Source organism: Hemicordylus capensis, chromosome 1, assembly GCF_027244095.1.
Source record: "Hemicordylus capensis ecotype Gifberg chromosome 1, rHemCap1.1.pri, whole genome shotgun sequence".
NCBI classification, from domain to species: domain Eukaryota; kingdom Metazoa; phylum Chordata; class Lepidosauria; order Squamata; family Cordylidae; genus Hemicordylus; species Hemicordylus capensis.
In genome coordinates this window covers 360752641-361040998 of record NC_069657.1, presented here as the reverse complement: position 1 = coordinate 361040998, position 288358 = coordinate 360752641, and the positions used below count along the sequence as shown (strand labels likewise).

Genomic DNA, 288358 nt, shown 5'->3' with positions numbered 1-288358 from the left:
CAGAGGCGGATTAACATAGTAGCAAATGTAGCATTTCCTAGGGGCCCCACGTTTTTGAGGGCCCCGCCTGCCCGGCTTCCAACTGGGAATTAAAGTTAAAACTTTACCTGTTTTATTTGGTCCATGTTAGATAAAATATCACTTTTTTCCCCTGCTAAATGTGCATTTTAAGAGAAGGCCCATCGCAGCATCTGTCCAGTGGCTGTTGCTGGCGCCTACCACATTTTTCTTTTTAGAGTGTGAGCCCTTTGGAGACAGAGAAGCATCTATCCACTCTTTATTTTTCTATGTATACCACTTTGAGAATTTTGATTGAAAAACGGTATATAAATGTTCACTGTTGTTGTGTGGGTTTGTGGCTTGGTCTCCCATACTCCAAAATATAGCAAATGAAAAAATGGAATTACTTTATTATGCAAGTAAATAATCTACATTTTAGTATTTATGTGCTTTAAGAAAAAATTTAGGGCCCCTTTATAACATATGCTACAGGCCCCACACTAGTTTAATCCGGCCCTGATTAGTTCCACTTCTATTGTGAGTCAAAAGTTAACTGTTTGAAAATTTGTTGCTAAATGCTGGTGTTAGAGCAGTAAACCTTTTTCCTCCCTGCAAGTCTACATTTAACAATAGATTTATTGTCCAACATCCTGGTAAGAATGTCACACAAGAGAGTGAAATCATTCCTTTGGCTTAGTCAACTGGTAGTTGTAGTCTTGACACAGGAACAAAGAGGCAGTACAGCACACTGGTTAAGAGGATCTAAAACAGGAGATATGCTTCTACCTTCCTTGTGAATGTAATGAAAAACAATTGTGAAGCTGAAAACAGAATCTGTTATTCAGCTCTCTTAAAACTCTTTGATCTTCTGCATTTTTGAAATTCTAGGATTCTAAGATAAGAGGCAAATCGGTTTGTTTTGGAAAAGCCAGCCTTTCCTGCTATCAGTGATACAAGGTCTAATCTGAAAGAGGAGAGTGTGAGAACAAAGCCCTGTGCCCAGACAGCAGGGCCAAGAAGCAGCAAGTCAATGCCAACTGACTGATTCAAGTCTCAAGCCAAAGGCTCAGCCGAGCACAGGTAGGGCTGGAAGATTCCTGGCTGAGACTGTGGGAAACTGCTCCCAGTCAGGACAGACAGCAGTGAGCTAGATGGACCAATGGTCTGACTCGGTATAAGGCAGTTTCATAGTTTCCTAAGAAGTCAGGGGTGGAGGGCAGAGACCAGTCTTCACTTTTTGTCCCACAGCCCGCTCTAACGTTGCTACGCCCCTGCCCTAGTTAGGGATGTGCCCGAACTGCAGTTCAAAGAGTGGTTTGAACACTTTTAGGGAAATTAGAAAGGGAACTTCAAGAAAAAGGCAAGCAGGTGCTTACCAGCTCTCTGCTGCCCCTTCCAGCTTCCTGCGGGGGCACCATGCATCCCCCAAAGCCCCATGCACCATCAGCATGCGAGCGCCATTTGTGTGGCCAGCAACACCATGCTGACCATGGAAATTGCACTCACGCATGTGCATACACCATGTGCATGATGACAGGAAGCTGGAAGGAGCAGCAGAGAGAAGGCAAGCACCTGCTGGCCTTTTTCTTGAAGTTCCCTTTCTAATTTCCCCAAAAGTGCTCGAACTGTGGTTTGGACATATTTCTTTCTTTAACATTTTTATACTGCCCAAAACTCACACGTCTGGGTGGTTTTCAAAAAAGCAAGCAGAAAAAGTTAAAACATTAAAACAGAAAACTTAAAACATTAGTTTAAACAAAATAAACGATACAGTAAAAGTTAAAACATTGCAACAATTTAAATTTTAAAATGATGTTAAAACTGTTAAAACAATAATTAAAATATTCCTAGCCCTAGTCGTTTGTTTTCTTGGGAAAGAGGAAAGAATTTAAAAGGCACAGAAACTCTATTCAGACATTATTTTGTATGTGCATTCAGGTGTCTGTACACATGTACATGCTTTTGTGTGAATAACTGTATGTGCATTAATTTAAAAAGTGAATCTGGGTAGAGGGCCTCTCAAATAAGGTACAGATAGTGTACTACTATACATGCTGTCAACATGTGAATAATTGTACATGCATACAGATCTGCTTCATGTAAACTGTTCAATGCACATACAATGTGTGAATAGGCTATCCAGTAGCAAAATTAAGTTGTTGCTGACAGAATTAAGCCCCACCATACTATGGGTTTTTTCCTTATTTAGAATATGCACAGCCTGTTTCTACAGACCTTGCACAAAGTGGAGGAGAACTTAGCACAATTTACTCCATATTCTGCTACATATTCCATCCTGGACATAAAACAGGGGCTCCAGAGTCAACCTTGAGCTCAAGAAGCTTCAAGCTTAAAAGAAGGTAGGCATTCCTTCAAACCTAATCTGAAGCTACTAAGGATGTAGAATCCTCCTACAGATCAGTCCATTTTGTTCTTGGCCTTTTGGCACTACCACAAAGATCTGTAATGATTCCAGGCAAAAACTTTCCAATTCAGTCAGCAGAAACTCTATAAAGGCATAAAGGTTCAAATGAATATAAAAGAGAGGCCTAAATAGCATTTCTTATTTATTTGCACAGAGGAGAGGGCTCCTGCCACAGCTAGATGGGAGCAAGTGAGCAGATACACACTTTACCTGAGGCCATTTTCCAATTCAAGTTGGTTGTGCAATAGTGGATAGTATAGCCTCATCCACACGTTATGTTCAACACTTGTACAAGTGTACAGCATTCACATGTGCAGACCTGTACACAGGTACAGGTTTTTCCACACATTATATTGAACACAGTTACTGCAACTCACTTCCAATTTGTACCATGTATTTGAGGGGCCCGTAGCTAGGTTCACTTTTAACAAGAACACAGACACAAAAACATATGAGTGTACAGACATCTCATATAACACAACATCTGGACAGGGCTTATATCAGAATCAATTTTGACATAGGATCAATCAATTTTGGAGCCCTATTCCCTCCCTCCCCTGCCATCTTTGGGATATTAATAGCTCAAGCCAGTGTTTCAAAACATTTTAAACTGAAGTCTTGAGTTCCTTGAAGTTTCTGAGCTCTGGTCACCTTCTAAACGTAGTCTTGTCTTACAGAACCACCACCCACTACCCGCTTTCACACGTTGGTACCTCCTCTTTGGTAGACAAATGCACATAATCTTTGTATACAGCTGCATCTACGCTCACTGCTGAGTGTAGAATAAATCTGTGGAATGAAGCATGGATGGGCCAAAAATGATCAAAAGCCTGAGACCTGGCAACACCCACTAAGTTCAACACTGGCACTGAAAAAGGACTAGAACAGGGCGTGTGTGTGCCTTCTAGATCTGATCAGCCAGGGCAGGAGGGAGGAAAAACTGCTGCGGCCGGAACCTCCCGTGTTCTCTTCTGCCATGCCTCTCCACAGTTTGTATTCAGGCTAACTGCAGCAGCCCTTTGCTGCCTGTTACTGGTGTCTCGCCTTTCAGACAGGGAACTGTTCTCTCGTGACTTTTGTATGAGCTTTGAGAACTTTGCTGAAAAGCCTATATATATATGTTTTAAAATAATAGCACTTTGGGTGGTTACAACAACTTCTCAACTTCTGGTGCTACCGTAGGAAGAAAATGTCTCCAGCTCTTCTACAGGATCCTCTGGTTCCCTGGAATTTCAAGCCCCCTTCGAAAGTATCTTCCACCCCATGGGTACAACTATCATCATCAATTTTATTACAGCCATTGGCCAGCAGAAATAGAAATAACAAACATGTCCAATACAACAATTCTAAAACACAATAAAACAAAATACAGTCATTCATAAGAAATTAGTTTAAAAACCATAAACAGGGGTACAACTATCACAGGTTGAAACTATGGCATTTTCCATATTAAATGCTGAAATATCAGGCAATTTGTTAAAGGCAATTTGTACCCTTCTTACCAAATAATCAACAGTAACAGGCATTTTAGGACTGGTCCTTAGCTTTGGCCTGTCAGTTCTGAGAAGTCCGTTCTCTAGTCAGGAAGTTAGCACACAATCTTTCAAACTAGTGGCGAAGAAGAAATCTACACTTTCAAATTAGGGATGTGCACAAAACCGGTTTGTCCTGTTTGGTTTGAATTCAAACCAAGTTTGAACCAGGGTGGGTAGGTTCGGTTTTGCTTGACCAGGGTGGGGGTGGGGTCAAGTTCTAATTTGAACCCAACTTGAACCGGTTTTAAAAGGTTCTACATAAGGTATAATGGAAACTCGAACTGCCCCATTATTCCCTATGCAGAGCACCTAGGGGCACAAAACTGGGGTGGGTGGTAGGTACCCAGGGGTGCCTACCACTCACTGAACCCCAAAGCAATATGCCTATTTCAGTGCAATGAATAGTGTGTCATATTAATTGCTGTGAACTCTGAGTTCACAAGGGGAGTTGTGGCTGTACCTGCCTTGCACTCAAACCCACTTTGGTGCCAGAGTACCCCCTGGGGGACATCTGGGGCATCCTCAAATCCCCATTATCCCCTATGGGAAAAATGCAAAAAATTGAAAAGTCTTCAAAAAAATTAAAAATCACAGGAATGTCTGATTGCTTTCAGATTTGGTGGGTGGTAGGCACCCGAGTGCCTACCACCCACCCCTAGTTTGTGCCCCTAGGTGCTCTGCATAGGGAATAATGGGCCATTTCAAGTCCTCATTGTACTCTATATGGAAAATGAAAAAAATCATTAAAAATTGCAGGAGTGTCCCATTGCTTTGGGTGGTAGCTGGCACCCATGGGTGCCTACCACCCAAACCAAGTTTTGGAGTATTGAACTTTTGAACTGCATTGAATAAAACCAGGCTCTGTTTGGTTTGAACTCAGACTGGCATTGCCAATTCAATGGCCTGTTTGGTTCAAGTTCAAACCTTCAAACCAAACTAGTTCAAATTTGAACCCGTTTGCACATCCTTATTTCAAATTAAGATTAAATGTGTGAAAAGACAACAGTGAACTAAGTTAAGATACTAAAAGCAAGCTGAGAAAGCAATAACCATGTTGGCCTTAGTCTGAAGTCCATCCATCTGGCAACAGTCCTACATGCTCAGTGTGTGAAATTCTACAAACCTCTTCTGTTTGCTGTGCTCTCTTGGTCCCACTTTAAAGAGAAAAATTAGAAATGGGCTTTGAGCATATTCATTACCAGCCAAGATTAGGTTTAATGGCAATCCTATTTTCTAAACACAAATGAAATTACACTGTGGCCAAACATGACTCTGTTCATGCAAGTTTCCCATCTAGAGCCTAGGCTTGAGATCTGCTTTCTTGCTGTTTCAGTTAACAGTGTACTATTGAAATGTCACTCCACTGCTAGAACACCCACATAGCATAAAGAGGTGAATCACAATGAGATCTCAGCTCAGAAGGTCCAACCCTCATCTTTCAATACATGGGAAGTAATTCTGCTAAATCACTGAAGTTACACTGTTGCTCAAGGGAAGAATCCAGCCCCTTCAAGGCCGCAAGTAAAACCAGCCAAGAAATTATTTAAAATTCAGTTCCGCTCTCCCGATACATTGTAAAGGCACAAAAGAATTTTCAGCATGTGTAATCCGTAGGAGTGCAAGCCACAACACTAGATGTTTTATGCTCACATGAAGCTAAAGGCAAAGTAAACAGATATTGCTTTCTAGCTCAGAGCTTCCCAAGTTTGTGGTTAGGTGAGGAAGAAAAGATTTGCTGTAAGGCATTCCTTTCAAGGATGACTTTTTCAACAACTGCTTTGCTGTACAATTCAGAATGTACAACAAAATTACATTAACCTCTGCTTGAAACAATGTCTTATACATTTCAGAGTTATGTGTTGCCACTGTCATGCTTTCAAAGATTAAAATTATAAGGATGAAGTCACCATCTAGCTAGCAATTTTCTTTGTTTTCCTTGCTTGCCAATTCTTAACAGACACTTTTAATTATTTTGAACACTGGGAAGTTTGCTGGTCATGAACTTTATTTATAGTTGACGGTCTGGCTTCCATGTCTACATACAAGTCTCAAACTCCATCTTAAGCAGCAGCAGGAAGGCAAGAGATGTTGATTAATTGTCCATCACCATGACAACGAAAGCCTAGTTCATCTCTCTTTGTAGCCAGTGCTCAGCCTGTTTTAAGAATCTTTGAATTGCTCTAGAGGAATTCTAGTTCCCATCCAGCTGACCCAGAGGCAATACTTCCTGCAGTCTTCATTAGCACAAGTCTCCCTAATTAGCTTTCCACAAACCCTGCTCATATTAATTGGTCCACATCACAGTAGTGGGCAACCCCCTTTTTCTCCAATCAAATTATTATTATTTTTAAAGGGATAAAGAACTCACCTCCTCTCATTTCCTGATGCCCAAGAGATATATTGAGCTAGGGTTGCCAATTCTCCAGGGCTAGCTTAGTATCTCCAGGAACTGGCAGCAAGCTCCTGGAGACAACTGAAAGCAAACCTGGAGAGTTTGATCGCTTGATATTGTGAAAAATATTGATAGGGGATCTTCATGATTAACTTCAGAAAGAGTAGGCAACCTTATGCAGAGATATGGAGCTGCTCCAGAACCCAAGGAACATACAATTAGAGATTCAAAATAAACTGGTTCAAAAGCCGTGAAACAAATCAAGTTTTGGGCATCATTTTGTAATGCCACCGAAGATATGCAGAGTAGAAAGGCATCCACTAGTGTAATTGTAGGGCTCTTTGGCCCAGGGTGTTTTAAAGACATTTGTTTCCATATGAATCTACCCACCCACAAGGTAATCTGAGGAGGTTGTGTTCTACCCTGCAGTCATCTACTATGCTTCAGCTGATGTACATGCAGGACAGGACCTTCTTGCTAGCTGCATCTAGCCTCTGGAATCCCTCAGCCAGGAAACTTGTACTGACCCCACTCTTCTGGGTTTCCCCTCCCTTCTGGGTTCTGCCAAGCATTTGAGGTTGTGCTCTTGATCTGATTTTATAGTATTTTCATATTGTATTTTATTCTGTTCTTACATGCTGCTTTGAAGCCTGGAAGTGCAATAGTGTTTTTATTTTGCTATCCTTCAGTTTTTTCCTCAAATTATTTTACTAAGTATTTTGTTTAAGAAGGGTATCTGCAGTGTTCTTTTAAAAAAAGGAGAAGAAGAAAACATCGAGATAGTTTGGCTACTTATTCTCTTGAGAAGGGCTTCATGACTAGATTAGCAAGGGAAATGCAGAAATCGTAGCTGGGGCAGATGCCAGGTTTTCAAGCAACCCATGACCAGAGTTTCTTATTTGAGGGTAGCTAAAGTAAGTAAAGTTGTGCCATCGAGTCGGTGTCGACTCCTGGCAACCACAGAGCCATGTGGTTTTCTTTGGTAGAATACAGGAGGGGTTTGCCATTGCCATCTCCCACGCACTATGTGATGATGGCTTTCAGCATCTTCCTATATCGCTCCTTCCCGATATAGGTGTTTCTAAACTGACCCTAAAACATGGTTGCAATGGTTATGAAGTTGTCCTTGCCCATTAGTTAAAATGTACAGGCTTCAACTAAGTGATCTACTCCCACACAAATGCAGCAGGAGGCTTAAAAGCAGTAGAAAGACCCCACACTTGTTATCTAGAAACCAACAGAGAGAAATTGGGTTGTATAACAGGTAGGAAATCTAAGCTTTAGCGAAGTACTTAGATGGCTAACTTATATTAGTCCAGCTTGAGTACATGCATTAGTATGATTAAGACATCAGCTCTGGCAAGGAACAACTAAAGAGTTCACACACACACACACACACACACAGAGTGTGCTAAATTTTTGTGGTCTAGAAATGAATAAGAGGCCATTTTATTTTCCTCCACCTTGAAGGTACTGGCAATATTTAAGTTACCTACATTAACCAATTCTGTTCTACTGCCATTTTTGGAACCCTCATTTGATCACATGCAGAGGTTTAACCGGTAATGCGTTCAGCTTAAATTGCCGAATACTTAGCATGTGAGAGAGAGTGAGATTAGTGTCTGCATTCTCAGTGACAGCCAATGGATAGAATGATGGACTGATGCAGAAGATCTTGGTGACAGGGCATCACATTCTGGACCCCTGCGTTTATCTAGCTCATATTTTATTGCCACACACCTTTTGCCCACTCCCCTGATAATCTATACCTGGAATATGCCAGCTATTTATCGACTTCAGTTCCCTTCTGCAGCCAATAGCAACTTGGGTAGCTATTTAAATCAGGGAATCAGTGGGGAAGGGATAGACTTCCTCCTCCCATGCTGTAGACACAGTTAAAACTGAGCTGCTTTTTACTTCACACTGTGTCAATAACAAAGCTTTGCGTAATTTGACCCTTAGATGAATTTCTTCTATCAGCATGTTTTATAAAAATTGGGAGTTGAAACAACTTAATCGGACTTAACTTAATCAGGTGGTTGCTTCCCAACCAGTGTTCCCTCTAAGGCATGTGCATGTGTGCACATTTTTTAATGTCCGCTCAATTAATTTTAGATCCCGCTCAGGTTGAATCAGGAAGGGGCCATCCTAAATGCATGTGCGCACACATTGCCTTGATACTGCCACCTCAAACAAATCTAATTCTGCACACAGATGAAAAAAATTAGAGAGAACACTGTTCCCAACCCATTACTTTGCATTCCCTGCTAACTGGAGAAAAAGGCAATTTTTAAAGTGGCGATTCACTTAACACTATATTTTTAAACACACAGAGAGAGAGAGAGAACACCTTTGAATTCTACAAATCTTTCAATAATAAGATATACACAACACAAAGCCACAAGTTGTTGCATTTATTTGAGTAAATATCTGGTAAATAAAGTCATCGATAAAACATTACAAAATTAAATACATTTTAAAAAGCTTGCCAGTATACATGAAGTTCACAAACATGTATTTCTTCTTTTAAAAAATAAAATTATGTTCAGAGCACCCTTGATATAAAATGCCAGACTAGCATCTGGTATCAGCAGATGGTAGCTTGTGAAACCTTTTAGCGAAGAATGTTTTCCTGAAGAGTTAGGGATCCTGCTTTCACAACTAAGAACCAACCCATCCATTCCCACCACCAGGTCTAATGGAAAAGTTGGAGAAATGGCCATTCTTGTCACAGGGAGGGCGGGCAAGAAATTGCACTGGGCTAAATCATCATATCATTTGGTTGCACTTGCAGTTCCCCTTCTGAGAACCTCCCTGAAATGGCACTGACCCCTCTCTCACTGTCACCATCAGACACGTAGACAGTACGTTAATACCATCCTAACAGACCATGAGGTGAAGAGGAAATGATCTGGCTAAGCATCAAAGTCAATAAAGTAAGATCAAAGCCTACAAAATTAAGCCCTTGAAATTCCCCAGCTTGCTCTTACGTTGCTTTGTGAATTAAAGTATTTACCCGCAATGTTTTAAATGCATTTAGAAACAGTGGCAGCATTCACTTTAACAAGTTACATCCCTCCCCCACCCCAACACCACATCTGCTACAACTTCCATTTAAATGGTTGACTAGACCACATTTCTCTTCCACCCATGTGAAGCAATAGTAACACTCACTTAATGTACATAAGCACAAGAATCTCAAACATCCATGAGTCTGGTGTACAACTTAAGTGATCCAACTGGTTGCAAAGAGAACAGCATCCCCTAGTAGTTCTACAAACAATTCATCAGGTAGGATGACTGACTGGGACAGCTAAGTTGTCTCTAATTTGGTATCTCCCACCTACTTTGAACATCCTCAAGTAGTAAAAGCAGCATCCATAATGTTGATATCCATGGTAAAAAAAAATGACACTTAAAAAAATTCTTAAAAACAGAAGTAGTCAAATTCATTAAAATGTCAGAACTCAACCAAAAAAATTGCTCATAAAGACCAAACAAGAAGGTAGGTGTTCTATTCAAGAGTCCCAGTTTCATGGCCATGCCTCTCAAGAGGGCTCCATCCCAGTTATATACTCTTCTTTTGAGGAGGGCTCAGTTTCCTCATTCCTTTTATCCGAGTTAGCAGTTCTTTGATAAACTCCTAGAACACACAATTGAGGGGAAAGTTAAACACAACCAAGTGTGAGCCAGTGCTCCTCCTCCCTCCATTCTTATACACAAAACCATTCAACAAGTGAGAGACCAAGCCATAAGCTCTTCGATGAATGCAAGCCCTATCCTCATACTGTTTTCATGTTTCAATCTCTTTTTAACAGTAACCCTGCTGAAACAGTGGTCAGTTAGACTGCTGGTGGCAAAGAGAGAGGCCCTTTTCTTACTACCCCTATTTCAATGACCATCGTTGCACAGTATGGCTGATTCCATCATACCAGAGGGCATGCTTCACCAGAGCTCTCTCACCTGTCACTTTGCTGGCAGAGAAGAACGCATCTCTCTCAGACCCCCTCAGTCCCTAAAGTGATCATGAGGCATTGTGGGTGGAAGGGAGTGGGAATCTGGCTTAGACAAATGCCAGATTCTCCTTCTTGGAATATTTTCGGCAGCAATGGAGAAGCCTGAAGTTGCTTCCAAAAGGATTTCACCAGGTGGCTCTTTGCCTCAGATGAACTCAGTTCAGCCTTGTCTAGATCTACTGCCTATGCAATGCCCTCTGAAACCAGGGAGGGCATATCTAACCCTGCGTCATACATATTTCCTCCTAACTGGCAGTCTTGCTTTATGGAATGGAAGCTTGGACACTTAAAAGACAGAATATGAACAAACTAGAATCTTGAAGCTGTAGATAAATCAACGTATATTAAGAATATCATGGGGAGATAGAATTATCAACGAGGAAGTTTTGAGAATGGCAAAAGAGAAAGAGCTAATTAACATCAATAATAGAAGAAAACCTGAATACCTTGGCCATGTTAGAGGGGAAAAATACTCCTTACTGCAGTTAATCATGTAGGGAAAGATTAAAGGAAAAAATGTTGGAAGACAAAGAACATCCTGGCTGAAAATTTTTCAGGAATAGTTTGGAAGCACATCTTTACATTTAGAGCAGCAGCATCCAAAGTCAGAATACCCTTAATGATAGCTAATCTCTGGTAGGAGATAGCACCTGAAGAAGAACTAACAAAAAGCTTTCTGAATAGGGATGTGCTTGGCCTCCCAGCTGCCCCTGTGCAATGCCAAAACACACATGGCCTCCGCACATGCACAGCGGCCATGTGCATCATCAGCATGGTTGCTAACCAAGCAAAATGGCCACCACACATGCATGGAGGACATGTGCATGCCGGCATCATGCAGGGGCAGCTGGAAAACACTCCACTGGTGAGCAATAATAGCTGGCAGAGTGCCACAATTATGGAAGTGGCAGCAAGCAGGAGGAGCAGCAGATATGGACCAGCTCTCCTCCATGTTAACGGGGCTGTGTAAGTCTTCAGTTTTAAAAGGATTGTGCTGCGATTCAGACACCGAATCGTGTTTCGAGCACATCCCTACTTCTAAAGCAGAGGCTCATATTTAGCAGTATGGGTGGGGAACATTATCTCTATTCAGCTCAGCATAGCATCTCTCCAGTAGTTATTGCTGGTGTTTCTCTTGTAGCTTTTGTTTTATGTATGGGGGGATGTCCTCCCGCCCCCTTCCCTGCCGGGCTGCAAAAGTCTTTAGGAAGCCTTCTGCACGTGCGCGCGCAGAAGGCTTCCAGAAGACTTTTGCAGACGGCGGGGCGGGAGGACATCCCCCTGCCGCCCGCCCGTTTATAGAGAGAGCGGTCGGATCCGGGGCGAGATTTAAGGGAGCAAAACGGGGCTTCAAGGGGGCGGCAGCAGCAGGATCTTCAAGGGGGCGGCAGGGAAGCATCCTGCCGCCCGATTTTTTAAACACGGAGGAGCCATCGTCGTAGATAGAAGCGGGCGGCGAGGGATCCTGCCGCCGGGATTTTTAAAATAATTACGGCACCAAAGGTGGAAAGCGCGGGAGGGGTAAGTAAAGCCCCCCCCCCGCCCTTAATGGAACCCCCCACCCTAACCCTTCCGAACCAAAACCACCCCATGTCCGGACCGGTTCGGAGGCCAGTAGAATGGCCTCCGAACCGGTCCGTGCACATGCCTAATAATAAAGGATGTACATGGCACCTTTGTTAAGTGAAGGTTTCATAGTTTGGATGGAGGCAGGTGTTATTTCAATTAACAAGTATTCTTTGACAATGATAGGGGGTCATACCAGGGCTTGACAAATATTGGTACCAGTTGCACAGAAATGTAATCATGCTACCCAAAACATGAGATGGATCGACACAAGCAAGAGGTGGAAAGCAAGGCAGTGCTGCTCTCTCCTTCTCAAGTCTGTCCATTAGGAACATAGGAAGCTGCCATATACTGAGTCAGACCATTGGTCCATCTAGCTCAGTATTGTCTACATAGACTGGCAGTGGCTTCTCCAAGGTTGCAGGCAGAAATCTCTCAGGTCTATCTTGGAGATGCCAGGGAGGGAATTTAGAGCCTAGATGCTCTTCCAAGAACAGCTCCATCCCCTAAGGCAGGGATTCTCAACGTGTGGGTCCCCAGATATAATTGGACTTCAACTCCCATAATTCCCAACCAAAGGCCACTGGGGCTGGGGATTATGGGAATTGAAGTCCAATAACATCTGGGGACCCACACGTTGAGAATCCCTGCCCTAAGGGGAATATCTTACAGTGCTCACTCATGGAGTCTCCCATGCATATGCAACCAGGGTGGACCCTGCTTAGCAAGGGGACAAGTCATGCTTGCTACCACAAGACCAGCTCTCCTCTTCTAGGATGAGGGAGGATCACCAAGGCACTTTTACTGAGACAGCAAGCACCCAAGGTAGCTGCAGGGCTCAGGTTCCAGTGTGGGGCTGAATCCTGGTTCCTTTGGCTTCTAGCAACCTGACCCCTGGGACTGTGCTCCACATCCAGTTTGTCTAAGCTGAAACTAAACTGAAACATGCGCCCAGCTGCTCTCACCTCCAGACAGAGAGGAAAGGTTGGCTCTGGCCAGCCCAGTCACCAAGTTGCTACTGCCACCATCTATTCCTACTGTTACTGCTCCAGATCTTGTTGGCAGCTCCACAGGCCCTGCCAGCTGACCTGTCCTCTCCAGCTGGAGATGGAAACAGCTGGGTCCACACAGCTTCCTTTAGCAGCAAGGTCCTGCTGGGCTTCAGTTCAGATGAATCTGATGTGGAGGGAAGTCCCAGGAATCAGGCTGGCACTGCTGGCTGCCTGCAACCATGCTAGGTGCTGGCTGCCTTAAGAGCAGCATCTTGGTAGAGGTGCCAGCCCCAACCAATCCTAAAGCCGGGGGGGGGAGGGTAATGAATAATGGTCAAGGCCAGGGCTCAGGAGCAGATTCTGGGGAAGAAACTGCTCAGATGACAGCAGAAAGGAGGCCAAGGAGGAGGTGCAGCACGAGTGATGTAAAAACCAGGCAGTGAACAGGAACAGGGTTATTTCCTATGGTGGCACAAGCTTCATGAAAGGTGGCCAAGCACAAGATTTGAACAGGTCACTGCTTGTTCACCACTACCTGGCCAGAAAGAGCATTAGTAAATCTGCCACACCATTCACATCCTGTAGACATGCTACAGCTGGTGATGGCTTAATTGAAAGTGGCACAGAACTAGGTGCTGCCTTTGTAGAAACAGTTTTTATTTCAGTGGGGGAACTAGGAACAAGTTCATCTTCTCAGTTATCTCATTCAGCAGCTTGTATGTGGATTTATTCTGTTCTCACCAACATGTTTCACAAAAACACTCTAAAATTTTAATTATGCATTGCTGAAGAGTGATGTAGCCAGGAGTTAACACACGTTGATATAGCTTATTTCTCTTGTTCTCACAATAGACTGGTTCACATCTCCATGTATTTAAAAATGGGATTTTTGGCCCAAGTTTCTAATCTGTATGCCTTGTGACTACTCTGGTGGGATGAATGAAGATTTAAATGGGCGTTTGACACTCAAATCTCCTCACCTATTTTCTGTGTCATAGGGTTCTGTCACTTTGTGTGATGTAAATTCTAGTCATTCAGAAGTCAGAGGAGACATCTGCAACTCTGAAGGCTGAAAAATAAATCTGCATCAGTGTTCTCTCTAAGACATGCAAATGTGTGCATGCACACAATTTTTTGTGTCTGCTCAGTTAATTTTAATTTAATTAATTTTAAGATCCTGCTCAGGATGAATCAGGAAGGCCCCATTCCGAATGCATGTGCGTGCTCACGGCCTTGATACTGCCACCCAGGACAAAATTTACTTTGCACACAGATGAAAAGAAGCTAGAAGGAACAGTGGCCTAGATCCAAAGAAAAATGGCCAAGGCCTTATCTATATCATGAGTAGAAACCTTCACCAACCCTACAGAGCCTCCTAAATGCTGGTCCTTAGTGCCAAGACACTGAGCCAAAGGTTAAGCAATGAATGTCTTTGGAGGTTTTTCAAGAATCAAAAAATGGTCATCCAGCTTGAGTAACCCAGACTAAAAGATGTGCAAACTAAGGAGCAATACCAGTCCTATGGAGAAAACCACACTGTTTCATGAATTCAAGACATGAAGGATTCTGCCACTGGCTAGAAAAACAATTTGTAATCTTGAAAATCTGGGCTTTCAGCAAGTTCCTACCAAGCCCAAGGTTCATGATGTGCAGATGGATTTTGATAGGTGTATATGGATTCCTACAGGAGGGCGCTTTACTCCCCCTTCGATTCATCTGAATAACCAATGACTGCTACACATTTTCTGCAGCAACATTAGAGCCCTGCACCCTCATCATTAAACACTGTCTGCTTTGCTGTGAAGTTTCAGAAATTTCTATTTCTAGCCTTACTGGGGAAGAGTGCTTAATAGTGCCAAAGCATTAGTCATTATTTACAACACACACATTTCCTAGAGGCTTCTCAAGCCAGGGCTTCTCTTTCTAGGCAATACATTTATTTCATCTCTGTTCACATTTCTCAGGCATTTCTGTGGGGAAGCTGCAACTGAAATGTGCACTGAAGTTCTCCTAAATGCTAGTGCTTGCAGTCATATTCTGCAGCAGCAGCTTTGAGTGCCAAGTACTACTAGCAGGTACAGTTGCACAGAGTATGGGGCAAGACTCCCAGTATGAAAAATGGGCCATTTCATTCTGATTGAGCAAGAGCCTCACAATCCCAGAGCTTCAAAGATCCTCTCTATTATAATCAGAGCAGCTAAACACTTTTTGGTCAGAATACTGTAGCCAACAACTTGTCCCCAAATTCTTTTGCAGTTCATTTCCTCACCAAAATGCCTCATTACAAATATTATCTTTCTATAAAATTCTCCAATATAAGAGATTTCACCACCTCCCAGAAGCATTTCAAAAATGGAGTGCAAGAGAGATGTGTTTTACACAGGAAACAGTGTAATACAAATACCAAAGCTGTTCAAGTGGGACCTTAATACATTAGGACTTCAACTTGGGATAATGATGAAGCATTCAAATACATGTTTCCAACTTTCTGGTTATCTAAATATTTATATTACTCCAGGATACTTGGGTAATTCAGGCTGCTTTGTACACACATAGCTTTGTATTTCAGGCTTTTAGGTTTAAAACAAGGTAAGTTTTATTTACCTCTGTGGGTTTGTAGCAGTCTACAAGCGCTTCCTAGAAACAAAACAAAAAGAGCATGAATTGAGAAGAGATAGCTGTCCTTCCTCTAATAATTTCTAGGTACTTTATTTGCCAGCAGATGTAACAGGTACCCTAAACCTTTGTGTTTGTGTGTCACTATTTCACATTAAGGAGGAAGTTGCTAGGGAAAACTGATACAAGTTATACTCTACATACAGATTTATGGTACTTTGGTCCACAACTTAGGAATATAAGGGGTTGGATTCCTTTCTTCAAAGCCATACCCAAGGTGTGGCTAAGGGGGAAGTGGATCAGTTGCTTCATTTAGACTTCCTGCTTTGCTGTCAGATGGTCACTAGCAAATTTGCACGGATATCTGCACTAGTTCACAGTATAAGCCCTTGGGCAAGCCAACAAAAACAGGAATATCAATCTTGCATAAAAATATAAGAACAGCCGCATGCCCAAGGCCTATCTAGTCCAGCATCCTATTTCACACAGTGGCCCACCAGATGCCTCTGAGAAACCCATGGCAAGAGTTGAGGGCATGCCCTCTCTCCTGCTGTTGCTCCCCTGCAACTGGTATTTAGAGACATCTTGCCTCCAAGGCTGGAGGTGGTCTATAGCCACCAGGCTAGTAGCCATTGATAGACATGTCCTCCATGAATTTGTCTATGTCCCTTTAAAGTAATCCAAGCTAGTGGCCATCACCACATTCTATGGCAGAGAATTCTGTGTGGAAAAGTATTTCCTTTTGTTGGTCCTATGTTTCATGGGGTGACCCCTAGCTCTAGTGTTGTGAGAGAGGAAGTAAAATTTCTCTCCACTCCCTCTACTCATAGGAACATAGGAAGTCGCCATATACTGAGTCAACCATTGATCCATCTAGCTCAGCATTGTCTTCACAGACTGGCAGCAGATTCTCCAAGGTTGTAGGCAGGAATCTCTCTCAGCCCTATCTTGGAGAAACCAGGGAGGGAACTTGAAACCTTCTGCTCTTCCCAGAGCAGCCTCATCCCCTGAGGGGAATATCTTACAGCGCTCACACTTCTAGTCTCCCTTTCATATGCAACCAGGGCAGACACTGCTTAGCTAAGGGGACAAGTCATACTTGCTACCACAAGACCGGCTTTCCTCCATACAGAATTTTATACACCTCTATCATGTATCCTTGTAGTCACCTCTTTTCTAAATGAAAAAGCTCCAGATGCTGTGGCCTTGCCTTATAAGGAAGGTGCTCTAGGGCCCCTGATCATCTTGGTTGCCCGCTTCTGCACCTTCTCCAGTTCTACAATGTCTGAGCTCTGAGCAATACACTGACTAACAATCTTTAACAACAATCTTTGTGTTAATATCAATACACCTCTGTGCCAGTATTTTTTAAAATATACTTAATTACTACAGTGTAGTAAAACGTATGATCTATTTGTTTGTCTTCAAGTGATTCTACAGCAGTTTGTATAAGACACTGTTCTAGGTTTGCAAGCCACCAAACAGTGCCATCAGAATCAAATGATGTATACCTTAGTGGCTCTCCCAAATTTCAGAGGCAAAGTTAACTAACTTGTAATTTGAGTGCCCGCTCCTCTTCATTAGCAGCATCAAGAAGATCATCAATGTCAATTTCTACATCTGGCATCTCTTCTTCCTGGGATGGGAAAAAGTGGAACTGTGTTATTCCAACTGCATTTAGCTAGAATCAAAAGCTGAACAGCAATTCAGTCTCATACGCAGTCTCACTCCACCACTTGCTAACTGAGGCACATTTCAGACCGACTCTGCTGGCCCATTACCCCACCCTTCTACCACACGCCTGTGCCCTCTTCAGATGTTAAGAGGAAAGGGCAGACTGCATTTGTGCATAGCATCCCGTGTGTGTGAGTGTGCACGCAAACCCCACCCCAGCACTGATGCACTCCTAAGCCTCACCCTCACTCTGTCCAGGGTTACAGCATTTATTTTTGCAAGCACGAAGCAAGGACATCAGATGGATGGGACTGCAGAGAAGTGTCTCAGGATGATCTACATGAGTAAAACAACCCCTTTAAAGTTTAGGGTTGATTTGATTTAAATCAAATCGATTAAAATCATGATTTAAACGATTTAAAATCGCTTCACAGGACCCAGTTTTAATAATTTAAATCACAATTTGAAAGTTACTCACAAAGATAGTTTAATCATTTTCTATAAAAGTACATTCTTGTCTAATATAACCTTAATATATGTATTGAGATAGATGCATGTTTCATATTTAGAAGTTTCACACCATAATGCTGTTTCATGCATGCAACCAGGCCTTGCATTTCGTTGTTGCACTTTCAGATGCGTGCCTCTCTTTCTCACAGGTACTGGAATTTCATTAAAATATTCCCAAATGGGGTCTCTCTTATGGCCTGCTGCCACAATAGACGTTTCCCTTCAACAATGGAGAATACACTCAGAAGTTTCCCTCAGGATTGCATGAATACATTCTGTTCACTTTTGGTTTTACTTTATATTCCCCTCCCCTCTCTCTTGCCTCCTCACTCAGATCTACTCCATCCCCCAAATGCTCCATCCATTGACCTTTGTTGGCTTTGCACTGTTGTGGAGGGGAAGGCAAAGTCGTGTGTGTGTGTGTGTGAAAGAGAGAACAAGAACACACATACACACTGCATGTATACTACCTCCAGAATAGGGATGGGCCCGGACCGGTCCGGAGGCCATTGAAAAGGCCTCCGGACCGGTCCGGACCTGGGTGGTTCAGATCGGGGGTGGGGGGTAGCTTTAAGAGTGGCGGGAGGGTTTACTTACCCCTCCCGCCACTTCCCGCTGTGGCGCCGTAATCTTCAGAGTAATTGGGGCGGCAGGATAGGCTGAAATATCTCCCATTAACCTGCTAAGCTACCAAGAGCACCACTTGCTCCCGTGACAGCTATTCGCAGCCAACCCTCTACAAAATAGATGCAGTTTTGCAGGTGAAAAGTGAACAAAAAGGAGAATGGCATGTTTCTCAAAAGAACAATCCTTCTCTTCTGCTGCATTTCAGCTCCAGAAAAGCCAACTTCCTCTCACACCTACACTGAAGCAGCAGTTTAACTCAATCAGTAGACTCAAAAGACCTCCAAGGTCACTTCCAGTTGTAAAATGTTATAATTCTAAGTGCATTGCTCCCAGTTTTTCCCATTTGACTATTTCCAAGGCACCATTCCTAAAACAGATGTTAGCCAGATTGCTTCAGACCCTGTCAGAAAGCATTTTATACCCAAACCAAGGCTATGACCACATTTTAAGCTGCCTTTCATCCATTGCCCCCAGTATAATTTTTAGTGTGTGTGTCATGAAGTTTTACACCTTTGAAGAGCAAGTTGAAAGATTAGTGTCCATTGTCTGCTTTGCAAAGTAAAAAGCAGAAGACAGATACCTAGCCAGAGAAGCTTGCCATCCAAGTACTGACAGTGGAAGAGACAAGATTAACAAGGGAGTTACCGTAAAGGTGGCCTTTGGGCCCTCTGTTGAGTAAGTTGGGCTTCAATTGAATAACTGTGACGTTGGCAAGAAAAGTGGCCTTTTGAAGTAAAATTGAGAGGTATTACAAACCAAATTCATTTCCTTTTCCTCTCTCAACTGCCATTATAAACACGAGTAACACTGCAAACCAGTGTTCCCTCTAAGGCGTAAGCACGCTCACGAGTTTTTTTGATGTCCGCTCAGTTAATTTTAGATCCCACTCAGGTTGAATCAGCAAGGCCCCACTCTGAGTGCACATGCGCACACACTGCCTTGATACTGACGCCCAGAACAAAACTCATTCTGCACACAGATGAAAATGTATTTATTCAAAGATTTCATATACTATGAAATATACTATACTCAATCCACAGACTCAGGGCGGTGTACAAAACAATAACAACATCGAGAATTAAAACAAAAGATTTGAAGGGCAAACGCCTAGCAGAAAAGAAATGTTTTCAATAAGAGCCTAAAGGCTGATAGGGAGGAAGAAGATGAGTCGGGGGTGGGGGTGGGGGTGGGGGTGGGGGTGGGGGTGAATTCCGAAGTGAAGGGGCGGCAACAGAGAAAGCCATTCCACGGGCCCTAGTACTATGGACTTCTCTGAGACCAGGGACTGAAAGAAGGGCAACCTGAGAAGATCTCACAGGTCAGGACTGGCTCTTATAAATTAGAGAGAACAATGCTGCAAACTACCAAGAAAATCCTGATGGTAACTCATTGGACACTGGTAACCTTCAGCAGGATAGTGGAACACACAGACCCCTTTACAACTTGTGTGGCCAAGTTTGTCCTCAACAGATCATTTGTGGAATGCTTTGAAGTAGAGAAGAGGTCACTAGTAAATATTTGTTGTGCGGGACCACTAAAGGAGAGCCAAGAAAGTCAAATAAATGCACACACAAGTCTGGGTCCAAGTAAACTATAAGGAATAAGCTACATTCCTAGCCATTCAAATCTAATATGTATGAGAAGTTTCAGAATAGAGGCCAATTGTGGGGGGAGACCAAGCAAGATTTCCAATGGGCAAGCATTTGGTGCCATTCATAGCCACTCATCCCTACATACAACTAGCAGTATGCCAAATACATATATTACCCTTAAAGTGGCATATCTGACAACAAGCCACAGGAACTAGTGCTACCTGGTGCAGTTACTGGAGTATACAACTGACTGTTGTCCTGAGAGCAGAGTGTAAATACACAGCCGTCCCTATAGGATCACTACCCTCATTTAAACTTGCATGTCAGACATTCACAATCTAAAATAGCCTTTATTTGTATTCTCTTGTATTCAGGGTTTTATAATGTAATTCTAGTGAATCAGTATTTTCAGTTAGGTTTTTCATATGGGAATTTGTCACTCTTTACACTGCTGCAATACATGATTGAGTTGAGATGGGGCCATAGCTCAGTGATTGTGCACATGATTTGCATGCAGAAGTTCCCAAGTTCAATTCCTCTAGACAGGAACGACACCCTGTCTGAAATCCTGGAGAACCGTGCCATTGAGCTAGATGGATAGCTATGTTCACTTGTACTTAACTGCATATGAGACACTGTCTGCCACAATAACCAATGTAGCTACAATCTAGAGAAGCCATTGCTCATACTGAAAGAAGTTTACTCATTAAATGGAGATAAGAGCCCCTGGTGGCGCAGTGGTAAAACTGCCGCCCTGTAACCAGAAGGTTACAAGTTCGATCCTGACCACGGGCTCAAGGTTGACTCAGCCTTCCATCCTTCCGAGGTCGGTAAAATGAGTACCCAGAATGTTGGGGGCAATATGCTAAATCATTGTAAAACCGCTTAGAGAGCTCCGGCTATAGAGCGGTATATAAATGTAAGTGCTATTGCTATTGCTATTGCTATATCTTTCTATTCAGAAGTGTCATACAAACTGCAATAATCGGCCACAAACCTCTTCAATCGCCTGGACTAGTTATAAGCAACTACAAGTTTAGACCCCTGCTAACTGAACAGAAGAGGCACCTTTTTCAGTGGCGGTTCTCTTTATTTAGCAGGGGGAGAGTAACTGGCCCTATCCATTCCCAACACAGCAGCTCTCCAGTGGCTGTTGCTGGTGCCTATCTTAGATTTCTTTCTTTTTTAAAATCGTGAGCCTAATGGGGACAGGGAGACATTTATCTATGTAAACCACTTTGGGAACTTTGGTTGAAGAGCAATACTGTAGTGAATAGCAGATTTAAGCCCAGCCTTTGTCTCAGAGCAAACCCACATGGGGGAAATAAAAATGCTGCATAATTCCCTCCATGTTTGCAAAACAAAGGCTGTTCCTTTAAAATTTAACTGTTCCTTGGTAGTTATATCATTGCCACGATGCTAACTTTTTAATTGAGTTTAATCCATCTCAGGTGTAGGCAAAATTCCAGGGAAACTCTCCTTTTACCAATGGAAAAATACCCAAAAAACTCTCCACGTGCTGAGAAAACTTGGTAGGTTGCTGAACAATTAACATTGAGGCATATTTGCACCAGAGTAAGACCTCTTTTTCCTGAGTTAAAAATCCACTCAGAGGCAAGTAAAGTCCAAAGAACAAAAATAGAAAAACTTTAAAATACTACAGACTGCTTCCATCTGAGGCTCTCTCAGCTTTGAGTTACAGGTAACAGAAACACTCAGTACTTGCAAGAATACTTCAAAAAGCAACCTCAGATATTAGGGTGGCATTTTAAAAATCGTGGTTACCCAGTTGCATAGAACATACATGCAAGAAAATACAAAAAACCTCCCTTGAGAGTTTACAGATACTTTTGCAATGCCCCAGTTGGAAGAAGGCATTGGCTCTGTTTGCCTTGATTTGTTACATTACAAATAAAAACACAGTAAACCAGTTGTAAAGATTTGCATAGCACAAAAGAAAAGAAATCTAACACAAGTTAGCTAACGAACAGTTCTCTCACTAAACATTTCCCTGAAGCCAAAGCCCTGGCTTCTTTCCTGAACTCACCAAATCCATGGTAGAGACTTCAGGCCCCTGCAGTCATCCTGGTTGCTGTCATTGCCTGGCCAGCCAACCTATTGTTCACCCTGCCTGGCTGAACACAAAGACAGCCTTCACTTCCTGCTGCCAGGCCTTCTAGGTCCTGGTCACCATGTGCTGAGTGGCTGATCCCCAGAAGTCACTGCCTGTCAGTCAGGATAGGTTTCACTTCCGGTTCACTCTTTAGGGGAGGGCTGATCATTACAGATATATAATTTTTGTCGTATTCAACTGCCTTTTCATTCTACTAACCACACAATCTCCATGTGAGCTAAGCCAGTAGTGTTTCCACTTACAAATCAGATAATTGTAGCTAAGCTGTGGTAGCTTCCCAAAAACCCACTGGATCCACAGCCAACTATTAACTGAGAGGAGTAGCCAAGTTAATCTGTTGTGGCGAACAGTCTTGTGGCATCTTAGTTTACTGTGTCATGCACTTCCACACATAAGAACCTACATTAGACAGATGCATGAAGAGGGTGTTGAAGGTGTGAACATGTGTTTACTAGGGATGTGCAGAATGTTCTGAGGTCAGAATGGTTTGTCTTGAAACAGGCCATTTTGGGCGTTCTAACCTCTTAACAGAACATCCTTAGAAAAAGGACCCTGTTCCGAGGCAAAACATCCCAAACCAGGTCCAGCCGCCATTTTAGATTCCAATATTTTGGATTTGAACAAACAGATGTCATTCCGTCAGGACCACCAACTTGCCCGGAATTGTTCTGACAGAATGCTTTGTGCATTTTGCATTCCACAGTCTGAACGGAACACAAAATGTGTTTTGTGCACACCTCTAATATTTACTGGTGGTTGGGTGGTGAAGGGTAGAGAGATGAAAGAGCATTCTGTCATGTTATTTCACCCAACCTACGGTTTCTCAAAGCTTTCTCGATGCAGTATTTGTGCTAGAAAACTTATTTTGAAGCTTGGAATAATGGATATTTGGGACACTCATTCCCAGTAGAATGTAGTGTCAATTAATGATGTTAATTAAAAGCTGTCACTGACCTTTATTAAAATAAAAGGCAATTGATGAAAATGTGATCCACACAATGTGATCAATCTTTATTCTCCGCATCATTCTACACCAATCCTGTTTCACATAAGAAATCAAAAGCAGCTTGTCATGGCCATTCAACCAGCCTGCTATGTTTAAACTCCATCCCATAGGAGGATAGCTCAGCTCCTGTTTCTATTGACATAGAATGCTGACAAGTCTCCCATAATAACATGCTTTCTAAATTATAGGCATCATTTTTAGAGTTCCAATGATATCCTTACACAAATATAGACATGTTTTGCAAAGCAAGGTCTTTTCTGTTTATCACAATACTTTGTTTATTCATCCAGTTAAAAACAATACCTTCCCTCACCAAGGCCAATTAGCTTTCCTCATACTGCTTTGGGGCAAGAAGTCATATTTGATATTCCTTTGCAGACCATTAATGAGGCTTTTCATGGCAAAGTTTAACATAAGGTGTTTCGCATAATCCTATGTTCATTTTATTTAATGAATTCAAATGCCAACAAAACAGAGGGAGCTCGAGTGACAGCTGTGACACTGATTATACAGGTGAAACTCGGAAAATTAGAATATCGTGCAAAAGTCCATTAATTTCAGTAATGCAAATTAAAAGGTGAAACTGATATATGAGACAGACGCATTACATGCAAAGCGAGATAAGTCAAGCCTTAATTTGTTATAATTGTGATGATCATGGCGTACAGCTCATGAAAACCCCAAATCCACAATCCCAGAAAATTAGAATATTACACTTAACCAATAAGACAAGGATTGAAGACTAGAACAACATCGGAACTCCGAAAAGTATACAGTGTACTGTGCTTGATTGGCCAGCAAACTCGCCTGACCTGACCCCATAGAGAATCTATGGGGCATTGCCAAGAGAAGGATGAGACCAAGCATGAGACCAAACAATGCAGAATTGCTGAAGGCCGCTAATGAAGCATCCTGGTCTTCCATAACACCTCATCAGTGCCACAGGCTGATAGCATCCATGCCACGCCGCATTGAGGCAGTAATTGCTGCAAAAGGGACCCAAACCAAGTACTGAATTCATATGCATGCTTATACTTTTCAGAGGTCCGATATTGTTCTATTCTACAATCCTTGTCTTCTTGGTTCCATGTAATATTCTAGTTTTCTGGGATTGTGAATTTGGGGTTTTCATGAGCTGTACGCCATGATCATCACAATTATATCAAATTAAGGCTTGACTTATTTCGCTTTGCATGTAATGCGTCTGTCTCATATATCAGTTTCACCTTTTAATTTGCATTACTGAAATTAATGGACTTTTGCACGATATTCTAATTTTCCGAGTTTCACCTGTATATTATAGATTTTGAAGAATTGATTAGTTTGTCAAAATAAAATCTTACTTCCCAATGATCTACAGAATGACCCTCCCAATGGCCACTGAAATTAGCTGAATACACTACTTTTTACACCAGAATGTGCTGTGGGAAAAGGTTTAAATGATTTTTTAAGAAGAAATTCTGAATATAATCATATTTTTACTGTTGTAATACACTAAATAATCCGATCAATAATTCCAAAATGACATCATGCCCAGGAAAAGCTCTCTCTCATATTCAAATTTACCATTATATGGTAGTTATTAAATAAAATCAATGTTTGGAGTTGAAATCCTACAAGCTTCAGACTTACTTTCCTTTTGCAAGCACATTAATAAAAAAATTTTTTTAATAACATATAGAGATCCCTGCCTTGAATCCGCAAGAGCTGCTGCTAATCAGTACAGGTTGAGTATCCCTAATCCATACATCTGAAATCCAGAATGCTCCAAAATCCGGAAGCCACTACGGCACACATTTTCACATGAAATCTGAATTTCATCTCCACCTAAAATGCCATGTTCAAGTCTAACATGACCAGCAACATTATTGCATTGAAAATTTTCTCATTACATTTACAGCTACCCGTAGTTACTGTAAATTCAATGCTTATTTGTTTTTGTAATTTAAATAAAAACTAAAGAAATAAAATACAGTGTACAGTAACTTCTCGTGTTTAGACTTGGATCCCATGCCAAGATATCTCATTACAGTATGCAAATATTCTAGAATCTGGAAAAGTCTGAAATCCAGAACACTTCTGGTCCCAAGCAGTTCAGATAAGGGATACTCAACCTGTATAGACAACACTGAGTTGGATGGACCAGTGGTATGATCTAGTATAAGACTGGTCATGATTACTTAAGGAAACATCACCCACTGCCTTGAATACAGCGAACCATGGAAGAAGCTATGCTCACACAGAAGAGCCTTCCTCCCCACTGCAGCCCCACACAAGGTTCAGGGGCCTTTCCAGAATAACGCAGCATGGGGGCGCTGAAGATAGGAAATGCTGGATTCAGACTTGTTTGCATGAGCAGAAGTGCCTCCCATTTACCAAAGGGGCTCTTTGGAACCAAGCTTTAATAAATCTGCACAAATGTACATACATAAATCTGCACAAACATAAAACTCAGCCTTTTGGTCACTTTACCCTACATTATCTATATAATTAATTCCTGTAGAGGGGATGCATGGGGATGTGGCAAGCTCCAACCCCCTCTGCAGCCATGACCAATGGCAGGCCCAGAGGGGATGACAATCTTGCAGCCCTATTTTCTATTAACTGCAGTTTCTCAGCCATTTTCAAAAGCAGCCCCACATATAACGTATTGCAGTAATCTAAGTAATCTATATCCAGGTAATGTCACAGCTGGCATATCAGTCACAGCTGATAAAAGGCACTCAGAGCCACAGAAGCCACTTGAACCTCTAGCAACAGTGCTGGATCCAAAACGGTGAACCCAGTTCTTCAGGGGGAGTGCAACCCCATCTAGAAGCCTGCAGCTAAATGGGATGCTGCTGTTTGCACAAAAATGGTATGCATCTCATCTCAGCCATCTGCTGACTACAGATTACTCTGAGCTGCTAGAACCGAGGAAGAAACGAGCTGGACCTCACCTAGCTACTGCCTGCACTGCATTTTTGAGAACCATGACCAGAGGGAACCGGCATAGCTGAAAAGCAAATTATAAACAGTAACCATTTGTGGGAGCAGCATTCGTTAGCAAAACTCCTCTATTAAACAGTGGTGTTGCAACATATTAAGCAGCAGAGGAAGGGATATATGGTGAACAGCAGCAGAGGAAGGGATATATGGTGAAACACGTCACCTGATTAAGACAGGAGAGGGTTATCGAAGCATCCAGAATACAGTGAGAAAAGCAAAAGATTAAAGCAGCAAAGTACACTATTAAATAATAATAATAATAATAATAATAATAATAATAATAATAATAATAATAATAATAGGAAGTGAATACATCAGGAGATTTGGAAAATCCTCAAGTCCAAACTCAATGGCGGGAACACCATACAAGCCATAAACACCTGGGCTATACCTGTTATCAGATACACTGCAGGAATAATAGACTGGACCCCAGGCAGAGCTAGAGACGCTGGATCGTAAGACCAGGAAAATCATGACCATCAATCATGCTCTGCACCCCCGCAGTGATGTCGATAGGCTATACCTCCCTCGCAGCTCAGGTGGAAGAGGAATGCTGCAAGTCCATCAAACAGCAGAGGAGCAGATAAGAGGCCTTGAAGACTATATAAGGGACAGTGAAGAAGATGCACTTAAAATGGTCAAGAATGAGAAACTATTCAACACCAACGAAACAAAGCAGGCTTACAAGAAAGAACAAGTCAAGAACCGAGCAGAAAAATGGAGAAATAAGCCCCTGCATGGTCAATATTTGCACAATATAAGTGGAAAATCAGACATCACCAAGACCTGACAATGGCTTAAGAATGGCAACTTGAAGAAAGAAACAGAGGGTTTAATACTGGCTGCACAAGAACAGGCACTAAGAACAAATGCAATAAGAGCAAAAGTCGAAAAATCCACCACAAACAGCAAGTGCCGCCTTTGTAAAGAAGCAGATGAAACTGTGGACCACCTAATCAGCTGTTGTAAAAAGATCACACAGACTGACTACAAACAAAGGCATGACAAGGTAGCAGGGATGATACACTGGAACATCTGCAAAAAATACAAGCTACCTGTAGCCAAAAATTGGTGGGACCATAAAATTGAAAAAGTTGTCGAAAATGAAGATGTGAAAATATTATGGGACTTCTGACTACAAACAGACAAACATCTGCCACACAATACACCAGATATAACTGTAGTCGAGAAGAAAGAAAAACAAGTCAAAATAATCGACATAGCAATACCAGGGGATAGCAGAATAGAAGAAAAAGAAATAGAAAAAATTAGTCATGTGCACGGACCGGTTCGGAGGCCATTCTTAAGGCCTCCAGACCGGTCCGGACACGGGGTGGTTTTGGTTCGGGAGGATGGGGTGGGGGGTTCAAATAAGGAATGGGGGGGGCGTTACTCACCCCGAAGACAACCACGCCGTATTTCATTGAGCACTCGGGCGGCAGGATATCTCCCTGCCGCCCGCTTCATTTCCCACTCGGCGCCACGGCTCCTCTTTTTGAATTCAGAATCGGGCGGCAGTACATCTCCCAGTCCCTGCCGCCCCCTTCAAAGCCCCGCTCGGCTGGCGGCCGCCCCCTTCAAACCCCCTGCAGCCCCCAAGAAGACCCCTGCCGCCCCTTCCCCTTCCCCTTCCAAGAGATCGGCACTCGGCAGGAGAACTCCCTGCCGTCCCTCCCTTCCCCTTCCCCGGCTGGGCTGCAAATGGCTTCTAAGAAGCCTTTTGCGCACGAGTGCAAAAGGCTTCTTAGAAGCCATTTGCAGCCCAGCCAGGGAAGGGGGAGGGAGGGACGGCAGGGAGTTCTCCTGCCGAGTGCCGATCTCTTGGAAGGGGAAGGGGAAGGGGCGGCAGGGGTCTTCTTGGGGGCTGCAGGGGGTTTGAAGGGGGCGGCAGGGACTGGGAGATGTCCTGCCGCCCGATTCTGAATTCAAAAAGAGGAGCCGCGGCGCCGAGCGGGAAATGAAGTGGGCGGCAGGGAGATATCCTGCCGCCCGAGTGCTCAATGAAATACGGCGTGGTTGTCTCCGGGGTGAGTAACACCCCCCCTATTTCTTATTGGAACCCCCCACCCCAGTGCCGGACCGCAGCTCCGCAGTTCCGTGCACACCCCTAGAAAAAACCACCAAATACAAAGATCTACAAATTGAAATTGAAAGGCTGTGGCAGAAAAAGACCAAAATAATCCCAGTGGTCATTGGCGCCCTGGGTGCAGTTCCAAAAGATCTTGAAGAGCACCTCAACACCATAGGGGCCACAGAAATCACCATCAGCCAATTACAAAAAGCAACTTTACTGGGAACAGCCTATATTCTGCGACGATATCTATAACAATTGACAATAAAATTCTGGCATCCCAGGTCCTTGGGAAGGACTCGATGTCTGGATAAAACAAACCAGTCAATAACTCCTGTCTGACTGTGCAAACAAGAAATAATAATAATAATAATTATTATTATTCAATTTCTATACCGCCCTTCCAAAAATGGCTCCAGATGGTTTACATAGAGAAATAACAAATAAATAAATAAGATGGCTCCCTGTCCCCAAAGGGCTCACAATCTAAAAATAAACATGAGATAGACACCAGCAACAGTCACTGGAGGTATTGTGCTGGGGTTGGATAGGGCCAGTTACTCTCCCCCTGCTAAATAAAGAGAATCACCACATTAAAAGGTGCCTCTTTGCCAAGTTAGCAGGGGACTATGATAATGATGAGGAATGGATTGAAAGAAAGGCATTTGGATACTACATGAATTGTAAGTTGTAACACAATGTGCATTGTTACAAGCACAATTTAAAAAAGCAGAGTTCTGCAGATTCACACAGCCATGTTCTTTCTGTGATGGAAGTTTCAAATATTCAGGCTCTCACATAAGAAGGTCCTTCGTAATAGATGTTTCATCAATCAAAATAGCACCCTTATGCAGGAGATGGTCCACTTATGAGCTGTTTTCAGGCAAATGGAGCAGAAGGTCTGAATTTACTATGAACCAGGATTTAAAATTTCCTTGTACTACATCTGATTAGTTCTGGCCAAAGGCGATTTAAAAATATGACCAAGTAACAAAAGACTATTTGGTGAAACCAGATATATTCAGAAAAGGTATAAAACTTAGGAAGGGGTGAAATTAGGATCTTGACAGCCTTTGTTTGCTTTATCATATAAAATCTGACCTGCACATCTGATAAGAAAAAATGGTGATAAATTTTAAAAGTTACATAAGAACATCCTTGCTGGATCAGGCCCAAGGCCTATCTAGTCCAGCATCCTGTTTCACACAGTGGCCTACCAGATGCCTCTGGGAATCCCACAGGAAAGAGCTGAGGGCATACCCTGCTGTTGCTCCCCTGTAACTGGTATTTAGAGGCATCTTGCCTCTGAGGCTGGAAGTGGCCTATAGCCTTAGACTAGTAACTACTAATAGACCTGTCCTCCATTAATTTATCTAAGCCCTTCTGAAAGTCATCCAGGCTGGTCACCACATCATGACAGAATTCCATAGATTATAGTCATGTAGAAAAGTACTTCTCTTTGTTGGTCCTAAATTTGTTAATAATCAGTTTCATGGGATGACCCCTGGTTCTAGTGTTATGCGAGAGGGAGAAAAACTTCTCTACCCACTCTCTCCACACCATACATAATTTTATAGACCTCTACCATGTTGCCCTCAGTCTTTTTTCTAAACTAAAAAACCCCAGGTATAGTACCATTGCCTCGTAAGAAAGATGCTCTAGGCCCCTGATCATCTTGGTTGCCCTCTTCAATACCTTCTCCAGTTCTATAATGTCCTTTTTGAAGTATGGTGACCAGGACTGTACACAGCACTCCAAATGTGGTTGTGCCATGCATTTATATAAGGGCATTATGATATTAGCAGTTTTATTTTCAATAATGTTCTGAATGACCCCAAGCATGAAATTGGCCTTTTTGTCACCCACTCCCCCTGTTTTGAGATCCTTTTAGAGTTCCTCGCAATCTCTTTTGGATTTCATTACCCTAAATAGTTTGGTGTCATCTGCAAGTGTGGCCATCCGCTGCTTACCCCAACTTCTAAACCATTTATGAATAAATTGAAAAGCACCAGTCCCAGAACAGATCTCTGGGGGACTCCACTTCTTACTTCCCTCCATTTAGAGAACTGTCTATTTATACATATCCTCCATTCCCTGTCCTTTAACCAGTTACCAATCCATACATGAACCTATCCCCTTATATCATGACTGCTAAGTTTTCTCAAGTGTCTTTGAGAAGTTAATTTCCTTGAATTAGTTTCCTTTTGTACACCTGCTAAAGGGGGAGGGATATTTTAAGAAACAAGAGGTAACACAGACCTTGACAAGTTTTCTTTGGCACTAGGATTCAGTTCAAAAGTTTAACCACCAGACTACCCTCTACTCCATGCAGGGGCAAGACTACCCCCTCTGCTCCATGCAGGGGCAAGACTACCCCCTCTGCTCCATGTGGAGGTGAATTCCCCAACACGCTTGTTCCCCTCTTTTTCCTGGTCACACCCATCAGGCTTTGGCAGGTGATGAACCAACAGGACCCCGACTTTGCTTGCTTACTCCTCCTCCTGGTTGTGTCCCTCTATCACCTGTCTCAGATGCTAAGTTCCAGGCATATGGTGAACTGGAGCCAGGGAAATGTCAAGCTTGAGTCTGGGATTTGTTAACTCGCCCCATAATCAGAGCTATAGAGCAGGGGTGTCAAACTCAGATTGGGTGGTGGGCTGGATTTGATTCCAATGCACTTTTGGGGGGGCTGCACACAACCTCACACCGCCTTCCGTCTCCCTTCTCCATCCTCACTCTCTTTCTTACACCCTTTCTTCTTCCCTCTCCCCTCCTCCTCCTTTCCTTGCCCTTTAAATTGGCTGAATCTACTACTTGTTTCACCAGAGTATGGTCAAGGGGAGGCTGAATATATCTATTATATTAATTCTCCTGGGTGTGCCAGAGCCCGGTGGATGTGCCTGACTGGCTGATGTGCATCCAGGAGGATTGGTTGTCACGGCAGCAGCCCAGCTGTGGAGGCCAGAGGTGGTGGGCCCGGCCCAGCCGCGGAGACAAGGCCCAGGAGGGGGAAAAGAAAGGGGGGCAGAAGTGGCAGTGGGGAGGAGAGGTGGCTGGGCCCAGAAGCAGAGACTAGGGCAGAAAAGGGGCGGGGAGAGGTAACCACCGGCCCTAAAGAGCGCACAGATGCTCTGTGCGGGGGGTCAGCTAGTTTAGAAGAAATACTTCCCAATGACCTGCAGATATCAAATTTTGCATTGGCAATCCGGCCACTTAAAATAGCTAAATGCACTACTTAATATACTAGAATATGCTCTGAGAATATAAGTGAAAAGAAATTTTAACTGTTATTGTTCTCAACATATTTTTAACACGCAATAATCAGATCAGAAAAGCAGAAGCCCTCTTCCCCCCCTCTGTGGGGGAATGAAACATGGCGATGGCAGCTGGAAACAGCCAGTCAGTCACAGGAAGCTATCAATGACGCAGCAGAGGGGAAACACTTTTCAGAATGTTCAGTAGAATTGGATTTTTACATTCTGAACAAGAGTCCAAATCGTGAAATTTCTCTTTCCTGCAACAAAGGAAAAGAGTCCAAGTAGCATCCACAGTATCATTGCACAAAGTGTGCCAGAGAAAGGCAGCTTCCTCACTGAGCCTATCCTGAGTCCACCTCAAAAGCTCAGGGTTCAGCAACAGCATGGGATTAAGCAGTCCAGAAAGCTACAGGAGGCACGTGGAATCCCAGAGGTGGAACTGCTAGCCGAGAACTCACAGCAGGCTCAGTAAGGAGCGAGTGCTGAGGAAGGTGTCTTCCGCTAGGTGCATTAGCAGCACTGTGTAAAGGGCTTCTCTTAGCTTTCACCGACATCCGATATGAAAGCTTCTTGACTAGGCCAAAGTTTGTTTTGAAGATTTGTTGGTATAAATCACACCAGTGAACTTCAACAACATGATGCAAGCTGGGCACTCCATCTGCCTAAACAGCTCCACTGCTGTTTTAATGACTTGTTATAAACAAAAAAGGAAAAACCCTAGCCAAGCTGGTATTGCTTGGATACAACTGGCAATCTATCAGTTTGGGCAGTGTTGCACCTGGCTTGTGTAACCCCCAAAGGGGTGAGTGTTTTTATCAAGATTTCATCAAGATTTAGGCCAGCATATAGGATTTAAATATAAATCTCTAATACAATGGATTTGTTTTTGAGTGAAGTAGAGGGATGACAAGTAACAAGGCCAAGAATCTCACAGTTCTGCCCAAACATTAATGGTTACTGTCCTACCCACATGTTGTAGTTCCAGCAAATGAAGACCTGCACCCAAGGGTTCCTAGTATAGGAATGGCCAACCTGGCTCTCCAGCTGGACTACAACTCCCACCATCCCCAGCCACAACAAACCAGCTGTGGATGCTGGGAGCTGTAGTCCAAAGACAGCTGGAGAACTTCACGTTAGCCACCCTTGTTGTGATACAAACAAACCACTGAGGTCGCAGAGAAGAGGGATATAGAGCAGCTATGGGCAACCTTCACAAAGCTTCTCTCCTCCACTAGCTTTGCATAAAATCTTCCTGAGGATTAATTTCTTTCCCCAAAAGGAACAAAGATTCTTCTCCCCTTCTGCTTCACTGAATGTATCCCTCAGAAGCAATATATGATTGCTTGAGAGAGAGACAGACAGACAGACAGACAGACAGACAGACAGACACCAGGGGCATAGCTATAATTGGGCGAACGGGTTCAAAGAACCCGAGTCGTGCCCAATCAGGAGCCGCCATTCGTGGCCCTGACACGCCCCCTGCGTCTGATGTCAGAAGCGGGGGAGGTAGTTTAGCTCCCGAGCGGGGGCCACGCGGCCCTTTCGAGAGCTAAACAAAGACGGGCGCTGCATTCGCAGTGCCAGCCAGGAGCGGCTCTTCCCTGCAAAGGCAGGGACGAGTCACTCCTGGCTTGTGCTGCGAACGCAGCGCCAGCCTAACTAGCTCCTGAAGGGGCCGCCCAGCCCCTTCAGGAGCTAAGACTGGTGCTGCGTTCGCAACGCAGCGCAGAAGCGGCTCTTCCCTGTAGAGAAGAGCCGCTCCTGGGCTGCGCTGCGAACACAGCACCAGCCTTTGTTTAACTGCCGAAGGGGCCGCATGGCCTCTTCAGCGGTTAAGCTGCTTCTCCCGAACGGAGCCTCAAGGCTCCGCTCGGGAGCCAGACCATGCCCCCGCGTCTGATGTCAGACGCGGGGGCATGGCTATCCCCTACGTCTGATGTCAGACGCAGGGGGCGGGGCTATAGGGGCGCCCGCTGCGGCCGCACACAGGCCGCCAGCAGGCTAGCTACGCCCCTGACACACACAGCCTTTTGCTATTACTGCAACTGCATGTTCATCTTTTTCCTTTCTACTGACAACTATGGAAGAATCATCACACAAGAAAACCTGCGCTCCCTTCCCTGCTCATCCACTCACCCCATCCAATGGATTTCCCTTTAAACCACTGGAAATATAAAAATGCCACACAGGAAGCTTCATACAGAAGGGTAAAGTCACTTTGGAATGCTTCTGGCCATGTGAATATTTAATCTCTGCAAACATAAAAGTGAGGCATTTGGAAAGCAAGTCAATGGTCTGGCCTATGTAGGTCTTACATTTGCATTACAAACCAATTAAAGCAAGAACCACTTAAAGGCTCTTGTGTGACCATGACTCTATCCTTTTAGGCTTGTTAACTTCAAGTCTGTTCCAGGGCAAATTGATGAAAACCATTCTCAAAGATAAAATTGTTAATCATACAGAACAGACCCTGCTGAAGGAGAACCAGAATGGTTTCTGCAAAGGTAAATCTTGCCTCACCAGCCTTTTGGAATTATTTGAGTGTGTCAACAGGCATGTGGATAAAGGTGATCCAATTGACACAGTATACCTGGACTTCCAAAAAGTTTGACCAAGTTCCTCAAAGATTCTTGAGAAAGCTAAGCAATCAGGTATAAGGCATCATCTCCAAGATAGGACAAGATTTTTTTATTGAACCAACAAACTACCAAAGCATACAGTACATTGCCAAAGCACAATTATATACAAAGTGGTTGTTTGTACATGATATATCTACAAAGATTTACACACAAGGATTTGGAAACCCACAAGGTTATGAAGTATATGCAGGTAGTACTGTAGCTCGGGGGTGGGGGATTTCAAGGCACATCAGGTAAACGGGGGGGGGGTGGGTTTACGTCCAACGTCCATTTCCACAATTTGTCCCACTGCTGTTTAGAAGAGATACTCTTGTCTTTTTGCACATAACCATACAAACTTTTCCAGAAGAGATTTACTGTCTCATCTGCGTGAACCTCTTGGTCGCGTCTTCCCTCCCTATTCCTATGCAGGAGCATTGCATAAATGACATACAGGTTTACTAACCTGATTACGAGAAGGGGAACGTTCCAATTCCCAAGTATGAAGGCACCCATTCCATCCGGTTTCCTTGAAGGTTTCTTTCTGGGACCTCGAAAGGAGGTTCTATCGCTCAAACCCAAGGTTAGTTCTTCCCAAGTCTGTTTTTCCAAATCAGGCCACTCTAACAGCTTGCTTACTCCCTGCCACACTCTTTTGGCAAGATTCCTGCCTGCAACCTTGGGAAGCCGCTGCCAGTCTGTGAAGACAATACTGAGCTAGATAGACCAATGGTCTGACTCAGTATATGGCAGTCTCCTATGTTCCTAACTCCAGAGTCTCTGAGCAACACACACAAGAGGCGAGATCATCCTATATAATAAAAGGCTAAGTGAGTGGCCATGGCTTTGGAACGTTGGGGATCTGCGTCCCTGCCTCCCTGGGCTGTTCTGGGCCTGCGCGAAGCACAGGCCCAGAAGAGCCCAAGGGACACAGGACCTCAGACACCAGTGTCCCACAGCCACGGGCGGCCATTAGCCGGTGTGTGGCGGCGGGGGAAAGTGGCCGAGGCGGTGGCGGAGCCGCCGCCTCGGCCATGAGCTGCAGCACGGCGAGAGGAGGCCGAGGCAACCAGAAGCGGCCGCCCTGAAAAAGGCGAGGGCAATGGCGGCGGGGGAAGACCGAGACGGGGGACAGGGAAGCTGGGCGAGGTGGCGGCAAAGCCGCCAATGAGGCCCCCGCCCGCTCACAGCCGCCGCCGCCGCCGCCTGCTCACCCGCCCTCCCAGCTGCCCAAAATGAAGCTGGGCGAGGTGGCGGCGAAGCCGCCAACGAGGCTCCCGCCCGCTCACAGCCGCCACCGCCGCCTGCTCACCCGCCCTCCCAGCTGCCCAAAATCACCTTCCCCGCTCCCCCCCAAAAAAGATTAAGGGCCAAAATGGCCCATGAGAAGGTCGCCGCCCCCGCCTATCACCCTCCCGCCCACCCAGCTGCCGAAGACCACCTTACCCGCTCCAGCCCGAGGGAAAAGAGAGGAGCTCACGAGCAGAGCTCCTCTCTGTGCTAAGTCACTGCTCAAACTGCCGCTATGGACGCAAAGGACGCCTATTGCGTCCATTGCGACAGTATAGGCAGCAGCTTAACACAGAGAGTAGCTCTGTTTCCGAGTTCCTCTCTTCTCCTTCGGGCTGGAGCGGGTAAGGTGGGCTCCGGCAGCTGGGTGCGCGGGAGGGCGATAGGCGGGGGCGGCCACCTTCTCATGGGCCATTTTGGCCGTTATTCATCCACACAACCCCCCCCCCCAAAAAAAGTATAAGCAAAATAAGGAAGAACAAAAACAGAGACAACAACAACAAAAAAAACAAAAAGAGAGAGGGGACAAGGGGGGAATAAAGAGACAGAAAGAGAGAGAGAGAGACAGAAAAGACGGGATAGAAAGCTAGCGCCCGTTATCATAACGGGCTTAAAAATACTAGTTCCATATAAAAGAGTACTTTATTATTTTATTTATTTATTTATTTGTCTTGTATACCGCCCAAACTTTCGTCTGAGTATTTAACAATGACATAAAAACAATTAAAACCAATATAAAAGGTTAAAACAGTTTAACAATTTTAAAATAGCATAAAATTAAGACCTACAAATTTATAAAAGCTGAAAAGCTTGGGTGAAGAGTTGGGTCTTCAGATATATTTTTTTAAATAGCCTTTATTAATCTACAGGAACCAAGATGGATAAGGGAGCAGGTAGGAAAATAAAGCAAAAGTCATTTTTAACTCCTAACACATTCTGAAGTCTGAAGCAAAGCACTTACATATCTTGATGAAGAATGGTCCAGCCAGTAGATGGAAAACTGTTGGAAATTCTCTGTGGTGAGAGAATCCCTTTCTCATTATAGCAGAGTGCACAGAGGCACAACACAGCGGATTTAGTTAGGCATGCGTGTATGCTGAGAGTAAAGTAACTTGGAGCCAATTCATAGTTTCAAATCAATATATAAGGCATTTATTAAGGAACTCCATTCTAGATAGGAAAGTGAGGAGTTAGGATTTCTTATCTATCTATCTAGCTGGATACAGATGGATTCTGCATCTTCTCTGCACACATGGTGCAGGGAGAGAGGCTTGCCATGTTGCAAGGTAGAAGGGCAGGTAGGGAAGAGAGAGAGAAGGAAATTAGTCCCTGAGATTAGCAATCTACATATCCAAAGGGATAGTGTCAGAGCAGTAGAGAAGGGATGACCAGTGTCTTGACCCTCTAGCCCTCTGACTTACTAGTCTGTCCTCCACTGTCTGAGATGAGACAGTGCAAAGTCCTTAACTTCCAACAAAACACACAACTTTTTAAAAGCTTCTTAGGCAAAGCACTTGGAAGGGTAGTGAGCCCCTCCCACCAATTAGAGGTAGGTCATGAAGGATCAGGTTGACAGCTCCTCAGCCAGTAAGGTGATGAGATGCCTTGGTGGGTAGAAGCAACTGTGGGACCACACCAGACCATAGTTCCAAGCATTTTCAGTTCCATACTCATAGGGTAGGTGGGGTGCAATGTGTACATTTCTCCTGTTTGACAGGATTAGGGGAGTGGTGAATGGCAGGTCCAGTGGATGCTGTGGACATGATGCTCTCCCTAAAAAAAAAGATGCAGCCTAACTCCCATCATGCACGTGGTTCCTCAACATGGAGACTTGCTTAGGATGTGTTTCACCAAGTGAATAATGGCAAAAGCTAAAGGGGCTTTAGCATTCAGAGGCTTCAGGCAGCCCTGGTTTTCACTGGATCTTGGCCAAATTATATCATAGTAAACTCTCTTTCACCCACACAAATGTTGCTTGATATGAATACACATAAGCCCCTGGTGGCGCAGTGGTAAAACTGCTGCCCTGTAACCAGAAGGTTACAAGTTCGATCCTGACCAGGGGCTCAAGGTTGACTCAGCCTTCCATCCTTCCGAGGTTGGTAAAATGAGTACCCAGAATGTTGGGGGGCAATATGCTAAATCATTGTAAACCGCTTAGAGAGCTTCCAGCTATAGAGCGGTATATAAATGTAAGTGCTATTGCTATAATGAAGCTACCATGTAGTCCAAGCTTGTCTACTTCAAGTTCATGACAGCGGCCTATGCAGTCTGCAAGGCACACCGTGACAATAATCCTTTGTCTGAATAGCTATGCCTTTGTTTTTCAAGTTTCTTCAAGCTTATAGAGCAGACCTGCTCAACTTCAGCCATCCTGCAGATGTTGGCCTACAACTCCCATAACCCCTGGCTATTGGCCACTGTGGCTAGGGATTATGGGAGTTGTAGTCCAAAAACAGCTGGGGGGGGGGCAAAGTTGAGTAGGCCTGTATGCAGAGCCAAAGCGAGCCACCAATTGTTTTCTACTCACATATCCAAGATGTCTACACTGGACTCCGAGCTTTTATTGCCAAGCTTCTGTTGCAAACTTGCAGATCTTGTGATTACTTCCCAGCTATGGCTCTATAAAACCACAGAGTCTAGATCTGAATCCAAACCACTTGTCATTTGACTTCCCCCACTTCCCCATTCAAACCTTGCCTTGAGCTTGAAGCATTTATCTAGCTACAGCCGCCAATTCCAAGTACTACTTCATTTGGACTGGAGTGACAAGTTCAAAGCCGATAAGCCTTATTAGCATTGTTGGGTTTTGTGTATTAGTTTCCAGGGTGAGCAACAGCCTTTGCCTGGGAAGCTCCAAGTCTAGCCTGCCACTATAAATAGCAAGAGATTTCTCTCAACCTCAAAAGCCCCTTGAATTTGAAGACTTAAAATAGACACTTTTGAAGGCTGAAGACAGTCGTTTCAGAAATAAGTTTAGCACATTCCTGGTGTTTCAGCAAGAGATCGTAGTGGCAGGATTGAGGGAGGGTGGTTTCTTGTCAGGCTTCATGGCCTAGCTGTTTCAGATGCATTGGGACAAGAGATGTTAACTGACTTAGGCAGCCAGGATTCCTGCAGGAGCTTTGCTGCTGGCAAGACCAGGAGGGATCTTACCTTATCCTACCCTAACTGGCAAGTCAAAGCTCCCAAAGTGTGATGATCACTTTGAGAAGAGAGCTGGTCCTGTGGTAGCAAGCATGACTTGCCCCCTTAAGCTAAGCAGGGTTCACCTTGGTTGCATACGAAAGGGAGACTAGAAGTGTGAGCACATCCCATAGGGGACAGAACGGCTCTGGGACGAGCATCTAGGCTCTGAGTTCCTTCCCTGGCATCTCCAAAACAGGGTTGAGAGAGATTCCTGCCTGCAACCTTGGAGAAGCCGCTGCCAGTCTGTGTAGACAATACTGAGCGTGATGGACCTATGGTCCGACTCAGTATATGGCAGCTTCCTGTGTTCCTATCCCATATTCTTATCTGCCCCAGTTAATTGTGGCTGTACCATGTTTGCTACACTGAGACTCGGTAGCTCAAAGGGCTCTGTACATCTTATCTCATACTGTTTTGGATACAGCGGCTTTATTTTTTCCCTGAGGAAGGGGACCCCAGGACCTTAAGAGAGACAGACCTTCCAACTGGAGGCCCCAGGTTTTAGGAACCTGGAACTCTGTGAGAGCAGAAAGAGTGATGGTAAGGCTGCTTTCAATGCTGTTGCTTCCCTCATACTGAAAATGGACAAATTAAGGGACAGCTGGTGGTGCTATTAGTACCCTAATAAGTCAGCAGGATGCAGCAGCGACAAGAAGTCTAGTCAAGTGGCTGTAATTGGCTCTGGTGCCCACCCGTCGAGAAGAGAGATACAGGAGAGAAACCAAAGAGGCAGCTAGGGACATCTAGACTCATTTTCTCAAGCTCTTTTTGTTCACCAGTGCTCTATGGTGCCTTTACAGCAACCCCCCGATTACTTGTATTGGAAGCAGGAGGAAGGGAAACATTTGCTAACATGCATATATTTCTGATGAACAACCCCCTTCTAACCAACTCTGGATAACACTTATTCTAATGTTTCGGAGCAAGTTGTTTTGCTACACACTGTTCTGACATGTTTTGGCTCAGTTCTACTTTGCCATGTGGTGAACTAGACAGAACAGATGGCCAGTAAGCTCTAACAAACTGCCAAGATCAACTATTTTAAAAAACCTTATCCAGACCTGAATTTTGGGCTTAGAAATATTACAGGATGCACTCTTCTGCAATTCCAGAAATACTTGGTGAGAATTAATATTAAGACAAAAGCAGTAGCTATTTTCCCAGAGCTCTCACATTCACATTCAACAAGCAAGTTCTGAGGATGGTTGTAAACAAACAAAGAAAAACTGCATCATGTAGTGGACAGAACATCAAGGACCCAGCTAACTTTCAAATTTTGTATGGTTATATGGTGCTTGTATTTTAAATTTTTAGTCAGATCTATGTTTTTATAGTCTAGCTTAATATATTTATTGTGTAATTTTTATAGTCTTGTTTTAATTTTTAGTATACAAATTTAAACAAAGTTTCCCATTTCCCCTAAGAATGATAATGCCTCAACAATTTTCATCATGTGTTTCAAATCCTACCATTTGAGAGACAACCTATAAACAAAGACTCAGCATTTTACATCCAGGCCTTTCATAGTTTTATATTGTTGCACTTTCTCTCCACTTCCCTGATCAGTGGGTGGTTCCAGGCTGTCAAGGGACCATCCAAAAGCAACAGGAGACTTGCCAATCAGTCAACTGAAGCAGTCCCCAGAAGATGCCAGCTTTATGAGTAGCGGTCTGGGCTGTCACACGGGCTGATGATGTGCCAGAGCAGCAGAGGGGAAAGGCTGTGGGCCCCTACTGGTGATGCAGACAGAGGGAGCAGAGTTCCAGCGAGGCATGGAACGCGCACAGGGGTACTTAGCTCAGTATAGGGCTGTGCCAAGGAGGAGATGGACATGCTTTAAGGAGACAGCCAGCTTCTTCCCTAGGAAGCAGATGTTAAGCGGTCTAAGCATGTGGAGAAGGACCAACATGGTGGAATCCCCTTCCCTCCCTATCTAGGGTAAAAGAGTGAGATACTCCAAAGTGTGGCAGTGAGAGAGTGAAAGTAGATACAAGCAGGATGCCTGGCTGAATGGAACAATGAGTTTGACATAGGGCAGTGCTACTAGGGGTAACTCGCTTTGCAGAGTGACAGCATCTCTGCTTTGTGCATCCATGATGGTAAGGAGGCAGAAGATTCAGGACACCACAGACTGCACTCTGCACTTTAAGGGATCTCAACTACATACAGCTCACAGTTGCCTCTCTCCAAAACTGTGTGTGTGTTCTTTTTCCCCCTCTCCCCCCCCCACACACCTACCTCTACCTTAGTTTATATACCCCTTGCCCTTCACCCAGTAGGAGTGAAGGTGTCACCTTCCCTTAGCTCTGAGAGGGGCATCTCATTTGAACACAGAACTACCATGATACTATCACCTAAACATCAACCAGTTTACTATGATAGTTGGGGTCACTCTAAAGAAACACAAAGGCAGCAGTGGTCTTACTTGCAGTAACTCAAATTGCATTACTGTTTGAGGTTAACTACAATTTTAATTACTTTTCATAGCTGGAACAAGAGTAGAGGCAAGTCTGTAACTATAGCGCTGATCTTTAACTGATGGATCATTCGGATACACAACTGGATTTTGTTCTGACCAAATGGAGGGCTACACCAGCAGTACCACTACCTTTTAAATGTAGTAAATAAAGAGAAAATATGGAGAGTGGACTCAAGGTATGAAAAGGTTGAAGACTACTGTTTTAAGGTTTTTAAGGCTACTGATTTAAGACTACTGTTTTAAGGCGGGGAGTAGGGGGCTTTTAAGGTAAACTCAATACAGCAGCTTATGTTCCTGCTCAGAAATTTACTGCTCTCCCCTGCCCCATCACAGGAGGGGAACAGATACCATATTAACATTTAAGGTAAAGGCAGAAGTCTAGGAACTGCAACCAACTTCAATAGCATGATACAGTAACCAGGGACTACAAAGCCTATTCTTTGGCTGAACTACCTATGTTCCTACTTCTGTATGCAACTGCAAATGTGCACTTTCCTTGACTACAGTAACTGGAAGTGCCATGTATAAACCAGTGTTGCAATCAGTTCTTACTGATCTCTACTTAAGCCGGACCATCTAACAATTTGTTTGATTCATAGCCCGCTCTGTCAGACTCAAAGCAGTTTACAGCATTTTTGAAGTTAATAATCCTATCCCAAAGGGGCTCACAACCTTCTTTTTTTTAAACCAAAGAATTAAAAAGGGGGAAAAAGTTGACTGAGGGAAGGGGCCAGAAGGTACTTGGTCTTCCTCAGGCTGATGGAGGGGCCTCACTGCTTGCCTCATCCTCTTCCTTTAGCCTTTCACAAGGGTTTGAGAAACCTATTAAGTTATGCAGTATACCCAGAAATGTGAGTCTGGCTGCACAACATAAGGCCTGGGGGCCGGATCAGGCCCATGGGGACTTTTTGATGGCCCATAGGAAGTAAAGTCTCACAGCAACAGCCGCAACCATGAAGAGTTATTGGCCCATCTAGTGACAAGCAGCAGCAGCTCAATGCTTTTGTCCGCTTGAGACCAGATGTTCCTCACCCACCTGGCTAGTCCTGCTCCTGGGCCAGAGCCCAACACCATCCCTCTTTCATCTTGCCTTCCCCTGTCCAAACCTCTGCCTCTTCACTTCCATTAATTTTTTAATAATTAATTTTAGTGTAATAATTAATGTGATGAAAATTGACCTTGGCCCCTGAACACCAAGTCATGGTTGGTTCCGGCCCACCAGGACATTTGAGTTGTGCACTTCTGGCCCATGAAAAAAGTACGTATCTACTACTAGATTATTCTGTGTTTTCAAAATATATCATTTTACTCTTCTTCTTTTTTTTACAGTGGTCTTTAAACTCTTACTGTTCCATATTTCACTACTGTCTGACACTGCCAAAGCAAGACAGCCTTCCATTTCTATATGTTAGCTAAGATGCACTAAAGACTTTGCCCATCTAATAAGCCAACTGCTACAAGGATGCTATAGAAGCTGAAACAGGCTAAATTATTCAACTTGTGTATAAGAGAATGCCAAATGCATTAGTGGCAGCTACTGGCCACTAATGTACAGATCACATACCAGCTGAAAGCAAAGCAGCTATATGCAACAAATGGGGAAGACTGGACTGTATCTGCAGGCTGAAGTGCACCACAAAGCTACTGAGATGGGTCCGAAACACTGACCAAGGCAAATCTCAAATTCTAATTGTAGTTCTAGACACCTCAAGTCCTACACAGGGGAGAGAGTATTCCACTCTATTGTAGTTAGGCTTCAGGAGGTAGAGTGAAGTGTTGGGAGTCATCTATCATAACCTCATAACCAAGACATAGATAGCATCTGGCCTATTATTCTTATTTATTTACACAGTCAGACAGGTGTTATTGACTGGTTTGTTTTATCCAGACATCGAGTCCTTCCCAAGGACCTGGGATGCCAGAATTTTATTGTCAATGTTGTTGCTGTTATAGATATCGTCGCAGAATATAGGCTGTTCTCAGTAAAGTTGCTTTTTGTAATTGGCTGATGGTGATTTCTGTGCCCCTGTGGTGTTGAGGTGCTCTTCAAGTCGTTTTGGAACTGCACCAAGGGTGCCAATTACCACTGCGATTATTTGGGTCTTTTTCTGCCACAGCCTTTCAATTTCAATTTGTAGATCTTTGTATTTGGTGATTTTTTCTATTTCTTTTTCTTCTATTCTGCTATCCCCTGGTATTGCTATGTCGATTATTTTAACAACTCCTCCTCCTATTATTATTATTATTATTATTATTACATTTATATCCTGCTCTTCCTCCAAGAAGCCCAGAGTGGTGTACTACATATTTGAGTTTCTCTTTCACAACAACCCTGTGAAGTACATTAGACAGAGAGAAGTGACTGGCCCAGAGTCACCCAGCTAGTTTCATGGCTGAATGGGGATTTGAACTCGGGTCTCCCCGGTCCTAGTGCAGGCACTCTAGCCACTACACCACGGTGGCTCACCCCAGTTTGTAGTTGCAGGAAACAACTACAAAAACTAGTACAAGATCTTGAAGAGTGAGGTATTAGCAACAGATCAATTCAACACTGTCAAACATGAAAACTGTTCTGTGCACAGCCAGGAGCAAGCCAAGGTGTGTAGCTGAAAAGTCAATCCAGAGGTAGAAAGGGATGTGCGTAAGCCAAGCATCAGCAGGACTCAAGGATCAGAAAACCCAACTGGAGACTTACTCGACACAAGGACTGCAATTCATATAGAAGCACAAACAGCCAGCAGAGGTCAGGGCTAGGGAGAACCAATCCTGGAGCCAGATAAAGTCTGTTCCTGGAATAAAGGCTCTCTGCTGGTACTTTGCCAAGCCAAAGTACCTCCCACAGAACACTACGTTCCAGCAGAAAGCTTCCAAAGGCATCAGGTTCAAGGCAGGTTAGAACCGATATCACCATAACGCAAGAATTCAAAAGATATCAAGAACCAAAAATTCAGAACACACTACATTCATGAAAAGGCTGTACAAACTGGACACACATTTTAAAACAAGGTCAATAGAAAGATGGAGAAATTTCTACTCAAATGCTGTGCCAAAGTAACAAAATACATTATAAGCTGAACACTAATACAAATCCTGCTTGCATTCAAACCAGTCCAACACCAAAACATTTGCAGCAGAACCAGAATGCCATAAGCTTTATGTCATTTGCTAAATTAATGATCAAGGCAGTCACTTGACAAGAATATGTTGGGGTCAATTTCAGAGATGTTACATAGAAACATAGGAAGCGACCATATACTGAGTCAGATCATTGGTCTATCTAGCTCAGTACTGTCTACACAGACTGGCAGCGGCTTCTCCAAGGTTGCAGGCAGGAATCTCTCTCAGCCCTATCTTGGAGAAGCCAGGGAGGGAACTTGAAACCTTCTGCTCTTCCCAGAACGGCTTCATCCCCTGAGGGGAATATCTTACAGTGCTTACACATCAAGTCTCCCATTCAGATGCAACCAGGGCAGACCCTGCTTAGCTATGGGACAAGTCATGCTTGCTACCACAAGACCAGCTCTCCTCTGTTAGATTTGTTACAAAATTTGTACGTGGGAAATACTCCCAGATAAAAAGCTTCATCAAGATCATTGTGAAAGTCACTCATGGTTCCAGTTTACCAACATTCCAGTGCTAGGTTTCTATCAAGGAGGATACAGAACAGAAGTGTGTGCTTGGAGGATGGTTTTTTTGTTTTTTGTTTTTTTAACAAACCACAATTAAGTTCAAGTGTTAAGAATGAGGCTTTGAATGGTAAATTCAATTACTACTTCAAAATGTTCTTGTGCTCAGTTGCATATACTTCAGACAGTTTGCCTATTACAATTACAACTTTAAAAGTCTAAATAATGCCAGTAAAAACCTCAGTGTTAGGCACAGGAAATAACCCCTTTCTAGTTCTAGCCCCACTATTGGGTTACAATACAAGTTTCCCCTAGGTAGTTTATATTAATAGCAGAAGCAGATCACTTTTCATCCTGTTGCTGAGACACAAGGGTCATGCATACACATTTTAAATCTAAATTAAATCTTGTGTATATTAAATTGAAGACTTCATGTCCATCAAGAAAACTCAAGCCAAGCACCACAAACTTCCCATGTGTAGACTTAAGATGTACATTTCCCCATTTGGTGTTCCTGACAGCCACTTCAAGCTTTTATTATTATCATTATTAATTCGATTTCTATACCACCCTTCCAAAAATGGCTCAGGGAGGTTTACACAGAGAAATAAACAAACAAGATGGATCCCTGTCCTCAAAGGGCTCACAATCTAAAAAGAAACATAAGATAGACACCAGCAACAGTCACTGGAGGTACTGTGCTGGGGGTGGATAGGGCCATTTGCTCTCCCCCTGCTAAATAGAGAATCACCATGATAAAAGGTGCCTCTTTGCCAAGTTAGCAAGGGTTTTGCAAACCTTTCCCTAGAGTACCAACAAAGACAAGGGTAAATGCTCTTTATTCTAGCCTTAAAATACATATTTCTACATTATTCATACCACAAAACCGTGCAACTGTGCACACATCCACACCTAGGCTTGCCATGTCTGCACCCATATCATTAGAACACTGACAGCAAGGCTGACCTATTCAACTCTTTCTGCCAAACCTCCTGTGCTTTAACAGTGCTAGGCTTGCAGAAAACCCTGGCATGGTGGAAGCTCCACCTGCTGAAATTTCTGCTTGTCAGGCAACAAGTGCCCTAGAAAATAAAAGTTAACACTAATAAGAACCTCCAGGGTGAACTAGGTGTTAAGACCACTCAGAACATCTGAAGATCATTTTTCATTTTCTTAAAAGGCATGAAAGATCAGGAATTTGCCTTGAAAACCAAATAAACCGTCTAGTGGTAGCCTCATCAGGTTGTCTTCAGAACTGAACGCATACCCTGGTATGGAATTAGTAAGAATTATTTGAAAATCAGGTCAAGCTTTAAAAATCCAGTACACAGAACTAGACTAGTGGCATGACCTTCTAAAAACTAGCACAGATTCATTTCTGTTAGGACAGAGACCAAACAACAAAATTCAGTAATTTCGTAGACCTAAAAGGTAGGGATATATCAAATGTTTCCCTCCTCTGCATGAAGCATGAATGGGTATGTTGGCTGAGCTAGGCTACTGTGAACACAAGCCTTGTCACCTCCCTCACCACTTCAAATGATTGCTATGATGTTGCATAGAATTCTGGCTGTGCTCTTGTCACAGCTCCTACCAGAGAGGGAAGGGGGAAGTTCACTGGGGTGAATCCTTGACTGTAAGGGATTCACAGTAGGCTGCCATCATCCACTATATTTTATTGTGGGACAAACTACTCTCCCCATACAAGAATCCTGGGGGTAAAGTGGCATTTAGAATTGTTATAGTGATTACCTTTTTCTTTTAAATGCGATACATGTAGCGGGGGAAAGCCTTTTTCTCAGAGCAAGCTCATGTGAGGGAAATAAATGCTGAATCATCCCTGCTGAGCTGCCTGGCTAGGCTTCTCCTAAAACTATTCTGTATTATCGGTAGGTTCAAAATGCTGCCGCCACCACCACCCCCTTTGTCTACAGAAACTCTCTGGGCTTGGAGTGGGATAACCCAGAAGAGACTCTTAATTTGGCTCTTGGACAAGTACAAAAATCTTCAATGTGCAAGCCTGCACGTAGTGAGAAAACTGGTAGCTTCTGACCATTTGAGGACATGTTTGCACCAGAGAACCTCCCCACTTTGCCGCCCCCCCACCCCATCCTGAGTTAAAAAACAGCTTTGAGAGGCTTGTAAAAAAGGAACTTTAAAAAGTAGTTTTATTTATTTAGTTTTTTACCTGAGTCTGTAGTAATTACTACAGACAGAACTACAGTGTTCCCTGTAACAGGGATTTGTAGGTGCTGACTACAACTCCCAGAATCCTCAGCCAAAGGCCATTGCAGCTGGGATTGCTGGGAGTTGTAGTCAACATCATCTGTGAATCCGTGTTACAGGGAACAGTGCAACCGACAGCTTCCGTTTGAGGCTTTCTCAGCTTTAAATACAGTTAAGAATACTTAGTAGGACTACAAAAAGAGGTTGTCTTAATGCACGCGTAAATGTTTTTACAGAGGCTTTTGCAATGCCCTAGGTGTATTGGGCATAGGATAGTGTTTCTTATTTCAATTACATTGCAGGTAAACTATAATAGAACAGTATCCAGAATATGTAGAGCACACACATCAAAGAAATAGAACTTCTAATACAAAGTCTAACTAAACAAACTTTCCCCTAAATTAATCTTCCCAAAGCCCTGGCTCCTTGCCTTGAACTCACCCAACTCCTGATGAGAATTCAAGCTTTCTGTCCTCCTGTCTTTCAAGGATCTGCAGAGTTTTTCTCCTGCAGCCAATCTCCATGGCTAAATGTCCTTCTGTTCACCTCCAGACTAGCTTGTAACAAAGAACTCCCTTCCTCCTGGAAGGAGCTCTCTAGGTCCCACCCACCTGGTGTACTGATTGGCTGAGCCCTGCAGTTCACCAGCCTTTCAGTCAAGACAGGCTTCGCTTATGGTTGACTCTTTAGAGGAAGGGGAGCCTGGTCACTACAGTATGCAATAAGAACAATTGTCTTTTTATAAAGCAGGTTGTAAGAGACATACGTTTTTTCATTAGCCAGGCAACTCAGCTTCAGGCAATATAATGAAGGAAAACAACTTCCCTTGCATATCTAACTGAACTGGTCCCTATCTTGTTACTCACAGGCAGGGGATCTTCTGCTGTCTCCAGCCTCCAGGTGGTGGCCTTTCCATTTCTCCAGCATCTTCTCAGCCAGCTGTTTCATCAGGGCACTCTGAGGACAGAACAAAGCTTCCTCTTCTGTTGCTGCTGGTGGCTGTGAGTAGTTTCCGCCCAGTCCTCTAGATTGGTCTTTCCCCATTTATTAAGAAAGACGCACCCTCCCAGCAGTTGCTCTACACGAGGCCTAGTCCTCCCTCAATCCTTCCCATCACTACAGCTCTCAATTCAGGTAGCAGTGGGCCTGGCTAGACTAAACAGAGCATGCTAATTCGGACCTCACTGGGCTCTATCCAGGATGAAAGCATGAGCCAAGACCATCTCATTTTCTGATTCTTCAGCAGTTACCCTACAAGAAAAGAAAGAGGCTGCAGTTGCAATGTTAAAAATGGACAGAGAATTCCCATGGTATCATTTACAACAGGCCTTATTAGGCTTGTTGTCTGCCAAGAACTTGCTGCCACAGTCAATAGGAACTGTGTGTTGTGAAGAATGCTTGTTGCAAGGACAAATATTGTACTGCCACATGAAGCTCAACCCCTCCATAAGAGGACCATGGAAGTGGGTAGCACCATTGTGCAGAATGCATTAGGAAGGACTGCATGCACGTCCATGTGTGTGCTGTTTTTCAGCTGCTAGGCCTGCCTAAAGCAAAGCCCTGAGCCTCGTTCCTTCAGGCAAGTAGCTGCCACCTTCAAGGCTACCTCTCAGGCAATGCAGTATCTTAGGGCCACTGTTGCCTTGGGCAAAATGGCAGAGATTGAAGCACAGGACATCAGACTACTTGGACAGAAGGGGAGGTATTCTATTCCACTAAATCGCAGTGGCAATATTCAAAACACTGTACTCATGTCCATTCTTAGCATTCCATAATGCAAAACAGAATTCTCTTGCTTGATTTTTATTTGTTTGGTCTTCAAGTAGTAGAAAATACTTTGACAGTTATGCAGAAATACCACATCCATATTGCCAGTTGCACAATCAAACTAAAAACTGGAATTCAACAGCCTGCTTAGACCAGACAAAATCACCTTGAATTTCAGAGTTAATGGAGCCGTTATCTGATTAAAAGAAATAACTGATCAAGCAAAACTCATAGTTGAACAGTAGGTAAAGATATTAGTTCTGAAGAGTACTTTTGTTGTTGTATTACTTATTTAAACCTTGTGTTAGCCAACACAACAGGCAACAGGCAGAACACACAGTAAGACAGTTCAACATTAAACATAATTCAATACAGGAAAAAACAGAACAAGACCTAAACAGCCGGACTCGTAAACTGAATCCAAGGCCAAATAGAAGATGCATTTTGCATTCCTTCTGGAAGCCCAACAGAAAGAAAGGGAAGGAAATCAATTTTGTAGCTTCAGGGCAGCTGATGTAAAGCCCTGCTTCTCACCATGATAAGCTGGAACACGAACCAGAACTTTGAGAAGAAGACTGAAGTTGGCATGAGGAACAATAAGGGGAGGCAGACCCCGAAGTATGTGGGACCCAGGCTATAAAAGGTTTTAGGAAGGCAAGCACCGGCACAGAACTTGGAAGAAAATTAGTAGCGCTATTCCGACATTATGTTGCATGTGTGTACGGATGTATGTGATGTGTTTGTAGGAATGACAGCATTAATTTTAAAAAGCGAATCTACATACAGCTGCCCTCAAATACAGGGGACAGGAAGGAAGTATTCTACTGTATATGCATTGAACACGTGAGAACTATGCATGTGTACAGATTTGTATGTGCATACACTGTACACAGATTGTACATGTATTGGACGTAATGTGTGACTAGAACTAATGAGTCACTTGAATATGTTCATTTCATTAAGTGCTATGCAGTGACATTTTTCACTAACTGAGGCTTACAAGTTGTCTTCATGGGCAGCCCCACATAGAACAGTAATCAAATCTGGACACCATAAAAGCACGGATTAGTGTTGCAAGATCCATTCTATACAAGCAGGGGTGGAGCCTCCACAGCAAATTGATATATAGGCACTAGATCAATGGATCAATTTGCAGACTGCTACTGCAGCACTGCAATGATCCATTTATCAAAAAGCACAACTGAAAACAACAAATCTCAGTCTCTGAACCTGTTCTAATGGGGCAATTGCAACCCTGTTGATCATTGGACAATCTACTCCTGCCAAGAATCTAGAAACTTCTATTAGCATTACCTCTTGACTTCAAGTCTAGATTAAGCTTCAGTCTGTTGACTGTCATCTACCTGAGTACAGCATCAACACTGATTCAGAACAGAAATACAATTATACCAAGCATCTTCTAGAATTACAATTAATTAATTGTACTAATTTAGAAGAAGCACTCCCTCCTATGCAAGAAGGGGGGGGGATCTCTCTTAAGAGGGTGCTTGCCATATGGAGATTTTATAAGTACTTGCATTTGTGTTTGTTTCCTAATTAATCTGGGACACATTTTTAATGCTATCTGGACCATCCAATTAACCAGAGTTATATCCCTAGTTAATAACATCTTTAAAACTACAAAGAATCAAAGGCTAACCAACCTGTACTGTCTCCCACTGCAAGGCAAGACTGCCCACAAAATAGTTTGTCCTAGAGAGAGTTAAAGTTATAGGATCTAGACCACAGCAAACCATATACAGATAGGGAATGAACCCCAGCAAAGTGCATGCTAGGGGGAGGGTAGTGGGTATCATATGACTCTAGAAATTACTAAGTAATTATGAAGTGGTGTTTTTCGCTACAGAGCAGTAATAATGGATGACTTCGATTACCTACGCAAAGACTGGGTAAATTCACAGTCAGGTCAGGACAAAGAGGTCAAATTTCTAGATACGCTGAATGACTGTGCCCTAAAACAGTTGGTCTTGGAACCAACCAGAAAGAAGGCGACCTTGGACTTAATCCTGAATGGCACCCAGGACCTGGTGCGTGATGTCAATGTCATTGACCCTTTAGGAAACAGTGACCATAGTGCGATCAAATTCAGTATACATGCGGGGAGAGAATCACCAAGGACATCTAACACGGACATTTTGAATTTCAGAAGAGGAAACTTCTCCAAAATGAGGAGTATGGTGAAAAGTAAGCTGAAAGGGATAATCAGGAGAGTCACTTCGCTCCAGAATGCATGGATTTTACTCAGAACCACAACACTAGAAGCCCAGTTAGATTGTATACCCAAAAGGAGGAAAGGTACCACTAAGTCCACGAGGATGCCAGCCTCTATTGCCAGATTTGGCTTTTTTAAAGCCAAATTTTGGGTTACGGCCCATTTGACTCACGAGTATACCCCTGAGGTTCTGGCCATGGCTAACAGGTACCATCAAAGAAGCCATAAAAGGGAAGAAGACTTCCTTCCAACATTGGAAGGCCTGTCCAAAGGAGGAGAACAGAAAGGAACACAAACTCTGGCAAAATAAATGCAAGGTGACAATAAGAGAGGTGAAAAGAGAGTCTGAGGAACATTTAGCGAAAAGCATCAAGCAGAATAACAAAAATGTCTTTACATACATCAGATGCAGGAAACCTGCCAGGGAGGCAGTTGGACCGTTAGATAATGAGGGAGTGAAAGGAATTATTAAGAAGGATACGGAGGCTACACTGAAGCTAAATGAGTTCTTTGCATCCACCTTCACGGCAGAGGATACTGAGCATATACCTGTTCCTGAAACAGGCTTTTCAGGGATGGAGGCTAAAAAACTGAGTCAGACAGAAGTGACAAGAGATGATGTTCTAAACTGTCTGGAAAAACTGAAAACTAGCAAACTACCAGGGCCGGATGGCATCCATCCAAGAGTCCTCAAAGAACTCAAATGTGAAATTGCTGACCTCCTTGCTAAAATATATTATTATTATTTACATTTATATCCCGCTCTTCCTCTAAGAAGCCCAGAGTGGTGTACTACATACTTGAGTTTCTCCTCACAACAACCCTGTTAAGTAGGTTAGGCTGAGAGAGAAGTGACTGGCCCAGAGTCACCCAGCTAGTATCATGGCTGAATGGGGATTTGAACTCGGGTTTCCCCGGTCCTAGTCCAGCACTCTAACCACTACACCATGCTGGTATAGGCTCTGTACCAGAGGACTGGAAAGTAGCAAATGTAATACCGATTTTCAAAAAAGGATCCAGCGGCAATCCAGGAAACTACAGGCCGGTTAGCTTAACATCCATTCCAGGTAAATTGATGGAAAGCATCCTCAAGGATAAAATTGTAAAGCACATAGAAGAACAGGCCCTGCTGGGAGTGAAACAGCATGGCTCCTGCAAAGGTAAATCATGCCTCACAAACCTTCTGGAGTTCTTTGAGAGTGTTAACAAGTGTGTGGATCAAAATGATCCAGTTGACATAGTATACCTGGACTTCCAAAAAGCTTTCGACAAAATTCCTCATCAAAGACTCCTGAGAAAACTTAGCAGTCATGGGATAAGAGCACAAGTACATGTGCGGATTGCTAACTGGTTGAAAGACAGGAAACAGAGGGTAGGTATAAATGGAGAGTTTTCACAATGAAGGAAAGTAAGAAGTGGGGTCCCCCAGGGATCTGTACTGGGAGCCTTGCTTTTTAATTTATTCATAAATGATCTAGAAGCAGGGGTAAGCAGTGAGGTGGCCAAATTTGCAGATGATACCAAACTCTTTTGGGTAGTGAAGAGCTCCAAAAGGACCTCTCCAAACTGAGGGAATGGGCGACAAAATGGCAAATGCAGTTCAATGTTGGCAAGTGTAAAGTGATGCACATTGGGATGAAAACCCCCAACTTCAAGTATATGCTGATGGGATCTGAGCTGCCAGTGACTGACCAGGAGAGGGATCTTGGGGTCGTGGTGGACAGCTTGTTGAAAGTGTCGACTCAATGTGCGGCAGCTGTGAAAAAGGCCAATTCCATGCTAGGGATCATTATTATTTTATTTATTTATTTATTTATTTGATTTATATACCGCCCTTCCAAAATGGCTCAGGGTGGTTTACAATTAAAACAAACTTATAAAACAATGAAAAGCTAAAACAAATTAAAAACAACAACAACAACTAACAATTTAAAAACATTTTAAAACAAAAAATTAAACATTGTCCCCAGACCCCAGCTCAAGAAGACCTGTAGCAATAGCAATAGCACTTACATTTATATACCGCCTTATAGCCAGAGCTCTCTAAGCGGTTTACAATGATTTAGCATATTGCCCCCAACATTCTGGGTACTCATTTTACCGACCTCGGAAGGATGGAAGGCTGAGTCAACCTTGAGCCCCTGGTCAGGATTGAACTTGTAACCTTCTGGTTACAGGGCGGCAGTTTTACCACTGCGCCACCAGGGGCTCTGTAGACTTAGTATGGAAGAAAAGGGCCACAACTTTGTTAACTATTACACAAGGCATGGCAGACTGGAATACCAGGTGATTAATCACCCTTAGAGAACAGTGCAGGCCAATAGAAGCAGGTCAGAACTCTGAAGTCCTACCCAGCACCCTACTGGGCGACACACCCTGGCTCGGGAACGGCAGGTACACCTGGAAGGGGATTAGGAAGGGGATTGAAAATAAAAATACTAATATTAAAGTGCCCTTATACAAAACTATGGTGGGGCCACACTTGGAGTACTGCGTACACTTCTGGTCCCCACATCTAAAAAAAGACATTGTAGAACTGAAAAAGCGCAGAAGAGGGCAACCAAGATGATCAGGGGCCTAGAGCACCTTTCTTATGAGGCAAGGCTACAATACCTGGGGCTCTTTGGTTTAGAAAAAAGATTACTGCGGGGAGACATGATAGAGGTCTATAAAATCATGCATGATGTGGAGAAAGTGGATAGAGAGAAATTCTTCTCCATCTCACATAACACTAGAACCAGGGGTCATCCCATGAAATTGATTGCCAGGAAATGTAGGACCAGCAAACGAAGTACTTTTTCACACAACGCATAATCAGCTTGTGGAATTCTCTGCCACAAGATGTGGTGACAGCCAACAACCCAGATGGCTTTAAGAGAGGCTTGGATAACTTCATGGAGAAGAGGTCTATCAACGGCTACTAGTTGGAGGACTAAAGGCCACCTCCAGCTTCAAAGGAAGGATGCCTCTGAGTACCATTTGCAGGGGAGTTACAGCAGGAGAGCTGGCATGGCCTCAACCTGCCTGTAGGCTTCCAGCAGCATCTGGTGGGTCACTGTGTGAAACAGGATGCTGGACTTCATGGGCCTTGGACCTGATCTAACAGAGCTGTTCTTATGTTATAAAGCAAGCCATGCCACCTTAAGGGAACATATCACACAGCACATTCAGAGGCCTATTCTGGTCAATTAGTCTATCATCTTTAATAGTCATCAGTCAGTCATAATGGTAGCTACTGCTTATTGGCTAGAATGCTGAAAGGCATAAGCAGGCTTGATTCTTACTGAACCAATGGGTGGAATATTTTCAGCACATTATAAAAGCTAAACACTTTAGTAAAATGAAAGTTAAGAATTCAGGCACAAAATGAACAGCAATGACATACCAACAATCCAGGCAGATCTGGGTACTGAGCAGGGGCAGTGCCAAGCTGTAAAGCCCTGCAGTGGCTCCAGCTCCCCCCTCCCCATGGTGCTCTGCCCCACAACCCATGGCACTCCACCTCCCTACGCTACTGTCTTCTACCACCCATAAATGGAAACATTACCATTTATGGATGGGTAGGTGGGCATAAGGCAACAGTGATGACAGACTCATGGTTTTCTTTCTTGCTTCCTGCCAGCAGCCACCTCCACCCCACGAAGAGAGGCCTGAACCTGGGAGCCCTTTGCCAGGGCCCAGCAACCAGCCCAGGCAGTAAGTGACCCTATCTACCACCCAGGCATAAGGCATATCCCCTTTCATAAGGATTCATGCATTACCCAAATGGTTAGACCCAGACTTCTGGTTCTCTACTGGGAAAACTGAATACTTCATACCAGCAGGTCATCTTGCTCTGGTCTTAACAAATCTCTGTGACCGATAACTACGAGGAACTGTTGAGCGTGGTAGGGGACACCATTACGAGAGAAGACCAATAAGGATGTGCTCGTAACCCGTGGTTCTGCCGGTTCGACGCCGTGTGGGGTGGCTCCTTAAGGGCAGGGAAGGGTGCACTTACCTCCCGCTGCTTTCCACCCACTGGCGCTCCATTTCTTTCCAAAATCCATGGGGCAACAGCGTACCTCCCTGCCGCCCCTTCCCCCGTTGTTGTCTGGAAATCGGCGGAAGTATCACATGCACACATCACGCACATGATGTGCAGTGGGCACGGCGGGCACACGCGCAGGTGATACTTCTGCCAATTTCTGGGCAACAACGGGGGAAGGGGCAGCAGGAAGGTATGCTGCCGCCCCATGGATTTTGGAAAGCAATGGAGCACCGGCGGGGGGGGGGGAGAGTGGCAGGACGGTAAGTGCACCCTCCCCCACCCTTAAAGAGCCACCCCACCCAACGTCGAACCACAGCTCCGCGGTTCCGTGCACACCACTAGAGGCCAAACCTTCTCCAGTAACTCCTAGCTTGCCTCTAATAATTGATTATGCTGGGTAGCCTGTTGCAGGAAGCAGCTGCTTGTGTCAGGCTAAGCTTCCTGACAGCACAATGCATGTGTGGGTGAACAATCCTTGAGGAAACCCTTTCTTGTGCCTAGGATACCTTCCTCCCCTGCCCCTTCAACTACTTTCCATCCTTATTTCCTCCAGTGAGCAATAAGCACATCCAGCTGAACTATGCTGTGCCATGACACTTTACATTTGAAGGTCCTCATTATGACCAAGGCTGTGAATATTACAACAAAGATCTTCTGCACAAACACAAGCCACAGTATCAGGAAAGGCCAAAAATTCAAGCCCTCCAAATCAGAGAAATCTGCACATCTCTATGCATAATTTGATCTGCTTCTTCACAAAGAGCTCTGCTGTTCAATATAATCCCCACATCTAACCACCGGAACTCCTACTTTGGCTTTAGAGAGTTCACAGTGTTCACCCTACACTTTCAAGCCTCTCAAACTTCACTAGAATACACCTTTACATGAATGCAGAGATTCAGTACTATAACTTTTGTACCCAGCATATTTTAAGTGAGTGAGAGGAGCTGGGAAGGGAAAATGTTTGAATTTGGAAAACACTAGAGAGAGGGAAATATGTCAGGGTGGGTGGGAAGATAAGATACAAATTTCTTTACTAGGCATTGAGTCATATTCATATGCATACACTTTTTAAAAACAAATTGTCACTTAAGTGAGACATAAGCTGCCTGGGATCCAGGAGGGGTGGGCTGAGTGCTGTAAAGGGAAGTGTATCTGTCTCTAATTTAAGCAAGTCAATAGACAGTTTTTAAAAAGTTGCACCCAATACAGATGTCTGTGTTTAAGTGGTGCTGTTAACACACACACACAGCCCTAACCATGAGGCTTGTTTGCAAACATCTGATCTAGACCCTGTTCTAAACATGTTAACCGTAAATCATCTTTAACATCAGCCCGCCCATGCAAGACTATCTGCAGCTCCTTCTGTGCCTACCCCGTCCCCAAAAGAGATGAGCCTGGAACCTTGGAGCACTTTTACCAACCACAAGATGAGGAGACAGAGCTGAGGAACTGTAGGGCGGCTTCTGGGGTTAGCATCTTTAATATACACCATCCTGAGTCCATCTGCAACTGGACTCTCAAATACCTTCACCTAGAAACTGTACACAAATCTGGCCAAACTGATGAACTATAATTCAAATCCAACTTGCAGCACTACAGAAGTGCTGAATTGTAAGAATTTACTTGTCCAAAGGGAACGCGCCTTCTCGGTTGCTGCCCGGAGACTGTGGAATGCGTTCCCTACTGAAATATGATCCTCCCCATCTCTGACAATTTTTAAAGAGCATTTTAAAACCCACCTCTTCACCCAAGCTTTTTCAGCTTTTTAAATTTTTTAGGTTTTAATCTGTTTTTGACTTAAGTTGTTTAAATTGTTTTAAGTTTTGTGTATGTTTTTAACTTGTTTTATGTTATTGTTAACCACCCAGAGACAAACGTTTGGGGCGGTGTACAAATTTGATAGATAAAACATGGAGCTGATTGAACTTCATTGATTGCACAGCAACTGCACTGAATTTAGATTTCAGAAAGATCTACAGAAACGATAATATGGCTTAATTATGCTTCAGATATAACAAAAAGCTATAATTCACTATCTTCTTTATATAATTCTCTAAGACATACCCTGGCTAATCCCATGTGTGGCAGTTCTCACAAGAGTTCAGAGAGCTGCCAGATAGCCATGGGAACGGGGGGGGGGGGAGAAAATGGCGGCAGCTGGTCATCCAGAAAGCAGCAGCGGCAGGCAGAAGAACAAGCCAGCGGGTGGGAGAGAGAAGAAGTCAGTGACTGGCTGGCCAGAAAGTTGCGGGGGAGAAGTGGCAGGCAGGCAGGAAGGCAAAAAGCTGGTCAGCCAGCCAGGAAGTGGGGGCTGGGGGGGGGCAGGCGGGAGCAGAAGCTGGCAGGCGTGACGGAGAAGAAGCCAGCGCCCAGCAAGTGGCGGGTGGGCAAGAAGAAGCCAGCTGGCTAGCCACCCAGAAACCAGGGAGAGGCTGGGGGGGGGAGAAGCACCCACCCACCAGAAAGCAGCGGGGGAAGTGGGAGCTGAAGCCAGCGTCTGGCTGGCCAGAAAGCGTCAGGGGGGAGGGGAGAAAGCAAAAGGCAGTGGGCCAGGCAGCAGGGGAAGAAGGCGGCAGCGGTTGCGTGGGCTGGCTGGTGGGGCATGTGCTCTGTGCCTGGCCCAGCTAGTGTAAAATCAAGTGTTAAGGCATGATTCAGAGTTCTTGTTCATCAAGGCCCAAAGGAAAGGTTTTGGCACCAGAACAAAAATCAAATTTCTCAACAGCATAAGGTACAGTTGCTGCCAGATTATTAAGTACAGTGCTTGTGAAGTAAACAGCAGATGTCCAGTAGCCAACTTCAAAATGTAAGCATTTTACATATTTCAGGACTGAAATACTGGAGCACCTGACCTGTTTGCCACAGTGATGAACCTGGCTTATCTGGTCTATGGTTTGACCAGTTTAGTATTACTCTTCTCCATATGGCCTACTGTATATAACAGAGTCCAGATATCACACCAATTTTTTTTTTAAGCAACTGTGTGCACTCTCAGAGGTTTTGCACACACCTTCCTTACCTCTCACAAAAACTCCCTTATTTCTGCTGTTGTGTTGCACCTTACCTCCAAAACCAGTTTGCAAGCCATGAAATGGAATCCAAGTGCAAGAACCAAGGAAGAAAGCATGTATGCCCACACAAGTGATCATCAAGCCACAATTTGGAGTTATGTCTAAACTGAGCCAGTTTCCAACCGTGTTCACTTATTTGCAAAGATAAGATTTTATCAACAGTTTGCCCACATATATGGCTAGAAAAATTCATCCCATTTCTAAGATGTCTTGTACCTTTTTCAACCATTCAGTAGTTATTGGTATTATTTCAAATATTTGGCAAAATCAATTATATTTTGGTGCTATGGAGTCTTAGTAAGTCTGAAACAGTCTTGCAAGGATTTTATCAGTCCGTAAACAATGACCACAAAAATAACTTCTAACACTTGCTTCTAGTAATATGCATTTTAAATGCAGCCACAGTACAGACATGGTCAGCATTCGAGTGGTGACTGTTTCTAACAGATACGTGAATCCAATTCATCTTATTTGACATTACACCTGCCATGAATGTATATCAAGGCTCTCAAAGTAGGCATAATGAAGCAAGTGCACATACTACTATGCATATTGTAACTTTACTTACTATTCCTATCCATCATTCATTGTATTGATTATCCTATTCTTACAATTTCTAAGAGAAAGGCGTATGTGCCAATGAGAACACCATTGGCGGTGGGGGATGTAAGAAAATGAGCCAAGAGGTTCCATTAACCCATTTGCTCTTTACAGAATGAATTTATCTTAACAGCCGGGTTATTGAGAAAAAAAATCATCATCCCCAAGTACAAGCCCAAGAATTTTACATACAAAACTATGATATGCAACCAATCCATTTATGCCTACCAAGAGTAAATGCTAAAATAAGATGAGAGCACCAAGAAACCTAAAAATCCAATATGGATCTTTCAAGTTGATTCTACCAGTTATGCTGAAGTCACTGAGGTTAGACACCATCTCCTTCTGGGTGTGTGTGTGTGTGTGTGTGTTTAAATAGCATAGCTGATTAACATTCCAGCTTACAACAGAGGCTCGTGACCATTTGTGTTCTATAACATATGAGAAGCTAATGTGTGAACCCAAAAACCCATATGGGACAGGTATTACATTCTCATGAGGAGGGAGTTCTTTTCATGACAGACATCAGATAGGCACTTTAAATGCGTCTATCACATTGCAGTTAAAATAACCTTGTGAAAAACTGATTGTTTTAAGTCAAACAAGCAGCACCACCACTCCACCCCATTCATGTACAGGCTAGTAATCAAGCTATTCCTAGGGGTGAAGATTAATCTGCCTTTTACACGACATTCACAAAATATGCTTGTTTGTCTTTGCTCAAGTACCACACTCCTCACACTCCATCCAGATTCTCTCTCACACACAAAGGCTTATGCCTGCTGCCATGATGAGTTTATGAAGAAAGGGACAGGGCCTAATGACTAGCAATTAAGCCTGTCATTTGAAGCCTGCATAGAAATAGGTTTACAGCACAAAGGTGGCTGAATCAATTTTTCTATTATACAACTACAATTACCCTATTAACATTTAAATCAGAAGCAAATGCTTATAGTTACCGCAAACTAATCCTGTTGAGACAGTCTGATAAGAGGATTTTCACCAGGAGGCACCGATTGCACTGTCTATTCTGGAGAGAGTCTTGTGCACAATGCTAGAATTTAAAATCTGCACATTAGCAATCCACTCGGGGCTTCATGGACTGCTTTTATACTTGATATAAACAACAGTATAGGAATGTTTATCATAGTGAGGAAATAGTGTCCGTTTTTGTTTTTATTACAAGCAATAGAATGAGGTGACTGAGAATAGATATCCCCAACATTATCAGCCAATGCTCGGTGTTCTCACCCATTAGCCAAATCAAGGTGATTAGGAGGGAGAGATGTGTGCAGAAGGTAAAGAGAAAGACAAGTCATCTGCAGAGTTCAGTGCCATACCATTCACTTTATGCAACACTCCTAGTACATACATTCCAGATAATTATGGATTTATACTAACCCATCTCCAGGGAACCCTCTGCCTGATCTACTTAGAGAGGATATCCTGGTTGCTGGGCCAATATCTGACAAATGTTGGGGGGGGGGAGAGATTGTGTGTGGCACATTGCAATGCTTTAGGGACATTAATGTGAAGTTCAATCCTCTTAAGTATATCTTGTTCAGTAAAGATGTTTACTATTTGGAACATGTTTCTTTAGAAGGAGCAACAACAGAGTCTGACAAAGCAGATGTGAGGATGGTGCCAATCCCAAGACCATAACTTAACTCAGACATTTTATGCAACTAGATTGAAGATTTTTGGGAGATTTCATTTCAGCTGAGAGAAGCTGGACAGATGAAAGGCTGTGATGAGGCCTTTTGGGAGCTCAAGAAGAGTCTAAATATCTATGCCTGTTTTGTCACACCTTAATCCCACACTGCCCTTCATAGTCAAGGCAGATGTCCATGAAGCTGGTATCGAAGTGATCCCCCCCACATACAAATGGCTGGAGATCAGATAAAAGTAATTGTATATGCACTAGTTATGCATCAGATAAAGTTAATCATAAGTGTGCTACAATTTGGAAGGAACTTTTGGGCACTATAATACATTTCCAAAATTTATTTCTTCATCACAAGTTCGCTCTGCAGGCTGATCCTAGCACTGTACGCTGCCTTCGTAACTTTCATGTTCATCAGCAGAATATGAATAAACTGTTATACATAATATCAACTTTGGCTGATACATCAGCTACGTCCATTTCTGGAGGTAAATAACCTTAAAACAGTGGTGCATATGCTGATAACCTCCAGGCTCGACTACCATAACACACTCTACAAAGGACTTTGCATATAGTCCACGAACTACAATTGGTACAGAATGTGGCAGCCAGAATGGTCACTGGGACAACCTGAAGTGACCAGATAACACCAATTTTAAAAGAACTGGACAGGCTGCAGCTATGTTTCCAAGCGAAATACAAAGTGCTGGTTATTACCTATAAAGCTCCCAATGGCTTGGATCCAGGGTATTTAAGAGTGTGCCTTCTTTGCATGAAACCCTACCACTTATTAAGATCATCTGAGGAGGTCCGTTTATGGTTGGCACTGGCTCATCTGGTGGCGACTTGGAACTGGGCCTTCTTTGTGGCTGCCCAGACTTTGGATGCACTCCCTGTCAAGTAAGAGCTTCTCCATCCAATTACTTTTTTAAAGACCCTCAAGACACACCTGTTTTCTCAGCCTTTTAGCTGAAATTATTTTTAAACTGTTTTTATCCCATGAAATTGTTTTAACTAAGTTAATTGTTTTACTCTTTTATATTTGTCGTGTTTTAAATTGTGTATTCCTCTTAGAGATACACATATCAGGCGGTATATAAATATGATAAATAGAAGCAACGTCCAGCCCTCCACAACAGAATTCACACCATTCCAAAGTTATGTTTGTAGAGGAAATCTCTCTGCTGGACTTGTTGAATTGAGCCAAAGTTCTTGAAGGGTATTCAAATACATCTGAATCTTAATGCAAAGGAAGACACTCTCAGACAAAACTTGAACTACACAGCTAGCGCATTTTTGATACTATCTCAGACAATTGGTCCATGTAGCCCAGTATTGTCTGCTCTCCGGAGTCTCAGGAAGTCTTTCCTAATCCTTGTATGCGAGATCTTTGGGACTAGAACTGGGGCTTTATGAGAGCTACAGTCAGTTGCATCCCAAAAGTGCAAAGACTCCTATACCACAGAGAGGGCAAAGGATTGGGGACCAGTCCAAACTTCTGTCATTCACAAACCTACCACCTATACCTCCCAGTGTTGAAGGTTGCACCTGAATCAAGCAGGGTGGTCCAATGTATTTCATGGCTTGAGGTGAGGTGCCCATTGCCCCTAATGGGGGCCAGCCCCCTTTCAAAACCAACCCTGACTAGCTTTGAAAGTAGTGCAGGGGAGAGGCAAAGTTGCCAGCAGCCTCCTCTTCTCTCCTTGTGCTTCTGGCATGGACTGTGAGGAAAGGCACTCCTTGTAAAGTTGCCAGGATCAGATCAGTCCCAAAGAGGTGCTCTGGGTGACACTGGGCATTGTGCCACCTGCTCCTGGCACCCCAATGATCTGCTGCTTGAGGCAACTCAACACATAACAGGACCGTCACGGGATCAAGATAGCCTGCTTGAGCTGAAATGTTCAAGAGACCAACCTCCATGACCAAGACTTCTACATGCACTAAGTGGGAGTACAAGGGAGTGATGCAGTGAACTATGTTAAGGAGAGGCCAAAACAGAATGAAAGGCAGGCTTGCTGAACTGCTCCAATTGCCATGGCAGTTATAGAACTAAAGACAGAGATCAACTGGGAAAGAGTCCTGAGAGAGGCAAAACAGAGTTAAAATTTAGCAAGAAAGCTCTGTCAAAAAGCTTAGTAGACCTGCCTAAAGGTCAAGGGGAAGGCTGTGCCCAAGGGAAGAGCTTAACCTTCTGAGCCTGGCATGGAGGCCAAAAGATGGTACAGCAATTACCGGTGCCAAGATGATGCCTGCATCCAGGGATATCTCATCATATGACTGCTTGACCAGCAGGGGCATAGCAAGGTTGGAGTGGGCCCAGAGACAAGATTTTAACCCCCACCCCATGAAGCTCAGCTCATGAAGTAAAGAAATCTTAAATGAGACTGAATAGTGGTGACAAATACACACACACACACACACACATACATACATACATATACACACACACATATACATATACATACACACACACACACACCTCTATGTGCCACAACAGAACATCATCCTAATTTATTTTTAAAAAGGTTTTGTAAATTGTGGACGATGCAAGTCATTTAATGGTACTAGAGAAAGACATGCTGTTCTGGCAGCTCCAGGACTTAATACTCACATCAATTTTGGAGGATGAATACAACTGAAGGAAGCCTGGGTGGGTGTGCAGCTGAGAGGGTCAGTCATATGACTTGCCTCGGGGGGGAGGGGCAAGGCAGTGGGCCCCCAGACAACTGTCTCCCCTTGCCCCTGTTGACCAGGCCGGCAAAGATATTGATTGGTCACAAGACCAGACATCACTGCTAATTAAACAAGGTCTTCTGCAATCAGCAGAATGATGGCAACAACTAAAAGACAACAAGCATGTCTGTACCACAGTTCTGTCAAGGATATACCATCTCTAGGCATTCCTGTAAGTAATCTAGCCACTAGGAATAATCCAGAAGAAATGAACAAATGGACAGGAGAGAGGAGAAATAGCATCCAGATGCTAGCTGGTTATACATGGAAGACAAGTCATCTGAACAAAGCAAAATAAACCAGACAAATTTGTTAAGGGAATTTTGTTGAACCATAGTATCCCAACAGCATACTATGTATAAGGGGATCCCTAGATGGAGAACCCCTCCACACATGAATGCATTTGTAGACTCCAACACTTAAAAGGCAGGGGCTCTGTCTAAGTTAGCCCCTGCTAACTTGGCAAAGAGGCACCTTTTAACATGGTGATTCTCTTTATTTAGCAGGGAGAGAGTAACTGGCCCTATCCACCCCCAGCGCACTACCTCCAGTGACAGTTGCTGGTGTCTGTCTTATGCTTCTTTTAGATTGTGAGCCCTTTGGGGACAGGGATCCATCTTATTTATTTATTATTTCCCTGTGTAAACTGCCCTTGTGCCATTTTTGGAAGGGCGGTATAGAAATTGAAATTATTATTATTATTTCTTGTTTACACAGTCAGACAGGTGTTATTGACTGGTTTGTTTTATCCAGACATCGAGTCCTTCCCAAGGACCTGGGATAGCTGAATTTTATTGTCAATTATTATAGATATCGTCGCAGAATATTGGCTGTTCCCAGTAAAGCTGCTTTTTGTAATTGGCTGATGGTGATTTCTGTGACCTCTATGGTGTTGAGGTGCTCTTCAAGGTCTTTTGGAACTGCACCCAGGGCACCAATGACCACTGGGATTATTTTGGTCTTTTTCTGCCACAGCCTTTCAATTTCAATTTGTAGATCTTTGTATTTTGTGATTTTTTCTATTTCTTTTTCTTCTATTCTGCTATCCCCTGGTATTGCTATGTCGATTATCTTCACTTGTTTTTCTTTCTTCTCGACTACAGTTATATCTGGTGTATTGTGTGGCATATGTTTGTCTGTTTGTAGTCGGAAGTCCCATAATATTTTTACATCTTCATTTTCGACAACTTTTTCAATTTTATGGTCCCACCAATTCTTGGCTACAGGTAGCTTGTATTTTTTGCAGATGTTCCAGTGTATCATCCCTGCTACCTTGTCATGCCTTTGTTTGTAGTCAGTCTGTGCAATCTTTTTACAACAGCTGATTAGGTGGTCCACTGTTTCATCTGCTTCTTTACAAAGGCAGCACTTGCTGCTTGTGGTAGATTTTTCGACTTTTGCTCTTATTGCATTTGTTCTTAGTGCCTGTTCTTGCGCAGCCAGTATTAAACCCTCTCTTTCTTTCTTCAAGTTGCCATTCTTAAGCCATTGCCAGGTCTTGGTGATGTCAATATTTGCACAATATTGTGCAAATATTGACCATGCAGTGGCTTATTTTTCCATTTTTCTGTTCGGTTCTTGGCTTGTTCTTTCTTGTAGGCCTGCTTTGTTTCATTGGTGTTGAATAGTTTTGCATTATTGACCATTTGAAGTGCATCTTCTTCACTGTCCTTGATACATTCTTCAAGGCCTCTTTTCTGCTCCTCTGCTGTTTGATGGACTTGCAGCATTCCTCTTCCGCCTGAGCTGCGAGGAAGGTATAGCCTATATACATCCCTGCGGGGTTGCAGAGCATGATTGATGGTCATGATTTTCCTGGTCTTACGATCTAGCGTCTCTAGCTCTGCCTGGGTCCAGTCTATTATTCCTGCAGTGTATCTGATAACAGGTATAGCCCAGGTGTTTATGGATTGTATGGTGTTCCCGCCATTGAGTTTGGACTTGAGGATTTTTCTAACTCTCCTGATGTATTCACTTCCCATTTTTCTTTTGACTTCAGTGTGTGCGATGTTATCAGCCTGGAGAATGCCCAAGTATTTGTAAAGTTCTTTCTCTTCCAGGCTCTTGATGTTGCTTCCATTGGACAGTTCTATTCCTTCTGTTTTTCTTATTTTCCCTCTGTTCATTATTAATGCAGCAGATTTGTCTAGTCCAAACTCCATTGCTATATTGCTACTGAATATACGGACAGTGTTTAGCAGTGATTCAATTTCTGACTGGGACTTTTCATACAACTTCAGATCGTCCATGTACAGCAGATGGTTGATTTGACTTGATGTTTTAGATGTTTGGTATCCGAGGCCTGTTTTGTTTAGTATTTGCGAAAGTGGGGTCATGGAGATTACAAACAACAGAGGGGATAGCGAGTCCCCTTGGAAAATGCCTCTTCTAATGCTAGCCTGTCCGTCTCGCCATTGATTGTCAACTGTGTACTCCACATGCTCATTGCTTTTTTTATAAATATCTGGATGTTTTTGCTGACACCAGTTGTTTCTAAACATTTTAGTATCCATGTGTGAGTCAATGAATCAAAGGCTTTCTTGTAGTCAATCCATGCAACACTTAGATTGGTTTTTCTTCTCTTGCCATTTTCTAAAATCATTTTGTCAATCAGCAGCTGGTCTTTTGTGCCTCTGGTGTTCGGGCAATTTCCTTTCTGTTCAACTGGAAGCTGTTTGTTAGTTAATAAGTGTTGCATCACTTCATCTGCTATTATTCCAGTTAATAATTTGAACATGGTTTGCAGGCAGGTTATCAGTCTATAATTACTTGGAACTGCACATTTTGCTGCGTCTTTCATGATGAGATGAGTTTTCCCAGTAGTTAGCCATTGTTCAGTATCACCTCCTTGCAAAATGTGATTGAACTGTTTTGATAGTTGTTTATGAAGGCTTGTTAGGTGTTTAAGCCAAAAGCCATGCAGTTCATCGTCGCCTGGTGCAGTCCAATTTTTAATTTTCTTTGCTCTTTCACTTATTAATTCTGGTGTTATTATTAGATCTTGCATTTGTTGGTTACATTTTTGACCTCTTTCATCCAGCCTGCTTTTTTATTATAATCTATTGGATTGTCCCATAATTTCCCCCAGAATTGCACTGTTTCTTCTTTATTTGGTGTTTCTAGGTTTCTTGCAGTTTCTCCTTCTATGCTTTGGTAGAAACGTCTCTGATTTGACTGGAATTGGAGATTCTGCCTGTGTTGTGTAATTCTGGCTTCATATCTGCTAATCTTCTTTGACACTGCTGTTATTTGCTGCTATATTATTTCCAGGACTTCTCTAAGTCTCCTTGAATCTAGGTGGTATTTTTGGATCAGATACTGTTTGGTGTTTTCATTCTTCAGCGTCTTGTCTTTCATATCTTTCAATTTACTAGCATCTGATCTAAGCCTGGAGATTTTATTTTCTAATCTCATCTTCCATTTAGGTGATATACTACTTTCTTTTTTGACAGGTCCATTGATCTTATAGCCGAGCTCGTGTGTTATTGTTGCTGCACTGTACATTAGTTGGTTTGTTTCTTGCAAATTATTGGTTGTTATTTCTGCAAGTGCAGCATTGACATCTTTTAATGCCTGAGCAAGTTGTTTTTTGGCAACTGTTTTTAGAGCTGGAAGTCAAGCCCTGGTGGTTGTTTGGTTCATGTGCTCAGTTATTTTTTGCTTTAGTTCTTGTTGCTTTTCTGTTAAACGGCATTTGGGTTTTTGAGGTGAAGGCAAAGGGAAGGTTGCCTGGTTTTGATTTTGAAACAGTTCAGCAACAGTGGTATCCTCTATTTCCAACACCTCCTCCACCTGCGCCTGAGCAACTGCTTCAGTTGGTGGTAATTCTTCTTCCATATCTTGAGCCTGTGTTGCTCTTTGCAGTTCTTCCAGCTCAACTCCTGTGAATACTTTATTTCTTATGATGAATCTTCTCTGGTCTGCTAGCCTTTGTTCTGTTATTTCTGTATCTGGATGCTTCTCTTTCCAAATTTGGTACATTCTTTTTAAATAACCTCTTCTAGTTGGACTAGACTTGTAATAGCAGATCATCATTTCCTTGTTGGCATTTTTCGTATATTTTTTTCGGTTAAGCGACGTTTCTTCCAGTAACTTTGCTGTCTCCAGCCCTGGTTGCTCAACTGAAGATCCTGAGACCTGTTGCCCACTTGCCACCAGATGTCCAGGGACTCCAGCACCTGGTGTGGTCCTTGTTGACCTGGGCGATGACCGATCCGGTATAGATTTATTAAAGTTACATCTCACCATATTGTTAATGGGAGAGGCACTCTTTGTCTGGCTCCTCTGGTGAGACCTGTCCAGTATGGTTGGACCTCTGGCATAGCTCTCACCTTCCTGTAAGAGTCACTTCAAAATACTCCTTCCAAAATTGGCTGCTACAGCTGAACAAAGATCCATGCATAAAGTTTCACAAAAGGCAGATTGAAGGACCAAGTTGCCACTTGACCAATATCCTGCATCCTGATGCCCAATAAGTGTTCAGCTGAGCCCGAATATGCTTTGGTGGAATGGGCTTCCACAGTACATGGGGGCTCAATCCCTTGCCCCATAAGCCATCAAGATAAAGTTCTACTAAACCATGGGATGGGAAAAATAATAATAATAATAATAATAATAATTATTATTATTATTATTATTATTATTGCCACACAATCTTAGGTTTACTCTTTTCTAAATAAACACCTGTGTGTAGTGCAGTGGTTGAAATGTTGGACTAAGACTGGGCAGATCCAAGTTTAAATCCCCATCAGCCTTGAATCTCACTGGGTGACTCTGGGCCAGTTACTTATCTCTTAGCCTAACCTACCTCACAGGGTTGTTGTGAGGATAAACAACTATGCACACTGCTCTGGGCTCCTTAGAGGCAGAGTGGGATATAACTGTACGCACATGCACACACATATAGAATCAGCCCTTCCCAAGCACAGATCTGGGAAGAGGGTAAGGAGTCACCCTTGCCCCCCAACCACATTTTTTTATTTTTTATTTATTTTTACATTTTATATCCCACTCTTCCTCCAAGGAGCCCAGAGCGGTGTACTACATACTTCAGTTTCTCCTCACAACAACAACCCTGTAAAGTAGATTAGGCTGAGAGAAAGTGACTGGCCCAGAGTCACCTAGCTAGTTTCATGGCTGAATGGGGATTTGAACTCGGGTCTCCCCGGTCCTAGTCCAGCACTCTAGCCACTAAACCATGCTGGCTCCACATGACTTAAGATACTTTGCCTCTCCTTGATAATCTAAAACAGGGATATTTAACTGGGGGTCCATGGACCCTAGATCCAGGTAGTCTGTGAAAAATCTTTGTTGATTTAATTTGTATCCTGGTGAGTCAGAATAAAATGCTTGAAAATAACTATCCCAAGTACATATTCTTCTCTCATTTTTACTGGAGTCTTATGGACATACAATCCATATGTATGTAGGAGGTGCGTGGGGAACAATTGGTGGTCTGTGGGTGCAAATGTATTATAAACCCCTGATCTAGACTACTGTCTTCTGCTTTGGTTAAGATCTCTTGCTGTCTTCTTTGAGTACAGATTACTAATTACTACTACAGCTAGCTCCATTTCCTATCTTGAAGTCACTATGACACAATTAGTGACCTAAGCCTTGTGACATGTGGAATTCTCTCACCCAGTCAAATGATATCTTACCACAAGGGAGGTAATTTGCCTTTTGCTATGAATGCTTGGATGCAACTAATTGGAGACTGTGATTCTTGCAGACAAGGATCTGCCATGTGGCAGACATTCTTAAATAATCTTAATTTGTTTAGGTCATTTTAACTATAATCCTTCCAAGTTTTTGAAAGAGTTTTTAAATCTTTCAGCAATTTATTGCAAGTATTAAATAAAGAAAGCTACACAATATTATCTAGATCAGTGTTTCTCAACCACCGGTCCCTGGACCGCTGCCGGTCCCCGAAGGGTTGAGTGCCGGTCCCTGACTGGGAGTCAACCCCCCCCCCCGCCCACAACTGAAATCAAGGCACTCACTTACTCAATTTTGCACATGGCACGGAAGAGGAAGAGTATCACAGAGGCGTGGGACCCTTCTTGTGCCTTGCCTCCACGTGCTGCTGAGATCTTCCTACAGCTATCTTATTCCCTATCTTTACAGCTTCAAACTGTATGCGATGCGGGGGCATGGAGGAAAAAGTATGGCAGTGGGCGCCACTTGAAGGGCTGCTGGTTCTTGCATGCTCATTGTTTGCAGCCAAAGGTTGGTTGATTGAAACCCAGCTGCCTGTTGTGGTCGAGGCGCCTTGAGAGGGAACGCTGTTTCCCTCTTGCATCAGTGGGGCTTGCTTGTATGTTGTTTTCATTGGCCCCATGTAGCTTTTGAATTTTTCTAATGGCCCAACATCCCCTCTCCATTGAGTAATCACAAGCACCTCCACTCCAGACATACTGGAGACAAATTTGTTCACCCAGGCTTTTAGATTCAGGGGTTCTCAACCTTGGGTACCCAGACATTGGTGGACTTCTACTCCCATAATCCCCAGCCATAATGGCCAAATGCCATTGTTGTTGTGGGTTATGGGAGTTTAACTGAGGGACCCAAGGTTAAGAACCCCTAATATTCCATGTTTGCAAAAGATTCCAAATTTAATTATTTTAATGCTTATATTATTTTCATTCTAAACTGCCCAGAGATGCAAGTTTTGGGCAGTATAGAAGTCTGATAGACAGACAGACAGACAGACAGACTTGAAACCCCTTTACTAACTGCTGGTCCGGGAAACTGCGCATGAAGAATGTAGCGGTCCTTGAAACTCTGCACGAAGAATTTAGCGGTCCTTGACTCCAAAAAGTTTGAGAAACACTGATCTAGATAGTATATTTGTGGCAATTTTGTTAATCAGAATATCATCTTCATTTTGATTCATAAATGTGAAAAAAAGTAGAACTGTCATTTTTCTGACCTGCATCTTCTTGGAAACATGAACAAATGACATTGGATCAATTTCTAAATAACTTGGTAAGGAATTGCAAGTCTGTCCTGACCTACTCTGCAATTGGCTGAGTACTGCTACAGTTAGCATGCAGTTTCACCCAGATACTGTGCCTATTTCTGAAACACAGCAATACATGACACATAATAAATGTCTGTTTTAACAAGGTTATTTCTGTTTCAGGTATGTGTTGCCAGCAAAACAAAGATCAGTTTTGAACAGCCTTTAATATAGGTCCAAGAGAATCTATACATATAGCAGGAGACCTAGGGGAGAAATAGCTGCTATTTATCTGGTGGGTGGGGACTTAAAAACAACTTTTGGCATGAATGACATGCACTTGGCATGAAGGACAGGTACCTTCTAGAAAGTGCACTTTTAATCCTCTCTAGTCCTGTGATCTTTAGGGTTATGTGCAGGCTACAGCCAGTAATTTTGGGGGAAGTGGGGGCCAGGAGAGCACAAAAGAGCACAAACTTAAACACATGCAGTCTTATATGCTTAAAATAAAAATGTTAAACATTAGTAACATCAAAACAGTATCAAGAGCAGCCCAGTGTGCACTGCCTGGCCAGAACATGGAAGGAGGCTTAATTCTTCATATGTAATTGGATAGAAAAGTGAATACAGACTAAAATTTCTCTAGAAATGTGGTGGCTAAAGGTAAAGTGTGCCATCCAGTCTGTATCGACTCCTGGCGACCACAGAGTCCTGAGGTTGTATTTGGTAGAATACAGGAGGGGTTTGCCATTGCCTCCTCCCACACAGTATGAGTGGATGCCTTTCATCATCTTCCTATATTGCTGCTGCCCGATATAGGTGTTCCCCATAGTCTGGGAAACATACCAGCGGGGATTCAAACCGGCAACCTTTGGCTTGGTAGTCAAACCATTTCCTCGCTGTGCCATTAAGTGGTTGCTAGAGGCACTTTAAAAAAAAAGGCAGAGAAGAATGTCCCTTGGTATATCTCTGAGGCTGCATCCCCCTGCCTCATCTTTGCTCATGCCTCGGGTATATTGAGAATAGACATGTTAAAATGGGCCAGGGAACTTAAGATGCAAATATTCAATACTCATCAGTAACCTAGTGGCATAGCCAAAAGTTATACCACTTTGTTCTCTAGAATGTAGATCTACTATCAGCTGTACAAAGTTAAATGCAACTGAATTAAGTTCATCTTTACAGAGCTAGATATTTAAAGCAGTTTCTCAACTGTGCAGGCTAAGCAAACAGTGCAACTGTGCACCACCACAATGCACCAGAAACGGGTAGCACAGATGCTTATGACAGCATCTTGCTTGTTCACAACACTAAGCAACACATACAGATGTGTTTTAGTACATATCAAGTCCCACACAGATAAGCGAATGGATTGGGCACGTCAACAGTACAGGTAAACCTGCCCTAAAATGCTACAAAGAGACCTGCGAGTTTATGCAGCCTCTGATCCAGAACTGTAAGTAACCATGACAACCAGCTCAATTCTGAAGTGCACAGCACAGAGTCAGAAGGCAGCATTCACTGAAGCAGGTGTAGACAAATATAAATATTCATACATCAGCCACTTGCCAGCATGAATGAAGTTCTAGGGTACAGAGAAATACTCCAAACCAAGTTTTGCAGTCTCCACAAAATAATGACACTGAAGTGTATAAACTTATCACCTGACTATATAGGCTGTCTTGCTAATGACCAGCCCTGTTAATAGACAACACTTGAGGGAACACAGGTATACTCCTTTTACACCTTAAGTTTTTGCCTGGGAGCCCCACTGGTCTCAATGGAACTTGCTTCTAAATAAGTGTCCTTGAGATTTTTGGCTTACTTTCTGAAGGGTTGTGAGATTTCCACATCTGTGACCTCCTCTAATAAATTGTGTTTACAAAAACTAGATTCAGACTGCATGGGAGGTGGTCCTAAGTGACCCCCAAATGTTGATTCAAGATGACAGCCAAAGCATAAATAACTGAAATGTATTTATTTATTTCCATGTTTAGATTTCATTACTGCTGTGTGTTCTGTTATACCAAGCAAAGTTTCAGAAATAAGTAACCTGTACAGTTGGCAGCAAGTAACACATCAAAAACGTAGTTATTAGGGCTGAGCACTAAACCAGATTGATAATCTGGCTCAATTAGATGTGCAAGCCCTATTGGACAATTTTTTCATTAGACTGGATCTAATGAAAAAATTGCCTAGTCCAATCTGATGCAAGGGTGTTCAATACACCCTGTATCTGATGGCAGTGTGGTCGACTCTCCTCCTCAATTTCGAAATTTGCTCCGTAGGCAACAGCAGTGGGATTTTACAACTCCAATTTCCTGCCCAGCTGCCAACCCATCATGCCCTGAGGAAAGACACAAAAACACAGGGGTTGCCATCCTCCCACCGTGATGCATCTAGAAAGAACACACTGTACGTATCAACCACACATGGAGGGTACATCAGTGCCACAACCAATTCAGAGTGCTAGATCAGTGCTCCAGTTGCCACATATACATGAACAGGGTGTGCAGATCCACTGCCAGTTCAAATGGAAAAAGAGCTGTGCAGTCAACAAAGTTTGCTTCCCCAGACTATAAAGAACAGAGATTTTAGAGAAAGGCACTTGCTTTACTATGAAAGTGTCACAGACTCCAAGTTGTGAGCTACCTTAGGAATGCATGCAGTGAGAGTTTGGACACATCCCCAAGAGAAAACAGAGACTGGGGTGGGGTGGTCAAATTTTTCTTAATCATCAGGAACGCTCATAAGAAAAATTCCATGGATGAATTCCATGAATTTAAGTTGTACGTATTTCTCAAGGCTCCCTATACATAGGGAAATAGCCCAATGTGGATAACTAGGCTAGAAGCTAGTTTTTAACATGCAGGGAGGTGTGCACGTATTTTTTTAACATGGGAAAGCATACAAAGATTCTATCCCCCTTACTGCAGCAAAGAGACACAAATAAAAGTCTAACATACTCACGTGCGCGCACACACACACGCACACACACATATATCTCCCCCTGTTCTTACACACAAAGAACCACCAATGAGAATTAGGAGCAATTTCTGTGTTTTTTAAAGTGAGAAGTTGTGGATGTTTTCTACTCTGGTAGAGGGTAGGTCAGACAGCAACAGAACAAGCAGCAAGCGTTTCTGGAGAAAGTCTGTATATGAACTGTAGTTGGAGCACATTTTGGGAAATTTGAAGGGGAACTTTAAGGGGTTGTCCCAATAACCCCCTGTGTGGCATCAGCATGCACGTGGCATCCGTAGGTGGCAAATGGTACCTGTGCAGATGCCATGTGCATGCCAAAGCCACGCAGGGGTGGTGGTGGTATTGGGATGCACGCCACCCCAGCAGGAAGCTGAATGGGGCAGTGGAGATCAAGTAAGGACTTGCTCTCCTTTTTCTTAAAGTTTCCTTTCGAATTTCCCAAAATGTGCTCAAATCACAGTTCATGAACATCCCTATTCTGTAGTTTCTCAGTGCAGCTGCATCCCAGTGTAGTCCATTGACATGGGGGAGTCGGTTTGCAAGTCCCTGATAGCCAAAAACCAGCTGTCTCCAACTGCAGGTGAAATGATGTGGGGGGGGGGAGAAGAGGTTCCTAGCTTGGAGAGTACATAAGAGATTAAAGATGTAAAAAATCATGGTGGAATTGTAGCACAGAGCCTGCTCTAATGGACAACTGTAGCCATTCATTTATACTTTATGCAAAACAGCACAGTCTCATAGAAACAAACAGGTTTTAAGCAGATGTAGAACTTTCAAATATTAATCATCTGTTAAGTAGTGACAGCTTCTTGAAGACTGAAGTATGCAGTCAATTTATAGGGGAGAGGAGAGGGATCTCATAGTAATCCATAGCAGCAATCTAGGGGAATTTGTTCAACATGAAGCAACACTTTAAGATTGTTTCACAGGAGGACTACAACAAGATTGCCTATTTTAGCTTCAAGTTGTTTACATAGCTTTCTACATGGCAGATGTCCAACTCCAATTGATAGATATGCCTTCATTCGACTACAATCTTTTGCCACAGAAATAATCTTCAAGGGTTGTTCCAACTGGGAAAAGGAAAGGAAACAAGTTCATTTTGCCTTGTCTGATCATACAATTGCTGTCACATTTGCAAACATGGCAATTACCAAATCTAGATATTTTGGTATCATTAAAAACCGCTCACAGGCTTCCATCACAATCTAGCATAAGAAACAGGACAAACAGAACTCAGAACATATAAGACCCTATAGAGGGCTGGTCTTGGGGTAGCAAGCATGTGATGTCCCCTTTCCCTTGGTTGCATTTGGATGGGTGACTACATGTGAGCACTGACTGCTGTAAGATGGCCCTTAGGGGATGGTGCCATAACTCAGTAGAAGAACAGCTGCTTTGTATGCCGAAAGCTCCAGATTCAATCCCTGACATCTCCAGGTAAGGATGAGAAAAACTCCTACCTGGAAACCTTGGAGAGCCACTGCCAGTCAGTATAGACAATACTGAGCTAGATAGATCAATGGTCTGACTCTGTATAAGGCAGCTTTCTATGTAGGTCAAGGGTGCAGTAATGCAGAACTGGCTTGATTGCCAATAGCTCCCACTGAGAACTATGAAACAAGGAAATGGGCTTTAATCCGGGACACTGCTGACAGTGCAGCAAAGCCTGACTCGTAAATTACCCCCAGACACTGAAGTAACAAGGTCTAAGCAACAGCCATAGCACTGTCATGCCTAGCCAAGGTCAGCACTTGCTCCTACCCAATGCCCCAAGTTCTGAAAAGGATCAGAGATGTGACAAGTACCATCCTACCTGCAACAGAGCAAAGAGGTATATTCTAAGACACCCTGCATCAACAGTACCGTGATACTCTTTTCTGTTCCCTGCAACTGTTGCAGAGGAAGGCACTGAAATGGAGGTGGGACTCCAATTTAGTAATGCCAATTAGTTTATATTATATTCTGGACAGTGGTAATATTTATCACCACCACCCCAAGAAGTAGTGGCCCACTGGCAGCAGGAGTGTACTGTTGGTGCCCCAACTAGCCTGTGAATGTATTCCACCATGATCCCCTGGCGGGCGAGCCAAGCAGCACAGTTGCTCAGGATGATGGATGGCCTCCTGCTGGCCAAGATTCCATTCAAACAGCTACAACCGATACTGCCTTATTGTGCATTAACCCCAGTCCCACACTATATACTCTATGGAGTGTACCGTGCTTGAATTTATTTTTCTTTTCAAACCAGTCTGTTCAGGATCCCTGGCACATGATTCCTATTCTGACCTTGTTTTAAGAACACAGATGGTATTTTACTACATTTGAGGCTTGACAAACATTGGCCTCATCCAACAATCTGATCTCAACATATACAGTATATGATTTCACTATTTTCCATTTTAAGTCATAATTAAAATTGCATTCATACTATCAGAGCTAGCCATCCTCAAATCACTTCCTCGTTTGATCGCATCCATTACTAAAAAAAGGCTAGAGGATTCCCTGAATAATGCATTATTTATGTTCTAAATATAGACATTTTCTGTCATCCACTCACGTCAGGTTTCAAGGTTTTTAAAGAGATACAACATAAAGAAAGCATTTAGATTTTATTAAACATTTTCCAAATACGTTCCATTCCCTGAACCAGGACAGATCAGATTCATGGATTTAAACACCACTTTGCTTGCAAGCTTTATTGCACACTACTTTACCTTGAATGAGGCCTGTTAACATTACAACTTCCAGGAGTCACACAGCCCACCAGCTGTGCTGTGACCTGCATATGTGATACTGCCCTATCAATTCTACAGATCATACATTTCACAAGCCTACTATAATCCCCTAAGATAAGTGATATGTACTGAGATTCAGGAGGGCAATGCTGCAAAAACAAGACTGGGAACTAACTTGCTCTCTCTAAGTCATGGCTTCCAAGAACAGAGCCGGAACTAAGGCATAATATCCCTCTATGGGATATTACTGCAGTGAGGCAACACCTGTGGCCAGAGCTAAAAAGCAGTCTAACCACTGCTCTAAGCCAAAAAGGTGCAGCTGACCACAAGCATCCTTCTTGCAGAAATAGACAACCTCTACTCATAACCCATTTCAGGAAGCTGCAAACCATGCCTTTAGAGCAGGGCTCCTCAACTTCAGCCCTCCTGCAGATGCTGGCCTACAACTCCCATAATCCCTGGCTAATTGCCACTGTGTCTGGGGATTATGGGAGTTGTAGTCCAAAAACAGCTGGGGGGGCCTAAGTTGAGCAAGCCTGCTTTAAAGAAACACTACCACTGACCTTTTATCAAGGAATGGAGGTGAGAATAGAGTGAGGATCAATTAGCACATGAGTCATGTATAATGAGAGCTACTTAAGATGCGTCTTCAAAACCTCTATAGAAAGCAATCACATGGGTTAGACTGACATGCTTATTTCTTATGGTAATGCCACTGGCCCTCACTTGACCACACTGGTGCCAAAGTTGTACTAGTTCTGTGACTGCACAATGACTTGCTACAAGTATTACTAGAGCAGTGTGGGGAACACCCATGCAAAAGCAGCTCCCTTACATTCAAGGTGCTAAATACACAAGCAAGGATCTATGGGAACTGTAGGAGCTAAGTATATCTAGCCAAGAATGCTAGTGAAACAAACTAATCACAGTTTTGCTTTCACTTGCAGTTCATGCTGCAATAATAATTTTGGCTGTGTGAATCAAAACCAACAGCTAATCCAGTGAATTCATAACTTGATTTATACTTTGGGTTATTGTATGCAGTTTAGCTTAGTTTTACCCCACCTGCAAAACCAATGAGTGTGGTGTGCACATACACACACACTTACTTCAATCGGTGTGCACGGACCATTATATATTAAAAAACAAATATTTATATACCACTTTTCAACAAAAGTTTCCAAAGCAGTTTACATAGAGAATAAATAAATAAAATGAATCCCCAAAGGGCTCACAATCGAAAATAAACTTAACACTCAAATTGTCTAGGAATAATCACTTTTTTAAAAAGTTGATTACAACATTAAAACTACTCAGTATTGATTACAACATTAGAACTACCCAGTATTGTATTGGTATCTATTCATTATGGTGCATTTTTACATAAAATTTGTATTTTTGAGAAATGACATTTTTTGTTCCACAGCACTACTCTTCACAATTCCCAAGATGCTTTGTGGGAAATCATAGCTAATAAGTTTTAGAACTAGTGCAGTACCACTAGAACTTGTACCATCTCATTTAACAGTGGTGCGGTAACATTTCTAGAGAAAGCAAGTGTAAAGGTATTATAGTTTGTAAGTTACAGTTATCAAATACTGGTAAAGAAATAGGGAGCATTCAGAGACTAACTGAAAAGAGCATAAGATTGTATAATATTGCATGGGCTTTCTTGGGTGACAACCCACTTCATCAGATGCTGGATTGGTACTGGAGAAACAGATCAATATTGGAGGCACTGATTTCGAACCATTTAAGAGACACACCTCATATTTTAAAATGATTGCCTCTTATGGACAGCAACACTATAAATGTAATGCTACCTTGGAAAGTCCTATCACCACTGCAACTAAATACTTATTGTTAGTAACCATGAAGTTAACAGCTGTCCCCTCTAAGTGTTTGTGCAAGGCTTGCATCCTCCTCATTCTTCCAAGGAGCTGGAGAATAGCTTTTTGGTCTGCACTCACCTGCATCTCCAACAACTTAAATAGCAAAGAAGATGGGGTGTGGGGAATGGCTCTCCCTCACACAAGCCAGATTTAAGAAGGTTCTAAAGTGCAGGGTCCACTAAGGATGCTAGCCAGGTGGGCTCAAGTCACACATAGGAGCCATTATCTCCTCTTCTCATTCATACTGCCAAATCAGTTCCTGATCCTGCATCTTCCTGATGTTCTTGGTGCCTAGAATTTTTTGCTGGCACCTGAATATTTAAGCAAAGGGAATTCAACACAATTAGGTAGATTATCCAGACCCCCACAGAAATAAGTACAGTACTAGGAAATCCATTTATACCTGTACAATCAAAAGATTTCTCTCTCACTGTAAAGCAGAAGCCTTTCAGAGTATCTCTCACACACACATCCCATCATAAAACAAGTACAGAGTAACAACAGCAGAAGAGGTTTTGCACATGCCTGATCTAGATAACATCGTTATGGCTCACAGACAATCCTTAGCATTTATCTAGTACTGTCTGAGTGCTCAAAGCATTTTATATATCTCCCTTCAAAGAAAACTGAAAGTACACAACTATTCCTTCAACATACCTCTGTATGAATTTTAGTTTTTATATTTCCATACCTAAACATCCTTCCACATGTATCAACATAATAAGCAGTACATGGCACAGCTGAAGAAAGGCAGGATGCTTTGGAGCATCCCACCAACCCACAAGTAGTCAAGTCCTCTATTAAAGTAAAGTTGTGCCCTTGAGTCAGTGTCAACTCCTAGCAACCACAGAGCCCTGTGGTTTTCTTTGGCGGAATACAGGAGGGGTTTACCATTGCCTCCTCCTGAGCAGTGAGAGATGATGCCTTTCAGCACCTTCCCATATCGCTGCTGCCCAATATAGGTGTATACCAGCGGGGATTCGAACCAGCAACCTCTTGCTTGGTAGGTAAGTCACTTCCCCGCTGTGCCATTAGGTGGCTCAAGTCCTCTGTGGTTGAACATAATGTGTAAATAGGGCTTTGGAGCAAGTGCTCAATATGCGTTGATTCTGGGATGCTACTTGTAAAACTGACAGCTTTCTCTGAGCAGCACAGACAGAAATGGGTACCATACAAGTTGTGTATTCATTGACATTTTTGTCTGTTCTGGCCAGAGAAAGCAGTTTCACAAGTAGCATCCCAAAAACAATGCATTTTGAGCACTCGCTCCAAAGCCCTATTTACACATTATGTTCAACACACACCCTGTGTACAGTGAATATACACAGTTACTCACATGTTCTGTTCAATGCATTTAGAACAGTACACTTTCTATTCATACCCTGCATTTGAGAGGGTTTGTACTCCGGTTCATTTTTTAAATGAATGCATGTACAGTCATTCACACAGATACCTGCACATATACACACCCCACGATGGCCCACTAGGGTATTCCCAATATTCTGCTTGTCACAGTGAGACTAACCGATATGGGATTACTCTATGCTTTCCTGGAATCTACCCTCAGTAAAGAGATTGCTCTGATCACAAATTTAGGAGCACGCTGCTCCTTCGAGTGGTAGACTGCCACCAGTTGAGGGCTGATCTAAAGCCGCTGATCAGGCTCAGCTATGACTTCATCAACCTAGAACTGTCTGGCTTGGGACTTACAGGCACTGTACAACTGAAATCCACACAATCTAGCTCTATTATTCTGTTTTGTTTTGTTTTTTAAATCCCAACAGTAGCGAAGGACCTTACAAAGCACATAGGGAAGAATTTTGCAAATAACCCTCTAGAACTTTTAAAAACCAGACTGAAGCCACTTCTAAGTATATGAAATTAAGTAAATAAGGGCTGCACACAGAATAAAGAACTGGGGAAGAGAGGGGAAATTGGGAGCAAAGAATACAAAAGAAAATACAAGAACATTAACTAACTAGCACTGAGTTTCATCTTAGTCTAGCAATAGGCAGGTTGTTGGCTAAGACAGCATTAATCTGTACAGCTTCTCCCTTTCTGGACACTAGAAGCCACTGGTGACTTGGTAACTTGGGTTACTCATGACTGGAGACAAAATGGTGGGGGAAGTGGGCCCCTATTTTATAGTGATTAAAGAGGTGGAAGGCTTTCCCACTCTTGAAGAGATAGACAGCTCTGGGATCCACTGGAAAGAATCTGATGCAACACTGGTCTTATGCCAATACAGGGTTGAGGTTTTCCCTCCAAAATGGAGGTTCCTCCCCCTTAATGGATCTGAATTTGCATGTCTAAAGGAAGGTCTGGTTTGAGCTGGTGGTCACCTATTGTGAAAAAGGGCTGAAGACTAGAGCTTGATGGCCCTGTCCCTTCGATGACAAAAAAGCAAGCACTGCCTTCATTCAGTAACAAAAACTAGAAATGTCCCCCATTCAGAGCACTTAGGGTGGATTGGAAGTGTAAGACATTATTGCACGCAGCTCGTCACAGAGACTGAACAAGAAATCGGATATTAGAAGCTTATTTGGGAGGCAATTGATGGCAGTTGAGAACTGCTAGCCTTAAATGGGGCTTAAGGGCCAAATTAGATATTACATGGAGTGGGCTAACCTGTGAAGACAGTCATTATCAATTAAGATTACTGTACAGTGAAAGGAAATCAGGCAGATTAGTTCTTACCAGAACTTATTTTCAAAGTGAAATGACTTGTAAGGCTGGAAATTTGAGAGGAGGAAAAGAGGAAGTGAGTAGAAGGTCAGCTTAACCCTTTTCCCTATAGCTACCATTCCACTCAACACAAGAACAGCCCTGCTCAATCAGACCCAAGACCTATATAGTCCAGTATCCTGTTTCACACCGTGGCCCACCAGATGCCTCTGAGGAGCCTACGGGCATGAGGGGAGGGCATGCCCTCTCTCTTGCGGTTGCTTCTCTGTAACTGGTATTTAGCGGCATCTTGCCTCAGAGACTGGAGGAGGCCTGTAGCCATCAGGCTAGTAGCCACTGATAGACCACTGAATTTATGGTCTAAGCCCCTTTTAAAGCTAGTGGCCATCACCACATCCTATGACTACAAATATTTATATACCGCTTTTCAACACATCCTGTGGCAATCCTCCTCTCAGTTGCTTTCCCATAACATAGAAGGAAAAACCAGATAGATAGATAGATAGATAGGCACAGAACCGGGGTCTGTCGGTCCAAAGGGGGGGGGTCTCTTTAAGGATGGGGGAGGGTGCTCTTACCCCTCCCGCTGCATTTCCCCCACCAGCGCTGCCTTTTAAAATGGTCAGGCGGGGCAGCAACATACCTCCTTGCCACCCCAGTGCCTCCTCACTGCCCCGGTGCCTCCTCAGACCAGAAGTGACAAGAAGTTGCCGCTGTACATGTGCATGTCGTGAAATGCACAAGCACGTTGCACCAGCGGGGGAAATGCAACAGGATTGAGTGCCCTACCCCGTCCTTAAAGCGACCCCCCCCTTCAAACTGGCCAAACCGCCGGCCTTTTGAACCTGTTCGGAGGTCCATAAAGGGCTTCCGAACCAGTTCCATGCACATCCCTAGAAGGGGATATGGGTATTCTTATATTTTCCCTGAAAGTGAGAAACATCTGGGATCTTAAAATTTTGAGCAGGGAAGGATTAAGTCATTGCTCCTCCCATTGCTCTTTGCAAGCTTGCAGCTTCCCACATCTTTTCTTTTAATGAAAAGATGTGTACATGCATCTCTGCAATGTCTACTTGGGTAGATATTGCAGGAGATGGAAGCCAACAAGACCCACACACCAAATGAATTCAGGAAGTAGCTTGGGAATGGAAAAAATGAAGGGAAACAATTCCCGCCTCAAACCAGTTCCTGGGTTGCAGCCAGTGTGTGAAATGTGTCCTTCCTGGCCTCCGCAACTCCCTAAACCTGCCTTCAGCAGAAGATAAATCCCCACCCCCTTCTCTCAAGCACAGGTTGCAGAGGAGGCATGGAAAGCATTTCAGCTACCACCTGGCTTGGTAATAGTGGGTTTTCATCTTCCATCTACTACCCCAACTCTTATTTTGAAGGAGGAATATCAAGAAGGTCCATCCCCCACTCCTGGAGTTGTCTTTGAGAGGGTGAAAGGGTCCCCTCATTGCCTCCCACATGAACACAGGCTCCTAGAGTGGGGGAGGGACCTTGAGATTTCTTTCCACTTTCATCCTGTCCTCTGTTAGATCTCTGCAGTGCCCTCTTGGGGACAGATGGAGTCCTCTCCTTGGGTCCTATTTCTACTGTTGCTTCTCCAGATGAATATGGAAAGATCCAGTGGCTACAATGACAATAAGAGAAAAATGGGGAAGTAGGGTACAGAATGCTGCGTGAGCAGGCCAAGGAGTGAGAGAGCACAGGGGAGGGACGCAGAGAAGAGATGGAACTGCCCCTTCAACCCAGACCACCATAATTAAATTTCATGGTCTTTTTCCTAGTCCTTAAAAATCACACTTACAATGTATATTTGACATCCAGTCAAGAAGTTTATAGTGCAAGCACTGTATGGACTCCACACAAGTTCTTAAAGTCTTGCAAACCCCTGCTAACTGGGCACAGAGGCACCCTTTTAACATGGTGATTCTCTTTATTTAGCAGGGGGAGAGTAACTGGCCCTATTCACTCCCAGAACAGTACCTGCAGTTACTGTTGCTGAAATCTATCTTATGTTTCTTTTTAAATCGTGAGCCCTTTGGAAACGAAGCCATCTTATTTATTTATTATTTCTCTATGTAAACCACTTTGGAAACTTTTGTTGAAAAGCAGTATATAAATATTTGTTGTTGCAAAACATACAAACACAATAGGGGTGTTTATAGCATGCCCCAGGAGTTGCACAAGTATTGCACTGCATACTTCTAAGCATTAAACAGGAGGATCAACAGTTCAAGATCTAGGTTTACGCTGTAGATCAGGGCTGCCCAACTTTGGCCCTCCATTTCTTTTTCACTATAACTCCCATAATCCTCAGCCAGTGGCCAAAAATCAGGATAATGGAGGTTGCAGCCCAACATCTGCAGGAGATCCAAATTTGTGCAGCTGTGCTGCAGACATTTCCTGTCAAAGCTCTTGCCCCCAGCTCCTCTTCCAGTTATCAACAGGATACATACTACACTTGAACAATGGAGGCTACAGATTTCAAATGTTAGTAATAAGTTCAAAACTTTGCTTCAACACTGGTCGCTAATGGAGCCAGCCACCAGGCAGTTCGTCCTCTGCTGGCTCTCAAGTAGGCTATACATCTAGAAGTCACTAGAATGGGGAAAAGTAAAGTAGAGTGTGCTCTCGAGTCAGTATCAACTCCTGGTGACCACAGAGCCCTGTGATTTTCTTTGGTAGAATACAGGAGGGGTTTACCATTGCCATGTCCCGTGCAGTATGAGATGATGCCTTTCAGCATCTTCCTATACCGCTGCTGCCCAATATAGGTGTTAGCAGGGATTCAAACCGGCAACCTCTGGCTTGGTAGTCAAGCCATTTCCCCGCTGCACCATTAGGTGGGGCAATTCAAATCAGGACTGTGATACCAGAAGAAGGGAATTTAACCCTTCCCTGCCCATGTCATTTTCTTGATAGAAGTATTCCCCCCTCCCACACCAGCTGTTCTTTGCCCTGTGGGGCAAAACAGACAGGTACTCATATGGCACCTATGTAGTTTGTCCCTAAAGAGCACAGGCAGGGGCGTAACTACTATTAGGCAAGGGGAGGCATCTGCCTGGGGGCCCCCACACCTTGAGGGCCCCTCCAGAGGCAAGTCACATGACTATATATTGTGGTGTTTGTGTGTGTGTGTGTGTGTGTGTGTGTGTGTGTGTGTGTGTGTATCAGCGAGGGGCCCATTTAAAAATTTTGTCTCTGGGCCCACTCCAGCCTTGTTACGTCCCTGAGCACAGGGGCCAGTTTTCATCAGAAACACACAGTATTGGGGGGGGGGGTTGTTAAGCCCCACCTCCCAGGGTTGTGTTGCTAATTTGGACACACACACCCCAATTGCTGCTGTTCTGTTTTTAAATTTTTTTTAGAAAAAGATGCAAGAGATCCTATTCACCCAGCATCATGTCAAGTTACACCCTGACATCAGCTATTCAACAGCTGCCAGGACAGAATAATCCTGGGTTAAGGGCCTATATGAACAAAAGCCATTTCCCAACGTGTTTGAACAGAAAGCTACCATGAGAGGGAAAGTCAAAGGAGTTCATAAGAGCACATTTAAAACCTGCAGAAATCAGAGTATTTGTTTTTCCAATCACTCTTTTAAAAAAAAATGTGCAGGGCACTATTTGCTCACCAGAGGAACATCTGAATGGGTTCCTTTGGCTCAAGCACCAACTCATCAGCCTCCATTAAAGTTAATTCTTGCTTCCAGCATTGTAGCTATTCAGCAGTCACTGCTCTTTCAACAGGAGGATTCTGAGCACATTACAAAGTAAGCCAGATTCTCATTTAACGTATAGACGCACACACATTCCGCCTAAGCACACAAACAGAAAGAGCCACACAGCTTCTTTTTAAAAGAGACTGCCAAGACCACCATCACTAATATGAAAGCCCCTCTTCAAGGGCATTGATCTCTTTTCTTCAGGCAGTCAATTGGCTACGGACAAGATCAGGATTTAATACATGTACCGGTAATCACTCCCAGCCAAACCTACCTCCTTGTAGAGGCATCCAGTAACATAAGACCAGTTTCTGGACAAACTTAACAGAAACACACCAAGGTTACTATATTCTTCCAGTTGTGCACAGCATTATCAGAACAGGGAGACTCCACTTAACCCAAGGTTCACCACACATTTTAAAAATCCATTAAGTCTATTTGCAACCTAAACCTGTGATTTGTGATCACACAGAGAGATTACAGCCAGATAAATCAGCTCAGACAATGTCTATAATTGTCAACAGTATGTGGCATCAAAAGGTAAAGATTTTGAACCTAGGAAGAAACAGCAAATGAAACATTCATCACCCTCACATAAAGTCAGAGCTTCTCTGTAGGCAGCCGAACGATTTCAGCTAAGCTGCGGTGGGCAGAACCATAGTGTAATATGCATCACATGATACAGAGAAGAAACTGCATGTATGAACACTGAAGAACTCCCCCCCCCCACCCTATATCACAAAACATGCCAAGATCTTAAGGAGTGCCAACTTGCCTTTTAAAGGGTTTTTACAGGGCTAGGTAGAAATCCTATACACAGATACCCTCCTCTTTCTTTGAAAATAAAGGGGGAGGGTGGGGGAATAGAGAACGGGGCAAAGAATGGGGAAACCGAGCACTGGGAATGTCATTTGGAGGTGGCTTCTCTGTCTCTCTCTGTGTATGTCTCTCTCTCTCTCTCACACACACACAGTTAACCAAGGAGCTCTTCATATTCTTAAAGAGCAATTTAAAGCGACGAGCACTATTTAAAGAATTCAGTCTATGCAGACCGAGGATTGAGCACACGAAGAGCAGCAAGTACATTTACGAAGAACAAGACAAACCCCGGAAAACAATTAAAAGAAAGCGCGAGCTGGGTTGCTAGGAGCTCAGCCTATGCTCGAGTCTAGAAGATGCCTAAAATAGCGAGACGGAAATCTGAACGGCGAGTGTTTTGCATTTGCTCAGCGCTCGCTGGATAACTGTGCCGTGAGGGGTGTGGTGTGTGCCTCGACGGGCGGGCGGCTTCCCTTGTATTTCGGGCAAGGCTGTGCAATCGGACCCGGGCGAAGGGAGCCTGCTGCCGCCCGGAAGAAGCCAACTCTCTCCCCACCCCTCTTCAGAAGTCGGCCAGTGGCTACCGCGCGGCTACTACCTCGCAGCCGTAGAGCTGCCCGAGCTGCTCCACGATCCACTCCTCCAGCACCAGCCTTTTCCGAAGCTCTTTGCGATCGTATTTGACCGTCACTTTGCCCTGCTGATGGCGCCGCTGCTGCTGCTGGACTTGCACCACCGCTGCTGACGGGGCGACCGAATCCTCCCGGGACGAGCCGCCGCGAGGGCTCTGGAAAAAGACCCGGTTCCCTCCGCCTCCGGTGGCGGCGGCGGTGGCGGCTCCCGGCTCGCTGCCCCCGGTGGCCACCGACATGATGCACTTCGGTTCCCCTGGGCGGGGGGGATGCGCTCCTTCTCCGGGGCTCGCTGGCTGCGGGGAGCGCCGCCGGGACTCCCGCTGTGGCTACCGCCGGGTGCTCCCTATGCCCGCCACGCCGCCTGCGTGCAAGAGGAGCCGAGGCTAGAAGGCGCTCCCAGTGAGCCTCGCCTGCTGCACCTGCGGTTTGCAACCTCTCATTGCGCTCCGCTCGACGCCGGCTCAGCTGGAGAGGAGGGGCGGGGCCTCGAGCCGCCTGCACACGGGGCGGGGACAGCGCCTTCCAGACCGCGCCGAATGGCTGCGGCGTGGTAGCCGCCGAAGCGGGAGACGCCCCCTCGCGCTCTCCACAAATGTGTGTGGTGGGGTCGCTGCCAACCATTTTCCTTGGCAGACTCCTAGGCTTCAGTTTTCGACATGTTACATTGGGCTGAAGGCGTCTTTACCAACCTGCGGCGGCATACTTGAGAATAACCGTGCATGCGATTGGGCTGTGAACTGTCTCGCAGAAGTCGGGATAGTTCACCCTAGAAAGCCTGTTCCCCAACAGTGGGGGAGTCCCAGTAACCCTTCAGCTGTTGAATTTCTGTCCTCATGCACCGGGAGTGGGGGGAGGTCGCTGTCACGTGTCTACCCTAAGAGGGCTCTTGTTCTTTTAAGACTTTTGTTTATCTACTTAGGAGTAAGACCCACTGAAAGAAAATGTGACTTCCTTCGAAATAAACATTGCTTGGACCGGATTGCATGAGTTACATGGAAGGAACAAGTTTATTAAGAGCACCTTTTCCTATCAAAGCGCTACAGGGAATGAATTTCCCCTTCTATGCAATCGTAAAAGGTGCAGGCCTAACCCTGACCACCCTACTAAGCAGGCAAGTTTCTTTACTGGAAATAAAACTAATAAAAGAATGCACTTGAACACACACAAAGTGTTATCTCACCTCTGGGGAAACCACCATCAGGCACCACACAAAAGCATTCAGAACCACTATGGTGCAGTTAATGGGAATAATGCTGGGCTTAGAGGAACCCCATTTCAATTATCTGATCAGCTGGAGGGGTGGAATTCAGGGTGGACCCAGGTAAGCTTGCTTACTTATTTGTAAAGGTACTTTTAAATAATAATTAAAAACTACCCGTTTTATAGATGCTTCCCTCATATACACACAAAGAAAACCAGATAGATTTGACTTAAGGTTTATTCAACTCAATTTTCTCCTTCTCCTTTCTGACTCCATCCCCACCCACCCACCCCCCACTCCAAAGGCTCCCTACTGGGACAAACATCCAAACCACAAAACACAGAAGACAGCTAGATAGAATACAACACTACCCAATTACATTGGGGTGTCATTACTTAATCTTTTGCTTATGTTAGAAAAATTATTTTAATTATATTAAGCACACGCCTGAACATGTGTTGACATAGAAAACCACACACACACACACCACCCCGTTTCCTTTCTTTCTTTGCTTTGAGAATTTTTTTCTTTGACAGCAGAAATTTTTTAAAATTATTTTATTATTACTGATATAATTTTAGTTATAACATTTGTTCCCAGAAGCTAGAAGGAATGTTATGTAATAGACCTGTGAATCAATAAGTCATTTCTCATCAGCTTGCCTCACTGTAGATCTTCCCTGTTCCCAGCAGCCATCCTGTCTTGGGGGCTGGAGAAGCCATTGGAGGTCCCAAGGACTTGGTGGAAGACTTAGGCACAGGGAAGTTTGCTTCTCTTTTAGTCCCTTCTGGTAAGCTTTAGGGAACTGGATCAAAAGATGTTTGTTCCGAGGAGGGAGGCTTGCTACTTTTCTCAGACTTGATTTTTACCCGCAATAGGTAAAACAGCAGAGCACTAAGGAATGAGCACACACTCCAGTTACAGAGTAGGTAGCAGAGGATGGTTTGGATATTGCAGCTATTTAGAGAAAACACATGGAGATCCTTGTGTGACTAAACACTAAACATGTATTGGTTAAATACACTTAGACAGGAAAGACCTATATCTAATCTAAAGGACTACATGGTGGATAGGTAAGAAGAGAGAGAGAGAGATGTTTCCATCTGCTCTCTAGGAGGAAAGGAAGGATTGTGACTCAGCACAGGAAGTGCTGCAGAGTCAGTTCAGGGGTCATAGAGTAGGGACAGTTAGGGAGACCCTTACTCACTGTCTCTACTCCCAATGCCCCTAGTGGTCATTAGGACAGTTGGTGCAAAAGGTCGATGCACTGGAAGTTCATCTCCAACAGGACTCCCATTTTGTACAGTCACAAAGTCCCAGACTGGATACCTGACCCAGGGAGAAGCCTGCCACACTGCTTCCCCACACAGGAGAGGAGAGCTGGTCTTGTGGTAGCAAGCATGACTTGTCCCCTTAGCTAAGCAGGGTCCACCCTGGTTGCATATGAATGGGAGACTAAACATATGAGCACTGTAAGAAATTCCCCTCAGGGGATGGAGCCGCTCTGGGAAGAGCAGAAGGTTCCAAGTTTCCTCCCTGGCTTCTCCAAGATAGGGCTGAGAGAGATTCCTCCCTGCAATCTTGGAGAAGCTGCTGCCAGTCAGTGTAGACAATACTGAGCTAGATGGACGTATGGTCTGATTCAGTATATGGCAGCTTCCTGTGTCCCTATGCTCAGCTGATAAGACCAGCCTGGCTAAGGACTAGATTACACATTTTAAAAAACATTCCCTTTTGTTTACCTAGTGTTTTAATCTTCCACTTTAGCACACTAATAAATCATTTGTTTGCTTTTTAAATCACTCCCGGCTTCATTATTGTTAGAGGACCATTGTACTTGAGTGTGCTAGCATTTCTGCAGGGTGGAGCAAAACTTGTAGGTATGGATGTGCACCAACAGGTTCGGCATTATATTCCTAGAGCACCGAGCCAGTTCAGAAACCCCGTGTTCGAATCAGTTCGAATGCAGGGGGGGGTCACTTTAAGGTACAGGAAAGGTGCCCTTACCTCCCCCACCGCACTTCCCGCTCTGGCGCTGCTTCAAAAAACCACTGACACGGGCAGCTGTATACCCTCTTGCCACCCTTGTCAGTGTAAAACTGGAAGTGGCATGCGTGCATGTTCACATCTGTGCCTTAAAGCAACCCACCCGCCTTCCAGGTGTGTACACCCCTACTTGTAGGCAAGACCTGATGGGTGTCTAGCGGAGGTAGGAACAGACAATCCCCCCACCCCCTGATTGAGAAATTCCCATTGAACTCAATGGGGCTTACTCTCAGGTAAGTGGGTAGAGGATTGCAGCTTTCCAGCTCTCCACCAAAAAAGTCATGTAGGCAACCATGGTCTCAGTAAAATATTCAGGCAATAACATGAAAAATTCAGGCAGATTCTCTAGGCCCTATCAAGTCTGTTCTGGGTTTCTACTGATGTGGGGTGATGAATTTCCTTCTAAATATATTATTCCAGCATCACATTGCTCCTTGCAAAATTAGATTTTGTGGTCTTCAAGCTTAATTCCTTGGCCATATAATGCACATGTGTGATGAAACTGGTCTGTAGCCTGAGTCACTTTTCTTGACTGATCTGCTCTCCGTGTCTTTTGATTCAGTTCTCCGACAATGATTCACTCAATTTCTTTGGGACTAACCTTACCCTCTGGGTAATTTTTTCTATCTTGTCTTCTAAGAACTGAATAGGCTGTTCCTGTAGTAATGGCCAGTGGCAAAAACGGAGGAATTTATTTTATTTATTCTTTATTTATTTGAAGCATTTAATATACCGCCCACTCCAAAGACTCTGGGCGGTGTACAATGACATGTAATAAGGTAACATTAAAAATTACAATCAAAAATTACGTTAAAAATTGCAAACTTAAAATATATAATGGAAAGGAAATAAAGTAGACTACAGGGCAAATGCCTGGCAGAAAAGAAAGGTCTTCAATAAGGATTTAAAGACCGGTAAAGACGAATCTGAAGGGAAAGAGAATTCCAAAGAAGTGGGGCAGCCACTGAAAAAGCCCTTTCGCGGGTCCTAGAACTCCAAATCTCTCGAAAATCAGGGACCGACAAAAGGGCCATCTGAAATGATCTAACAGGACAGGATGTAACTGGATGGGAGAGGCAATTCTGTAGGTAAACAGGCGTCAAGCCCCACAAGGCTTTGAAGGTAAGCACCAGGATCTTGAATTGAATTCGGAAGCAGATGGGTAACCAGTGCAGCAACTGTAGGAGAGGTGTTACCCTATCATATCTTTTGGCACCCATAAGTAGGTGAGCCGCTGCATTCTGGACCCGCTGAAGCTTCCCGGTCGTCTTCAAAGGTAACCCTAGGTAAAGCACGTTACAGTAATCTAAGCGAGAGATGACAAGGGCATGAGTCAGTCGTTGGTGCCTGCCGATCAAGATAAGGGCATAATTGGCGAACCAGATGAAGCTGGGCAAATGCACTTCTAGCTGCAGCTTCCACCTGTTGTTCAAGCAGGAGGCATGAGTCCAAATGAATCCCCAAATCACAGACAAGCTCTTTTGGAGGCAGCACCACCCCATCCAAAAAATGGTTTGGATACAACTGTTGACCGGTATGAGGGCTAAATAAGAGCAGCTCAGTCTTAGTGGGGTTTAGTCTGAGCTTATTTTGAGTCACCCAGATCGTAACAGTTTCCAGACATCAAGCAAGCACAGAAACAGCATCCCCAGCATGGTCTGGGATGGCAGTATACAGCTGAGTATTGTCAGCGTATTGATGGAATCTCACCCCAAACTGGCAAATGACCTGACCCAGCAGCTTCATATAGATGTTAAAAAGGACAGGGGCAAGAACTGAACCCTGGGGAACTCCATAAAGAAGTGGCCACGGGTCAGAACACCTGTCCTCAATACATACCGACTGGAAATGCCCGCTCAGGTATAAATGGAACCACTGTAAAAAGTGCCCCCGATACCCAACCCACGCAGGCAGTCAAGAAGGATAGCATGATCAATAGTGTCAAAAGCCGCTGAGAGATCTAAAAGGACCAAGAGAGGGACACTGTCCTCGTCAAGGAAGAAGGCCATCTACCAGAGCATCCAGTGCTGTCTCTCTGCTATGCCGAGGCCTCAAAACTGACTGAGAAGAATTAAGGTAATTGGTATTAATAAAACACCCAATGGGTTCCTTTGTCACAGGGCACAATCCTGTGCAAGCTAGCTGCATTGACATGAGTAGGGGGTGTACATTCACTTCAGTAGCTGACACAGGATAACTCTGTAGTGGATTTGTGTTCCACATCTGTGGAAAATTCCATAAGGGAAGCAACAGAGCCCAAGACAGTCTCACCTTCTATCTAGACAGTCACAAGGTAATGAAATGCCTGTGGATGCAGACCATGAAACCCAGCAAGAGATCATTCTGTCATGTTAAAATTAGACGGTAATGGATAGAACATTAAAACCAACATCCCGGATACATTTGTTAACAGGAATGACATTTCATAATGTGGGTACTAAGAAAAATGGAAATTATAATCTAGAAACAGCATTAAGGAACGAAATGCTTAAAAGCACCTCTTAATGATGATCATCATGGAGGCATTCACAGCAAAATGGCCCTTCATGTAACATCATGTTTGTTCATCTGAAAATTTTAGACAATCCTGAAAATCTACCATTTATAAAGGACAGGTGGTGGCTGGCTGAAAAGAATGCAGGGTATCCTAGTCAACCACCCAAAGCTGAATTATAGACAGTGTTGACTTTGAAGTCCCACATGATGCACAATATTACAGCACCATAACAATGAGGACCAGAAGTGCTGCAGACTCAGAAAACAACCCCAGCTCTGCTAAGAATGGGCAGGTGCACTAGCCACACTTTTCCAATTCTCCCCACTGCCATTAATAGGGAAAACTGACAAAGCACGGTATCTCAGTAGGGTTCTTCCCAACCAAGGCACAAAGGGCTCTTTAACCGTCTCTACGCTAATGATACGCCACCTAATGGTACAGAGGAGAAATGACTTGACCAGCAAGCCAGAGGTTTGTTTGTTTGTTTGTTTATTACATTTATATCCCGCTCTACCTCCAAGGAGCCCAGAGCGGTGTACTACATACTTCTCTTCACAACAACCCTGTGAAGTAGGTTAGGCTGAGAGAGAAGTGACTGGCCCAGAGTCACCCAGCTAGTATCATGGCTGAATGGGGATTTGAACTCAGGTCTCCCCAGTCCTAGTGCAGCACTCTAACCACTACACCACGCTGGTTGCCAGTTCAAATCCCCGCTGGTGTGTTTCCCAGGATATGGGGAACATCTATATCAGGCAGCAGCAATATAGGAAAAATGCTAAAAGGCATAATCTCATACTGCGCGGGAGATGGCAATGGTAAACCGCTCCTGTATTCTACCAAAGACATCCACAGGGCTCTGTGGTTGCCAGGAGTCGACACCGACTCCACGGCACACTTGACCTTTACCCTAGTGATATGAGCAAGAGAGGCTTGGGAGATTCTCTCTCTCTCTCTTTCACACACACACACTGTGTTCACTTCAAATAATGGACTCTGTGAAAAATTAATTGAGGTATAGCTGGCAAGTCTAGCTGAGGAGAAAGGAGGCTATCAGGAAGATCAGGACTCAGGTGAATGCAGATGCTCATTTATAACAAGCGACCACAATGCAACTTTTGGCTGATAGGCTTCTGTGGTGAAGCCTTCTTCTAAAGGCCAAGCTACACATTCCATTATGCATACAACTAGAGCTGACATGCTTGTTTTTGTCTTTACTAAATAACAGCTGGCAGGGGAGGGGGTGTGGATCCAAACTGGGATCACAGTCTGGGGAGATGGAGGCATTCATCCTTTGGCTCTGCCATGGTCCCAGTCTGGATTCTCTCCCTCATATGGCTGCTTGCCCTAGGAAGGGAGTTCCCATTAGTGCCAATATACATATTTTAATAGGTGTATTTTTGTTGCTTTATATTGTTCAGGATTGATTAAAAATGGATGATTTAAAAATAAAAGTGATTTATTTAAATTTGTTTATTTTAAAAATGTAAATAAAATATTAAATTTCTCATTTAAAAATTAACGCAGTTAAAATTAAATCCCATCACAAACATGCTACACCTACACTTACAGTCTCTTAAAAATGAGTTCATGCCTCCCTTTCAGACTTTGCCTTAGCTCTCAAAAAGGCATCTGCAGTGGTCTTAGTTTTAAGAGGACAGGTGGGAAGGAATCTGTACAAGTCTACCATTTGCAAGGAGAAACTAAGCAGCAGATGCCAAGTTGCAGCTTTCAGACTAGACGTATAATCAAATTCCTTTTACTTTTAGTTTGCATGGCAACCAAGGCTTTGCTAAAATTCTGCAAGTTTGAGAGTTTGCAACAATCGAGCCAACAACTTGGTTTGATAAAATATATCTTTTCACCTACATCAAGTCTCAGTCTATGGCAAACAACTAGATTTAATATTAAGAATACTGATTTTTGCTCTGTGCAATTAGGATTCCATAGGAAAAAGAAAAAGCCAAATATATATGGCCGCTGTGGGGCTTTTGCCATATTCTTCACCGATAAGGTCTCTCGTCTCTGCTCTGAGTTGAACTCTGATTGTGCTATGTCTATTGAGGTGATGTCATTTGAGCTTGTTGAGTCTGAGGATGTGGATGTGGATAGGGCTCTCTGTGGTAGGAGTATGGCGTCTTGTTTGCTTGATCCTTGCCCCTCCTGGTTGATTCGTTCGGCCGGGGTGGGGGTTAGGTCCTGGGTTCAGGAGCTAGTGAATCACTCAGGGAGGGAGAGGTTCCTCTAGCTTTGAAAGAAGCACTGGTCCACCCTCTCCTGAAGTCTTATTCCCTGAACCCAGACAGAGATATTAGATAATTTTAGACTTATCTCCAACCTTACCTTTTTAGAGAAGGTTTTGGAGAAAGTCGTTGCTGCTCAACTACAGAGAATCCTAGATGAAGTGGATTTTCTTGACCCTTTTCAGTCGGGGTTTAGGTCATAGCACAGCACGGAAACAGCATTGGTCACTCTGGGGGATGACCTCTCTTGGAGTCTCGATGAGGGGAGCGTACCTCTCTTGGTTCTATTAGATCTTTCAGCAACTTTTAATACTATCAACCATGGTATCCTTCTGGATTGTCTGTGGGGGTTGGGAATCGGAGGCACAGTTTTGAGCTGGTTCTGTTCCTACCTTAGTGGATGGTTTCAGACAGTTTACATTGGGGGCAGGGGCACAGCCACCATTGTGCAAATAGGTTCAAAGAACCCGGTGCCAATGGAAGGGGTCACTGAACCCCCCAGGGGGGCATGGCTCGGGCTCCAGAAGAGCCCCAGAGAACTCCCCCCACCCACGCCTGGGCTACTAAGAGCCCCGAGTCAGCGCTTGCCTGTCCTTTTCAGGCAGCATTTGCTGCCTGAAAGCATCTATTCCCCTTTCTCTCCCTCCAGAGAGGCAGAGAAAGGGAGAATAGATGCTTTCAGGTAGCAAGTGTGAAATGACAGGGAATGGCTCGCTCGGGCTCTTCGGAGCTTGAGGCCACGCCCCCTTTGCGCATGACCTCGAGCTCTGAAGAGCCCGAGCGAATGCTTCCATGTCATTTCAGGCACTGCTGCCTGAAAGTGTCTATTCTCCCTTTCTCTCCCTCTGGAGGGAGGAAAAGGGGAATAGATGCTTTCAGGCAGCAAACGCTGCCTGAAGGACAGGCAAGTGCTCGCTCATGGGCAAGGAGGAGATTCTCTCAGGGCTCAGGCACGCCCCGTTGCTGGCTCAGCACCTGATTGGAGGTGAGTGCTCTAGCCCATGGCCTCTTTCTTGTGGAGTGCTGCAGGGCTCAGTCCTCACTCCCTTGCTTTTTAACATCTATATGAAGCCACTGGGTGAGGTCATCCGTGGGTTTGGGGGGAGGGATCATCAGTATGCTGATGATACACAATTGTACATCGCCACCCCGGGCCAATCCGGGAGTGCCGGGAATGTGCTGGCCCAGTGTCTGGAGGCTGTAAGTTTATGGATGGACCAAAACAAGCTCAGGCTTAATCCCTCCAAGACAGAGTTGCTCTTGTTCAGTTCTTGATCTGGCCAGGTTCCGGCTTCGAGTGTTTCTCTTGATGGGGCCACGCTCCCCTTGAAAGAGCAGGCTCGCGATCTGAGGGTCATCCTGGATTCATGGCTCATGCTGGAACAGCAGGTGGAAGCCGTGGCCAAGAGAGCCTTTGCCCAGCTTCGTCTGGTGTGCCAATTGCGACCTTACCTTGACTGGCAGGCCCTGGCAACTGTAACTCATGCCCTTGTCACCTCTCAGTTGGACTACAGCAATGTGCTCTAACTGGGGTTGCCTTTGAAGATGACTCAGAAGCTTCAGCTGGCTCAAAATGTCATGGCCCAAATGCTTATGAGCAGCAGAAAATATTACCGTGTTTCACCTTTGCTGAAGACGCTACGTTGGTTGCCAGTTTACTCCTGGGTCCAATTCAAAGTGCTGGTTATCACCTATAAAACCCTTCAGGGTTTGGTACCTGTGTACTTTCAGGACCACCTCTCCCGTCAAACTTTGACCCACCCTGTGAGGTCACCTCAGGTGGGCCTTCTCAGAGTTCCGGGCCCAGGGGAGATACATGGGACCCAGGCTCATGGGAGGGCCTTCTCTGTTGCAGCCCTCTCCTTATGGAACACCCTGCCTCTTGAGATTTGCAATGCCCCCTCCCTTCTGACTTTTAAGAAGCTTCTGAAAACTTACTTATTTTGCCAGTGTGTGTGTAGGGGGGCAGGTTGGTTGTTGTTATTTTTGGTCTTCGCCGTTGTTTTAATTTATGTAAACCACTTCAAGTCTAAGGAAGTCAGGCAATCAATAAATTTGCTAAATAAATAAAATTTGCTAAATAAATAAATATATGGCTACCAGCCTTTCTATAAGGCTACCAGGGTCCCTTAGCTTCCTTTTCTTCAAGTTTGAAGTGTCCTGCTCATTATTCTAATTCCTTCTCACAACAGCTAGCACCCAGCATCCTGGAAAGATTACTGTAATAAAAGCTATGCAGGTGTCAGAACAGTTGTTTCTACCTTGCTCATTAAATCAAAGGGTTAACACACACACACTTCTCTTTAAAGACAGTGGGGCTCAAAAGGCAACAGCAAAAATCAATTCTACCAAAGCCTATGAGATTTAAATTGTTCATCACTGCTGTGCTGCTTTTAAAACCTTTTGCATTATTGATTATCACCTCCTCCTTATAAATGATTTCTCCATGAAACAAAATTTATTTAGTTAAATGTGCAACAGAACATATTAATATATTATATATCAGATTAGTTTTGTTTCCATTTTCATGGCTACTTAACTGAAGTGTAGAGTACATGGGAAAAGGGTGGGCATTTCTGATGTACTCACAGAGCAGAGGGGGCTCAGGAGGATTTTCTTTTTGTTTTCACCACAAAGCTCCCTGCCTTCCTCTTTCCAATGTGCCATCCTGTCATGTGCCATACGTCTTCCACATAAAAGCAAAGAGTCAGACTTTTGAAAGAAAATACTTAACATTCTGACCCAGAACCATGGAACTGAATACACTGTTGGGAATGTCCTTAATTTACAGATGTTAAGGTTTAAGCATATAATTCAAGATAGTAGTAGTTGAAAATACTTTGCAAAGCTTTGTTAAGCCTCATTCTTCACACACACACACACACACACACACACACACACACCCTCTCTCTCTGCTTGTGATATACATGAAGGCATTTTTTTAAAACCCAAAGCAGGAAACCTGCTCCAACTTTAGCAACCCCAGTGTAAGCTCAACATAAAGTAAAGTGTGCCATCAAGTCAGTGTTGACTCCTGGCGACCACAGAGCCCTGTGATTGTCTTTGGTAAAATACAGGAGGGGTTTACCATTGCCATCTCCCATGCAGTATGAGATGATGCCTTTCAGCATCTTCCTGTATTGTGCTGCTGCCTGATATAGGTATTTCCCATAATCTGCGAAACATACCAGCGGAGATTCGAACAGTTTATTCATACATGTTCACTTCATCATTTGATCACTACAGCAGCCCAAGGGTGGGGCAGGCAGGGCACGTGCCCCATGCACCACTTGAAGGGGGGCGCCATTTCTTAAAATTAAAATTTTTTTTAAAAATGGCCACCAAAACCAAAATGGCCACTGGACATGCTCAAATGGCCTCTGTGAGGCCCTAGACCATGCCAGGCCTTGAAGAGGCCATTTGAGCAAGTATGGTGGCCATTTTGTTTTCAGCGGCCATTTAAAAAAAAATTACTTTAAAAAATGACCACCACACATACTCAGATGGTGCCTATGAGGCCCTATAGGCCAGTGGAAGGAGGGGGAAGCTTTGCAGACCCCCCACAGCAGACCCCGGAGGGGCTACAGGTAATTTTTAAAATAATAATAATAATATAATATAGGTCACTATACACATATTCATATTGGCACTATGTACAGAGAATCAGGGCTTGTAAATACTGTGCTGAAGTTTATGAGCTAAGATTGTATTCATTTGCTCTTACTTTGCTTCTTGTGATAAGTGAGTTAAATGTGATGTCTTAATAATATGGCTATTAATGGTGAGTTTGTCTTTGAATCAGTGTGAAATCCTTAGTATTAAGGCCCACTGGGATTTTCTTGTTCTTTCTCTCATTTTAACTGTCTTTCTGAAATACTAGAATATATTCCAAGCAGTGACACAGTTTACTCTGCATATCCTTTAATTATTTACAGAGTATCTGGGAAAAGTCAAATTCTCCATTGATTTTTAAAACTTATGCAATCGTGATGCTACAATGTATAGCAGAGAATTAGACAGACACTTCTATTTAGTTTTTCCAAGTATACCTCCGCATAATATTTAGGTATTTCATGAGCCCCAGCATACTGAAATTTGTAGTTTTCCAGCATTTTTTGGTCTGGCTATGTCCACTGCTAAATAGTTTTTGAAATATTAAAAGATTAACAAACTTGACTTGTATTTTTCAGTTGATATTATGGTAAAGTTATCTGAAAGATGGGTGTCAGATGTTTGGACAGGGGGCACAATTTCAGTGCTTGCCCTAGGCGCTATTTTCCCTAGATACACCTCTGCAGCAGCCTCAGTCACTGTGAAAGTTCTGTCTGTCGTGTAATAACCCTCATATCCACACATGCAAGCCATCACTTGATTTGATGCAGGACAAGACTATCACTGACTACTAGTCGTGATGGCTATAGTTTACCTAGGAACACAGGAAGCTGCCGTATACTGCCGTATACCTCTAGGTTCAGAGGCAGGATGCCTCCAAATATGAGTTGCAGGAGAGCAACAGCAGGAGAGAGGACATACCTTCAGCAGGATCAGAGGCGGATTAACGTAGTAGCAAATGTAGCATTTGCTACGGGCCCCGCATTTCTGAGGGCCCCGCACGCCCGGCTTCCAACTGGGAATTAAAGTTAAAACTTTACCTGTTTTATTTGGTCCATGTTAGATAGAATATCCCTTTTCTGCTAAATGTGCATCCATCGCAGGCCCATCGCAGCATCTGTCCAGCGGCTGTTGCTGGCGCCTACCACATTTTTCTTTTTAGAGTGTGAGCCCTTTGGAGACAGAGAAGCATCTATCCACTCTTTATTTTTCTATGTATACCACTTTGAGAATTTTGATTGAAAAACGGTATATAAATGTTCACTGTTGTTGTGTGGGTTTGTGGCTTGGTCTCCCATACTCCAAAATATAGCAAATGAAAAAATGGAATTACTTTACTATGCAAGTAAATAATCTACGTTTTAGTATTTATGTGCTTTTAAAAAAAAATTAGGGCCCCTTTATAACATATGCTACAGGTCCCACACTAGTTTAATCCAGCCCTGCTTCAGCTCTTTCCTGTGGGCTTCCCAGAGGCACAGGAACATAGGAAGCTACCATATACGGAGTCAGACCATAGGTCTATCTAGCTCAGTATTGTCTACACAGACTGGCAGTGGCTTCTCCAAGGTTGCAGGCAGGAATCTCCCTCAGTCCTGTCTTGGAGATGCCAGGGAGAAAACTTGGAACCTTCTGCTCTTCCCAGAGCAGCTCCATCCCCTAAGGGGAATATCTTACAGTGCTTACACATCATGTCTTCCATTAATATGCAACCAAGGCTGACCCTGCTTAGCTAAGGGGACATGTCATGCTTGCTACCACAAGACCAGCTCTCCTCTGGTAGGCCACTGTGGGAAACAGAGTGCTGGACTAGATAGGCCTTGGGCCTGATCCAACAACTTTCTTTTTATGTTCTTATGATGTTGCATTAATGAACATGTAGGTGTGAAGGAACCAACCCTTAATTGGAGACAATTGACTCATTTAGCTGCAAGTCAACAAGGATTGGCTCACACACACAATATACATATGTTTCAGGGGCGTAGCTAGGGGAGAGGGGGCCCGTGTTCATCCCTCTTTCTGGCGGCCCCCCAGACTGAGGGAGATAATGAAGAAAATAGGGAGGGGTGGAGCTGGAGGGCCCTCAGGAGCTGGGGGCCCGTGTTCTTTGAACCCTTTCGTTCAATTATAGCTACGCCCCTGATATGTTTCACTTCTAGTCTGAAGGCTTAATGCAAAAATATTTAACTTCCAGCTCCCAGCAGCATATTGCAGGAAGATGTATTGTATCCATATGGAATTTTGCAGATCAGCTAGGAGGCATGCTCTCACACGCACACAGTAGCCTGGAGGGAGCACTTTCCAAAATGCCATTTATGTGCCTAAAAGATCCAAAAAGTCATGTTGCCTAAAGAGTACACTGTGCAGCAATATGCTTCTTGCTTTAAGCCTCCCCACAACACACACAACCATTATAAAACAATATCAAATTCAGTAAACCCAAAAGCTTCTGTTTAAGATGAGAGTTAAGAGGCTCTCCATTTTTGCTTGTGCTCTAAAAAGCATTAAAATTCCAGATCAAGCTGCTCATTTTAACTTGCGAGCCATATAAGCTGTAAAGACTTCATACAGTCTCATATATTATGTTGGCTTTAGAAATTAGACTCTGCGCATCCACAATTTGCCTTGTCTTTTCATCTAGATATTGGGCAGGGAAGAGATGCAGCCAGACAGAAATCCAACAGGTTCAGCTTCCAAATCACTTGATAGAAATGCCCCTGATTAATTTCTGCCTAATATGAATACATCTCCCTGCAATATGCTACTGGTAGCCAGGAGTGAAATATTTGGCAGAAATATTTTCTGCCTGATATGAATACAACATCTATTTGCAATATGCCACCAGAATCCAGAAGTAAAATATTTTGGCACTATATGACACTAAGCCTTTGCACAATTCCATTACCCAACACTTAGTGACCAGCGGGTGAATGTATGAACAGCCTCTACTGGGGAGAAATGTATTTGATGTGATGCTGGGTGACATGAAATTTCTGTCTGTAGAGTTAGATCTGTGATTGCTCATTCACATACACATAACCGCTTGAGTCCATGCATGTGTGCCTCGCACTACTCCACATTAGCATTTCTGGTCCAACATCTTTGTGTAGCTCTCAGAAAGCCCTGGTATTTCTCTTGACCAGTTTATCACCACCACCAATTTCTTTGTCACACCATTACATTGTTCCCTGCAGTTCCACAGTTGTCATTCCTCTGGATTGTTCTCCTTTGCCTCCCCATAGTTTCAAGCTAAAGGTAAAGTGTGCCGTGGGGTCGGTGTCATCTCCTGGCAACCACAGAGCCCTGTGGTTGTCTTTGGTAGAATACAGGTGGGGGTTACCATTGCCTCCTCCCGCATAGTATGAGATGATGCCTTTCAGCATCTTCCTGTATTGCCGCTGCCCAATATAGGTGTTTCCCATGGTTTGGGAAATGTACCAGTGGGAATTCGAACTGGCAACCTCTGGCTTGCTAGTCAAGTCATTTCCCTGCTGCGCCATATTCTTTTGGCCCTACTGACACTGCTCAACAGCACCATGTGCACTAAAGAAGCATTGGTAAACAGTGAGCTGGTTCTCCTGTCTGACAGCTGGGCAGGAGGAGCAACCAGCCAGGCTCCAAGGCCCATGCATGCTCTCCAGGCAAATTCGAGGAAGGGAGAGGAGGCAGGGAGGGATTGTCTGCTAGCCCTGAACTGGGTAGGACAGTGGGGGTGTACTTTTCCTCCACCCTTTGCTACAGTGCTGTGTATCCAAGGTGGATTGGCCTCCGCTATCCTACCCCGATTCAGGCTAGCAGGTGATCACTTCCGCCTCTTCCTACTTCAATGTTTACTGACCCATTTCTTGGGAGCACAGATGGAACTTGATGTCTAGCTGGATACTCCTTCCACCCAGTTGTAGTTCAACAACAGCTGGAGAGCCAAGGTTGCCTACCGCTGTTCTGAGCTGTGGGACGTTTTAAAGAGTCCCGCACAGGAGCAGATGAGGCTTATATAATTTAATTGCATTCATTGGTCTTGATCATCTATTCCAATTCACTGGGGACCTGCCATAGGTCCTCTGAGGTCACAGTGCCAAAGCAAGCAGAATTCTCATTCTGCCACACAGTTGGTGGAAACAGCAGGTGGGCAATAGGACTAGGAGTGATGTGGGGTGAAGATGGCTGCAGTGGCATCCTTCTCTATGGCCACTGGCTGTTAAGGTTTTCCAGGTTGTGACCCTGCAGCATCAGGGAATATGCTTTCACAAGCTGACACTTATTTGTGCTCGTCTCGGAAATGTTGGAAGTAAACACTTTAACTTCTCCAACAGCTTTTTCTGCAGCTGTGAAGCTTTTCCTCCAGCAGTTATTTGCCAGGTTAGTGAGAAACAAGCTGACTGGTACAAGTATCATCAAGATTCTTGAAAAATCATTTGAGTACATGTGCCTTCTTGTTTGATGTGGGATGTTTCTCTGTCAATGGGAGCATACTTATATGAATAGATCATGTACCCCTCAGGTAGATTGGACTGTATGCCTTTTAAAAAAAAATTATCTCCAATTACAGAAAAACAGCTAGAAACAAAATGCAGCAATCAACATTTATTTGCATCAAAGAAATCACAACACTTTATCATTAATAGTTCAATTTGATTCTGCACAATAGGGATTTGTGACCTTTTGCCAGTTCTCCCCAACTACATACACACGCATAGGTTGGTCATTTTTCTGATAGGCCTCCTGTGCTTTTAACATCTGTATGGTGCCCCCTGCTAACTGAGCAGTTCCCTGATAACTGAGCAAAGAGGCATCTTTTAAAATTGGTGACTGCCTTATATTTAGCAGGGGGAGAGCAACCAGCCCTATCCAGCCCCAGCACAGCATCTCTCCAGTGGTTGCTGCTGGTGTCTACCTTATGTTTCTTTTTAGACTGTGAGCCCTTTGAGGTCAGGGATCCACCTTATTAATTTATTATTATTATTTCTATGTAAACTGCTTTGGGGACTTTTGTTGAAAAGCGGTATATAAATATTTGTTCTTTTCTGATCTGTATGAGGAGCAGAAATTCATCAGTCAAGACTTTCCCCATCAGTACAGCCACCTAATTGTGCAGCAGGGAAATGACTTGAATAGCAAGCCAGAGGTTGCCGGTTCGAATCCCCGCTGGTATGTTTCCTAGACTGTGGGAAACTACTATATCGGGCAGCAGTGATATAGGAAGATGCTGAAAGGCATCATCTCATATTGCGTGGGAGATGGCAATGGTAAACCCCTCCTGTATTCTACCAAAGAAAACCACAGGGCTCTGTGGTCACCAGGAGTCGATTCAACATCAACTCGACGGCACACTTTACCTTTACATCTTCCTACTGGCAAGAAGCTTCAATTGCTGATTTTCAGCCTGTTTTGCATCTTTTCAGGGCATAGAGGCCCTGCCAGGAAAAAAAAATGGCAACCACCCCACACAATTTCTTTAGCACAGTGGTTTTCAATTGTGTTCCATGAAAATCTTCTTCACTGAGGAGATCAATGATCATGGACAAGGTTCCTGAAGCTTGTTCAACATGACTGATTTTCCTCTACATGGCACAGCCACAAGAGATCACTGGGTACATTCAAAGGAGGCATGCAAAACCCAGCTGACCTGATCCATATGGGCACCCTAGAATCCAGAATCCTCTTTAACACAAAGGGTGACCAACGTGGTGCAGCAGGGAAATTACTTGCCTAGTGAGCAAAAGGTTGCTGGTTCAAATCCCTGCTGGTATGTTTCCCTGAATATGGGAAAACACCCACTGTATATTGGGCCAAGGTGATAAGTGCTAGAAGGCATCATCTCACTTTGTGGTCACCAGGAGTCGACACCGACTTGAGGGTGTCGACTTTACTTTTACCACTCTGGTGGATGCACACAAAATCTTTGGCAGATGAGATTATTCATTGTGGATTAAGTTATCTAAGGGTAAATTCTAAAACCCCTACCTTGTGGTTCGGGCTTTATACAATTCCTATCTTCTATTTAAGGATGAAAACCCACTAAGCTTCCCTGCAGTACACTCTGTCCTGCAGAAGGATAGAGTGTACTGCAGGGATCACGAACTCAGAGGCCTGTCAGGTATCTGCCTTCATCTGTCCATTGCTAGTGTAGAGAGATCACATTTCAGCTTAGAGCAGGGCTCATTGCCTAGCCATACCACTTGCCTTTTTAGCTCCAGAGGTCCAGGATAAGCAAAGGCAGAGAAACATGTAAGGGGAGCTTCAAAGACATGTGTGAACTACTGAATTGCCCTCTTTCCTGCTTTGTGTATGTGGGTGGGGTGTGTGTGTGTGTTGAAATTGGCACTATACAGACTTTGTAGTTTCTTATGACTGTTGTTAATGTTTGTGGTGCTGTCCTTAAAAACAGAAGTGACTCGTGGCTAAACTACATGTCTTTGTCCAGGAAGCGTCCGAATAGCCTTCTGGGGCCAATAACAGCTTGGGGAACAATTTTGTCTGTAAGGAGAGTTTTATTCCACCCTGCATCTAGAATATCCACCCATTGTTGTTTTTGTTTTTTGTTCAAACATATGGCAGTCAGTGACATATTTCTCAGCATGTCTAGCTAAGTCCTCATTTGGAAAAGGGCCAGATGCTTGAAAGCAAGGTAATCTTGCTAGTGAGAACCAGTATAAAGGCTCAAGGATGACATAACATCACATGCTTCAGCAGCATTTGATATCATTGACCATAGAATCCTTCTGGACTGCCTCTTGAGTATAGTGATTGGAGGTACTGCTTTGGAGTAGCTCTAGTCCTTTCTTGGGAGACGTGATCCAGAAGGTGGTGCTGGAGGACCTACTGCTTGGCTCCTTGGCCATTGGGGTCCCACAGGGTTAAATTTTGTCCCCTATGCTGTTTAATATCTACATGAAACCACTGGGAGAGGTCATCTGGGGACTTGGATTGAGTTGTCAGCAATATGCAGATGACACTCAGCTCTATCCCTCCTTGTCACCCAATCCTAGGGAGGCAGTGGATGTCTTGAGTGGGGGGGGGGCTGGAGGCAGTGATGAGTTGGATGTGGGCTAATAAACTGAGATTGAATCCAGGCAAGATGGAGGTGCTGTTGGTCAGCAGGAGAGCCAATTAGGATGAAGGGATTGGTCAGTAGGAGAGCCAATCAGGATGAGGGGTTCTGGATGGGGGTGTGCAGTTTGGAGGTATTGCTCGACCCAGCTCTGGTTTTGCAAGCTCAGGTGGAGGCGATGGCCAGGGGTGCCTTTGCACAGCTTCGGCTAGTGCACCAGCTGCGTCCCTTTCTTGAGAAGGCAGATCTGGCCACAGTTACCCACACCTTAGTCACATCATGGCTGGACTACTGCAATGAACTCTATGTGGGGCTGCCCTTGAAGAATATTTGGAAACTACTCTGCAGCTAGTGTAAAATGCAGCAGCTAGGATTTTATCTGGAAGTGCCCACTGGAATAATATTACAACCATTTTGAAAGAACTACATTGGCTGCCAATTTGTTTCCGGGTCCAATTCAAGATGCTGGTTTCGACCTTTAAAGCCCTTAATAGTTTGGGCCCTGGATTTCTGAGGGACTGCCTGCTCCCAAGGGTTTTGCCCTTGTGACAAGGTCATAATGGAGGGGGCTCTGCTCCACATGCCGACAACGAGGGAGTCTCAGCTGTCATGCACATGGGACAGGGCCTTTTCAGTTATTGCCCCCAGACTTTGGAATGCTCCCCCGGTGAGATTCCACTCCTCAGTCTCCATCACAGTTTTTAGAAAGGAAGTGAAATCTTGGCTATTTACCCAGTCTGGGTATGAGAGTTGTTTTTGTTGTTGATGCTCTGTATGTTATGGTCTCATTGTGTATGTTTTAAAAACTTTTCATTAGATTTGGGTTTTTATATTCCAATTTAATATTTTATTGTGAAACTATTTTATATTGTTTTAAATGTGTTGTAAAGTGTTGATTGTTTTAATGAAAGGCAGTACAAAAATCTAACAACAAAAAAAATAAAATAAAATAAATATGCTTGGGACTTGAATGCAGCTTGAAAACTGCTAATAAAATGTTTCATAACCTATGCACATAGGCAACAAATTGTTGCTAGAACCCTCCCGATTTCAGTCTCCAGAGCTGCATCTGGCTGAGGTGTTTAGCCTGCCTGTCACTTTCTATTTTAAGCCAGTGTTTTCTTACATATTTGGCTTATATTCAACAGGTCATGTTATCAGCTGCAGGACTTCAGGAGGTGGCGGGGTGGGGGGGGATCTAGATCAGAACTAGTCAAATGATTTAAGATTAAGATTTTTTTTGCTGATTAACTGTCCAGTTTTTAACAAGGTGATAGATAAATTAAACTGACTAAGTTTATACATTGCTGCAGCTCAGTGATGCTGCTTTTTAATGTTTTTTTTTAAGCACAACAATTTTTAATGTAAAAAGGTTGCCCTTTATTGTTTAGGGAGAAAAGCCTTTTTTGTCATAGTTATTAAGATCGTGAAGATGGCATGACGACTTTGGGTTTGTGAGTCTAAATCCCACTTTTGTAATGAGGTTGTTTTGAATGGGGTTGCATTCACCTAGAAGGATCAGGTTAGCAGTCTGGGAGTGCTCCTTGACCCAGGGCTTGTTTTGGAAGCCCAAATGACAGCACTGGAGCATCCTGGAGCTCTTGGAGCATCTTGGACAGCACTGGAGCATCTTTCAGCAGCTTCGACTGGTGGGCCAGTGTGGAGGAATAGCTGTCAATCCCACCCCTTGCCACCACGTGTGGAAGATCCACCCTGCTGTGCTACCACAAGACACAGATCTCCCTGACAATTACCAGTTTAACTGCTGCTACCAAGTAGACTTTTGTGCTTTAGGCTGAGTCTACCACAACAGCCTTTCAACTTCTGGTTGCAAAACAAACTTTGGAGAGTACTAAGGCCTGTAGGCATGGGGTGGAGAAGCAGAAGCTAATTTGACTCTTACTGAACCCTAACTTAGAGTCCTTAATTAACCCCTTTAGCATCTCTGGCTTTTCCTTAATTCTGCCTCAGTTTCTGTTATTTTTCAGTTCTGAGTTATTTCAGCTCTGTGCCAGCAGTCCTTCAGATCTGCAGTCTCTCTCCAGACTCCAGCTTCCAAAATGAACTGCCTCATTCTCCAGTACCAACACACAAACTCTTCTGATTATCTCACTGAACACAACTCTGTTCCTTCCAGCTCTCCAACATGTAATTCTTAGACTCTCTTTTTTCAACTGAATTCCAACTTCTTCAAAGTGATTCTTTCTGACTTCTTCTTTGGACTCTGATGACTTCTGACTATCTCCAAAGTTGAAGTTTTCAGCTCTGACTGACTAAACTCTCTCAAACTCTCTCCATAAAGACACAATTTTACTCCAACCGGTGTTTTTTAAAAAAACAACAACCCAATAAGAGCAATTTAATGTTCCCTCCATTTTTCAAATCTTCCCTTCCCTCCAAAACCAAACTGTCAGACTGACATTCTCAAAATTAAACTAAAATACAACAGGCATTAACTGCCATTTTTTTCATACATAGGGACTTTGCAAGCATTTTATAACCACAATCTATTAACAATAATGATGAGGTTTTAGGAATATCAATGCAATAATAATACAATTCAGTTACAAGAGCTTATTTACAAAAAACAAACAAACAAACAAACAAACAAACCAAGAGGTCTAGGCCTCATTCCTCCATAGCCAGCTACATCTGTTCCTGGAGAGGTTTGACCTGGCCATAATTATCCCTACTCCAGTAACCTCCAGACTGGATTTCTGTAATGTATTATAATTTTCAAGGTTACCCTTATTTATTTACTTACTTATATCTATCTATGTAAACTGCTTTGGGAACATTTGTAGAAAAGCAGTATATAAATATCCGTTGTATTTGTCGTATTTCCCCTGGTCCAAAACACAATACCTTGGTTGTGGACTACAATTGTCTACTGGGAGCAGATCATTCCAACATTATGTGTTATGCACAGGCATTTGTTTCCAAGATCAATTCAAACCACTGGTGCTTACCGTTAAAGCCCTAACAGCTTGAGACAGAGGTATCAGCAGGACCACTAGATATACCACCCCATATGATTCTTCTGTAATCTAAGGGCCTGCTCTGGATGCCTTCACTACATATAGTGTAGTAGGCTGCTAAAAAGCAGGGCCTTTTCAGTGGTGGCACCAAACCCCTGCAACACTCTCCCCATTGAAATTAGCTTGGGCCTCCCACATTATATGCTTTTAGGTACCAGACAAAGACTTGGCTCTTTCAAAAGACTCTGCTTTAGAATGCTAATTGAAGTTTTGATAATTGATGCTACTGGAGATTTTGTGCTGATCTGTTCTTGTGACTTATAACAACAACTTGATCTCCAAAAGTCCGCAAGAGGTACAAATTGTGATCTTCGCAAAAGGCATGTTTAAAGTCATGAGTGAAAACACCTAAATGACATGTTTTCATATTTAGAAAGTACCAGCATTTATGCTGCTCGTTTTCACAAGACATGGAGATGCCTGGGATAAGATTTTATTTGTGCAGCTTCAACACATTGTCTGGATTCAGTGAGGGCAGAAGTCTGAGTTGCATTTCCTGTTTTCATGTGTTTGAATTACGTTCAGAAAAGAAGAACACTGCTCTGTGTGGTACAGTATCTTATGTCTAAAATCGCCTCAAGTGAAGTAACAAGTCATAACACATGCTGTTCTCAGAGCCTGCTTTTTCCTAGAGTTCTTCAGTTAAACAGCTTGAGTAGATATGCAGCTGCTTCTGCATGCAGATATTGCTTCTCATTTTCCCCTGCTCCCCATTCCTTTTCAGACATTAATTGGGGGGGTGAGGGAGAGATTGGAAACTCATTCATGCTTCCTCCTTTTCTACCCCCAAAGCAGCATGCAAAGCCTTTCTATAATCCTTTGCTCAAACCATGGTTCTTTTTGGAATACAAATGGTCCGTTTCACAAACGCAGTACCTATAACTGGTATGTTTCGGACAAATTTTTAATTCAGACTTGGATTCAATTAATTGCCCCAGTTAATCCATGCAAATGTGTAGCTGTAATCCAATAAACACATTAGCAAATAAAATTTCCACAGCATTTCCCTTGCTAAAGAAAGCACTACATGTCTCCATAAGGAAGGTAAGAAAAACAGTTGTTTCTCTTAGCAATATTAGCTCTTTGCTTGCATTGGTTTGCTGCTAACCTCTGAGATAAGCAACTAAACCATTTGACATTATTACACGTTCGCAAATCTGAAGATATACTAGGATGATATACTACCTCAAACGCAATTACTACCAACAGTCATGATAGTAGATTTTTAAGGAAACCAGCTGCCTCTCCTCAGCTATACTCACTTATTATGTCAGGATTTCCCCCGCCCCCACTTTGCTTGTGTTTGGCAGATTCTGCTAGTAGCAGCTGAACATTCTGGAAGATTTAACACCCAGCAACATAACCAACCTATCAGGCGGCTTGCTCTTGCCTGAAGACACTGGCAATGGAATAGAACAAGATGGAGCACGAAGGTAGAAAAGCCCTTCCTATCTGGAAGCAAAAGAGTATTTGAACATGGATAAAAGGAAATGTAGTAGGCAGTTAAAGGGGAAAGGATTTTTGATCTCAGCTACAGGTGACTGAAACAGACAGATGAAGTTTGGCGTAGCAAGTTCTACAATAAGCTCCCCTTTCATCTTAAAGTAATATGACAATTTTATTAGCCCAGCCACAGTTAGCAAAAGCATCTAAAGGTAGATCTTGCTCTGTTCATTTTCTTTGGATGGAAGCAATAGTTCCAAAGATAAGGTGCTGCCAAAGAAAATGCATGTTGATAGATTCAGTTCCTCCTGTTCTTTAAGGAGTGCTCCAATACATTTAATCTATGTTTCCTGGCTTTATCTAATTGACATGTTAACTTCTCTGGGATTTTAACTCTCTCTTCCTCCATTATCTCTCTCAGTTCCCTTCTTCCTTCATTTTCCTCATGCATCTTGTTTATTTTGATTGCAAGGCAGGGTTTTGTCATTGTTAAGCTGATGTTTTATATTGTACAGATCCTTGTTCTTGTTCACTGAAGACATAAATAATATGTGTAGCTAATTCTCAATATTGTACAGAGCAAAGTTAGGGTAAGCAGCCAAATCCTATGGTCTTGTATGGACAGATGCCTCTATACTGTTGCTTTCACCACTGCAAGATGATCAATATCCCCAGCGATAACTCAATATGATAATGGCAAAATAAGAATAAATGCAGTAAATGCAACACACACAGCATCCATAGCAATTGTGTTGCTTCCCCATCAATCACTATGTTATTTCCAACAACTTCTCTTGCAGCTGCATAAGGAAAATACCAATCACTGGTTAGCAATCTTTACTTATCTACAGAGGGTCATCATCAGTGTGTATAGCACTGGTATATATTAAATGTCACAAATGCCTGGCTGTCAACACTTTCAACCAGGTCCTTCCCCTTTCTTTTGATGTCATGGCCAGTTAAGGTTATAGGAATAAAGAGTAGCAGATCTCCCATATGTCAGCCCTGATGCTGCAAATTGGAAACACAGTTTCAAATCCTGCTCCTAGCAGATTATGCCATATCCCTTTTCAGCTGTAATGTATGTCCACAACAAATATTTCCAGGAAGTTTATAACTGGCATGATCAGCTGCATTTTGGGAACAACTGTTTGAGAAGACAAAGTTGCAGGGATGAAAAAGCATAGTCACTGCAGAAATATTTCAAGTTTAAGGCAAGTAGCCTCTGAATTGATGTGGCATATCTGTGGTTGAGCATGTCGCAATAGCAGCTGTATAATGTAAATGCCTTGTGCTGACAGCAGTAGTTATATGAGTGCAAAATATTGACTAGCTATGCTGCACACCACAAGGTGACTTAAGCCTCATCAGGAGTTGACACCGACTTGACACAGCACAACTTTACCTTACACGAACAAGGTCACTGTCTACCAGAGAAGTGCCCAAGCACTGCATTCGCACAGAATCCTGCTCTGTGTAGTACAGTATCTTATGTCCAAAAACTGCCTCAAGATATAGACACACAAGAACAAGTTATAACACATGCTGATAGCAAAGTGCTTCCTTTTATTCCTTCCTTAGTTAAACATCAGTGTAGGCCCTGGGGCAAGGAGATGTACTTCATTACAAGCCAAGTTTTCAAATTCCTTTTTGGAGAGATAATACATATGTTCTTTATATTCATTCATTTGATATTGCTATTTGTTTTATCCTGTTGCCCATTTATCCACAGAAAGGTTCTCTGTTTTATTGCGTGCACCAAATTATCTTCTAAACAGAAGCACATCTTAAGACTTCAGGCAACTTGTACAGAAATCCAAGAGTGAATACAGTAGCCCATTGGAGAGCATGTGAGTACAAATAAATGCAGAAGGAAATAAAACCAACATTATAGTTGAAGACTACTACAGTCTGCCATACCAAGGAAGGAATGTGGATGATACCTTCCTGAAAAAGGTTACAGATGTTTCAATGAAGCAAGAATCTGTAGTTATGGGGGAATATTACCTACCCTGATATCTGTTGGGAGACAAATTCTGCTAAGCCTTGGATCTTTAACAAATCCCTTATGTGCCTTGCCGACAATGTACTGGTTTATAACTGTTTCCCTCATAAACCCAAAACAATCTTATGTGGATTTAACAAAGACTTTATTCCAGAAACCACTCCATTTTCTCCTTCTCCTTTCCATCCCTTTTCTTTCTGACTCCACCCCCCACACTCTCTGCTGGATTCCCACTGGGGCAAACAACAAAACACATAAGATTACTAGATAGAATACAGTTATTCCTTGCCAACTGTGGTTTTCCCAATCACAGTTTTGAGAATCTGCGACTGGGAAATTGGGACCGGTCTCACTAACTGCAACCTGAGTGTCCATGGTTTGGTGTGGTTTTTTAGTGATTGCAGGGGGGTGGGGTCAAAGGTTCAATCTACTCATTCTTCTTGCTGACCCTGCCAGCTTCTCATGATTTAAAGTGGCTGTGGTTTTATTGGGTTCAGAAGTGCCTTCAAGTGATTTTTTTTTGGGGGGGGGTGTCAAAATTTCCCAGAGGTTCAATTTGCTCACTCCTTTTGCTTATTTTTTGTTATTTTAAGGGATTCTGGGTGATTTTTTGGCAATTCTATTTTGAATTTTTCAGTCTTTTTGTGACTGCAGTTCCCCTAACCCCCCGTTTGCCATTTATTTCAATTGCTCACCAACTGCAAATTTGCCCATGGCAAGGTTTTGCCGGAACGGAACCCTCACGATTGGCGAGGGATGTCTGTACAATATATTCTCTCAGAAGGTGAAATAAAAACAAAGGGCTTGGCTCTCCTTGATTCAGTCCTAACCAATAGGAAAGAGTTTGTCAATGAGGTTGAAGTAGTAGGAACTTTGGGGAAGAGTGAACATGTCATGCTGGAACTAATCTTACAAAAAGCTAAAGTTGAGCTTTGACAAAAATATACCTTCAATTTCAGAAATGTGTTGTATTCTATCTAGCAGTCCTTTATGTTTTGTTGATTAGAGGGTTTATTTATTTATTTTTATGTATTGTTAAATTTATATACCACCTTTCATTAAAAACAATCCCAAGGCGGTTTACAAAAGTTAAAAAAAATAATTAAAATGACAGTTAAAAGTATTAAGCTAAAAATATGAAAACAAATCTGATTTAAAATATATAAAATACAAACATAAAAACTGTACACGGATAAAAACACACAGAAGCAGCAATAAAACAATCATGTAAAGGCCTGGATAAAAAGCCAAGATTTAACAAGCTTTCTAAAAACTGTGATGGAGTCCAAGGAGCGAATGACCACTGGGAGAGCATTCCAAAGTCTGGGGGCAGCAACAGAGAAGGCCCCATCCCACGTGCACAACAACCAAGCTTCCCTCATTGTCGCCACCCAGAGCAGAGCCCCCTCAGATGATCTCATCAAGCGGGCAGAAACCCTTGAGAGCAGGCGGGCCCTCAGGTATCCTGGGCCCAAACTGTTAAGGGTTTTAAAGGTAAAAACCAGCATCTTGAATTGGACCTGGAAACACACTGGTAACCAGTGCAGCTCTTTCAAAATAGGTGTGATATGATCACACCGGGCAGCTCCAGATAGAACCCTAGCTGCTGCATTTTGTACAAGTTGCAGTTTCTGGATATTCTTCAAGGGCAGCCCCACGTAGAGTGTGTTACAGTAGTCCAGCCATGACTTGACTAAGGCATGGGTAACTGTAGCCAGATCTGCCTTCTCGAGAAAGGGTTTCTGGCTTCTCGAGTTTGTCCCAGAGGGATCCTGTAGAGTGTGTGTGTGTGGTGGGGGGAGTCAGAAAGAAAAGGGAGGGAAAGGAGAGGGAGCATATTTAGTTGTTTCTAGAATAAAGTCTTAGTTAAACATATATAAGATTGCTTTGTATTTATGAGGGAAGTGGCTATAAAAAGAATGCTGATGGAAAGAAGCTCAAGAAACACTAGGTAGTATTCAATCAGTGTTCCCTCTAACAGGGATTCCCAGATGTCGTTGACTACAACTCCCATAATCCCCAAGCAAAAGCCATTGCAGCTGGGGATTCTGGGATTTATAGTCAACAACATCGGAATCTCTATTAGAGGGAACACTGGTAGTACAGTGGTCCCTCGACTTACGAAGATAATCCGATCCGAACGCACGTTCGTAGGTCGGAATTTTCGTAAGTCGAAAAGCGCATCCACGGAGGTCCGGAACACTCATAAGTCGAGGAAACCGCATCTAAAGATTCGTAGCTCGAGGAAGCCGCATCTAAACCGGCAACGACTTCCAGTGTTTTTTGTCATTCGTATGTCGAAATCTTCGGATGTCGAGTGCTTCGTAAGTCGAGGGACCACTGTATTCCATGATTACATAAACAAACAGGGAGAAGAGTCCAAGATGGATGGAAGTTCCTGGAGAAGGAGTTGCTAAAGGCACAGTCACAAACAATTCCAATAAGAAAGAAAAATAGGAGAGATATTTTAAAAAGCCAATGGGACTGTACAAAAAGCACAGTGATTAGCTGAAAATTAAAAAAAAAGGACACATAAGAAATGTATGGACAGTTGACCAAAGATAAGTCCAGAAGATTAGTCCAGACTTGTAGGGATTGTGTCAGGAAAGCTACAGTTCAGAACAAGTTGGAGCTGGTGGAGGATGCTAAAAATAACAAAAAGAGCTTCTTCGGGTCTATCTGGAAGAGGAAAGAAAATGACAGGCCCACTGGTCCATAAAGATGGTGAAGTGTTAAGAGTGCAAGAAGAACTGGACTCCTATTTAGACTAAACAAAAGGGGAACTGCCTGCAACTGCCCCAAAGGAGTGTGAATGGTGAGGGGTCAGGACTGCAGTTCAAGGTGGATAAGGAATTGGCCAGGAAATGCATAGCTCCCTTAAATGAGTTCAAGTCTCTCTTCAGGGTTGGGCGAACTGCATCCTAGGATACTAGAAGAACTTGATGTACTTTCACAGCCTCTGTCTATCATATTTGAGAAATCCTCAAAGAATCAATCCAGTCAAGCTAATCTTATTTTCTTTTTATTGTGTTACTAGCAAGCTTAGTGGATATGTGGGAACACAGGGCAGAATTTATTTTGATTTCAGCAAAGCATTTGACCAAGTTTATCATGATATTTTGGACAGCAAACTAGTCAAATGCAGGCTAGATGATAATACCACTGGTTGGGAACTGGTTAAACTGATATTTATTGGTTGCAAAACTACTAAGAGTGCTCGTCAATGGCTCATCAAGCTGGAGGGAGGTTTCAAGTGAGGTGTCACAGGGCTCTGTCCTGGACCTAGTGCTCTTCAGCACTTTTATTAGTGACATAGTGAAGGGAATTCTTATCCAATCTGCAGATGACATAAAACTGGGAGGAATAAATGAACATTTCAGAAGAAAGGAATAAAATTCAAAATGACCTCAAAAGAATTAAAACTGGACAGTCTCTAACAACATGAAATTTAACAGAGAACAATACCAGGTTCTGCTAAAAGGAAAAACAAAAATCAAAATAAACCAGTATAGAACAGGGGATACTTGGCTTGTCATTAGTACATGTGAAAAGGATCTTGGAATCGCTTTTGATCACCCACTGATGTCAGAGCTGAGCCATGAGCAGCAGCCACTAGGTGGCACAAGGAGAGCCAGGCAGCCAGGCAGGAACTGGGAATCAAACCAATAGCCAGAGACTAGGGCAAAGTAGACTGTCAGGAATCAGGAATCAGACCAGAAGCTGAAGGTCAGGAACACACCAGAGGTCAAGCTAAGCAGATAACTCAACAATGCTAGCACAAACACACTGGAAGCAAGAAGACCCTGGTACTGAGACAAGCACGCTTTCCAGATTACACGCTACAACAGCGGTAAAATGCTTCGGCTTGGCAGGATCATATTGAAAATGTAAATAAAAGATCCATCCATTACACAAAGCCACCAGCAGGGGGAGCAGTCTTTTCTATCTTGCGCAAACCTCCTACAACAGGAAAAGACAGCTACTTTTTTGTGATGCACATGCGATGTTGTAGCACTGTACCTGTAATGCAAAGATAAAACCCTGAAGAAGGCATCAGAAATGTGAATAGCACCTTGCTTCCAGCGCAGGGACTGTGGTGTCACAATACAGGAAGTACAGAAGCAAACTTAGCAGATATGTATTAACAGTGTTGTAGCGTGTAATCTGGAAAACACCAAGGTCTGCCTCAGGCAGGAAGCCTCTTATACTCTTCTTGCTACAAGGAGAGCCAATGGTTGATCCCATGAGGTGGGGCTTGTATGAGGCCTAAAGGCCTAAGAAACCTGCTGCAGTGTAGCAAGCTGCCACAAGGGGTAGCAACCTGCAGAACCTCAGACTAAGCAGAATTGTTAGCAATGTGATGCAGCTGCAAAAAAAAAGGGTAATGCAGTTTTAGACTACGTAAGGAGAACCATAGTTTTCAAGTCACAAGAAGTAACAGTTCCATTTTATTCTTCAGTAGTGAGACCTCATCTGGAGTACTGTGTCCAAGCATCATATTTAAAGAAGGTTGTTTGCAAATTGGAATGGGTTCTGGAGACAGCAATTAAGGTGGTCAGAGGTCTGGAAAACAACCAATGGTTGAAGGAATGGCATTTAGCATGGAAAAGAGAAAACTGAAGCAGACATGATAGCACTGAAGACCATCACACAGAAGAGGGCAAAGACTTGTTCTCTGCTACCCCAGAACACAGGACCAGATCTAATGGGCTTGAGTTACAGAAAGATAAGTTTTAGTTGAACATTAGGAGCATCATCTTAAAAACAAGAGCAGTTTGACTACTGAACCAGTTATCTATGGGCAAGTAGTCTCTGCTTCGCTGAAGGCCTTCACATAGAGGCTGGAGAGCTATCCATTGGTGATACTTTAGCTCTGGACTTCCTGCACTGAGCAGGGAGTATCAGATGGCTTACAGGCCCCTTTCAACTCTATAATATCATGATTCCTTGCATAACCTACATTTTAGAAGTTTTATCTAGGCTGCAAAAGCTGAAATCATTATTGGTGGGGCTACTCACCCCCATCCTAGTCAGCTGTGGTGGCTTAATGCAACCACAGCATCAATCATTTCATGAACTGGCAAAGAGACCAGGGGGTTGTTGCTTTTTCTCCAGTGCTTTCATCAGGCCCCATGCCAATTCCTCTCTCTCATCCTGCCTTAACTCAGAACAGCAGACCCACAAAGCATTGTGAATTATGTAAACCAATTGCAATGTGCCAAAAGGCACATTTGGGTTCTGTTCAGACTTGGTACTTAAGAGCACATCGATGCCACTGTGGTAAGTATTATTATAATAGTTCAGCAGATCTGATACACCAGATGTTAAGTTTGGCAAAGAACACAGAACATCTTGATCCAAGTCTGACCCATGGATCCCTGAATATCAGATACTAGTGGCCCCTCCCAAGCAGATAGTTCCCTGTAGTAGATGGAGACTGTTCCCAGACTACTTACTGGGATAGAATTGCTAAGTCCACTGGCTTTGGCTGTAGCTCAACAAGAAGATTGACCTGAGGTAAAACAGAGACCCTTCCCTGGGTGATCAAGCATGATGTCCCTCTTTAAGAGTGGAGATGTCTCTGACCACCTCTTCCCTCTCCTAATTCATTGTAGATTGGAATCCTTGTCTGGAGCTGCCATGTCTGGTGTTGACACCAATGTTCCTTGTAACAGAGATTCTCAGATGTTGACTACAACTCCCATAATCCCCAGTCAAAGGCCTTCACAGCTAGAGATGATGAGAGTTATAGTTAACATCTGGGAATCCCTTACCAGGGCTGCCTGGGGGGCAGCTGTGGCAATCTGTCATGGGCCCCCACAAAGCAAGCACCACCACCACCCCACCTCAGCTCATATGCATAGCATTAATTTCTGCTCTAGCCCTGCCATATTGTTCAACAGAATTCTTGGTATTTAGCATTTTGATAAGAAGGAGGAGGAGGAGGAGGAGGAGGAGATGGTGGTATGGAATAGTATAAGAGTATAAATTGGCAATCTGTTGCAAAATGTAGACTCCAACCCAACCACAATAAACTGGGCAAGAAGGAGCTACGTGTGAGAATTATCACATATGAACTATGTGTGCAAGAATGGCCACATATGGCCTCCCGACTTCGTACGCACATGCATGAGTCCTTTTAGAGGGGCCCCAACATCACACCTGCCCCATGTCCCATAAATCCTCTGGGCAGCCCTGCCTGTTACAGTGAACACCGTTTGACATGCCCCACATCATTTTCAGCCAGCCCTTGTCTACTTTGGGCTATGTCCTGAACAGCAGTGCTTCACAAAATACAATAAATATTATCACAATTTCATTGTGCTGTGAAACGTGCGGGGAATCATTTTGTTGATGTGCTGGAGAAGACTTTTGAGAAAAAGTTTTTTTTTTCCATGGACAGCCAGGAAAACCAACAAATGGATCATAGAACAAATCAATCCAGAATTTTCACTAGAGGCACAATTGACAGGCTCAAATTATCATACTTTGGACACATTATGTGAAGACCCAGCTCTCTTGAGAAGTCCATAATGCTGGGTAAAGTTGAAGGAAAGAGAAGAACAGGACAACCAGCAGCAAGGTGGATGGACTTGATTACGACAGCAATGAATGCACCACTGACAGACCTTAAAGGCCAAGTTGAAGACAGATCATCCTGGAGAGAATCCATCTATGTGGCTGCTAAGAGTCAACACTGACTTGAAAGCACTTAATCAATCAATCAATCAATCAGAGTATAACAGTAAGACAGAAAAGATCAAGGGGTTCAGGTGGACTGCACATGGCCAGGAGGACCCAGTGATTAATGGAATAGGACTTTTTAACAGAATGGAGTAGGGTCTGCAGGATACAGAGAACCTTATCATTCTTCAAAAGACAGGTCTCTAGTCATTTTAGAAATCCCACAAAGCAGTGTGCAGCGTCTGCTGAATGCTTAGATATCAGGGTTTGTGTGTGTGCACGCAGGTGGAGCTTCCATTGCTCAGGCTGTAAGCAGGAGTTAATTTCTAAATATGAGGAGCCAGGGCTCATACGTGCCGGATGTCATACCCTTTGACCTAGAAATAGTGCCACCAACCAAGAGATGAGGAGGCCGAATAGTCTTTATTAATGAAGAAAGAAAGATACTGAGGCTATTCCCACGATCAATGGAAAGCGGGCTAAGGGAAACCACCGGGCTCGCAGGCAAGCCCAGCACTCCCAAGGTGGCTAGCCTGCCTAAAACACCCTCCTCTTAAATGAGGTTAACAGAGTGAATGCTCGGATAACCTCATTTCTTTGCTTTTGTGTCACTGTGGCATGTGGCAACACATGAGTAGACCCCCAACCAGGAGGCTGCAAACAGCCTCCCAGACTCAGCCTCCCACACTCGCTCGGGGCATCCTGGAACTTCTGGGGGCCATGTGGACCCTGATCCCCACAGCCCCCGCCACCTCTGTGACAGAGCCAGCAGCTGTGTGGGCGGCCAATCCTGCCACCCAGGGCTCCAGCGCCGATCATCTGCGGGGAGAGCAGGCTAAACCCACTCTCCCCACAGACCTCATTGATGCGCTTCACAGCAATTGTGTGAAGTGCCTCATTATGTATGAACTCAGAGGCACTACAGTGGTTTTTTTTAAACTTCTGTTAGAGATAAGCAAAGACACCGAAAGCAAGTTTCAAGGCTAAGTCATCATTCAGATTAAACTCTCGAGTGCTGAATTTCATGATCAACTAACTCCTTGTCCCTGGCCATGCTCCCAGTTATCCCTACATAGACCTATTGTGTCCCATGAATCAGTGGGTCCCAATTTTCCTTAATTAATTCCTCACAAATAATCTGGAATATATAACATTCCAAACTGGGGCAGGGGGGGCTCAAGCTGCAAAGAGAACAAAGCATGCAAGTTAACAGCCTAAACATTTGGGATGGCACATTTGCCTGTGAAGCTGTTATTATCCTGTCACAATGCACATTTGTGGTGTCATGCTTTGTCCTAAATAGTTGTGTTTTGGTGCAGTATGCCTAATAACTAAGCTGCAAGTGAATATGTAAAAATTGCATACATTAGATTAGTGTACAATATATTTTATAGTCTACCTGGTATTAATGTTCATATTCAGTTTCTCTCCATTTACAAAACAAAGACACCAACATTTTGCAGTTGTTCCCGATACTGTGAGGGAGGAGGCAATGGTAAACCCCTCCTGTATTCTACCAAAAGAAAACCACAGGGCTCTGTGGGCGCCAGGAGTCAAAATCGACTTGATAGCACACTTTACCTTTACCTGAACAGAACTCCGTCAGTAAGTAGGCTTTTCTGCATGATAAAAAGCAATTGACAGTTTTCATTGGATGACACATAAAAACTCTCACAGTTTTGCAATACAGTTCATTTATCTCTGGGCTCACAGATATTCTTTTTTTAAAAACTGACTTATAAATTACCATCAGCTAACATATGCCAAGATGGCCATTCTCTCAGGTTCCTTCACTTCCCAAAGCAGTCTGCTGCTTATCAGTTCTCCATACCAATATGCCGTGGGAGAAATATGCTTTCTCCCCGCCCCACGAGGGCCATGGGAATGACCTAAGCCAAATTAATGCAGCTTGAGCTACAAACAGCCAAATCTGAAAATTGCATAGTAAATTTTCCGTTGGCTTCCATCCAGTTGTGAGAGCTTCCAGAGGACAGAAGCCAGGGGCTGGGGACAGAGGATAGTTTGGGGTTGTTGATTAAGTTAAGCTTTTTTAAAGGGTGTTGAAAATGATATGGACATGGTGGTTCATGTTCTGTATACTCATTTCACTATCACCTCCAGTAACTAGGTTTTAGAGTTTTGTCATGTTTTTAAAAACTGCGACACTTGTTTGACGAGAGATCAATATAAATGTGCATGTACACCAAGGGCAACAATGCCTCCATCGTACCACCTGTAGCTCTCTTGCAAAATAAGTGTCCTTCTCCAGTAATGTACTGCATAGAAACTGCCTTTCAAGAACCTTTCCAGACAATAAAGAAACCCAGATTTGTTTTTAGTGCTATACTAGTGCCGATCCTGCTCTAGTACTTGTCATGCAGTATAAGGCAATGGATTGGGCGGGGGCAGTCATACTGCAGAGATCGGGATTGGGGAGGGACTTGTTCACCACTAGAAGGTGGTGAGAAGACATATGGACAGAACTTGGATGGGGGAGCTGACAACCTAGAAGTAAATCTTTAAAAAACAAAGGAATGGAATGGTTGTGCTGTCGAGTCAGTGTCGACTCCTGGCAACCACAGAGCCATGTGGTTTTCTTCTTGGTAGAATACAGGAGTAGTTTACCATTGCCTTCTCCTGTGCAGTATGAGATGATTCCTTTCAGCACCTTCCTATATCGCTGCTCCCTGATATAGGAGTTAAAAGAAAAACATACAGAGAATGGCATGGCACTGATGTTGGTGGGAGGCAGAGGTAGCCTTACTGATGATTGCCAAGGTGTTGTTTGTTTCCATTTTTAACAAATACATGTGAATTTGAGTCAGGCCTTTAGCTCCATCTAGCTCCGTATTGCCTCCTGCCTGAAAGCAGCTCTCCAAGGTTTCAGGCAGCCCTTTTGGGGATGTCACTGATTGGCTTGAGCCCACAAGGTGCCTGTGACATCCTGTACACACAACACTCCAAACCACAGAAGAAGCATGAACTGAGATGTATATGTCTCACATTTCCCAGTGACAAAATATTGTCCTTTTATATTAGGGAAAGAAGAGCACAAGAGGATGCATGTAACCAAAGACTGAAAGCCAGCCCACCAGTGGCACATGAATACACACACACTTCAGTCCCATCGATTTAAGTATGAGTGACAGTCCTGAAAAGTAGCCTAGATCAATGGGTGAAATAGGTAAACCTGTCACTGGAAGTTTATTCAGCTAGAAGCTTCACCAGGAGAAAGTAGGTACTTCTCCCAGGACAATGTGAAAATTAGGCATGAGGAGTGCACTGGCCACAGTCCCATCAGTCACATAGACCAGAGGAGGATGAGTGCAGGTTGAAACTCCCCTCGCTACATCTATAAAGTCTAGATATACTGAAACGGTGCAGCTCATCCACTCTCCAAGTACTGGGCATTCTCCAGACTAGCTGCTGGAAAAGCAGCAAATGCCTCCGACCAGGCAAGTCACATTTGGAACGTAAACAGCAGGGGGAGCAGTCTCGCAGCAACTAACAACCCGAAAAACAGCAAATTTTTCACACCAGATATACAATGTCCTGCACTAAGTCGCAGTGATTAAATTCACAACAAGGCACTGGAAATGTGAACGGCACCCTGCTGTACGCGTAGGGACTGCGGAGTCACAATGCAGGAAGTGTGGAAGCACACTTCCGAGATACGTCCTGACCCCGTTGTAGGGTCTAGTCTGGAAAGCGCCCTGGACAACCTAAGGACACAACTTGGCCTTGGTCAGTTTAAGCAAATAAGGCATGAACGTCAATGCAGAACAAAAACAGACACAGTTATCACGGCAAACAAAACACCAAATTCCCTTAAACGAAAAAAGCAGAAACATCACTTTGTGTGCTTCAACGATACCGATGCTGTTTCATTGCTAATGAGATAGCAATAATGTAATTCTTTGGCAAGAGTTGGCTGAACAAGACCACTGAGTCATTCTTCTTTCCTGGGAGAATGTAGGTATGTTTTCATGAGATAAGCCCAGAGAAATTCCTTTCCTCCCAAATTATTCTTACTGGAGGAACATTTGACTGTGTGTCGCAATTACAGCCTATTTGCATACATTCCAAGTCACAAACAGAACATAATATTAAATGACCAAAGCCCCTCTTTTATTTAGCAACAGCAACAACAAAAAATGAAAAGATTTCTGGCCACAATCCAAGATCACATAACTGAAAACTGAAAGTAAAGAATTTTGGGCTCCAGTTATGTCAGTGTCCCACTTATACCAGCCAAATATGGTCAGGATCCTTTACCAGTTCAACAAAATACAGGAGGGATGAAAAAGAGCTGAAGAAAGTGGTGCAACCCTGCCAACAACTCCCGCAGCAGTCATGACAACACCACCAGCGTGCACCAATCACAGGGTGGAATGCCAACATCTCCCCACGTGGATCAGGCATAGAAGAAGCCAATCTGCACACAGTGACAGATACAGACCTCTCCACTTCCCTGTGATATCCACACACTGTACCACACCCACAAAACACACAACTGCCTGATAAAAAGATGCCACATCATCTTTAGTTGCATGACCTACAGGCAACCACAGATTGGAAACAAAAAGCCAGCGAAGCCCCTGCAGAATCCAGACACAGACTGGGCCGGGTCTCACAATCAATGAGACCTGGTTTGGTGAGCTGAGCGGGGAGAGCAGGCTAAGCCCCCTCTCCCCGCAGACGATCAGAGTGGGAGCCCTGGGCAGCCGGATCAGACCCCAGAGCCGGTAGGCAGCTTTTTGCCTCCCCTCCGGGGGTCTCCTCATGAGTAGCCATGGCACGGAGCCGCGCTGCAGCTACTCACAATTTTAAAAACCCGGGTTTGCGGAGTGCTTGCTCTGCAAACCCGGTTTTAGGGGAGGGGTACTTGAGCGGGTTGCCCGCTCTAGAACCACCGGGCTCGCAGCCAAGCCCGGTGGTTCACATGATTGCAGAAAATCGGGCCAGTGGAGGCTAGCTCGATTTTCTGCAATTGTGTGAATAGCCTCACTGTTAACAGAGCATGCTACCTTTAGACTCCTAATAGTAAACAGAGCATGCCACACACACTGCTAATAGAGTGTGCTACTGTTTAGAGCTGCTTCCCTTATAAACACCAAGTAGTCTTAACCTGAGCCAACTAATGGCGCAGCGGGAAAATGACTTGATCAGCCAGCCAGAGGTTGCATATGCAGTAAACACACAGGTCTCCCCAGCAGCACAATTTCAAGTTCAAGTCTTCTCCAGGGAGCCATTCAAGTCTTCAAGTCTTCTCCAGGGAGCCATTCCCATCTCCAAGAATGTATGGTTTTGCTAGGGAAGAAACTGAGACAAGCCACAAGGGCAATTCTGACTGTCTGAGGCAGCAGAAAATACTCACTACAGGAAGCTCATTGCACAGAGATACAGGATAGAAGCCAGGCAATCCAGGTTCAAGTGCAACTAGGGGAAAGAGTACCACCAAGGCCAAACTCACCTTTTGCATGATGGGCCAGAAACACTCGTGCCAGAAGCAGATGTTAAACCCTGCACTGTATATAGCACAAAGAAGCACTCCAGCCACACTGGTTGACAGAAGATAGACACATGATGATGGGGCATCGGTCATCCTATTGTGGACCCCCCAATGACCCAGTCGTAAACAGGAACGTGCAGGTAAAGCAGCACAGAGGTCACAATGCTAAAAGGTTGCAAGTGCAAGCTGTGAATGTCATGCCCACTGGAAAGGACTGGGCGCCATCCCCATAGCAGGCACACCTGAGAGACACACCTGCAATGTCCTAGCCAATCAGAGGGAGCACTACGGTAGCCAATACTCTGGCCAATCAGAGGGAGCACTGTGGTGGCCACTACTCTGGTCCTCATAACACACAGCTCGCCTTTTGCTCCAGCCACCCACTCTAGCCACCCACACTCACCCCCTACTTGCTTGCTGGGCTGTCCTGCAGCCCTTCTTACCCGCAACCTTCCTCCCCGCAGTTATGAGGCTACTTGTGAGCCCTGGGGAGGCTGCTTCCTCTCCCACTCCCACCACAGGGGTCATGGAGAGTCTATGGGGTCATGGGTCAGTGCAGTTGCAGACCCTGAGCCTAGAAAGCAGAAAGCCCCCCCTCCTTTCCAGGATCCTACTGAGGCCTGCTGAGGTAAGAAACTACTAGGGTGAGGGGAAAGAATCCCTACAACACGGTTTAGCCAAGGCACAGCACTGAAGGCAGGGGACATGGGAGACATGGCAGCGTTCCTACTTTGAGGCATTGTATTCCCCCCACCTCTTGCTTATGCTTACCTCCAGTTGGAGTTAAGGAGTAGGAACTCCAGGAGTCTCAGGAGACAAATGTTAACTAATTGCTCTTCCCATCTATTTATTTATTTTTACATCTATACCCTGCTCTTTCCCCCAAGGAGCCCGGAGTGGTGTCCATGGTTATGTTTATTCTCACAACAACCCTATGAGGTAGGTTAGGCTGAGAGACAAATGACTAGCTCAGGGTTACCCAGTGAGTTTCAGGGCTGAACAGGGATTTGAATTTGGACCTCCCCGGCCCTAGTCTAGCACTCTAACCACTACACCACACTGGCTCTGTTCTGAGGTCTACAGGCTGTATGTACAAAATGCTCCCTTCTTATGCAAAGTGCCCTTTTTGCCATAGTCTCCATCACTAGGGTTCACATTTGTGTGTTTTAAGTGTGCATGGTACTGGGCTGAAGTGATATAGCCCCATGCCCTATCAGCTGAGTTATGGTCATTTTGTCAGGGGTTATGTTGTGCCACATTTGAGTGCAGAGTATAGGATTCTTCTCCTGGCAAAATGGATGAGGCAGGACAGGGTATGTGGGTGTGTGACAGCATTTTGTTTGTAGTGCACATTGTCATTTTCATTGAGGGCATGTCCAGAGTCCGGAAGGAATATAGGGTTTTGCAAAATAAACCCGCTCCCTCCCCACCCACATCTTCGTTCAAATTTGGGGCCTTGGCCAGCTTGAGTTTCAGCTAGCAGTATAGATATGCCAGTGTATTGTTGGGATAGTATCACAGTTCTTCCAGCACAGCGGGAATGGTAGAAGTATATGCTGCCAGAAGAAGAGTGATTACACCAGATCTGATGATATTCAACCAGGTTGTTGCTGGGTTTTTTTAAGTATAGGATTGCTCTGTAAGTCAGTTACTGCTGGCAAATTAGCAACAACATAGTAAATGTTAAGTCATGCACACTGAAGCAAGACATCCTGACTTCACATGTATGTTGAAAGGGTCTGAACTGATGGTGACTAACCTGGAAAGTGATCGTGAAAGAGGTCATGGTGGACAGCCGAATGAAAGCCAAGTGCTGGGCTGGGTAGCCCTTTGGTCCGGTCTAGGAAAGCTCGTCTCATCTTATTATTACACATCATTTCTTAACTGGGAAATAAATAATTTGTTCTCTCAGCGTGCACTAGAATGTGTGAGCTCTGTGATGGGGAGGGGAGAAATAATGAAGACCTACATAATAGTAGCCACCTAATGGCACAGTGGGGAAATGAATTGACTAGCAAGCCAGAGGTTGCTGGTTCGAATCCCCGCTGGTACATTTCCCAAGCTATGGGAAACACCTATATCGGGCAGGAGCAATATAGGAAGATGCTGAAAGGCATCATCTCATACTGTGCAGGAGATGGCAATGGCAAGCCCCTCCTGTATTCTACCAAAGACAACCACAGGAATGGTCACTCGTCACCAGGAGTCAACACCGACTCAGTAGCACTTTACCTTACATAATAGTACCTGCTGGGTTGCACCCAAAAGGCCTGTGCCATTACGAGAAACAAGCCAAATCACTAACGAATTAGTGATTTGGTCTACTAAAGAGATGTGTGTTACATCTGATATTTGTATTTCTAAAAGGAAAACCTCATTTTCACTTACTTCAGTCCTTTGTGTAACCTAAACAGCCCAATGGTAAGCAAGACTGGTCTCAACACATCCAAATTCACACATACGCTTTGTTGAACAAGTATGGAAAATCTGGTGATTGCCTCCAATTTGCTAGCTAGTTTACCTGTGGCAGTTGAGGTACACCTTGTGATTTCTAAACCTTGGCATGTATTGATCACTATCAGGCCCACAATACATTTGCATCAGTTCAATAGGGGCTGGGTTTCCCTCAAGACTGTTTCTGCCAATATCCCCTGCTGTGTGTAATTGAGACTTAAGCTGACCATTATATTTCCTCTCAAGACTCTTTATGCTTTTGAAAGCTTAAAGGCATATTTGGCTATTGTGTACATTGTGCTGAAGTTAGTTTCTAAATGGAAAATGTTTTCATGGTTTTAAATCTGCTAAATCATCATTCCTATCAGATAACACAAAGAAGCTTTACTGTGACAGCAGGTGATACAGGCATATTGCTGTATTCATGAAATACTGTATACATTGCTGTTTTACCAGCACAATTGCAGTGGAGCCTGACACCTGTATTACTGAGAATGAAGATGTATTCCTGTTTAATAACAGAAATAAGAGTCCATGGAGAGAATGTATATCTTATTACCTTTGTATCCCATTCTTTCTTCAAGGAGTTTGATGCGGTATATATTGAATTCTTCTGCATGATGCTCACAACACCCCTCTGAAGTGGCTTATGTTGCAATGGGACACCAGACTCAAAGTCACCCAGTGAGCTTCATAGCTGAGCAGAGATCTGAACTCGGGTCTCCCACACACTTTATTTACTACACCACCATGGAATCTCTCCACTACAAGGTCCACAGAAAAGGAAGGACATTCAGAACCAATGCAGCCCAGTAGCTAGAGTGCTACATCACTTTCATAAAGACATGGCCTAAATTGGGGTTTTGAATTTCTAGAGTCTAAAATTCAAATGTAAAATCTACATTGGGCAGAATGTAAATATGATGTTCTAAATAGCCTTCTTCTACATTCTATCCTGTTTTAGCAACATATGCCTGTATATTTGCAGGTCAAGTGACATGTTACATATTAAGTACATGCTTAATGTGAATGTGTTTGTTTTAAACTAAATATCAACTGGATTACCACCACCCGCCTGCCCCCCCCCCCACACGGACCATGATATGTGTGTGGTGGGGGGGACTTTAACCCTATCCCTGCCGCAGTCCCACTCTGGTTCTGCTCCTCTCCCATTGGCACCAATGCCCTATTTGTCCCTGCCTCCTGTGTTAGTATTTACCTTGCAATATCAACATTAACCCTTTCAGCAGGTGCCTCTGTTGTGTTTTTGAAGCCCAGGGCCATTTAGTGCCATGGATGTATTTCTCCCAAACAAATCTCAAACAAATTAAAAGATAAACCCTTCTAATACATTGTTTTTTCCACTTGCCTTTTGCTTTTTAAACAAGATTTGAAGGATTTCTCCTGGCACAAATTCCTCAGTGTACTCATCTTCAGTACCACATGATCTCTACCTAATGCCATGCAGTCAATTATGCAGTATCTGGGCAGAGAAACGATCTCTGCTGTCTCTCTCTCTCTCTCTCTCTCTCTCTCTCTCTCTCTCTCTCATACACATTCTATACATGTATTTTAAAATACATTACACATTGTGCATTTCTTTCTATCTACAGCTAGCAAAAAGGATCTCTCTCTCTCTCTCTCTCTCTCTCTCTCTCTCTCTCTCTCTCTCTCTCTCTCTCTCTTTAAAGCAGAAACTAAAGCACCTTTTGGACAATCTTGCCTCTGATTTAGTACACTATGCAACACCATGAGAAAAATATGGAGTTGGGTTGTGTGCGCACAATGTGCCATTTGCACTTGTGTCTAAAGAAAGCTGTAGGAACAATCCAAACATATAAATGGATGCAACTCTGATAATATTATGCTCTGACAATGAATGATGCGTATCTGCAATAGCTTAGTGCTGTTTCTAAATTCAGGGGTGGGGGAGGATATTTCCATAGCTGCAAGGGTTTAGGAAGGGGATATTGGATCCCACCTCCCTGTTGATTCATAAGGATTAAGCTCAGTTTAAATATAGCTCATGATCCTTTGAAGAAAGTGTCTATTAAAGATATGTTTAGGTTTTTAAAAAGCCCACTGAAACCTATACATACTGGGAAGCTTTTTGAAAGCAGAAGATGATCAAACACAGAAGTGAAAGAATCCCAAGTAAGTTCCCCCCCAACTTTTCTAATTACACTGATGACTATCTTCAGCATCTCTCAAAGGTGACTGATGGGGTGGTGGCCTCTCAGCTCCAGGCAGTCTTGGAGGAAACATTATCTACACCCATTTCAAACTGGCTTTTGGGTGGGCTATGAGGTTGAAACTGCCTTGGTTGGCCTGAGGGATGATCTTCAAATTGGATATTGATAGAGGTAATGTGACAATAATAATAATCTAAAGGACTACATAATGGATAGGTAAGGAGAGTGAGAGAGATGTTTCCATCTGCTCTCTAGGAGGAAAGGAAGGATTGTGACTCAGCACAGGAAGTGCTGCAGAGTCAGTTCAGGGGTCATAGAGTAGGGACAGACAGGGAGACCCTGACTCACTGTCTCTACTCCCAATGCCCCTAGTGGTCATTAGGACAGTTGGTGCAAAAGGTCGATGCACTGGAAGTTCATCTCCAACACATACTGTCTCCAATGCTTTTAAACATCTACGTCAAACCACTGGGAGACAGCGAGGCCCTTCACATCTAGGGGGTTTGCAGGGAGAGCGGGCTTTGCCCACTCTCCCCACAGATGAGCAGAGAGTCTGCTCTGGGCGGCCGCAGTGGCTGCCCATACAACTGCCGGCTCTATCACAGAGCTGGCTGGGGCTGGGGAGTTCGGGGGCCGCGTGGCCCCCGGAAGCTTCAGCATGCCCTGCGTGAGCGTGCAGGGCATACTGGAGAATCCCAAGCTGGGAGGCTGCTTTTCAGCCTCCTGGTCGGGGGTCTACTCGTGAGTAGCCGTGGCGCAGAGCTACGCCGTGGCTACTCATGGTTTAAAAAACCGGGTTTGCGGAGTGTTCACTCTGCAAACCTGGTTTAAGGAGCGGGCTACCTAGGTGGGCTAGCCACTTGTAAGCTGCTTATAAGCCACCGGGCTCACCTGCGAGCCCAGTGATTTACATGAGCAGCAAAAAGCGGGCTAGGCTCTCCTAGCCCAATTTTTGCTGCTTGTGGGAATAGCCTCTGTATCAGGAGATCTGGTGCAGGGTATTACCAGTATGCTGATGACACCCAAATCTATTTCTCAATATTGGCCTCATCAGGTAATGGCATAACTTCCCTAAATGCCTGCCTGGAGGCAGTAATGGGCTGGGTGAGAGATAAACTGAAATTGAATCCAAATAAGATAGAGAAACTGATTGTGGGGGGGCAGAACTCGAGAGATGGTTTAGATCTGCCTGTTCTGGATGTGGTTATACTCCCCCAGAAAGAACAAGTATGTCACTTGGGAGTGTTCATGGATCCTAAAGTCTCTCTGGTTTCTTAGACTGAGCTAACAGCCAGGAGTGTTTTTTATCAGCTTCGGCTGATATGTCAACTGCGCCCATTTCTGGAGGAAAATGACCTTAAAACAGTGGTACATATGTTGGTAATCTCTAGGCTTGACTACTGTAAGGCGCTCTACATGGGGCTGTCTTTGTATGTAGTCCAGACACTACAGTTGGTGCAGATTGCAGCAGCCACACTGGTCTCCAGGATAACCTGAAGGGACCATATAACAGCGATCTTAAAATAATTGCACTGGCTGCTGCTATGTTTCTGAGCGAAATACAAAGTGCTGGTTATTACCTATAAAATAGGTTACCTTAGGGTACCACCACTACCACCAGCTCGTTTGGTGGTTACTTGAGACTAGGCCTTCCCTGTGGCTGCCCTGGGCCTCTGGAATGCACCCGCTGTTAAAATCAGAGTTTCTCCGGCTGTTTTTAAAGAAACCTGTAAGACACGCCTGTTTTCTCAGGTTTTTAATTAATTTTAATTGGTTCTCTATCAAAAAGTTTTTAATCATTTTATCCTCTTTTATATCTGTTGTATTTCAACTTATATTTATGTATGTATGTATTTATGTATTTATTTATTTATTTAATATACTGCCTGACTCCAAAGGCTCTAGCTGTACACCTCCTAGGGATGCAAATGTCAGACATTATAGAAAAGTGCCAAATAAATAAATAAATCTAGAGTTCCCAGTACTGGAATATTAGTTTTAGTAAGGCTGGGTTGAAACTGGAATGGAGAGGTGGCTTGGGCAGTCGACATGGTCGCTCCCAAGTGCCCTCTCTCACAAAGCAGAGTCCGTGCAGCACCTTGGTATACACCTGAGCTGAGGGTGATGAAGCAAGCTGGGAGATGTAGGGAGCCAGCACAGTGTAGTGGTTAGAGTGTTGGACTAGGACCGGGAAGACTCAAGTTTGAATCCCCATTCAACCATGAAACTCACTGGGTGACTCTGGGCCAGTCATGTAGCTTTCAGCCTAACCTACCTCTCAGGGTTGTTGTGAGGATAAAAATAACCAAGTTCACTGCTCTGAGCTCCTTGGAGGAAGAGCGGGATATAAGTGTGTGTGTGTGTATGTATGTATGTATGTATGTATGTATGTATGTATAAATAAATAAAGCTGGAACGTAAGTGGAGGAAAACTCAAGGTGAGTCTGAGCAAACACAGGTTAGGGCTCATTATCGAGCCTACTTTGTGGCAGTGATGGAACAGAAGAATGCTTTTTTTCATCCACTGTTGTATCCTCTCAATGTCATCCAGAGGGGCTCTTCCAGGTGGTGCGGGGCCTTTTTAAATCTGGCCCTGGGCGGGATACATTAGAACCCTCAGTAGCACACTGTGAAGCATTTGCACAACACTTTGAGAGTAAAGTCACTTGCATTCACCATGAGTTGGACTCTACAGCTGATGCAGGATCACTGGGGAAAGTGCCCAGAGTAAAACCGGGCCTAGTTTTGCTGGAGGAGTTTCATTCGTTGGTACCTTAGGATATGAACAAGGTGTTTAGTCATGTTTGGCCAACCACGGTCATGCTCGACACTTGCCCTTCGTGGCTTATTAACTCTAGTAAGGAGGAAATTTTTAGCTAGGTCCAGCAGGTTCTAAACACTTCATTGAGAGAGGGAGTGGTCCCAGCTTCATTGAAGCAAGCTATTATTCAACCACTCCTATAGAAACCCAATCTGGACACAGAGGATGTAAGCAACTATAGGCCTGTGGCCAATATTCCTTCCTGGGCAAGGTGCTTGAGCATGTTCTGGCTGACCAGCTCCAGACGCTGTTAGAGGAAACGGACTATCTAGTTCCTTTTTAGTCGGGCTTCAGGCCTGGCTTTGGAACAGAAACTGTTTTGGTTGCCCTGTGGGATGACCTGTGGGGGGCGGGGGAGAGTACAACTGTGTTAATTCTCTTGGATCTCTCAGCGACTTTTGATACCTTTGACCATGGTATTCTTTTGGATAGGCTGGCCGAGTTGAGTTCGTGAGGCACTGCTTGGAGGTGGTTCTACTCCTACCTACCTTGGCCCATTCCCAAAAGGTGGTGCTGGGGGACTACTGCTCAACCCCTTGGTAGTTATGTTATGGGGTTTCACAAGGTTCCATTCATTCCCCTATGCTGTTGGGAGAGGTCATCAGGAGATTTGGCTTGAGGTGTCATCAATATGCAGATGGCACTCAGTTGTATCTCTCTTTTTAATCAGATGCAGGTGAAGCGGTGATTGTCTTGAATTGGTGCTTGGATGCAGTAATGGACTGGATGAGCGTGAATAAGCTGAGACTCAGTCCAGACAAGACTGAAGTACTATCAGTCGGTAGTTCCTCTGCCCAGGTGTATGATGTCCAGCCTATTCTAGATGGAGTTGCACTGAAGGACCAGTTTCGCCGTTTGGGCGTGCTCATTGATCCAGCATTGTCATTAGAGGTGCAAGTGGCCTCTGTGGCTCAGAGCGCCTTTTATCAGCTTCAGCTGATATGCCAGCCGTGACCATACCTGGACAGGGATAGCTTGGCCACAGTGACTCATGCTCTGGTAAGCTCTGGTAATCCAGCCACGACGTGACTAAGGCATGGGTAACCGTGGCCAGATCTGCCTGCTCCTGAGGGGCCCCAGCCACCGGGGAGAGGGGTGAGCACAGGCCCCCACTCCCCTAGCTACGCCCCTGCTGGGGGAGCATCTGCAGGGCCTCCCAATTTGAATCGGGAGTGCAGTGGAGAGAAAGGGTTAATGCGCCTCCCTCTACCCTGCCAGTTCTCATTGCCTTCCCTCCTGCAGCGGATCTTTAACAAAACAAAACGAGTCAAATGACATGAGTAATGCTTAGCTTAGATTGTGAGCATTTAGGTAGGAAGTAGTTTCAGAGCTCATCTACCCGTTGTACTAAGATAATCTCAACAGCCCACCTCTTTGCTACAAAACAGTGTTGAAGGGGTGCTTTAAAACAGAGACGTGGCAGGAAAGGCGCTTCTTAATTTTTCCTCTGCCCTCTGCCCAGTCACCTCAGGCAGGGCTGTCAGCTCAGGAGGTAGAGCACCTGCTTTGAATGCAAAAAGGTCCCAGCTTCAGTCCCCCTGACATCTCCAGGAGGCTTTACACACAGGACTTCTGCCCCGAATCTCCTTCAGAAGAGGGTGTGTGCATTCACACACCAGTCAAACTTACCTTGAACTCCCTTCGAGATTTTTGGGCCCACTCCACACACAAACCAGGCTTTGTGAATGCGACTTCTAGCTTATCTCGACATATGTCTGGGTTTTTAAAATGCTGGTTTTAAGCTACTTTTTCTGAAAATGCTGGAGCAAATAGGGAAAGGCACTGAGGTAGTATCATTGGCATGATAAGAGGCATGCTCGCTTCAGAAATGCAGAACTATTTTTGCAGGGAACTCTCCCCCCCACACACACACACACTCCCATTGGCTAGAAGGAAAACACTAAGCATACCATATGGACTTGTTTCGAAAGAAAACCATGAGCAGAGGGAAGGGGCTGCTTCCCTCAATGCCGCAAGTGTACTTCAAAGTGGCTTCGCTCAATGTTGACCCCGAAGCCTGAAGCCAAGTGTGAATAACTCCCAGGCAGTAGAGTGGGGAGAGACCCCTGGAGAGTTGCTGCCAGTTGGTGTAGATGACACAGAGCTAGACGAACCAATAGCCTGACTCAGGATAAGGCAGCTTTCCCCTTGAATCCCCACTCTTCTCCACCTCCCCATGAAAGTGTCAAGCCAGAAGACATCAATCCCTTTGAGAAACTTTCTGAAGCAGAAAGAAAGACAGTTATGAAAACAAAGGAAAACAACAACCATGGAAAACCAGCTAGACCAGACCAGGCAGTGCTCCTTCATCTCGCTGCTTCTGCGCGGAGCTCTTTCAATCCTTTGCAAGGTTTACAGCTCTGACAGGTGTGCTACATTCCTGAAGAACAGCAGTATGCCCCACCCACTGATTGATTTAATATTTCACATGAGAAGGAAATGTTAAGCAATCCCACCCACTGCTTCTCGGGCCCAAACTGCTGCTCCCAGTGTTGTTTTCCGGTGGTGATACAAATGGATGGGATTTTGATAGAGGCATTATATCCTTGTATAGCATGTAGTGGAGCCCTCAGTTATGTATAACGGTAACGATACATCCACACCAACAGTTTCGTCACATTAGCAGAGCCCAGCTCAGTCAAAGCAAAGGCCTATGTACTCCAGGTCATGTTTTCCCACAGTGGCCAACCAGATGCTTCTGGGAAGTCTACAAGCAGATGAAAGCATAGCCCTCGGTCTACTGCCACTGTTACCCTGTAATTGGTATTCATAGAAATACTACCCCTATTCAGCCGTTATAAATAAGAAGGTTGTCCTCGTGTATAGCTGCTGAAAATGCACCAGAAGTCCTGCCTAGTGTGTCAATCAATCACTCCCCGCCACCCGCTGCGGGTCAGTCATACTTACAGCCTTTGTTTGAAGCAGCGAATGCTGTAAGCATGATGATCGGCAGGCTCAGATGCCCAAGCCTATTGATCAAGGAAGCACCTGCCACCATGCTTACAGCCTTTGCTGCTTCTGACGAAAGCTGCAAGTATGACTGATGTGTCGGGCAGGACTTCCGGCGCATTTTGGAGCCTATATGCAAGTTCAGCCTTCTCTTATAGTGTCTGAATGGGCCTACTGTCTCTGAATCTGGAGGCACTACATACCCATTATGACTAGTAGACATTGATAGACTTGTTCTCCATTAATTTGTCTAAAGGTAAAGTGTGCCTTCGAGTCGGTGTTGACTCTTGGCAACCACAGAGCCCTGTGGTTGTCTTTGGTAGAATACAGGAGGGGTAATCTCCCTTTAATGCTAGTGGCTATCACCATATCACTGTGGTAGTGAATCCACAGTTTAATTTTACATGATCTCTCTGGGGAGGGAGGGAGAGCAGGGAGGCAGGCTCCTGCCTGCCTCCTCACATAGCAACAGCCTCCTGAGTTTGCTCTGCAACTCGCCGCGGCACATGAGCTGCACCTTGCAGCAGCCCTGGGAACCAGAGGAGGAAGTCCTCCAGCATCCCTCAACGTACTGCACGAGGAGCACAGTATGTAGAGGGCTTTCCCCAGAGCCAGGCACTCTTGCCACCTGGCTCTGTGTGCACTCGGGCCGCCTGCAGCCTGAGCACATACACACAGCTGGGGTGGAAGGGCACACCTTCTACCCTGGTAATAGCTTGGGGGAAACTCCTGGGCTACCTGGCAGGGCAGCACTAGGATTGGGTTCAATCCCGGCACTTTACACGAGCAACCCTACCTAGCCTGGTAGGGCTATGCAAGCCCGGCTGGGCAGGGGCGTAGCAAGGTTGGAGTGGGCCCAGAGACAAGATTTTAAAATGGGCCCCCCACCCCACTGAAGCTCAGCTCAAGTTTTGTAAATTGTGGACGATGCGAGTCATTTAATGGTACTAGAGAAAGACGTGCTGTTCTGGTAGCTCCAGCTCTTAACACTCACGTCAATTTCAGAGGAGTAATACAACTAAAGGAAGCCCAGGCGGGTGCGTGACTGGGGGTGTCAGTCATATGAGTTGCCTCTGAGGGCCCCCCAAGGCAATGGGCCCCCAGACAACTGTCTCCCCTTGCCCTATTATAGTTACGCCCCTGCGGCTGGGGCTGCTCATATGAGCAGCCTCATTGTGTGAAGTACTGCATTTTGTTTGTTCTAAATCTCTTGATCTCTGTTTCTATTGTTGTGGGAGAGGGAGAAAAACCTCTCTATCAATTTTCTCCACAATATGCATCATTTCTAAAGCCTCAATGATGACCCTTGTTAGTCACCTTTTCCCTAAGGTGAAAATACTGTCCTAGCCTTTCCTCATAAAGAAGGTACTCCGAGCATTCTGGTCATCCTCATCTGTACCTTTTCCAGCTCTGCAATATCCTTTCTGAGAAGCAGCAACATGAACTGTACATTGTATTCTAAGTTTGGCCACATAATTGATTTGTATAAGGACATTGTAATATGAGCACTTTAGTTTTCTAACGCTTTCCTGATGAGCAGGGCACAGATTCACATGGACCAAAAAGGTCGAAAGTAAGAAAAAGATAAGAGTCCGAGAGTGATGGCGAGTAGGGGGTGGAGCTGGATTTTGAACGATGAAAATTAATAACTCTCATTACCACTGAACTCATAAACAATAAAGTGTTTATGTGTACTATATAAAATAAATAAAATAAAAACATCCCATATCCATCAACAATGTATTAATATGGAAACATAGGAAAGACATCCAAATACACGTCATAATAAACACAAGCAGCCCACCACACGCACACCAAGAGGTCTATCGTAATAAGTAGTAAACTGCTGCCACCTTTTGAATAAAACCCAAAATTACTCTCAACAGCATTCCCTGTTTGGACTTAACAGTCTATAATTAAAAATAAATGTGGGTAACAACGCCCTTTCCTTCTCAATGATAATTGTTGTTTCAATTATGTACTGTTAAACATCAAGTTCTAGTAAAGAAGCTGTGTTGCCTATTGACTGCATGTTGCCTATTGAATTTGTGCATGGGTAACGTGATAGTGATGCATGAGAGGGTCTCTTCAGTAGCAGTGCTGAGCATGTGCAACTCTCTGCCCAGAGAGGTTAATATCACCCCCTCTCTAGGCAGCATTCCCTTGCCAGTTTAAAATTCCCTTGCCAGTTTTAAAAGGAAGCATGTTAACTTCTGTGGATTATTTCGTTTCCCCCCCTGTTGTTCTATCCTGGTTCATCTGGACTTGTTTTTAGGTTCCTCATTAGTAACTTTTTCTAATATATGGTCACCATACTTGCTTATTCATGTGTATTCTATGCATGTATATCTATATTTTGGCTTAACTTGTCAGATTTGCTCAAAACCAAATTTGCGAGTGTGAATAATGAACAGACTGCAGTCTAGACAAAGGCAATGTCAGTGCTAGGGTGCCCCACAGGAATAACAGACTCAGAGGCCAGGCTTTTTAAAGACATTTTAAAATTTTATTTTGTAATCTGCAGAAGCACAGTATATAATGTCATACTTGGCAACTTTGGTACAATCATCATGGTTGTTCAGGGAGTGAAAGCAGCTCCTAGGACAATATAAGGAGGGAGAGAAAATGAGGGAGTGAAGGCTCTAATAGCCTAGCAGTTTGGTGGATATTTGGATGTGGACAAAAGGAGGGGAAGAGGCAGGAGAGGGAAAAGAGACAGAGAAAAGAGAGAACCAAGAGCAGCTTTGATACCTGTCCTCAATCTGCTGTTTTATGTGTGATGCCCAAAGGGGGTGACTTCCACTGGAGAAGATTTAGGAGTTTTTAGTCACAATACTTTGTCCAAAGTGGCAGACAACAAGATCCAGCAGGGTGCTGGCTTGACACTTAATTCCAAGGTCTGTAGCACTTTGTGCACCACAACTAGGAACATAGGAAGCTGCCATATACTGAGTCAGACCATTGGTTCATCTAGCCCAGTATTGTCTACATAGACTGGCAGCAGCTTCTCCAAGATTGCAGGCAGGAATCTCTCTCAGCCCTATCTTGGAGATGCCAGGGAAGGATCTTGGAACCTAGATGCTCTTCCCAGAGCGCTTCCATTCCCTGAGGGGAATATCTTGCAGTGCTCACACATGTAGTCTCCCATTCATATGCAACCAGGGTGGACCATGCTTAGCAAAGGGGACAAGTCATGCTTGCTACCACAAGACCAGCTCTCCTCTATCTAGCAAAAGGAAGCATAGGTTTCCTAGGCAGTCAGTGCAGGGGTTAGCCCAGGACAAGCCCACATAGGAGTGACCCATCTTTAATAATGCAAAGATGTCATTCATAAATCCTGAGATGCTTAGGTAGTCAAGCATATGGATTAACCAATGGCAGGCCCACATAGAGAGGAACCCAAGGATTCTTATTTCCAAGAATATCCAGGGTTGTCTAGTGCAGACCTCCCCACAACAGGCCCATGCAAAGAACACACAAGGATAGTGATTTCAGCTCAGCTCAGCAGTTCTGGACCCTGTAATTCAGTGTTCCAACCTATGGGCTTAAGAGCCCAGAGATTCAGTTTAAGGAAAAGGGACTGAGCACACAGTGACCAGCCCCACACAAAATGAGGCTAACAGTACTGGCTTACCAGATCTTACAGGCAAGGATTACTGAGATAATGTATGTGAAACAGTGTGGCGGGTCTAAATAACTTTGTAAATGCTAAGTATAAGGATTATTAAGCAACATTCAATTCCATAAAACAGTCTTCTTTATTTCAAGTTCCATAAAGTCCATAGCGTAAGTTAGAAAGCAACATCTCCTGTCTCCCTCAGGCCCAGCAGATAATTCTCGGTCACAGAACATATACATGAGGCTAATCAGCCAACATGATGATTATACATACAAGCCTTAGGAAAGCTTACTTCCTTTTCTAACAGCTTGTGATGTCACAACCTCAGGCGGAGAAAGGAACTCTATAAAAAAATCTGACATGTTAATTAACAATGGACTCATCTATTTTATTTTTATTTTATTACGTTTATAAATTGCCCCATCCAGAGGCTCTGGGTGGTGTACAACAACTTTTAAAAGACATAAAACCCACAATTCAAACACAATGCTAAAAACATATAAAAACAATTCAAAAACGATTAAAACCATTTAAAACAAATTAAAATACTTTTAAAAAACAACACCACTTTACAAGTCTTGGAAGGCCAGGCCAAACAAATAGGTTTTAGGGCTCTCTTAAAGGCCGATAGCGAGCCTAAACTGCAGATATCTGCCGGGAGTGCATTCCATAGACCAGGAGCAGCTACAGAAAAGGCCCGGTTCTGAGTCGCCACCAGACATACCGGTGGTAACTGGAGACGAACCTCTCCAGATGACCTCGATAGGGATCATACCGAAGAAGGCGCACTCTAAGGTAACCTGGACCCAAGCCGTTCAGAGCTTTAAAGGTAATAACCAGCACTTTGTATTTTGCCCAGAAACATATCAGCAGCCAGTGCAGCTGTTTAAGGCAGGCATAATATGGTCTCTCCGGGTTACCCTAGAGACCAATCTGGCTGCTGCATTTTGAACTAGCTGAAGTTTCTAAAATACATACAAAGACAGCCCCACGTAGAGTGCATTGCAGTGGTCGAGCCTGGAGGTTACCAGCTGATGCACTACTGTTTTGAGATTGTTCATTTCAAGGAATGGACGCAGCTGTCGAATCAGCTGAAGCTGATAGAAAGCGCTCCTGGCCATAGCCTCCACCTGAGATAACATGGTGAAGCCTGGTTCCAAGAGCACTCCCAAGCTGCATACCTGTTCCTTCTGGGGGAGTGCAACCCCATCCAGCACAGGAAGATCTAACTCATCCCTTAAATTCCGATCCCCCACAATGAGCACCTCCGTCTTGCTTGGATTCAGCTTCAATTTGTTATCCCTCATCCAGCCCATTACTGCCTGTAGGCAGGCATTTAGGGAGTGAATACCATTTCATCATGATGATGAGGATGAGGAGGAGGATGAGGAGGAGGAGGAGGAGGAGGAGGAGGAGGAGGAGGAGGAGAAATAGATTTGGGTGTCATCAGCATCACCCATACATATAATAGCTCCCGTTTTAAGGAGGAACTGTCACCAAGCTCCACCATCTGGAATCTGCCTGAGAGATAGGAGCGGAACCACTGCAAAGCAGTGCCTCCTATCCCCAGTTCCCCCAGGGAATCCAGAAGGATACCATGGTCGATGGTATCGAACGCCACCGAGAGATCCAAAAGAACCAACAGAGTTACACTCCCTCTGTCGATTCCCTAGTAAAGTCATCCATGAGGCCGACCAAGGCAGACTCAACCCCATATCCCACTCTAAAGCCAGTTTGAAATGGGTCTAGATAATCACTTTCCTCCCAAACCGCCTGGAGCTGGTTAGCCACCACTCTCTCAGTCACCTTGCCCAACCATGGGAGATTGGAGACTGGACTATAACTGTCCATCACCGAGGGATCTAGGGAAGGCTTCTTAAGAAGTGGTCTAATCATTGCCTCCTTCAAATAATGAGGCATCCTACCCTCCCTCAGCAATGAGTTAATGATATATATAATTCTCCTAAACATACCTGTCTCTAATCTCATGTGTGGCAGCTCTCGCGAGAGTTGTGAGCAGCTGCCTGGGAGATAGCGATGGGGACAGGGAGACAATGGCAGTGGCAGCTGGTTGGCCAGAGGAGGCAGCAGTGGGCTGGCCTGGCCACCGGGAGGATGAGACGGTGGGCAGCCCAGCCACCGAGAGGAGGAGGCGGTGGGCAGCCCAGCTGCCGGGAGGAGGAGGTGGGCCGACATGGCCCAGCCACCAGGAGGAGGAGGTGGCAACGGGTCAGCCTGGCCCAGCTAGTGGGAGGAGGCAGCCGCTACCAGGAGTGGGCAGGAGGACGTGGCAGGCCAGCATTCCGGCCGGCCTGCCAGCCAGAAACCATGGGGTGGGGGCAAGAAGCGGGTGGGGTGAGGAGGAGAGGAAGCAGGCCACTCAGCCCGCCAGAAAGCACAGGGGGTGAGAAGCGGACAGGGGGAGCAGCCGGTCAGCCAGAGAACTGGGTGTTACAGCAGGGGGAGGGGGAGCAGCAGCAGTGGGTGGGCCGGCCGGAGTAGCAGATGCTCTGTGCCTGGCCCAGGTAGTTTGATTTAATTTTGCTAGAAGTCCAGCAGAGGAAAGGACAAGACCATCTACTTCCCATTCAGTGCTGCCCAGGGTGGAAGCCTGTGTATTTAAGTTATTTGCTCCTTCTGCTGATACCTGCCTGTTTCTTGCTTCCCCTGTGGGACTGCAGCCTGCTGCCCCTGCTGAACATCTGTGGGAAGTGAGTGCAGGACTGGGGACAGGGGTGAGTGACTCAGCAGTTCCTGGTACTACCTGCCCAGCTCTGGGCCTTTTATAGGAACGCTGCCTGTGGTGGCAGACCCGCCACCGAAGGGGTGATCACCCCTTTGGAGGAGCCACTTCAGTGGATAATAAGGGCGAAGGACAGGCTGCCTGGCCCTGGATTCTTTGTGAGTGTGATAGTGGTGGGTAGGGTTGCTATATTCTGGCTTTCCAAATCTTGATGCCTAATTTTCATATTATAAATTGGCTTGCTCCATAACTCTGCTTCTACAAGGGCTAGAGCTTAGCTTTTTTTAAAAAGAAAGAAAGCTGAAATCCAGGCGACTCTGGGTGGGCTAAGCAATCTGGGTGAGATGCTTAAAATCCTGGTGAAACCCGAAATTCCAGGGGGCATGGCAACTCTAGTGGTGAGTATTTTAATTTGGCTTCTGTTTTAGATCCTGGGTGAGTTTAGTTTTAATGTGCCTGGGTTTGTCTGGAGATGGGGAGATGGGGCGTTTATGCAGATTTGGGGGGCAGCTGTTCTGGTGATAGCCATCTAATGGTGCAGCAGGGAAGTAACTTGCCTAGGGAGCAATAGGTTGCCGGTTCAAATCCCAGCTGGTATGTTTCCCAGACTATGGGAAACACCTATATCGGGCAGCAGCAATATAGGAAGATGCTGAAAGGCATCATCTCACACTGCGTGGGAGGAGGCAATGGTAAACCCCTCCTGTATTCTACCAAAGAAAACCACAAGGCTCTGTGGGTGCCAGGAATCAAAACCAACTCGACAGCACAACTTTATCATTATTCCGGTGGTGGTGGGGAACAGAAGAACATCGGCAGGTTATCAGGCCATTTTAGGGGAAGGGAACTTAAGGCTGTCTTCTTTGACCTTGCAAGATCAGTGCCAACCACCCACAGAGCCTCACAGGGGCGTAGCAAGGTTGGAAGGGGCCCAGAGACAAGATTTTAAAACGGGCCCCTCGCTGATATACACACACAAACACACTTCACAATATATAGTGCACTCACACTCACATCCCCATTATGAATACGGTGAATATCTAGTTCACATTGAATCTAGTTTTTTTCCTCTCTGCTCCTGCCAATCTCCAAGAGACTCAACATAATTCACAGGGGGTGCAACATGGGCAGGTGGGGAGTCATGTGATGTGCCTCTGGGGGGGCCCTCGAGGTAGTGGGGCCCCAAGATGACTGCCTCCCCTTGCCTAATGGTAGTTACGCCCCTGGAGCCTCACCATGCTCCTTTGCAATGCCAGGTCAGTCCAGAATAAACCTGAAGTCATCCATGATCTGATTCTGGATGAAGGGGCCGACCTGGTATGTATCACAGAGACTTGATTGGGGGAGGCTGGTGGCCTGTTCTGGTCCCAGCTTCTCCCTCCAGGGTACTCTTTTGAGGCGCAGGTGAGGGGATGTGGGTGGGGAAGTGGAGTGGTTGCGGTCTATAAGAACAACATCTCCCTTGCCAGGATCCCTGTTGAAGTGTCTGGCCATACTGAATATTGGGGACTCCTGTGGGTTTCCCATTGTCACGGACTGGCCACCATCTGGTTAAGGTTGGACTCACAATCATGTCTCACCTCCGCAGGGGTGAGGGGCCCATTAAGATTGTCCACCCAAGAAGATTATTGGATCCAATAGGATTCCGAGAAGCCTTGGAGGGATTTAGTGTTGGCTCTGCCAGTGACCCTGTTGACACCTTGGTGGAGAATTGGAACAGTCAACTCACGAGGGCAGTGGACACAATTGCTCCTAAGTGTCCTCTCTGACCTGCTTTGAAACTGGCCCCTTGGTATATGGAAGAACTATGGGGGCTGAAGTGGCAAGGTAGATGACTAAAGTGCACGTGGAGAAAGACCCAACTTGAATCTGACAGATTATTACATAAAGCGCATTTGAGTATTTATGCTCAATACGAGTGGCAAAGGAGCAATTTTTTTCTGCACATATCACGTTCGCAAGTTCACGTCTGGCGGATTGCTCAGGGTTGTGAGAGGGCTAGTGTATGCCCCTTCCCCCTTGAATCAGTACTTGGAACCAACCATTATTTGTTGTGACGTTTTTAATGAATTTTTTGTGGACAAAGTCTCTTGTATTCGAGCCAACTTAGATTCAAACTCCACAATTGTTACAGTGTCTGATGCTGAGGTGTCCAGCAGCTCCTCTTATGTGGTGACCCTGGATTAGTTTCAGTTTGTGACTCCTGAGGATGTGGACAAGTTGCTTGGAATGGTGCGCCTACCTCCTGCCCTCTTGATCCTTGCCCAACATGGCTTATTCTGTCAGGTCGGGAGGCTGTTGTAGAGGGCCTGGTAAAGATCATACTGTAAATGCTTCTCTGAGGGAGGGCAGTATTAGACCCCTTCTGAAGAAGCCTGCCTCGGATCCCTCGGAGTTAAGCAGCTACAGGCCTCTCTCCAACCTTCCATGACTGCAGGGACACACCTAGGCAATGTTGGTGCCCAGACCGCCTGCGCCGTGAGGGCCCACCCCCACTGCGAGGCCCCCTGAAACCTACTTTGGGGGGGCCTCCTTCTGTGCTGAACCTCCATTTTGTTTTGGTTTTAGCTGCTGCATGGCCAAGGAGTGGCTGCCAGGGGGTGAGCCCAGCAGTCGTTCTCCCCACTCCCCCGGCGGCCACCCTGAACAAAGGCTAGCTGAATTTGCGCATGGACCTGCTTGCAGACGTAATACCAACCATAGCATATATTAATGACCTGTGATGTAAAATAGGTGGATATAAATATAGTCAGATATGCTGTGGCTGTGGCCGCCTAATGGTGCAGCGGGTAAGCCACCTGCCTAGAGAGCAGGAGGCTGTTGGTTTGAATCCCCACTGGTGTGTTTCCCAGAATATGGGAAGAATATGGGAAACACCTATATTGAACAGCAGCAATATAGGAAGGTGCTGAAAGGCATCATCTCATACTGTGCGGGAGAAGGCAATGGTAAACCACTCCTGTATTCTACCAAGAAAACCACATGGCTCTGTGGTCACCAGGAGTGGACATTGACTCGATGGCACAACCACCAACCAACATGCAATGGCTAATTACTTTCCATGACTTAACACCCAGTCCTACCAGTGACCAACCTTTGATCTATGTAAATACCATATTTACCAGAATAGAAGATGACCCTGAATTTAAGATGCCCACCTTTAAAAATGCAAGTTAAATACTGTATAAATAAAAGTTAAATACAAGTTAAATACTGATTATACTGTATTTACCTGAAAAGAAGAGGATTCTGAATGTAAGGTGACCCCCTAATTCCTAACATCAAAAAACTTGGGAAAAAACCTATTCTCGGATTCAGGAAAATACAATATATAGATGACCTATGTGGTATATCTGTGGGGGTTTTTTGTGTGCATTTATTAGTGCTTATGTGTGTATGTTCATAAATCATACATTGCTGCATTTGGAACAACTGCATCAATTCAAAGAAATGCTTCACCACCAGTCAATCCCATGTATTATTATTATTATTATTATTATTTCTTGTTTACACAGTCAGACAGGTGTTATCGACTGGTTTGTTTGATCCAGACATCGAGTCCTTCCCAAGGACCTGGGATGGCTGAATTTTATTGTCAATGTTGTTGTTGTTATAGATATCGTCGCAGAATATAGGCTGTTCCCAGTAAAGTTGCTTTTTGTAATTGGCTGATGGTGATTTCTGTGGCCCCTATGGTGTTGAGGTGCTCTTCAAGGTGTTTTGGAATTGCATCTAGGTCACCAATTACTACTGGCATTATTTTGGTCTTCTTCTTCCACAGCTTCTCAATTTCAATTTGTAGATCTTTGTATTTTGTTATTTTTTCTATTTCTTTTTCTTCTATTCTGCTATCCCCTGGTACTGCTATGTCGATTATTTTGACTTGTTTTTCTTTCTTCTGGACTACAGTTATATCTGTATTGTGTGGCAGATGTTTTTCTGTTTGTAGTCGGAAGTCCCATAATACTTTTGCATCTTCGTTTTCTACAACTTTTTCAGTTTTATGGTCCCACCAATTTTGGCTACAGGTAGCTTGTATTTTTTGCAGATGTTCCAGTGTATCATTCCTGCTACCTTGTCATGCCTTTGTTTGTAGTCAGTCTGTGCAATCTTTTTACAACAGCTGATTAGGTGGTCCACTGTTTCATCTGCTTCTTTACACAGGTGGCACTTGCTGTTGTTAATTTTTCTCTTTTGCTCCTATTGCATTTGTTCTTAGTGCCTGATCTTGTGCAGCCAATATTAAACTCTCTGTTTCTTTCTTCAAGTTGCCATTCTTATTCTTATTCTCGTTCATTATATTTATACTCTGTGTCGTTGTTTTCCTGAAAAGGACAGGGCGGCTTCTGTAGCTCCTGTGTGACCTCTGATCCAAGTTGCTGGCAGGCCAGACCTCCAAGCTTCAGCCCGAACATCGTGCGCCTTCAGACCATTCTCTAGATCTGTCTGCACAATCGCGCCATTTGAGCGCAAGGGAGAAGCGCGCGATAGCTCTTCTCCACTCCCAAGAGCCGCGGCTTCCAAAAGAGCGGGGCTGCTGCTCAGGAAGAAGCGGGGCTGAAGGCCATGGGGCGGGACTTGCATGCGGGTCCTCCCCTTCACCTCCGAGCGTGGCGTGGGTGGCGCCTGGAGAGAGGGGAAGGAACAGGCGCGGCCTCCGGCTTGGAACTGTTCGGCCCTCCGTGGTGCTGACTGAAGCCGGGCTGTTTCTGCAGCGTGCCGACTGGTGTGGGGAGAAGCCATCATGGCGCGCCCGCCGCCGCCGCCGCCGGCCCTTGGGCGGCTCTGGTAGCAGCCAGGCTGCTCTCCCACCCGCAGGGGACTCTGCCACCCACAGCGCTCCTCGTCGTCCGCGCTGCCGTCCTCTTCTCGCTCCCCGCGGCCGCCTCCTCCGCTGGGCGCCATGGCTGAGCAGGTGCCCGGGCCGACGACGAGGCGCCCCTGCCGCCTCCTCCTGTTGTTGTTGCTGCTGCTGCTGCCCGGGTCGCCCTCGGCCGAGCTAAGGTCGCCGGCGGTGTCGGGCGTGGAGTCACTGCTGGAGGAGTTCCGCCACCAGCTGCAGCAGGAGCAGGAGCTCCCTGCCGGGGGCGGCGGCAAGGAACGGACGGAGGCTGCGGGGCGCTGCCGCAGGGGGGATGCAGGAGAGGCAGGCGGCTTGGGGGGCTTTTTCTCAGCCAGGCCCGACTCCATCATTCGCACCAAGGACTCGATTGCGGCGGGCGCCGCTTTCCTCGGCTCGCCGGGCTCGGTGGCGGGCCCGCGGCAGTGCTTGGACGCCTGCTGCGCCGAGCCGCGCTGCACCCTGGCCGTCGGGCAGCAGCAGCCCGCCTCCTTCCGCTGCTACCTCTTCAACTGCATCTACCGCGGCCGCGCCGTCTGCCTCTTCTCCCCGCAGCGCGGCTACAGCAGCTACTACCTGGAGCCCAGCAGCAACCCGCCAAGCCCGGGTAAGAAGGGCCTTCCATCGCAGCCCCCTCCGCTGTCTCCGAGCTGGAGTTTGGTTCCTTTCTTAAAAGTGTGTTGGAATGTGCCCCGAAGCTCTGCCTATGCTCCTGGGGTGGGAGAAGCATTTTGCACATGCCCTGAGGGCCCTGTTGTTTTGCACGTTCCAGGGCGAGTCCCGTCTTTGAGAACGGAACAGTTTAAGCTCTGGGGATAGGGGAAGGGGTGCGTGGTCACTACATTCTGCGCAGGGATGTGTCAGCAGCTACCACAGTGGCCTTGCCTGAGGCTCTGCAGCTGTTATTGGATTACAACTCCCATCACCTCAGCCGCAAGGTATTGTGGCTTGTGGATGATGAGCGTTGTAGTCGAACAGCAGTTGCAGAGCCTCAGGTTGGCCTCACCTTGTATTACAGCTTAGGTCCTTCCTTGGATCTCACTTGTGGCCAGTTCACTGGTTCTAGCAGAGGCTGTCTTGGAGTTCATCTAGATGGAGAGTTTGAAGAGGGGTAGAAGTGCATCATGCCTTATGAATCTAAAATCTGCAGCAGTACGTACATGCTTATGGATATAATAACAGCAGTACGCACGTCCTTCATCCTGTATCAAATCACTGATGGTAGCAATTGCATGAATGGAGCCATCCTCTGAAGTACAGCACAACACAAGATTCTTTTTTTATTTGTTAAGGTGGCAACTTTGTTTTCCTTCCTGTACATCTGCTTTGGTGCACAAGGGCCATGGTTTCATATGTCTCTGTTCTACTTATTTTAGAAATGTTTCAGTGGCATACACAAATCATTGCCTTGAGGAACTGTTCAGATGATCAGTTCACCACAACCATATTTTCAAGCCTGGGTTGAAATGAAGAGGTTCAACATGAGCACAAGACATTGTCCCATAGCATATGATGTCACACTAAAAGCAGAAAAGCTCAATAGGAGCCAATTGGCAAAGAGGCACCTTTTAATGTGGTGATTCTCTTTCTTGAGCAGTCGGAGAGTAACTGGCCCTATCCACCCCAGCACAGTACCTCCAGTGACTGTTGCTGCCTGCTGTCTATCTTATGTTTCTTTTTAGATTGTGAGCCCTTTGGGGACAGGGATCCATCTTATTTATTTATTATTTCTCTGTGTAAACTGCCTTGAACCATTTTTGGAAGGATGGTATAGAAATCAAATTATTATTATTAATAATAATAATAACAGCAACAACATTGACAATAAAATTCAGCCATCCCAGGTCCTTGGGAAGGACTCGGTGTCTGGATAAAACAAACCAGTCAATAACACCTGTCTGACTGTGTAAATAGAAAATAATAATAATTAATTAATAATTATTATAGATATCGTCACAGAATATAGGCTGTCCCCAGTAAAGTTGCTTTTTGTAATTGGCTGATGGTGATTTCTGTGGCCCCTATGGTGTTGAGGTGCTCTTCAAGGTCTTTTGGAACTGTACCCAGAGCACCAATTACCACTGGGATTATTTTGGTCTTTTTCTGCCACAGCCTTTCAATTTCAATTTGTAGATCTTTGTATTTTGTGATTTTTTCTATTTCTTTTTCTTCTATTCTGCTTTCCCCTGGTATTGCTATGTTGATTATTTTAACTGGTTTTTCTTTCTTCTCGACTACATAGCTATAACAACAGCAACAATATTGACAATAAAATTCAGCCATCCCAGGTCCTTGGGAAGGACTCAATGTCTGGATAAAACAAACCAGTCAATAACACCTGTCTGACTGTGTAAATAAATAATAATTATTATTATTCAGGAAACTCTTTCTAATCATCTGATGCTTTGAGTGAAGCATATTTGAACATAGGAAGTTGCCTTGTAATGAGTCAGGCCATTGGTCCATCTGGCTTAGTATTGTCTACACTGACAGGCAGAGTCTTTGCAGGGTTTTTGGCAGGGATCTTTTCCAGCCCTAGTTGCAAATGTCAGGGATTGAATCTGGGATCTTCTGTATACAAAACATGTGCTTCAACCCTGAACTACAGCCAGGGGTGACCCTTCCATGAAACAGAGTGAGCCGTTTTGGGTGCGGGGAGGGAAGCAAGGGGTGACAACTGCTGGGCCCCTGTCACCATGGATGCTATCCCACCATCCACTGCTAACACTTCTGTCTAGTTCTGTTGTTCATTTCCCCCTCCTCACCCCACTGGTTTGGTGGCATTATTTGAGAGTGCTTGCATGCCACTGCTTCAGCAGCATGGCCTGAGAATGCTGTGCACCCACCTGCAGAAGGGAGGGGGATTGTAACATATTGTCTGCCTCAGGCAGCAACATGTCTTGGATTGCCCACTCCCCATAGCAGACCTAGCCACATGACCGACAGGAGCTGGGCTGTATCCAGTTTGTCAAATGCCCTCCCTGAAGGTGTGGGGGTGTACATGCTTCGGATAAACCAGAAGGAGGCATAGAACCAGATAAAGAGTGGACAGAAGGATGTGCTAGCTGAGATCAAATGGCCAAAAGAAAGATTGCACACACCAGGTAAGAGATTCAGCATGTAGGTGCTTTTATGCCAGTGCCAGAAGCCTCTGAGCCAAGATGGGCGAGCTGGAGTGCTTGGTTGCTAATGAAAACATGGACATGGTGGGCATAACGGAAACATGGTGGAACCGTGAGAAACAGTGGGACACTGTTATCCCCGGATATAAACGCTATAGAAAGGACAGGGAGGGCCAAGTTGGGGGTGGAGTAGCACTGCATGTAAAAGAAGGGATCGAATCTAACAAGCTAGAAAACCTAGGAAGACCAGAGTCCTGCACAAAAACTCTGTGGGTGACAATACAAGGCTGGAAAGAAAATGTGCAACTAGGGATGTGCTATCGCCCTCCTGATCAAAATGCTGACACTGACTGAGAGTTGCAGAAGGATATCAGGGAGGCGTTAAAGAAAGAGAGAGATGTAATAATGGGCGACTTCAGTTACCCACACATAGAGGCTATTCTCACATGCAGCAGAAACCTAAGGGAGCCCAGCCTAGTTTCTGCTGCTTGTGTGCTGCAATGGGGGCTGCATGGTTCCTGGCAGCCAGCCCTCTTACATCCCCCCCCCCGTTAAACGAAGTTAGCAGAGTGCACGCTCTGCTAACCCCATTTTTGGGGGGTTGTGTGTCGCTGTGGCGCGGCTCTGCAGCGCTGTGCTTCATGAGTAGACCCCTGACGAGGAGTCTACAACAAGCTTCCAGGCGTCTGGGGAATCTCCAGAATGGCCCGTGCACTCGCACAGTGCATTCTGGGACTTCAGGGGGCTGGGGGGCCCCCGATCCCTGCCGCCCCAACCAGCTCTGTGATGGAGCTTGTAATTGTGTGGGCGGCTGATCCAGCCGCCCAGGGGGAGCTGCCTACTTGTGTGCGGGGAGAGTGGGTCAAGCCCGCTCTCCCCACAAACCTGCTTATGGTGCTTCACACTGCTCATTTGAAGCGCCTTATTGACTGGATACATTCACATTCAGGTAATAAAAAAGAGGCCAATTTTCTATATACACTGAATGACTGTGCCCGGAAGAGTTGGTCATGGAAGCAAACAGAGAGAAGGTGACCTTGGACTTAAACCTAAGTGGTGCACAGAACCTGGTGTGAGATGTCAGTGTTGTGGATGCTTTAGAGAACAGTGACATCGTGTGATAAAATTCAGCATACATGTGAGGAGAGAATTGCCAAGGAAATCTAATATGGACACTTTGAACTTCAGAAGAGGAAAGTAGCTGTGGTGAAAATAAAACTGAAGGGGGAAATCAGGAGACTCACTTCACTCCAGAATTCATGGAGTTTATTTAAAACCACAATAATAGAAGCCTAGTTAGAATGTATACCAAAAAGGAGGAAAGGTACTACCACGTCCAGGAGGATGCCAGCATGGCTAACAAGTAAAGTCAAGGAAGCTATAAAGGGAAAGATGACTTCCTTTAGAAATTGGAAGGACTGCCCAAATGAAGAGAGCAGAAAGGGGGGCGGAAACTCTGTCAGAAGAAATGCACAGAGACAATAAGGGTTGTGAAAGAGTGTTTGAGGAACATTTAGCTAAAACAATCAAGGGGAATAACAAAAACTTCTTTAAATACATCAGAAGCAGGAAACCTGCCCGGGAGGTGGTTGGTCCATTTGATGATGAGGGAGTGAAAGCTGTTATTGAGGAGGATATGGAGACTGCAGAGAAGCTAAATGGGTTCCTTACATCTATCTTCACGGCAGAGGATACTGAGCATATACTTGTGTCTGAACTGAGCTTCTCAGGGACAGAGGCTAAAGAACTGAGTCAGACAGAGATGATGAGAGATGATGTTCTAAACTGTCTGGAAAAATTAAAAATTGCCAGGGCCAGATGGCATCCATCCAAGAGTCCTTAAAGAACTCAAATGTGAAAATGCCGGTCCCTTTGCAAAAATGTATAACTTATGTCTACAATTAGGCTCTGTGTATCAGATGACTGGAAAATTAGTAACACTAATTTTCAAAAAGGGATCCAGTGAGGATTCTGGAAATTATAGGCCAGTTAGCTTAATGTCTGTTCTAGGCAAACTGATAGAAAGAATTTTCAAGGATAAAATTGTTAGGCATATAGAAGAACAGGCGGTGCTGAAGGAGAACCAGCATGGCTTCTGCAAAGGTAAATCTTGCCTCACCAACCTTTTGGAGTTCTTTGAGAGTGCCAACAGGTGTGTGGAAAAGGTGAATCAGTTGACAGTATACTTGGATTTCTGATGAAGTTCCTCATCAAAGACTCTTGAGAAAACTTAGCAGTCATGGGATAGGGAACAACAGATTCATTTGTAGATTGGTAACTGGTTGAAGGACAGGAAACAGAGGGTAGGTATAAATGGACAGTTCTCTAAACGGAGAGAAATAAGAAGTGGGGTCTGCCAGGGATCTGTGCTGGGACCAATGCTCTTTAATTTATTCATAAATGATCTAGAAGTTGGGGTAAGCAGTGAGGTGGCCAGATTTGCAGATGACACTAAACTATTTAGGGTAGTGGAATCCAAAAGTGACTGAGAGGAGCTTCAAAAGGATCTCTTCAAACTGGGGAGTGGATTTGCCAACAAAATGGCAAATGTGGTTCAATGTTATGGCCAGTGTAAAGTGATGCACATTGGGGCAAACCCAGCCCATTTCACATATACGTTGATGAGGTCTGAGCTGTTAGTGACTGACCAGGAAAGGGTGTTGTGGTGACAGCTCATTAAAAGTGTAAACTCAATATATGAAGGCTGTGTAAAAGGCCAGTTCCATGCTTGGAATCATTAGGAAGGGGATTGAAAATAAAACTGCTAATATTAGAATGCTCTTATACAAAACTATGGTGCGGCTACACATGGAGAACTGCGTACAATTCTGGTCACCACATCTTGACATTGTAGAACTGGAAAAGGTGCAGAAGAGGGCAGCCAAGATGATCAGGGACCTAGAGCACCTTCCCTGTGAGGCAAAGCTACAAAACCTGGACCTTTATAGTTTAGAAAAAGTTGACTAAGGGAGAACATGATAGAGGTCTATAAAATCATGCATGGTGTGGAGAAAGTTGATAGAGAGACATTTATCTCATCCCATGTAACTGATTGTCAAGAAATTTAGAACTGTCAAAACCGCCCTGAGCCACCATTGGAAGGGTGGCATATAAATATGAACGAATGAATGAATGAATGGAACTATTTTTTTCACACAATACATAATAAAACTGTGGAATTCTCTGCCACAAGATGTGGTGACAGCCAATTGCCTGGTAGGCTTTAAGAGGAGTTTAGATAAATGCATGGAGGAGAAGTCTATCAATGGCTACTAGTCTAAGGGCTATAGGCGACCTCCAACCTAAGAGGCAAGATGCCTCTAAATACCAGTTGCAGGGGAGTAATACCAGGAGAGAGGGCATGCCCTTAGCTCTTGTCTGTGGGCTTCCCAGAGGCATCTGGTGGGCCATTTTGTGAAACAGGATGCTGGACTAGATAGGCCTTGGGCCTGATTCAGCAAGGCTGTTCTTATGTTCTGAAGATCACCATGCAGAGGCCTTGGAAATGTCCATGTGATGCCATTTTCCCACTGTGGCCAGAATGTGCAAACCAGTGAGCAGGTGATTCTAGAACTTAGCTCAGAGAACTCTCTCTTTCAATACTACTACTTCCAGGAAGTGGGTAGTGGTGGCATGATAATGTTCTACGCCACACTCCAGAATGATGTGATGGGTCGCACTATGCTTTTTATCTGTGTCCAGAGTGGAGGCTAGTGCAAGTGATATTTGTGTGATGTAAGTAATGTGTGCTCTCATCCTAAACTTAAGTAACAGACACAATACTTTATCTGGAAATGTCTGTAATTATTTCTAGCACCATGTAATGTGAATGTCCCAGGTTGCATCATACTGTCCAATACTCTGGAAGCATACACAGGCTCATTTGGTTGCCAAATTCATTGCTTTTGTTGACCAATGCTGATGTCAATATGTTTATCTGACCTGGATAAGCCTTCAGCAGTTTACTTGGCAGTTATTTCAACAGAAAGTAAAAACAAGCACAATGTATGTTTAAGAGGTGCTGATGAGACTAAGGTCTGCTTTGATGTTACATCTTCATCTAACATAACTTCCGTATCCTAGAATCTTCTCTCTGTTTCATCTGTGCAAAAATAGCTTGAACTGGAAGGACAAATCAATTGCTGATGTTATTGGAGTCTGCTTATTTAAGCGCTTGAATCCTCAAACTTAGATAGAAATGTATTCTGTTTGGATAAATGTGTATTTCTTTTAATAACGACACTATTTTATTTTGTTTAGAAATTGATGAACCTCCCCTCAGCAAGGCAGGGAAAGACATTATGCTTCAATTGCCTACTAATTGGGTGATTCTGGATGGCCGGGAAAGTTTAGATGATCATGGAATCATACAGTATGAGTGGACACTGCTTCAAGGTGCCCCTTCAGTTGATATGAAGGTATGTCAAGCTGTGCAGTGCAAGTTAATTATTTACTAGTGTTCTAGTGCTGTAGAAGTATTAATAATTAGTTGTAATTGTGCAATCATATAAAAATGGTTTTAGAGCCTATGGCTTGCTTAGTCAGTATTCGTCTCTTGAAGCCTGTATTTGTTGAAAGATTGGGAGTAGTGTGTGTGTGTGTGTGTGTGTGTGTGTGTGTGTGTGTGTGTGTGTAAATAAATAAATAAATAAATAAATAAATGTTAAACAGTGGAAATATTATGTGTTATATAGTATGTAATGTTTGACATGTTGCTGTGTAGTATAATGTAAATGTTGGGCAGAATTCCAACATTAATTTTGACTAAGCAGTAATTTTGACTAAGTGAATCATGACTAACTTAAATCCCATTAATTTCAGTGGGATTTAGTCACAATTAACTCAGTCTGGAGTTCATGTTATTTTTTATGATTAAGCAGTAGTATGAGTCATAGTCAAGTATCCCAAGCTGTTGAAGGCCACGCATGCACAAGATATCGTTTGTACGCAGAAGAGCTTTTCCTTGCCAAGAGAAACTTCTCTTCACAGCTCTGCAAGTTGCTTTTTACACTTCCCAGAGTTTAAACAGAGGCTTGTAGTAAGCCCTGAGATGCTGCTGTTTGGCATAAGGGAACAAAAGCCTTGGGGTGAGTGAGTGCCAACCTCCTGGTCATGCTTTGCTTGATCAAGCTTTTGTTTGCAGTGCAGGTACACATGCCTTTGCAACACTATAGAAAGGTCATAATGTGTACTGCTGCAAGGGCATAACTATAATAGGGCAAGGGGAGACAGTTGTCTGGGGGCCCACTGCCTTGGCTCCCCCCAGAGGCAAGTCACATGACTGCCTCTCCCAGCCGCACACCCGCCCCGGCTTCCTTCAGTTGTATTCATCCTCCAAAACTGATGTGAGTGTTAAGACCTGGAGCTACCAGAACAGCATGTCTTTCTCTAGTACCATTAAATGACTTGCATTGTCTACAATTTACAAAACCTTTAAAAAAAAATTTAGAATGATGTTCTATTGTGGCACATAGGAGATAGATAGATAGATAGATAGATAGATAGATAGATAGATAGATAGATAGACATTTTACTATGCTTTTTGTTACCACCATTCAGCCTCATTTAAGATTTCTTTACTTCATGAGCTGAGCTTCAGTGAGAGGGGGCATTTTAAAATCTTGTCTCTGGGCCCACTACAACCTTGCTACACCCCTGTACTGCTGCACAGTGGTCAGAAAGCCTTCTCTCTAAATCTCATGGTACAGCAATTCCCAGGAGCAAACTGTAAGCATATCAAAACTGTGCTGCTGGATTGTTTTTTTAGCATTATATTTTCTCCTTACAAATTAAATTTTGATTGATTGATTAAGTGGCATCAAGTCGGTGTTGTCTCCTAGTGGCCACATAGATAGATTATCTCAAGGACGATCTGTCTTCAAGTTGGCCTTTAACTTCTCTCAGTGGTGCATTCATTGCTGTTGTAATCAAGTCCATCCACCTTGCTGCTGGTCGTCCTCTTCTACTCAGTGGTGGATTAACGGAGAGGCAGAGTAGGCATTTGCCTACAGTGGCAAAATCTGAGGAGCAGTACATTTTGCCCCTCCTCAGATTTTGCTGCCCCTCTCTGTGAGCAGCAGTGGCTGCAGCAAGGGTGGAGTGGGCAGGGAGAAAGTCCCCCCACCTTTTACCTTATATTTAAAAAGACAAACCGTTTTTGTTTAAGGTAAAAGGGCAGTAAAAGCCTTTTTGCCTGTGGGTGGCAAAAAGCTTAATGTGCCCCTGCTTCTACTATCTATAAAATTGAGCGATCCTACTATCTGTGGTGACACCTGTTCTGTCACTAGTGCTGCAGCCAGACCAGATGCCTGTTTTCCTTACCCATCTCTTTGTGGGAGTTTTTCTTTCCCATTTTTATTTCCCCATTTCCACTTTACAGGCTTTTCTGTCTGTTTGGGGCGCTTGCCTAGCCTTCCAAAGCATAGTTTGTTTGCCTCCTCCATTACCATTCCTGCACTCAAAAGGTATTGAAATAATATGAACACATCCTAGTGGCCTACTCTTTGTACAAGTTGGTGACTGTTTTAATTTGGCTCGTTTGTTAGTCATTCACCTTGGTGACAGAACTTGATTAATGGATATACTGGTTTCTTTGAATCAGGTACCTCAACCAGGAACCATAAAGCTCTCACACTTGCAAGAAGGGACATACACGTTGCAGTTGACTGTGACTGACACTGCTGGTCAAAGGAGTTCGGATAATGTCTCTGTGGCAGTCCTTCCAATGGTTCATCCTGCATTAGGTGAGGAAACAATTGAAATGATATTTTTGCAATGCAGTTGCATAGGCCTCTGATTAAAAGCAGGACTGTGGATATTTCTCACAGTGGCAAATTGGAACACAAGCATAATCTGTATTGGGTAACTTTGTCAGAAATGCCTACGTTCCATGGTGTGCAGAAAATGGTTTTTCCTGATTCAGACTTTGCATCTTATCTCGAAGCGATATTATTTGTTTATCAGTTTTGCAGAACTCTTATAGTTTAAATAATTATCAGGCTGAGAGAGGTTGCTTTACTGATGACAAGAGTGCAAACGTGTACAATGCCTGCAACTTTCATTCTTGTGTTTCAGGTTCTAAACAACAATTTTACTGGTTATGTTCTCCTGTAACTTGAGAATTGTTCTCTCATAGGATGTATTGGGGATTGTTCGCGCTACCAGTTCCTTTGTGATGATGGATGCTGCATTGATATCACCTTTGCCTGTGATGGAGAGGAACAGTGTCCTGATGGATCTGATGAAGCATTTTGTCAGAAATGTGAGTGAACCACACATTGCTTTGAGTTTATGTTTGCTTGTATGTTTTACTTAAAAACAATTTCTGGGGGAAGAGGACCATTGCTCAGTGATGGGGCACATGCTTTCCATGTAGTAGGTTCAATCCCTGGAATCACCAGTTAAAGGATCTCACTTCTTAGAGAGCCATGCCATTCAGAGCGAATACTAATACAACAAATAATTTATATACTGCTTTTCAACCAAAGTTCCCAAAGCAGTTTACATAGATAGATAAATAAATAAATAAAATGGCTCCCCAAAAGGCTCACAATATAAAAAAAGAAACATAAGGTTGACACCAGCAACAGCCACTGGAGGGATGCTGTGCTGGGGGTGGATAGGGCCAGTTGCTCTCCCCCTGCTAAATAAAGAGCATCACCACTTTAAAAGGTTCCTCTTGCTCAGTTAGAGCAGCCCATACTAGGCTAGATGGACTACTAATCTGGCTTAGAATAAGACAGTTTAATTTATAGCTCAATAGAAAAGCATGTGCTTTGTGTGTAGGAAGTCCCAACGCTGGTGTCTGAAGTTAATGTTAGGAAAGCTGGGAAACCCCTCTCCTTAAGAGTTGCTGCCAAAGAGAACTTCGCTAGAAGGACCAATGGTCTGACTTGGTACAAGGTGACTCCATATATCTTGCTGGAAAATAAGACGTTCTTAATATTGAAAGTAATAAAAATTACAAATACTTAGTAGTATTTTGAAATAGTATGTTGGGTCTTCCTAAATTTGTTTTTAATGAACATAAGACTGCTTTTCAACTTAATATCACTGGGTATTTTAATCCAGCAGAATTTAAATAGTGATGCTTAGCATGCATTTTGAAGACCATTTCCATCCTAGAGACACCACTTGCACGAACTGAAATGCTCAGCCTCTTGATTTGTTCTATAAGGGGAAATTATACTGGATTAATATTATTAATATTGATCTCATAGATTTTTTTGTTAGAGACTCTTTTAATTTTTTCCCCCCAAATAGCCCTGGCACAATTTATTTTCACTGTTCCTGCCTAAATGTTGTGTTGCTGAGGGAATGAAAGCATCTTCCTTCATGTATCAAAGTGCGTTGCATCACCTGTTGAAACTTGTGTTTGTGAACAGTCAACCCAGAATGAATAGAAATGGAATATATTTCTTCTTTAAATACGTTGGTTGACTTGTAGATCTATGGTGCAGTGGGGGATGCTATTGGCAGAAGCTCCTTTTATGAAGCCCAAGGGCCCCTTGCACCAGTGCAGTTCTCCTCCTGTTCATGGAAGAAGCTCCTGTTAATGGGCATGCTGTCGTGCAGAAGGTTTGGATGCCACTCGTTTATAAACAGATACTTCAGGGAAATTATTGCCACAGTTGCGACAGGAAAAGCCAGGTGCTTAAACAATGCCCCATATTCAGAGGAAGACTAAATTTTTATGACCTGATCTTGAGACTTTCTCAGAGTAGACAGTGCTGGCATCTGTTGGGTGTAATGTGCATACAGTAGGATACAGGTTTTCCTTCCGACACTGAAAGCAGGGTACCCCCACCCCTTCCCCTTTCACAGACATGCTTGTGGAGAGAGGAAAGAGGGTGCCTATATCTGTAAGCTATTTTCCTGCATGCAATTCCACCTTGTAGAACTCATATGAAAATTTCCTTTTGTAAAAAGAACTTCTGTGCATCTGTTTGTTTTTTTAAAAAACCACAAATATTTTGTGTGTTTTAATTTCCACATATTTAGTTAATTCCGGACAAAAGACAATGACTCACACAGCCATTAGTTCTATCCAGCAGAATACCATGGGACTAACTAAAGATCCCAGGAAGGAGCTCTCATTTGAAATCACCCAGAGAACTACTGTAAGCAATCAAGCAGTCAAGTCTAACCAATCACCCTCTCAGGGACCAAAGAAACAAACTGCTGGGTTTATGCCAGGTAAGACTAATAACACGATGTGAGTTAAATGAATTTGTGTTTTCTTACTGGTACCCCAACCATGCACAATGCCAATGAGTGCTCACTTAACACCTGGTTTTGTGGTATTGCTAAACTTTTGTTGTGCCCCGTCCTAAGCACTTATGTGCCAATATAACCGCATCAGGCAGCATCACATTGCTAAGCACCTGTACTGCCAGAGCAGCTTATGCAAATATAATGCTTGCTCAGAACTGTGCACACTTCAGGCAAATTTGTGGAGAACAGGTCTAGCACTGGAGTTCTGATGACTGTAGGCAACCTCCAGGTTCAGAGGCAAAATAGACCCGTTGTGGGGAGTAGCAACTGGAGAAGCCATTGTTTCCAGGCATTGCTTGTGGGCTTCTCATCTGGTTTGCCATTGTAGGAAGCAAGTACTGAACCTTTGGTACGATTCAGCAGGACTGTTATGTTCTAAACCCACTCATTTCAATGTAATTACGTTCAAGGAAATGCTGTGCATGTTTATGAACATAAATGGGTCTGGACAGGCCCTTATTAATTCCTCAGGTCACTCTAAAGTATGCTGTTTAGGAGCAGGTTACTTAATGGATCTTTATGGGTCTGACTGCCCATTCAGATCAGCTGGGAATGCCCTCTTGGACTTCCTTTCTCAGTTTGGCTGGTGTTAATGCTTGGAAGAGCCTTGTCTGTGGCAGAGAGTTCTCCAAGTTGTGGAACTCCCTGCCACCAGGGATCTTCTGGGCACCCAGTTTCTTGCAAGGTGCTGAGGGTCTCAAACTGAGGGTCTTGACACCAGTGCTCAGGCATCTTGATCTCTGTGCCACCACAGCAGCTCCAAGACCTAGGATATTATCAGCCTGCCCTCTGCTGCAGTGCAGCACCATCCATATGAGGGCTGAACTGGTACTGCAGCTGTCCAGCCCAGGCAGGGGCATATCTTGGGTGGGGCAGACAGAGCATGTGCCCCGGGCGCCACTTCAAGGGGGGCGCCATTTTTTAAAATGATTTTTTTTAAAAAATGGCCACTGAAAACAAAATGGCCACCACGCATGCTCAAGTGGCCTCTGCGAGGCCCTAGGCCATGCCACGCCTCGCAGAGGCCATTTGAGCATGCGTGATGGCCATTTTGTTTTTGGTGGCCATTTTAAAATATATATATATATTTAAAAATGGCTGCTGCACATGCTCAGATGGTCCCTGTGAGGCCCTAGGCCTTTCCAGGCCTCACAGAGGCAATTTGAGCATGCATGGCAGCCCCCAAAATGGCCACCATGCTGATCTTTGCAGGCCCAAACAGGCGCGAAAATCAGCCCAGGACGGGCTGCGGCGGTTAATTAAGAGGCTGGTGGGGGAGAGGGAACCTTTGCAGACCCCCCCCCCCAGCCTTTAGGAACTTAGCCCCCTGAAAGGGCTACAGGTAATTTTTTTAAAAATTTAATATAATATAAGTCACTGTATACATATTCAGTTTGGCACTATGTACAGAGAATCAGGGCTTTTGAATACTGAGCTGAAGCTTATGAGCTCGGATTGTATTCATTTGCTCTTACTTTGCTTCTTGTGATAAGTGAGTTAAATGTGATGTCTTAATAATATGGCTATTAATGGGGAGTTTGTCTTTAAATCAGTGTGAAATCCTTAGTATTAAGGCCACTGGGAGTTTCTTGCTCTCTTTCTCTCATTTTAAATGTCTTTCTGAAATATTAGAATATATTCCAAGCAGTGACACAGTTTACTCTGCATATCCTTGAATTATTTTCAGAGTATCTGGGAAAAGTCAAATTCTCCATTTATTTTTAAAACTTATGTAATAGTGATGCTACAATGCATAGTAGAGAATTAGACAGGCACTTCTGTTTAGTTTTTCAAGTACACCTCCACATAGTATTTGGGTATTTCATGAGCCCCAGCATACTGAAATTTGTAGTTTCCCAGCATTTTTTCGTCTGGCTACGTCCACTGCTAAATAGTTTTTGAAATATTAAAAGATTAACGAGCTTGACTTGTATTTTCCCGCTGATATTATGGTAAAGTTATCTGAAAGATGGGTGTCAGATGTTTTGGACATGGGGCGCAATTTCAGTGCTTGCCCTAGGCGCTATTTTCCCTAGATACGCCATGACCTGAGGAATCAATAAGGGCCTGTCCAGCCCCATATAACAGTTGCTCCAGACTTGGTTCCTTGGTATGAGTAACTCCATTCCACTGAGTAGTAGCCCAGGTTTCCTCCTCATTTCAACTTGCCCAGCCTCTACTTGTCTCACTTGTTACTTGACCCCAGCCCCACACTCAACCCTCATGCATTACCTGACTCCAGAAGGCAATGTCGCCTGCCTCTGACACTTCTGATCTTTGTCTAGCTCAGGCCTGCTCAACTTTGCCCCCCCCCAGTTGTTTTTGAACTTCAACTCCCATAATCCCCAGCCACAGTTGCCAGGAATTATGGGAGTTGTAGGGCAACATCTGCAGGAGGGCCAAAGTTGAGCAGGCCTAGTCTAGCTGATTCTAGCACTCGACCCTAGCTTGTCTTGGACATAACTGCTGCCTCTGGCCCCTTTGCCCCTCGTCTGCCTGTTCTGTAGTTGGACTTTCCTAGCTGTGGCTTGCCTTGGAGGCAGGTCAGAGCATGTCACTTGTCACCTTTTGGCAGTCATGAAGACCTGATTTGCCCTCCCCCAGCATGCCTATAGCTAATTTCACTTTGTGATTGTATCTTCTGGTCCTCATGTGTGGACATTTTTCTTCTGGTCTTCATGTGTGAACATTACATCAATTTTTAGTTTGATGTAACTTTTTTTGGGATTATTTGTGTGGTTTTAATCCTTAAACTCTTGCATGATTGAAAAACTGGGATATAAATTCTCTTCAATAAATAAACAAATCAGGGTTTCAGATTTTACAGATTTTGTTAGATCTTGCTGTCATGTGTAAAGCCACACAAGAACTCTGCACTTCTGAATGATCAGACTTCATAAAATTGTACTGCAACACGTTCTCCAGTGTCTGTGTAGAAAGTATTTGTGGGGTGGTATAATACAATCAGCCTCATATCATTGGTTGGTTGGTTGGTTGGTTTGTGGAAGGGGCCACATTCCTGGTGCAGCTGTCTGGCTCAGTCTGAAGCCAGCTGTCTTAAGACTAGGGCAGAGCAGAGGAACTTAGCGACCTGGAGCTTAGCGAACAGAAGTTTGCTAACAGGATACGTAGGAGTTTTGTGTGGAGTTTGGTAGGGAAGTTTGGAAGCATTCTGTCTTGATCACATAGGAGCCCAGCACTAGGGGTGTGCACGGAACCGCAGAGCTGTGGTCCGGCACTGTGGGGTGGGTTTCTTTAAGGGCGGGGAGGGTTTACTTACCCCTCCCGCTGCTTTTCCCCCTCCAGGGCTCGTATATATTGTAATAATTGGGCCGGCAGGATACCTCCCTGCCGCCCCTTGTCCCTCTGAATGCCGCCTCCAGGACGGGGTGGGGCTCTGCGAAGGAAAGATCCTGAGGACTCATGTTTTAAAAGTTAACTACTGATGGCAATGGTAAACCCCAACGAGAAGCTGGCACGGCACCGAGCCGGCCTCCGGCGCCTCTCCGCTCGGCGGCTCCCCCATCCTGAGCCGCCGCCAGCAGCCACTGCGAGGAGCTCCGCTAGGGAGGACGCGCCGACGCGCCCAGCCCACCCTCACTTCCGGCTCCCAGGTGACTTCCCCCCACATACAGCGTTGCTGCCTGCTTCTCCTCCTCCCATCGAGCCACGCTGTATGTGGGGGGAAGTCGCCTGGGAGCTGGAAGTGAGGGTGGGTTGGGTGTGTCAGCGCGTCCTCCCTGGCGGAACTCCTCGCAGTGGCTGCTGGCGGCGACTCAGGATGGGGGAGCCGCTGAACAGAGAGGCGCCGGAGGCCGGCTTGGTGCTGTGCCGGCTTCTCGTTGGGGTTTACCATTGCCATCAGTAGTTAACTTTTAAAACGTGAGTCCTCAGGATCTTTCCTTTGCAGAGCTGCGCGCGCGCCCACCCCATCCTGGAGGTGGCATTCAGAGGGACAAGGGGCGGCAGGGAGGTATCCTGCCGCCCCAATTATTACAATATATACAAGCCCTGGAGGGGGAAAAGCGGCGGGAGGGGTAAGTAAACCCTCCCCGCCCTTAAAGAAACCCCCTCCACCCGAACCGAACCGGCCAGGTCTGGACCGGTCCGGACAGTCCGGAGGCCTTTACAATGGCCTCCGGACCGGTCCGGACCCATCCCTACCCAACATGCAGGGAAGGGAAGTTTTACCTTCTAAATTTCTTTGGAGAGAGTTTAAACCAGCTAGTTAGCTCACAATTTCAGCTAACACTCAGCTTGAAACAACAATGCTGATAACAATGCCTGATCTCCTTCTCCACCTCTACTTGGAGAAGGAGATCAGGGTGGTATCAAAGAGAGACAGAGTTGTAATAATGGGTGACTTCAATTACCCTCACATACACTGAGTAAAGGTGGATAAAGGTGATCTGATTGACATAGTATATTGGTGGTTGCACCCCATTTATGGAATAGCCTCCCCAGTGAGGTTCACTTGGCTTTGTCACTTTGTTCTTTTAGATGCCAGGTGAACCTTTTTGTTCACCCAGGCCTTTTAAATTTTGGTTTTCAGATTTGGTCTGATTTCTAACTAATTTTAAAATGAGTTTTTAAGCTGTTTTGTATTGTATTTTGTATTTTCTTTTCTTCTTTTTTGTCTGGTATGATTTAATGTTAAGTGTTTTTATTGTATGTTTTAATCTTCCATTTTGAGCCCCATAACAAATTGTTCTCTGAGTGGCTCAAAATGGAAGAAGGCATGGCCTCAACAGCTGGCAAGACATGCAGCAGCTGAAGGAGGGAGGATGCAGGCAGCTGTATTGGAAGGGGTGGAGTCAGGAGAAGGTGGCTGGGATTGCCCTGATTGCAAGGCTTTATTTAAGGCTTGGATGGTCAGGATGAGCAAGTCTGGAGAGATGGGAGTGATTTGGACCTAGAGTTTCCTGGTGAGGAGCAGTCTTACCCCTCTCCCTGAAAACTGGTGGAGGAATAGGGTTAACCCCCTCCTCGGCACTTCTGAGGCCATTTCCACAGCCTGCGAACAAGATCAGAGGAAGGGAGGTGGTTGGAGACTATAATCCCAAGCCAGCATCCTCCCTCCTTCAGCTGCTGCATGTCTTGCCAGCTGTTGAGGCCCTGCCTTCTCCTCTTCGCCACCAGGAGGCAACCTGTTGGGCCCTGCTGGCCCATCCACGGTCTGTGGGTTCCTGGGTGTCCTGCTCTCTCTGACAACCATGTAAGGTCCCAGCTGGCTTTGCCTGTACCCAGGACAGGAGCTGTATTGCCTCCATCTTGACCCCTGCTAACTTGGCAAAGAGGCACCTTTTAACGTGGTGATTCTCTTTATTTAGCAGGGGGGGAGTAACTGGCCCTATCCACCCCCAGCACAGTACCTCCAGTGACTGTTGCTGGTGTCTATCTTATGTTTCGTTTAGATTGTGAGCCCTTTGGGGACAGGGATCCATCTTATTTGTTTGTTATTTCTCCCTGAGCCATTTTTGGAAGGGCAGTATAGAAATCGAATGAATGAATGAATGTTCTCGGCCCTGCAACTGGGTGAGTACTCAGGCCTCCCCCACGGCTGGCAGGAAGGCCCAACACAAATAAAGTTGTTTATTATTGTTGTTATTATTATTATTGTGATGATGATGAAGATGACTTTGGAAAGCTTTTCATAAAGTTCCTCATCAAAGACTTTTGAGCAAACTTAGCAGTCATGGGATAAGGGGACAAGTTGAATTGTGGACTGGCAACTTGTTAAATGACAGGAAACAGGATAGGAATAAATGGAGAGTTTTCACAATGGAGGAAAGTAAGAAGTGGGGTCCCCCAGGGATCTGTATGGGGACAAGTGCTCTTTAACTTGTTCATCAATTAACTATAAGTTGGGGTTAACAAGGAGATGGCCAAATTTGCAGATGACATTAAACTATTTATTGTATGATAGTGAAATCCAAACCAGATTGTGAAGAGCTCCAAAAGGATCTCTCCAAACAGGGAGAATGGGGAACAAAATGGCATATGCCGTTCAATATAAGTAAGTGAAAAATGGGGCAAAAAACTCAACTTCACATATACACTGATGGGGTCTGAGCTGTTGGTGGGATCTGCTAATATTATAATACGACAAATATTTATATTTAACAAAAAGTTCCAATGCAGTGTACATGGCTCCCTGTCCCCAAAGGACTCACAATCTAAAAAAGAAACTTAAGATAGACACCAGCAACAGCCGTTGGAGAGATGCTGTGCTGGGGATGTAGAGGACCAGTTGCTCTCCCCCTGCTAAATAAAGAGAATCACCACTTTTAAAAGGTGCTTCTTTGCTCAGTTAGTAGAGGATAATGCCCTTATACAAATAAATGGTGCGGCCACATTTTGAGTACTGTGTACAGTTCTGGTCACCCTATCTCAAAAGGGCCATTATAGAACTGGAAAAGGTACAGAAGATGGCAACCAAGATGACTAGGGGCCTAAAGCACCTTCCATATGAGGCAAGGCTACATCATCTGAAGCTTTTTAGTTTAGAAAAAAGGTGACTAAGGGAAGTGTGATAGAGGTTATAAAAGTATGCATGGTGTGAAGAGAGTGGATAGAGAGAGAAATTTCTCCCTCTCTCACAGCACCAGAACCAGGGGTCATCCCATGAAACTGACTGACTGCCAGGAAATTTAGGGCCAACAAAAAGAAGTAGTTCTTCACAAAATTGATGGAAATGTCTGCCACTGGATGTGGTGATGGCCACCAGCTAGGATGGTTTTAAAAGGGGCTTAGACAAATTCATGGAGGACAGTCTATCAATGGCTACTAGTCTTGATGACTATAGGCTGCCTCCAGGCTCATAGGCATATTAGTTGCAGGGCAGCAACAGGAGGAGAGAGGCAGTGTCTTCACCTCTAGCCTCTGGGCTTCCTAGAGGCATCTGGTGGGCCACTGTGGGGAATAGGATGCTGGACTAAATGGGTCTTCGGCCTGATTCAGCAAAGCTGCTCTTACATTCTTATGTCCAAAAGTACACATGTATCGTCTGGACATTGATGCCACAGTTCTTTGCACACTTATTGGGAGAAAACCCTATTGATCAAGCTGTGACCAACATATATCGCTCAGGTTGCTGTAGTGCTCTTCTTTTCTACTTCCTTCTTTATGCTGCTTTATGCTACAAAGACGTAGTCTCCATAGCCTATTCCCTTTGAAAGCAAATTACTTCCTGCTGTGATTTAATTTTTTTAAATGGGCCCTAGAATAGAATTCTAACCAAAGATGCAGCAGTGGTAGTACAGTTTTGAAAAACAAAAAACCTGAAACATTACAAAATAATGAATACAATTGAAGATCATACCTAAATAATTAGTACCAAATACTAGAGAAGTTGTACTATTTTGGCTTATTTTTAGATGTTAAGATATAAACCTATGTTTGTTTTTCCTGCTACAATTACAGAGCAATGCTTGGCGCCCCCTGCTGCTGGCCCTTGTAATGAACACTTCCCTCGCTGGCACTTTGATGTTTTTTCAGGCACTTGCCAACATTTCATCTATGGTGGCTGCAAAGGCAATGAAAACAACTTTCTGCAAGAATCTGACTGCCTTGCTGAATGTGTAAATGTTCATGGTAATATCTGGTCTCCTATAGAAAAAAAGTATATAATACGACATTACTATGCTAATTGGAATCCCAGGAGCAACTTTAACTCAATAAAGGAGAGCAAGATTTGCAGTGGCAGCCAGGAGCATAGCTATGCTTGCAGAATTCACCTGAGAATTGCTAAAGCATCTGGCGGTGGGGGGGGACGGGACTCGCACACCCTTCTACTCCATGACCTCTTGCACATATGTGGCTTGTTCCGATAGCAGACATCTGTTCCTGGCTGCTGTTCCAAATGCCCACTCTGCCAGTCCAAGGCTGGTCAAAGTATGATGAGGTGGCTCCCAGAGGTCTGCATTGCATGTGTGCCTTGGTTTGCTGTACACTGGAGATAAAATTTCTTTCAAAAGGTTTTGTTTGCTAAATGTAATTACCATTTTCCGATGTTTCTAATAATTAGAGTTCCCTGGATGATACATGTGGCAAATTTCAGCTTACTGTTGGGAAAATAACCCAAAAATGTTGATACCTGTATGAGTGAATGAACCAGTAGGGATGAGGGTACATTCAGCATCAGAAACCCGATACATGTTGGTATTTACTGATAATGTCTAACATTTGTTAGGGCAGTAAATAAATTGTGGAAATCATGATGAAAATAAATTAGCTAATGTTGCTTCCCTTACTGTCAGAATACTTAGTGGTAAGTGTTAACATTCACTGTGTTTCTGGAACATGATGTCATATTTACATATTATATCATGTTACATATATACAGTGGATGCCAGAAAGTTGGCAAATGTTGACAGAATTCTAAAGATTTTAGGAACTGTCATAACATTCTGACATTTACTTGTATCTCATACAAGTAACCTTGATGACTGACAAAATTTCATCCTCATTTCCATAATTTACTGATAAAGGATGACATTTGCCATCACTGATTTGTAAACTGCCAAGCCAAGCCTTGTGGAATGAACATTTCTGATATTTTTATATGGTAAAGCTTCAAGGCCACCCAGGTGCCCCGGCCTCTTGAACTCTTAAGAATTATCAGTGGAAATCATCATGCACAATTTCTGACATTTATTGTAACAGTGTATATAGACAAAAATATGAGTATTGTTTTAAAACTGTAAATATTATTGATAAGTTCTTACAGCCTAATTCTCATCTTGGAGCAACACGCCAGGCTATAATTTGTGCTGGTCTATAACATCTGGATATCTGTCAGTAGCAGTGTGCCAGTACCCTGCCTCTTTGTGGCAGATGTTCCTTCATTAGCTTAGAAATTGAAGAGGAGACTAGAATACAGTCTAAGTTTTCACTTGCATTCATACCTGAAAATGTGTGGATTAATATTTTTAAACTCAACTACAAACCAATCTATGTCAATTTAGCATTGTAAACATTTATGGTAGGCACTGTATGCTGCTTCCCTTAGCAACGTGTTAAGAATGAAAATGAAATAATAACTTCAATAGATGTTCAGATCTATATATAAAGTGAAGCAATGCAGAGGACCCATGATCTCATTCCGACTTACGGCCAAATTAGATTCATTTTTAATGTTTTAGTTAAACATGGAATATAGGTTAGGGAAAGAAATAAAGCAATTTAATATACATTTTGTTAAAACTACTTTTACACATTTCCCCTGTACCTTCAATTCATCTGAGTCGAAATCTGGCTTAAAGGAAAGGGCATTTCAATAACATATTTTCCTGTACAGTATTTTTACTTCACCACCACCAGAGCTTTTTGACAAGAGCTTTTTAAAGCTCTTACCATTCTTCTTCTTTTAACTTTAAATTAAACTATTTTTATAAAAGTATAGAAAAACCAAGTAGCAGAAACAATTCTAGATGTGTTTTGCATATGTTCCGGCTGGAACTACATGATACAATCAATGAAGAGGTTGCTGTCAAAATGACACCATTGAGTCAAGTTTCCCCTTTCACCCTGTGACCTGTAGTATCATTTACCTCCCCTGCCAGCAGCATCCAATAATGTGGGAGAGAGGAAATGCACAATGTGATATGATGGGAGTAAATGATCCTACTTGCTACGGGGAGAAGAGGAAAATTGGACATGGCATATACGATGCTGGTTCTTGCAGCAGCCACACATCAAGGATAATGTGTAGGTTTGGCCTTGAAGCAACCTCCAATACTAGCTTTTCATCTTAGCAGTAAGTGATGGATGTAGTGACTGAAGATTTTCACAGAACATTTGGGAAGCATTATTTTTGTGTGGGTGTATAGGCTTTACAGGAGCTTTAAAATCAGTTTTATAGAGCTTTTTGAGAGTGGGTGTGAAGGACATTTTTATTTTGGTAGATACACATTAGAAGTGTGTTTTTTAATTCAGCAGCCAAAAGACGATACATTTTTTCAGATGAATTTATTGTTGAGGTAACTGTGTTTTTATTCCATGAGATCAAGGGAAACATGAGCACTTCTGAGGAGAAAACACCCCCATGTTGACCTATCTCCAGAGATATAATAGACCTATATTATTTCTGGGATGAACTCTTCATATAAAATACCTCTTCACAGTGAAAGAAATTAGATCGTTCCATGCTATTTTCATATGAACACATAGGAACACAGTAGGTTGCCTTAACCAAGTCATACCATTGACCCATCTAGCTCACTATTGTCTATACTGATTGGCAGTGGCTTTCAAAGGTTTCAGGTTGGAGTCTCTTTCAGCCCTATCTGGAGATGCCAGAAATTGAACCTGGGACCCTCGACATGCAAAGCAGATGCCCTACCATTGAGCTATGGCCCCATCCATAATCCATCTTTAGCCACCCTTTGAGGCTGTTCTTACATGCAGCCAAACCCAGCAGTGCTCCAGTGGCAAATCCATCTAGGGAGCCCACCTCCTAAACGAGGTTAAGGGAGCAAGTGCCCCCTTAGCCCCATTTTCTGGATCATGTGCAGCACCGGCTGCTTTCAGCCAATGCTGCAACTCTGATGGGTGCCCAACCATCACTGGGGATATCCCCACAATGCACTGTGCACTCGCACGGTGCACTGCGGGAGTTCCGGGGGCCAGGATGATACATCCCCACCTCCGCGCTGCCGGGGGAATCAGCTGAGCATCTGGGTACATGGGTTTGTGCACCCTGACCCTCCTAGACCAGGCAGCCAGATCATCTGCGGGGAAGGCAAGCTTTTGCTGCCTTCCCCGCTGCCAGCCCTGAACAGAGGCATAGGAATTATGGAGTGGGGCCAGAGACAAGATTTTAAAATGCCCCCCTCCCCTCAGAAAGTAAAGAAATCTTGAATGAGGCTGAATCGTGGTAACAAAAAGCATAGTAAATTTTAATTATTTTTAAAAGGTTTTGTAAATTGTGGATGATGCAAGTCATCTAATGGTACAAGAGAAAGTCATGCTGTTCCGGTAGCTCCAGGTTTTAACATTCACATCGATTTTGGAGGATGAATACAACTGAAGGAAACTCCGGCGGGTGCGTGGCTGGGGGAGTCAGTCATGTGATTTGCCTCAGGGAGGGCCATGGCATTGCGCCCCCAGACAACTGTCTCCCCTTGCCCTTTTATAGTTATACCCTTGGCCCTGAAGCCCCCTCGTGATCTTGAGAAAGGGCTCTTAGTTTTCTCGAGTCTCACATAATTTTGTTTTCAGACTTGCCTAGCATATCTATTGTGTTGTAGTAGTTTTTTACAGCATGTATGTTGGCTCAAGAAATTGTCTGCAAGTGAGTGCAGTAGCAGTTAACACCCACAGCTGTGGCAACTGGTTTCTCCTTGGCAAAATATCTGCAAATGAATGTAAGTGGTTCATATAGGAGTATTATTAGCCACTGCATCAATGCAGTACTATAAAACCATTACCTTTGCTGGAATCTTATGTTTGTGGTGCACTGCAGTTCTTTAAGCCTTCATTGTTATAAATGACTATGTGCAAAGAATGCCCAGTAAGATTTTTATTCTATTTTTAACATTTATATCCTGCTCTTCCTCCAAGGAGCTCAGAGCAGTGTACATGGCTAATTTTTATCCTCACAGCAACCCTGTGAGGTAGATTAGGCTGAGAGCCTTTGTTTTGAAAAGCTTGCACATGGATTACCACAGCCTGTATTTAGACCTTTGTTGTCTCCTGGAGCCCTCAGCCACTGCCTCATGGAAGGGAGGGCAACTTGGATCACACCTCTGATCCAGGCTGTCCCTTCTAGTGGCCTGAAGATTCTCAAGGATGGTTTCCCTCACACTAGTGGATCTGTGTAGTAGTGTACTCAGTTCCAGGGCATGGGCCCCCTTCTTAAACTCAGCCTTGTAGGACTAAGTACCAATTGGAGCTGTCCTCTTTCCCTCCAGTTGGAGCTTTGGTCTCAGCAGTCTGGTAACAATAATAAATCCCTTCATTCAAAGCCTGACTGGTGCCCTGTAGAATGGAGAGCAGCTCAGCAACTTCCTCCCAGCCTCATTCTCTCTTCCAGAGTTCTGTGACGTGAGAAGCCCTTGAGGCACACGACTCCTAGCCACTATTTTGGACAGAGTGAAAAAAATATTCTCCAGACTTCTGTTTCTGCTAACTGGGCAAACAGGCACTTTTTAACGTGGCGATTCTCTTTTATTTAGCAAGGGGAGAGTAACTGGCCTTATCCACCCCCAGCACAGTACTTCCAGTGACTGTTGCTGGTGTCTTCTTATGTTTCTTTTTAGATTGTGAGCCCTTTGGGGACAGGGAGTCATCTTAGGTATGTATTATTTCTCTGTGTAAACCGCTTTGGAAACTTTTGTTGAAAAGCGGTATATAAATATGAGTTGTGTGTTAGCACTGAATGAGATAATACAAAGTGAGAGCATTTGGAGAAGGGTTGCAGCTCGGTGGCAGAGCATTATTTAATATTTATTTATTTATTTATTTATTACATTTTATACCGCCTGATATGTACATCTCTAGGCACTGTACACAATGCAAAAACACAATCTAAAACAGATTAAAATTCCACAAACCACAATTAAAAATATATAAAACAGGTTATTAAAATTAATTCCAGTTAAAAGCCTGCAAAGACAGGTGTGTCTTGAGGGTCTGCCTGAAAACAAACTGAGAAGGAGAGGCACATGGTTTGGATTCAGAAGGTCTAGGTTCAACCTCTTGCATCTCCAGGTAGGGCTGGAAAAGGCCCCTGTCTGAAACCCTTGAGAGCCACTTCCAATCAGAGGAGACAATACGGAGCTAGATGGATCAATGGCCTGACTTGGCATGAGACAGTTTTACTCATTAAATGTGACATTAAGCTGGTGTTGGATGAGCAACATCACATCATTAGGTCTCGCTCTCTGAAGCCCACAGAGCTTCATGTCAAGAGAAGGAGGAACTTGCCCCAGCTATTTTGTCCATGGCTGCTTGCAAAAAGAAGCAGGAATAGGTGGTTGTCTGCTTCCTGGAATGGCTTGGTGGGGCTTAACAGACAACACTTTCTCCTTGTCTACCTGCCCATCTTCTCTTCTTAGCTTTGCTTCTGCTCAGCCTGCACCCTTTGAGAACTTTTCCCTCCCGACCTGCTGCCTAATCCTGAAAAGGCTGTGGCTGGCCCTCGCACCTTACACTTTATCATGCTTGCTGTTTATTTTTGTTCTGTTATACAGTAGATCTACATGTGACATGGTACAAAAGCAATGGGGCAAGTACAAAGCGGCAAAGAAATGAAATTCTGCCTTATTTCTTCCACTTCCTGTACGTAGCCAATTCCTAGAATACAGTAAGCTTCACGTTTCCATTAAAAAGCAAGAAGGAAGCCAGCTCTGAATCTAGGAAAAAACAACATAGACGTTGCGCACCTTAAAGACTAACACATAAATTGTAGCATAAGCTTTTGTGGACTACAGTCCATTTCAACAGATTCATGAAGTGTTATCCTCAGTAGTTAGGTGTGTGTGTAATTTTTTTATTAAGAATATTTTTATACCACTTTTCAGCAAAAACTTCACAGAGCATTTTACATCAAAAAATAATAAGATGGTTTCCTGTTCCAAAAAGGATCACAATCTTAAAAAAAAAAAAAAAGCACACAAGCACACAGCAGATACTCTGCTGTGGCTGGATATTGGCATAGGCCTAAAGAACAAAGACAAGAATTTTAAACTATTTAAATTTTCAAACAGAATTTTCTCTTAGCTAAGAAATGTGGGCTGTATTGTGTGTGACTGTTCTATATACACCTTAAATGTACATAAGATAAGCATAGTGGCATTTCACTCCTGGTGATGATAAACTCACTAGTGATGATGAATTCACAACTGGTGATGAAATAGCCTAACTCTGCTAAGTCATTAACACATGAAATGTGGCACTCTTTATTGCACTTCAAGACTGAACAGAATTAAACCGCTTGGTGCATTCCAATTCAGCTGGAAGCTCCTGTTGAAGTTTCTTTGCGAATGAAGTCTGTGTGTGCATGCTGTGGTTATTGAAATAATGTTGGAGGGACTACAGACTATAATTATTTTTTATACAAATTATTTCTTGAGTTAATGGGATGCAATTATCTCTTGTCTGGTTTTTACAGATTCTAGAACCTCAGGGAAAGACAAAGATGATAACAATGAAAATGACATTGTGATGTTAAAGGACACTCAAACTGGAAAGAGCCATCCAGTCCCAGAAACAGGTAATTGTGATGCTGAATTTCTAAAACATATCCTTTACATCTAATTAGAGGGTCAGATTTGAGAGAGAGAGTACTGAATGCTTTTATTCAAACTAAATGTATAGAATAGGATTTTTTTATCTACAGCCTAGGGCAATGGCCTAACAGTAGACACTTGCACCAGTTAATCAGCATATATTACTGGAATGACACTGCTGCTTTGGGGTTGTCATGTCCTAGATAGGGCTAGCATGTCCACATGCCTCTGGTTTAGCTTCCATGTGCTGGTGTAGCCAATCTTATGTTCAGAGGGGAGCTGGTCTTGTGGTAGAAAACATGACTTGTCCCCTTAGCTAAGCAGGGTCCACCCTGGTTGCATATGAATGGGAGACTAGAAGTGTGAACACTAAAATATTCCTCTTAGGGGATGGAGCCTCTCTGGGAAGAGCAGAAGGTTCCAAGTTCCCTCCCTGGCTTCTCCAAGATAGAGCTGAGAGAGATTCCTGCCTGCAACCTTGGAGAAGCCGCTGCCAGTCTGGGCAGACAATACTGAGCTAGATGGATCAATGGTCTGACTAAGTATATGGAAGCTTCCTATGTCTATTGCAGGCAGTTAATAGCTTAGACCATGACAGCAGATAGTGTGGAACAGTGCACACATCTCATTTTTATTTGTGTCTCATTTGACAGGCTATATTTTGGTGTTCTGTTATGTACTTCCTCAGAAGTGTGAACACCAAGAAGTATATGCCATGTTAGGAAAACGACCCTGAGCTGAGGGGAGGAGACATCCTACTTTGCCTGGCCCCTCTCCTCATTGCTAGTTTGTCTACAGAAGATCAGCATGAAGGCTGGTGGACCCACTGTGTCTGTGTTTGGAGGGAGGCAAAATATTTCTGTGGACATCCGTGCATTGCTTCCCTCCCCTGCTGGGCTTCTAGTGTACATGGGCAATTGATGACTGGTAGATCACATGCTTGGCATGCAGAAGGTCCCAGGATCAATCCCTGGCCTCTTCAGTTGAACTAGCAGGTGATGGGAAAGACTTCTGCCTGAGACCCTGGAAAGCTGGTGCTTGTCCAAAGAGACAATACTAGACTAAGACTTGGGATAAGACAGCTAGCTTCATAAGGAACCTGCCCATCAGGCTGATTTTAAATTTTACAAAAGATCAGTGTTTTGCTGCAGTTAAAAAACATCATTTCCTCAGAGTATTCATACTTCACTGCACAAGTAATACTTCACATGAAAAAAGAAATATGGAGGTTATCTTTGTATAGAAAAACAGAGCAGTGTATTTTGCCTCATACTTCTAAAAGCCAACATAATAGGCCCTGAGGCAGAAAATGTTGGCCATTAAAGAGATGGATGTAAATCATCAGCATGATTTAGAATTCCTTTGTTTGTAAAATTATTTTTATTATTTGTATTATTTATATCCAATCCCTTCTTCAAAGAGCTGAGGGTGGTGGCATACATGAGTCTCTCTCTCTCTCTCTCTCTCTCTCTCTCTCTCAGTATAAGCTATCTTACAACAACCCTATGAGGTAGGTTAGGCTGAGAGAGAGACAGGCCAAAGGTCACCAAGTGAGGTTCATGGCTGAGGTGGGTTTAAACCCAGGGTCATCCCATTCTGAATGTTCACTTTAATAACTATACCACACTGGCTCTCCATAATCATTACTAGGAGTCTAAGAGTGAAGAACACATGTAATTTTATTTTATTTATTTGATTTATACTTTGTCTTTCTGTCAAAATGATCCCTGTTTTAGCGGTGAGCCTGCTGTGAAAATGCTCGTATTTTTGACAGTCCTCTTCTCCGACACATGGTTATAACTTTGCAAGGCGGGACTAATGTCCCTGGGGCCCTGAGAGAGGCAGAGCCTGCTTGCTGAGTGACAGTTTGCTTTTCACTCTTTTGCATGGGGAGTGTTTGTGTGATATTATTTTCATAGAAGCAAGAGAAAGGGTGTCCCAAGAAAGCTGTTTTTCACCATGCCCTGCAGTTCTTCTTCAGCAGAGAGAGAAGAAAGTGGGAGCCTGGGTGGGCAAGTGCCCATAGGAAGATAGGAAGCTTCCATATACTGAGTCAGACCATTGGTCTATCTAATTGGAGGGGAGATTTCTTTATCTACCCCAGCTGCCGCGGAAATGCACAGGTAAGGTCATATTGTCTGGAGACATGGAGTTAAAGTTCTAAATAAAATAGTTTATTTAGGAAATCCATCAGGGAGATAGAGAAGGCCTACATGCCTTGCTGCTAGCTACATACAGGAACAGGAGAGAGGAAAGGAGAAGGAAGTCTTTTTCAGGTGAGAGAATTAAACCTGAGACTATCAGCCTAACAAAGGCGAAATCAGAGTGGAGAAAGCATGGTCAGAGAGAGAATGCCCTTATTGGCTCTGTCTACCCCTAATGCCCCTAGTGGTCAACAAGGTTGCTGGTGCTAAGAGTCAATGCCATCAGGAGCTGCATCTCCAACAAAGTTGGAGGGAGTGCCCACTTTGGAGGCTCTGTGTGTGAGGAGTGAAGGTGGGGAAGTAGAACTTGGCCTGCAGTAGAAACCACACACCCCACCACCACCACACAAACACACTCATGTTGTTTGCTGCTTAACTGCTCTAAGCAGTAGCTTTTATGTGATCACTTACTTCCTAGATGTAGGATCCAGTTTTCATTATTAGAAATACTGTCAAAATGCTTCCATAGGTAGAAATCATTGCAAATAAAATATGTGTATGGAAAGCTGTATTACATGTTATCTAAGTGCATGCCCAGACTGTGAATGCTGCTTTGATTACCAAGTGACAGAGACATCTAATCATATGGCTACAAAGTCTAAATGGCAAGACAATGTTCAGACAGTTCCACTGGGCAACCAGCCACCTTTATGTGCCAGAGTATGGGAGGCAAACATACATGTAAAATATGCACAGCAAACTGGCAGACAGGGACGTATCTAGGGAAAATAGCGCCTAGGGCAAGCACTGAAGTTGCGCCCACCCCACCCCTCCGTCCAAACATCTGACACCCATCTTTCAGTGGGAGGATGAAATGCTTGTACTATGTTAAAGATTTATTAGGCATGAGTACAGAGTAAATGTTTATCAGGCATGAGTACATCAATTTCAAAAGAAATATTGATTTCTGTTCACTATTATATGGTTTCTCTTTCACTGAAGGTGAAATTGAATTTTTTTTTTTGCAAATGAACAGTCAGTATCCCCATCCATGTTGTAGCAGATCAACTGATACAGTTGAAAAAAAAATTCTTTTAATTTACTGAGGAGCGGGGTGGGTGGGGGGAGGAGGGTGGTTGAGGAAAACGGTTGCGTGTAGTGGTTAGAAGGTTGGACTAGGGCTGGGGAGACCCAAGTTCTGATCCCTAGTCAAGCCATGAAACTTACAGGTGACTCTGTGTCAGCCACTTAGCTCTCAGCCTAACCTCTCTCATGGGGTTGTTGCAAGTCCTCTGAGCTTCTTGGAGTAAAAGCAGGTTATAAATGGGAAAAGCCAACACATTAGGTGCTTGCACCAGCACCTGATTGCCTAATCCACACCTGATTGCCCAATCCACATCCCCCCGCCCCAGCTAGCACTTGCCGTTTATTCCAGAGAGGGAGAGAAAGGAAGAATAGATGCTTTCAAGAATCAAGTGCTGCCTGAAATGACGCCGAAGAGCTTGCTCAGGCTCTTTAGAGCTTGAGGCCATGCCCCCTTTGACATCACATGCAAAGGGGGCATGGCCTTGAGCTCTGGAGGGAGAGAAAGGGGAATACTATTATTGTTATTATTATTACATTTATATCCCGCTCTTCCTCCAAGGAGCCCAGAGTGGTGTACTTCATACTTGAGTTTCTCTTTCACAACAACCCTGTGAAGTAGGTTAGGCTGAGAGAGAAGTGACTGGCCCAGAGTCACCCAGCTAGTTTTCATGGCTGAATGGGGATTTGAACTCGGGTCTCCCTGGTCCTAGTCCAGCACTCTAACCACTACACCACACTGGAATAGACACTTTGAGGCAGCAAATGCTGCCTGAAATAAACTGCAAGTGCTCACAGGGCAGGGGGGCGGGGCACCTCTCTGGACAGCAGTTGGGGCAGGGGGTGGGGCATGGCAGGCACTGTGCATCTCCCTGCAATGGCACCCAGGGCATGTGCCCTGCCTGCCCCACCCTCGTTACACCCCTGCTGGCAGGATCCTTAAGGTCTGAATGCTGCCATTTTCTCCTGCAAAATGCTGCCTCAGCAAGACTTGGAGCCGCTTTCTGAGGACCAAAGATGCTTTCCCCGTTAACCGTTTGTTCACTATGTGGGACATCACAGCTGATGCTGTATTCTTCCAAGTGGGGGCTGGCATACAACTGCTTTAAACTGTTACTTTGCTTTATCACATCCTTGAGGAATTCTGACATTCACTATTTCATTCCTACTCCTTTGGTTTGTTTTTGTGTAGGTGCTGTGCTTCCCCTTGCTCTAGGGTTGGCTATCACTGCTTTACTGCTGCTCATGGTAGCTTGCCGACTACGCTTAGTGAGACAGAAACTGAAGAAAGCTCGGCCCATTACATCTGAGGAATCCGATTACCTCATAAATGGGATGTATCTCTAAAGCAGGATTCAGGTTACTTCTCTTCCCTCCTCAAGCTTTTTTTTTTTAAAGTGTGCCTCTTGCATCATTTTTTTTTTTTTTTTAGTAAAAATATGTTTTGACATTTTTTTAAATCATGGTTTTTTAAAAATATAAAAGCAGCAAGCACCTTCAAAAAGTTTATTTTAAATCATGGTAGAATAGAGGTATATAACTGCAATGGCAGAAAGAGTGACTTCCTCTCCTGGAACTTTAGGAATATCCCATCCTATCTTTAGCAATGAGGCAAGTTTATCATACTTGCTGCTTATTGGTTGCAGTCTCACAAACGCACCTAATTGCCCTATCTCAGGTGTGCACAGTAGCACCGATGGAGCTTGCTCTGTGGCAGCTCAAATGCCTTTAGAAGTCCAAGTAAGCAACCTACCCTCGGCTCCTGCTTACACACTAGCTTCACCCATTTCTGTTTTGTGAAGTAACTTCGCACACTGTTGCAGCACCGCTTCTCGTCATGGTCTCTGTTGCGGGCAATGCATGTCTGATCCACACTGCTGCACTAGGGTGATGACCTGAGCTAGTTCATGTGATGCTATAGGAGGTTATGGCTTGCATTCAGGGGGCGATGCTGGTAGCTCCCTACACAGAGAGGCTATTTACATGCACGTGCAAAACAGGGCTAAGGGAGCCCAGCCTGGTTTTGCACACGTGTGAACTGCCAGGATCATGCCTGATCCTGCTAACACCACAGTGGCAAACCCGCCTACAGAACCTCCCTTGAAAATGAGGTTAAGGGAGTGAGTGCTCCCTTAACCCCATTTTCTAGATCGTCTGTCAGCCACTAGCAGACTTAGCAGGGGAGGGGGATCCCCATAATGCACCACACACTTGTGTGTTGCATTATTGGAGCTCTGGGGTGCGGGGCAGTGCATCCCGGCACCCTGACTCTCTGAGCTGCCGCCAGCAGCCGGTGCTCATCTGGGCGGGCGATCCACCCACCCAGGGACATTGTGAAGATTGTCTGTGGAGAGGTAAGCACGCTCGGGTTTCCTCCCCGCAAAAACAGGTAGCCATTTCTTACTGGTGAGAAGGTTCATTGACCTGAAACGGGAACCAGGCAAGCCAGATTGGAGTCTAGTTAGAAAGGATGTTGAAACTAGAACCAAACTCACCTGGGACAGAGCTGTAGCTCAGTGGTAGAACACATGCTTTGGATGCAGAAGGCCTCATGTGTCCAGTACCTGATATCTCCAGCTAGGTAGGGCTAGAAATGCTTGAAAGCCTGGAAGGTTGCTGCCAATCACTGTAGACAATACTGAACTAGATGGATCAATGGTGCAAGGCAGTTTTCTGTGTTCATCGGGTGCAGTCATTCCTGAACTAACATGTAAAACTTACTGATTATTGGCTGATAAGATCAGCCCTTACAGGGCAAATGACATTTATTTTATAGCAAGAGTATTTTTTTTAAAAGTATTCAGTATCCTGTGGTTAAAAGATACCCCCAATAGATTCAGTATGGGTTGAGATAGAAGTATAAGGTTCCTGTGTGGAAACTGTTGCAATGGGAACAGAACATGTTTAGTTTTGGGGTCCTTTCAGACTGCGGTAAGCTGCATGACATGAGATGCTTATGTGCAAGTTCCAACCATGAGCTTACTCATCCTCCACACGCTCTCCAGCAGGTTTCCAGCTACTCTTCAGCTGCTGAGCAAGGCTCCTTGTGCAATTTCTGCAATGCCACATGCCAGTCAGCTGTTGCTTTCCCTTATTTTCCTGAATAGTATTAATTGATTCTTCTCATAAAGCAAGAGCTAGCTGGCAGATGGCACTGCAAAAACTGCATGAGGACCTTGCTTGGTGTCTGAACAATGTGTGAATTCATGCTGGGAAGGAGGGCAGAAACCTGCGGAAGGTGTGTAAACTCATGCTTGGAACCTGTGTGCAATCTTCTCACATCATGCAGCTTATTGCCATTTGGAAGGACCATTTGACCTCCCTCCTTGCTGAAGGACCCATTGGACCTCAGACATTACACTCCCACTGAAGGACACATTGGACCTTGTATACTTGAAAGCGACCCACCACTGAAGGAAATTAGAAGGAAGCAAACAAGTGTGGTTATTTGGTTCTTCTCAGTGCTGGCAAGCTGTGCTATGCAGTAAAACTGTAGAGAAGTTTATGTTGGAAAATCTAGAGGACAACTGTGCAATCTCAGCTCCCACTCCAGAAACCAATGTTTCATCTTTGCTTATCTACAGAGAGGCCTAGCTTTAGTAGCTCCTCCATTCTAAGAACTTATCTCCTCTTGTTGTCCTTGCAGCAAGGGGTGACAATTCCATCGTGCTGCTTTTAAATGAGACCGAAGGTCTTAACGGCAACAGCTTGGGACCTAGCTAGTGTCACTGATAGGTGTGTATGTTATTTCAGCCTTTGTTTCTTTCCCCAAGTTGACTGCTTATTCAGTCTGTTTCATTCCCATGCCTGTATTTTTCAGAACATTGTGGGGGGAAAGGAGTATCTGTAGCAAGTTTCAATACTATGAGCAGTTGGCTTACCCTGCCTCACAAATAGGTCACAGAAATTAGTAATCCATAACATTTTTACTAACCTGCTTGCCCACACACGTTAGTTATTTGTGGAATATCAGCCTGAAAGGAAACAATAACCCACTCACAGCTACTTTTGCAAACTTTGCCCTATCTATTTGCCTGGAAGCAGTTCTTATTCACCACAGCCAAGTGACTATTCACAAATTTGAATTTATCCAATGAAAGCATTAAGCTTCCATAGCCTTGCCTACATGAGAAGATATCAAAATCTTTAAGATGGTAAGAGCGGACTGTACCAGGTAAAGTGTGTGCACACCATTAAAGAAAAAATATTCCACACACACAGCTCCATGCAAGTGAAAAACTAGCACACCCAGGGGAAGTATTGTCACCTGCTATGCTAGTTCTCTACTTGCAAGGTTTCTTAAAAACATAAGATAACATTCAAAACTGTTGTCCCCACCTACAGTCTGAAGTGGTGCAGGGCATTTTACCACCTCAGGACTCCCTACACAATACTAAAAGCAAAATTGTGCTTCTTACATTTTAAAAAGAAAAATCAGATGCTGGAGGGGCCAATCCAGAATGGGGCTGTGGCATGGTGGAGAGGGGTTAGCAGCACTCTCCTTTCACAACATGGTCCTTATTAAAACAGTCCCCCGAAACTACTATTTGTCCCAGGAAGAAAGGTACTATCGGCCCTTATGGCAGCTTCAGAAAGACCCTTTTCATTGGTATCATCATACAAGGAAAAGGGTTTTTTAAAAGCCTCTCCCATACTGTGGTGGATCTCAATCTCCTCTATGGCTATTTGCCCCCCCCCCCACCTTTTAAAGCAAAGATTGAAGCACAATGATGCTTTTAGCCTCACATGTTGTTTGGTCCTTGTTCAGCTATATAAGCTGTAGAACAGGCTGATTTTAACAACACATCCCATTGTTGCTGCTGCTGCCATCAGTGAGCTTTCCCTTCAATATTGATACAACACTGCCTACTTCCATGAAGTTTTAAGGATTCTTGCTAACTGGAGCCTCACAGTAATGTTCTAAGGCTTCAGTAACTACACCAATTAAAATCTCATAAAGTTATTTAAAGAATTTGGTGAATGACTGAACTGTAAAAAACATTATACAGTAAAGCATATATTCTATGTTTTGGCTATTGTACGTGATTTCGTTATTCAACTGTGCAAGTATGTTACAATCTGAGTACCCATGTACAAATCAATGCAGAAAAGGCATGCAACTTTTGATATACCTTTATTTTATCTAGCAATTTTGAATCCTACTAGAAACTCCCAAATTGCTAATGTCCCCATTTGATTATATAAAATGAGATAATAAACCTATTTTATTCTTATTACTTTGCATGATCCTTGTTTTCAGCTTAACTAGTGTACATAGATACTGGGTTTTATTTTTTGCAAAATCAGTCAGTTCATGTGTGTCTCAAGATGAAACAATCTGGACAAAGTGGCACCAGTCATAGTTCTTTTCATGTCTCCACATCCGTCACATCTAGAAGAGGAGTAGGGGTGTCTTAAAGAAACATGTAGGAGAGGGATGCTGATCCTTGCCCCTCCCCCTGCCCTATTCTCTTTCAGTTGCTCCAGACATGTTTCTACATTTCCCAATGACTCCTGGTATTGAAGCTGGGAATAGATAAAAATATCTCAAGCAAACAAAGCTGGATAGGGCATGGGTAAGGGCAAGGATCAGCATCCTCTTTACCACACATTCCTTTAAAAAATTAGGAAAGGAGAGACCACTATCATGCAGTTCTCTGGCTTGTCATTTTTTTTAATGCTTTTTCTGCTTATGGATTTGAGGAACTCTTTTTCCTGATCATTGTGCATTCATAATAATAGGCAATGGGCCTGCACAGTAGCCTTCCCGGGAAGCATTATCTAGCTCTTCTTGGTGCTCATGCTGCACCCCACCATTAGTATCCCCACCTACCTAACCGCTGGTTCCTTTCCAACCGTTGTGGTGACAGCTTCTCGTGAATGTCACTCCTTGGTTCTGTTTAGCATGTTATCCACTTTTTCCACTGGGTATCCCCACCACCACTAGACTTTTACAAATTCCTTCTGAAAATTGTGGATATTATAACTAACAATGTAACCTACCTAAGCCATGGGGAAGCATGGGCTATATGTATAAAAGAAAGATAGATAGCCTAGAAGAGTTAATTTGAAGGAAGGAAACTGAGTGCTTCAGGAGCTGCTCTCTCTTTAATACAGTCATCCCTCACCAACCACAGTTTTAAGTATCCACGAGTGGGAAATTGTAACCGGTCTTGCAAACCATGACCCAAGTACCTACAGTTGGCAAAGCATTTTAGTGATTTTGGAGGCATTCTCCAGCTCCTTGTTCGACCATAAATGGTCAATCTCTAATTGCTTCCCTGCCCTTGCTTTTAATTGTTGTTGTGGAGATATATGTGATCTCCTCTTCACACCCATGCTCTCTTCAATTCCTGTTGACTGATTAAAAAACAAATCTACAATTACAGCAACTCCTTCACAGTGCTGAGAGTAGGAAAAAATTAAAAAAGAGCTCAGATAAAATCCTTTGACAGGCAAAAACAGAAAGAAGGTGGGGGCGGAAATTGCTTTAAAGCAGCTAAAAATAACTATAACTGGACAGAGCATTGCTGCTACGCTGCCATCTTCCCCACCCACCGTTTGGGGTCATTTTAATGATTTTGGGAGCAGTTCATGTTGGAGATGGAGTTCCAGTGCATCTAGCTTTCACACCAACTTTCCTAATGACCACTGGGGTGAGGGTCTCCTTACCTGTCCCTGCTTTGCATCTGCTCTATGACCCCTGCCTGGACTCCTCAGGAATTTCCTGTAGCGAGTCAGTTCTACTTCCTTTTTCCTTGGAGAGCAGATGGGAGCATCTCTCTCTCCCCCCCTCCTATTCACTATGTAGTTCATAGTTACGATAGGTCTTGCCTATCTCAAATGTACTTAACCAAATAAATCTTATTTATTTTATACTGCACTACACTCTCCAAGCTTGTTCTTCACTAACTGCAACAATAAGGCTCTGCATTACTTTGTAACTGGAGTGGGCAGCTTCCTCTTGGTGCTTTGCTAAACAATCACAAATTGCCACAGTTCAGAGGTCCAATCTGTTCTTCCCTTTTGGTGACCCTTGCTGACTCCAGGTGACTCTTGGTGAATTAAAGTGCATTTGAGTGATGCTTGAGGGTTAAAATTTTTTCCCAGAGGTTCAATCTGCTAATTCCTCTTGGTGACATTAAGGGATTTTTGGTGATTTTTTAGCATTAAAAAGATTTTTTAGGTGTTTTTGCAATCGCAGTTCCCCTAACCCCATTTCCCATTTATTACTATGTCTTGCCAACCACAGAGTTTTGCAGGAATGCAGAAACATTGCCAGAACTGTATATGCATAGGCTAGGGACAATTGATGTCTCTGTTGACAAAGATACTATCCAGGAGATACCACTGATTATTATTTTTTATGAGACTCATAATGCAGACTATAACAATAGCACTTGTGGACAGGAGGTTTCTAAGATTTTGGCAACTGCCTTCTGAGACACAAAGAAGCACTGAAAAACTGACGTCAGTTTCCCATACAACAGAAAAATAATGAAGGTAGCATTTCCTTTCCCATATTAAAAAATGACCAAATGACCACTTATTTATTTCTGAAAATGAGTTCTCTGTAGAAGTCCTTTCCTCTTTTAGCAGCTGTTCAACTACCCAAGAACTTCCCCATTCAAATAGCACGTGGAACACCTTTTTTGTTTTCAGTTTTATTTGGCAAAGCAGTACTGCATAAACTGTTCAATGATTAGGACATAGCTTACACAGTATTGTTATATTAAATCCAGGTACATCAAATTTGCAAGTCAGCTAGAAAACAATACTGTACTATGAGTGTCTGAATTATTCTATAAGGAAAGAAGGGGGGGAACTATGTCAGTTATGTCCTTCCTGAACAGCAAAGTATACAACAAGAGCTGTCACTTCTGATGTCAAATTTTATATACACGATGTCTGGTTTTTAAAGGGAAGAAAGCAGTTGATTGTATGTACTTCATGCTAGTCTAAGACACCACGTGAAAGCTTTAAAGAGGAACTTCATCTCATTTTAGTAGCATCTACAAGATGGCGGAACACAAAGAATCTTATCATGTGCATGTAGTAGTGCATGTAGAAAGTGCAGATAAGCAGTTTGATGGAGGAACACTGGCGCTGAAATAAGTGTTCAGAAGTTTCCAAATCCAAAATTAAAAGAGGTAACAAACTGCAGGTCTAGTTGCAGTTTTGCAGACATTTCAATTCTTTAAACTGGTGGGAAAAGGGCATGTTGAAAAGAAACACTGCCCAAATTTACACTTTCCATCAGTTATTTATCAAACTTGCATTAAACCTCTACAAAATAAAATAAAAAAATAAAAAACCCACACTTTTCCATGCTGACAACAGTGTAACAAAGTCCAAAACAAGCTGCAATGATATTGGTTTTGAAAAAGCTTTGAAGAATTGGAGATGAGCAGTCCGCTGTTAACACTATGTTTGGGTCAGATGACGTAGCTTTTACATTTCATCCCTGCAAGAAGAAAAACAAAAATGACAAGTCCTGTCTTCAACATTCACAGCTTGAAATTAAATTGTTCCTCAGAGCAGCAAAATTACAAAAGCGTCTTCAGCTACAAAAAGGAGGACCAATAGCAACTTAGTAGTGACTCATACCAATGCAAAAATATGGTTTATGAAATATGAGACCTTATTCCTTTCTTTAGAAGGACCTCACTTGCTTCAATGAAATGTCAGTGAAAAATGACATTAAAAATTCTGTAACTACTTATTTTTCCTCAACCGGTAATTCTTGGCTCTCTGTAGACCGTTTAACTTAGAGACCTACAGTATTTGCAGCTATAGTCCAATTATTCCTAATACCCACACAAAAGGCTGCAAAACGTGAAACCCAAACTCAAAATTAGACTTTAGTTACAGTGCTTATATCAGCATCAGCCTCTAGTGAACAGGGTGCAGCTTTTTTGTAGACATGGATGAGTCCAATCCATTGCAGACTGAACTAGACATTAAGTTTATAAAACCCCTTGATGGCAGAATAGCTGAGGATGATGTGGAGTAAAGTAGCAAGGAAGGGTTAAGCACCCCCTCCATCTGCTTCTCATTGGCTTGATTTTTCTGAAAGTCAGTTATATACATTTATATAAATGTATTTAAATTTACATACAGTTAAATCTATGTACATGAAATGTCTCATTTGGCCTTCAAGTTCAGTGGTGGACTCTGAATGGAGAACTTCAGTTCAAGCCGCCACTAAATCACAGACTCATCTAGTAGCTCTGAGCAAGTCAATCTCCCTTAGCCATAGGTCCCTATTCATAAGATGGAAAACATGGCATCCCTTGGTTTCGCTGTTAAAGTGAGACAAGTACTTGCCTCAATTGACCTATAATCATGTTATGCAAATTATAAAATACTTGTTGGTTTGGCAGAACAGTTCTCTTATTTGATTTTCATATATCAGTCCAGGAGTATATAGTAGTTCTATCACTGACAGATGTGAAACCAAAGACGACGAATCAGACTGGTGTAGATCTGTGTAGCATCTTCTCTAGCAATAGCAACCAGACATACAATATTCATCTCTTTGCAAAGGGTAGTTACAGTAAAATATAACTTGAAAAATTCTCTTTGAAATACTACTGCTGCACTTCCAACTGCTGCAGTTATATTAATGAAGTATTTTTAGAATTTTAATACAACAGGTTCTTACAAACATGATTGTAGGCCCACTAGGTAACATATTTACCTAGGCCGCCTTGAGATTTTCTAGCCACCTTGAGATTTTCTTAATGAAAGGCGGGGTATAAATTTAACAATAAATAAACAAACAAACAAACAATAAATATGTAACCCACTAAAAAGCAGCCAGCTCGCAGAATATAACACTACATACACACACACACAAGCCACAAAGGATCCTTATGCCAAAACACTTAAATTTTCAGCATTATAGCATGAAATGGCAGCATGCACAACAGAACTCTAAGAGGCATCTATAATATATGCACAGAAATTCCCTGCATTCCCAGTTCAGTGGAAAACTGAACATGTGACACAAGATACCCAAAAAGGCTATGAGGGACTTTGGTTTCCTTACGACATACCTACTTGACTACCTGGATTCTGTCTGTCAGGCCCATAAGTAAGGGATCATCATATGCTGTGGCCTGATGCTGTAGGGTTTGGTGATGATCAAATTCATAGAATCAATACGAAGAACCTGCCCCCCTCAAAATCTATGCAGACATAGATCTTAAAGATTTTTGCACTACTAATGTCCGAAGTGTTATAAATCATACAGGTGGTTTGCTAATAACTCTGCCAACACTTAAAGCCCATAGTGGCTTGTCTGAAATGTCACCTGCTTTTAATAGAATTACTTCCATTATATACTTGGAATTCTCAACTTCTCTATTAACAGCAAGAAATACATAGATCAGTTACTGCAGTCCCATTGGCTTTGCATGGACAATTATACCCTGGGATACATGTAATAATTGTAGGGACGGGGGGTGATGTTTTTGATAAGTTAGATTAAATGTATGGTTTCTTTGGCATCCCTTAAGTTTATAAAAGCCTATAAGAGCTGAGGGGACCAATTTGTGGATGAGACAGTGGTGCTGGGAGTAGGGGTTTAAATTGTTAAGACAATGGGACAAGATGAGCCTGTACAAAAAGGACAGCCTCCACTTGAATCAAAAGGAAACCAGACTGCTGGTGTTCAAAAAGGTCACAGAGCAGATTCTAAAATGAAACTTGGGGGATAGCTGAGAAAAACTGGGCAGTATTTGGTTCAGCAAATGCCATCCCTTAAGGTGTGAGTGTGTAAATGCTTCAACCAAATGCAACCAAAAGGTGACAGTGCAGAACTAGGTAAAGAGCAGACAGGGTGTGCTAGCTGATCAGAGATCAAATGGCCATAAGAAAAATAGCATACACCAGGTAAGAGATTCAGCATATGTAAGTGCTTATATGCCAATGCCAGAAGTCTCCAAACCAAGATGGGCAAGCTGGAGTGCTTGGTTGCTAATGAAAACATAGATATAGTGGGCATAACGGGAACATGGCGGAACAGTGAGAACCAGTAGGACAAGAAAGTTTGAGGAACATGTCTGGAGCGAAAAGGAAGTTTGAGGAACCTTTAGCTAAAAGCATCAAGGGAACAACAAAAACTTCTTTAAATACATCAGAAGCAGAAAAACTGACAGGGAAGTGGTTGGTCCATTAGATAATGAGGGAATAAAAGGGATTATTAAGGAAGATATGGAAATTTCAGAGAAGCTGAACAAGGTCTTTGCATATATAACTTATCCCTTCAACCAGGCTCTGTACCAGAGGACTGAAAAGTTGATCCATTTTCAAAAAGGATCCAGGGGGAGTCTGGGAAATTACAGGCCAGTTAGCTTAATGTCTGTTCCAGGCAAATTGATGCAAAACATTTTCAAAGATAAAATTCTTAAAACATACAGAAGAATAGGCCCTGCTGAAGGAGAACCAGCATGGCTTCTGCAAAGGAAATCTTGACTCACCAGCCTTTTGGAGTTCTTTGAGTGTCAGCAGGCATGTGGATAAAGATGATCCAGTTGGAATAGTATGCCTGGACTTTCAAAAAGCTTTTGAAAAAGTTCTTCATCAGAGATTATTGAGAAAACTTAACAGTCATGGGATAAGGGGAAAGGTTCATGTGTGGATTGGTAACTGGTTGAAGAACAGGAAACAGAGGATAGGTATAAATGGACAGTTCTCTAAATGGAGGGAAGTAAGAAGTGGGATCAACCAGGGATCTGTACTGGGACCAGTGCTTTTTAATTTATTTATAAATGATCTAGAAGTTGGGGTAAGCAGCAAGGTGGCCAAATTTGCAGATGACACCAAACTAGGGTAGTGAAATGCATAATGATTGTGAGGAGCTCTAAAAGGATCTCCCCAAATTATGGGGAGTGGGTGACAAAATGGCAAATGCAGTTCAGTGTTGGCAAGTGTAAATGATGCATATTGGGGCAAAAAGCCCCAACTTCACATATATGCTGATGGGGTCTGAGCTGTCTGTGACTGACCAGAAGAGAGATCTTGGGGTCTTGGTGGACAGCTCATTGAAAGTGTTGATAATGTGCAGCAGCTGTGAAAAAGGCCAATTCCATGCTTGGAATCATTAGGAAGGGGACTGAAAATAAAACTAAGGTCATTTCATATCATAATGCCCTTAAAAAAATCTATGGTGTAGCCACATTTAGAGTACTATATACAGTTCTGGTCACTGTACCTCAGAAAGGACATTATAGAATTGGATAAGGTGCAGAAGAGGGCAACCAAGATGATCAGGGGCATAGAGCACCTTCTATATGAGGTAAGGCTACAACACCTGGGCTTTGTAGTTTAGAAAAGAAGATTACTGAGGGGTGACATGATAGAAGTCTATAAAATAATGCATGGATTATAGAGAGTGGACAGAGAGAAATATTTCTCCTGACATTACACTAGAAACCTGAGGTTATCCCATGAAAATGAAGGCCCGGAAGTTTAGGACTGACAAAAGGAAGTACTTTTTCACACAACACATAATTAACCTATGGAATTCTCTGCCACAAGATGAGATGACAGCCATAAGCCTGGATGGCTTTAAGAAGGGCTTAGATAATTTCATGGAGAAGTCTATCAATGGCTACTAGTCTGAGGGCTATAGGCCACCTCCAGCCTCAGAGGTGAGATGCTTCTAAATACCAGAGCAATAAATTGGGATCCAAGCCACTAATTTTTACAAGCACTCAGATGTGTGAATGTATTTGTATTTGCTTCAGAATCTACATCCTTCATCACCAGTCCAAAATTTACTGCATCCACACAGACAACTAGCCCTAGCCTACCCTAAGCAAGGCTGATCTGGAGCCAGCTTTGCAACATAAGTCACAAAACTGAACAATGTATATCCTAGCAAAACACCACGATACTTTGTCAAGCATACACTAGCCTCCTAATAGTGAGTTGAGGGCTCTTAGATGGCTTGAGTGAAAATTGTGGATCCTAGGCAGTTAAAGGAGGAATATGCAGGTGCTAGTACTGAATCTGCATGATGTGTGCAATGGAGACCTGCTATTGCATTCAGAAAGAAAACAAGGTTCAAACCCCAAACTGGCAGAGCTGTGAAAACTGGACCAGATGAAGGGGCAAAAGGGAGGAAAGGGAGGGCAAGGAGTTAGGAGGTCTGAAGAGAGGGGCTATGGGTGGGAGGGAAGCAACACAATGACTTGAAGCGAACTGCAGGGCAAAATAATAGTGGTGGTAGTAGTAGCAGCAGCAGCAAGGACCGCTGAAGTGGGATACTGTATTGTTATTATGGTGGCTTAGGAAATAACATTCCTTCTGTAATATATTAAGAGTTTTGTATTGAATAAACAAGAATCTAAGCTGATAAGAGCATAATACAGAGTGTTTTCCTCATGATACCATTTGTGGTGGCTCCATCAAAATCTTCAAAATTATACATAATTCTGGTAAAATTAGTACATTTTAGTTCATATGCTCATTGTGAAATACTAGTATTTTAATTATTGAAGTTTACAAGGATTAATTTTTGCAACTGCCCACAATGACAGCCTCACTTCACAATGGAGTACAGGCATCTGACTTACCAACAACCTGCTCCATAACACATTAATGAAGTCTGCAACTTACAAATGCCAACCCACACATACAAACAAGTTATCCTTCACAGGAACTATATGCATTCCAGATAGAACATCCAGTTACAAACCAACTTTTGGAACAAACCCATTTGTAAGACCAACAAAAGGAAGTACTCTTTCACACAACACATGATCTATGGAATTCTCTGCCATGGGATGTCGTGATGGCCACTAGCTTGGATGGCTTTAAAATGGGCTTAGATGAATTCATGCAGGACAGGTCTATCAATGACTACTAGTCTGGTGGCTGTGGGCCACCTCCAGCCTCAGAGGCACGATGCCTCTCAATACCAGTTGTAGGAGAGCAACAGGAGGAGAGAAGGCATGCCCCTGCCTCTTGCCTGTGGGTTTCTCAGCGGCATCTGGTGGGCCACTGTGTGAAACAGGATGCTGGGCTAGATAGGCCTTGGGCCTGAGAACAGCCACTGTTCTTGTGTAAGCTGGGGACTCCGTATTGTAAAAAACAGTGTGATAAGAGAAAGCAGTCATTAGCCTCAATGTTTTCACATACTGAGATGCCTCATGCCTGTGGGAGAGTATCTAGATATATTCCTTGACTGCTATAGCATGAGGAGGATTACAGGAGACTAACTGAAATTTAACCATAATATATACGTACGTATCAGCTTACCTACACAGTAGTCATATTTTCATTCTGCAACACGGCTGTCCAGGTTTAATCTCTATACTGACTGTTAGCTTGTTTTCCTCACAAGTGGTAGCTGGCATTTTTAAAAACCGAATCTTCCTCCAGTTTATTTTAAGTTTCTAAATCCTTTAAACCAGAGTTGCACAACTAAAATGCCCTAGTGGGCCAGAACCAACCATGATGTGGTATTTGGAGACCAAATACAATTTTCAGCACATTTAAATTAACAAGCCGACCCCCGCACAGAGCATCTGTGCATTTTTTGGGGACGGCAACCTCTCTCCCCCCGACCCCAGTCTCTGGCCGGGCCGCCACCGCCACCTCCTCGCCTGGACTCCTTGCCGGGCCAGATCTGCTGCCTCTCTCCCCCCGCCGAAGTCTCTGGCCCGGCTGAGTGCCGCGGCCAGGCCTGCCGCCGCCTGGCATCCGGGTCCGCCGGCAGCGGCCTCTGCGTTTGGGCCGGGCGCAACGCCGCCGGCCTCAACGTCGCCGGCCTCCGAAGCCGGGCCAGGGCCCCCGCCACCGCCGGCCTCCCCGGCTGGGCCAGGCCCGCCACCACCCTGGCCTCCATGGCCCAGCAGGGCCCACCGCCGCCTCTGTCCTCCACCACTGAGACGTGCCTCAGCCAATCAGGTGCATCCCTCCGCTCCGCTGCCCAGCCAATCAGCTGGGTTGCCGGGACGCATCCCCACAGAGGCTGAGGCACGTCTACGAGAATTGAATATATAGATTATTTAAAAGATTAATGAAAGCAATTATTAGTTACTTGTGGCTCTTTTACATCTGTCAAGGGACTCACAGTTTTTAGTGGAGATAGTGGCCAGAACTAAACTTTGGAATTGACCCAAAGGGTGACTGACTGTCTGTCTTCCTAGGGTGCTGTTGCTGCAGGGTATTCCTAGCTATGGGCAAGCTGAAAAGCTTGAGTTCAAAAATGAGACCTATCATAGGACATGCATTTCCTTAGTCCACTGGTTGGTTGGTTAAATAAATAAATAAAATACTAAAGAGAACAGAAAATAACCAAGTCAGCCTCTCAAGTAATTACTCAGTGAGTGTTACTTCTCCCCCTTATGCACTACTATTGCCACCGGTAGTTTACCTTCTGTACCACAGTATGGCACTTCCAAGATGCCTGTCCCTGCCCAGGACCAGTCATGAGGAAACAGCCACATGTGCAACTTTCACAATGCTATCCTGTGTAGGATAGCATTTATCCTACATTTCTCCTTTGTGGGAACACACATTTTCCCTACTTGATAATCTAACTTACCAATTAGCTTCTCTATGGATAGAAAGGAGAATGAGGGCAGTAATGTGTCTGTTGCCAGTAGCTTTTCAAGGCTAAAAAAGAGCCACTCATGGAGGCTATAGCTCTGGGTATCCCCAGTATCAGCACAGTCACCAAGGCAACTGTTTGCTACAGGCAAGCGCTAAATGATAAGGCTGCACTAAATCCACTTCTAAAGCACAAGTACCAGCTTGACATGGTATTATGTAAATACATAACAAAAAATTATCACTACCTTGCACAGTAGAATTTAGACCTCCGAATAAAAAGAACAAGCTCACTGTACCAGCTCTTGGTAGGGAGACTCATTCATGAGGTCAGTGTGTGTTGTATAATGCGGCAGCACAATTCTGCTCCCACAATACAGTGAGGGCTTCTAGGCAGCAAAGAAAAACTAATCAGCTTTATTTTTTTACCGATGTTTCTACAACTTCAATGTTATAAATCCAAGTGTTTGCAACTGCTAAAGTTGACAGCTAGAGAGACATTTTTATTCAGTTTCAAATTGAAAATGCTCCACATTAGGAGAGTTCATTGTATATGTGCACTCTCTCGGCAATGAAGTCAATACACAGGCATAGCTAACTACGACTGCTGGCTTACTCTTTTGCATGCTAATGACTAGTTTGCCTTTAGTGCTGATCACACTGTTGTGCCTGCCCTGAACTACTGAGCTATCACCAAAATGCAAACTTTGCTGACTCCCCAAGTGAGTTATTTAGAATTGCTAATAATTAGTGGCTTCTTAAACAGAAAAACTATCTATCAGCTTGAGGAACATGTGCTAAACATTACTTTGGAACATATGCAGACCAATTCTTTTGGGAACTTCTACAAGTAAAGAAATCTGGGTCATAATTTTCCAAAGAGCATGCTGTACTTGTTTTAGATCCGGACCATTTCATTTTGAATACACAATAGGAGAGAATGAAGGTCTCAGGGAAGAATGAAGGTCTCAGGGAAGGAGGACACCAGTTTGAGGAAGAGGGAAATGCTCCTTTAGAAGGGACCCCTTCCGCGGATGATGAGCCCATATCCTCTCGCACAGGGAATACTACTCTGGAGGGTGGGGGCCTCTTGTAGTGAGTGATTCAATCATTAGAGGTATAGAGTTGGGTCTGTGACCTGCGTGTAGACTGCACGTTGACTTGCCTGCCTGGTGTGAAGGCTGCAGACATCATGCAGTGTCTAGATAGGCTGTTAGGCAGTGCTGGAGAGGAGCCAGCTGCCGTGGTGCATGTCAGCACCACTGATGTGGAGCAATGTAGTCAGGAGGTCCTGGAAGCCAAATTTAGGCTGCTATGTAATATACTGAAGTCCAGGATCCCCAAGGTAGCATTCTCAGAAATGCTACCTGTTCCGAGACGGGCAGAGCTGAAGGGTCTCAAAGCATGGTTGAGATGGTGGTACTGGGAGGAGGGGTTTAGATTTGTTAGGCACTAGGACACATTTGAGAGCAAGCAAAGCCTAAACAAAAGGGATAGGCTGCACTTGAACCAAGATGGAACCAGACTGCTGGCACTTAAAATCAAAAAGGCCGCAGAGCAGTTTTTAAAATGACAGTTGGGGGCCGACAGGAGCTGGGCAGTATCTGGTTCAGCAAATGCCATCCTTTAAGGTGTAAGGATGTAAAAGATTCTGATAAAACATAAGGGGACAGAGTACAATCTGAAAAATATTATACATAAAAAGCAGACAGAAGGATGTGCTAGCTGGTCAAATAGATCAAAGAGCCAAAAGAAAAACAGCATATACCAGATAAGAGATTCAGCATATAGGTGTTTATATGCCAATGACAGAAGCCTCCGAGCCAAGATGGGCAAGCTGGAATGCGTGGTTGCTAACACAGAAATAGATATAGTGGGGATAACAGAAACATGGTGGGAAAGTGAGAATCAGTGGGACAGTTATCCCTGGATATAAACTCTATAGAAAGGACAGGGAAGGGAAGGGCGCCTTGGAGGTGGAGTAGCACTGTAAGTTAAAGAAGGGACAGAATCTAACAAGCTAGAAAACCTAGGAGGACTAGAGTCCTCCACAAAAACCCTGTGGATGACAATACAAGGCCTAAAAGGAAATGTCCTACCGGGGACGTGCTATTGCCCTCTGGATCAAAATGCTGACAGTGAATAAGAGTTACAGAAAGATATCAGGGAGGAGAGGAAGAGCAGTAATAATGCATGACTTCAATTACCCACATACAGACTGGGTAAATTCAGTCAGATAATGACAACGAGGTCAAATTTCTAGATACACTGAATGACTGTGCCCTAGAACAACTGGTCATGGAACCAACCAGAGAGAAGGTGACCTTGGACTTAATCCTGAGTGGCACCCAGGACCTGGTGCGGGATGTCAGTGTCATTGACCCTTTAAGGAAGAGTGACCATAGTGCAATCAAATTCAGCATACATGCAGGGAGAGAATCACCATGGAAGTTTAACACAGACACTCTGAATTTCAGAAAAGGAAACTTCTCTAAAATAAAGAGTTTGGTGAAAGAAAACGGAAAGGGAAAATCAGAAGAGCCACTTCGCTCCTGAATGCATGGAGTTTACTTAAAACCACAATACTAGAAGCCCAGTTAGATTGTATATCAAAAAGATGAAAGGTACAAGCAAGACCAGGAGGATGCCAGCATGGCTAACAGGTAAAGTCAAGGAAGCCATAAAGGAGAAGACTTCCTTCTGAAATTGGAAGGCCTGTTCAAATGAAGAGAACAGAAAGGAACACAAACTCTGGCAAAAGGAATGCAAGGTGAGAATAAAGGAGATGAAAAGAGAGTTTGAGGAACATTTAGCTAAAACCATCAAGGGGAATAACAAAAACGTCTTTAAATACATCAGAAGAAGGAAACCTGCCAGGGAAGCCTTTGGACCATTAGACAATGAGGTAGTGAAAGGGATTATTAAGGAGGATATGGAGGTTGCAGAGAAACTAAATGCGTTATTTCCATCTGTCTTCACGGCAGAGGATACGGAGCATATACCTATTCCTGAACCAGGTTTCTCTGGGATGGAGGCTGGTGACGATGATGTTCTAAACTGTCTGGAAAAATTAGAAACCAGCAAATTAATAGGACCAGACAGCATCTATCCAAGCGTCCTTAAAGAACTCAAATGTGAAATTGCCAACCTCCTTGCAAAAATACATAACTTATCCCTGCAATCAGGCTCTGTACTGGAGGACTGGAAAGTAGTAAATGTAGCACTGATTTTCAAACAAGGATCCAGGGGCAATCCAGGAAATTACAGGCCAGATAGCTTAATGTCTGTTCCAGGCAAATTGATGGAAAACATTCTCATGGATAAAATTGTTAAGCACGTAGAAGAACAGGACCTGTTGGGGGAAAAGCAACATGGCTTCGGCAAAGGTAAATCTTGCCTCACTAACCTTTTGGAGTTCTTTGAGACTGTCAACAGGTGTGTCATGCGATAAGGGGACACGTACATGTGTGGACTGGTAACTGAATGAAGGACAGTAAACAGGGTAGGTATAAATGGAAAGTTTTCATCATGAAGGGAAGTAAGAAGTGGGGTTCCCCAGCGATCTGTACTGGGACCGGTGCTTTTTATTTATTCATAAATGAACTAGAAGTTGGGGTAAGCAGCAAGGTGGCCAAATTTGCAGATGACATCAAACTTTTTAGGATAGTGAAATCCAAAACAGATTGTGAGGAGCGCCAAAAGAATCTCTCCAAACTGGGGGAGTGGGCAACAAAATGGCAAATGCAGTTCAATGTTGGCAAATGTAAATGATGCATATTGGGGCAAAAAACTCCAACTTCACATATACACTGATGGGATCTGAGCTGTCCGTGACTGACCAGGAGAAGGATCTTGGGGTTGTGGTGGACAGCTCATTGAAAGTGTCGACTCAATGTGTGGCAGCTGTAAAAAAGGCCAATTCCATGCTAGGGATCATTAGGAAGGGGACTGAAAATAAAACTGCTAATATTATCATGCTCTTATAGAAAACTATTGTGTGGCCACACCTGGAGTACTGCATAAAATTCTGGTCACCACATCTAAAGAAGTACATTGTAGAACTGGAAAAGGTGCAGAAGAGGGCAACCAAGATGATCAGGGGCCTAGAGCACCTTCCTTATGAGACAAGGCTACAACACCTGGGGCTTTTTAGTTTAGAAAAAAGACGACTGCAGGGAGAGGTCTATAAAATCATGCATTGTGTGGAGAAAGTGGAGAGACATTTTTTCCCTCTCACATAACACTAGAACCAGGGGTCATCCCATGAAACTGATTGCCAAGAAATTTAGGACCAGCAAACGAAGAACTTTTTCACACAACACATAATCAATTTGTGGAATTCTCTGCCACAAGATGTGGTGACAGCCAACAACCTGGATGGCTTTAACAGGGGTTTGGATAAATTGTTGAGAAGTCTATCAACAGCTACTAGTCCGAGGGCTATAGGCCACCTCCAGCCTCTAAATGCCTGTTGCAGGGGAGTAACAGCAGGAGAGAGGGTGTGTCTTCAGCTCCTGCCTCTGGGCTTCTCAGAGGCATCTGGTGGGCCACTGTGTGAAATAGGATGCTGGGCTAGATGGGCCTTGGGCCTCATCCAGCAGGGCGATTCTTATGTTCTTATGAGAGCTCGTCTTTTGGTAGCAAGCATGTATTGTCCCCTTTGCTAAGCAGGGTCCGCTCTGGGTTGCATTTGATTGAGAGACTACATTTGTGAGCATTGTAAGATATTACTCTTGGGGAATGGGGCCACTCTGGGGAAAGCACCTGCATGCTTGCATGCAGAAGCTTCCAAATTCCCTCCCTGGCATCTCCAATAGAGGGCTGAGAGAGACTCCTGCCTGCAACCTTGGAGAACCCACTGCCAGTCTATGCAGCCAACACTGAGCTAGATGGACCAATGGTCTGACTTGGTATAAAGCAGCTTCTTATCTTCCTATGTTTGTTCCTAAGTAGTTGTTTCCTCTAAAGTGCTTTCTGAGGAATATTTGCTAACTGGGAATACATATTGATTCTCTGAACTTCTATCAGTGGAACATTACTTTACTCAAACCCAGAAGTGAGGTGAAACATAATCCACTTTCCAGAGGTCTATTTTACCCGGTCTATCTTGCATACCTACCAAAATCTAACCAAAAAACAGTAATAAGAGCTCTAAGTTTAAGGAATACTAGCATTCAAAACTGAGGTAAAAATTGTAGCCAATACTACAGTATAGTACTTCAAGAAGCCATAAATTACAATGAAATAAAGTGCAAATCCATGCAATGGTTTTTTCAGTGTTTAATGCGACACACTCAAGAACTTCCTTGTAGTGATGTAACAATGCAAAGGGTTGCTTTCAGTGACACAGTGAAGCAGGAAGCAGTGAGAGCAAAAGCAGCCTTGACAAGCTATGCTCTTAAGCATCAAGACCCTTTCACCTTGTACGTGTAAGTGTGTGGAAGAAGAAAGTCGAACAGAAAATTACTTCCACCTGGACCATTGCTTCTCCTTATCTGTTAAAGGCACATATATCACTCCCATCAGAGGCTTCATCTTGACACTGCCATCTTCTAGCTTATCATACTGTTCCAGCATCTGGTTTCCTCCAGCAGGCCCAACAGGCAATATTAACCTTCCACCAGGTTTTAACTGATCTATAAGCTAAAATTAAAAGTGATAATTATTCAGTATGTGTACCTGAAAAAAGGAAAGAGAAAGCCCAAGTTTATTTATGAGCCTAATCAAAATTCAAAGGGATAATAAAAGTGTATTAATTCTATCACCACTGCCAATTACATGACTTGACAACATCACTAATAGCACAATCACAGGCATGCTTACTAGAAGTCAGTCCCATTGAGTTCAATAGGGCTTTCTCCCAAGTAAGCGTGCACAGAATGGTACCTTAGTATACCAAATCAAGTTATTCCATCTTTTAAATATGTTTCCATTAATAAGAATTCAGTTAGGGAGCCCATTATTTAAAACAGGTTTAGGCCTATCTTTCTGCCATTTTAATTTTTTAAAAAAATATTTCACAGCAAAAATGTACCAAACAAATCACTTACTGCTTGGGGTACAACTGGCGCAGCAGCTCCTACATGAATAGCATCATATGGAGCTTCTTCTGGATTTCCCATTCTTCCATCCCCCACTGGAAGAGAAAAATATCTATGCAAGGACAAGTAACAGCTGACTTACAAACATCACAATGAGTTTGTTCAAAGCACTGAAGTTCTGAGTTGTTATGTAGAATGTACAAAAATTGTTTAAATTGAGTAGATTTCAAAAAAGCAGCCACCACTGCTTCCCTAAATTGTGATGGAATTCATATGGGTTCAGCTGCCTTTCTCTCTCTCTTCAATATGTGACTGAAGAAAGAAAGTATATGTGTTATACGCAGTATAAGGCAGTTTCCTATAGTGACTTGTAAAATCAAGATACAGTATAAGATTGCCAATTTAAGCACATTTAACTGAAATGGAGTTATTACCAAAAAAAGTGGTAGGTTCTTTTGTGGACTAGATAGCTACAGTAACTTCTACAGTCATGCCACGGAAAGTCTACCATAAAATAATTAAAAATCTGCATCAGGCAAACATATCCCTATACCTACTTTTATTGTTAATATCTCCAGTACTTACCAATCAGTTTCACTCTTCCTGAAGATAGCAATAGAGGATCGTCCTTTTTGACATTATTTATTGAGTCATCTACTAACTCTTTGATATGATCAATTCCTACAACTTGTCCTTTGGAACCAACCTGAAACAAAAATCCAGGTTTCCATTTTGGTGCTGGATATATTGAGGAACTAAAATTTACTTTTAAATTTGAAAATCAGTAAATAGGGTAGGAGAATGTCTGACATATGGGTTCAACTGCCTATCTCTCTTTCTTCTAGATGTTCAACACTAGTATCAGCCTTATACCTCAAAACCTGTGTGAGACTTAGAATGCAGGCTTTTTCTATTATATTAACTTTTTTGCCATAAATCTTTTGGGGTTTCCCACTCTCCATACTGATAGTGTCTTCCTGCAGTATCATTTTGTTTTTCCAATTTCTGGTTAATAGGACCTATTTGGGAGAGAAGGAAGGGCATCACACATAAAGGTTTATTTATAATTAACATGCTTACAGCTTACAAGTATCTTAGGGTCTCAAACTAGTGGCATGAATTCTGAAATGTGTGATTGGCTGCTTATTTTGTCGGTTACAGAACTTTATTTTTTAATAATTTGTATTGGCTTTTAAGAAATGCAATACAACATAACCTATGCAGCACTGGTCTTCAGGGCATCCCTACAGAGGGGCTCACTGATGGCACACCCACTTTTTCTAAAAGAGGGGTGTTTTTTTATTTCAGAAACGGTGCAGAGCAGCCACTAGCTGAATTTTATTAGAAGCAGATGTACCTTGGCAAATTCTTATTTTCTTATGAGGAGGAGGAAACAAGACAGAAGAAAATGGACAGATTCAGAAGTAGAAACAGAGACATACATACAGTAATAAAAATTAGGAATGGATTCCATTTTACCAGTTGAAGTTAAAGGTGAGTCCAAGTCTGAAGACTAGTATCATAGGGAATAATCAGTCAGACATACATACATGTGACATTCTAAAATTCACTGGACAGCCCCCACATTCTTGCTTGCTAGCTTTAAAATGTGTATTCAGACAAATCACTGAACAAGAAATCGAGCTTCAGGGCATAATTTATTGGCATTCCTCTGCTAACTGAGCAAAGAGACACCTTTTTAAAGTGGTGATGGTCTTTATTTAGCAGTGGGAGAGCAACTGGACTTATCCATCCCCAACACAGCATCTCTCCAGTGGCTGTTGCTGGTATCTATCTTATGTTACCTTTTTAGATTGTGAGCCCTTTGGGGACAAGGAGCAATTTTATTTATTCATTCATTCATTCATATCTATGTAAACCGCCTTGGGAACACTTGTTGAAAAGCGGAATATAAACATTCATTACATTCTTTAATCATTAAGAAGGAACTCTCCAGATTGGTGCTTTCCTCCTACTATCCATTCAATTCGCTGTTAGTTCCTCAAAATACCACCCAACCATCACATGAAATTAAATTCAAAATTAGACAAATTAATTGGTTTGAACTGGTATAGCTGTTATGTTCTTTACTGAAGTATATGGCTGTATTTTATTGACCAGATGACTAATCAAAGTATCCAAAAGGAGTTATCTCAATCTTTATAATTAATTCTCTTAGCCAGCCATGCGTGGGGATGTGGCAAGGCTATGCGTGCTGGCGAAGGAGGCACCTGATTGGCTGAGCTCTGGTTGGCCGGCAGAGGCACCTGATTGGCTGGGCGCTGGTTGGCCGGCAGAGGCACCTGATTGGCTGGGCGCTGGTTGGCCGGCAGAGGCACCTGACTGGCTGGGCGCTGGTTGGCCTGGCTGCTGTGAGGTGGCAGCGGCAGCAGCAGGACTAGCCCAGCTGCGGTTGGGTTGTGACCAGCGCGGCCTGGGCTGGGAGGAGGTGGGAGGCAGTGGGATGGACTGGCCCTGGCCCAAGCGGCACCAGAGGGGGTGAGTGGGGAATGGGCAGTGGGGGTGAAGCTCCTGCACCTGTTGCAGCCTGGGGCAAGAGGGAAATGGGCGGCGGGGTGCAGCTCCGGTGCCCATTGGAGGCCGGGGCGGGAAGGAAATGGGCAGTGGGGCTTCTCTGTTCACCGCCCTGAAGGAGGAATGGCGGCGGGGCCCTTTTTGGCTGCCCGGTGAGGTTCCGTGCGGGGGGGAAGGAATGGAAAGGAGGCTGTTGGAGGCCATTGGCAGGAGGAAAACGGGCGGTGGGGCTTCCCTGTTTGCCACCCTGGAGGAGGAATGGTGGTGGCGGGGCCCTTTTTTGCCACACGGTGAGGCTCTGTGCAGGTGGGGGGGGGAGGAACGGAAGAGAGGCCGTTGGAGGGAAGGAAATGGGCAGCGGGGCTTCCCTGTTCGCCGCCTGGGAGGAGGAAGGCGGCGGCAGGGCCTTTTTTGGCCGTGCGGTGAGGCTCTGTGCAGTGGGGGAGAACAGAAGGGAGACTGTTGGGAGGCTGTTGGGGGGAGGGAAACAGGCAGCGGGGCTTCCCTGTTCGCCGCCTGGGAGGAGGAATGGCGGCGGCGCCCTTTTTGGCCGCCTGGTGAGGATCTGTGCACATGGTGAGGGGGAGGAACGGAAGAGGGGGAGGGCAAGAGAGCATGGGGCTGAAGGGAGGGGGAGAGAGAAGAGACCGGGGCAGGATGGAGAGGGGAACAGTCAGCCCCAAGGAGCGCACAGATGCTCTGTGCGGGGTCAGCTAGTAGATATAATTTACATACTGCTTTTCAATGAAAAAGATCTCAAAACAATTTACACAGAAAAATAATAATTAATAGATAATAATTCTATGTTCCCAAAGAGCACAATCCAAAAAGAAAAAAGGTAACATAAGCAATAGTTACTGGAGCGAGGCTGTGCTAGAGTTTGTTTGTTTGTTTGTTTATTGTTAAATTTATACCCCGGCTTTCATTAAGAAAATCCCAAAGTGGCTCACAATAAAATTTAAAAACAAGAGTAGAAAAAAAAGACACATTAAAACATTGAGCTAAAAAATATAAAAACAAATCTGATTTTTTTTTTAAAAAAAATTAAAATTAAAACCCAAGCATAAAAACAGTACAAAATACAAGAAGCAACAGCACAGACAATCATATAAAAGCCTGGGTAAAAAGCCATGATTTGACATGCTTTCTAAAAACTGTGATGGAGACTGAGGAGTGGATACTCACCAGGAGAGGATTAAATGGCTAGAGCTAAATGGCTGCTCTCTTCCTGTTAGGTAAGAGAATCACCAGTTTGAAAGGTGTCTCTTTGGCCAGTTAGCAGTGGGCAAGAGTTTACTCTTAGGATAAACCCCTTTTTGATACTTTGATAATATCAGCATTTTTTAAAAAAAAAACAGGGCCCTTGAAATTCTCTTGTAAAGTCTACATGAAAAATGTTCATGTTGGAACTACTACATATGTCTAAGCAGCTTGATACGTTTCTTTAACTGATTAAGTAGTACTCTCACCATCCGTGCAAAACAGGCAGTAAGAATTCCGCTTCCGGATCCTACATCAAGGGCTTTGGCTCCTTCATGTAATTGATCATATAGGAGTTCTAGAGCATATGCATGCTGACCAGAAAGAAGAAAAAATATAACGATTTTAGCATTTTACTTTTGTTGCTTGTCCATTATATGTTCTCCTTTACAAAGATTTTAAGCTATACAATTCAAATCAAAGGACAAACAGAATCTAGCACCTGAAAATCTCAGACATATTCAAAATTCAGAGGCTAAAGCTCCAAGCGACAGAGAAAAAACAAAGAGTTTCAATTGCAAGTAAGGTTTTACACACCTGCACACATGTACTTAGATACCAAATCTGAATTTAGGGTTCTGTTTCCCCTACAACAAGCTTGCCTGTTATTTTCTAAGAAAATCTCTGGAATTTCTTCTTGGAAGAAGCCATGGATGCTCTTCAAATTTTGGTTTCTCCTTAGAAACCTGAAATGCTATTCAAATGTCTGAAGTCTGAATTTTCAGCCCAGGTTTCAACAGCAAAGAAAAAGACTTGTATGGAGCAACCCTAATAGCCCAGGATATTGCGTATTATACTCCATATTCTACCAAGGTTTCCCTGTGTATAGAGAAGGTTTTCTTGCAGCAAAAATGCAGAGATTCATGTTATTTGTGTCATGAAGAACTTCACATCATGAAAATGAAATACTATATAAGGATAATAGCTAGATTATTTGTCAAAGATGATTGGGGTTCAATATATAAACTTAATACTTACCATATGTGGAGCACTGATTGTTGCTTGAAATCCTGTAAGGCACGGACAAAAAGGTTTGAGTAGCATAACAGATCAGTTATCAGACATGTCTGATATTTTTAAGTGCCATATTCTAAAGAAACATTTTCCAGAAGTGCATTAATACTATGAGAAGGGAACCTGTACCACAGAAATGGCAAGTAAGAAATACATTCAATTATAATTTCCCATGCTAATTGAACAAAAGAGACACATTTTTAAAGTGGTGATTCTCTTTATTTAGCAGGGGGAGAACAACTGTCCCTATCCACCCCCAGCACAGCATCCCTCTAGTGGCTGTCGCTGGTGTCTATCTTATGTTTCTTTTTTAGTTTGTAAGCCCTTCTGGGATAATCATTTTATTTCTATCTATGTATTTATAATTTGAGAACTTCTGTTGAAAAGCAGTATATAAATATTTGTTGTGTGTAATTGTTATCTGCAGACTAACATGAAAAGGCAACAGAACCATTCCTGTGCTAGACAGCAATGATGATATATGCTGGCTAAGTCCGAGCTGACAGTGACTGACCAGGAGAGGGATCTTGGAGTTGTGGTGGACAGCTTGTTCAATAAGTCGACTCAGTGTGCGGTAGCTGTGAAAAAGGCCAATTCCATGCTTGGGATCATTAGGAAAGGGATTGAAAACAAAACTGCTAATATAATGCCTTATACAAATCTATAGTGCAGCCACATTTGGAGTACTGTGCAGAGTTTTGGTCACCATATCAAAAAGGGACATTGTAAAATTGGAAAAGGTACAGAAGAGGGCAACCAAGATGATCAGGGGCCTAGAGCACCTTCCTTACAAGGCTAGGCTAAAAAAGAAAAAAGACTAAGGGACAACATGATAGAGGTCTATAAAATTATTAATGGTGTGGAGAGAGTATGTATGTATGTATGTATGTATTTTTACATTTATATCCTGCTCTTCCTCCAAGGAGCCCAGAGAGGTGTACATAGTTATGTTTTCCCTCACAACACCCTGTAGGGTAGGTTAGTGGGTAGAGAGAAAATTTTCTTCCTCTCATATAACACTAGAACCAAGGGTCATCCCATGAAACTGACTGCCAGGAAATTTAGGACCAACAAAAGGAAGTACTTTTCCACACAGCACATAATTACTCTGTGGAATTCTCTGCCACAGGATGTGGTGATAGCCACCAGTCTAGATGGCTTTAAGAGGGGCTTAGATATTCATGAAGGACAGGTCTGGCTATTAGTCTGAGGGCCATAGGCCAACTCCAGCCTCAGAGGCAAGATGACTCTGAACACCAGTCGCAGGGGGAACAACAGGAGAGGGGGCACTCCATCTTTTGGCATCTGGTGGGCCACTATGGGAAACAGGATGCTGGACTAGACGGACGTAGGCCTGAACCAGCAGGACTGTTCTTATGAGAGTACAACGTAGCCCTCATAGTACTATTTCCACACTTCCCATTTTAATTTAATGTAATTATCTCATATTCAATTAAATAACTCTATAACATTATAAATTTGTAATTGTCTGTTTAACAGCCTTCACTATTAGCTGCCCAAACAATGTCTACATTTCCCACTATTGTTTCCACATACCGATTTTACTTCACTGTGTTATATTTCTCATCCAGTATAAGAATTTCTTGTGTGCAAGTCAATACACAGATCTGCACAAAGTTTAACAGGTTCATAGAGTCTCATGATTTTTACAACATACCAATTCACATTGCATGCACCTGTGCTAATTTTATAGAATATTAAAAATAAATATATTCACTGGAAGAAAAAACTGCACTATTTTACTCATTTTTCCATTTATATTCTGCTCTTCCTCCAAGGTGCCCAGAGCTGTGTACATGGTTATGTTTATCCTCACAACAACCCTGTGAGGTAGGTTAGGCTGAGAGATAAGTGACTGGCCCAAGTCACCCAATGAGTTTTATCACTGAGTGGGGATTTGAACACAGGTCTCCTGAGTCCTGGTCCAACACTCTAACCACTACACCACACTGGCAGCTCAATCCTATGCATGTTTACTCAGAAGCTGTGCTAAATTCAAGAATTACTCTCAAGCAACTGTACATAAGACTATAGCTGTAATGTCATACTTCACTTCTGTGCTGTTCACATGTTGTAACTGTCATGTTTCCCCTTCAACCACCAGTTTATACAACTTGAAGAATACGAGTTGAAATAGTCTCTCCAAATGCAGCGTCAGTACTGTGGAGGTAGACATTTCTGCTGGAAAACCTACATAGTGTCACACATGCTAGTTCTCACTTCACCCATTCAGTAAAAGAACATATGAAATACAGTACTGCAGATTCGCAGAGACAAACAGTTAAATAATAAACACCTTTTCAAGAATCTGCACTGCTTAACACACATTCTAGCAATTAACTTATAATGAAGAATGTGTGATCAGGAGTATGTAGATAACTAGAGACAATCAGCAAATGTGTCAAGCTCCATGACTTGATTCACTGACCCAGGATTCAATCTAGCAGAAATCTGAGATCAGAAAGGTAGAGAAGTCTTCAGCTTCTATAGAGGAACACAAGCATTTAATGCCTAGGGTAAAAGGTAAAGTTGTGCTGTTGAGTCTGTGTAGACTCCTGGTGACCACAGAGCCATGTGGTTTTCTTTGGTAGAATACAGAAGGGGTTTACCATTGCCATCTCCTGTGCAGTATGAGACAATGTCTTTCAGCATCTTCCTATATTGCTGCTGCCTGATATGTTTCCCATAGTTTGGGAAACATACCAGTGGGCATTCGAACCAGCAACCTCTAGCTCCCTAAGCAAGTTACTTGCCCTAGGGTACACATAAGCATTTTGCAGTTATTTAAAACCAGAAGAAAACCATTTTTGCTTGCAACAATAAGTTGGTTTTTTTAATATCCTAATATCCATGTGCGAGTAAAAGCAATGTAGGAACTGTTAACATTTTTAAATGAGTGCTTTACAACCTCAGGGCAACGTCTAATATTATCTCTGCCTAAAAAAAAAAAAAAAAGAAATCAGAAGTCTAGTTAACACAACTTCTTTCTTCACAAGACCCCTTTCCCATAAAACCCAATTACTTGCTGAAGAAACAGTTTTAAAATAATTCATCATTTTAAATTATTTTAAAATTATATTAATTTCAAAACACTTTGAATCAACTGCACCTTAGCATGCAACTGAAAATGAGTATTTAGCCAGAGCTCTGAAACGGGCAAATATGAAGGTCATATTCTATCAATATATAAAATATGTGCAGTCTGTATTTTATGTCTGCAATTTCCACCCTACTTTCCTTTCCAGAAAAAACCAATAGATGATAATAAAAGCACAAATCTAAATACATTTACAAAGAAATCGAACTGCATGATCATTTGATCACAAATATTTTGATTTTCTAGGAAATGGTAGTGCCTGGCTCTGGAAAGCATTCCAAACATTTGGGGCCATGGGAGAGAAGGCCTCGATTCATATTCTCACTGAGTTATGATAGAATGACAAAACTTGTAGCAGACCATCCTTTGCAGATTCTAACAACAGTAGGGCTCACTTGGGGAAGAGAGGCACTCACTGAGGTTTGCAGGCCCAAGCCTGTGAAGCAAATGGACAATTAGTTCTTTCAAAATAGGCTTTAAGCATGTTCATCCACGTGACCCACAGAACTCTGTACTAACTGAAAGTTGTCAAGGGCCACTCCCATCTAAAGTGCATTGCAATAGTTAATTCTAGAGCTGATAAGGATATGAATGGTAGTAGCTAAGTCCCTCCCTTCAGAGGGGCTAGAACTAATTGCCAAATGCACATTGAAAGAAAAAGTACTGCTATCTGGACATTCAGGGAAATGGGTTTGAAAGGAAATCCAGACAAAAATTATCTTCTTCCTGAGGAACATCCAGACAATTTAAGCACCAATCAAATTATTGAAGCAAGTTATTCATGGCTTAAGTTCCAGTAATGTCAATGAGACATACTAATGACCAATGTTGTGTGGATGCTACCCCGTCTGACTAAGGAGAGATCTATGCAGGTGCTTCCAAAACGGCTATTAATGTAATAAATCAGAATTTCCCTAAGAGCAACTTTGAAGCACGGAACACCAACCAGGTACCTAGGGTGGTATGCATGGAATTCTACTATCCCTTTTAAAGGGATATAGCATTAAGGACTATAGTTCACACTATACAAAACCAAAAGTTAAGTCTTATACAGAACTAGTATACATGTTATACATCAAATATTGCATGCTCTGAAGTGACTACAGGAGTTATAAAATGAAAAGACATTAATTAGAAAGGCTATACTACCACATTTAGGCAGCACTTTTATGTAACACCTGTTTAGCATCCATCAGTTTGATGGGCTATATTTTAGTCTCTGGATATACACTGACCACTCTTCACTGAGAGTGCAACTCTGTCCTTGTGTCAGAGAATCTTGTGGTAGGCCTCTTCCTCCTTCCCCTAGCCTAGCCCAGCCCTTTGTAGTTGGCAACTTCTGAGAGGTAACATCCTTTCCATATCATAGTGTGACTTAGGCTTCCTCCCATACCTGAGAAGGTACACAGAGACACATAAACCTATTGGCAGGCCTGCTGTAGCCCTCTTTTGGGAAAAGACAATATCTGTACAATTCAATTCCCCCATCTCTTAGTCACACTGGGCTGACATCCAAAGGGGCAGAGGATGCCTCTTACATCAATCCCAGTGTGACCAATAGACAAAAGGTTCTCCTCCACCCCCAGCCCCAGCCCCCCACACTATATATATTTAATTCTCTTTGGACATGTGTGCCCAGGATTTGGCAGTGGAACTCTCGTGACACGCTGCGAGAGTTCCGAAGTGAGGTCTGAGGAGGAAAGGGGGAAGAAAGTGCTGGAGGTGGCCAGCTGGCGGGTGGAGGAGGTGGGAAAGGAAAGCGGCAGCAGGCAGTGGGAGAGAAAGGCGGTGGAGGCGGGAGGGCGGAAGAAAAAAGCCGCGGCGGCAGGTGGACGGGAGGGAGAAAAAACGGCGGTGGCAGAGCCCTTCTTGGCCAGCCGCCGCAGCTCTGTTTGTGGGGAGGAACGGGAGGGGAGGAGGGCTGGAGAGCGTGGGGCCGGAGAAAGAGGGAGGGGAAAACAGCCGGCCCCCAAGCGCTGCACAGATATTCTGTGCGGGGTCGGCTAGTTTATTTATATTTCTCTACGGCGTACCCATCACTAATCCCATGCGTGGCAGCTCTCAAAAGAGTTCGCAAGCGAGCTACAAGCAGAGGGAGAGGAAAGCGGCAGTGCCAGAGGACAGGCTTATGGGCGAGCGGGAGAAGAAAATGGCAGCGAGGGGGGGAACGGCGGCGGGTGGACAAGCAAGGAGAAAACAGCAGCAGGTGGGCAGAGGAGAAAATGCCAGGGGCAAGCGGGGAAAGAAAGCAGTAGCAGTGGACAGGTGGGGAATGAAAACAGCGGCAGCAGGGGCTGAGAACTGAGGGAAAACCGAGAGGGAGGGGGGAAGGAGAGGGGAGAACTAGAAGCACAGATGATCTCAGCTAGTACAGTCAAAATCCCGGATCAGACCAAGGACCCATCCAGTGCAGCAGCTTGTTTTAAATAGTGGCTGTTGGCGGTTCGAATCCCTGCTGGTACGTTTCCCAGACTATGGCAAACACCTATATCAGGCAGCAGTGATTTAGGAAGATGCTGAAAGGCATCATCTCATAATGTGAGAGAGGAGACAATGGTAAACCCCTCCTGTATTCTGCCAAAGAAAACCACAGGGCTCTGTGGTTGCCAGGAGTCAAAATTGACTCAATGGCACACTTTACCACAACACATCCAACAAGCAGGGTGTGAAGCCAAATTCTCTGATGTATGTCCCCAACATCTGATATTGAGGTATATTGCCTCTAAATATGGAGGTTCCATTTAGGCATCATGGTCAACAGCCTATCCTCTATGAATCTGTCTATCTATATTATTAATTCTCCTGGGTGTGCCTTGGAATGTGCGTCCCAGACAGTGCCCAGCTGATTGGCTGGGCATCGGAGGTGCCTGATTAGCTGAGGTGCACCCAGGATTGGTCGCCATGGCGGTGGCAGCCGGCTGCGGAGGCCAGAGGCAGCGGCAGGCCCAGCCCAGCTGTGGAGGCGAGACCCAGGAGGAGGGAAAGAAGGTGGGGCAGAAGTGGTGGTGGGGAGGAGAGGTGGCTGGGCCTGGCACGGGCCAGCTGTGGTTAGGAAGCGGAGACTGGGGCAGAAGGTGGGGGGTGGAGAAGAGGTAACCGCCGGCCCCAAAGAGCGCACAGATGCTCTGTGAGGGGTCGGCTAGTTCCCTTTGAAAAAGCTATTGAAACTAGTGGCCATTACTACTTCTGGTGACAGGAAATTTCACAACTGTTGAAATTGTTATGGCAGTAAATTTCATAACTGTGGTGTGTGAAATAATACTTCCTTTTGTGCATAAATACAGATGTTTATGCATTACAGTGAACCAGCTGTACACTCTCAGAAAGACAGAGCTTTTATACAGTTAAATACTTGGATAAAAGTTCTCATACCTATTGATTGAGGAGAATCCATGTAGGGGTTGCATTTTGCATAATGGCATCGGTCTGTGGCAAGCATTACTTCAAATACTTTATCTGATTTGATGATTCCATTTTCTGAAATAAAGGATAAATTTAGTCAAAATTTAAGGCAATATTCTTCTATAAGACTCCTCGTTTGAAACCACAACAAAAACGCATAATCATCTCTAGAAAAGCCACACACTTGGATACGCACTAGAGAACCATGCTAAATTGTGAGATATGGGCTGCATTTTGAACTTAGGTCTTTATTACTTTGAATCAGAAGGAAAAAGGCATTTCTGGAACAATGAAAATTGTGCCATTGCTACTAGAAAATCCAGCCTACAGCAACCATATTTATCATTTCCATGTTAGTTTATCAGCTAAATGTGTAAATCAAGAAATGCATATCACTTAAACTAATCTTAAAACTCACTGTCGGGATCAACTAGAACTTAAGTCAAGAGCCCTCTGGTCTATGTAGCAATGACTGACATTGTACAGAGCTATTTCAGGCTGCAAAGTGGAAAGGAAGCAGTATTGTCCTCCATGATTTAATGCCACACTATCCTCAGCAGCCCATTTATTCTTCCTGACCTTGTCATCCCCTGCTAATTGGGCAAAGAGGTACCCTTTTAACGTGGTGATTCTCTTTATTTAGCAGGGGGAGTGCAGCTGGCCCTATCCACCCCCGGCACAGTACTTCCAGTGATTGTTGCTGGTGTCTGTCTTATAGCACTTACATTTATGTTTCTTTTTAGATTGTGAGCCCTTTGGGGATCACAAATCCCCAATAATAAATACATAAATATTATTATTTATTATTTCTCTAAGTAAACCGCTTTGGAAACTTTTGTTGAAAAGTGGTATATAAATATTTGTTGTTGTCAAGAATAATCCCAGGTAAGACCTAAAGAGACCAGATTCTGGTCTTGCTTACTGGATTTCCTCTAAGTGCTCTTGCCTGCCTGTCCAGACCAAACAAGATACTATGTGGGAGTTCCATAACTGCAATTACCCATTTCTCTCTCTCTCTCTCAAAAAGCAGGCACAGCAGATCCAATTTAGATTTCAGCCGGGGAGGGGGTTTAACCCACTGCTCCCATGCTGATTCCCTGATGTAGATCCCCTCCCTCCAAAAGTTGCTATTAGCCTAAGAGGGGGAAACAGAGCCAACACATTTATTTATTATTATTTCCGCCCTGTGGTGAATAGCAACTATGGGGTAGAGTACAATTTGCATTAGGAAACCAGCACAGAGGCAAAGTGAAAAGCCTCAGGCAGCTGTTTTTTGTTTAATTATTTGGTGTTTTTTTGTTTGTTTGTTTTGAGAGAGAGAGAAACTCATATGGGACATTTCAACCAAGGAACTTCCCCATAATCTGGTCAATCTCCAGTCTTCTAGCATTCCTTGTCCACTGCCTGCTTCTCCATTTCTGCAGCCCCAGTTCTAGTCTCCCTTGGACAGATTCCATGGCTGGCACCTTGATCACTGATTCGACTCTGCTTCCAGAATGACCTGTCTCTCTTATGATTATGTGGCTCATTTCCAGAGTAGCATTGGTAGCCAAGTACAGAGTGCTGAAAGTATATATTGGGGTTGGAAAATAGAAATTGTATGACCAAAATAAAACCATTGTAATTGTTCTTAGCCATGCCAAGGAAGAGATAAATGCAACTTTTTGAAATGAATGAAGCACCATGAACCTAGACTACCTCAACCATAGCCTTTTCATTTCAGGACTCTCCACCCCTCCCAGAGAACACAGGTAAACCCTAGGTGCAACCCCGTCCTGAGACTGCAAGTAAGCTGCACAATGTACAACTCTGATCCATGCTTGCCTTAGTCGCTGAAAGCAAATACTGAGGCTCTGGTATCTCTGTTAACAGGTATTAGCAAGATTTCTTTTAGGAAGAAAATGTACCAACAAGATTATATCTCTGTCTCAAAAAGTCATTGCTTAATATCTGACTTTTACCACTGTTTCTAATAGAGTTGGTCTGCTCTGCTAATGAGGTATGATGAAGGAGGCCATCTCAGGTAGCAGATTAGCAGAGATGGCAAGGAGCATCCTGTACCCAACCACCTCAGCATACCTCCCCCACTTGGCATCTCACCTTTCCTGGCAGCAGTGCTGTCTCCTCCCAATCCCTGGCCTGGAATGGGAGGTGGAAGTGTTTACTCCACCACTTTTCTGTTCCCCATTTCCATGCCCTCAGTTTTTTCAAAAGTCAGGAATTGGGAGAAGATGGTAGCAGAGCAACAGCAGCAGGGAAAGGAAGGAGAAAAGTGCTCTCTCCTCTGCAGATGTGGCAGAGGAATAGTACTCCCCCTGCCCTATGCCAGCAGGAAGCAGGAAAGGGTTCCCCCTTAGTATACCAGCAGAGAGGAAGAATATTACACTTTACACGCTGTCTGGGGGCAGGGGAAAAGTGGCATGCAGCATGCTCAGGTGTGGGGGTAGCAGCACATTGCCACAACCACCTCAAGAACAGCTGGCACTAATGTCTTTAGAAAATGGATGGTTATATAAACATCCTTTGGAGAAGGGCTATACCTCCCCCTCCCCCAATGACATCAAACATATTTGAAGACTGATATGTGTTTGACTTCAAAATCTGCGTTATTGAGACTGATTGAAGTGGAGGTCGCACTGTTAACGTATGTGGACTATAATCCATTGATCATTACGTTTAATAGGAAACCTACTGATCCAAGAAGATGGAGACTGAATAATCTTCTGTTACTGCAGGAAGAGGTTAAGTTTAAATGTCAATATGAACTAAAGAGCTTCTTCCAGATAAATATGACACCTGATGTTTCATTATTCTCTGTATGGGAATCCAGTAAAGCCTTCATGAGAAGATTGTGCATTTCAATGGCCTCGAGGCGGAGGAAAGTTCAGCAACAACAGAAGGAGTCCTTATTGAATGAGTTGAATAGATTAAAAATGGCCCATAAGGTGAATCCCTCGATGGATACATGGCAAAAGATAAAGGAGCTCCGTAAACAAATGGATCTCATAGAGACAAAAGAGACATACAAGAACATAACTTTTGCAAGACAAAAATATTTTGAGAAAGTTAATAAGCCCGACAAATTACTGGCGCACCAATTGAGAAAAGAACAGGAGAAGAGAGCCTTCACTTCTACATGGAATGGGGAAGCATCCGTCTCAAATATGGATAAGATGATAGACCAATTTATGGAATACTATACGAGATTATACAGAAAGAAAACGCTGGATCTTGAGAAGGTTTCACAATATTTAGAGGATTTACAAATATTTATTTATTTATTCATTCATTCAATTTCTATACCACCCTTCCAAAAATGGCTCAGGGCGGTTACACAGAGAAACAACAAATAAATAAGATGGATCCCTGTCCCCAAAGGGCTCACAATCTAAAAAGTAACATGAGATATAACACCAGCAATAGACACTGGAGGTACTGTGCTGGGGGTGGATGCGGCCAGTTACAGGTGAAACTCGAAAAATTAGAATATCGTGCAAAAGTTCATTAATTTCAGTAATGCAAATTAAAAGGTGAAACTGATATATGAGATAGACACATTACATGCAAAGCGAGATAAGTCAAGCCTTAATTTGTTATAATTGTGATGATCATGGCGTACAGCTCATGAGAACCCCAAATCCACAATCCCAGAAAATTAGAATGTTGTGAAAAGGTTCAACAGTCTAGGCTCCAGGTGGCCCACTCCAATCAGTTATCAGGGTGGATAAAAATCAATGATTTAAAAAAAAAATCAAAAAAATCGGATTTTTAAAAATAAAATGCTTTTTGAGGAAAATATATTACCATCCAAAGGTTATTCCATCATGAAATAAAGATTAGTTTTTTAATTATGTAGAATAAGGCTGTATATGTTTAATTTTTTTGGTAAATAAATTCCATTAATCCATTCACAATGTCATGCTCTTCCAGAGGTTTTTGTAAGATTATTGGGCAGTTTCTCTGCCTACAAGATATTATCACAGATGCTTGGTTTACTTTTGCAGTTCTCAAAACTGAATTTGACTCAGCAGAGATCACATGCCTCTTCTTCACAGCAAAAATGTTATGACATGAACAGAGTTGAGAAAAAGACCTTAATCCTATTGTTCTACAAACCCATGAATACAGAATCAACCCCTTCAGTGCTAAGTTTCAAGAAGTTCAGTGAAATAGAAACAATATTTTTCTGATTGTTTGGAGTGGAATAGATCTGCACAAGAAGAAAGTGAAACTAAGTGTGAGGAGGGAGGGGCAAGCAGACCAGCAGTACAAAATGAAAGTGAAACTTTCTGAGCACAATACTGCCTAGCCACAGACAGACAAGTCTTTGGATCTTTTTGTGTGTATGACCTGAGGTTTATCACATTCTTTCCTTGGAGGAAAGAACCTATAATGGCAGCAGGCCGTAAAAGAGACCCAGTTTAGCAATATTTTAATGAAGTTCCTTTACCTGTCGGTAAGGCAGGCATGCGTGCAAAATGTAAACACTGCAACAAAGAAATGCAAGGCCTGGTGGCCCGAATGAGGCAACATCATGAGAAGTGCTGTGATGAAGATGACCAAAGAAACACATTTGAACAGGCAGGATCTTCAGGTTGGTAAACATTTTTATTGAATCATATAATATTTCTAAAGACTGCCTTGAACTGTCATGTTTGAGCAAAATTATATTTCTTATTATTACTGCATGTTACTGTCATTTGGTACAGTTATGAAGAAAAGCAAATATTCCTTTTGGGGCAGTGCTGTGTACAATAAGCAGAAACTGTATAAACAATAAAATAACAGCATTGACTTTTTTGTTTAGGGGAATTCATGGATTCTGGAAACTATCCACCTTCAAGATCACCATCCTCCTGTTCTACAGTTTCAGAGTTATCCATCCAGGATAGTGCTTCATTAGCATCATCATCAGATACCCACAGCCACATATCACTATCACCTAAAAGAAAGAAAAAAACCTTCCCTCCTGGAACCACCATAGCTAAGTTTGTGATAAAAACTAGCAGATTAGAAAAAGAGTTAATTGATGAAAAAATTGCCCAGTTTGTTTATGCAACGAACTCTTCTTTCCGTCTGACTGAGAACCCACATTTCATTAATATGGTTCAGTCACTGAGACCAGGATACAGTCCACCCAGCAGAGCAGATGTTGCAGGGAAACTGCTGGATAAAGTGTATGACAGAGAAATGGAGCAATGTGCAACAGCTCTGGAGGGTAGAATTGTTAACCTAAGTATTGATGGGTGGAGTAATGTCCACAATGATCCTATTGTATGTGCTTGTATAACAACAGAAGAAGGGAAAGTCTTCCTTGCACAAACAATTGATACGTCAGGAAATGCACACACAGCAGAATACTTACAAGAAGTGGCAGTAAAAGCTATAATAACATGTGAACAAAAATTCAAATGTCTAGTACGCAGTTTGGTCACAGACAATGCTGCAAATGTATCCAAGATGAGAAGAAATTTAGAAGAGCAGGAAGGGAATACAAAGCTAATAACATATGGTTGCAGTGCTCATTTGCTGCACCTCTTAGCCAAAGACTTAAGTGTTCCAGAAATAAAGACTAATGTTGTTGAAATTGCTAAATACTTCCGTAACAATCACTTTGCTGCAGCAGCTCTGAAAAGGATGGGTGGAACCAAGCTAACGCTCCCACAAGATGTTAGATGGAACTCTGTGGTGGACTGTTTTGAGCAGTATATCAAGAACTGGCCTATTCTGATGACAGTTTGTGAACAAAATCGAGATAAAATAGATGGCACTGTCACGGCCAAAATCCTCAACATTGGGCTTAAGAGAAATGTTGAACATATGCTGAGCATCCTGAAACCCATCTCTGAATCTTTAAACAAAATACAGAAAAATAGCTGTTTTATTGCTGATGCTGTTGAAATTTGGAAGGAGCTGAGTGAACACTTAAAGAATATTCTCTTCCTTTGGACTCATTCATTCTAAATTGAGAAATCGTTTGGGACCCGATAAAGCAGGAAAGCTTGTTTTTCTTTTCCAGATTATGAACAAAGAAGAAGATGAAGATGACGAGTGAGCTACAGAGGACAGTATTTAAGTTTTTCATGTGTAGGCTGGGCTAACAGTCTAAGTTTCTTAAAATATATATATTTTGTTTAGCCAAATTAGTTAACAAACATGGATGTTTGTTTAAGCAAATAACACATGCTGTAATGTTATTGTTTCAGTTGAATGAATCTATTTAAATTGTTATTATTAAGGTAATGATTATTTTTCTCCTTCCTAAGTACAACAGAAAAGTTGTCCAAATATGAATGATTAACCTATTAAACTGGGGATAAAAAAAACTAATATGAAAAGTTGTTATTCTAAAAATCTTCATCTACTTGCATATTAAAGTTATACCAGCAAGAATTAGTCTTTATGTAGAAAACTATGATTTAAATCAAGCCTTACTGACTAGTGATTTAAATCGTGATTTAAATCGTGAATTAAATCAGTTTGATTTAAATCAAATCCACCCTGCAGTTAATCAATCCATAACACCTGCAAAGGATTCCTGAGCCTTTAAATGGTCTCTCAGTCTGGTTCATTAGGAATCACAATCATGGGAAAGACTGCTGACTTGACAGTTGTGCAGAAAACCATCATTGACACCCTCCATAAGGAGGGAAAGCCTCAAAAGGTAATTGCAAAAGAAGTTGGATGTTCCCAAAGTGCTGTATCAAAGCACATTAATAGAAAGTTATGTGGAAGGGGAAAGTGTGGAAGAAAAAGGTGCACAAGCAGCAGGGATGACCGCAGCCTGGAGAGGATTGTCAGGAAAAGGCCATTCAAAAGTGTTGGGGACTTTCACAAGGAGTGGACTGAGGCTGGAGTTAGTGCATCAAGAGCCACCACACACAGACGGATCCTGAACATGGGCTTCAAATGTCGTATTCCTCTTGTCAAGCCGCTCCTGAACAACAAACAACGTCAGAAGCGTTTTACCTGGGCTCAAGAAAAAAAAAAACTGGTCTGTTGCTCAGTGGTCCAAAGTCCTCTTTTCTGATGAGAGCAACTTTTGCATCTCATTTGGAAACCAAGGACCCAGAGTCTGGAGGAAGAATGGAGAGGCACACAATGCAAGATGCTTGAAGTCCAGTGTGAAGTTTCCACAGTCTGTGTTGATTTGGGGAGCCATGTCATCTGCTGGTGTTGGTCCACTGTGCTTCATTAAGTCCAGGGTCAACGCAGCCGTCTATCAGGGGATTTTGGAGCACTTCATGCTTCCTTCCGCAGACGAGCTGTATGGGGATGCTGACTTCATTTTCCAGCAGGACTTGGCACCTGCCCACACTGCCAAAAGTACCAAAACCTGGTTCAATGACCATGGGATTACTGTGCTTGATTGGCCAGCAAACTTGCCTGACCTGAACCCCATAGAGAATCTATGGGGCATTGCCAAGAGAAGGATGAGAGACATGAGACCAAACAATGCAGAAGAGCTGAAGGCCACTATTGAAGCATCCTGGTCTTCCATAACACCTCAGCAGTGCCACAGGCTGATAGCATCCATGCCACGCCGCATTGAGGCAGTAATTGCTGCAAAAGGGGCCCAAACCAAGTACTGAATACATATGCATGCTTATACTTTTCAGAGGTCTGATATTGTTCTATTTACAATCCTTGTTTTATTGGTTCCATGTAATATTCTAATTTTCTGGAATTGTGGATTTGGGGTTCTCATGAGCTGTACGCCATGATCATCACAATTATAACAAATTAAGGCTTGACTTATCTCGCTTTGCATGTAATGCGTCTATCTCATATATCAGTTTCACCTTTTAATTTGCATTACTGAAATTAATGAACTTTTGCACGATATTCTAATTTTTTGAGTTTCACCTGTACTCTCCCCTGCTAAATAAAGAAATAAATATCAGAGTTCACCTATCGGCAGAAGGAGCTGCTGAATAAACCAATCTCAGAGGAAGAAACATAAGAGTCAATACAGCAGCTGAGGCTAATGCTTGTATTTTATAGATTTTAAATTTGGTTTGTTTTTATATTTTTAGCTTAATTCTTTTATTGTCATTTTATTGTATGTTTTTTAACTTTTGTAAACCGCCTTGTGATTGTTTTTAATGAAAGGCGGTATATAAATGCAACAATAAATAAAACAATACATAAATAATTCACCGGGCCCGGATGGATTTTCAGCAATTTATTACAAGTCTTTTCAAGTAATATTAATCAGTCCATTGACCCAAGTGATGAATGAAATATTACATTGTCAAATGTTGCCTTCTTCTTGGCAAGAAGCATTCATTTCTCTTATTCATAAGGAAGGGAAGGATCCAACTAGACCAGAATCGTACAGACCAATTTCTCTGCTGAATGTGGATTACAAACTTTTTGTGGTGATTTTGGCAGGAAGGCTGAAATGTTCTTTAATTAATATAATACATCCGGATCAGACAGGATATGTACCAAAGAGATACATGAAAGACAATCTGAGATATATATTGAATGCAATAGATGATATTTCAAAGAATAAGAGTAAAGCAGTGGTGATTTTCTTGGATGTGGAGAAAGCTTTTGATAATCTTGATTGGTCCTTCTTGTTTAAACTATTAGAAAAAATGAACTGTGGTCTAAATTTCCTTTCATGGATTCAAAGTATTTATCAGGAACAATCAGCAAAGATAATAGTGAATGGGACGATATCCAAAAAATGCCCTATTACAAAGTGCATTAGACAAGGATTTCACCACTTTCCCTTTCACCACTGTTGTTTATCCTAGCTCTTGAACCACTCGTGATGAAGATACGGCAGGAATAAAAAGTTTCTGGAATTAAAATGGTGGAGCAAGAACATAAAATAAAATTGTATACAGATTGTGTAGTTCTTACAATTACTCAACCAAAGGAATCTTTGGACTCAATAATGGAGCATATAAATCATTATAGCATGGTTTCAGGATATAGGATTAATAAAAACGAAACGCAGATCCTTACATGGAACCTGTCAGATACAGAACTATTATATTTGAAAGACAAGACTAGATTTCAACTGACAGAAAAACCAATTAAATATATGGGGATTAATTTAATAGCGAATAACAAAGACCTGTTCAAGAAAAATTATTTACTGTTGTAGAGCCTTATTATGGCAGATCTAACCAGGTGGAAAAAATTAAATCTTTCTTGGCTGGGAAGGATAGCATCTGTCAAAATGAATATTTTACAAAAGATGAACTTTTTATTTCAAATGATCCCTATTAAAATTGAGGATAAGACATTGAATAAGTGGCAGAAGAACATAAATTCTTTTATCTGGGCCAATAAGAAACCAAGAATTAAGTTCAGGGTCATGTAAGATGTAAAAGAACGGGGAGGATTGGCTGTTCCTAATTTGAAATTATATCATGCCAGTTGCTTGACATGGATTTCGGACTGGATCAGAGAACCATATGCTTCAATGATGGCGATGGAAGGGTTTGACCTTCCAGAAGGATTACATAAGTATTTATGGACTAATATAAAAAGGAAAGATCATGACATAAAATCCCATACAATTATAGGTAGTTTATTACATGTTTGGGACAAATATAAGAACAGGATAAGTCCGGAGCTATCACCTTTGGCATCTATCATAAACATCTTTTTTTCATGGAGAAGAAAACTCTAGAAATTTTGCCCACTGGAGAGAGAAGGCATACAATTTGCAAAGTTTAATTACAGAAAAAACAAAAATGAAATCCATCCAGATTCTTGCTTCGGAATTGTCCAATGAGCCCTCATGGTTTCAGTATCTACAAATTAGTACTATAGTGCAGAAAAACATACAAAGACAAGGTGGCAAACTTAGAGACTTACGAGAATTCAAAGTATTAATTACTAAAAATACCAATCATTTACTGGGATTGATATACAATTTGCTATTGAAATATGATTCAGAAACAAAACAGGTAAAAGACTGTATGATTTAGTGGATGCAAAATTTAAACAGAACAATTGATATGCAACAATGGGAATATCAATGAAAGGTGAGCATTAAATTTACAGCAAATAGCACTTTAAGGGAAAATTGGTACAAAATGTATTTTCAATGGTATATTACTCCCATGATGATGGATAGTAATTACTCTGGAGATTGTTGGAAGTGTAAGAGCCATGCGGGGACATTTTATCATATGGTGGTGGGCTTGTAGCAAAGCACAACAATTCTGGGTGGGGGGAGGAATTCACCGTAAGATGCAAGAAATTGTAAACATAAATTTCCCTTATACTCCAGAGGCTTGTTTTTTTTTTTTAGAAATATGACTAAATCCTATATTCCTACCAAGAATATGGAGCTGCCTTTGTATATGATTACTGCCAGGATTTTATATGCTGCTAAATGGAGACAACAAATAATCCCAAATGTAGATGAGTGGTAATTAAAATTATGGGAATATGGTTCTACGGCTAAGGTTACTGCTTACTTACGGAATACTTCAGATGAAACATTTATTTCTATTTGGAAGCCTTTCATAATTTACAATTTAGCACAGGGTCAACACCCTCATCCAAGATTTGGTTTTTCTTTCTAGAATAGATGGCTAATTAAAGTGTTATTTCTGTGTGTGGGTTTTTAGGGTTTTTTTACAATTCTTGGCAAGGGTGGTGAGTGTGTGTGTGTGTGTGTGTGTGTTTTGGAAGGTGGAGAACAGAGGGCTGCTGAATCCCCCGACTGATGTATGTAATTATGAAAAATCCAAGAAATGTTAACTGTAAAGTTACTTCTATCTTTCTTTCTTTTTCTATGTCTCTTTTCTATTTATGTTATCTTGTTGAAAAAATAATAATAAGATTTAAAAAAAGAAAAAGAAAAGAACAGCTGGCACATTGGCTAGGCCTGATTTCTAACCTTCAATTTTTAAAGGGGGAAAAAGCCTAATGATAAAACTGCAATACATTTAGCATTCAAATATATATTTGCAACCAGGGTGGATTTGATTTAAATCAAACTGATTTAAATCACTAGCAGGGTGGATAAAAATCAATGATTTTTTTTTTAAAAATCATTGATTTTTATCCACCCTGCTAGTGATTTAAATCAGTTTGATTTAAATCAAATCCACCCTGTTTGCAACTAAATAAAGTAATGCTGTGTATGCCTTCCTATTTCGGAAGTACAGCTGCAGACTGCCACTATACTTTAATATTTCAGCAATATTCTCTTATTGACCCAACATCCATGCTTCACATAAAACTGTTGTCTCTGTTCTGTGAATTCTAGCACTAAGAAAGCAATGATTTTGTGATACACAGAGCTGTATTTGAGAGACAGACATGCTTTATTTCGGTCTCTGACCAGCATAAAACCGTATTTATTGGATGTATATCCTGCCTTTCTTCCGTCATGGAACACAAGTTGGAAAACATGGGGTTTCCAGGCAGTCGCCCATCCAGGCACTGATCAGGCTTAGATTTGCTTAGCTTTAACATAAGGACTGTCCAAATCAAAAGCTAGAAGAAAACACAAGTGAGAATAATATTCTTCAATAATCCAGAATTCTTTCATAATGGCAAAAGCAGATTTAAAATCATTGTTAGTCCAGAAATATTCTCAAGAACTGCCTTCAAGCAAAGGCAGTTCTATTCAAGCAAAATAACGCTCCACTAGGCCACATTATGAACTTTAGGGTTCACTCTTGAGGCATGTAGTTTTTTTAAATCTTTTTGGAACTGCAGTGGAACCAGAAGCTGTGTAAACAGCAATAGGAGTGACACAGCACTTCACTTGATCCACTCTTCCTTATTTTGTCACAAAGAAGCTAGTTCTTAAAATGTCTTTATAAACTCAGTTTTTCTGCAGCAAGTTTTGAATTAGCCTCCTCACCCACTTTTAAGTTAGGTGAGGTCCACAGAAGTTCACTGGCTTCATGCATGGAAGATTTGCTAAAAATGGACTAGCAATAACATTATTATCTTAGCTGTAGTAAGATGATACAGTGGCGATCTTACTCCGGACACAATTTTAAGACCACTTTAATCATAGGTAAATATCTCACAAACATGTTTCAATGCACCTATTATATACACTATATATTATACATTATACATATTATAATATATAATATAATATACACTGAATGGGCCCATGTAAACAAGGCGATGCCCTTAGTGAAGTTTCCTATCCAGATTGGGGACGGGAGGGATGATGGGAGTTTGCAATGGGATCATCACTCTGTTGCTATGTTGACTGGCAATGACTTGGCCTTGCATGTCTGGGACACACTATGTCCAGGGTGCTCTCCAGACTAGCTGCTCAGCAGCAGCAAAATGCCTCTGTTCAGGTAAGTCGCACTGAAAACGCAAACAGCAGGGGGAGCAGTCTCGCAGCAATTAACAACCCCAAAAACCAGAAACTTCCTTACTCCAGATATACGACATCCTAGCTCTATAGCACAACAATTAAATTTGAGACAAGTTACTGACAATGTGAACAACACCCTGCTGTCCGCATAGAGACTGCCGTGTCACAATGCAGGAAGTGTGAAAGCACACTTCTGAAATCTGACGTGACTCCATTGCAGGGTCTAATCTGGAAAGTGCTCAGGTGAGAAGGACCTTGAACAAGAGCAATTAGAGCACTGGCTGCAAGCCACCTGCAGTCAGCTAGTAGATGCTTCTTCCCAATCCCATAAGGAATCTGAGGCAGCAGAAGATACATTAGACCAGAAGGAGGACCCTAGCATTATTCCCACCTCCTTTCCTTGGACTGATTCAGATGCCTAGGACACTGGGGGTGATGGGCCAAGTGGATCTGGCCTCACAGAAGCCACTTCGGCATCCTCTCCTCCACCCCATCTTGGTTCAGAAGGTGAGCTAGAGGCACTGGCACTGACAGCTCCACTGGTACCATATCTGAGGCTTTTCAGAAGGCAAGAGCCTAGCTAAGATTAGAGAGCTACCGGAAGGAAGGCAGCCAGCCATTGCTCAGCAGAAACCAGAGATCCAGATATATTAAGGAGGAACATTTGCTGTACTGGGAATTCCTTCCTAAGGGGTATATAGAAGGGTGTGAACACCGTAGACACTGAGTATTGCATGGAATTGTTCATTTAGCTCATGACCAGTATAGTGGACATATAGGGGTAGGCTGGACCAAAGAGACTGAAACAAAATTTCTATTGGGAAGGCTGTGGCCTGGATGTGACCACTTACTGTATTTTATGGACTATAAAACGCTATGGACTATAAGACGCACCTTATCTCCTTCCCACTAATGTCAAACTAACTCCAGGGGGGCTTAAGACTTCCTTCCCACACACAAGCTCAAAAGGAGAGCATCCAAGGCTTGGGTGTGGTACACAAAAACTGGGAAGGGTAGGTACCAGATATAGAACAAAACAATAAAGTACCTAATATATGAAAAGGTGCATTGCAGTATCTAAGATAACAGAATATATATAGCAAAATATTGAATAATGTAAACATGATGAGTAATGGTACAATGAACAGAATATGGGGATATACAAATGGCTGATAAAATTATCAGGATAGGGGAATGTGCAAGTAAGACTAATAAAATACCAAGATACGGGAATGTACAAGTAAGACTTGCAGGACTATTGTGAAGTTTCAGATGTTCCCTCAGTCTGATCTTGAAATAATTTTAATTCAGATCTTGAGATAAAGATACAGAACAAAAACAATAAGAACCTCAAATGAAAATACAGAAAACTCAATAGTCCTCCTTATACCAACTTTGTCATCTCCTCCAAGGAGCAGAGCTCAATAATGCTTTATACCTCTACTGACTCTCGCTGGTTTTGAAGCTAAGGAACAAAATTCACGTGTTGAAAAAACTTTGATCTATTCTTAACAGTTTTATGAATAATTAGTTGCTTCTTAAAAGAAGCTAACTTAGGATTCCATCATGAGAGAATGAGTGAATCTCCAGTTCTTACTGTTAAGAATAAACAGTTCTTACTGTTAAGAATAAAACTGTTCCCTGCAAGTAGAGTGAAAAAGTTGGTCTGGTGAACCAGCAGCTGTGTCTTGTACTCTTATATGGCTATCAGAGTTCTGCTTCTTAAAGGGACATCAAAGAAATACAGAAAAATCCAACCTATCATTTAGGCCTGAGGGGAACACACTGTTTAAAACGAACATCCATCCCATTTCCTTCTAAGACAATAGTTTTTGTATATCTATCCTATAAAACTTGTAGGATTGAGCTTGATCAATGAACATAACTTTAAAATCCCTGTAGTGATGATGTTCATAAAAATGTTCTATGAGAACAGTATCCCCTGTGTTGTTTTTAAATGTACTTCTGTGTTCTTGTATCCTAGTTTTCAGTGGCCGAGTGGTTTGACCTTTATATAACAAGTCACATGGACATATAAGCATATAGATTACATCTTTTGTGTTACAGGTTCCAAACATGTGAAAAATAAAGGTTTTGCCTGTGCCCAACTATGAAAATTGTGATACACCCTCCTATATATGCCTACATGATGAGCATGTACCTCACTTAAAAGTATCCATGTTCTGCAGAGGATGTGAACCTAAAGGATGTCATTTGTCTCTTATGTCTGCTCTAACCAGTAGGTTCTTGAGAGATGGCCCCCTCCTAAATCTAATGTTGGGACATTGGGTGCAGCCTGGTAGATGCTCAATAAGATGCCAATGTTACAAGGGTTTTTAAAAAAATATGATAGGATAAATAGGTGAATTTCCATGCCTCAAAATATCTTATCCCTGCTTTTGCCTCTGGAGGTTTACATACTTTCATAAGCCAATATTTCCCTCCTGGATTTCCAAGAGGCTCTACTATGACTATGACTACGATATACTGCTCTTCAATCAAAGTTCTCAGAGCAGTTTACAAAGAAAAATAAATAATGCATCAAGAAGTTGGTCCCCTGTCCCCAAAGGGCTCACAATCTAAAAAGAAACATAAGGCAGATACCAGTAACAGCCACTGGAGGGATGCTGTGCTGGGGCAGGATAGGGCCAGTTGGTCTACCCCTGCTAAATATAAGAGAATCACCACTTTGAAAGATGCCTCTTTGATCAGTTAGCAGGGGTAACTGTAACAGCCACTGTATGTACAGTTTTGATAGGGTAACCTCTATGTGCAAATTGTGTGATGAGTTTAAGTGCCTCTTGTTAAAAAACAGACCTTTCTGAGCAATTTCTACATAAACTTAAAAATTATCCATAAGGAAGGTTGGTTTTCAGATGTCTTGGATGATAGCTGTTGAAATGTAAATAGGAATTGTTTGCAATAGACTTCCTAAAATTTCAAGCTTTACGGTGGTTGTCTTCTCATACCACCAGCACATTAAAAAAAAAAAAAAAGCTATACATAGGTATACTGCCAAAGACACGGGGGTCTTTGGGTGATTGGGCCCTAAAATGTCCACTGCAACTCTCTGGAATGGAAGGTCTATCATGGGTAGTGGTTGCAATGGAGCTTTAACTTTGTCCTTATTGGTTCCTACCCACTGACAGATGTCTCAAGTTTTCACATACCGTATTTTACGAAGTATAAGACGCACTTTTTTCCTCGAAAAATATCCGCCCAAATTCAGGTGCGTCTTATACTCCGATTCAAAATGGTGGCCGTCGATGTGCGTGCCTGCACGCGCCACCGTGGCCCTTCTTCGAGGCGCCCGCTCCCGCGGGCAGTGGGGCGTTTAATCCCAACAGCGCTGTGCTGGGGCGGCAGCCATGGAGGAGCAGGTAAGACCTGCTTTCCACCTCAAAGCGCTCACTCAACCCTACCTAAACAATTTAGCAGGGGAAGCTTGAAGTGTTTCAGAGCCTCAAACAGAGGCACATCCCTACTCTGGAATGCTTCTGCCACCTTTTAAAAGTTGGTCAACCAAATTCTTAGGGTTCTAGGAGACTTTGCAGTGGACTGCCTTGATGATGTGGCATGGGTGTAACTAGGGGACAGGGGGTTCGTGTTCACCCCTCTCCCTGACAGCCCCTCCAAGCGAGTAAGATAAAGAAGACAGGGAGGGATGGAGCTGTGGGGACTGGGTTCTTTGAACGCATTTGCTCAATTATAGCTACGCCCCTGTGATGGGGGCATAGCTATAACACCTGGGAGGAACACCTAATACCTGGGAGGAACACCTAAGAAACCTTGGTTAAGTTTTGAGAGAGGAGGGAGTTATGACAAAAACTCAAAACACTGAGTGTTTTGGCCACAGGGAACAATGGGGTAAGATGAAACACCCTACTGTTCCCAATGGGTAGCTCCTAGGGACACCAAAGTGGCTTGTGTGGTAGGGCATAATGGGTGCTACCTACCAACCAACCCACAAAAGAAATGGGCAAGCGGGAGATTTTTAACCTTTCCCCCAAACCCACACAGGATCCTATAGCTTGCAATACTTGAAATGACACTTTGAGTTGAAATGTTTTGATGTTGAAATGTTCTGCACATCTCTAATCTGTAGTGCTACTGCTGTTTCATTATTGTTAACATTTCAGTAGCCTTAAGTCAGAAGAATTGTTACGTGCTTTCCATCTCACTTGTTGAATGTTCTTTTCTTTGAATGTAAATTTGAGCAACTATCCCCTTACCCAATTTTCATGTTGTTTCAGAACTGAACAGTTTGAAGTGTTACTGATATTCAAAAAGATTTATTGAACTAGTCTTTAAGACATTATACTTCATAGCATTCTAATGATTACAGTGAAATATCTATCCCATTAGTCTCTCCAAAATCACTAACTTTCATTTTAACACATTTCCATCACATTAAGGGCTGTGAAAATTGCACTTCGCATACCGAAGCCATCATCTAGAATCTGCAAAGCAACACTAGTGTTTATGTAACACTTCCCAAGGCTTTTCAGGTATTAAGATTCATATTCATCATTCAGTAGCATGAAGTAGCAAAATTCAAAACATATCATGGTATAGCCTGCTTACAAGTGCTGTATGTATCTATTTCGCAAAAGGACCTGAAATAAATCAAAGACAATTAACTGGTCCTTGCTTACTCCCCATTTTATTAAAAAGTTATGATGGAGCTTTTTGCCCTCCAACAAGGGGCAAAGAGATTCATAATTTTATCACAGGTTTTTGCTAGATAAGTATTTTTCAATATTGGGTAGGCAAAGTCTTTTATTTCAAGTCTTCTATGAATATTAGAAGCTGCTGCTTTCAACTTTTGATGGCTGCTTTGCATATTATTTTATTGTATATTTATTGACGCAGGTCCTCATTAGCCACTTTGATTATATTTGTATAGAAAAGCAGAATATAAGTATTGGAAATACATATATAACTACAATCCTATAAAAACACAACAGCCTGCAGTTCCTTGTGCATGCTTAATTCAATGTTGCAAAATTGTTTCTCCTGCAGAAACACACTCAAGTCTACCTACTGTTATCAGAGGCATAGAAATTGCCATATGGCTTATTTATATTTAAACAGCCTAGCAAGTGAAAGCCAGTTCATACTAACGCTTCGCAAAAACCAGTCAAAGGCTGCACTCCCAAGATTCCAATGGGCTTAGAGACACCTAATTGCAAAGGACTGAACTATAAAAATTGAGATGAATATATTAAATCCAAAACAGGAGATGTGTTAAGCTGTTATGGAGAGAGGTTCTTTATTGCTCCATAAAAAGTTACCTGTATGTCTCTTAATCTTAATTCTACTATCTTCAACAAACAGGATACTGAAACTACTGGCTTAGTGTCAAGATGAAACCAACAGCAGTAGTTGCAACAACTGATTTTCACCTTTTGCCTGTACACAGGGTAGGTGCACTTTCCCTGCCAGGTTTGTCCTTAACTGTGCAAAATACTTCATGGTGCAGGAGAAGCAACTCAAAAATCTTACCTAGCTGATACCACTTGTACAATCTGACATAATGTAATAACCCAAACAAATTCTATGACTCAGTAAAAAGTTCAAATTGAATCAACCTGAGTTGATCCAGAAAGATCTGAAGATGACTGGCAAGTTAAAGAAGCAACCGTGATTGTCAGACACAGGGACCTGGACCAAGCCACACAATGGTCCCTCTCTAAAACAAGTCTGAAAGTTAGATCATCATCTTAAGAAGGCTCAGTCTAACAAAAAAGATCACTGTTACCCATTCTGCCCAGGGCTCTTTATGGGACCCACATGGCAAGTACAGATTTGTTTCCAGCAGACATTAACATGGGTGGCGCAGCTCCGAAGAAATGATCAAGAGGGCAGCTGAAATGCTAAGAGTCACCCGAAGAGACTACAGAGTTGCATAGTGAGCTAGAAAGAGAATGAAAGGCAGGCAGCTTCTGCCCTCTCCAAGGGTAATAGCGCATGTTAATGCTTACCCCCCGCAACCGTATGGACTAGAAACTTAAATTTGGACTAACGACTCAAATTCTACAATAAACTATATTTGTTTTATCGTACAATAAATAAAAACTTCTTGATGTGTCGGGAAACAGATGGTCTGAGGAGGCGGAGACGTCTTCTTTGTCGACGTTACGCCTTCCAGCAAGGGGTGAAGAAACCCCAAGGGGAAGAGGCCGAGAAGCAGCTGCTCCGGAGAGAGGCTGCTACTACTGCTACTGCTGCCTGGCTCCGCGGTGAAGCTTCACGAAGAAGAGCCAAGACTCCTACCACGGACCCTCCTCCTCCTCCTCTCCCACAGCGAACAGCAGCAAGGAGGCCCGCCCCACGCACTCCCTGGCCAAGCGGCCGCCGCACCGGCTGCCTCCGCCTCGCAGGGCCTCCCCACGCGCCGGGAGAGACACACACACCCCGCCTTTGCAGCGATCCTTGCACCGCACCCCGCCCTCCCCAGTCGCGCCACCCATGCGCGAGCGCGCGCGCTGCTGGCAGAGGCGAGGCTCTGCTCTTCCCTCCCCCCACCCCCGAACGGTCGCCCAGTGGCAGTTGACTTCTCCGCACCGCAGCGCGCACTGCTGCTGAGGGCCGGCGAGTAACGGTCACTCCCTAGCGACGGACTAGGGCTGGGGTGTGTGTGTGTGTGTGTGTGTTGCATGAATGGGCTGCGCGCGCCCTGCCTGCCTGGCCCCTCCCTCTGCCTCCTCCCACCCCCCTGCCTTCACCGCCGGGCCGGCGCGCACACACACTCACTGCGGAGGTTGTGGATGAGCTCGGAGTGACTGGCGCCTCCTGACTTCCAGGCCATCGCTAGACAGATTCTGCGGAGCAGGTAGAGAGCCGCCTTTACCGCCGCGACTGCGCAGAATAGTTTGCCCAGGAAGGACACAACCTCCAGCGCCGATACAGGCGCCGCCTCCTCCTCTCCCGCAGCAGCAGCTGCTGCTCCTGCCGACGCGCGTCCGCCGGAGGGAGGGACTGCTCCCCCGCCCCCCCGCGCCCTCGACATTCTGAACGGCCGCCGCCGGGCAACCGCAGCCGGTGTGCGCAGGCGCAGCTCACGGGCTCAAGGGGATCGAGCCGGAGAAAACCCAGTTCGGCTGGTGGGCGACGGAGGGGCGGATCGTCGGGAGCCGGAGTTCCTGGGATGGTTTTGGCGGAGGCTGAAGCGGGGTGACAGAGTTTGGGAAAGCTGCCTGTGCCTTTAAGCAGAACCATGTGACTGAGTCTTGTTTCTGTCTATTTATAACCGTGACCCAGTCCAATCTGAAAGGCTCATTTGCAGTGTGGCGGTATGGGTGGATTCTTCGGGCAGTGCTGAATTTTCGAAGAAGGCTTTCAGAGCCGCGATGTCCACTACCAACCATCTGGAGCCACCACAACATACATGTAGACTGGTGTGCTTTCCGTCGTGTGATTGCACCACCGGCTTCGTCATGCACGTCGTTACCATGCCTAAGATATCTTTTACATCTTTGAAACTTAGGCCAGTTTATTACCAAGAATACCAACTTATTGTGGAAACCGTTATTTCTAATGCCTGTGCTTGATTCTGAGTTGTTTTCGAACATAAACATTGAGATCTGTAAGAATCTTCTTGTTTTCTTCTTTGTAGTAGAAACTTCGTAACCATTAAAACTGTTCAATGTGTAGTAATTTCGGAATATGTCACAAGTATATTGTGCGGATCAGTTGGTATGTTTTAAAGCTTAATGTTGGAGAGCAAATTGACTACAGTGCTAACTTCACAGAATCCCACAAGGAAGGGGATTGAAAATTAAAATGCTGATATTATAATGCCCTTATACTGATTTGAAGTACTGCATGCAGTTCTGGTCACTGTATCTTAAGAAGGATATTGTAGAACTGAAAAAGGTGCAGAAGAGGGCAACCAAGATGATCAGGGGACTAGAGCACCTTCTTTATATACTAGTCGGAGGGCTATAGTCCACCTCCAGCCTCAAAGGCAGGATGCCTCTAAATATCAGTAGCAGGGGAGCAACAGCAAGAGAGAGGGCATGCCCTCAACTCCTGCCTGTGGGCTTCTCAGAGGCATCTGGTGGGCCACTGTGTGAAACAAGATGCTGGACTAGATGGGCCTTGGGCCTGATCCAGCAGGGCTGTTCTTATGAGGCAAGACTACAGCATCGGGCTTTTTAGTTTGGAAAAGAGGTGACTATGGGGAGATATGATAGAGGTGTATAAAATTATGCATGGAATAGAGAGAGTGGACAGAGAGAAAAATTTCTCCCTCTCTCATGACCAGGGGTCATCCCATGAAACTGAAGGCCAGGAAATCTAGGACCAACAGAAGGACATACTTTTTCATACAGCACATAATTAATCTATGGAATTCTCTGCCACGGGATGTGATGATGGCCACTAGCTTGGATGGCTTTAAAAGGGGCTTAGACAAATTCATGGAAGACAGGTCTGTCAGTGGCTACTAGTTGGTGGCTATAGGCCACCTCCAGCCTCAGAGGTAAGATACCTCTGAATACCAATGGCAGGGGAGCAACAGCAGGAGAGAGGGCATGACCTCATCCACCTCTTGCCTGTGGGCTTCTCAGAGGCATCTGGTGGGCCACTGTGTGAAACAGGATGCTGGACTGGATGTGCCTTGGGCCTGGTCCAGCAGGGCTGTTATTATGTTCTTATGATTTTTTGGATGTTTGTTTTTTTCCTTCCAGGCAAAGAATACACAATTTTTATTAGCCTGCTTTCCAGTAGGTTTATGAGATCACCTGGCATTCCATGTGTCCATTTGTGTGTCCCCGCTCATCAACTTCACAACGCCTGGACCAATATGGACCAAATCGGGTACAGTTGTAAGCATATACATGGACACCTTAATGGCATAGTTGATGATGTCATCCACCCCAATTCAAGATGGCAGATGTGTAAACCTCTAAGGCACAAGTGGGCTAACTTGTGAACCACTTTACCAATTTGAACTAAATTTGCTACAGCTGTAGGGACACATAGGGATGCCCCAATGGTGTCATTTGTGATGATGTCATTCACCCCAATTCAAAATGGCGGACGTATGAAAGTTTGAGGTGTAATTGGGCTATCTTGTGGACTGTCTATAACCGATTTGAACCAAATGAGGTACAGTTGTAGTGAGTGACACACAGTGACACCTCAGTGGTATAGTTTGTGATGATGCCATCCACCCCAATTCAAGATGGCAGACACGTAAACTTTTGAGGTGCAAGTGGGCTAATTTGTGAACCACCTAACCGATTTGAACCAATTTGCTACAGCTCTAGTGAGTGACACACAGGGACACTTCAATAGTGTCGTTTGTAATGATGTCATCCACCCCAGTCCAAGATGGCGGACACGTGAACATTTGAGGCATAAGAGATCTAACTTGTGGACCTCGATTTGAACCTAATTTAGTCCACTTGTAGAGATAGTGAAAGGAAAGTAGACAGATTATTTCTTACTAGAACAACTTGCAAGGGACAAAGACCTAATTCCTCAGGATGATGTTCCTGTTGCAGAGATATCTCATTTCCTCAGACCTCACACTCAATATTTTTGTTTTGTTTTTTTCTCACTCACCGCTGCTAGTGTGCAGTTGTGAATCCTGTATGGAATGTGGCTGCACTAAAATCACAGGTACCTGTAACATTGTAAATTATGAGTGATAAAACTCTTCTTCTCTGTGGCCATTCTGTCTTGTAAATTTCTAAAGAATTTTTGTAGATCGTCTTTTTTGCCTCTATCATACAAGTGTGTGAATGCTCCTATATCCCCCTGGTGTTGTTGTTTTTAAGTGGAAATTGCTAGCAAGGCTTTATTCCGCCACCAGTTGTGCCCCACCATTTCATTAACCTTTTGTTAGAGCTGACAGAGTACAAATTTTAAAGCACAGAGCACAGGATATTTTAAAAGAAGCACAATGATCTTGCAGGAAGCTACCCTGCATTCATTTGCTGGAGACAAAATATTGCCTTATATTCATGCTGAACTGGCATGAGCATAGATGAGGTATTACAGCAAAGATGTCTCTTTAAAAATAAATTTGAAAGGTCCTTAATATTTGGTGTTTTTTAAAAACCAGTCTAATTTGTTTCTCCTCTGGCTGCAGACTAACAATCCAGTTGTATGCACTTAGGTGTGCCTAAACCTCTCATGTGGGGGTGCACTAACGAGAGAGTGGTCTATGTGTGTTCTAGATGTTTTTGACAAAAATACTTATTACACATTTGCAGCTCCTCATGAGCGGTGGCTTTTGGGCTGGCCTTTGGGTCAGGGGTTCCTTCAGGGATCCTCTTTTTATCTGAGGGAGGAGTTGGCCACCCTCCCCATAGAGAAGGGCTGGTTCCCTTCTCCAACTCTCTTGTTGAAAAACAGATTATTCTGGGAAGGAGTTTAAGAATTCTACTTCTGAGGAGAGGGCTGGTCTTCCTTCCCACTCTTCCTAATAAAAAGATAGCTTTATTATTTATTTTATTTATGTTAATTTTATTAAAACATTTTTATACCGCCCCAAACTTACGTCTCTGGGCGGTTTACTGAGACGTTTACGTGTACAGTTTACAGAGACGGTTTACATTTAAGATTACTGATCTGGCTGGGTGCATTCTAGTTCCTACTCTCTTTAATATTTTTATTAATGATCTTGCCCCTTGTTTACAGGACTCTAGTTTCCACTCTCCATCTATTGCAGGAGTAAGCATGCCTCTACTATTATATGCAGATGATGCTGCCATTATGGCTAGATCGCCAGTTGGCCTCAGAAGAGCCTTGAAATGTCTGGCTCTCTATTGTAAAACTAACTAGCTCTCCATTAACTATCAGAAGTCGAAGGTTATGGTATTCGTGAGAAGATCCAGACTATTACAATGGTCGATAGATAATCATCAGCTTGAGCAGGTTTATACCTATAAATATCTGGGAGTGGTTTTGCATGCCAGAGGGACCTGGAAGGCTCACATAGAATACGTTACATTGATGGCTCAGAGAAGTTCTCTGGCTATACGGAGGGTTTTTTTATACTGGAGGAGAGGAAATCATACCGGCAACTCTCAAGCTGTTTGCGGCCAAAGCTAGGAGTCAGTTACTGTATGGCGCACAGTTGGGCCCCTATCCTTCTTATAAACTCCTGAAAGCTGTGCAAAATAAATTTCTTAGAGCAGTACTAAGAGCACCAAGATGTGCTTCTGTGATGTTGAGATTTGATCTGGGTGTTCTGAGAATTGAGGCTAGAGCTTGGATGTTGATCTTAGCATTTTGGCTTAGGATAAACTTTCTTTCCTTAGGGACGGATTTTGGCTGATAGTTTTCAGTCTTCCTGGGCCCAGGCAATCCATGCTAAAATTCTTTCATTGGAATTTCCCCTGGATTATCTGGTCTTGTTGAGCCACAATCAAGCTCTACAGGCTCTGAAGCAGAGAATCCTGGATATTGAAAATCAACACAAGCTTTCCATGATCCTTGAATGTTCGAGAAGGAGGCTGGGTTTATGCATTGCTGTCAGGGGTCCCACTACTTATCTGTATACCCTAGAGAACCCACGCTATCTCAGGCCTTTCTTTAGAGCAAAGTATGACATGCTCCCGTTGGCTGTCCTGGCAGGGAGAATAAAGAGTATACCTAGGGAATAGAATCTGCCCTTGTGGTTATAGGGAAATTGAAACCATCCAACATGTATTGTTCCATTGCCTGTTTTACAGAGAGTTAAGACGCTCCCTGATATCTCCTTGTCTGGCACCCTTTCCAGGATGCTCAGAAGATTTTTGTGTTTCTTATCTTCCGGCAGATCAATCTCCATCAATTACATATAAGGTGGCGAAGTTTTGTTCTAATGCTATGTGGTTATGTCAGTTTTTTATTTCATGCGTATGTTCTTCCTGAATTTTTAGTTTATATATTTTATTGTTAGCAATTGCTAGTTAAGTCTTTGATTGGTACTGTATGTGATTGATATTTTATTACTTTCTAGCAACTGTCAGCCTCTTGTAGGATTCCTTTATTCTACCATTTCTAGTTGATTTGTAAGCTGACCATGGGTCGTAAATACACACACACACACACAGAGATCTGGCTGTCTGGAACTTTAAACACACATGCTCATGAATGCTTTGGATGGGAAAGGAGAAACATTGCGGGTCCGCTGTAACCAGTATGGCTTTTTAACGTCGGATGTTCCAACTAGTAGAGGGGTAAAGCAGGGTTGCATTTTGGCACCTACTTTATTTAACATCTATATCAACTCAGTGGTGAGCTGTTTATCTGACATGTCTATGCATCCTCCAAAACTGGCACAGAAACACATTGCAGTCCTGCTGTATGCAGACGATATGATCCTTTTATCCCAGACGCCCATAGGACTACGTCCAGCACTAGCACAATTAAGTTTGTTTTGTAACAGTGAGCTGATAGAGGTAAACTACCAAAAGACAAAAGTTTTGGTGTTTGCTAAACAGCCAAAGAGATATATGTGGCACATGAATGGGAATACAATTGAACAAGTTCAATCTTATAAATACTTAGGCGTTGTATTCCACTCATCTGGTTCCCGTATTGCGCATCAAAAACATTCAGAGCGCCCAATTATCAATTAATCTAATCGAATCATTTTATTTCTCACAGGGAGCTTTGTATATCCCTGTTGCAATAAAATTACTATTGGCCAAAGTGTATCCTCAGATAATGTATGGTGCACAATTGGCCCATTTAGTAATTTTGCTCCGTTAGAAACACTTCAAACTAAGTTCATAAGAACTATATTATAGCTGCCGTGTTGTGTCCCAAATACTGTTATTAGAAGGGAGGTGGGTCTGGTTAGATTTGAATCATGCTATTGGAGATCTATCATACTTTACTGGTTAAAATTGGTTTTCACGAAAGTCAGCTTAGTACATTTAATTTTGGAAGACTCCTTTAAATCCAAATGGAAATTGGCAATTACAGAAATATTACTATTATAGGGATTCTCTCATGATGATTTTATCAGATTGGTTTCGATCAGGCCAGAAGAGAAATTGTGCAACGTATCCATGACGTGGAGTTGCAGATGGAACATGCAAAGTTACCGAGTAGCATTTACATAGGTAGTCAGTGCACCGAGCTCAAGCCTGCTACATATTTAAGTAGCATCTTAATTCCAAAATTTAGATGAGCTCTAACACTTGCCCATGTAAATGCTTTCCCAACAGCTGTGCTCCATGGGAGATTCCGGGGTATACCATACACATCAAGATTATGCCCTTGTGGATCTGGTAACGCTGAAACAACTGCTCACGTTTTACTGCATTGTGAATATTACAGAGACATAAGACGCCAACAAATTGCCCCACTTTTGATTAATTTTCCGGGTCATGGAGAGGATTTTTATTTAAACTATTTGCTCACTAATCCTAATTCGGATGTTATTCATATTGTGGCCAAATATTGTTATATAATATGCCAAATGCATATAAATGTCTGATTTTATATTATCATCTTCTTATTATTATTATTATTATTATTATTATTATTATTATTATTATCTTTATTATCTTTATTATTTTAATATTGTTGTATTGCTGGTCTACGACCGAAATAAAGTTTTTCTTACTTACTACACACACACACACACACACACTCTGATCTGGCTGTCTGGAACTTTAAGCACACATGCTCATGAATGCTTTGGATGGGAAAGGAGAAACACGTAAAAGACTCCTGAGGGCTGTGGAAGAATACCTGTTTTGCATCCATAAGGTTCCAGGTTCAATCTTGCCCTCTCCAGTTAAAAGGACCAGGTAACAAGTATTGGGAAAGGCCTCTGCTAGAGACCCTGAAAAGTCACCACCCATTAAACAGTACTGGGTTAGATGGACCAATGACTCCAACTGCTGCAAGGCAGTTTCATATATTCAGTGTGTACCTATATTTATTTATTTATTATTCTATTGAATCTGAAGCTTGTGTTAAAAAACTAGCAAGTGTTGGTAGTTTCTTGAATGGTGCTTTGCTAACCTGAAATATTATTCTGCTGTAAAGAGTGTGTATTATTATACCCCCTCATATTGCTCCAGTGCTGCTGTGGCTTGCTTCTTTTTACGTGGTACTATACTGCAGCAAAATGTTCAAGATTAGCATAGTAGTGTTTGTTAGAATGGATATGCAGAAATTTTCTTCCTTCATGTAGGTTTTACAGAGAGCAGAGTGACTGCCAAAAAATCACTTGGTATCCCATGCTCAATCCCATGCATGGTTAGGTATGACTAAACCCACTAGCTAATATAGATTCCCTTTGGATGTGCATAATGACCTGCAACTTTTGGCCCCATGGCCTTAGGCATGCCTATCACAGACTAAGCTCCATTAAACACAGTGGGACTTGGAGCTAAATAAACATGCATGGCACTCTATAATCCCATGCACACTTATCTGGGAAAAATCTTGTTGAACTAAGTGTCTTTCTTGTCCTACACAGTGAGGACAGACCAGCACTCTTGTCGCATTTTATTTCAATACTGCCCTTTGCTGATGCAGTACTAATTTTCATTTATTTGTTTTCTATAGGTGTGTGCTGCCTTCTTTTTCTCTCAAACCTGTAGGTCAATCTCTCTCCCCCCCCCACCTAAAATAATGCTGAATTTGCTTAGTTGCATTTATCATCCACACAGACCCCTAATAAATTAGATGCTGTGCGACAAAAAGGAGAATCCATGAGATGAATTCTAAAGTTGTCAGATTTAGTGTGTTTACAATTTTTTTAAAAAGCAGAAGAAATCAGCAAGGTATTTAACAGTGCAACCCTGTGTATATTTACTTGAAAGTAATACCATATTCAGTTACAAGGCTGCAATCCCATGCATTGATTGATTGATGAAGTGCCATCAAGTCGGTGTCAACTTTTAGGGACCACATAGATAGATTCTCTCAAGGATGATCTGTCTTCAACTTGGCCTTTAAGGTCTCTCAGTGGTGCATTCATTGCTGTCATAATGGAGTCCATCCACCTTGCTTGCTGGTTGCCCTCTTCTTCTCTTTCCTTCAACTTTCCCCATGCATGCTTACCTGTAAATGAGCCCTATTGAACATGTACTCTACCAATGAATGAATGCACTATACAATATTGCAAATTCATTGTTGGAGCATAATGGGATGATGGCCAAGAAGAGAGACAGTGAGATATATCTAGCCATATCGGTCATGACAAGGTCTTCCAGATTGGACTGCAATCTTCAGGGACTGACATTAATCTCCCGGTAACTACTGAAAGCAATCCTGAACTGTTTTAATTGCTTGATATTGTGAAGAATGTCGACTGGGGAAACCTCCAGGAATAGCCTACTTGTATATCTTGAATAATGTGGGTTGTTAAATAGTGATATGGGGAGCGGAGTGGTTTTTCACCTGTGAAATACCTAGAGATATTTCCGTCTCAATGTTTCCTATAATTCTAGTTAGGAAAACTACAAAAGTCCTTCTGCCTTGAGGTGGCGATTTAGTTGCTTGAAGGAACATCTCGCGGTACTCCTCTCTAGAGTGCAATCTCTCCAAGAGAGAACAGCGCTCTGAGCGCAATCGTAGTTTTATAGAACGTTTGTCCTCTTTGCGTTGCCGTCTCTCCCGTGACTCTGGCTAACCAATCAAGGAAGTGCGTTTGAAACCCGGTAGAGTCAAGGCTAGCTGCTGCGGGACTGTACTTCTTGCAGGCATGGAGGGGTCTGTTGGTATGTATGTATCCCAGAAAGTCAGCAAGATTCGCTGGCGGCCTCTGTCAGCCACGGCCTTGCAACAGCCCGAGGTTTTCGCTACGGGCTCGTGGGACAACGAGGTAAAACAAGAAGCTGTGCGACATCCCTCGACTCTCTAGTTTCACCCCATGAACCCCTTCCCACCCAGTCTTCGCGCCACAGGAAGGGCTGTTTCTCTTTTTGTCTTCAGGATTTTGGTTATGCACCTAGGGTTTTGGCAACTGCCTTCAGCTGTGGGGCTTTCTTCCCTTGGAGATCCGTTAAAGTGTCTCTCTCCAGTTTTCCGGGGCCGGGGGGAAAAGATCTTTCCTCTTTAGACGGCCAGAATTAAGAGCATATGCAAAAAAATTAATTTAATTGGGTAGTATCTTGTTTTAGGTGTGTGTGGTGACTGTTTTTAAACGTTACCTGCCCTGAGCTGTGAGGAATGGGCATAACAGAAATTGAACTAAATAAATGATATCAGTCCGAGCATTAGGAACGGGATTGGGAATAACCAGCCCTGAGCCCGCATTAATATTAATAACTAGCTTTTGGAAATGAATCTCAATAGAGGTGTCCTCTCTTTCTCTTTCCTTCCCTGCTCCCCCTCCCTTTCTGTGCCATTATGGTGCCTGTTCAGAAAACTCACAGAAGAAAAGAAGTTTTTAAATTCTCTGCTATCAGTTTCCAGCAAGTCCTCCACCACAGTAGTATAGTTTAGAATAGTAGGTACTAAAAAATAAAAATAAAAATCTGGCAGTTTATTGTAGTCTCTCTCATGTGTCTGGTGCGTGCAAACAGTAGCAATGCATTCCATATTTACCTTTAATGCCAACCTGTGTGTGGAATTTGTAATGCTGAAATAATTTCTTTAAAATGATTCTGAATATATTTCGAGTTTGGTATGTCAAGTGAAGATATAACTACTGGAAAGTAATTAATAGGTTTCTATGCAAAAATGCGTTCCATATTCTGGCATATAAATTTGTTGTAAACTTTCCAGGAAAATAAGCTTTCCATTTGGTTTGCTGGAGACTTTGGAGGCTTGAACCCAAATGTGGAATGTCATGGAGAATTGCGTCTACTATGTGATATTCGACACAGTGGTGATGTTATGGATATGGAGGTAAAACTGCTATAGAATGGCTTTTAAGAGATTGCAAGGTATATGTCCCCTCAGTCAAAGTTGCAAAGTACTGTACTTGTTTGGTTTGTTTGTTCATTTGTACTTGTTTTAATGGGAAAGGAAGCTCTGCCTAACGTACTATTTGGGAAATCTAATATGGGACTATTGTACACTTTGCTTAATTAAATCTGTCTCAATGTTGAATGTGATATTAACATGGCTGAATCATTAACAAGTTTTTAATTATCCCCCCTTAGTTCTTGGATCAGGAGAGAATTGTGGCTGCTTCATCCACAGGCAGTGTGACCATATTCCGGCATCATCAAAATAGTCAAGTAAATAGATGGCATTTGTTTTCAACTATTCTGATAATTATACCAGTCATTTTTAGGGCAATTGGAACATCTAGAATGACCAAGGCATAAGGAAGTTAAACATGAAAACCATTAAATATGATGATTTCTTTTCCTTTTGCTTTCTTGGACAAAAACATATTGGAAAGCTGATCTCTGTTTCTAAAGAAGCATAATCTCTGCAGATGATACCCCAACACCTTTTCAGAATTGTGAATTCATTGCAGCATCAAAGATCATATGTCAGTGCTGAGATTTGCTAGCAGACATACATGGATAGTGGCAAACCTGCACTGTTGAGGGCACCTACTGAATACAAGTCTGGCAGGACACCTACCTGGGAGTAAATCCAATCGATCATAGTGAGGCTTGCTGGATACCCTTGCTACTTAATGAAAATGATTAGTCAATATACAGATTATGACTTTACATTTAAAATTTTAATCTTCACAGTTCATACTTATTATTTGCATAATGCTGTGTGTTTCTCATACAATTCTTATTTCACTGATTTTTACAATCAGTATTATATGACTACTAGTATTTTTAAGCCCGTTAAAATAACGGGCGCTAGTTGGGTTGTGTAGATATGTCTGTTAGATCTGTGTCTCCGTTACATCTTTTACAGTTTGACTTTGTAAGTGTTAATGTTTATGTAAAGTTTTTTTTATTGATATGCATCTTAAAAGCTTTTTAAATACTTATCAATTAAGGCTTCTCCTCCTCCCTTCTCCCACATGGCCGCCTGGCTCCATACGGCCGCTTCAGCGGCTGGGCTGGTTCTGCCGCTGCTGCCTCTGCCCTCCCCAGTCCCTTCCATGCCGCGGCTGCACAAACAGCGTCAGGCTGCTCCGGTGCAAGCTCGCCTGCATGCCCGCCGTTGCCGGACCCATTGATCTCCGCAATCACATGCTGGGTGGGGCTGGCAAGGAAGCAGATTCCTCCCCACCATCCAGCACAGCCAGAGCAGAGAGGGAGTGGCTACGAACCCAGCACCATGGCCAGCCTCACGGTCTACAGCACCTCCGTGACCGGCTCTAGGGAGGTGAGCGGTGCAGGAGAGCCGATGTGCGGTCCTGGGCGGGAGGCGCTCCGCCAATTCTCCCCCCCAACTCTTTTTCTTCAGGCTCCGAGGAGGAGGCGCAGTGCGTGCTTCGCTTCCCCGCCTTGTCTCTCTGCTCCTTACCGCCCCCCCCCCCCCGTTCGATCCTTTTTGTTCCAGCTGCCTTCTTTTCCTGGCTCCAGCTGCACTTCTCATGGCCGCCGGCCCCCGGCGTCTTTCCCTTCCCTGCGGCCGCCGCTGCCCCTGTTCTTTTTGGCGGGCGGGCCAGACCCGCCGCCGCCTCTCCTATCCCCGTGGCTGGGCTGGACCCGCCAGTGCCGCATCTGCTCCCCGGTCCCCTCTTCTCCTTCTCCCAGACCGGGAGCCAACATGGCCGCCTGGTGCCTGCGGCCGTATCTTTGCTCCGCGCATGCCCAGAACGGCTGAGAAAGACACGGGCGTAGAGACACGGGCGCACACCCTGGCTCTTTATTATAGAGGATAGGCAGACAAGACATGTTGGATGGCAGGTAGGTGGTGTTTCCCCCCCACCCCACACAAATCTGTGAGGCTGAAACAGAGACATACACACATTATTTGATTTGATATTTTAAGGACAAGGACCAAACCAGATGTTAAAAATGTCCTTTGTACACAAAATGTAAAGTCAAAATCTATTCTGTGTTAACAATAAACCTGTAGTTGAGTTACATTGAAGGTAGTAATTGATAAAGCCCCCCAGTAATCTCTGAGTTTTGAAATTGTGAGAAATCTTCTATTTAAAATTCAGCCACTGCACTTTTTCACATAGGGTGGTGTTTTGATTTTTACACTTTGTTTTATAGACTCTCTCTCTAAGCCAGAAATGGGAGAATGCACATCACTATGATTCATCCAATGGGAGTGCATCATGCACTGGGATAATCTGCAATAGCCCTGACATTTTTACTGTTGGTGAAGATGGCAGAATAAATATGTTCACAGCTGATCGTAAGGAAGCTGTACGTACCATAGGTAGGCAATTAAGTCTCTTAGACTCAGGCCCTGATCACTTGTACTGATACTGTTATAAAATCTTTCTTCTTTTTTTAAAAAACAGGATAAAAGTAGAATCAATTGTACTTGTTCGACACCTTCCATGCTCAACACCTTCCATGCCAGTATATCTTTGTCATACTTCCAGAGTACATACTATTATGAAACTATAGACAATGCTTTAAACAGATCCATCTATTGGAGTCTATAATATTGCTTAATGTATAGACCCCAACTAGATTAAGGCTAAGCAGACACTGAGCCAGGATCAGATAGCTGTGACCAGTGTTCCCTCTAGTGAGCACATGCCTTAGACTCTAAGGCATGTGCTCACACGTACATATTTTTTTTCATGTCTGCTCAGTTAATTTTTCCTGCTCATGTTGAATCAGGAAGGCCCCATCCTCAATGTACATGTGTTCACACACCTTGATAGATACCACCCAGAACAAAACTCATTCTGCACACAGATGGAAAAAAATTAAGAGAGTTCACTGGGTGTGACTTTGGGCAGCTTTCCATAGCAACATAGGGAGCTGCCTTATACTGAGTTAGACCATTGGTTCATCTAGCTCAGTATTGTCTACACTGACTGGCAGCAGCTCTCCAAGGTTGCAGGTAGGAGTCACTCTCAGCCCTACCTGGAGAAGCCAGGAATTGAATCTGGGACCTTCTGCATGCAAATCAGATGCTCTGCCACTGAACTATGGCCCCAACCCTTGGACCACAGGTTTCTTTAGTACCGAACCTAAAATGTTTGAGTGTTTAGAAAAGTTTTCAGAATTTCAGTACTATGACTAAATAGTGCATTAAATAACTGGCAGCTCTCTCTCAATAACTAGAGTAAAAGGACTGTTTGCCACAGCTGTTTTCATTTTCATAATTGGGCCTACATACAAAAGGCCTATGGCTTTGACTCCCACTCTCAAATGGTAATTGGTCCTCTTTTCCACCAGATGGTGAAATAACTTTTTTACCATATTCCACATCACTAAAAGGAGGACATACTCTGTTTTTAGTAGCTTCCAGTATTTAAGAAAGTACTTCTTATATGTGTTTCTTTGAGTCCTATACAAACAAGGAAAATAATCACATGAAGAAAAGGATAAAAAATAACGTCCTTTAACAATGGAAGTCAGTACACTAACTTTAGATACTAATCAACCAAATATTAACATACTTTTTATTTTTACTAGTGAACAGAAAACTGTGTGTGCACCATTGTGCTTTTAAAATAGGATCTGAGATGAGAGCAGCAGTTACCTGTCTAGACTGTACTACAAGGTCCCAACCACAGTGGGGTGCAAGCCTTTTTGACAAAACAAGGAGGGATGATACAGTCTTGCTAACCCTGGCCGGAAAGCCTTGCAACATAATGTTGCACAAATATTTCCTATTTTGGTCTCCTACAAGTGGTCTGTGCTGAGAGGGATAAGAATAGTTTATATTTAAAAAGGAAAAAAAGTGGCAACTCATGGGGAATGCCCAATTAAAAATTGGTATTACTCAGTTCTTTTCTTCAAAGCTTGTGTATATTAAATGATAGCACATGTCAATTATTTTGTGTTAATGCTGATTTAGCTTTTGAGAAACTGGCTTCAAATTAAATATAAAGCTAATACAGCCAGTAACATGTATATTAACTTCTACATAGTTAATTGCTCTTGAATTATGATAAAGTTGGTATCTAATTAGCAAATACTTTGTTCTTGGTTTAAGTCTTAAAGCTGCAGATATTTGACTCTGAAATGGTGATATAATGAACCAATATGGAGTCTTTCATGACATTTCTCTCATGCATAGATCAAATAAAGTTCTTGCATTGTTTACTGGAGACAGTTATGGCAATGTACACTTAAAATCACAGAATTTTAGAGGTGGACCTCAAATGTCCAGCCTCCTACTGAGAGCAAGAAATTGCTACAGCATTGCTGACTGATGGCTGTCCAGCCTCTCCCACCACTGCACAAAGTAGATGGTTCAATTCTTAAAGATCTCATGGAAACAACTTGTAATTGCTGGCTTGATCCTACTTTGTTTTTCTTCCTTTTGTGCCAATCAGTTCTGACTATTGGTTGGTTTATACTTTCATTAGTTGTTTAGTTGTACTAACATTTCATTCTCTTTCAACATTGCAAGAAGTGGGCAGTATATGTTAACAAATTGTTTATAAAGTGATAACATATTTTCAATGAACTTGCTACTATGAATATTTTTCTAACTTCCTGTAGACAATGCTGACAGCAGTACACTCCATGCAGTAACTTGTCTTCGCACAACTGAGATTGTAACAGTTAATTCAATTGGTCAGCTAAAAGTATGGGATCATAGACAACAAGGAAATGAACCTTCACAAATACTTTCAATGTAAGCACTTCATTTTCAGAGGATCAATGCTATTAAATCCAAATACTACAGCTGTACAATAATTAGTTCAATTAGTGTTCTTGTGTATTGATTTTCTTCTTTCCTTGTAGGACAGGGGAGAGAATTCCACTGCACTGTGTTGACAGGCATCCCAGTCAACAGCACATTGTAGCTACAGGTGGCCAAGATGGAATGTTGAGTATTTGGGATGTAAGACAAGGCACCATGCCAGTATTCTTGTTAAATGCTCATGATGCAGAATGTAAGTACCTAAAAAGGCACAGGTATCTTCTGGGTCCTTATTAATGTAATGATTTTAGCTATGGATATAGTCTCCCCCCCCCCCCGCATGGGCATAGTAAATGTAATATATATTACATTTCACTATTATAAATGTAATAATAAATGTAATAATAATAATAATAATAATAATAATAATAATAGTGTTCATTCCTAGAGGGATCCCCTTTGGGTTCAGTGTAGTCCTGCATCTTTCTTTCTCCTTGATGCATATGTTTATATGTATACCAGGTTGGCCTGGGAATTGGAGGTCTGTGCATACATCTTACATCTCCATCCGTACAGGAAGTGTGCACAGACCTCCCAACTCTGGACTGCTCTGCAGTGCATCCATACACGTGTGCTCAAAGAGAAGAAAAACTGAGCTTTGTGGGAATCCCTGCGGACACTGGTACTGTATGAGGAAGGATCATACTAGTAAATTTCTTGGGATACATTGGCATTTTCCCATTTGCACAGCCCACAAAGGAAAATTACAATACTCAACAGTGCTTTGTTTAAACTAGGGATGTGCACGAAAGGTTGTTCGGCACGGCGGGGGTAGGGCTTTAAGGGCGGGGGAGAGTGTACTCACCCCCCCGCCGCATTTCCCCCGCTGGCGCTCTCAGAATTAGAAGCCCCTCGGGACGGCAGCGTTCCTCCCTGCCGTCCCGTTGCCCCCGTCGGCCGGAAGTCCCGTTCGCACGCGCGCATGACGGGCGCACGTGCGAACGGGACTTCCGGCCGACGGGGGCAACGGGACGGCAGGGAGGAACGCTGCCGTCCCGAGGGGCTTCTAATTCCGAGAGCACCGGCGGGGGAAATGCGGCGGGGGTGTGTGTGAGTACACTCTCCCCCGCCCTTAAAGCCCTACCCCCGCCGGCGCCGAAACGCCGAATCGCCCCCACCACCCGAAACGTTTTGGCAGCCTTTTCAATGGCTGCCGAAATGTTTCGGGCTCAAGCCTAGTTTAAACAAACCTTTTCTGCAAAGGGCAGTAAAATAAAAACAAATCACTAACTGCAGAGGTGCAAACACCAACATCTGAAATCACTTGGTGAAAGCTGTCTAAAAATCTGCTACTTCTACTGAGCTGGGGCAAGTTTATACATTAACTGTCACACTTCTGTGGCTACTGGAATTACAAGTAATCTGTTTACAAGTGTATACCATATTTTTGCACCAAGAACCCACCCACAGCAAGCACCTGCACTTGTTTAGAGCCCTTGGTTTTGAATGATGCCTGTTGAAAATGAAATCGAAAGCCTGCGCCCTGCCTTGCTTTCTCTTCCTGGAGCTTTTAGACTGCCCCGCCCCACACTTGCTGTTTCGGGAAAGCCTTCACCCTTTCAAGTTCCTGCTCTCTTCTTTTCGGTTTTTAAAAAACCCCACGGGTTCTCAGTGCAAAATTACAGCAGTTAAATATATGAACTACAAAACCATCTATCTTCTATATATTTAATTCTTTTAGGCGCACCCGTCACTAATCTCATGCATAGCAGCTCTTGCAAGAGAGCTGCCGATTAGTGACAGGACCGCGGGGGGGGGGTGGCCCAGAGAATGGCTGGCTGCCATGGGGGGGGGCAGGGAGAAGACGGGCAGCTGGCGGACAGGCAAGTGGCCCTGGCAGGCAGCCAGCCAGAGTGGCTACAACTGGGCCCAGCAGATGGGTGGCCACAAACAGCAGGTGGGCAGCCGTGACTGGCAGCCAGAGCGGCTGCAACTGGTGGGCGGGCCGAGTGGGCGGGCGACCGGAGTGGCTGCAGCAGCCACGACTGGTGGGTGGGCCCAGCAGACGGGCAGCTGCAAATAGCAGCTGGTCATGACCGGCGGGTGCCGCGACTGATAGGCAGGTGGCCAGAACTGCAAATGACGGGCAGCAGCAGTGGCTGCGAATGGCAAGTGGGCCTGGTGAGCGGCTGTGGGGAGAAGAGGGGCAGGTGGGAAGAATGCGGTGGGGGTGGGAGGACTAGGGGTGCAGATGCTCTATGCTGGATCAGCTAGTTTTATATATTTTAGAAGCTCACTTTTTTTAAAAAAAACCTTAAGCTTCTGTTCTCTTTTTTGGCTTACCTTCAATTCATTGCATATATTAATAAAGGTTAGAGCATTTATGCTATGTCTGCATACTATGCAACGTGACTTGTCATTTGTCGACAAGTATATATGACAATACATACATATGTTCACTTGTTCAGTGTGGGAAGTGCACTTTCATCCTTCCAATCCTGATCATCTGTTCACATGTTCAGAGGACGGATCTCTGTGGCACTGGGATGCTTCCACTAATGTGTCTGAAAGAAAACCTTTTCTTCATACAGGTAATGTTTACTTCACACTTCAAGTAGCTGGAATGTGTCTTATGATGTTGGCAGACTAGAGAGTTTCTGTTAAAATTTCAGAAGCTGGTGGAACGTTGTGAATATTGCAATGTATAATTGGTTTAACTTGACATTTTCTGTTTGTATCATATGTCGCTTGCTAAGATGCAAGGAATAAAACTTGAATGTCTCTGGCATATACCAACCAACTTCAAAAACTAGCATACTAGTCAAAGTTTTGAGAGGCATTGAATTATTTTCCTCCTCCCCTCCCCCACATCTGTTCTTCATGGGGAAAGGAGTGAAGTAGGAAATGCATAGAATATGGCCAACATCCTGACTACTTTGCACTGATGCGCCAGGATTTCTGTCCTGCAAGGGGACAGAGGTGACTTTGGTGAATTCCTCTCTTCCCTCTAAAGCTGCCTGTGCCTGCACCAGGGTTTCTGTCCCGCGGAAGGGGAAAGATGACTTCCCTCTGTGGCTGCCTGTGCCTCATGAAACTATGTCCCTAAAAGTACCCCAGTCCTCAGGGACATAATTTTGAGGCACAAGTGGCTGCAGAGGGAAGAGGAGATTGCCCCTCAAAAACCACTTCTTGCGGGCTGGAAAACCCTAGCACATTGGATGTCGGCCCCTATTGTTAAAATGCTCCAAGGAGTTCTATGGTGGTCACAGTACAGTATCTGGTGCTAATTGCTGATGCTATTGTGAAGTTGTGTGTCCACAAATACTAACTGCTCAGGGAATGAAAGTCTTAACTGTAGCTTTCACATCTAGTGAAGGAAGTGAAGTGTTGGTTCAGCTGGAGGAAATGCTCACATGCTTACGAGCTAGAGACAGAGGTTCAAATTTGGAAAAGTGAGTGGAAGAGATCCCCTATGCAAGGATACCATGAGGTGCAGAGCCTCAAGACAGAGCTACTGACATCTAATTGCTGAACTGAAAAAGGGAAACCTTAGAGCAGCGTGGAAGAGAGAAGCAGTATGTGATATCTACTCCTAAAACAATAGATCTGTCCATGCTGTTGCTGCTACTCTACATTTGCATTTTAGTTGTACTGAAGTCTCATGAAATGTAAAGGTAAGGGCCATTGTTAAAGTGGTAGGAACAGACTACTTCTGGGATGATGGCAACAAAACCAGATTCTTTAATCACATTAGCTGGGTACACATGATCATAAAGTAAGGCTTATTTGTTTTGGGAACACGGCTGCAGAGAATTGCAAGCCTGCATGCTCCTCTTTCTTCCCTCCCCTCCACCTGTGACAAGGCATTATTGACTCATCACAGATGGACTCCTGGCTCTGTGTGTCGTCCAGTGTTTTTACACCAAAGTTAAACCACAGCTCCCAAGTTTGGCTGACTTACGAATCTATGATTTAATAAATGAGGATTCCTGGATATGCACAGTGAGGGAGGAGAAGAGAGTACACAGGTTCAAAACTCAAGTAGCATTCACGAGACAGCAAACCATAGGTCGCTTGATGAACCAGCCTATTTTCTGCAAATTACATGACTAAGTGTAAAGCATCATATCCGATATGCAGAATACTATGGGCAGGTTCACAGCTGCTGGTCTGGAAATGGGAGACATGTAAGCAAAATGCCAGGACATGAGCACACACTCAACAGGCATGGCTTCTAAACCCGCTCAAGTCCTGAGATTTTCCTGACTCCTGTACCCGAGATCTGGAAGCTGGGTGGAGAATCTCAGCTGAGTGTTGGGAATCTGATGCAGGAACCAGAATTGGGCGGGTTTAGATGTCACACCCGCTAGGAGCGTGCTCTCACATCCCAGCAATTTACATATTTCCCACCTGGTTGTGTGAACCCACCCTATGTATTTCTGGTTTTACTCTAATAACTGTTTACTCTTTGTCTTTCAGGTGGGCGAAGCACTACATTTCTTTCTCACAGTGCAGCTAATGAATATATAATAAATGCCTGGCTAAGCAATGATCCTACTAAAGACCGCATGGAGATCACAAATTTAATTCCGAATCCCACATTATCTGTTAATACTTTAGATGTTTTAGGATCATGTATTCTATGTGGAACTGATGCAGAATCTATTTACGTTAAGAAGAACCTTTTTGCATGATCTTACTCTGGCATAACAGGTCCAGCAGTTTAACTTTAAATACTCGAATTCATAACCATTTGGCGCAGCCATGATTAAACTATAGGGACATAACTTGAAATTTACATTATAGCTTGATTTTTACATAAACTATTGTCAATTGTGCATAGGTGACTTACACCTTTTTCCAATAAATTGTCTAATTCTGATTTTAAAGAGCAAGGGTAATGTGACAGTTGTCAACAGGTCTCCAAAAACTATGAAGAAGGAAATTCAAATGCTTTAGTACTCGTGGTAATAGACCAAGTTCCTGAGCAAAAGCCTACTTATGGGAAACCTGCTACATATAAAAGCAACGTTTAAGATTTCTCATTGATGTAAGAAAATTGCAAACAGTGGCATCAGCCCTTAAAAGTATTTAAGAGCACCTTCATTTAATAGTGCTTGCCTCTAAACACTCTCTATCCTTATTGATAAAACCAATATTTGGCCTGTGGTATAAATTCCATTTAGAGTGCCAACCTTTTAACTTGGAAGTAAATATTGTGGATTTCAGTTTGGCTTAGTTCCAGTTGTGTGCTAAGGCTTATTTCTTCTATGACCTGAAGGGGGGGGGAAACTGCATGTGAAACTATTAAATTGCCTGACTTCATGTACCATGTATTGTTTTCATATTGTTAATCTTTCACAAAAGTTGTTCACTTTGAAAGTAATAAAACAAAGATAGTTAAAATTGTATAGAGTTTATGAACATTAAAGCTGCCTTGTTAGACTATTGCGTATAGTTGTAGTAATATTTTTAGGCCTTGATTTAGAACTTTGTTTAAGCATATGCAAAATCAGAGCCAGTGAATGCTTGAAGAGGAGCAGAAATGTTTGGGTAATAATGGAATGAGAAATAGCTGAACAGGAGTTCAGTAAGAAAAACTGACACCATTAACCAAGGACTTAATAGGCACTGCAGTTTCCTTTCATACTATAAAAATTCCATTTCATATATTACTGTCCCTTCAAAAAATTTAGAATGCTTTTGAGGGTTTTTTTTTAAATTGAGGGTTTTGTTGTGCTTCAACCAGATCCTGCTCAAAGGATTTTCTGCTGAAGTGGGCTGTTCACAAAAGTAAAGGTAAAGTGTGCCGTTGAGTTGTTTTTTTCTGAACTCAGGATTCTATACACGCCTGAGCAGCCCAGGCGACAAGGGTATGAAGCAGGTGTCTCCGCCCTCGCCATTGGGGCAGCTCAATTATCACATCGCGCTTCCTAAAGGTAAAGTGTGCCGTCGAGTCAGTGTCGACTCCTGGTGACCACAGAGCCCTGTGGTTTTTCTTTGGTAGAATACAGGAGGGGGTTTACCATTGCCATTTCTCACACAGTATGAGATGATGCCTTTCTAGAGTGAGTGAAAGAGTGAACTGAGGCCACAGAGGCTCATAAGAACAGCTCTGCTGGATCAGGCCCAAGGCCCATCTAGTCCAGCATCCTGTTTCACACAGTGGCCCACCAGATGTCGCTGGAAGCCACAGGCAGGAGTTGAGGGCATGCCCACTCTCCTACTGTTACTCCGAGGCTCCTTCCTTGCCTAAGCAGGTGACAGGGCAGCAATGGAGGTTGCCACTCTGTCACCCCTACTCTCTCTGGGTGGCGTGGAAGAATGAGTGGGAGGCCCCACAGGTTTGGGAAAGAGCATCTAGGTTCCAAGTTCCTTCCCTGGCATCTCCAAGATAGGGCGGAGAGCAGGACTCTCCTTAGAGAGCTCTGGCTGCGGGGCGGGACCCCTGTCCAATTAATTCTAATGGGGGTTAAAAGCATGTGGCCTGGAGCAGTCCTCCTGCTTGCTATGCCCTAAGGACAGCTCTGGCTGAGAGAGATTCCCGCCTGCAACCTTGGATCAAACAAATTCATCACAGAACAAATCAATCCAGAATTTTCACACATGGCACAAATGACTAGGCTGAAACTACCACATTCGGACACATTATGCGAAAACCCAGCTCCCTTGAGAAGTCCATAATGCTGGGGAAAGTTGAAGGAAAGAAAAGAGGAGGGCGACCAGCAGCAAGGTGGATGGACTTGATCACGATAGCAATCTCACCACTGAGCGACTTAAAAGGCCAGTGGAAGGCAGCTCAGCTTGGAGGGAAGAATGGACGCTAACTAGAGGACACTTAATCAATCAACCTTGGGGAAGCCGCTGCCATTCTGTGTAGATAATACTGAGCGAGATGGACCAATGGTCTGACTTGGTATAGGGCAGCTTCCTATCTTTGCTCTTAGGAGTGTTGAAGGAGCAGTTGCGCCTATCTCCACCCGGAGAGTGGAGGTCGTGGTCCTTCTCATCCAAGCCGCGCCCCTGGCGGAGCTGCTACTTGATGCTGCGGGCACCTGCTTGGTTGAGCAAAGAGGCAGCCGCTGGGCGCTTCTTTGGGCCCTGCCCTGCCCAAGGTCGCACGTGAGAAAGCAGCAGCAGCAGCTCCTGCTCCTTACCACCGTCACTCATTTGCCCGCCAAAGCAGCAACAGTCGTCCTCTCCCTCTGTGTGGGTGCAATGTTGGGCCGCATTTCCCCAAGAGAAAAGCCAGCCGGACGGGCGGGGGGGTGGCGGCTGCTCTTTTGGGCGGCTGCTCAATTTGCCCGCTTTAGCTGGGTGGGGAAGGACAGCAGGTAATTGGGCATTCCGAAGTGGTATGTCTTCAAACAGGTAACATGCCAAGATAGCAAACCCTGAACTTTCTTCCGACGCCGGCCGAGCACTAAGTAACCCCCCCCCCCCTATGTTTCAGACGAGGCCTCTCGGGTGTGCTTCGTAGGGGGGGTGGGACGCAGCACTCCAACCTACCCGCATTCCAGAGGCGGGGGGGGGGGTGGTACAAAGAAGGGAACGCGCCGGATGACACGCGCAAAGGAAGTTGGGAAAAGGTTTTATATCCGGGGATATTGCACAAAATGGCGGCCCGGAACTGAACCCCAAGGGGGGGGAGGAACAGCAAGGTGGGAGGGGATGAGCAGCCGCTGCCATCAACGCCGGGGACCGAAAGCTTCCTGTACCCACCGCAGGGACGTGTCACAAAGCTGCCGTTTTCCTGAGAATTCCCGGGCCTGAGGCGCTGCTCCCTTCCTCTTTCCCTCAGGCAGGTGGGTAGGAAGGAAGGGTTGACTTCAGCTCCGCCTCAGGGAAGGAAACTTTGTGGCTCGCTAATGGGGAAGGCCCTGCGCATGACACGCCTTGGCCATTATAACGGGCCCTTCTGCTACCTTGGCAGAAATGCCCCCAGGCTCCTCCTGGGGCACGTATTCCCACCCACCACCCGCTCTTTCCCCTGTGCTGCTGCTTTCCTGGTCCAACAATCTTCTATGGTCTCCGCAGAGCTTTTTCTTCCGGGCCTTGAGGCGTCTCGGGCATTCTTTAGTGAAGCATAGAGGTTCCACTGAACCCAGCCGCAGCGCCCCCCGCCCGCCCCCGCCCCGCTCCTTGCCTTCTTCCTCCCCGCGCATCTGCTCCCGAGTTCTAGCCTGTCTTTGCTGGACCTTTTCACCAGTCTGGCTGCTGCTCTCTTCCCTTCTTCTGTTCAGTGTTCTAGTACTGAAGTCTTCTCGTTTTCCTTTCGGATGTGATTCGTCTCACGTTGGTGGCTGGTATTTTCCTTTGTATCTTAAGAAGAGAATTCGTTACGTTTTTCCGCAGGAGATCAGAATTCGGTCGAGGGGTGGGAATTCCTACATAGCCAATTCTATTTTAAACTGTTATTGTTTCGAACAATTTACCTTATTTATTTATTTATTCTCTGTGTAAACTGCCCTGAGTCATTTTTGGAAGGGCGGTATAGAAATCAAACTAATAATGATAATAACAACAACAATAACAACAACAACAAAGAAGACAGGTGAAGAAGGAAGAATGACTGTTTAAAAGTGTAAAATTGATCTGAGATCGAGATTAGTGACTAATGTTCTAGTACAAATTAAGTACAGAATATTTTCTGATTAACCTTTTTTCCTCAATATGAAATATATACTTGTATAAAGTGGTATAAAAAGGCATGCAACTTTAAAGTTACTTTGCTTAGATGCAAGTGAGTTTTAACTAATCAGTATTCATAAAAACTTGTGAAATAAACCTAGAATAGCAAGTAGTTGCTTTTCTTTTGAAGCGCCATATATTTGATGCCAAAAATTGTCACTAATTATAAAATTCTATTAATTGCTGTAAAAATAATGAAATAAGGTGGCTTCTTGTCGGGATGGCTTACTGACACACATGTGGTAAAGGAAGAGGAAGACAAGAGTTTTGGCAATTCACTTTATTTAAAATAGGGGGAAAAGAAATTAAATGTAGAAAGGTGGTAATCTGGTACGTGAGATTTTTTTTTAATGGTATGTGGATTCCCTTTTTGTGTTTGACTGTGGTTACCTAAATATATGCCCAGGTGTTGTGGGATTTTAATGATAGCGTGACCATTTCATAAGAAATAAGCTATTAATAATTACAAAACTGAAGTATTGTATCTTGCATTTTTTAATATATTGTGATCCCTTTGGGGACAGGGGACTATCTTCTTATTTATGTATTTTTCTGTGTAAGATGCTTTGAGAACTTCAGTTGAAGAGTGGTATATAAATATTCATAGTAGTCTTAAAAGTCAATAATAATCCATTGACATGTTGGACTCTTATTTCTTTATTTGATTTATATACCATCCTTCCAAAAGTGGCTCAGGGCAGTCACTTCTTTCTTCTAGTAACTCTAACAGTGCAATCCTATGCATATTTACTTGGTTATTAGGAGTTCCACTGATTTCAGTAGACTTTACTTTCTAGTAACTGTGCATAGAATTGTTCTGCCTGACTGCAATCCTATGCATGTATACTTGGGAGGAAGTCCCATTAAACCTGGAGAGGAGAGCTGGTCTTGTGGTAGCGAGCATGACTTGTCCCCATAGCTAAGCAGGGTCTGCCCTGGTTGCATCTGAATGGGAGACTTGATGTGTGTGAGCACTGCAAGATATTCCCCTCAGGGAATGAAGCCGTTCTGGGAAGAGCAGAAGGTTTCAAGTTCCCTCCCTGGCTTCTCCAAGATAGGGCTGAGAGAGATTCCTGCCTGCAACCTTGAAGAAGCCGCTGCCAGTCTGTGAAGACAATACTGAGCTAGATAGACCAATGGTCTGACTCAGTATATGGCAGCGTCCTATGTTCCTATACTGTCCTAGACAGTCAACATTGGAATTCAGTCTGGTCTCTTGAATATTCTGTTGCTTATTGTTTTTATTAAAACAAACAGAATGAGGGGAAACCTTAGATGAAAACTTATTAACCAGTGGATGTTTGAATGTACAACCCTGGGTCATGGAATAGGAGGGATGATTTCCAATGTGGGGACAAAGGGGGGAAAACTAGTGATGGCTGGATGCGTGGGAGAGGTTTAAATTTTAATATACTAAAAAAAGTAACACGGGTCCCAACTCACTCCCTAAGATATTCTTCTCTTTATTTCTTAACTTCCCTTTTAAATAAGAGAATACTCCAGAATCTCTTGTTTTCAGTGTACATAGTGTGTATAGTGCCATGCATTTCTAGCTGATGACTATCCAAGGAGGTGCTTCTAGCTAGGCCAGCCCAGGTGCTTTTTTTTCTTTCACTGCTTTTGAAAGAACCCGCAGTTTCAAAAGTAAATCACAATATGGCATGAGACAGTTTTTCAAAAAACATAAACCCAAACTCCCTAGGCATGTGGAACTGTGTGCCCAGATCTTTAGATTCTGGCAAAAGAGTTTAGAATCTTCTTCTTCTTTATGCATTCCAGCTCGATTGAAATAAAAAGGATGTACCACTGACTTCAGGGGGGAGTGGATTGCATTGCTGAACTTGCAGGCTTCAATTTGGCAGTCTTCTGAGATGGTGAGTAGTCTTGTTAATCTATGTGTCTTGTATGCCTACCTTTTGGGCAGTCTTTTAATAGGATTAAGTTAAAGTATCGCTGATATTTTTAGCCCTAGTCTTAAATATAGGTAAGGTAAAGTGTGCCATCAGGTCGATTTTGACTCCTAGCACCCACAGAGCCCTGTTGTTTTCTTTGGTAGAATACAGGAGGGGTTTACCATTGCTGCCTCCTGCGCAGTATGAGATGATGCCTTTCAGCATCTTCCTATATCACTGCTGCCCGATATAGTAGCAGCCAGGATTCAAACCGACAACCTTTTGCTTGTTTGTCAAGCATTTTCCTCCTGTGCCACTTAAGGTGACTCAGTCTTAAATATGCTTACTTGAAAATAAACTATATTGGATTCAGTAGAATTCAGTGATGGTAGCTGTCTCTAAGGGCTGGTGGTGGGGGAGGGAGCCAGGGGTAACCATAAGCAGGGCTAATAGTAGGCTGGTCCAGCCCTAAATTAAAAAAAATGGAAGGATAATCACTAGCCCATGGTTTTTTCTAATTTGTAGTTTACTTGTGTCAACCAAAATTTCAATCATTCAACCTGGCTGTTTAGTGCTAAATCTGCCCTTTGTTTGGCTGTGAGTAAAGGAATCATGCCCTTAGACTGGTTAATTGTAGCTGTCAGTGTGAAAAATAGCAATGGACCCCCAGTCCCCATGCCTCCTCTTCTCCTGAGTAGCTACATCCCTTCTATCAGCATTGCCTCAATTTCTCCCCCTCCTTGCAATCTCTTCCTCACCCCATGCAGGACTAGACTAAAAAGATCAGCTGAAGTGGGGGCAGGGCGTTGGAGTCTTGAGCACCTATTTGCAGGTAGTACCTGCATGTGCACAAGTTTCACAAAATACAATATATTTGGCCACACAGAGCCCACTAGTTTCCTTCAACATAAACATTTCTGGGCTGCCAAATCCTCAGGCTGCTATCCTATTCACACAGCAGTAACTTGTGAGTAAACCCCAATTAGTTCATTAGGGCTTTATTTGGAATAAACTGTATAAAATTGACTGCAATTCTAGGCAACATTTACTTGAGGGGGATCCTTTATTAGATTTGAAAATTAAGCCATATAAATTACCAACCTGTCCAAAAAACCTATGCTGAGCACCCCTTCTTTCAATATTACTGCCGCTCCCCACCACCCCGAAAAAGCAAAACACAAAATAACCAACCCACACACACAACCTGGCATAAGGACTATAGAGTGGTGGAGCTACATGACTGTTTTGGACTGGACTGGTTTCCAAGTGGTGCCTGTTAGGTTGCCCATGAAGAGAAGGCAATAATCTCAGAATTCTTTAAAGAAAAGTTTCTACATTAGACACACGTTTCAGACAGGATAAGCTTGAAGTTGTCCAGTTCGTAACTTCAGTTAAAATGCCTTGTTTTATTTGGAAGCCATTAATTCCCTCTCTTTCACCTTCAAGAGAGTAAGAGAAAGATATGGGAGCTAGCAACAGGCTTTGCTTAAAGTCCCAGACAATGGGGTGGTGGGGAAGGGAGACTGTTCATTTGCTTGTTGGTAAAAGAACTACCCAGAGGAAGTGGCAGTCCACCATATCCCCTGCCCTCACTTCTCTAGATCTGAATGTTTCCAAGATTTGCTAATGGCATTTTTAGAAAGGAAAAGAGCTCCCAGCAAATGCTGGAGAAATCCACTGCCTTTTGAGGGCTTGGTTGGAGTGCAGAGTGAGGAGAAAAGAGCTGGCTTTCCTCTAGAGAAGAAGAGACTGGAGAGAGTAGCAAGAACCCTCACCTGTTCTGAAGTCCATTTGCTTGTAGACTGGGTGCTTCCATTTTACACAAAAATCTCCAAAAAGTCTGCTCAGCCTACCTAGAAGGATCCTGGGAAATCAAATGACTGAACTGGCCTTGTTTGCTGGCTATTGGTCAGAAGAGGTCACTGTAAGATATTCTGACTGGTTGGGGGCAGGGCTAGCCCCTGCCTACCCTTAAGGGTGGGGGAAGAAAAGAGGAACGTTCTTATTGATGCTGAAGCACTAAATATGCAATTTGGGTAGTGACTAAGTATGGTAATTACTTCATTTGTGGGCACTGAACACCCTAGGAGGGAGGAAATGGTTTTACAAAGGAATTACAAAAAAAGATCGAGAATGGCAAGCTGTGGAAATGCAAGAGCAATATTCAAGCAAGAGAGACAGACACGGAGAGGAAGAGATGGCTGTCTGGTGAGAAAATGGGGGGCAAGAATGTGGAGTTGGCAAGAAGGAGGGCAACAATCCCTCTGCCACAAATGAGGGGCTTAAGACCAGGGATGGTCAGAATATAAACTGGACCTGACCAGTGGGCCACTGACCAATTTCTGGTGGACAGTCTATCGCCTATTGTTAGCCTGCAGTTGCCACCAGCTCATCTGGTGACTACAGAGGGACAGGCCTTCTCTGTTGCCACCCCAAGATTCTGGAATGCTCTGCCTGCTGAAATAAGAGTCTCCCTATCTTTGACAACTCTTAAGAAGCCTTTAAAGATGCATTTTTTCAGCCAAGCTTTTAACTAGACTTGTGGTTTTCAATAATTTTAAGGGTTTTCTGTTTTAACTTGTTTTATGTTGTTGTTGTAAACCACCCAAAGATGGAAGTTTGGGACGGTGCACAAACATAATAAATACATAAATAAATATTGGATCTGGTTCGTGATCGTTTGAATCCATTAGAATGGGTTCTGCGCCTGCGCGGAAGCCCCTTGGTGTCGAGTTCTACAGCTCCTCTTCGGCGCCTGCGCCCCACCCCACGTGACCACATAGCTATTTAAGGCGGGAGGAAGAGCAGGCACCTCAGTTCCTTTGCGACCGCCGTGGAAATCGGTTTCCGGTTTTTGCGGCTCCTTGTTTGGTTCCTCAATTCTTCAACATTCTACTACTGATTTTATGGACTTTGACTTGGAATTCTTGTTTAATCTTCTGCCTTGCGATTCTACTTTGATGCTTGATTGGACTGCTTTATTGTGACGATTCTGCTCTGAAGTACCGCGAATTTGTAAGTAGCGGACTTTATTCTGGCTATGGATACCCCTAAGGGGAAAAAGACCTTTAAACGCTGTGAGAAGTGCAAGGCAAAATTGCCCTCACAAGATGCGCACAATCTGTGTTTACTCTGTTTGGGTGAGGCGCATGTTCCCTCCTCCTGTACTATTTGCCAGTCCTTCTCCAAACAAACCCAGAGAAATTGAGAACTCCGTTTAAAAGCGGCTGTCTATAAAGATGTTTGGCAGCGCCTTCTTCTACTTCAAAAAAGTCTCCTCAGGTACATAACTCGGGGGCCCTGGCATCAACCCAGTCTAAAACCCCATTGCTCATCAAGAAAACCCATAAATCCTCAAAAAGGTCGGGTTCCAAAATGGTGGCGGCTGGAGAGCCCGCCAAAAAGACGCTGAAACAGTCGACATCGAACTCGACTCTGTCGCTGAAGGCTGTCCAAGATGTGATCTTCATGTCGGTATCGAAACCTTCGATACCGATGGCCCCATTGGCATCGACACTGGCGCCGCACGATAAGCCTATGTGGCATCGACACCGACTGAAACTTCGATACCAAAGCCGCTCTCGACACTGAGAAGCTCCTCGATACTGATGGCTGGGACAGCTACGTCGACGTCTGCCTCGATACCGATGACGAGAACTGCTACATCGACGTCTACCTGCGTCTAGATTCATGAGAATCTAGTAAAAATTAAGTAGCTCATATAGTCAGTCTAATTTTAACCATATTTATTTGGGAGTGAATTTCACTGATTTTGATGGGATTTGCTTCTGAGTAAGCATATGTTCCAGACCACCTGTGTCTGGAAAGAGTGTCTCCCAGTGTTGTCAGAAACTACCACATGCTGACTGTTTCCCTATTGCATTTATTCATTGCGACAGGGATATTTGTGGCGGATAGATTCCCAAGGAAAGGCTTACTTAATTCTTAGATGGCAATCCAACTAGTCGCTTCTTGACTCTATTTGGTTCATTTAGATCTAACTCACATTAAAGGGAAAGAGAGAAATGATTCTAGCAACAGGGTTCTCAAAGAGGAGCTGTGAAGTGGCCACAGAAGAGAAGGTCACAGTAATTGAGTCAGGAGGAGATGACCACAGCATGGGCCAGAATCATAATTGGTGTGTGTGTGTGTGTGCATTTTCTCAGTATCTGCTGAGGGTAATGATTCTACCATGGCAATTGTCATAATTGACGTTAGAATATACTTCCCTAACAATTGTGCACAAGGAAACATTGTAGTTGCTACGCCTTCTCCCACTGCTGTTGTGTTGAAAAAAAATTGCAACTGCTACAGTTATGTCTTCTCTGTTGCTGCTTGAAAAGCATGACAGATCGCTCTTCTGTTGAATCTGGCAACCTTCTAGTTAGAACACCTGTTATTAAGCCAGTATGAAATTTTACAAAAAAGAAGTGGGAAAAGGTTGATGAAATGCTGAGGCCTTACAGTGAGGGTAGTTTGGATGTTTTTGTTTTGAAAGGGCTAAATAAGTATCCCCTTACTTGAATAATGTGGGGAGCATTCACATGAATAATGTGGAGAGTTTAATACACATGAATATATTTTAAAAGTTTCAGACTGGTAAAATTGGGGTGGGGAATGCATTGCTTTTCAGTCTGCTGATATTGGTTATAAATTATTGTCATAGGTATAATAGCTGGCAGGAGGTGGGGTGGGGTGGTTGCATTTTCCCAGCCCCCACCCCATTGCACTTGTAAGTTGCTGCTGCAAGATATAATTTCCCCCACAGAAGTGTGTCCTTGCATGAAGAGGTCTGAATTCCACACAACTAACAACTGTGCATAAAAGGCCTTGACTTTGGGAATCTGTCGGCTAATGCTGGAATGCCAACAGGATCTCCAGTCTTTCTCTGCCCTCCAGCAGCAAGAATACACATTTCAGGTGAGTTAGGCATGGATATCTCTAATAAAGTTTCTTTGCATATTTTCTCTTTGCTTGATCCCTTCTTTCTAGCCTTAGTTTGGGGGGGAAATGCATTTCCTAAATTTGTGTCAAATGACTCAGGAACAGCAACGTATTGTAAATAGAGTCAAAAGGCTAAAATAACTAATTAAAATCATATAATGTGGTTTTATTTATTTAGGTTGGCTGACCTAAGTTTGAATGAATATTTGTACCACTGGAACCAAAGTCAACAGTGAATTTTGAAGTTACCATCCAACACTTATTGAGTATATTGAAGGTGAATCTTTGTTAGAGGTTTTACAGTTTCATGAAGAGAAGTGAGAAACCAGAAGGATATAGACAAATGAGGCCTAAAACTTTTCCTGCCAGTAACTATACTGGCAGTAGCCGGCAAATGTTGCAAGAAATACGAGAAAGTCTTAGAAATTTGCCCAAGCCCTCAGATGCCTCAAAGGTGGAGCAAAGTGTGAGTAAAATATCAACTGAAGATCCCAGACAAGGCCGAAACCCCCCCAAATTTGTGACCTATCATAAAGCTTTGCAAGAAATTCGAAATTCACTGCTTCCTTTTGCAAATGAAACAACTTCTTCAGCAAGAGGAGCATCAGAAGTCAATCGGCAGATGTTGCAAGATCTGCAGGCAGCTGGATTTGATGAGGTAAAACAAATTGGCTCTTTTGTTTTAGTGTTGTAAATCATTTCTGATAAAAACATTGGGCAGCATCTAGCTTAACTAGTCATGCCTAAGCACTAAATCAATGAGACAAGGTACCGTGATCAATTTAAATCCCATTAATTTCAGTGGGACTTGGTTATAACTACTTAAACTGGATGTTGCCCATTAATTGCAGTGCCAGTTAATATTTTCTTTGTGATCTAATCAGAAAAAGAAACCTGGACAATGATGTTGCTGGTAAGATTTGTGGTGCTTCAATCTGGAACTTGATCCTAAACTGTGAATTCCACTGTTAGTGCCAGAGGCAGGGCTGCACAATTGTGGCGTTTCAGCTATTGTTGACCACAATTCATCAGCCACAGTGGCCAATCCCCAGGCAAAGAGACCAGTAGGGGTTATGGAAGTTGCAGTTCAACAGCAGCTGGAGGGCTGCTGTTGTGCAGCTCTGGCCAAAGATGTTTAACTGAGCCAGAACTAAATGCATTTAATCTTTACCTTAGTGAGACATTGTGGTTTATTTGATTTTAAAATGCTTAACTTTGTCTTTCTGATGTTAGCGTTCCACTGACTGACAACCAAAGTTGTCCCATTAATTTCAATGGAACTACTCATGAGTATTTCTGGATGTCAGCCAGAGATTTCAGAAGGAATTGCTTGTCTGTATTAACTGTGGTTTAGGTCCTTCATACACACAGTTCCTATTGCTGGCAACTTCCTACTTGACTATGGTTACTGCCCTATACAATATTAATGCAATGCTAAATATCTATACTGCTGATCTTCTTGCTTTTAGTCTTATTACTGCACAAAATATAAGTGTTGGACTGATGAGAATCATTTGACTACTCAACTCTTTTTTCTTTAAGTAATAGTTTATATATTTCTAAGAGATTCATGACCTAATCATGCTTGTTAAAGTATTTTACCTGATTATTATCTTCAGTACATATAGTTGATAAAGTAAATGTTTCAGAAGTTTGACTGCCAGGCAACAGTCTGTCATTTTGTTTTAACTCCAGTGCATTCTAATATGACTTGTACAGCATTTCCTGGTAGACAGTTTTGTTAAAGCGAATGCAGAATTAGGCATATATATTCCATGCAGGGAGCAGTAGCTCCCAGTCTGTACTAAATGAATTATATATATCAGCAGGGCTAAAACCAGGCTATTGTTCTAAAGGTAACTATCTTGAGCTTCAGGAGAATATCTGTTTACTGTCTTTGTAAAATCCTCCCCCCCTCCCCCTTGTGTCTAACATAAGGAAACCGAGAGGGTAGATTTTTCTGCTGGTTCTCTTGATCATTTGGAGTCTCTTAATATTATTTAGGATAGGATGTTTTTAGATTATTTTTAATACTCTATTGTGGTAGAAAGGTGGAGTATAAATTTAAATAAATACTTCAATAGGAATTGAGTTCTGGATTACTGCAATTTGAAGTGTTCTGATCCCATCAAAAGCCAATAACTATTTTGCATTGCCTTTATTAGCAATCTGGACCTAAATCTATCTGAATATTAGATGTACTGAATATTGATTTTTTTAAAAATTGCACAAATTTTTTAAGAATACATTTGATAGTTTTCAAGATGGTACAAGACACTGTTTTTGCTGCAAAAGACTAACATGGCTATTGCTCTGAATATTGATTGTATGTCACTTTTATTTATTTTCAAATTCTATTTCGCGCCTTTCTTTTGAAAAACTTGGGGCGGCATACACAACAAAATTTAAAACAGCAATATAAAACGCAATAAGACATATGCAATAACAAAAACATCAAACAAGCTCCAGGAATGTGATCCAGAAAAGATGGATTTTTGCTGAAACAGCCCCCAAGGGGGAGACAGTTAGACTTCCTAGGGTAGGGAGCAGTGTGTTATCTCTTTTTTAAAAAAAATCTGTGTGTGGAATGAGTTTTGTTCGGGGCATGAGTATCAAAACAGTGTGTTCACACATGCATTCAGACTGGGGCCTTCCTGATTCCACCTGAATGGGATCTAAAATTAACTGAGCGGACATGAGAAAACGTGTGAATGCATGCACATGCACACGCCTTAGGTGGAACAGTGGTAGGGAGTTCTGTAGGGCAGGGGAAACCATCAAGAAGGTCTTGACTCCTGTGTCCACCCCACACACCTCCAAAGGAGGAGCCATACCTAAGATAACAGGCAGATTCCTGTGAGAGAAGTAGCACTTTGATTCGCGGCCAGAAACTTCTAGCCAGTACACTGAAAAAGAACTAGTGTGAGATGTTCTGAGGGTCTCGTACAAATCAAGACCTTCACAGCTGCATTCTGGTGGATTCTGGAGTATCTGCCTTGAGCACAGCCATGTGGAAAGGTGGCATATACATCTGATAAAGAAATATACCCTGAGAGTAGTATTGAGATACACTTAGTGGCTTGTTTCTTCGGTGTACTGTCTGCAGCGTGCTAGAGAGAATGTAAGTGGCAACACTGATAAACTAGCCCTTTGAGGGTGTGTGTGCCAAAGGCACTCTTTGCCCAGGCTACTCTGTATCCTAGGGTCAGTCCTGCATGGGCGATGATAGAATTTTGCAAGTCCCCCCCTATACCAAAGGCCATGAGTTAGAGCAGCAATTGCTCAGCACCACCTTCTGGGCCTGCCATCCAGGAATGTTTGGAATCACTCCAAAACAGTGCGTGCCCCCCAAACTCACTCTAGCAAAGCAGTACTGGATCATACCATGGTCAGTGGTATAATATGCCAGACCTTGTGTGTTCACAAGAAAAATCAGTAGTAATGTACCTTTTCCTCCTCCTGACTCAGTCATGGTTCAGGGAATCTCTGGTAAGAGGAATATCTTGCGAAGGGCAACGATTGCAAGGAAAGGCTGTAAAATATCTTCTTGAAGTTACTCCTCTTGCCAGCAGCACACCCAACTCAGTCTTGGCACTTGGACGATGCTGGGGAAGACTTATGGGGTTTTACTTTGTTCTTGCAATTATCTCCCCCCCTCCCCAGCATCCATAGCATGGGGAGTAAGTTGCACGTGTGTTTATGTATGTGTGTATAGTGTGTGTGTGTGTGTGTGTGTGTGTGTGTGTGTGTACGCACACACACTTCTTTGATGCTTGTAACAAGTTAAACACTTGTACACCATACTGACTGCTGCTGAAGTAACATTGTTAGATTCCAACTAAATCTGTGTTTACTTCCGGGGCACTAAGGCAACTTTAGTACTATGTGGAGTACAATACTGAGCTATTTTATGTTTCCGAACCAGCATCAAATATTTAATATTCCATGAGGATTTAATGAAGAAAATCTCCTGGATTCCCTGGCACTCTGAAGATTTGCACATGATGCTTCTCATACTTCTGTTGACTTTTTGCATTTTTACTTTTCTCCCACCCCCAATAGGATATGGTTGTACAAGCTCTAAGACAAACCAACAGCCGTAGCATAGAAGCAGCAATAGAATTCATCAGTAAAATGAGCTACCAAGATCCTCGGAGAGAACAAATGGCAGCGGCAGCAGCTAGACCAGTTAATGCAGGCACAAAGCCACCACCAGGTGTGTGTGTATCCAGTGTGTTGTCTCAGAAAAATGAAATGAAACTAGCTGTCGCCTCTTGTGGAAGGGAGAGGAAAATAACAATTGATCAGTTAAAAAAAACCCAATCTTTAGAAAAGTAGCAATTTCCTTCTATGTACTTTCAAAATATTATTTATTTTGAAATAAATAATATTTATTTCAGCAACCCTGTATTTTCAGTTTTATGGAGTTCTTAGCTTTTGTGTCTGATATCCATTTGGGCTGAGGTAGTGGTGTTGAACTGGTGGGTTTGTTCTACCAGACTCCTCAATAGACCTCAGATTGGGGGAAAGCCACTTGGAAAGAGCAGCAATTTGAGACAGAAAAGCAGCAAGTGGGAGAAGAGTTGTGCTCTGTCCTGAAGCTGCTTTGCATTCTGAAACACAGTTTCAGGGCTCGGTAACATATTTTATACACACACACACTCTCTATAGTTAGATCTTGAGGGGCACAGACCCAATTAACCACTTATTATGTTGGGATTTTGAAACAGCAGATATTGTCTTTACTTGGAACTACTTTACAAATCGACTTATGATTGAGTAGGAATTTCACTCTCTTCACTATTACATAATGCAATATGTAATATAGTGGTGTTGCACATTACAAAACATTGACTGGCAACCACTCAGCATGGACATTGGAGCACAATCTAAATAAAGTTAAGGTCAGTGACATCAGTGAGAGAAAGTTAGTCTGTGCTTCATTCTTCCAAACAAATGAGTGGAAATTAAATATACTTAACTTTGGCTGGATTGTGCTCTCACCTTCCACCTTGTAGAGGGATGCTGTGTTGTCCACTCCACTTCTGAAATGTTCTAGGTACTTTAACTGATCATCAAGCAAGTGTTTCTTTGGATGTATATGGACAGCTAAAGAGAAATCTACTAACTTCCCAGTTGCCCAACTTGGATGACATCCACACTAACATTACACATGTCAAATAATGTTGCAGGCACACAGTAGGGGAGGGGAGATTCTTGCTGTGAGACCCTGAGAGACATATTTTTGGGTAGCATAGAGAGCTGCAAAAGAAAAGGAGTTATGCAAAAAATCTCCCCTCCCCATTGCATCATTATTAGTCTGGATGTTACCTATTTGTGTCAAAAGGCTATTTTGGAGTCCCATCATAGCTATATGTTCAAATGTTTTAAATTATGTATCTAAATTGTAAAAAAATAAACTTTATTTAGTTATAAACCAGTTTGTTTAATTATAGCAACCAGTTAGCCTGCACCCAGAAATCACAAGAATTGCAAAATGGAAAAATGGATTTAAATGATGGAGATTTGTTTCTTTTTCTTAGAGACCTAAATCAATTCACTCTGGTCTCTCTGTGTTAGAAAAGCTTATTCCTTGTCTTGCTTATAATCACTAATTCAGTTCAGCAAATCTGAAAGCCTCAATGCTTTTGGAGTTGCTTATAATTCCTCCAGAATCTCCCAGTTTTTTCTCTATGCATACATTTAATTTAATCAAAAGTCTCTCTTGTTCCCAGAAATTCAATTTTTTTTAATTACTGGATTGAACCTGAAGTATTTATGGAGACAAAAAGAAGGCACCTTTGTTTATGCAAGGAGAAGATATTGACCAATCCCCCTTCCCTCTGCCCCCCCCCCCAAGCTGCTTCTGTGGGTTAGGGGACCCTCCAGAACAGGATGGCTTGTACTACTGTGGGGCAGGGGGAGCTGCAGCAGGAAGGAGCAACAAAAACTATCTCCTGTGTGAACAGCAGTGCCTTCCATTTGCAGAACAAACATTCAGGCTCAAACATAATGTTTTTTAAAGTCATAAATGAATCTTTGGTGCAGTTTATTCATATTATAATTTGGCCTTTGTTCCCATACAACACACAAAGGTTACTATGCAAAATATCTGTTCTGAAATAACCGTGAAATCAGCAGTGTAGGAAAAAATACATTTAATGTGGCTGTTTCTTTCTTTATGTTTTTTAAAGCAGGGGGTATGCAGCAATCGGTGAACCGCAGGCAGAGCTGGAAAGGCTCTAAAGAATCCTTGGTGCCGCAGAGACATGGTCCTGCAATGGGAGATGGCCTAGCATTTCATTCAGAAAGCCCTATTTCTCAGGCTGATGTAGGAAGACCCTTGTCAGGTTCTGGGATAGCTGCATTTGCTCAGGCTCATCCTGGCAATGGACAAAGAGTGAATCCACCACCTCCACCTCAAGTAAGGAGTGTTACTCCCCCTCCTCCGCCTCCCAGAGGAACAACTCCACCACCTCCTTCCTGGGAAACAAATTCTCAGACAAAACGGTATTCTAGTAGCATGGAATATATGATATCTCGCATTTCTCCAGTACCACCAGGAGCATGGCAGGATGGCTATCCTCCCCCATCTATGAATCCATCACCCATGAATCCTCCTGTACAGGGACAGAGAGGCATTAGTTCTGTTCCTGTTGGCAGACAGCCAATAATCATGCAGAGTTCAGTTAACAGCAAATTTAGTTTTTCAACTGGAAGGCCTGGAATCCAAAATGGCAATTGTCAGACTGATTATATAGTTCATCAGAATATTGTGCCTGGTAACGCAGCAAATCGTCAACCACCACCTCCATACCCTATGTCCCCGACTAACCAGCAAAGTCCTACTCCTTTGCAAATGCAAGCAGGAGGATCTGCAGCCCCTTCAACCTATCCTAATGGAAACATTCCTCAGTCTATGATGGTGCCAAACAGAAACAGCCACAATATGGAACTATACAATATAAATGTTTCAGGGATTCCAACATCCTGGCCACAATCATCATCTGGCAGTGGACATGAAATTCCAGCATGGCAACCCAATATTCCAGTAAGATCAAATTCCTTCAATAATCCCCTTGGAAACAGACAGAGCCATACTGCTAATACACAGCCTTCTGCCACCACAGTAACTGCTGTTACTCCTGCTCCTATACAACAGCCAGTAAAGAGCATGCGTGTATTAAAACCAGAGTTGCAAACTGCCTTAGCTCCTACTCATCCTTCTTGGATGCCGCAACCATTGCAAGCTGTCCAGCCCATCTCCTTTTCTGAGGGACCATGCACAAATATGACCGTTCTGTCACCTACTGCAGAAGCTCCAAACTATCAAGGTCCACCTCCACCTTACCCGAAACACTTACTACACCAGAATCCATCCATCACTCCATATGAATCTGTATCAAAACCCAGTAAAGAGGAGCAGCCCAGTTTATCTAAAGAAGAAGATAATGAAAAGAATGAGAACAGTGAAGGAATAGATAGAGAAAAGAAGCAAATAACAACCTCACCTGTCCCTCTTAGGAAAAACAAGAGAGATGAAGAAAGAAGGGAGTCTCGCATTCAGAGTTATTCTCCACAGGCTTTTAAGTTCTTCATGGAGCAGCATGTAGAAAACATACTCAAGTCTCATCAACAGCGCCTGCATCGTAAGAAACAACTAGAAAATGAAATGATGCGGGTAAAGCCTTTATTTCTATTGTACTTCTCAGTGTACAATGTGCTTTAGAATGCTTTTCATTTTATCCTTGCAATAAACTATGAGGCATGTCAGGCAACTGATGGTGATTTAGCCAGGGGTGGCTTCATGGCTGAACACTTCTAGTTTGAGATCTTGTGTCCAAATCCATTGCTATCATTTGCCACAAAAATATGCTTGCATTAAATTACAAATAATTTATGCTTGCTGATATGCAAGATGCCATATAGCAGATCTTAAGCAGACTTGTTGGATATTTTGCAATATAGTAGCAATAACATGGGGGGCAACATCCTAACTAATCAAGTGCTGGTAAGATGTGCCAGTGCTGCAGATGGGATAGACTAATTCACTGGCATTCAAATGGGAGCGAGGAGGGATTTTGATAACTTTCCAATGGAAAACCCTCTGTGTCACTTAAAAATATGGCCCTGAGGGTTGTGCAGCCCTTGGACATATTTCAGAGTGACACAAAGGACTTCTGTGGAAGGGGGAGGTCCTCAGAATCCTCTCCCTGGGTGATTCTGGGCCAGTCACTTATCTCTCAGCCTAACCTACCTCACAGGGTTGTTGTGAGGGTAAAACATAACCATGTACACTGCTCTGGGCTCCTTGGAGGAAGATCGGGATATACATGTAAAATAATAATGGTACTGAACCCGTCCACAGCACCAGAGCTTCATTAAGATAGCTGGAGTTTAGCTGTGATCTTAATTTTTTCTAATTGTAGAAAAGTGAAAGTTACTTTTTCAAGGTCATCACTACTTTGAAGTATGCTATAGATGTGAAGTATGAAGGAATAGCAGGACGAATTAAAGCCTGTACTTAGATTCAAGTATCCTAAATGCCTCTGTTGCATCAAGGTGCCCCACACCCAGAGAGCCTTCCAATTCTTCATAAATGTGCAAATATATGTGGAAGTTTGACAAAAGAAATCTTGGTCAATTTGCCAGTGAATCTGTACAGGCAAATTTAATACATCATTTGTTCTGGCTAGGGTGCCTTAGTAATGCTTGTTAACTTAAATTCTCTCTGCCTTGAGCACAACTGACTGATAGGAATGGTGACTGGACTCAGTAGGAATATAGCATTTTTAGTTCATTTATCAAAACTTTAAAATTATTATTTTGCCAGTCACAATTTATAAATGTACTGTGTTAATCCAGCCAATATCTCTGCAACCTCAAATTCAAAACTAGGATGTCTTCTGTTATGTGATATACAAAGCTCTAAAATTCCATATTGATGATCCTATAGTTCTGTCTCTGTTGGTAGTGTTAGCCTAATAGCCTATGGAGTCAAATCACAGTTGCATGTCTTAAAATGTTGTTTGCAGTTAGCATTGGGATCTGGTATAGAGTATAGTTACTGCCAAGGAGTCAAATCACTAAACGTTTGGGTTGAGTTTCTGTTCAGATTCATCAGCACTCTTTACCTTCCTGGTTCAGACTCTACCTTTTAAAAAAAAAAAAGTGATTTGGTAACTAGTTTGGACACCTAGGACTATTTTAGATATATTTCATTCAAAATAATATCAAACCCATAGTTGAGTTAAATCTCTAAGGAAATAACTGAAATTTAATTTTGCTAGTTTTCTGTCTGCTTCCTTTACTCTTGGGGCCAGCATCACCAATATGCTGATGCCTGGACTGTCACTGGCCAGCTAAATCCGTCCAAATGGTGATATGTCAGGGGCTAGGCATTGTAGGGATATGAAAAGGGCACCTTCAGCCGCATTGGCACTGAAAGGAGTACCATTGCTGTTTGCTGTCAGTGCCCCAAAACTAAGCCCACCAGGTGAGCTCCCAATGTGGGTGGACCTTAGTAGTCTTACCGTATGATAGGGGCAGCAGCAGTGAAGAAGGCCAGCAGTGCTTCTCTGAGCACTAAACACAACTGGAGTTTAGTTTCCCCACAGTGCTCCACCCCTTAATGTAGAGTCACTTGAAACGACACTACATTGGGGTTTGGGGGAATTAAAATGGTACCTTTAGCCATTCCAATGTTGAGAGGAGTGCTGCTGTTGCCATAGCTACACAACAGCTTCAGCTGTCACTTGTCATCTAGCAATCTTGCCAGGACTTACTCACATGGTGGGTCACGTCATAGAAGGAACCCCACTTTGCCCAAGACTTTTTCAACTCAGGAACTAGTCTGCCTACACCCATACTATAGCAGTGTACCATTATGATAACTTTGTTAAAGGGAGCTAAAGTTAAGAAACTGTGATTCTTCCATAGGACATTACTGAACCATATATATAATTAAAGTATTCTCAAGTCGGTGTCGACTTTTAGCAACCACATAGATTCTCTCCAGAGTGATCTGATGAACTTGGCCTTGTAAGGTCTCTCAGTGGTACAGTCATTTCTGTCATAATCTAGTCCGTCCACCTAGCTTCTGGTCGTCCTCTTCTTCTCTTTCTTCAACTTTTCCCAGCATTATGGACTTCTCAAGGGAGTTGGCTTTTTGCATGATGTGTCCAAAGTATGATTGTTTGAGCCTGGTCATTTGTGCCTCAAGTGAAAATTCTGGATTGATTTCTTCTATGATCCATTTCTTTGTTTTCCTGGCTGTCCATGGTATCCTCAAAAGTCTTCTCCAGCACCAAAGTTCAAAAGCATCAATACTTTTTCTGTCTTGCTTCTTCAAAGTCCAGCTTTCGCATCCATAGAATGTCACGGGAAAAACCATTGTCCAAACAATTCTAATCTTTGTAGGTATAGACACATCACGGCATCTAAATATCCTTTCCAAGGCCTTCACTGCAACCCTACCAAGTGCTAGTCTGCGGCATATTTCTTGACTGCTGGATCCTTTACTGTTGATGGTTGATCCTAAAAGGCAGAAGCTATCCACCACTTCAGTGTCTTCATTGTCAATTCTGAGGCTGGTTGCTGTACCCATTGTCATCAGTTTAGTCTTCTTGACATTTAGTCATCCCATTTTTTCACTGTGCTCCTTGACTTTCATTACTAGAGCTTGCTGATCATCCACATTCCCAGCTATCTGAGTAGTGTCATCAGCGTAGCACAGGTTATTGATGTTTCTTCCTCCAACTTTAAAACTTCGCTCATCTTCTTCCAATCCAGCTTCTCTCAGGATATGTTCAGCATATAAGTTGAATCAATAAGGACAAAGTAGACAGCCTTGTCTTACTCCTTTGCTGATCTGGAACCAGTCTGTTTCACCCACTTCCATCCGGACTGTGGCTTCCTGTCCTGTGTATAGATTTTTCATGAGAACAATGAGATGTTCTGGGATGCCCATTTTCCTAAGGCTATTCCATAACTTGACATGGTCGATGCAATCGAAGGCATAACCCACCAAATATTATACAGTGGTCCCATTCTGGGAGAAAAGTCTCATCAAGTGGTGGCCAGAGTAGAAAAGCTCTAGGCCCAGCCACCCAAGGAGGCTTAAGCAAAGTAACAAAGTGATTTGTTTTATTACTCCAGTTAAAATGGTTAGACACCCTTACTACACCTATACGTCTTGTGGTAGCAAGCATGACTTGTCCCCATAGCTAAGCAGAGTTTGCCCTGGTTGCATCTGAATGGGAGACTTGATGTGTGAGCACTGCAAGATATTCCCCTCAGGGGATGAAGCTGCTCTGGGAAGAGCAGAAAGTTTCAAGTTCCCTCTCTGACTTCTCCAAGATAGGGCTGAGAGAGATTCCTGCCTGCAACCTTGAAGAAGCCGCTGCCAGTCTGTGAAGACAATACTGAGCTAGATAGACCAATGATCTGACTCAGTATATGGCAGTTTCCTATGTTCCTATGTACTTTCACATTGTTGTTCTTTCCTCTCATACTATGTCTTGTAGCATTTCTTTTCTTAATATCTCTTCTATCTCTAACTTGTCAGGGAGTTGTTGTTTTTCTCCCCTCACCTTCAGCAAAACACAATCTTATATTAGTTTAGCAAAAATGAAAATAACATACCGTTTATGATAAATGGTAAAATGGAGACAGGAGGAATTTCCGTGTCAAACACAAGAAACTTTCAGCCTCATTTCAGAAATCCTTCATGCTGAGACCTTATTGTTTGGATAACAGCTTTCTGGTGGGCAGGCCTCTGTTTGAGCACTAGGCTATGCCAGTCTTAGGCATAGCCTACCTATTGTCTTGCTTTTCCTCCCCTTCTTTTCAGATTGCTCACTGGAAAATACAGTTTTTCCAAATATAGCTGGAGTAGGGAAGGGCCCTCACCACTTTTCAAAAGAATATCCTGAGTGTCTGATGGGTTGTTCTGAACTAGTTACCACTTTCTGTATTGAGGGTATTCAGTTCAGGAACAACACAACCAAGACATTTTAGGTTCAGGTTTGGTTCAGTTCTGGTTCCCTGAACCAGTTTTTCTGTTTAAAGTCCAGCTTTTTTGATACAGTAATTAGCTTTGTCCAGGTATTCAAACTGTTTCATATTGAGCCCCAGCACATTAAGAAATGAATATTTTTAGTCTTGCCAGGTACAGGAAAACATACAAATGGTTTTTGTGAACTGTCATTCTTTCATTGTGTCCAACTCAAATCAAAGGAAGGAATCCTAATGGTGTGGGTGGGGAACCTGTGAAAAACTGGGGATTGTTCTCCCAAGCTATGTTAGCATTAACAATGTTCTAATCAAGGTATACAGCTGGATTTGAAGAGGAGCTTGAAGCTTGAATTGGATATCCATTGCTGATATTTCTATGGCTTAGTTCATGTCCTCTTGGTTTGTGTGTTTTTGTTTTAAAAGGGGGTTCTTGGTCAAAGTAGAATCTAGATTCTTAGATGTCTGCAGTGGCCACAATGGCACATCAGTGAAACAAAGGGATAGTAGGCAGGCAAGAAGCAGTAGGAAATAGGCCATGGAAGCAACTAATCCGGACATGAAGTGTACCCAGTTTCAGTTTCATCACTCAAGACTGAGAAAATGTTTGTATTGTCATGGGAAGTGAGGAAGTAATCAAAGAAGAAACCTGATTGATATTCATCCAAGTAGATGGAGCAAAAGTGTTGTCAGAAGCAAGTTGCTTACACAGAGTTGTGCCATGGAGGCTAAGCCTCCATTTCCCAGACAGCAGCAGTGCTAGCTTCACCAGTTTTTTTCTGACCTTAATCTTCTCATCCCTTACCTATGACATACACACTGTGATTGCTATAAGTAGAACCAAAAGTAGGGCTGGCTTAGTAGATGGGGAATTTATTGTTTCCTATGATAAATGCTAGGTAACCGAGTATGATCATGCTTGACTAGGCATGTATGAGATCCCGTCTGCATGGAGACATACATAGAAATAACCAAATGAACCTAAACATTGTATCCCATCATCAACAAATATATGCTTCCGTGGAGATACAGTTGTAATTCATCTGGGGCTTCTTTGACTTGTTAGAGATGTATATTGGCAAAGCAATGGAATTACTTATTTTCTAGTACTAAAAGTAGACATAGCAATTTCAGCTGCATGTCATATATTTCTAGTTTCCAACATACTTTCACTGGACTCCAGGATGAAATACTTCTATGGATTGTGGCCTAACCTTTCACAGAGTGCACTTGTGTTGTTAAAAACTCCTGCTCATGAAAAGAGAGTACTGCTTATGCAATGCAAGGACCAATTACACTTGTGGAAGGACCTCCTTGAGTAAATGCAAATTTCCTTCCCCAAGCAGAAGGAGCTTTTGACAACAGACCTGCACTCTGTGAAATATTAGGATGCAGCTCTGTGTCACTTTCTATAAGTGCCATTTTTATTGTCTTCAAACACTTTCCGTTAAATTGCATCTATGAAAGTTTAAATCAAGTTAAGTCTTCTGTTCTGTCTACATGTTCATTCTTAGTCTTTCCTTTTTCACTTTCACTAACAGCTGATTTAAACTATTAAGGTGTTGGAAGCTTTCCTGACATCTGTAGCCTTCGTTACTGGGTAGGCAAGTAATATTTTGGAGACAAGTATTATATTTAACCAATAGCATGAACCCTTTCTTAGGGATTCTGCATGCTTACTTGCATTCGAATCAAGCATGTTTTTCTTCACCATACCTGTTTTTATAGCAAATGACTAACTTCACTAATCTCGCTTTCTTTTACATACTTCGCAATTTTTTATTGCTGATCTGCAGTAGCACAGGGACAGTGATACAGTTAACTGTTCTCTTGTGTTTAATTCTGCAAACTTAAATGTGATCAGTTTATTTACAACTTGCATTATTTCTAAGAGCGAAGGGTAGGTCACTCTGGAAGGAATACTATCCCTTATTTTATAGCTACTGTACTAGTTTTCTGTCTAAACTATATTACCCTTCATATGAATAAAAGGAATGCAAGCTTAGCTGACTGTATATGCTTATTTCTATGAAAGTGTGTGGTTATAGCCCCCTTTCCCCAGAAACATGTGACCTTTAGGGAGGACAGGCTTTGCCTTCAACCTGCCTATCTTCATCAAACCTGTCCTCTTTCAAAACACTGTTTCCTAAATCTTGAGCCTCTTGGTGCATGGCTCTTGGTGTATGGTTTTGTGATAATAATTCCTTAACTGTCCCTGAAGACTCCACATTTTGTTCTTATTTTGTTCTAAAGTGTTTTCATTTACTTCTAACATGTTGCCAGGATGTGGGGGGAAGAGCTTGGGAACATTATTAATATTTAAGGTCCATTATTTTTATTTGCTTGTCCTAAGCCTGAGTTTCTAGAGACTACCTCAGACGTATCACTTTTTCACTTGTCAAAATTCATGTTTGTTGCATAGGTTGGGTTGTCCCAAGAGGCCCAGGATCAAATGAGGAAAATGCTATGCCAGAAGGAGTCCAATTACATCCGTCTGAAAAGGGCTAAAATGGATAAATCAATGTTTGTTAAGATTAAGACGCTTGGAATTGGGGCATTTGGAGAAGTCTGCTTAGCAAGGAAGGTTGATACAAATGCCTTGTATGCAACAAAAACTCTACGAAAAAAAGATGTCTTGCTTCGAAACCAGGTTGCTCACGTTAAAGCTGAACGAGATATTCTTGCAGAGGCCGACAATGAGTGGGTAGTTCGTTTGTACTATTCATTCCAAGATAAAGACAATTTGTACTTCGTAATGGACTATATTCCTGGAGGAGATATGATGAGCCTCTTAATTCGAATGGGGGTGTTCCCAGAAAATATGGCCCGATTCTACATAGCAGAACTGACGTGTGCAGTTGAAAGTGTTCATAAGATGGGCTTCATTCATAGGGACATAAAACCTGATAACATTCTGATTGATCGTGATGGCCATATCAAATTGACAGACTTTGGACTTTGTACTGGCTTTCGGTGGACACATGATTCCAAATACTACCAGAGTGGTAAGAGAAGCATTTTGTCCCAGTATGGCAACTGCAGCTGCTGCTTCTCCTTCTCCCTTCTTGCTGCTTCTGCTTCTGCTACTCCCTTCTTGCTGCTTCTGCTTCTGCTTCTCCCTTCTTGCTGCTTCTAAACTATTAGTGTATATATTTACAAAATGTTTGTTTGAGAAAAATTGCATTTTCTAGCAGGCTGACCTCATTGCTACTTGACTGAGCACCATGAAATTTTGTGAGTGATACTGTCTCCATCATATATTGTAGTACATAAGATATCCTTTGTAACTCAAATCTTTCTTCCACATAAGTTTTAGAAAGATGGAGAGGAGTTTGGGTCCCCCCCCCCTTCAAGGACTTTACTGGTTTCTAAACTATTCTCAACTGCCAATATTACTTTCAAAAACAAAAGGTCTTATATCCATTTGGCCCTTGTCAGTGTCCCACCCTGATTCCCCTCTCAGTTCTAGGGAGGTGATTTGTTTGTATTGTTATATGACAGTTTAGTCTCCAAGTTCTGGGAATTCATTCATCTTTTACTTTCCCTCACTGCCACCATATAATTCTTGTTACCCTGCTCTTGGTACTCAACACTTTTGGCTACGTAGCCTCGTGAGTGCAGGATAGGTGTATATGTTCAGGATATAAAATGAAACAAAACTTGGGGTATAACATGAAAACAAGTTGATTATTTACTGATTAGAATAAAGATCTCTGCAAAGTAGGGCACACCACCTTCTCTACCAAGTTACTCTCAATCAGCTGTTCTGGATAAAACATAACATATAGGGAGGTGAGATAACTGGGACAGAGGTAAACTTGGGTTTGTAAACTTAGTGAATTGCTCCAGACCTTCTTGTCTGTTATTAGGAGTACACTGCTGGTTCTTGAGCCTCCACACCTTCACCCTTCAAGTTCCACATAACCCCCTTGAACAATCTCTCCTGTTCAGAACACATACCCCCAACTCTCAACCCCCAGCTCAAAAACACTTCCTACTCCCATGCAACTCAATCCAACTCTCTCTCTCTGTCTCCACTGCCTTTCTTAAATCCCTCCCCCTCTGAACCTTCTGTGCCTTGTTACTAGGGTAACCCTCACGCACTCATTCACGAGCTCCTATATAAATCTCATCACAGCCCTTGAAATACATTTTTCTCGCATATCCTGTAGAAAGAGTTATAGTGACTGGAGCGAGATTGCATATTGAAAAGCTAATAATGTTTTAAAATCTTTTCCAAAGCCTTTTTTTTTTTTTTTGCAATTCATTTAAACAATGAGCAATATCCAGACTAGTATTTCTGTGGACAGATTACATTCTAGTTGCACAAGAGGTGAGGGTCAGTTTTTGCTGAAGCTTTCCAGCCCTCTGTGACACCTGAAAATGTGTCCTGAAGGACACATTTTGCGGGGGCCATGGGGAGCTGCAGAGAGAAGGGGGCATGGGGGGAGAACTGCCCCTCTGTCCCACTTTACTGTGACTAATGCTCTTGAGATTGCTTTTTTCCCCTAGTAAGGGGAAGTCCAGTTTTGTATGGGGACAGTTCAAAAAGGAAACGGATTTCTTTTTTAAAGCAAAGTCAGAATCATTCAGGATATTTTTCATGACTGGTTTGTTTGTTGGTTGGTTGGTTTAAACCTTAAATTCAATTACTAGAATTACTAACCCCAGAACAAGAACCTTGTTCTGGGGTCACCCCCACAAAAAATATGTGGTGTTATATCGCTACACTCCCAGCACATACCTTAAAGCATCTCCTACTATCAAAACTTACTATCCAGGATGAATTAGTACATCCTGTATGTCAGTTTATCTCTGTTAGTCATCTGTGGTACACTGATAGCTTAAGAGGAAAAAAACAACTCCTCTAATTTGTGAAAGCTCTATTGCCTGACCACCTGGACTGACTGTCATGCTGGAGGTATTGCCTGACTGTCATGTTGGAGGTGAGCGGCCAGTGACAAGCCTACTAAAAATGCTATCCTATATAATAAAAGGCTAAGTGAGTGGCTGTGGCTTTGGAATGTTGGGGATCTGCGTCCCTGCCTCCCTGGGCTGTTCTGGGCCTGCGCGAAGCGCAGGCCCAGAAGAGCCCAAGGGACACAGGACCTCAGACACCAGTGTCCCACAGCCACAGGCGGCCATTAGCCGGTGTGTGGCGGCGGGGGAAAGTGGCCGAGGCGGCGGCGGAGCCGCCGCCTCGGCCATGAGCTGCGGCACGGCGAGAGGAGGCCGAGACAACCAGAAGCGGCCGCCCTGAAAAAGGCGAGGGCAATGGCGGCGGGGGAAGACCGAGACGGGGGACAGGGAAGCTGGGCGAGGTGGAGGCGAAGCCGCCAACGAGGCCCCCGCCCACTCACAGCCGTCGCCCCCGCCTGCTCACCCGCCCTCCCAGCTGCCCAAAATGAAGCTGGGCGAGGTGGCGGCGAAGCCGCCAACGAGGCCCCCGCCCGCTCACAGCCGCCGCCGCCTGCTCACCCGCCCTCCCAGCTGCCCAAAATCACCTTCCCCGCTCCCCCCCCAAAAAGATTAAGGGCCAAAATGGCCCATGAGAAGGTCGCCGCCCCCGCCTATCGCCCTCCCAGCTGTCGAAGACCACCTTACCCGCTCCAGCCCGAGGGAAAAGAGAGGAGCTCACGAGCAGAGCTCCTCTCTGTGCTAAGTCACTGCTCAAACTGCCGCTATGGACGCAAAGGATGCCTATTGCGTCCATTGCGACAGTATGGGCAGCAGCTTAACACAGAGAATAGCTCTGTTTCTGAGTTCCTCTCTTCTCCTTCGGGCTGGAGCGGGTAAGGTGGGCTCCGGCAGCTGGGTGCGCGGGAGGGCGATAGGCGGGGGCGGCCACCTTCTCATGGGCCATTTTGGCCGTTATTCATCCACCCCCCCCCAAAAAAAAGTAAAAGCAAAATAAGGAAGAACAAAAACAGAGACAACAACAAAACAAAAAACAAAAAGAGAGAGGGGACAAGGGGGGAAAAAGAGACAGAAAGAGAGAGAGAGAGAGAGAAAAGACGGGATAGAAAGCTAGCGCCCGTTATCATAACGGGCTTAAAAATACTAGTTCTTTATATGCAGTAACTCTGTTTATTGCATGTAAAGAAGGGAGAGCAAACTGAGAAGGATACCTGAAAATGAATTAGGAAGCTGCCTTTTACCCAGACTATTGATCCATCTAGCTCAGTATTGTCTACAAAGACTGGCAGGGCTTCTCCAAGGTTACAAGCAGGAGTCTCTCCCACTCCCAGTCCTTTCTGGAGATACCAGGGAGGGAACTTGGTACCTTCTTGCTCTTCCCAGAGCAACCCCATCCCCTAAAGGGAATACCTTACAGTGTTCACATGTAGTCTCCCATTCAAATGCAAACCAGGGTAAACCTTGCTTAACAAAGGAAACAATTCCTGTTTGCATACTGGTGGAGGGAGACAATGGCAAACCCCTCCTGTATTCTATCAAAGAAAACCACAGGGGTCTGTGGGCGCCAGGAGTCAAAATCGACTTGACAGGACTCTTTACCTTTTTACCACAAGTTTTCCCAAACTTTTTTTGTATTCTCCTTAGTGTGACCATGGAGGAGTGTGTGTTAAAGATTCTCACATACAGAAAAAGCAGAGTGGCTAGATGGGTAAAGTGCAGCCCTGGGAACAGATGGAATGAAAGAAGCATTGATAATGATCTGGACATGGGAACAGCAGAGAAGAAATGAGTTGATCAAAGATATAGTCATATGAAAAGGAATTGAGGAAAAGCAAGGGAATGTGCCTATGTATATGAAGTAATATACAGAATCATTGTGCCTAGAGAACCAAATGTACAACTGCAGGCTTGTCATTAGTAGGGACTGCAGTCACTATTTACAACTAAAGATTGCCCCCAAGCAACCAGGTGATGACTGAGAGCTCCTGACTTGCAGATTCTGTGGTACCATGTAAAGCTTTTAAAGAATAGTCTGTTGAACATGGTCATTTCAGCACTGATCATGCTCTTGTTGATTGCCAACAAGATTGATTCAGACCACTTATAAAGGTCCTAGGGTCCACCAAATTTGGGTGGTTGGTAGGTCCCCATGGGTGCCCCCTACCACCCACATTTCAATGCAGTGGGGCACTTAGTTGATTTTTATTGATTTTGTCTATTTCCACCATAGGAAATAATGGGGATTCAAAGTTGCCCTATCCTAACCCTAACATGGATCCTCAGTTGTGATTTTTTTTTAAGTGCGCGCAAAAAAAGGCTATGCACTAGCCCTTGTAGAAGTGGAGTTATGGATCAAAATGTGCGGTCACTATTTTTCAAGTGTTTGGATTATTTCATGTATAATAATTTTACCTCATAATGGGACGGTACCAACTGTCAACTGCCATGTGTCTACTACACCCCCCACGCACACACTGGGGTACTCAATTTATTTTTTAGGATTTTTTGAAGTGTTTAGATTCTTTGGTGTCTTCATTACACAGCTTCATTTCTTCTGTTCATTTTTGTGGGTGGGGGTAGGGAATTAGTGGCATCCCATGTGCTAACTACCCCCCAACTTGTAAGCCACTGGGTACTCAGTTTATATTTTAGGATTTTTTGAGGTGTTTAGACTCTTTGGTGTGTAATGAATTCTCATATGAGGAAAAGTTATTAGACATCAAAGAGTCTAAACACTTGAAAAAATTCCTAGAACGTAAAACTGAGTAGTACCCCACTGCCTTGCGGGTGGGAGGGGGGTGTAGTTGGCCCATGATAGTTGACAGCTGGCACAGTTCAAAGACAGTCAAAATGAATAGACGAAATGAAGGCGTGTAATGAATCCTCATAGAGATTCATTGAGGAAAAGTTATTATACGCCAAAGAATCCAAACATTTGAAAAATAGTGACCACATATTTTGCTCCATAACTCCACTTCTACAAGGGCTAGAGCTTAGCATTTTTTGTAAATGAAAACTGAGAATCTGGGGAAATTCATAGGATGAATCTGAATCTCGAATTGATTCAAATTGAATCTGGCGCAATTCAATTTGGACCCAAATCTAGCCAATGGACCACAGGGGTGATTTGTTCTGTCTCCAAATTGCCTGAATCAGCTAGATTTGGGTACGAATCGATTTGTACATTCCTAAATGCCATGCAAGAACCAATGGTAATACACTTTGAGTGGTCCTTGCCCTGAGGTTGTCGTGAGAAAAGATGTGAAGTAAATTAGCAGTTGGAATTCGCAAAAGCTAAGTCTTCAGATGCTTTGAGAGAACTGTTTTGTAGAAGTTTGAGGTTATGTAAGACTGTTCTATGGTTCTGCAGTGAATAACAAGGAACTTTACTAATGCTCAGACACCATCTATTACTTCACACATTATCAGGGTGAGCCCTGGTAATTTTTGCTGATCTAGTGCTTTGACTGATTGCCTTTTTTGCTTTTTATTGATGACTAGTATTTTTAAGCCCGTTATGATAACGGGCGCTAGCTTTCTATCCCGTCTTTTCTGTCTCTCTCTCTCTCTTTCTGTCTCTTTTTCCCCCCTTGTCCCCTCTCTCTTTTTGTTTTTTGTTTTGTTGTTGTCTCTGTTTTTGTTCTTCCTTATTTTGCTTTTACTTTTTTTGGGGGGGGGGTGGATGAATAACGGCCAAAATGGCCCATGAGAAGGTGGCCGCCCCCGCCTATCGCCCTCCCGCGCACCCAGCTGCCGGAGCCCACCTTACCCGCTCCAGCCCGAAGGAGAAGAGAGGAACTCAGAAACAGAGCTATTCTCTGTGTTAAGCTGCTGCCCATACTGTCGCAATGGACGCAATAGGCATCCTTTGCGTCCATAGCGGCAGTTTGAGCAGTGACTTAGCACAGAGAGGAGCTCTGCTCGTGAGCTCCTCTCTTTTCCCTCGGGCTGGAGCGGGTAAGGTGGTCTTCGACAGCTGGGAGGGCGATAGGCGGGGGCGGCGACCTTCTCATGGGCCATTTTGGCCCTTAATCTTTTTGGGGGGGGAGCGGGGAAGGTGATTTTGGGCAGCTGGGAGGGCGGGTGAGCAGGCGGCGGCGGCTGTGAGCGGGCGGGGGCCTCGTTGGCGGCTTCGCCGCCACCTCGCCCAGCTTCATTTTGGGCAGCTGGGAGGGCGGGTGAGCAGGCGGGGGCGACGGCTGTGAGTGGGCGGGGGCCTCGTTGGCGGCTTCGCCGCCACCTCGCCCAGCTTCCCTGTCCCCCGTCTCGGTCTTCCCCCGCCGCCATTGCCCTCGCCTTTTTCAGGGCGGCCGCTTCTGGTTGTCTCGGCCTCCTCTCGCCGTGCCTCGGCCACTTTCCCCCGCCGCCACACACCGGCTAATGGCCGCCTGTGGCTGTGGGACACTGGTGTCTGAGGTCCTGTGTCCCTTGGGCTCTTCTGGGCCTGCGCTTCGCGCAGGCCCAGAACAGCCCAGGGAGGCAGGGACGCAGATCCCCAACATTCCAAAGCCACAGCCACTCACTTAGCCTTTTATTATATAGGATTAGCTTTATGTACCTAAGCCTCTTTATGGAATGGAAATGCTTGTGAACCTAGTATTAAGATTGTTTTTATAGAAGGGTTAGAACTTTCCTTTTTAATTTCTCCCCTTGGAGAAATATGTAAAGGACTTCTACATATTTTTGTTGGGTCAAGTGCCACAGAAAGTTTCAACGTCACATTAGTATTTACACTTACATTACAGGTGACCACCCTCGTCAGGACAGCATGGATTTCAGTAATGAATGGGGAGATCCAGCAAACTGTAGGTGTGGGGACAGATTAAAACCTCTCGAACGAAGAGCAGCACGCCAGCACCAGCGCTGTCTAGCACACTCGCTTGTTGGAACACCCAATTATATTGCACCAGAAGTATTGTTACGAACGGGTACATTTTCCACTTTTTCCACGTTTGGCTAACTAGATTGCCTGCTAGTTTCTGAAGATGACAGGCCAAAACAAGGGGAAGAAATGATTCACTCAAAAGCAAACTGATCCACTGTTAATGAACTACTGTGCTGTAAGCCTGTTCTTGCTATAGATAACCGAATGATCACTGTGCACAGTAATACAAAATATAAGACTATAAATTGTCATTTGTGACACAGTTGTCACATGTTGATACTCTGTGGTAAGATCCTTTTAAGAAAGGTCAAATTTGCAGTAGAATGCTAATAGATGAAGAACAGTCCATCAACAATGTACTTCAGTTTGAAGCCCATTAAAATGGAAAAACAATTGCAAACTCTCATAACTTCTTAAAAATTATTATTATTATTACATTTTATATCCCGCTTTTCCTCCAAGGAGGCTAGAGTGGTGTATTACATACTTAGGTTTCTCCTCACAACAATCCTGTGAAGTAGGTTAGGCTGAGAGAGAAGTGACTGGCCCAGAACCACCCAGCAAGTATCATGGCTGAATGGGGATTTGAACTCGGGTCTCCCTTGTCCTAGTCCAGCACTCTAACCACTACACCACGCTGGCTCTTTAGCCTTCACTTAAAAATAAAATAAAATTATACCCTAATGAAATATACTATATCAGCAGAGAATGACTTCCACTGTTTACCAACTCCACAATGGGATTCTAGTCTAATGATTTTTTAAAAATGATATAAATTTCAACTGATCCTTGTGTATTGACCCATTTTACATGCCACAGTCATTTGAAGGTTGTGGTTTTGTTGGCCATTCATCATTAATATTGATGAATAGTGAAGAAATCAGTTGAAATTATTAGTCGGGTACAGAAGTGCATAGTTGGCAGAAGCTCCCTTCATGAATGGAATAAGAGTTCTGCTCATTCAATAATCCCTTGTGTGAGCACAATGTTCATGGAAGGAGTAGTATGCCACTGCACCAAATGTCTGGAAGACTCTCGGTAGGCATCCTGGTTCCATTAGTAGTGATCACTTATTATTCGACTAGTTCTTGAAGATTATTATTTGACTAGTTCTTGAAGAACAATCCTTGACCCAATGCATTTCTGAGAGCTGCAAATAGTTATATAGATAAAAGTAAATTTAAAAATATTGCAGTGAATTAAAATGACTAGTATATTCTTGAGATCTAGAACTGGTATTGATCCCGCTAACTGCGAAATTTGTTATTTCAGGATATACACAGTTATGTGACTGGTGGAGTGTTGGAGTGATTCTCTTTGAAATGTTAGTTGGACAGCCTCCCTTCCTGGCACAAACACCACTAGAAACACAGATGAAGGTAATTGAGGATATTATGTCCTCTTCTACAAAGCTAATACAGAGCTGCAAGGCTCCAACTCCTGTCTTTTTTCTTCCTATCATGGGAAATGTATGGGACTCATCCCACTTAAATTATTGTCATAAGGGAACAATGATAAGGGAAGCATCTACGAATAAGGGAACAAGAGGAAGTAGGTGCTTTCACTGCAGGAGCACTTTGGTTGAGAATACTGATGCCATCCCAGGCACTGTTCCCTCTAAGCTGCCCTACGCTGGGATGGCTGCCTCAATTGATGTCTTTCCCCCTGCCTGGCATTTTCTCTCTCCTGCAAGTGCCACTCCCAAGAGTGGGGCAGTGAGGGCTGGCTGTGCTGCTGCCTGCCCCAGCCAGCCTCAGCATGGGCAGTAGTTCTGCTCCCGAGCGGGTGAAAAGGCTGCTGAGCAGACAGCCACTTCCACTTGCCCTTCAGGCTGCACCAGTGTAAATCTCAGGCGAGGGAAGGATCACAAGGCAGCACCAACCAGCAGGCAGGAGCCGAGCAGCCACCCTTCGTCAGGGCTCCCTTGTGCTCAGCCCCTTTTGCAATGCTTTCTCTTTCTCTTTCTCCTTGTCCCCTTCCTCCTCCTCCTCCTCATCTCCCTGCCTGTTTCTCTTTTTACTTGGCTTTGTTTGTTTTTGTGCTTGTTTTGTTTTTGGCAGTTACTATTTCTGTGTTACTGTTAGCTCCTAACAGTTTTTCCTTATTTGTCTTTCTCTGCCATTTGTCCCTTATGGTACTCCTCTGAAGTCAAGAGTTTGGGGTGCAGTCACTGGTTTAGCTTTACTGAGAGCTACTGTAGCAGTCTCTCTTGTTTGTCCTGAGTTTTCCTTAATTGACCTTTATGCGAGTCCTCTGGAGTCAGAGTTTGGGGCATGGTTTTTGGCTGCTGTTTTGACTCTTTGGGCCGTAACTGCCCCTTGCCCTTTGCAGTACTCTCCTCTTTGGGCTCCTCTCCCTCTTTATCTTCCTCCATTCTCTCATCATTACGTTTTTCCTTCCTAATTCGGATCTCTTTGTGATCCCTTTTCCCACCCACCCTTTCCCCCTTCTTCACCCTTCTCTGCTGTCTTTTCTGAACTTCTTGCCTTCTCTTGTCTGCTTTTCCTCCCCTGACAAACTGCATTCCTATTCCCACCCCCAACCCCAAAACATTATCCTCGCTCTTTTTCTGTTTGCTAGCATTATCTGCTTGCAAAACCCCTCTTTCCCCACATGTCATAGTGGGGTAGCCAAAAGGCCACATGAGGATAAGGAGGTGAACCGCACATGGGAAGATGATGCTTTTAGAGAAAACTGGGCTGTAACAGCTGGCTTAGACATGCTTACTTGCCTTTTGAAATACTGTGAGATCTCTGTTCTTTGTAAAATGGGAAAAAAATGCTGCCTTCTTCCCAGTTGGGAAAATGTGATTCTTTAAGAACACAACAATAAACGTGTAGTGTGAGTTCTGTGATATTTGGAGTATCACTGAATTCAATTTAGTGTTGCATTGAATTGTCGAATGGTGTAGTTATTATCAGTGCTTTTGGTGAAGATAAACCTTTTCATATACAGAACATCCGCATAGATAAAAACATGGAAAGAAAGGTGATTGTTTATATACAAGACAACTACACTAAATTTTAGGAGGACATTGATATGATCACGTATATAAAATTACAAGGACATTCTTTTCTTGTCTGTGGATATTATTTTATTTTTGATAAGCGTTGTTCCTAAAAAAGAATGGTTTCTTTGTGGAAAGGGGTTTGATTCCTGCTTGGAGCTTATTTAGTAAGACACACAAGTTTACAGCATTATTCTGTTTGTATGATAGATGGTGCGCCTTCCAGACAGTATTTATTTCATCAAAATAAGTATCAATAAGCCAGCGTGGTGTAGTGGTTAGAGTGTTGGACTAAGACCAGGGAGACCTGAGTTCAAATCCCCATTCAACCATTTAACTCACTGGGTGACTCTGGGCCAGTCATTATCTCTCAGCCTAACCTACCTCACAGGATTGTTGTGAGGGTAAACATAACCATGTACTCTGGGCTCCTTGGAGGAAGAGCAGGATATAAATGTAAATTAGTAATCATCATCATCATCATCAAAAAGATTAAATATAGGAACCTATTTTACTGTCTGGGAAGAGCACAATCAATCATACAAATGGAATAATGTTGTAAAGTGTGTCTCACTGAATAAGCTCCAAATAGGAATCAAACCCCTTTCCAAAAAGAAAACATGGTTTGCATTATATATAGCAATAGCAATAGCACTTACATTTATATACCGCTCTATAGCCAGAGCTCTCTAAGCGGTTTACAGTGATGTAGCATATTGCCCCCAACATTCTGGGTACTCAGTGATGTAGCATATTGCCCCCAACATTCTGGGTATATGCTCCTTTTTAGGAGTTTAGATCTTTCAGCTTAGCTTCTGCTTTGTTTTAGATTCTGCCTTGTTTTTATTGTATTTAAATGTGAAGTGTAAGAAAGTAAAAATCCAATTTTATAAATAGAATAGAATTGAAAAATACACTTCCTTCCATTTTTATGTAGGGAGGGAGTGTGTGTGTGTTGTGTGCATGCACGTGCGAGCGTGCATGTAGACGTGTGTTGTATATCTATAGTGACACATAATAATGCACATGTGCGCACACTGCCTTGATACTGCTGCCCAGAACAAAACTCATTCTGCTCACTGATTTAAAAAATTAGAGCGAACACTGATCCCAGGTGGCAATGCTACCACCCGTAGCCTAGAGCACACAGTCACTATCACTTAATGTAAATTAGTCACTTTTAATGCACTTTAACCACTTTTATAACTTCAGTCAGAGTAATTAAAAAATAATGACTTTCTATGAATATCTGTAGGTGAATCCACATAAATGACAGCACAAGTGGGGGGTGAGTGTGAGCGAAAGAACACCCTGATGTTATTTGCTTTGTGTGCATGGTGCTGAAATCCTACACTGTGTCCTCTGTGCAGAGTTTTGCAGTTAGAAGTTCCTGTTGAAGGGTGTGAGGAGAAATATTGATTGATTCCCCAAGCAGCACAGTAAGCTCTAGTTTGTAAAGAAGTTTAGCCGAAGATTATCTGGAGACAGTAGGTTGTGTTCAAAAAACAAAGATTTATTAAGAAACTAAAACATCGCATACAGAGAGAGCAATCAACACACCCAAACGGGCAGTAGCCTTCAACAGCTGACAGATTCTTTTATTTATATCTATATCTTTTATAATTTTTTGTAATTTTATAATTTTTTATAATTTTATAATTATATAATTTTTTATAATTTATAATTTATATCTATATTCTGACCAAGAGAGACCTATTAACGCTTATGCCTCTAGTGATCAGAAGAATGTACTGCAGTGCTAAGAATTAATGCTATAGAATTATCACTTCTAACAGTTCCATTATCTTGAGATAACATTCTGTTATTACATGGTTCAATTCACACTTGCAAACAGTATAGACATTTTTTTTAACTAATGCAGCCTTTCCTAATTGCCTCAAATGCCTTCACTCCCACTATTCTATCTCACATGCTTGGCTGCTGTATCTAATTTGTACCTATTCTCTTGATGAATCCAATCAAGATCCCTTCAGTCTATCTCTGTCTTCTACGCTTAGCTTTTGATTCCTAGATATTCATGTTCCAGCTTCAGTCTCTTACCTTCCTTTACCTCTTACCTCTGCTTGCCACATCCATTTCACATTTGAAGCATAAACATGAAGGTTCCCTTGCAGGCTTCTTCCCTGCTACATGATGCATGTTTTGTTAGGTTACAAGAGCACCCATGCATTTCTCTTTGGCTGTGAAATTTAACTATACTTTATTGGTGTGCTGATTTTTGTTTTACAGCTAAAATTTGATAGTCTAATTTTGTGCTGTATGTGTCTTTTTAAATAAAGGTCATCAATTGGAAAACATCTCTGCACATCCCACTACAAGCAAAATTAACTCCAGAGGCATCTGATCTTATTATTAAGCTGTGCCGAGGACCAGAAGACCGTTTAGGCAAGAATGGGGCAGATGAAATAAAAGCACATCCATTTTTTAAATCAATTGACTTTTCAAGTGACCTGCGGCAGCAGCCTGCTTCTTTCATTCCTAAAATTACACATCCCACAGACACATCAAACTTTGATCCAGTTGACCCTGATAAATTATGGAGCGAGGATAAGGAAGGAAATGTAAATGACACGCTTAATGGGTGGTATAAAAACGGTAAACATCCTGAACATGCTTTCTATGAATTCACATTTCGAAGGTTTTTTGATGACAATGGTTACCCTTACAGCTATCCAAAGCCTATTGAATATGAGTATAGTAGTCCTTGCAAACTGGAGTCACAGTCAGATGAAGATGATGAAAGGATCAGTAAACCAGTCCAAAATCGTGATTTAGTTTATATTTAGTACATAAGTGAAAACAGTTGAAGCATTTTTTTTAAAGGATTTCAAATCTGTGTTGCAAAAAACCCTGGGGTGATTATGGAAAGCTGCTTTTTGCACGCTTGGGGAGGAGGAAGGAAATTTTATCACTATTCATTTTTTTCCAGTTCCCTTTCTCCCCTTCACAAAACAGTTGTCTTTTTCAAGCCTTAATTTATTCTAGCATTGTTAATATAGAAAACAATAATGTTAGGAAAACTAAATAATGGGATTTAAAGGGGTTTTTGTAAAATATTCAGAATAGGAATTTCTTTAGGAAATGAGATTATATTGTCTATTTCTGTATAGACTATGATATACACTAACCGCCCCCGCCCCCATTAATTTTTCAGTGACAATTTTTTGCCTTTCATTGACCATATACCATATGTACCCTGTGCTTACTAAGCTGGCAATCACTGCTTTTGGCTACTCACAATACCAAATCCTATTGAAGATGAGGATTAAGAGAGTAAACTGGCTGGTAGGGATTCCTGGACACTGGTAGCTTACAGGGCTTGCAGCTTTGGAACTAGGAACCCTTAGGTTTTCTTCTGACTATATATGATGAGGTCCAGATTAGCTCATTATTTTAATTTTGCTTTGCTTGATAGTTGGAGACACGTAACTGGATTTGTGGTGCTAGGCAATAATTCAGCATTGAGGCTGATTTGGGTGTATATGTATGTGTTAAGTGATATTGGCCTATCACAGAACATCAACAAAACAGTTTCTATTGTATTTTTGCTGGTTGCTCTCATCCTCAAGTTTTTAACAAGAAATGGACTGAAGATTCTCTGGCTCCTACAGTGCTTAGTTGCTAAGGCTCTTAAACTATCCCAGAGATAGCCAGTAAGAAATGCTATAGCTGGATTGTCTGCAGCTCCACTATTACTATCCTGGCACTGTATCATTCCAAACCAAAGGGCTAGTTTTAAAATAGGTGGTTCTGTTTTAAACCAGATTAACTATTTTGGACACACCCATGCTTAATAGAATAAATATAACTCCTCTTTCCTGGACACTAATTGGCGTAGCCTCTTGTATGATACATTAAATCATGTTTTTCATGGTATTCAGATGTCTATATAGATCTGCTTATCTTGATGTGGAGAGAGTTCTTGCTTCCTGTATGCAGGGCACTTGTTCCTGTTACAAGTAACTGTTCGGCTTACAAAGCTTGTAGTTATCAAGAGTGATTAAATTTTTCATTCCAGAACCAGCTGCTTTGAAGTAAAGGGAAATCTGCTGATCATACAATTTTGTTTGCTTTTAAATTCCTTTCTTCCAGTAATATTAATGGGGCATACACTAATGCAAAAACACTCAGTATGCACCTGCCACAAAGATCTGTTTTAACACTTGGACCTCATGTAGGCCCTACATCTGGCAGAAATAGCAAGCTCATGCATGCTCCCGCACCCCCATGTAGAGCTTCCAGTGTTGTGAACTACACCTGGTTTCACACTCTGTACATGCTCAGAGGGAAATCGGCAAAGTTACACCATACACAAACTGAATTGCTTCTTGGAGATGGTGACCATGTAGGATCTGGGCGCGCAAGCAGAGATAGAGGGAGAGACGCTCGGAAAGTTCAGTGGCTTTATTATAGAAAGTTGCTCATCAGGATAAAATGCAAACAGGTCATCCAAATTAAAAACTTGTTTCTGATTCAAGGTGTAGTGCAATGTGCCTAGCTAACACATGTGTGTGCAGTCAGTAATTACAGCTGTCTAACAAATCCTTATAAAACATTTAGAGAGAAGCAGCAAAAGAAGAAAGAAGGGAGGGCTTAGGAAAGGGATGGCAGTGATTAGTGGCGGGGGGGGGGGGGGTGGGGAGAACAGGCTGCGCTGTGCGTTCACAAAGAAGGCTTCCAAGGGCTTGTTTGTTGCTGGGGCTTGGAAACGATGCAGGCTTCAAGCAGGCAGGCAGGCTAGTGGTAAATTCTCAGAGCAAAGCCAGAGAGAGAGAGCACCATGGCTGGGTAGTCTCGACTTCTCACTCACAGTGGAGGTCACAGAGGGTTCCTGTCCATGGAAAGAGTTCCTGCTTTAGCCCCGTGGCTTGAACAGCAAACTGGGATCCCTCTTGAGGAAAACTTTCTGTTTTGCCATGTCCAGAGACCCCTTTTTATAGCAGCTGGCTCCCATGGACATGAACTAGGAGTTCTTTCAAGATAGGAATCTCAGTCCTGGATCTCCAAAGTGTCAGTCGATCTTATCATAACACTTCCCTCTTATAACAAAACTGTTTCTTTGTTAGACCAGTTCAGAGCAGCATCCTCTGCATAGTGTCTTTTTGTTGTCAGGAAGCAGTTCTTTTGTACTCGAAACATCTGCATTTCTTAAGTTGTTGGTCTGTCTTTGCCTAAGAGGCAGGCTCCTGGCACCTCTTGCTCCAAAGAGTGTTAAAAATCACATGCTTGAGGCTAGTTAATCAATGCATTTGACTAAGACAGAACAATATAGGTGACATCAACATACGCATTCTGTCATAGGAAGTAAGGGATTAGCTTCCAGCTTGTCTCCTATGAGTTAATCATTTCACTCAGAGTTGAGTGAGGCCTTGCAACAGTGTTTCTCTCAATGGAATTGCTGGCAAAGCCACACAGGCCTCGGCCTGACCTGCTGGGCTATGAGTTCTGGTCCAATATGAGTGGCCTGGGCCATAACACCAGTGTAAACCAGTGCATCTTGTTCACACTCAAAACTTTACATGAGGTCAGATAGTTTTGCTCCCATGCACTGCTTTAAGTACACGAGAGTACAGTTCAACTCCTTGCATATGGTGTTGAAGTGTGAACCAGACCGTGAAACCCTTGAGCATTATAAAGGAGAATGCAGTGTGCAGTTCTAACTTTTGAGATTGTTTTGTAAAAAGTCCTATTTTAAAAAAGATTTTGAGGTTTAATATTGATAGGAGTTCCAGTTACACTGGCAAAATTTATTTTATTTGTCCTGCAATAAAATATAATATATTCCTGGTTAAAACCAGATAAATCTAATCTGCTATTTGCAGATTAATACATATGTGAAATTGCTTTACAGCTTTCAAAACAGAATTTTCATCATCTTGTTGGGTGTGATCTTGAAAAAGTTAAGTGAACGTATTGACATCACAAGTTAATGCATCGGTTATGCATTTGAGGCTCTCTAATTTTCAGTGGAACATGAAATTTCATTTTTTCTAGATTATACTTGCCACTCCTCATCTTAAAAACAGTGATGATGTAATGGACCACATCTTATGTGGTGGTTTTGTTCATAAATATATATTCCAAATTGTTAATTAAGCTTGTTTATTACCTAAATGCAGAGGATGTATGTGATGTAATTCTGCCATTCTGGTACATTTAAAAAGTTCTGCTTCATTCCCTACTAGCTATCTAAAACATTCAGATGAATTGTATGCTGTTATGGGACAAGAAGGTGTTAAATTAGGATAACTGAGCTTCGATGTTGAGACTCCTCCTGTATACAGTGGTCCCTCTACTTACGAAATTAATCCGTTCCGAATGCACATTTGTAAGTCGAAAAATTCGTAAGTCGAAAAGCGGTTTCCCATAGGAATGCATTGGGAACGGATTAATGCGTTCCAGAGCCTAGAAAAAAGACCCAGACCCCCAGTAAGGCTTGCAAACTGCACAGGAACATTTATTTTCAAGAATAAACAGGCAGTAAACAGGCAGGCAAGTCAAGGAAACCCCATCTAAAAATTTGTAAGTCGAGGAAACCCCATCTAAAAATTTGTAAGTCGAGGAAACCCCATCTAAAAATTTGTAAGTCGAGGAAACCGCATCTAAAACCGGATCTAAAACTGCCGTTTGTAACTCGAAAAATACTTATGTCGAGTAGTTTGTAAGTCGAGGGACCACTGTACATTGAATGTCACACTTGAAAGATATGGTGAAGTTCCTATTTTAATCCTACAGTTTATATTTGTGGTGAACCTACTCGTTTTCATTTGTCAGTCTGGATTTATTGTAGCATACAATTCTGCATCTGAAGGAACAGCATATTGGGTGTCTTGACATTTTATCCCCAAATTGTGCCTTGGGAAAACGGAAGATACCCTCATACACAATTGCAGTGTCACAGTTGTCTGAACCTTGGGGCAATGCTTTGCCTT

The 288358-nt window shown here is 43.3% G+C and overlaps 5 protein-coding genes and 1 long non-coding RNA gene across 12 annotated transcripts; 4 read left to right on the top strand and 2 right to left on the bottom strand.

The window, feature by feature from the left end:
* Positions 1-8751: 8751 nt before the first annotated feature.
* On the bottom strand, positions 8752-85881 carry PPP1R14C (protein phosphatase 1 regulatory inhibitor subunit 14C). The gene is made up of 4 exons (XM_053292380.1): positions 85338-85881; positions 17095-17178; positions 15531-15563; positions 8752-9995 (listed from the first exon to the last, which is right to left on the bottom strand). Exons 1-4 carry the CDS (start codon positions 85608-85610, stop codon positions 9921-9923), a joined length of 465 nt encoding a protein of 154 aa, XP_053148355.1. The 5' UTR covers positions 85611-85881; the 3' UTR covers positions 8752-9920.
* Positions 85882-108367: 22486 nt separating this feature from the next.
* Positions 108368-126509, top strand: LOC128343414 (uncharacterized). Its single transcript, XR_008315521.1, has 3 exons — positions 108368-108492; positions 110235-110352; positions 125742-126509. It is a non-coding gene; the product is annotated as an uncharacterized LOC128343414 (long non-coding RNA).
* Positions 126510-143947: 17438 nt separating this feature from the next.
* On the top strand, positions 143948-179408 carry LRP11 (LDL receptor related protein 11). Of its 3 annotated transcripts, none has more exons than XM_053292194.1 (8): positions 143948-144928; positions 151704-151861; positions 154045-154186; positions 154579-154704; positions 156444-156638; positions 164214-164309; positions 170830-170931; positions 175367-179408. In XM_053292194.1, the coding sequence occupies exons 1-8, from the start codon at positions 144385-144387 to the stop codon at positions 175519-175521; spliced, it is 1518 nt and encodes a 505-aa protein (XP_053148169.1). In that variant the 5' UTR covers positions 143948-144384; the 3' UTR covers positions 175522-179408. The 3 variants fall into 3 exon arrangements, with proteins under 3 accessions (XP_053148169.1, XP_053148179.1, XP_053148164.1); XM_053292189.1 differs by having other exon boundaries at positions 143952-144928; positions 164139-164309; XM_053292204.1 differs by lacking the exon at positions 164214-164309.
* Positions 179409-181809: 2401 nt separating this feature from the next.
* Positions 181810-226467, bottom strand: PCMT1 (protein-L-isoaspartate (D-aspartate) O-methyltransferase). 2 transcript variants are annotated; one of them, XM_053292243.1, is made up of 8 exons: positions 226190-226467; positions 207079-207183; positions 200553-200584; positions 199784-199888; positions 196365-196485; positions 195789-195874; positions 195212-195381; positions 181810-182638 (listed from the first exon to the last, which is right to left on the bottom strand). In XM_053292243.1, the coding sequence occupies exons 1-8, from the start codon at positions 226443-226445 to the stop codon at positions 182626-182628; spliced, it is 888 nt and encodes a 295-aa protein (XP_053148218.1). In that variant the 5' UTR covers positions 226446-226467; the 3' UTR covers positions 181810-182625. The 2 variants fall into 2 exon arrangements, with proteins under 2 accessions (XP_053148218.1, XP_053148224.1); XM_053292249.1 differs by having other exon boundaries at positions 181811-182638; positions 195159-195381; positions 226190-226461.
* Positions 226468-226617: 150 nt separating this feature from the next.
* Positions 226618-246502, top strand: NUP43 (nucleoporin 43). 3 transcript variants are annotated; one of them, XM_053292225.1, is made up of 9 exons: positions 226618-227021; positions 228127-228256; positions 236129-236251; positions 236509-236586; positions 238492-238660; positions 240913-241048; positions 241159-241310; positions 243526-243648; positions 245537-246502. In XM_053292225.1, the coding sequence occupies exons 2-9, from the start codon at positions 228191-228193 to the stop codon at positions 245749-245751; spliced, it is 1062 nt and encodes a 353-aa protein (XP_053148200.1). In that variant the 5' UTR covers positions 226618-227021; positions 228127-228190; the 3' UTR covers positions 245752-246502. The 3 variants fall into 3 exon arrangements, with proteins under 3 accessions (XP_053148200.1, XP_053148208.1, XP_053148191.1); XM_053292233.1 differs by lacking the exons at positions 226618-227021; positions 228127-228256 and adding an exon at positions 234871-235119; XM_053292216.1 differs by lacking the exons at positions 226618-227021; positions 228127-228256 and adding an exon at positions 234882-235223.
* A 2142-nt stretch (positions 246503-248644) lies between these two features.
* On the top strand, positions 248645-285487 carry LATS1 (large tumor suppressor kinase 1). Of its 2 annotated transcripts, none has more exons than XM_053292181.1 (10): positions 248645-248862; positions 251528-251622; positions 256409-256560; positions 256763-257242; positions 260647-260800; positions 262782-264265; positions 271019-271601; positions 278259-278441; positions 279671-279777; positions 283706-285487. In XM_053292181.1, exons 4-10 carry the CDS (start codon positions 256892-256894, stop codon positions 284210-284212), a joined length of 3369 nt encoding a protein of 1122 aa, XP_053148156.1. In that variant the 5' UTR covers positions 248645-248862; positions 251528-251622; positions 256409-256560; positions 256763-256891; the 3' UTR covers positions 284213-285487. The 2 variants fall into 2 exon arrangements, with proteins under 2 accessions (XP_053148156.1, XP_053148146.1); XM_053292171.1 differs by having other exon boundaries at positions 262779-264265.
* The last annotated feature ends 2871 nt before the right edge of the window (positions 285488-288358 follow it).

What these genes read in the sequence shown, in the direction of transcription:
- LRP11 (XM_053292189.1), top strand. Translation starts at nt 144,385, where the DNA reads ATGGCTGAGCAGGTGCCCGGGCCGACGACGAGGCGCCCCTGCCGCCTC. An exon ending in CCCCTTCAGTTGATATGAAG is followed by an intron (nt 151,862 to 154,044) that starts GTATGTCAAGCT and finishes TCTTTGAATCAG; the next exon opens with GTACCTCAACCAGGAACCAT. An exon ending in AATGGTTCATCCTGCATTAG is followed by an intron (nt 154,187 to 154,578) that starts GTGAGGAAACAA and finishes GTTCTCTCATAG; the next exon opens with GATGTATTGGGGATTGTTCG.
- LATS1 (XM_053292171.1), top strand. Translation starts at nt 256,892, where the DNA reads ATGAAGAGAAGTGAGAAACCAGAAGGATATAGACAAATGAGGCCTAAA. An exon ending in TTCCAAATACTACCAGAGTG is followed by an intron (nt 271,602 to 278,258) that starts GTAAGAGAAGCA and finishes CTTACATTACAG; the next exon opens with GTGACCACCCTCGTCAGGAC. An exon ending in AGAAGTATTGTTACGAACGG is followed by an intron (nt 278,442 to 279,670) that starts GTACATTTTCCA and finishes TTGTTATTTCAG; the next exon opens with GATATACACAGTTATGTGAC.
- PPP1R14C (XM_053292380.1), bottom strand. Translation starts at nt 85,610, where the DNA reads ATGTCGGTGGCCACCGGGGGCAGCGAGCCGGGAGCCGCCACCGCCGCC. An exon ending in GGCAGCTCTACGGCTGCGAG is followed by an intron (nt 17,179 to 85,337) that starts GTAGTAGCCGCG and finishes TTCCCATCCCAG; the next exon opens with GAAGAAGAGATGCCAGATGT. An exon ending in AGCGGGCACTCAAATTACAA is followed by an intron (nt 15,564 to 17,094) that starts GTTAGTTAACTT and finishes TTTTGTTTCTAG; the next exon opens with GAAGCGCTTGTAGACTGCTA.
- PCMT1 (XM_053292243.1), bottom strand. Translation starts at nt 226,445, where the DNA reads ATGTCGAGGGCGCGGGGGGGCGGGGGAGCAGTCCCTCCCTCCGGCGGA. An exon ending in GCTCATCCACAACCTCCGCA is followed by an intron (nt 207,184 to 226,189) that starts GTGAGTGTGTGT and finishes CCTTTATTTCAG; the next exon opens with AAAATGGAATCATCAAATCA. An exon ending in CAATCAGTGCTCCACATATG is followed by an intron (nt 199,889 to 200,552) that starts GTAAGTATTAAG and finishes CTTTCTGGTCAG; the next exon opens with CATGCATATGCTCTAGAACT.
- NUP43 (XM_053292216.1), top strand. Translation starts at nt 235,104, where the DNA reads ATGGAGGGGTCTGTTGGTATGTATGTATCCCAGAAAGTCAGCAAGATT. An exon ending in GGCATCATCAAAATAGTCAA is followed by an intron (nt 236,587 to 238,491) that starts GTAAATAGATGG and finishes TTTGTTTTATAG; the next exon opens with ACTCTCTCTCTAAGCCAGAA. An exon ending in AAATGCTCATGATGCAGAAT is followed by an intron (nt 241,311 to 243,525) that starts GTAAGTACCTAA and finishes TCACTTGTTCAG; the next exon opens with TGTGGGAAGTGCACTTTCAT.